At 36.2% G+C, this 288,358-nt stretch overlaps 3 protein-coding genes and 1 long non-coding RNA gene across 13 annotated transcripts; 1 reads left to right on the top strand and 3 right to left on the bottom strand.

The window, feature by feature from the left end:
* The first annotated feature begins 30,118 nt into the window (after window positions 1-30,118).
* On the top strand, window positions 30,119-35,472 carry LOC106067434 (GS homeobox 1-like). The gene is made up of 2 exons (XM_056039349.1): window positions 30,119-30,665; window positions 34,034-35,472. The coding sequence occupies exons 1-2, from the start codon at window positions 30,119-30,121 to the stop codon at window positions 34,654-34,656; spliced, it is 1,170 nt and encodes a 389-aa protein (XP_055895324.1). The 3' UTR covers window positions 34,657-35,472.
* A 23,161-nt stretch (window positions 35,473-58,633) lies between these two features.
* Window positions 58,634-63,262, bottom strand: LOC129927915 (uncharacterized). Of its 2 annotated transcripts, none has more exons than XM_056039749.1 (3): window positions 62,797-63,262; window positions 61,498-61,632; window positions 58,634-60,536 (listed from the first exon to the last, which is right to left on the bottom strand). In XM_056039749.1, exon 3 carries the CDS (start codon window positions 60,483-60,485, stop codon window positions 59,748-59,750), a length of 738 nt encoding a protein of 245 aa, XP_055895724.1. In that variant the 5' UTR covers window positions 60,486-60,536; window positions 61,498-61,632; window positions 62,797-63,262; the 3' UTR covers window positions 58,634-59,747. The 2 variants fall into 2 exon arrangements, with proteins under 2 accessions (XP_055895724.1, XP_055895725.1); XM_056039750.1 differs by having other exon boundaries at window positions 62,869-63,262.
* A 2,119-nt stretch (window positions 63,263-65,381) lies between these two features.
* LOC106067429 (uncharacterized) lies at window positions 65,382-249,759 on the bottom strand. Of its 9 annotated transcripts, none has more exons than XM_056037997.1 (30): window positions 223,505-223,689; window positions 222,459-223,047; window positions 139,213-139,546; window positions 135,097-135,228; window positions 116,648-116,776; window positions 115,792-115,900; window positions 102,716-102,848; window positions 101,238-101,372; window positions 95,099-95,202; window positions 92,632-92,756; window positions 91,868-92,121; window positions 90,546-90,746; window positions 89,637-89,810; window positions 89,344-89,526; window positions 86,033-86,240; window positions 85,172-85,303; window positions 84,136-84,279; window positions 82,001-82,202; window positions 81,613-81,745; window positions 79,283-79,374; window positions 79,019-79,165; window positions 78,259-78,383; window positions 75,138-75,382; window positions 73,823-74,023; window positions 72,988-73,155; window positions 72,606-72,744; window positions 72,013-72,177; window positions 69,616-69,716; window positions 68,245-68,379; window positions 65,382-67,284 (listed from the first exon to the last, which is right to left on the bottom strand). In XM_056037997.1, exons 2-30 carry the CDS (start codon window positions 222,573-222,575, stop codon window positions 66,496-66,498), a joined length of 5,256 nt encoding a protein of 1,751 aa, XP_055893972.1. In that variant the 5' UTR covers window positions 222,576-223,047; window positions 223,505-223,689; the 3' UTR covers window positions 65,382-66,495. The 9 variants fall into 9 exon arrangements, with proteins under 9 accessions (XP_055893972.1, XP_055893970.1, XP_055893969.1 ...); XM_056037995.1 differs by having other exon boundaries at window positions 69,544-69,716; window positions 222,459-223,087; window positions 223,505-223,688; XM_056037994.1 differs by having other exon boundaries at window positions 69,544-69,716; window positions 223,505-223,688.
* Window positions 249,760-260,548: 10,789 nt separating this feature from the next.
* LOC129927700 (uncharacterized) lies at window positions 260,549-261,828 on the bottom strand. The gene is made up of 2 exons (XR_008779339.1): window positions 261,606-261,828; window positions 260,549-261,056 (listed from the first exon to the last, which is right to left on the bottom strand). It is a non-coding gene; the product is annotated as an uncharacterized LOC129927700 (long non-coding RNA).
* Between the last annotated feature and the right edge of the window lie 26,530 nt (window positions 261,829-288,358).

Raw genomic sequence — 288,358 nt, 5'->3', positions numbered from 1 at the left:
GCCTACATCCTCCTTCGATATTTGAACAAATGCATCGCTACATACAGAGACATAGCTTGGGTTAGTCACGTTAGTGTTACCCTTTGCGGTCTGCATCCGGAATACCCTTCCCGACTTCACAGGCTAGGATCTTTATTAAAATTCTATCTAACAAATTCAATTGTACTTCATTTTTGAATGAGATTATTGTTTTATGACTTGAAACATGAAAATAAATATTAAAATTTAAATGACAATATCTCCTTATAGAGCGATCAATTTGCTCTTAATAACTAATGAATTATTTTGCTCTTAATAACTAATGAATGTTTCTTCCAAAAGAAAATGGGAAAATAATTAATCGTTCCATTTCTCCCTCCCCCCCCCCCCTTTTTTTTTTACAAAGAATCCTGGTTAAGCAAATGTATAGATCCTCTTGCCTAGTCTCACTCCAACTGTGCTTTTAAACCAGTCCCCAATGATGTTGCACTAGTGACCTCTGTGTAGAGGTTCTGAATTTCTTATGTTTTTGTTGACATTGTACTTTTCCATTGTCGACCAGAGAGCCTACTTTTACCAACTCTTTTCAATATCTTCCTTAAAAGGAGAATGGAATATGCTCTCGAGGGCTATGAAGGTTCTTTAATCATTAGAGGAGGAAGAATTACTAACTTGGAAGAATTACTAACTTGGAAGAATTACTAACTTGCGCTTTGAGGACAAACATAGATGGTCTGGCTGGGGGCGCGGTGGCTGAGTGGATAAGCGCTTGGCTTCCGGACCTGGAGTCCTGGGTTCGAATCTCGGTCAAGACTGGGATTTCGAATTTCCGGATTTTAAGGGCGCCCCTGAGTCCACCCAACTCAAAAGGGTACCTGACTTTAGTTAAGGAAAGTAGAGGCGGTTGGTCGTTGTTCTGACCACGTAACACCCTACCCGTTGACTGTTGGCCTTAGAATTAGATGACTTTAACATCATCTGTCCCATAGATCACAAGGTCTGAAAGGGAATTTTTACTTTACTATAGATGGTCTGGCAGGGACAGAATATCATGACAAATAGCCACAAGGGCTTAAAAAGAGACATCAGTATTGGAGGTGAAAAGTGTCAGTAAATTCAAATATCTCTGATCTATCTTCTCAGATGAAGGAAACAAACCTGAACTACTGACCAGAAATGGTCGGACTAAGGCATGGCCCTCGACACTAAGATCAGACTGATGCGCTCTCTGGTCAAGGCCACATTCTTATATGCTTGCGAATCCTTGCGATTAGGGACAGGATTGGTTAAGCAATCGGACCCTACGATGATTTGCTAGCGACTGTCAAAAAAACAAAAACAAAAATAAAACTCTATGAGCATATCACGAGGTCCACAGAGCTTGCAAAATCCTTCCTTCAGGGAACAGTATCAGGAAAAAAGAAGAAGAGACAGACAGAGAAAGCGATGGGAAGACAACATAAAAGAATGGACAGATATTCTATCAAGGGCAAAAGACATATCTTATGTGGAGCCCGAATGGTCCAACAGACTAAGGGATAGGGTAAGGACATGGAATGGGTTGCCTGAGCTAGCCAGGAAAACCAGTGACTTGGCAGAATTTAAGTTATTGGTTAATATGCATGACTAAATGCATGACGCGTAGGACGTAATCATCTTCTTTTTTGAAGTAACGTCTGTATTATATAAGATAAGACACCCTTAAGAGCTCCTTCAAGGAGTGTGATATTGACATTCATGCACTAGCTCTCTATCGCTCCTCATGGCGTGAAGCTGTGAGTGTCGGAGTCACCAGATATGAAGCAATGAAAGTGGCCAGAGTGAAATAGCGCTGAATTAACAAAAAGCTGAGAGAAGAAGCAGGCCTATCAGCAACTGACCAAACCTACCCATGCCTACGTATGCGGCCGGCTTTTTAAAACGAGGATTGAACTTTACATTCATCTTCGACTTCATAGGAAATGAGAAATGTGCTCATCTTCAATCACGAAGGGGAAGCTATATATAGGTGAAAGTGAAGGTCAGGATAGATCTACTAGACGTTTTAATATTCCAATGATAGGCCTTTTGATCTACCCTTAGAAGACAATGCGTAAAATGTTCCTAAACATTATCTCTTGAATAAATGCGAGAATACCTGAAGACATATAGTCCGTTCAAGATAAACATTTTCTAGTTCTCTAGACAAATTAAAATTCATTTCTTTTCATACTTAAAAAATTAGAATTGTCAAACTAGAATTTTCCCAGTGCGGCCAAAGAGCTAAACATTTTTTCCATACAATATACATCAACTATCAAATTTCTAGGAAAATCGTTATAGCCGTTTTCGAGATCCAAGTCCATGTTTCCACGAAGGTGCGAGTTGAATAGATGTATCTTAATAAGATCTTGTCTATCTACAAGAGTCTAATGCCAGTAATATAATTTTACCGTGACCTTATGGAAAAAAAAAAGAGATATCGATAAGATTTTTTTAAAAATAATTCCAACGTAGTATCCAATGATAAGGTAAATTGAACCATAATATTGTACTAGTCATAAATCTGTAACAGTTCTAAGAAATAGAGATACACGATAAGAAAACCATTTATAACATATATAGTTTTAAAAAAGAAAATACCGCCATTATTAACTCGAAATGTAATAGATTTAAAACAACAAATTCAATCACTTCGAGCCGGTAACACCGTCAGCTGCTAGAACATACACATTTTTAGATTCGACCAGCGAGCAAGGTCTAATTAGGTCACTATTTATTGATAGGTTCATTTTATGACCATCTAGATCTAACATTAGACTTTCTCATTCATTATCCTTTTTTGTAATAGCAATTACCATGGTGAAGTGGCTGAGTGGTAAAGCGTTTGGCTTCCGAAACGAAAGGTACTGGGTTCGAATCCTGATAAAGACTGGGATTTTTATTTTCCGATCAGGAGGGTGCTTTTTAGTCCACCCAGCGCTAATGGGTACCTGACATTGGTTAGGAAAAAGTAAAGGATCTTGGTCGTTGTGTTGGTCACATGACACCCTAGTTATCAGTGTTCCAAAGAAACAGATGACCTAAACAGATTATCTGACTATCAGAAGGGAATAAGAAGTGAAAATTGGCCCGGGAATTTCTATACAATCCGGCCCACAAATTATATGCCTAATGACGGCCTTCAATTTTACCTGTCCTCAAGAACATTATGTAAAATTTAATAATGTATCGAAAGTAATTAGCTGTATGAATAATTTATTAGATGATTTAGAAACTGTCAGGTAATCGCTATTAATAATTAATAAAGTATAACACTTGGAATTGGGAATCTCTTAATGTGAACGAATTCCTGCTACCGTATGCATTAGCATATACATGTCCATGAAGATCTTCCATCAACGAACATAATATTTATAATTCAGTTTCTCAGGCATATGGACCTCAGTTTACAAATACTACTCGTCATTCTCCATTACTTAACTTACCATCTCACAAGGTCGTTGTGCTGGCCACATGACACCCTGCTTGTTAACCGTTGGCCAAAGAAACGTATTACCTTCACATCATCTGCCCTGGTGGTTCCCAAACTTTTTTGTCTCTTAGACCCCTTGCCATGTTTTTCATTCTTCGATAGACCCCCTGCATTTTTTTGGGGAAAATTCTTTAACTTCAAATGTGCTTTTCTCACTGATTTCAAGCCCATATATATTCCTTGATGAAATTCTAATTAAAATGTAGCCAAATAAAAGTTAATATGTAGTATATGAATCGACTAAACAAAAACAAAAACGCCTATTGGTGAGCAGCTTTGTTAATAAATTATCAATATTGAGCTTCAATTCAGTTAGGTTCAATATCATAACTTCTCGATTAGATGATGTTTGTTTTAAATCTGGAAATTGGGAAAATTCCTCCCGTCCAATGTATCAACCATAATGTCTTCGTGTTCATCAAAGTTACGTGATCATCTTGTAGCTGCACATTTAATGTATGAAACAAGTCTGTTCAATAGACTATAGCCGATTGCCGCATAATTTTTGTTTTAAAATTGGATTTTTAGCCCCCAAGAACTCAGAAAAAAGATTGTTGAACATAAATCTTTCGACACCTATCATACTTGAGTGTGAAGGAGCAATGGATCAAAGTTTCAAGCAAAGAGCAGTTCTTTATGGATTTCTTGATTTATAACAAAATGAAATAATATAATAAGTTAATAATAACACTATATTATCAGGCAAAGTTAACTAGTCAACCTTTTTTTTTAGAAGTAAATTGTTTGCAAGTAATTACATAAGAACCTTTCATTGTCCTAACTCATCTTACCACTACATCTTTGAACTGTATTGTTGCTTACAGTAATTTTTATTATGATATTAGATGTAGGAATGTGTAAAACAGGATATAAAATTTCTTCAATGGCTGGGAAAGTCAATATTTTTCCTACAGTGTGCAGTTTTCCTGAGTTTGATATAGGCCTAAGAAAAATATTGTAAGACGCCCACGAACCTCTTTTCTTTTGTGATGTTAAGTCAAACATTTTTTTTTCTTGTGTGATACCCCAACGGTCCAACAGACTAAGGGATATGTGAAGGTGAAGGTGATAATTATAATAATAGGCCTAACTATAATAATTATGCGCCAATGAAAACAATCGTCACGACTAACATGCCATAGAATATTTCATTCCCTTTATAGAGCAAAAAGTTGCAAAGCCTATAATAAAGCGGACATGGTCTGCCATCAACTTCTGAGGAGCCTATTCTAGTTTATTACAAGAATAGACTATCCTTACAACTGTACTTCAGTGGAAGCACTGCTTGTTGAATTTCTACTCATAGAGGCTAATTAATTGGAAGATGTACAAAATGATAAAATGTGACTACTCAGAATCCAAAAGGCTGCGCGTACATGGTCGGGCCAATAATTCCTAACAAGTCAAGGCTAGTCTACTAAAATATATTTTTTTATCTCTACAACTGTACCTCATACAACTGTACTTCATGCAACTGTACTGCATACAACTGTACTTCATACAACTGTACTTCATGCAACTGTACTTCATACAACTGTACTTCATACAACTGTACTTCATACAACTGTACTTCAGTTGTTCAGTTGCTACTTTGTTAATTGATTCGATGATTCTAAAATTGGCTAGAATTAGGCTACTCAGAAAAAATGGGGGGGGGGGGTGAGGGCAATTGCACCACTTTATACCCCACTCCGGGCGCTCATGTCTGTTCGCCACCCTTAAAGATCGCCTTTGATTATGTAGTCATCTTACTATCTTTAAAATAAAACCCAATTTCTAACAATTCTCTTCTACAGATAGTCTTGCTATACACATTTCGTTTGTTCTTTCAATGGTTCTGCATTAGCGCCATTATTACTAGCGCTTTAATTAGCCCAACTCTCCTGTGCTCTGTCTGGCTTAGTTAAATAGAATCTTGTCTTTATTCAATTAATCTCTTAATTGGAAACGTTTGAACAACAATCCCTCCCATCGAAAGACAGCTGCTTAAGTCTTCCACAGCCATTACGTATCACACCAACCTAGACTGCTGGATAAAAGGGGGGATCACGGTCGACGGATTCAAATGAATTTAAAGATTTACATTTCAATACAATTGTACAAAAAGTCACTAATTACTTTATTGTTTGAGTTCTTAATCTCCATTTTTTTTTGGTCAAATTATTTAATTTAATGTTTTTATAATATTATTCGTTGTTTTTATGAAGGGAGGCGGGGGAAGTATAATAATAATAATAATTGAGAGATAAAATCAGTTTTGAGAAGTTTTTATGACCTTATTTTATTACTTCACTGGCCTACATCCAAACACTCACACTGATACGCACACACAAACACGCGCACACACACACAACCACTAGTACAGGCATACTGACTCTTCCTTCAAAAGTAATGATTGAAGCCATTAGAGGGCATATGAATATCTCTCTTTGGCTAAATGTGGATGACACTTTAAAATAACAGATGGGGGGCCAACTCTGGAAATCAAACATGTCGGAAATTTAAGAGCCCTGTTTTTTTTTTTCCCTTCTTTGGTGGCATTAGGAAGGCTTAGACTAATTTATAATTATTTATGGAAAGCCAAATAAAAGAGATTTTCAAACAATTGAATGGTCTTGCATGGGCTTCGCTTGCCTTTCCATGTGTCCTTTTCAGTGTGTGTGTGGGTGTATGTTTTTTTTTTTTACGGAATGAATAAAAAAGTGTGTTAGCTGTTTAGAGAGTATGCCACATGACCTTGAAGCATACGGCGTATTGAAAAGTTTTATGTAAGAGGGGGGAATCGTTCCCAAAATCCATCTATTTTACATAGGCCATAAATAAAGAATGCAAATGAATATTTTAAGGACTTGTTTGTTTTCGCTTGGCCCCCCCAACCGGATGTCGCCCGAGTTGAATCGTACGACGACATTGTCTGGGTGTACGACGTCCGTCTAGTTGTACGGCGCCCTTGCAGACACAGGGCGTCCAGGTCTAGGAGATGATGCATTGTTCCATGTTCCACCCGACAAAGCTCAAGTTGGACGAATAACTAACCCATTCGCACGTGGCCCTTCCAAGTACTCCCAATCTTGTACTGACGCTCTCCCTATGGCAACATCTTCATGCTTTTACACCGTCCACATAGGCGCAATGAAAGCGGCCCCCCACCCCACCACCACCACCACCCATCTCCTTCTTTTCCTCTTCATCACACATTTACTTTTCTTTATTCCAAGATGAATGAAGTCATCCTTCTGTATTCGAACTGCCCCCACCTTCTCGGCTCATTTCTTTTCTACTTCCAATTGGTTTATTTGTAATTACTTGATGAAAGAAATATTCTTAAAATACGCTTGATGACGATAATAAAAGAATAAGGGAGGGGGGGTTGGGGAAAGGACAAAGGAAGAGGAGAGGGGGCACTAAGTTTCGCCCCCCAAAATTGTGGATTCAAGAGCTAGATGAGCGTCTATTGGGGTAAACTCCGTAATTTGTGTAGTTAACAGGACATTTGCAACAACGATCGAGGGGGCGTGCATGACCAGCCGTCCTCTGAGTTACACGTGCGACATATAATCACTCACTATGCATTTTTTTTTCATTTGAACCTCCCTGCTCCCCCTCCCTCTCCACCACCTCCCGTCCTTTTATTTTTAAACTTGCTATTGTCCAAATGTTCTTTTAAAAAAAAAGCAGCAAAGCTACATGGAACAAAACATGAAAAACAAAAAGTAGAGAGAAAGAAGAAATGGAAAGAAGACGGCGATGAATTTTTTTTGTTTAAAGTGTCCATTTGAATATGGCTCCAAAACGCAGAGATGCATTCATCACCTGCTGAAGCCATGCAGATGGGCTGCCCGTTACACAAGAAAATATAAAGATAAGAACTCTAGCTGGATGAAAGACTGCTTCTGAACCTGCCTCTGCCTGGGAGTTTTGTTTCAAAAGGGCTCCACGAGCCGTCAAAGACAAATGATTGGCTTACAAAAAAAAAATAAAAAAAAATTGGAAGACAAGAAAGAGAAAAACAAAGAAAGGGAAGAGAGAAAAAAAAATAAAAACACAAAAGCTGTTATTTGAATCGCTTCATTTTTTTTTTTTTATTTTTTGTTTAGGGATCTTGAATATGGATTAAGAAGACATGTTGGAAGGACATTGTTCTTTCGTCTACAACAGTACCGTTAGATTGTACGTCATGAATTATTCATAGTCGTTATAAAAGTCTGAACAATTTGACGAGGAGGGGGGTAAGGAGGTGAGGAACCAGGAGGGGGAGATGGGGGGGGGCACAGGTCGTTTGTTTGAGATAAAGTTCTGCAATTGGAAGGCGGGGGGGGGGGGGGGGTTAGATAAAAAAAAAGGGGGGGGGTCAGACCTAGGGATGGGTTGGTGTTATAATGACCTAACGAACTGAAGAAAATCTGCCGCAAGGAGACAATGAAATTCTCTACTAGAAACGCTGGACAATATGCTGAGTACAATTTTGGTCGGCAGTTTTCGTTTTAATTAGGTTTTGTCTTGCGTTTTAATTTTTTTTTGTATGGGGGGGGGGGTGAGGGGGGGTTAATATTTGGATGAGCGAAAGATTGCTTTGTTAATGTGCAGACGGTGTTAATATGCACACACAAACACACACACACACACTGAAGCATACATACAGTTTTTTTTTTGTTTAGTTTTCGGGAAGGGAGACATCAGACATCATGAAGATATAATTCTGTTAACATGTGTTTGAAGTGAGACTCTTGAGATAAGCGACAGAAGGAGAGAGGAAGAAGCAGACAGACGGACACAATTTGAACAAAGTAAATATGGAAATGACTTTATGGCCATAATTATTACCTTCATTCACTCGATTTTGAAAATTAAATGAAAAAAAAATGTTTTCTCTTTCCCCCCCCCCCCCCCCAGTCTTCTTCCCAATCCCATTACGGAAATCTTTTCTATTTCAATTATTCGAAGAATGTAACATTGGTGTTGGGTAGTACCCTATTGAGAATAACTATAAAGAAGTTGAAGTATAACTCCCCTTGGTGAGAGAGAGAGAGAGAGAGGGAGAGACTGTGTGAGAGTGCGAGAGATGGACTATGGTGTGGGGAGGGGGGGGAAAGCGAATCAGACAGTTATGAAGGATACTGAGGTACTAACTAGCACTAGTTACTCTTACTCCGGCACTTCATGCTGTGACGCCTTTTAACCCCCTCACCCCCCACAAAAAAAAGGGGAGGGCGGTGGGGAGGATATCGCTTGTCTCTCGTTCCCTCGAAATACGATGTCCCTGATTATCGCCTGTCTTTGGAACAGAGAACTGCGACGAAAGATTGCGGGAGTGCGATGTTGTATGCGTGTGTGTGTGTTTGAGTGCGTGTATCTGAGGCGAAGTCCTCTTTTATACTCATACCATTAGCTAGCGAGCTGAACTTTGACCCCTTGTGCGTTTTGGGGCAAGAGCTGTGTGTACGGGGCGGGGGCGGCGGATAAACAAGAATTCAGTAAGACCAAGCCGAGCACAGCACCCTGGTCCAAACAGATGAGAGTAATTAAAATAACTAATTTCGACGGATGCAAGTTTAAATTCAAACCATGACACTAATATGTATTAACGTTTTTTCATCCTTATTTAAAATTATGATCAATACCTACAGCAACGCCGCAGCGTCTAAATGAAAACGGTAGTGTTTATTTTTTTTTCATATTCAATTTCCCGCCTTAATTTTCAAACGCACCGGAACTAGAATGAATGTAAACATGCGCAGATTGCGCTGGAGCTAATGCACCCATACAGCTGCATGTGTGCATGCTTTCTCCCGCTCGTCTCTCTCTCTCTCACCTCTCGCGCGTCCCGACGTGTGATGTGTGCTCTCGCTCAGCCCCTTCGATCAACAGTGCTAACAAAATGGACGTCTCACCGTTTACTGTCTAATAAAGACCCATGTGACAATGAGTGTCCTATGGACGTGCCACTATGAGTAATATTTCTAGAGACGTATTGTAATACCAAACTAACTACACGAGCACTGAACTAGCAATATTGTACCAGCCTATACACTTTTGATATAAGAGATTTTTTATTTGTTGTTTATTTGATTTTTTTTTCTCAAACTGCTAACATTTATTTTCTGCCATATTTTTTCCCTCGTATTAACACAACATAAATAAATGACATATATGCAGGGCCTGATATAAGAATGTGTAAGGATTTATGTGGAGGTTCCTGCAATTTTTTTGAAAGCTTTAATAAAGACCCGTTTATCCTAAAAAAAAAAAAAAAAAAAGACCCGTTTATCAATGAAAATTTTTATATCTAAAATAATTTAGAATAAATTATTAGAGTTATTGCAATGTAATCTCTCTTTCCTTTTTAAAAAGTATATTGAATAAGCAAATTTTAATATTTTTGAATTTGTGAAGAGTAAGATTCTTGGTAGATGCACTATCGTAAATCCGGAACTGTATCCGTAAAAATACGAAAAAAATGTTAGAAATAAAAACAAAACTTTCTGACCCGTCAAAATTCGGATATATTTTATCTCTTTTGTGGGGGCCCCTTTCTTGAGAAGGCCCGCCTGCCCCTCCCCCTTAAATTCTGTCCTGCATATATAATAAACATATATGATATGCACACTAAAAATGCACATAAATAGCCTCCTGTGTTTGTTACTATTAATAGTGAATAGTTGTAAAAATGTGTATTTTTATGAAAAACTGCTTCAATAGTTTATTTTTAAAATTATTTTTTTCTTTGCTTTTAGAAAAAAATGTAGCCGTTGCATCAGTACTTTGAATGTTTTTAAATGTTATGATGTTGGATTTTCAATATCTTTTCTAGTTTACGAGATCTAAACGGTATGGACGGACGGACAGACAAACCACACAAAACTGATAGCGTCTTTTCCCCTTTCGAGGGCCGCTAAAAAGAAAGTAAAGTTCCCCTTTCAGACCTTGCGATCTGATGTTAAGGTCATTTGTTTCTTCTGCTAATGGTTAACAATCAGGGTGTCATGTGGCCAGCACAACGACCAACCGCCTTTTATTTTCATAATAGAGATTAGTTATCTCACATATATATATATATGTATTCCGGTTTTTAATTAGCAAGTTTTTTTGTTTTTTATTTGGTGTAACCAGTATACAGAAAAGGGAAGTACACATGTATTGATAAGCTATTGGCTTTTTTGATACATTGCGGAAGAACTATAAATAGCAAAACGCTTTGTGTGTGTGTATCCGGTGTACAAAGTGCAGGACGTGTTGATCAGCAAGGTTTTATATTTAACTCTTTCTCTCCAGTATTATTTGTCCATATTTTGAAGGAATTCTTCATAATGCTCATTACTATTTCACTACCCAGTTATGATTAAGCTTTGTTGTTTGTGATTAGAAAATGTTGTACTTGGTATAGAATTAAAGAGGAGCGGATGCTCTTTTTAAATAACACAAAGTCAAGTTTAGAAAATTAAACATTAATTTAATTTAATTTTAACGAGGTCAAATCAACGATGGTATCCTCGATTAGGAGAGAAAGAGTTAATTAATGCACAAAATAATTTCTGTGCATTTTTTTAAGACTCCAAAATCAAAATTTTCATAGCACTCTTCCGTTTATAGCACAAAATAATTTCGAAACTTTATTAGCTCCCCCCCCCTTACCCAGCCATTTTCCATGAACATCGGATAGAAATTTAGGCTTTGAAATAACAGGTAACATTAGAATGTATTACCTAACTAAATATCTACAATAATTTTTTTTTGGTGCCTCTCTGAGTGTTGACTCCCTGAGGGTGGCGCCCCGAGGCATCGTGCCACTTTTCGCTACGCCTCTGAATTTAGACTTTTACTCTATGATAAAAACTTATTTAAAAAAAAAAAGTGATATAGAAGAAATGGAACGAAGATGAACTGCCACGCAAATGAGTTCTTCTTACAATTATAACTAAATTCTTTTTTTATTTATTTAGCTGGTAACGATAAAGTTCCATCTTTGACTGAATTTTGTTGAATTGGATAATCTCCCACTCGTTTCTACAGCAAAAAGATTTAATAATATAGCACTTTTAGCACTTTTAGCACAGTAGAATTAAATCAAAGATCAAAATGTAAACAAAGAGCAGATTACTCTGAACAACCTGTAGTACAAAAATCATTAATATTAATGTTATTTACAGAAGATTTTTCTCTATAAAAGAAAATAGAAAATGGAATTTATTTAAAACAAGGTTACAAAGACAGTTTGTGTGGAAACACAAGCTCAAAATCGGCCCACGAAATAGTCCACCCAGGCAGGTAAAAAGGCAGGTTTCAATAGAGAGAATATGAGAATGAAATTCTATCAACGACAAATGATAGAGAAGAATGGGTAAAGAAGGTTGACAGATCTTGTATGCTGCTCCAGCGGTCCAGCAGACCAAAGGATAGGTGAAAGTGAATGTGAAGTTGGATATGAACCTGGCCTAACTTATATTGAATATCTAATTGATCTAATTGTTTACTAAATGGTCAATCTCTTATTCCTATAGAAAAAAACATTTCCTTAAAAAAATAATAATACTAAAAGTCTTTAGTTAAGTGTCCGATACCTATGCAGTCACACTGCAGTTCACGCGATAATATGAAAAACTAATTTTAATTGTTGTTTTAAATTATGTCCAACTTATTTGCATAATAAAAAGATTTTTTCTCTTTAAAAAAAAGTAAACATTTTTTGTGTAAATGTAGTAGTTAGTATAACAGAACTTGTTTTAACGTAGGAATACAAATATTCTGGAATTCTTTTTGAAAATATTGAAACCTGCCTTTTTACCTTTACTAGTCGACCGGCGGCGTACCATAAGCCGCTTTTTTGCAGAGCCGGCCTTAGGCGCCTGCAACCTATGCAACCGCAGTGGGCCCCACACTTTCTTAGGACCCGCACTTTCATAGGGCCCGCTCTAATTCAAGGTGTAGAAGTTATTAAATTAAACCATTTTATAAATTGAAAGAGATTTCCCGCGCCCTCCTGTCGATTTGCCAGGAGCTCCTGGAAATCTCCCGAAATCGCAAAATATACGAAAAAGGTTCTTAAAAATATACGAAATATATACACGAAAATTGTCATTTTGGGTGTCATTCAATATGGAAAACGCCAATCTTACGCGCGACATTATGCATCAGCCGTAATTGTGTAATCTGGTGAAAGAAGCTTCTCGCACCTCAAACTAATGAAGAATAACTTGAGGTCAACAATTCTCAAAGATAGATTGAAACATTTGGTAAGTCCGGTCCTTCTATTTACATATACATAGTAGATTACTTAGATTAGTTCCTAGTCCAAACCTGCCGCTGGACAAAGTTGGGTGGGGGCGGGCAGAGTTTGATACAGTCCATCGCGCAGCCAGTCATCCGTAGTGTGAATACTACTCTTGTTTTCTCGTGGACTATACTCTTCGTTGAAACTGTTGAGGGAAGAAGAGACTTATATATATGGATGGGTGGATTACTTTTGAGTTTGTATTTGCAATGTGATGGATATAACAGTGCATCGAATAAATGTTAGCTCTATATTAAAATTTTTTAAACATTTTCTGGTAAAGAAAAATTTACATAATTTCTTTTCTCAGCTATCAAAGCTAAAACAAAATAAAAAGTTATTATTTTTAATTTTTTTCATAAGATATACAACTGTAACTTTGAGGACAATTCGGTTTATATTTCTATGATTTCGGTACGTTGCCGTGAGAGTCTAGCAAACTAGCTATAGAAAAAAGAATTATTTTTAATAGCAAAGCTTATTTAAGGAAAATGGGACTAAATCCATATATATCCATTATATATATATAAAGAGAGAGAGAGAGAGAGAGAGAGGGGGTGGGATTTTTTGTGACGGTACGCACCAGTATGGCGTACCGGCACCTTTTTCCAAGTGGGGAAAAAATTATTACTTTTCTTGTATGTTAACGTTTATGAATAATGTATTAGTAGTTCAAAGTTAGGTAATCAACCACCGAGTACCGGCACCAATTTTTAGCGGCCCCCGTAAGGGGAAAAAGCCGCTATTAGGTTTGTGCAAAATGTCCGTCTGTCCGTCTGTCCGTCTGTCCGTCTGTCACACTCAGATCTCGAAAACTAGAAGAGATATGAAAAATATTATTTCATCATTAAATCCGGCTTGAAAAGTTTAGGTGCAACGGCTACTTTTGGTTTTCTAAAAGCAAACCGTTTAATTTATAAAATTAATTATGCAAGCGATTTTTTCATAAAAATACACCAATTCTAAAACAATTACGTAAATGTAAGGGAGGCAATGTTACAATATGCTAACAAAGATGGACAATTTTTGTGTATTTTCAGTATCACTAAGTCAAATATATTTTTAAAATGTACAGGAAATGTTTACAACAAATACAAATAATAGTTAAAGATGTTTTTTCTGGTCAACTAGCTGCTAAAATTAAAAGAAAACATTTCTGTTTGTTTATAAAGGCTAATAATGCACTTTGTATGTAAATATCACGCACATTTTTTTAAATGGACTTTTTATGCAGCGATTTTCGTGCAGTAGCGTAACGTCGCAACATGAATAGGTGCTAAACCAATTCCTTAAACTTTTTTTTAAAAATCAGATTTTATTTATTTTTTGTTTAGTGCCCCCATCCGAATAAAAGAAGCTTATTTTTGTGCGTTTTGTCTGTTGGTCGGTCTGTCCGTCACGATTAGATTTAAAAAACTAGAACTCTAAAAGATATTGAAAATCTGATTTACCCTTTAATGTTCCTCCCATAACATCTCAATAGTTTTAAGTATCTAAAATTGATTGTTCCTGATTTTTTTGTGCAAAACTAATCAACGCCAACAAATGTTTGTTTGCTCTTCTAACTTATATTACATTCAATTTCCATGCTTAAACGTTGCAAAAACACATTATCAATAATATGTTGTTCCGTTTTTTATGTAAATAGCATATTAATGCTAAATCATAATCTCTATACTGACTTATATTTCATTAATTGTAAAAATGTTCCGGATATTGTTTTATAAAACATGAATTATGCCTAATGATTGTTTGAAATCGCATAAGGCTTTTAAAAAAAGTAATTTACTAGAATTGATTACTGAAAATTACTTTTTAGACATTTAATTTTCTTGTAAAACATAACATAGAAGTTTTGTAATCGATAAAGAAAGTTCCGGATTTTGTTTCTTACAAATCGTCGCCAGAAATTTCCGAATTTATTTAAAAATCTACTAACGCCAAATAATTGTTTGAACTCCCTCTTCTAATTAATAAACCAATAATCTTCTCATTTACGAAATAATGTTTTTACGGATTTTTATGAAAAATATTTTAACTCACAGTACATTTAACTTTCTACCTAAAACATTAAAAAATCTAATTATCGTTAATATTATGTTCCGATTTTTAAGGAAAACAGAATCCAAACACCAAAGTAAGGTATGAAAATCACTCCACGTGGCTGTAGTACATCTAATTTTTATACGAGACCATCCAAAAAATTTAATTAACGGTATTACATTTATCTGAAATTCTCTTTTTCTTTTACTATTTATACAAACATCCGGAACAATCTATTATATAAAATTTTCAATTGTGTTCATACCTAATAATTATTGCGATGTTTTGAAACGTAAAATAAAGGTTAATCAATTTTTAATAACTTTTAGTTGTTTTTTTTTATATCAAGATAACGGACAGACCGACTGACAGACAAAACGCAAAAACAATGTGGCTTTGATCCTTTTTAAATAATATCTATTAGAACTCAGTGCACCAATGTCTATGAACCCTCGTTAAATATCTCGTGTAAATAAAGACATTTTTTTTATGGTACCGGTACTAGCCTATTGTGAGGTAATGGAATTTTTTTTCTTTGACGTCATATGAATGGACTCTTTAAATGTAATGTTAAAAGAACGCACTCGGTGCACCAATGTCTATTAACCCTCGAAAAAATTGCTTGTATTAATGAAAACATATTTTAGTCTAACTAAGCCGTGTGACGTAGTGTTTTTTTTTTCCTTTGACGTCACATGGAATGAATTCTTTAAATGAAATGCTAAAAGAACGCACTCGGTGCACCAATGTCTATGAACACTCGAGAAATGGCTCGTGTTGATAAAGGTGATTTTTAGTCTAGCTAGGCCTTGTGACGTAGTGTTTTTTTTTTCCTTTGACGTCATATGGAATGAATTCTTTAAATGAAATGCTTAAAGAACGCACTCGGTGCACCAAAGTCTATGAACACTCGATAAATGGCTCTTATAGATGAAGGCGATTTTTAGTCTAGCTAGGCCGTGTGACGTAGTGGGTTTTTTTTTCCCTCTGACGTTATATGGAATTAATTCTTCAAATGAAATGAAAAAAGAACTCGGTATAGTAATGTTTATTAAGCCTCGTTATGTGACTCGCGTTTAAAAAAGGAATGATATCTTGATTTAGATCTAATCTAGATTTTTTAAACTAGATCTAGATTTTTATTACAGTATATCTAGATCTGGATTTATATTCTAATTAAAATTATTTTAGAGTCTAGATCTAGAATTTCTAGATCTAGTTTAGACTAAAATAGACTAGATTAAGATGTAGAATTTCAATTTCTAAACTTAAAGTGTAAAAAGAAAGTGTAGATTTTCATTTCCAAACGTTTTGATCAATATTGTAATGTTTTAATATACTAAAACTAATCTACTATTTTTTTTATTAAATTTAAATTTAAATTTACGGCAAATGAATCTTTGAAACATTATTACTTTTGATCATCGGATGGCTGCCTGGTCGTGCGGTTTGCGCGCTGGACTGTCGTTCAGATTTATGGATGGCCCAGGGTTCAAACCCTGCCCGCTCCCATCCCCCGTCGTCCTGCGGGAGGTTTGGACTAGGAAGTAATTATCTTCAACTCTGAAGGAACATCCGAAACGTGTAAAACATTTTACATCAAAATTAAATCACCTCTTGAATATTATTTGCGCATATGCAGATCCGACAGGGATCCGACTTCGACGGGGGCCGCCTCTGAGTTTGTGTAACACAAACTCTCTTTGTAATCTTGTTTTTTTTTTACAAATAAGCACTGTATATATGTATATCCAGTTCTGCCATTAAATAGCATCCGTTTTACCATATTTCGAAATCAAACAAAATAATTAATCACCAACTATTATTTATATTTTTTTTTATTGATTCTTGTCTTGTCAGGTTCAATGAATAATTGTGCAAAGTTTTAACTTGATCCGAGACTGGGAACTGGGAGAGAACAACATGTTTCAACTATTTACAAAGAGACATTGAGTTACTATAAGTTTGTAAACATTTATAGTACATGTATGTTGAAGGCATAGTTATGGTCTGATACTTCGGTAATGTAAATCTGAGACATTCATAAGACATGTCTGAAACAGCAACAGTGCTGAACCTGCCACAGTGCATGTCTGGTTCAGGCATAGTTCATGTCTGATACAGGCATCAGTGCAGGTCTGCAGGTCTGAACCAAGCAGATGACTTGGCGGAGAGCGCCAACCCTCCAGACATCACGGGAAAGGTACACAAGACCAAGACAGTACGTCACGTCCTGGAGAGTGAAGCTATAACGGTATTGTGCAGACAGGGTAGGGCGGTGGGGGTGGAGAAATGTGCCGAGAGGTGAGGCGCGGACGAGTGCATGCATGAATGAAAACGTTGGATATGGATAGGGAGAAGAGGATCTCGGGAGCTAATGTGACAAATACAAAAATGCAACTTCAAGAGGTACAACATGGCAACCCAAAAAAATGGGGGGGGGGGAGAGAAAGGGGGGCTGTTGTAATAACGAAGTGAACAGCTGCCATTGAAAAGAACAAAGGTAGGAAAAAACAAAGATTTACTTGCGTTGTCCAGATAGTGCACTACTACTGGCAAGAGAACAGGGCGTAATGTAAATGTCTATTGTGTGTGGGGGGGGGGGGGGAAGACAGGGGAGGGGGGAGAAATGAGGTAGGAAGGTGTATTTTTATTACACCTGAGGCAATGAAGAACACTGCTGTAATTGATTCACTTGAGTTGAAACAGCTGAATAGGTTTATGTAATGCGGTGCATCAATGAATTTTAAAATGTTTTGTCGTCAAACAGTGATGGGGTGGATTTGGTTGTAAAGGTCTCAGCAGCCTTTTTTTTATGTGCTCAATTTGATTGGTTCTTTGATTATACTCTCGATTACACACACTCACTCTCTCCTCTTTTCTCTTTCTTTCTCTCTCATTCTCTCTGTCTAAGGAATGATATTTCTTTCTTTTCTCCATTCAAAATATCATTTGTCATTTCATTTGTCATTTTAGTGGACATTTCAGTTATCATTTCATTTGTCACCTCATAAGATATTTTAGTTGTCATCTCAGTTGTCATTTCATTTGTCATCTCACAAGATATTTCAATTGTCATCTCAGTTGTCATTTCAGTTGACATCTCAGTTATCTCAGTTGTTATCTCAATAGTCATTTCAGTTGTCAGATTGCTCATTCTTTAACTTTTTTCCTCGCTCTATTTGTATCTTCCTCACTCATATTGTTACATATTTTGTCTATCAATAGGTAGTGGCGTGCCATGGGTTCCAGTTGCCCAGGGCTGTGGAATAACTGTAAATAATAAGCTTTTTGGGTATTTCTGACGCACAGAAAATAAATCTAGAAAATTCTTCTCTTTCATGCGTTCCTAGGAAGTTCTTCTTCTGCGTGTCTAGGAAGTTCTTCTGTGTGTTTAGGAAGTTCTTCTGTATGTCTGAGACGTTCTTCTGTATGTTTGAGAAGTTCTTCTGAGTGTCTAGAAACTTCTTTTGTGCGTGTAGGAAGTTTTTCTTCAGCGTTACTAGGAAGTTGTTCTTCTTTTTTCTTTGTTCTAATTATCACGCTGGATAGTTCAAATAACTAGTCCTATATTTCAGATGAACTGCCCAGTGGCTTCCAGGCCATGCAGCTCTCCATACAATCAGGACAGTATCTAAACTTGAAAAGACCCTGAGCTTTTTTTTTTTGAGATACGTGGCCCCTTGTAATCAACATAAGGCGCCTTTTTCGTTACCCTCTCTTCAGAACGCTAGAAAATTTCCCTGGAAACCTTTTGGAAGCCCCCAAAAAAGTAAGGGGGGGGGGGGGCAAAGCAATAGCTAATGTGGTCCATACGTGAATCCAGCACTGCAAACAGTGGGTGTTTTGAAGACATGTCTCTTGTTCAAACCTCTCTATAAGTTGGGCCGTTTTGTTGTTTTTGTTGTTGGCTGGGAGAGTGGGGGGTAGAGGGAAGAATGGACGGTATTCTGTGGTGACACTCTTCAAGAACATATTTACTAGGTCTAGTTCTAATTTTACAGCTTTCGGAACATGTGCTTCATTGTGCTATCTCATTTTGTTATTTCCTATCCCTAAGCGAAAGTGTTGATAAGTTTTGTATGTTATGTTGTAAAATGTTTTACATGTTTCGGATGTTCCTTCAGAGTTAAAGATAATTACCGGTACTTCTAAGTCCAAAACTCCCGCAGGACGACGGGAGATCGGATCGGGCAGGGTTTGAACCCGGGACCATCGATAAATTTGAACGACAATCCAGCACGCAAACCACATGACCAGGTAGCCATCCTTGTAATCAAAAGGTATATGATAATTGATGTGTACTTTCTAGTACTACAGAAATCAAATTTCAAAGTTTTTTCGCTTATAACAATTTTTTTAAAAACATTATTTAGCTGCCAATAGCAATCGTTCAATATTGCATCATGGACATTATTTTGTTTTGTTTGTTTATCTAAAGATAGATTTTTTGTTGTTTTTTCTTACCATTTTCTTTAGGTTACCTGGCCACATGACACCCGGCTCGTTAACCGTTGGCCAAAGAAACAAATGACCTTAACATCATCTTCCCTATAGATCGCAAGGTCTGAAATAGGAACTTTACTTTTACATAATCATGTTCTCATGGCGATTAGCTCCATGGAAGTCCAAGTGCCGTGCCCCTTCAGATGTTCGCACTAATACACATACACCAATAGGAACTCAGGGATGGGAATGTTAAGCGTTTAAAAAAATTATAATTAATTGCGTTTGGAAGTCATGTGTGTTGTGCGAGGGGCGGGGTGGTGGTGCTGGGGCAGAGATGGATTTTTATTTCAGCACAAACCCACGCTCTGTAATTATCAGGTTTGTGTGGTCGTTAGCTTATATTATCATATAGGACTAATAGTAGCACACTGTGACTAAAGAGCTCCCCCCAAGAAAACACCACTGCGAAATATGTAAATTATAGTTTACGCCCTTGAGAGAAAAGGGGTCTCGGATTACCCCTGAGGACACGGAGGTGGGCGCCACGCTGTGCTCAGCCTTTCCCATTTACTGAAATAGTACCAACGCCTCCCCCCCCCCTCTTCTCCCCACTCTTTCGTTCGACACCCTTCGCCTCACCTTTCCCACTAACTCCATCAACAGCATTCACCCTGCGCCCTTAGCGGGCGATTATATGGAGGTGCATGTAACGTAATCGTGGGCGTTGAGTCGTGTGTGTGTTAAATACTGTAGGGTGGGTTCATCAATGGTACCTTTTAAAAGAGAGAAAAGAGGAGGAGGGGGGGGGGGCAACGAAAGTTATAGTACAAATACTGTTGGAAGAAAATTAAATTGAAAAAAAAAAGTTTCTTTACGTTTAGTATTAAACTCACGTCGCGCTTTCTCCGTCCCCAAGCAGCCCCCTTCTCCCTCGAGTAGAGACTCTATGATGATAATAGGCTATTACTCTGAAGAAGCTTTGAATATGCTGGGAATAATAGACCCCGGGATAGAAAGGGAAAATGTTATGTATTGAGGAGAGAGGGGGTGACTCTTGGTATCTTTCATTGTTGAAGTACCCACGAAAACTAATGTGGAGACTAGACGAGAGAGAGAGAGAGAAAAAAAAAATAGGGTAGGAGGAACTGATAGTGCTCGCGTGCGTCCCCCATTGTTTCCGCCTTTACATTAGTTGTTGTTTTTTTTGTCTTCTTTGGCGAGGTCCATCCCTGGAGTCAAGTGGGGTGGCATCATGATGACCGCCCCCGCCCCTCTAGGCCGTAGGGTGAGTCTGGCGGAGTGCGATGACTTCTTATTGGACTTAAAGTCCGTGTTACTCAACAGAGACTTAATGGGACAGGCGTGATGTACATGACCAATGTCCAGTGAAGAAAGTGGCCCGCGCGATGCCCTCGAGGCAGATAAGTTGACCGGCTAACAGCTCCATAATAAAGCCTGGAGGGCATATTTCAGGGTGACGCGTCAGTGTCAGCGCCCAGTTCTTGGCGATGGTTTAAGATTTTAATCATTTTGACTTTTGAAAGAAGTGGACAAGGGCAAGCGACTGAGCATAGAAGTCATGTCTCAAAGGTATTGGGACCAAGTCTAGGGGCTGAAAATCTGTCGCTAAGTTATCCATTGCTCTGAATCTAATGTCTATTGTGCGTGCGCTATATGCTCTGTCTATGTTCTCTGAAGGAATGTAATACAGGTTTAATAAACTAACAAACTAAATGTAGAAATAATAAAAAAAAAAAGAAAGAAAAATAGCTTATAGGAGGTGAAAAACTGTTTATTTATAGCCATATCTATTAACCCAATAAGATCTAGTTCCCTTAATCAGTATTGAACTGAATGAATTAATTACCAATAATTAATTGACTAATTGGTTAACAATTTTATTGATTCATGTTTTCTTAGGTACAAAAAACAACCGTGTAAAGTTTCAATTAAATACGAGTATGGGTTTGAGAAAAAAAAATTAAAATTAGCAAAGAGGACAAACCCAACAAGCTTGGCCATATCTGTTAATACTAAAGGATTAGTTTTTACCTTGTTGCTATAAACATATAAGTAATTATTAAATAATTGGTTACATTTTTTTAAATTCATGTTTTCTTAGGTGCAATACAAAAAAAACAAACAATTGTGTAAAGTTTCAACTTAATTCAAAAATGGGTGGGGGAGAATAAATGTAATCGAAATTATGCACAGACAGACCGACAAACAGAAAAAGTGGGTTAATATAACTTTGTAATAAAAACATTAGAGCGTACACACAAATGTTAGCTATATCGAATCTTGCGATTGAGGATCCTAGAGGTTAGTTGTTAAGGTTAAATTTAGACATATTGCTTGTAACATAATGATAAGTTGCTGAATGTCCTAAAGTGACTTAAAGTGCTACATTACTCTGTAATCCTGATCTATTTGAACATATACAGAAAATGTGACGGAAGAATATTTTATTAGATATAAGAAAAAACTGTTCGCCACTTACATTTCCTGTTTTAACAGTTTAAATCGAACTAGTCAACCTACGGCGTAGCATACGCCGCTATTTTGCAGGGCCGGCCTTAGTTAGGGCACCGCAACCTATGCGACCGCAGTGGGCCCAGCACTGTCATCGGCCCCACGCTAATCCTAGGTGTAAATTATTAAATTAAACCATTTTATAACTTATAACAAATCTCTTGAAATATATACACAAAAATTGACATTTTGTGGTGTCATTCAATATGGAAAACGCCAATCCTATGCGCGATAAAAAAAAACGGCTTTATCCCGTAATTGTAGAATCTGGTAAAGCTTCTCGCGCCTCAAACTAATGAAGAATTACTTGAGGTCAACAATTCTCAAAAATAGATTGAAACATTTGGTAATTCTTGCTATTGAGCGTGATCTATGTAGGAAACAGAATTCTTATGATATACTGTATGACTTCGCTACACACAAGGCTCGTGTAGTAATTCTGTGCGTAGTAAAGAATGAATAAAATGCAAAGATGAATATATTTTCTAATACAAACTCTTAAATTTCACTTATTATCCGTATCCCTACCAAAACTGGGCCCCGCGAAATCAAGTTCGCATTGGGCCCCCACAATGGTTAAGTCTGGCCCTGCTATTTAGTGACGAGTGAATACTACTTGTTCTTCCCTCCCCTTTTTTTTCGCCTCTAAAATTATGTGGGGTAACTCTAGTCCGTCCGATTTGCAGAAATAAAAGAGTGATCTTTTCATTACTTCTCTTGAGCCATTAAGAGAATTATATATATAGAAGATATATATAGAAGATACATTTCATCATTCTCTAACAATGTACCAGAAAGCTCTAACATTAAGTAGTTTCTCTAAAATTTACCAAATCATTAACACTAGTTTTGAAACTATTGTTTTTAATATATCTTCTTAAGAAATGAAAATCTCTTTATTTAAAGGGCAAAAGTTAAGAAAGAAATAAAAACTAATATAAAAAAGAAATTAAAAAAAAAAAAAAAGAAAGCCCACAAAAGAGGCACATAAAGCCAAAAAAAAAGAGGCAAAGAAAAGAGGCCTAAGGCCCAAGGAAAAAAAATCAACGGAAAAAGTATACAGGATAATTATGTATTGACCGAACTATTCGTAGAGTAAAATGACTTAGTGTTACTTAAAGATAACGAGAATGTACTATTAACGCTATCACTTGAGTCCGTATAAGGTAACAAGGAAAATGAGAATCTGAATAAATATTGAAGTAAGTCTGAAATCTACACACTAGAGAAGAAACCATGATAAACGCACTAAGATTTGCTACAGGATATGGAAGGGGAATGGCCCAAGCCCTGGACCTAATCACTCATCACTCATCCTCACTCTTCCACAGGAACATATTATTTGGTTTAGCTTTTTTTTTGTGTAAATATAGACCTAATTATCAAATATATTAAATGAATTGGCATATATTTACGTCATTGAAAAATACTAAATAGAGGAAACATTATTAAAATATATACCAACAATTAAGGTATAATGATATGTATATGCATCATTACAACAATAGATAAAATAGTTTGTATTACTAGATATAGTGACAGACGGACGGACGTAGAGACCACACCGAGCTAATAGTCACCTCTCCCTCCGGTAGGCGCTTAAATTACTTGCGCTGCATTCGAAAGGGTCAAGACTGTACAAAAGCGCCGTTTCTCCCCACCAAGTATGTTATTCACACCTCCGTCTCCGGCGTCTCTCTCCCCCCCCCCCCCCACCTCCCTTCTTGGTTTTCTCCAGCGGGCAATGACAAGATAACGATGTCGTATCGGCGCAGTTCCCCTCCTCGCGATGACCAATTAGTCTCGACCTGGCCGTCACGGTCAATAGAGGCTGACCCTCTTCCCCAACGTAAATGTACTGATGGAAGAGAGATAACAGGACCGCGACACACACACACACACTCGCCCGCGCGCATACAACATGAAGTATCTGAAGGAGTGAGACAAAGTGCTCATGAGTGGGGGTGTGCCCTGGTGTCAGTTCTGCTTGTCATTTAGGTCCCAGTTTGTCATGCTCGGTGATGACTTCTTTAGGACATGTGACATTTTAGAACATGCCCTACCCCTCCCTCCTCCCTCCCATTTTTTTTCTCCGACACACAACACACCCTGAAATTTGGAGAAGTTAATTGGACGCTAATATTATCACTAATAAATAAGATAAAGAGAGAGAGAGCACGAGTCAGAACGAATGGTGAACAAAGTTTCAGACGACAAGCTGTGGCCCGACGTTTGTTTTTCTAAAGAGACTGAAGAATTTTATTTTTTTTGGTTCGTAATGAGCTCTTCTACACCCTCCTACCTACCACATAGGATCTAGATCTAGATATCATTTGAATTTCCGTTTGCAAGCCAGAAAACAACAAGCACAATATACAAAAAATACTTCTTTTTTAAATTCAACTTTATCTATAGGGAAGAACTCCACATTTACCAACATATATCTCAATACTGTACGATTTTTTTCCACACCAAACAAAATTGATTAATTACCAATATTATCTTATCTTATATGTTACAGACGTTACTTGAAAAAAAAAGATGATTTTACGTCCTATTTAACTGGCTAACTGGTTAATTTTTAATCTATATAGCACTGTGCAAACAATTTTAGTTGCTGCGCAGGGCCGGATTTTTAAGACAGTTTAAATCAGTGCAGCCACCAAGGGTCTCATTTTTAAAGTGGCCCTCCACATTTCAAATGTTTTTTTTTTCTTTAAAATTTACATATAAAATATAAGAATAATAAGACAAGATGACATCAGCAAGTTCTGCATTTCTTTTGACTGTGATATGAGATGCTTTTAGATTTCTTACAATTGTAACGTGCATTTGCATTGAAGCTTGAAGTGGTTTGGGGCTTTTACAATATGACCCTGCCTATAGATTTCACTTACAAGAATCTGATATAGATACTGCAGTAGTATTGATGCTGAAGCATCTTCATTTGATCAATTGCTGAAAGGATGTTTGAGTTTTTTGCAAGTTTAATGTATTTCACTGATAAAAGATAAAGGACATAAAAAAAATGGTTAACTTTCCAATTATCGCTACAAACATGGCGGCGAGTTGTTCCTACGAGGTACTGCCCAGACATACATCTTGGTCAGATCAGGACGTCTCCGTCTTTGTTAAGACTTAGAGAAAAGATAAGAGTAAAAAAAAACTTTTCTGTTTAGTTTGTTTCTCCTTCCAAAGAGATCGGTTAGAGGCAACTTCCATACACTCTGCCCATGTAGTCTAGGTCTTCGAAGAGTAAAAAAACACACGAACATTAATATGTAATTTCAAGTGCTGGAAAATTTAATTTCATATCTCCATCGCTTGTTGCTTGAATTTTTGTTATTGTTATTTATTATGAAAAGTTAGATCTTTCAAGATAACATCTTTGACATTGTTTCGTTTATTTAGGGCAAATCTCTCACAATCTTCTTATGTTCATTTTATTACATTTTTCTATATTTGTTTTTTTATTTCTCTTCATTGTGTCAGTATTTTATTGCCAAATATTTTTTTTTAATGTATGCGAATGCCAAAGTATTCTTCTTCGTTCTCATTGTTATGTTGGACTGTTCAGATGACTAGACCAATACATGAGATGAACTGCGCAGTGGTTTCCAAATCAGGGAGCTCTCCATATAGTTTTCTTTCTATTGGGGTGATTTGGGGCCAATGTCTTATACGGGCCTTTTAGTAAAGAGAGCAGTTTTGGAGGACGTGGTCGGCATTCTCTGGTGATACTCCACATGGGCAGATTTCACTGGTTCCAATTTTGAGCTTCCGGTACATGTGTTGTCGCATTCTGTTGTGTCCGGTCCTAAGTCGAAAGATTAGACGTTGGTCTTGTCGGGATAGCTTATATTAAGCGTCATCTTTCTTGTGATTTGGATGAGAGCTCGTCCATTTCTCATTTATTTTATTTACAACCAAAGTATTGAAAAGAAGCAATACTCTTTTTAATAAAAACATTTTACAAATAATTAACAAAAAAAACAACACATTTTATATGTCTGTAGTATGGGCCTTAAATGCCTCTCAATAACTCATTAGAATGCCAAAAAGACGCATTTCTGAATCTATTTTTATGCATTTTCTGTGTTTGGACTTAAGAGAACTTTTTGTTTTCTAATCGCAATGAACATTGACATTGAGAACTAAAAGACCACGAAAACAACTTTTTCGAATTGGGAGTCTTGACCGATCCAAACTAAGTGAATATATTTCCTCAACAAATTGTTTCAACGATCGAGGCTCGGTCACCTGTTACTATACTTAAATAGAGATACAGAAATACACAGTTACAGTGAGTTTGAAGAGCAGAACTGGACAGAGCCAGATGGACGGTCGTGCAAACGTACGCATATTTAATATAGATCCCACAAAAGTCCGCACAAATGTCCAGATACCAACATTGGTCATCTCCATAACGGTGCAGAGCACAAGCCTCAGCCGCCATCTGAGGATGACTGGATGACTGCTGGATGACTGGGTGACTGGATGGGTGCTATGAAACATTGATTTCCATGACTATGCCTTTTTTTTTAATTCCTCCATTAGAAACTAAGCTTGGGATCACAACTGATCTACTGATGCGATAAACATTATACAGTCTAGACAAATGTAGTTCAACAAACTTGTGTCCAGCTGATCTTGTAAGACATTTAGCCAGCAGCATCCCTGCGTTCTTGGAGATCTCGTCACATTCTGTTTGCTATGTATGACATGTGCAATCTATCTTGATCCTCAATAAAAAAAAAAATCAATAAATGCATCGCAAACGAAAAATTAGGCGCATAATTAAACACTTATTTCATATTCTTTTATTTTTACATTTTAGCAATATAGTGATTTATTATATATGATGATATTGGTGGTGGGGTGGGGGGTAGTTAGTCATAATGCGATTAGCTTCCGAAACTAGAGGTCGATTCCTGCTGATTTGTTTTTAAATAAGTCAAATCATAGAGTTTTGTTTTTTTAGCATGCTTCTTATAATTAGTGCCAGATGTATAACATATCTGCAATCAAAGATAATTAATAAGATTTATATCTGTATACCTCCTTTACCATTTACTGTTGTTGTTTTTTTTTCTTTTTGCAGATCATTGCATTGAAAACTAGAGTGAGATTTAGACATAATATACACTAGATTGAACTATTGTTTAATGCGTCTCTAATATGACTGCCTTCTAGTGGAACAGCTTCACTGGCGAACAGAGGGAAGGGAGGGGTGGTAGCGTCATTAATATTTCAGGATCGTTCAATGTTTGTCCGCACGCCCGCTGTCCGGACACGTGTGAGAGTAGAGCAAATTGGAAATCTGAGTCCGCTGCCCGAAATGTCCGACCCTCTCGGAACGTGGGCCACGTGACCCGGTGTTATTCAATTAACAGTTTCGTAACGAAAAGTCAGGGGGGATGACTGACTTAAAAGAAACAAAAACAAAAAAAAAATAAGCGAAATATCCAGCGGCTAGCAACTCGCGATTTTTCTCAGATTGTCCACCCTTGAATGACCTCTGGCCCAAAGGAAAGGGAAAAAAAAGTATTGAGTTGAAAGAGTAATGTTAAAACCTTTTAATTTTTTTCTTGTCGTCTGCTAAATGTCCTGACGTCTGCTGCCCACATTTGTTTTTACTATTTGTTAGAAATATGAAATCTGACGCAGAAAATTCAATGAGTTTCCCTAGTGCTATTAGAGCATGGAATGGGTTGCCTGAGCTAGCCAGGAAAACCAGTGACTTGGCAGAATTTAAGTCATTGGTTAATATGCATGACTAAATGCATGACGCGTAGGACGTAATCATCTTCTTTTTTGAAGTAACGTCTGTATTATATAAGATAAGAAGATAAGATAATTTGTAAAAAATGATACACCAGTATTACGATTCAGTGTTACATTAATACAATTATACAAGATATGATTTACTAATACAAAGAAACAATTATGATGGAAAGATACATTTTGTGAGTGTCAGTGACCTCTCTCACATAAGTCCTAAGACCAATCGAAGAGATCCGCCCCTGCGCTGACATCTCACTTTTAGTGCAATGTTTTGTAACCTTCATTTCAACGCCGTATCTTGTGTTTAGAAACACGCTTTCAACCGTTCTAGCAGAAGAGCAGCAGTAGCCCGCCTCCACGCCTGACCGAGCAAGACGTTCTAAACGTGTACTAATAATGGCATGAGAAACAATTTCACTTCCGGAAATCACTAAATACAGTGACTGCCTTTTTTGGGTGGCGAGTGAGGAAACTCTTCCAGGTATCGCTATAAGGATGAATCTTTTGTCACCGACTGTAAATCTTCCAAATAGTCGGGGCCCTTTTAGTACACTCGCACTGGGCGACACATACGGCTAAGGCCGCTTATATTACATACATAGATCTAAAATTAGAACGGTTATATGTAGTTGGTAGAATAGTTATAGATTAATTCTAGTAGGCCTACATTTACTTGTTATAAAACGTATATAGTAATTATATATGTATTGTTATATATATATATACACATTCCTCATCCCATATGCTAGGGCAAATTTGTACAAATACTCCTTCTTCCCTAGTGCAATTAGAGCATGGAATGGGTTGCCTGAGCTAGCCAGGAAAACCAGTGACTTGGCAGAATTTAAGTCATTGGTTAATATGCACGACTGAATGCATGACGCATAGGACGTAATCATCTTTTTTGAAGTAACGTCTGTATTATATAAGATAAGATAAGATATATGTAAGGACAATTAGCCACAATTTAATATAACAGCGAGTTTACTTTGAAGTAAACATAATCTCAAAATAGCTTATATCCATTCACCCCTCTGCCTTGGCGAAGCTCGAATATTTAGAGAATTTCCTATTTTTGTATAGTCTTCTAGAGATTAAGATTACTGCGACCTAGGCCAAACCTGGACTGCAATTGATGACGACGTGAAAGGTTGGAACACGGGCTCATCGCGACGACAGTCCAAATCGAACTGTACACGTCAAAGAATGGAAATTCGATATATCATCCTGTGGGATCCTAGAAAATATTTTGACAAGGGTCATGGAGATATTGATATTTCAATGATCAAATTCAGAGTCTATTGATTATAATAGGAAACAATGCTACATCCATCAATAACATCAATAATCGTTGATCAGTTTTAGTAACGAGTCAGATCAATTTTTTTTAATATATTAATGATTTTTAGATCAAATTCTATAGAAACCGATAGAAGGATTTAGATTTTAGCAGCACGCTTGAATTAATTTCTTATCCTAGCGGAGGGGAGGGGGGGGGGGGGCTGTTGTGTTCACTGAGCCGTGGAGGCGGGTGTGAGATACTTCAAAGCCACACCCACAACCTCCTTTCAACTTAGACCCCGCCCTTTCTAGAGTTCTAATGAAGTAGTTATTGATAAATGTTACAAATCACTTTTTCTTCATTTCTCTCTCTCTCTCTCCATATATATCTCTCTCTCTCATGTTTTACTTCACTATTATCGCCTTTTATCCTGGTACATTATTTCTCTTTTCTTATTTTTTAATTAGTCTGAACACAAGGTGTATTGGCGGGGGACGGGGGGGGGGTTAGGGGGAGAGTAGTGTGAGGGACATTCAAAATTGATCCAATCACAGACGCGCCCTAACTCCCCTTAATGTCGAGACTATAATGACCACCGCGACTACTTCCCCATCTCGCTAGCCCCTCCCCGCTCCCCAAAAGAACCATGACTGTCACCCGTCTCTTCCTCTCATTCCTGTTCACCCGCGACGGGGCGCATCCCCCCCCCTTTTTTTTTCTTTCCGCGTCTCTCCCCCCCCCCCCTTTCCCATAATTTAAGCGTTCTGCTCATCCTTATGATCCTGATCAGCACCCGAAACAAGGGGCGAGACAGATTGCTCTCCCTATAAAACGTGGCGCCCTATAGTCAAGACTTTTATTGATGTCTCGACCTCTTTGGCACCGAGCACTTGCTGCTGAGACCCTCGGTGAAACGTTCGTTCGACATTTTCCTCTTTCCAATAAGTTTCTAATAAAAGTGAAGGACATTCTCAAGAAGGTTCCCCGTTTGAACTTTAAATATTATGTGTTCATTTATTTCCTGATATAAAGAACAGAAAGACAAAGTGTAGCAAGATATGCTTCATTCTTAACATTCAATGGTGTTGAGTTTATTATATAGACACGATGATGTGTGTACGTCGTCAACATATATAGGTCACATATAAGAAAGAAGTTATGATAAAGATTGATGCATTTATGTGGTGACCTCATTATAAGCTTATAGGACTTGTGTTTATTGAGGAGGATGTCGCGTTCGTTCTATGTGGATTCCTTGATTGTAAAGATGCCTGCTACTTCCAGCAGAGAATCTTCTCCAGCGGAGAGCCCACCAAGCCACATGCAGCCCATGATGACGCCAAGGACTCCTCTCCTACCGGCTAGGTCAAGACATGACCAGGGTCCAGGTCAGCTGCACATAAGTCCTGTGCCGACACCTGGCATAGCCTGCTATACCCGGCACCACCCGGCGGACCTGTTTGGGGCGTTCTGTTGCCCCCTATGTGTTCACATGTCCGCGCCGCCCACCGGGTTGTCACATCACACTTTGGCAGCCCACGGGCTGGCCTCTGCGCAGCTGATGTCCACTGCACATGTAATGTCATCACACATGACCCCGACAAGTATGTCAGCTCATAGAATACGTAGGTCACTCTCGCCCCCTGGGATGGCGCCCCAGTATACATCCCCATATGACAGAAGCCCGGTTAACTTATCGGGAAAAGCGCATTCGACGGATATCGTGCGAAAACGGGAGAAATCACCACTTCCGCCACAGAGTAATCCCGTGGCGCCCACTTTGTCTCATCGCAAGAGAAGCAAGTGTGAACCAAGTAAGTTGTCTCTTTTACAACAATAGTTCTTATATCCACTAGAAAACGGGATATAGGAAAGTGACTTAATTTCCGTTAGTGTTGGTTTGTAACTCCAAACATCTATCCAGGGCCGGTCTTAGGCCACTGGAGCCTATTCGACCGCAGAGCGCCCCGCGCTTCCATAGGCCCCGCACTAATTCTTCGTGTAAATTATTAAAGTAAACTATTATAACTTATAACAGGGTTCCTGTGGCTTCTTGATTTTTCCGAAAGCTCCAGCAAATCTCCTGACATTGCAAAATATACGAAAAAAGTCCTGAAAATCTCCTGAAATAATTAAAATCTCATGAAATGTAGATAAAAGTATCATTTTGGGGTGTCATTCAATATGCAAAACGCCAATCCTAAACGCGATTAAAAAAAAACGGCATTAAACAATACCCATAACTGTGGCATCAAATAAAAAAAACATTCTCGCACTTCTACTTCTAATAAATTAAAAACTACTTGAGGTCAATAGTTCACGAAGATAGATTGAACAATTCTGTATTTCTTGCGTTTGAGCGTGATCTATGTATGAAACAAAATTTTTATGATTTACTGTATGACTTCGCTACACGCAAAGCTCGTAAAGTAAATTTAATTGTGATTTAGTACTTAGTAAAGAATGAATAAAATGCAAAGACGAATTTATTTTGTTATAAAAAAGCTCAATCCGTTTCGCATAGGGCCCCGCAATAGCTAAAGCCGGCCCTACACCTAGTACAACTAAACTGATGTAGACATGTTGCATTCATTAGTGAAATAAACGTGAAATAAACTTGGACTTCTTTTAAAATAAACTTAATAAACGTTTAATTATAAATACGTACAGCTTAAAAGTTGTAGAGTTGTAGAAATACAATGATTAATGTAACAAAGTCTAACTCACTACAAATACACTATTTTTTCAAGTCTTTTGCTAGTCTCACTTTCAACTTTCACCTCAATCCTAATTATTCACTTGGATTACACCAGACTTTTCAGCTTACACAACCAAAACCATCCGCTCTCATTTTCTCATGGTTACATCATAAGCACGCAGATAACACCAAGTACACTAATAAAAGAGGCAAGGACTAAACATACTGATGTAAACTAAATTGGTGATGTCCAACCACCGACCCGTGGGCCTTTTCCAGCCCGTGAAAAAGGCGCTATCAGTCTTTCCAAAACCCTGCTTATTTTGGAAAATGAATCCGCGGGCGCTCGGTGTGCGGTAGTGCGGCTAGTGACAAAAGTGCCGGAAATGATAAATCCGCCCCGCCCCCTCCCCTTTTAGCTGTAAACATGTTGGCCAACAAAGAACTTACGGTAGACTTCACGAATCAGTAAAATAGTTTTTAACATTAAAAAGTAAAGTAAGGTTTTCCTTATAGACCTAGTGATCTATGTGACAGATGATGTCAAGATCATCTGTTTCTGTGGCCCACGGTTCACAAGAGTGTCATGTAGCCAGCACAACGACGAACCGCCTTTATTTTTCCCCAACTTATGTCAGGTACCCATTAGAGCTGGGTGGATTCAAAGGCACCCTAAGAATCCCGAAATGAAAAATCGCAGTCTTCACCATGATTTGAACCGGGGACTCTCGGCTCGTAAGCCAATCAATTTACCACTGGGCCATTCCTTTTAAACATTCAAATAAGTTCTTAATTTTGGGAAGATGTGTCTGTCACGAGGCTGAGCTAGAATCTTCGATTTGAGCAGGGTTGTGTTTAGCAGTACCACCACCCACTTGTTCATAAAGGAGGTATGGCCATAACACATTGGGCATGCCATAGAATGACAATTTTAAAGATTTAGCTATAGTGGTGTAGGGCATACAGTTATCGTTTAAAACTCAAATATATTTGATGATAATTGAAGCTTTCCGCGATGTCAATGTCGAGGACGCCAAATTCAACTTCAATTTTGCCAGCTACATAAAAGCTACAACCGGAAAAAGTTAAGAAAATGCGCTCAGAAATAATTCAACTTTAAAAACTACATTGCTAACCAAGTCTTCCTTTTAATGCTTTACACCGGATACACCAACAAGCTTTATTTATTTTTTTCCCGCTGCGACTGCGTGTTAGAATTGTCAACATTTATATTTGTGAAATACTTGAGTGACAGGCCAAAACCGCTTGGTTATTTGGTCTCGAGTTCGAGTCCCGAGTTTGAATCCCGACTGAGTGCCTTAAACCTTTTCCCAGATACGCCCTTGCCCGCCACAGGTCCACAATACAGTCAGGACCGTAGCGCACTGAACACTAAGTGTACAAAATGCGCTTTCAAAATAAGAAAGAAATGAAAGAACGAAAAACATTTACACTCTTTCTTAACCTACAGACTCAGACACGATGCTTTTGAAATGTCTGCTGACAATGATCTCTTTCGGAATGAAATGGACCTCATTCACCAATCGTAAACAAACAACATTTAATCACGTGATTTTATTGATAAAACAACGAGAAAAACTGTCACGTGACAACCATCATGAATTAAACATGAGATCGTAAATTATATAGAAGAGATAGAGCACCACGTGCTAAATGTTGTTTGTTTACGATTGGTGAATGAGGTCCATTATATTGAAACATAGAGATTGAAATGAGAAAAAGAAAAGAAAAAAAGAAAACAGCATCAACAACAATAAAAATATTTCGATACATTTGGGCTGGGGTGTAAATTGCGATGTAAAGTGAAAGTATTGTTGAACGAGATTGAAATGTCCATGAATCATATAAAATAATGCACGTAGCTAATGTACCATTTAATGTAAGTACATGTAAATAGTTTTAAAAAAATAAAATTATTTTTTTTTTATAGAAGATTTCAGGAAAGGAGACAAAATACCAAAATGTAAATGCTCTATTTTATAAACATATAAAATAATTTATTAATTTGGTAAATTGTGTCGTCACTATGTTTATAAATAATAATAAAAAGGAATTAAAATATAAGCATCTGACCTGAGAGATTGGACTCCTAGTCAAATAGTTTTTTTTTCTTTTTTAATCTAGAAATTTTCTTCATTGGTTATACGCTTGCAATACTAAAATTAACAAACATACATTTAAAAAAATATATGCTAGTTGTTTAATCAATACATCTGTCACGAATGATATGAAACCATCACTAAAATAGTTTGATCATGTGACGGGGATCATACAAATCATCGCGTAAATTCAAGTTTGTTCATTCTTTATATTTTAATAACATTATTTCCTAGAGCTATGATAGTTCCTTCTTATATATATATACAGTTTAATTATATCATATAAAATTAGTCACGTAGCTTGTAGGAGAGAACAAATAAATTCAAACAATTCTCTTCTATTTTTTTTTTTTTTTACTTTCAGGCGTGAATGGCCCTTCTGACGACCTGCCATCCTCCAAGCGCATGCGCACTGCATTCACTAGCACTCAACTGCTGGAGCTCGAGCGAGCCTTCAGCACCAATATGTATCTGTCACGACTGAGGCGGATAGAGATTGCCACCTGCTTGAACCTGTCTGAGAAACAGGTGAAGATTTGGTTCCAGAACAGGAGAGTCAAACATAAGAAAGAAGGTCCGGACGGTGAGGAGGCTGGCGCCGTCGTCTGCAAATGTTTGAGGGTGTGCAGCAACCACTCAAAGAAAGGTCAGCTCAGAGAAACAGCTGAAGAGCTGAAAACCTCCGAGCAGGTGGCAGAATCGAGGCAGTTGCACTCCGACGGTAGCCAAGTACGCTTTTCGCAGCTCCCACTGGACATGGGAAGTCACTCTGATTCCCACAGTCGTCCCTGCAGTGCGGCGTCGCTCTGCGACAGGAAAACAAACAACGAACGTTATTATGAGTCGGAGAATGCCAGCTCAAACTGCGGCCAGGTTTTAGCGACTTGCCAGGAGAGCAACGATGAAGAAGATTCAGAGGGAGAAGACGAGTATATAGATGTGATGTCTAGACCAGACTTGTCAGTGTTGAAATCTGAAGACGTTTAATACTTCTTTGTTTAAATGCTTTACCCAGTCCTTGCTGGCTTTTTTTTTTATATAGTACTATAAACTATGAGATCAAGAAATGGGACTCAGCAATGAATGAAGAGGAATGGAGGGGCGGGGTGTACATGTAGGTCTCAGCGAGTTGGCGAGTAACGTTCCGACGTAAAGTTGTTTTGAAGGAGGAGCAAATTTATTTGAAAAAAAAATTGCTAGGAAAGCGATGTCTTGATTTACAAGTAGTAAGGTTTTATTTAATCTCGTGAATAACTAGTTAAAAACGTATTGATTTCTATCGATATTCATTAGTTTGTACGGTCTGTTGTGTCTTTATAGAGCAGTGATGCCCAAAGTACGGCCCGCGGGCCAGAACCGGCCCGCGACGTGGTTCCATCCGGCCCGCCGAAACGTCGGCACAAAAAGTAGCAAAAAAGTTGAAAATGTATCTTTTTTCTTCGTTTATGAGTTTATGAAATGGAACTCTGAATGTAGAGTCTACCAGAAAAAGTGAATGGATCTTTTTGTGGAACATAAGTCAACATAATTGTTTTGTAAAGGAAGTCTGACTGTTTCAGAAACAACAACATATACAGCGGCAATATAAAACAAATATGAAGGCCTTCTTAGTTTGAGCCGCGTATAAAAGATTGGTTAAACCACCATGGTTAAACTACGCCAAGAGATTGGAGGGTCGATGGGAATATTTACCAAAAAGTGATAAGATAATAAGTTGGTGATAAAGTTAACTAAAATGTTGCTCACATTTTAAGTAGAGAAATGAAGCCATTTTTAGATGCGTAAAAAGTGATATATTTTAAATATCCCATACAATGAATGTCAGTTCTAGATCCAATAGTTGATAGACTTTAACTATCCCATTAAATGAATGGAAGTTCTAGATCCAATAGTTGATAGACTTTAACTATCCCATTAAATGAATGGAAGTTCTAGATCCAATAGTTGATAGACTTTAACTATCCCATTAAATGAATGGAAGTTCTAGATCCAATAGTCTTAAATCGTTTCACTGAATTTTGATTTCATTTTTTTTTTTTACCTATTTGTTGATGTGGCCCGCGACACGCGTGTCGAAAGTTAAAATGGCCCGCAGGTCGAATTAGATTGAGCATCACTGTTATAGAGTCATTGCTTATGGCGGTCTCAATTCTAAGTACACCACTGAGTTAGGGCGTGTCTTTAGTACACCACAGACTTAGCACATGTCTCTGGCACACCACTGAGTTAGGACATGTCTCTGGCACACCACTGAGTCAGGACATGTCTCTGGCACACCACTGAGTTAGGACATGTCTCTGGCACACCACTGAGTCAGGACATGTCTCTGGCACATCACTGAGTTAGGACATGTCTCTGGCACACCACTGAGTTAGGACATGTCTTTGGCACACCACTGAGTTAGGACTTGTCTCTGGCATACCACTGAGTTAGGACTTGTCTCTGGCACACCACTGAGTTAGGACTTGTCTCTGGCACATCACTGAGTTAGGACATGTCTCTGGCACACCACTGAGTTAGGACTTGTCTCTGGCACACCACTGAGTTAGGACATGTCTCTGGCACACCACTGAGTTAGGACATGTCTCTGGCACACCACTGAGTTAGGACATGTATCTGGCACACCACTGAGTTAGGACATGTCTCTGGCACACCACTGAGTTAGGACATGTCTCTGGCACACCACTGAGTTAGGACATGTCTCTGGCACACCACTGAGTCAGGACATGTCTCTGGCACACCACTGAGTTAGGACATGTCTTTAGTACACCACAGACTTAGCACATGTCTCTGGCACACCACTGAGTTAGGACATGTCTCTGGCACACCACTGAGTCAGGAAATGTCTCTGGCACACCGCTGAGTTAGGACATGTCTCTGATACACCACTGAGTCAGCACATGTCTCTGATACACCACTGAGTTAGGACATGTCTTTAGTACACCAAAGACTTAGCACATGTCTCTAGTACACCACTGAGTTAGGACATGTCTCTGGCACACCACTGAGTTAGGACATGTCTCTGGCACACCACTGAGTTAGGACATGTCTCTGGCACACCACTGAGTTAGGACATGTCTCTGGCACACCACTGAGTTAGGACATGTCTCTGGCACACCACTGAGTTAGGACATGTCTCTAGTACTCCACAGACTTAAACATGTCTCTAGTACACCACTGAGTTAGGACATGTCCTAGTACACAACTGAGTTAGGACATGTCCCCAGTACACCACTCAATTAAGACATGTTCCAAGTACTAAAAGGCTAACGTTATTGACTGTCAAAGTAAAGCCAGATCTTCGTGTCTCTGACAGAAATCAAAGGGAGACAAATAAATAAATAATAATCTCCCTGGTTGCTTCCTTTGTTTAAAACGACGAGAATCTATGTGACCTGGCGGGCTATCAGTAGATAATCAAAGTAATCGGATATTTATGAGTCATTGTGCTACCTTGACATCTAACCTAGAAACAAAAACAAATGCAGCACAAATTTTTGCCATTAAGCAGGTCGCAGACGCCTCCCGCAGATTGTCTGCGCCAAGAACTAGAACCGTAAACCACTTTTAACGTACGGTACGCCCTGAAAAAGCAACACTAGTCAATTGTAAAAACTGTAATTATAACAGAACTCTGACATGTGCTATGTAATTAGAGCTGGCTTTTTTTTTTTTTTAATTCTTTGTTGATGGGTGTTGATAAACCAAGCCATCAGTTTGAATAATTTATGTCATACAGATCGTGTTTTCGCATTGAGCTATTTGTTTGTTTGTGAGCTATCGTGCTGTTAATTGTGCTATTCTCTGACATGTAATGAATCTACACAGCGGGGTTGGCATCTTGTAGCATATATCCCCACCTGTCTATCTGTCTATGTCTAATGTTATCGCTCTCTCTCTCTCTCTCTCTTATTCTTTCCGTCTCTTTCTTTTACTCTCTCTCTCTCTCTCTCTCTTTCTTTTCTTAATCTCTCTCAGTCCCCCCCCCCCTCTCTCTCTCCCTCTCTGTCTCTCTCTTTCTCTAACTAGCCTAAATATGTGTACAAATATCCTAGTATCTAGTAAGTAAAGGTAAAGTTCCCCTTTCAGACCTAGCCATGTATAGGACATATTGTGTAAAGGTCACCTGTTTCTGTGGCCCCACGGTTAACGAGGGTGTCATGTGGCCAGCACAGCTACCAACAGCCTTTACTTTTCCACAACTAAAGGCAGGTACCCATTGGAGCTGGGTGGATTCAGAGGCGCCCTAAAGATCCCAAAATTAAAAATCCCAGGATTCGAACCCTAGAACCCCGGTTCGGAAGCCAAGCGTTTAACCACTCAGCCTCCGAGCCTCGCCAAGTATAAAGTATTAGTTTGTATTTGTGTGTTCAACTATAGAGTGCCCAGCTATCATTATTTAGAAATGAATTATGCTCAATAAAACTGTAATGTAAATATTTATTTAAACACAATTTCGCTATATGAATAGACCTCTCATACAACTAGTACATGCCATTGCCTTTCAACCAACCTTCTTCCAGTGCCTTAAGAGAATCAACAATAAAGCTAATACCTTTACGTGTTCCAAGTATCATTCATTGTGCCTTCCATCAAATCCATTCCATTCATAATGTATGCACACAAGTACACACAATGGCGTACCAAGGCTCGGTATCATGAACATGATGATGCCACCACCCCCAGGGCCGGCCTTAGGCATAGCCAAATTAGGCAGCCGCCCAGTGCCTCCAATTGGTGGGAGCCTCACAGAGGACTCATGCAATATTTGTTAGAGAAGAAATAGCGAAACTTGTCCTCAAAGTTATTGTTGGTGTGCACTAGGTTTTTAATAAATTGCGTACCTTTTATTTCGCACTATGTTTTTTATTTGTCTAGTTAAGGCCACCAAATTCGTTTCGTTTAGTGCCTCCAATTATTTAAGGCCGAACCAGCCATCCCGCTAAAAAAAAACAAACAACAAACTTGCAGGTGGAATGAGATTTTTGTTTTAAAAGTCATCGTGAATGTATCTGTTCATTTACAAAACGACATTCTAATTTACGTACAGCCTTAAACAAGTCATAGTGTCATGACACTCAATACATCTTGAAAGTAATCAACGAGTATCTATTATCAGTCATAAGGGTCCCTATTTATTACTGATCGGGCGCAACGGACCTCGTCACGTCATGGTTACTAGGTCACTGCTTACACACACTCACACGAACACACCTGTCTTTTCTTTCATATTTACGACACCGCATACACCAATATTAATGTGAATGTTTTATTATTGTTAGAATAATGAGCCAATATTAATGTGAATGTTTTATTATTGTTAGAATAATGAGCCAATATTAATGTGAATGTTTTATTATTGTTAGAATAATGAGCCAATATTAATGTGAATGTTTTATTATTGTTAGAATAATGAGCCAATATTAATGTGAATGTTTTATTAGTCTTTGTTAGAATAATGAGCCAATATTAATGTGAATGTTTTATTAGTCTTTGTTAGAATAATGAGCCAATATTAATGTGAATGTTTTATTAGTCTTTGTTAGAATAATGAGCCAATATTAATGTGAATGTTTTATTAGTCTTTGTTAGAATAATGAGCCAATATTAATGTGAATGTTTTATTAGTCTTTGTTAGAATAATGAGCCAATATTAATGTGAATGTTTTATTAGTCTTTGTTAGAATAATGAGCCAATATTAATGTGAATGTTTTATTAGTCTTTGTTAGAATAATGAGCCAATATTAATGTGAATGTTTTATTAGTCTTTGTTAGAATAATGAGCCAATATTAATGTGAATGTTTTATTAGTCTTTGTTAGAATAATGAGCCAATATTAATGTGAATGTTTTATTAGTCTTTGTTAGAATAATGAGCCAATATTAATGTGAATGTTTTATTAGTCTTTGTTAGAATAATGAGCCAATATTAATGTGAATGTTTTATTAGTCTTTGTTAGAATAATGAGCCAATATTAATGTGAATGTTTTATTAGTCTTTGTTAGAATAATGAGCCAATATTAATGTGAATGTTTTATTAGTCTTTGTTAGAATAATGAGCCAATATTAATGTGAATGTTTTATTAGTCTTTGTTAGAATAATGAGCCAATATTAATGTGAATGTTTTATTAGTCTTTGTTAGAATAATGAGCCAATATTAATGTGAATGTTTTATTAGTCTTTGTTAGAATAATGAGCCAATATTAATGTGAATGTTTTATTAGTCTTTGTTAGAATAATGAGCCAATATTAATGTGAATGTTTTATTAGTCTTTGTTAGAATAATGAGCCAATATTAATGTGAATGTTTTATTAGTCTTTGTTAGAATAATGAGCCAATATTAATGTGAATGTTTTATTAGTCTTTGTTAGAATAATGAGCCAATATTAATGTGAATGTTTTATTAGTCTTTGTTAGAATAATGAGCCAATATTAATGTGAATGTTTTATTAGTCTTTGTTAGAATAATGAGCCAATATTAATGTGAATGTTTTATTAGTCTTTGTTAGAATAATGAGCCAATATTAATGTGAATGTTTTATTATTGTTAGAATAATGAGCCAATATTAATGTGAATGTTTTATTAGTCTTTGTTAGAATAATGAGCCAATATTAATGTGAATGTTTTATTAGTCTTTGTTAGAATAATGAGCCAATATTAATGTGAATGTTTTATTAGTCTTTGTTAGAATAATGAGCCAATATTAATGTGAATGTTTTATTAGTCTTTGTTAGAATAATGAGCCAATATTAATGTGAATGTTTTATTAGTCTTTGTTAGAATAATGAGCCAATATTAATGTGAATGTTTTATTATTGTTAGAATAATGAGCCAATATTAATGTGAATGTTTTATTATTGTTAGAATAATGAGCCAATATTAATGTGAATGTTTTATTATTGTTAGAATAATGAGCCAATATTAATGTGAATGTTTTATTAGTCTTTGTTAGAATAATGAGCCAATATTAATGTGAATGTTTTATTAGTCTTTGTTAGAATAATGAGCCAATATTAATGTGAATGTTTTATTAGTCTTTGTTAGAATAATGAGCCAATATTAATGTGAATGTTTTATTATTGTTAGAATAATGAGCCAATATTAATGTGAATGTTTTATTAGTCTTTGTTAGAATAATGAGCCAATATTAATGTGAATGTTTTATTAGTCTTTGTTAGAATAATGAGCCAATATTAATGTGAATGTTTTATTAGTCTTTGTTAGAATAATGAGCCAATATTAATGTGAATGTTTTATTAGTCTTTGTTAGAATAATGAGCCAATATTAATGTGAATGTTTTATTAGTCTTTGTTAGAATAATGAGCCAATATTAATGTGAATGTTTTATTAGTCTTTGTTAGAATAATGAGCCAATATTAATGTGAATGTTTTATTAGTCTTTGTTAGAATAATGAGCCAATATTAATGTGAATGTTTTATTATTGTTAGAATAATGAGCCAATATTAATGTGAATGTTTTATTAGTCTTTGTTAGAATAATGAGCCAATATTAATGTGAATGTTTTATTAGTCTTTGTTAGAATAATGAGCCAATATTAATGTGAATGTTTTATTAGTCTTTGTTAGAATAATGAGCCAATATTAATGTGAATGTTTTATTAGTCTTTGTTAGAATAATGAGCCAATATTAATGTGAATGTTTTATTAGTCTTTGTTAGAATAATGAGCCAATATTAATGTGAATGTTTTATTAGTCTTTGTTAGAATAATGAGCCAATATTAATGTGAATGTTTTATTAGTCTTTGTTAGAATAATGAGCCAATATTAATGTGAATGTTTTATTAGTCTTTGTTAGAATAATGAGCCAATATTAATGTGAATGTTTTATTAGTCTTTGTTAGAATAATGAGCCAATATTAATGTGAATGTTTTATTAGTCTTTGTTAGAATAATGAGCCAATATTAATGTGAATGTTTTATTAGTCTTTGTTAGAATAATGAGCCAATATTAATGTGAATGTTTTATTAGTCTTTGTTAGAATAATGAGCCAATATTAATGTGAATGTTTTATTAGTCTTTGTTAGAATAATGAGCCAATATTAATGTGAATGTTTTATTAGTCTTTGTTAGAATAATGAGCCAATATTAATGTGAATGTTTTATTAGTCTTTGTTAGAATAATGAGCCAATATTAATGTGAATGTTTTATTAGTCTTTGTTAGAATAATGAGCCAATATTAATGTGAATGTTTTATTAGTCTTTGTTAGAATAATGAGCCAATATTAATGTGAATGTTTTATTAGTCTTTGTTAGAATAATGAGCCAATATTAATGTGAATGTTTTATTAGTCTTTGTTAGAATAATGAGCCAATATTAATGTGAATGTTTTATTAGTCTTTGTTAGAATAATGAGCCAATATTAATGTGAATGTTTTATTAGTCTTTGTTAGAATAATGAGCCAATATTAATGTGAATGTTTTATTAGTCTTTGTTAGAATAATGAGCCAATATTAATGTGAATGTTTTATTAGTCTTTGTTAGAATAATGAGCCAATATTAATGTGAATGTTTTATTAGTCTTTGTTAGAATAATGAGCCAATATTAATGTGAATGTTTTATTAGTCTTTGTTAGAATAATGAGCCAATATTAATGTGAATGTTTTATTAGTCTTTGTTAGAATAATGAGCCAATATTAATGTGAATGTTTTATTAGTCTTTGTTAGAATAATGAGCCAATATTAATGTGAATGTTTTATTATTGTTAGAATAATGAGCCAATATTAATGTGAATGTTTTATTAGTCTTTGTTAGAATAATGAGCCAATATTAATGTGAATGTTTTATTAGTCTTTGTTAGAATAATGAGCCAATATTAATGTGAATGTTTTATTAGTCTTTGTTAGAATAATGAGCCAATATTAATGTGAATGTTTTATTAGTCTTTGTTAGAATAATGAGCCAATATTAATGTGAATGTTTTATTAGTCTTTGTTAGAATAATGAGCCAATATTAATGTGAATGTTTTATTAGTCTTTGTTAGAATAATGAGCCAATATTAATGTGAATGTTTTATTAGTCTTTGTTAGAATAATGAGCCAATATTAATGTGAATGTTTTATTAGTCTTTGTTAGAATAATGAGCCAATATTAATGTGAATGTTTTATTAGTCTTTGTTAGAATAATGAGCCAATATTAATGTGAATGTTTTATTAGTCTTTGTTAGAATAATGAGCCAATATTAATGTGAATGTTTTATTAGTCTTTGTTAGAATAATGAGCCAATATTAATGTGAATGTTTTATTAGTCTTTGTTAGAATAATGAGCCAATATTAATGTGAATGTTTTATTAGTCTTTGTTAGAATAATGAGCCAATATTAATGTGAATGTTTTATTATTGTTAGAATAATGAGCCAATATTAATGTGAATGTTTTATTAGTCTTTGTTAGAATAATAAGCCAATATTAATGTGAATGTTTTATTAGTCTTTGTTAGAATAATGAGCCAATATTAATGTGAATGTTTTATTAGTCTTTGTTAGAATAATGAGCCAATATTAATGTGAATGTTTTATTAGTCTTTGTTAGAATAATGAGCCAATATTAATGTGAATGTTTTATTAGTCTTTGTTAGAATAATGAGCCAATATTAATGTGAATGTTTTATTAGTCTTTGTTAGAATAATGAGCCAATATTAATGTGAATGTTTTATTAGTCTTTGTTAGAATAATGAGCCAATATTAATGTGAATGTTTTATTAGTCTTTGTTAGAATAATGAGCCAATATTAATGTGAATGTTTTATTAGTCTTTGTTAGAATAATGAGCCAATATTAATGTGAATGTTTTATTATTGTTAGAATAATGAGCCAATATTAATGTGAATGTTTTATTAGTCTTTGTTAGAATAATGAGCCAATATTAATGTGAATGTTTTATTAGTCTTTGTTAGAATAATGAGCCAATATTAATGTGAATGTTTTATTAGTCTTTGTTAGAATAATGAGCCAATATTAATGTGAATGTTTTATTAGTCTTTGTTAGAATAATGAGCCAATATTAATGTGAATGTTTTATTAGTCTTTGTTAGAATAATGAGCCAATATTAATGTGAATGTTTTATTAGTCTTTGTTAGAATAATGAGCCAATATTAATGTGAATGTTTTATTAGTCTTTGTTAGAATAATGAGCCAATATTAATGTGAATGTTTTATTAGTCTTTGTTAGAATAATGAGCCAATTTTAATGCCATGATGATTAGCATTAATGGACATTCGTTGTCCCTGTAGATTAGACTTGTAGTGCTCATCCATTGATGTCTTGATTGTTCTCCAAGTGTATGTCCATAACGATGGAATGGTAGCATTGTCAATGGCATGTATCCATGTAGCCGGTGACCTCCAGATGAATAGCGCAGATCAAATTTGTATACATTTGAATTGATCTGGATTGGGATTGTTGTTTCTTGTGTGTGTGTGTGTGTTTCCCTTGATGATCTAATTGGTAGCTGATGTTATCTTTGACTCATAAGTGCAATGTTATTATTAGCAATGTTTCAATTATTTCAACGCAATACACAAAGACATTATTAATAATTATGTTAAAAGTGTTATACCACAATTTTATTTTTAACTGATAATTGATTTTTTTTTCTTTTTAAGTATGCATTTATACAATCTGGATTATGTTTTTATAATAAATTCGATTTACAAAGAAAAGCTAATTTTGTTTCTTTAATTACTTTTAATTCAGATAAAAAAAATATGTTTCATACTGGAGACCTGGTGTTGACTTAAGTCTAGCTAAAAGCTAGCTAACCATAAAACTTGTTCTTTACGTTGGAATACTATTTTGACTAATTTTATCTTTATTAACCATTTCAGAGGTTTGAATTAAGCTCGTGCTAGAATAAGAAATAATAATAATAATAAAAAGACTTATCTTAATAAAGATAAGATATAAGATAATTATGATAAGATAAGAACAGGCATTTCTTCTTTCCAATAGAAAATTACATCCTGCATGTACCCCTGTGTTGATCAAAGTCAGCGGTTAGCCTTGATGTTTCAGGAACACTATTCCATGCTCTAATGTCACTAGGAAAGAAATATTTCTTGAATGTCTTTGTCCTAGCATATGGAATAAGAAATGTGTCTTTTTTGTGCCTTTAAAATTAAAATAAGAATCTCTGTTTGTTTACTTTAAGCTAGATCTTTAAGTCTAGGACTGCATCTTTATAAGAACTGGATTCACTAGTTTGGCAACATATATATTTGTCTTCGCCTTATCTTAAAGCATAAATACCTTTAAGTTTAATGTAAGATAACTCTTAAAACCAGTGTATAAAGTAGATACAATGTACTCCGGTGTCCCATGCAGCCTACCCACTATCTCCAGCTTATATTTTTTTACATTGGTATTTAAGTCTTTAAAAAAAGAATGTTTTTTTTTGTTTTACATTTTTTAATCATCCACAGCGTTTACGAGATATTTTTAATTAATTTGTTAAATGCTCTTATTCTGAATGCCACACGAGGCTAGTGGTAACAATTAATACAATTTTCGATTGCACCCACACAGAGAGAGCTGTAGGCAAATTAAACATGGACATGGCTTTTGTGTTCTATTTGCATACCCCCACCACCTATATTGGCGCCCCACTCCAGCCCATCCTCTATTTTGTTCTCCTCCCCACTAAGACGCCATTCTTCCCTGTGTGCTCGGGAGTACAACAGCCCCTCGCTGCACCAGGGGAACTGTGAGCGCTTTTGTAACCATTGGTGTTTTATGGTTGGGTGTGGGGGAGGGAGGGCGCTTTGGAGGCCCCCTCTCGTTTCACATGGGGCGCGGTGGTGACTAGCTCAAGCAATGACCACATGGCCAAATAAAGAACGGAAAGGGGGTGTTAGTCGGTGCTAAGGGTGTTGTATTGTTGTAAAGGGAGGTGGATCTAACCTTTCACCCTACACTTCTCGTAAATTATTGTCCCAACTCCCCCTCCGCCCCCTCTCATATCCGTTACTACCCTAACAGATACTACAGACATTTTAAAATAATTTTCAAACTTGTTTTTATTTAATTATTAGCCTTTCCAGCTACTGTACTAGATCTATTAGTAGACTCATTATTTAAAAATATTTTGTCATATTAATTTTTAGAAGTTCTAATTTATTTTTTAGTCTTCCACAAAAAAAGACATTTCAAATGCTGGAATAATTACAAAAACAAACAAACAATCTCCTTCTTTTCTTAAGAACAAACTTACATACTGAATGGAGTGCTGCCTGTTCTGGAAACCAAAGCGCAGTTCATCTCAGTTATAAGACTTACTTGAACCTTCCAGCGAGATGATGAGACAAACGAAGAAGATTAACCTGCAACATTGCAAAAACAAAGTGTTTAAACTAAGCACAAAGTCAACCTCTGGTGATTCAACTTAAAAAGACAAAAAGATATCGATAATACTAATATAAGAAAAAGAAATTAAAAAAATGATTTTGAAAAAAAAATTAAAATAATAAAAAAATAACAAATACAAAAAAAATAATAATAATAAAAAGACAGCCTGCTTGACTTGTCTGGGCTTCAAGCATTAAGTTTATTGAAGAAGACAAACACAACCTACATTAAGTGGTGTTATTTGTATAGAGAAGTCAGTGATTGATAGTTTGATAAAAACCAATCTATATGGCGCATACGGAAGGCGATTACCTATGTGCTCACAAGTAGATGAGAAGTTAAGACTTTTATGCTGGAAGTAAATATCCAACCACATGGGGTGCAAGTACAGGCTTATATCTATAAGTCCTCATTTACTCACATAGGCGGCTCATAGGCCTATTACTTAACCACATTTTTAGTGAGAAAGAAAATGACAGGGAATTTTCCATTGTCTGGGGGCCCGGGGCTAGAGCTCTTTGGGGGCCCCGGCATTTTGCGTAAAATTTAATTTTCAATGTAGCAAACACTCATTTGAGGGCCCCTCCCAAGTGGGGGCCCGGGGGGATTTTCAAATTCTCCCCCCCCCCTCCATCACTCTAGCTACGCCACTGGAAAATGACATGTTTTATTAACATTGACATTTGGTGACCAATTCAAATCGGGGTTTAAATGACACGTGCCTTTGAGGTGACGGGGGAAGGGGGGCAGCAGTGATTCCCGATAAGTCAAATACGTCCATGGGGCGCTCCACGCGAGTAGCAGAAGCTGCATTCCCCACTTACATACCTGTCGCCACTTAACTCTCTGTCGCCACTTCACTCTCTCTCTAGTGGCCTCCAAGATTTACTGCAACGCTCTCTATGTTTCAAACAGCATAAGTACAGGTTTACAGCCAGCACCCATACTCTGTATACGAGTGGCCGGGAAAAAAAAAAGAATGCATTCATAATATTGTAGGCGAAGGACACGAACTAAGCCAGCAAAAGTGGACTGGTCAAGCTAGCATGGACATAAACAACCTGACAGGCGACAGCAGTTGAGGCAGCCAGATTTTTTTACAAAGCTTTTTGTGAATGATCAAAAAAAAAAAAATCTCCGTACTTGATGGAGCGTTATTGTTACGGGAAATTATGGATTCATTAAATATTCTTGGATGGTAGTATCGGTAATGACCGCTTCTAGTGGTCCTAATGGTGGGCACATCTAGCCGAGGATTGAAATCAAAGCGTCTAGTCAATAAATCAGTGGGTTTTTTTAAATGATAAAAATAGTTCCTAGTATCCTCAATTAGTGGTCGAAAAAAAAAACGGGGGGGGGGGGGAAATGTCTTAAAGGGGTTTTAGCGCTGAGCTATAAAATCAGGAGTGGAAGTTGCTCGAATTTGTTGCTACATTCGTTTACTTCTCGCGCTCTCTCTCTCTCTCTCTGTCTGTCCCTCTGTCTGCCTGTTCCACTCTCTCTATTTCTTTCTCTCTCTCTCCCTCCCTCTGTCTATCTGTCCCACTTTCTCTCTCTCTCTCTCTCTGTCTGTCCCACTTTCTCTCTCCCTCTCTCCCTCCCTCTGTCTGTCTGTCCCACTTTCTCTCTCTCTCTCTCTCTGTCCCACTTTCTCTCTCCCTCTCTCCCTCCCTCTGTCTGTCTGTCCCACTTTCTCTCTCTCTCTCTCTCTCTCTGTCCCACTTTCTCTCTCCCTCTCTCCCTCCCTCTCTCTGTCTGTCTGTCCCACTTTCTCTCTCTGTCTCTCTCTCTCTGTCTGTCTGTCCCACTTTCTCTCTCTCTCTGTCTGTCTGTCTGTCCCACTTTCTCTCTCCCTCTCTCCCTCCCTCTGTCTGTCCCACTCTCTCTATCTCTCTCTCTGTCTGTCTGTCCCACTCTCTCTCTCTCTCTGTCTGTCTGTCTGTCTCACTTTCTCTCTCTCTCTCTGTCTGTCTGTCTCACTTTCTCTCTCTCTCTCTGTGTCTGCCTGTCCCACTTTCTCTCTCACTCTCCCTCCCTCTGTCTGTCTGTCCCAATTTCTCTCTCTCTCCCTCCCTCTGTCTGTCTGTCCCACTTTCTCTCTCTCCCTCTGTCTGTCTGTCCCACTTTCTCTCTCTCCCTCTGTCTGTCTGTCCCACTCTCTCTCTCCCTCTGTCTGTCTGTCTGTCCCACTTTCTCTCTCTCCCTCTGTCTGTCTGTCCCACTCTCTCTCTCTCCCTCTGTCTGTCTGTCTGTCCCACTTTCTCTCTCTCCCTCTGTCTGTCTGTCCCACTCTCTCTCTCTCTGTCTGTCTGTCTGTCCCAATATCTCTCTCTCTCTCTCTCTGTTTCTCTCTCTTAATTATTGCACTTACCCAAGCTCCCATCTCATTTTTTTTGTTTCAAAAGAAAGTAGGTGTACCAGTAGACGATACCTATATGCACTGAACATCGACTCAAGAACCTTTCACTTTTATGTCGCTAATGTTCATAATTAATTCAACTTTTTGTTTTCAGTCTTGTGCATAAAAAAAATATTACAGAAATTCATTAAAAACAAAAGAAAATTTTGATAAGAAGAGATGGAAAAGAAACTGAACTGAAAGAGGTCAGCCGAAGAAAGAAAGTCACATTTCAAGTTATAGTAGGTGACCACTGAAGCGGAAGATAGAACAAATTATCATGGGTTGGTTGTTAAAACTCAGTTCACCGCCTAAGACTTAAGTGTGACGGTGAAATCAATAGGTTAACTCCTCATAAAAAAACATCCGTCTCTGTCACAGATGTCAAGGCACGCGACACCAGCTAACCACATGACATACCGGTGATCAACGAAGTTTTAATCCTTCACCGTTTTCGTTATTTTATTAGCTACTTTTTAAAAAAAATCCTTTCTTTCTTTTTTTTTTAACTATCAAAAATTTAGTGACATTTGACAAACAGGCCTCGGCCTTGATCAAGAAGGACTAACGGTTTGCATACCCTCCCCCCCCCCCTGAAGCCTCGCTTTCACATAATTTTAAGTCGTCTGCTCAAAGATGACGAGTACTGGTAAGGCGCCGCTCTTTTGTCACCCCTACTCGGGCGTACCAGATTTTCTGAGGGTGATTGCGTAAACACGGCGCGCGCCCAATACCAACCGCCAAGGATTTAAAAAAAAAAAAAGGAGCGGGAGTTCTCTTAAGGGAGAGACTTGCGAAGTAAAGGGAAAGAAGCGGTCACGAAGATACTTGAAGTGGGGTAAAGAAAAGCGGACGGCAAAGCGTGACATTCTAAGACTTGGATACAAATGGCCAGCGTCTTGCTGTGGGTTCTAAGGTGACTGGGGGAGGGGGAGCGTTTGTATTTAGCTGAACATCTCTTTAAGGGGTGGGGTGGAGTGAGGCGGAGTTTTCGTTTTAATAATTGTAAATGTCAACAATGATGGTAATTAAAATGAAGGTCTATTAAACACCACAAAGATCAAGAAACATTCCTATCTACTATTAACGGACTGGCGTGACTTGAGTCAGTCCTAAAGTACTCTGGTGAGACTGTTTCTTATCCTGCAACGTCATGCAGCAGAAAGGCTGTCGCCATTTGACAGTTTGAAACGATTGGAACAATTCGCTCTTACAACTTTGTTCCCCCCGCAATTGCAAACTGTGGTTTTAAACCCGCCCCCAATGTTATCATTGTCGACGTACACGTGTACATTTGTGACTGATATATATGCAGACGGTGAATAGAAAATCTAAATCGACCACCTGCGGACAATGGCTATGCTTGCCCTGGATGTGGCAAAATATGTAGGTCACAGCTTGAACTGCGCAGCCACGGGAAATACTGCATTTCTCACTAATCTTTGGACTCGAAGACAAGCCTTATATATATATATATATATATATATATATTATTGAATAATTGGACAGAGGCCCTACTTGAAGTGTCTACAATCATGAATAAAAATAACAAGGAGTTGAATCTAAATGCATCGAGTGTGTAGATGATTTTATATACATGTATTATGATGTTCTTACTCTTTAACCAAATTATTTTCGCAAATCGCCTTTTTGATATTATTCTGTATTCTGCGTTTCGCATTGTATCATTCTTTTAGTAACGTAAACTATTTGAAAGTCTAAAATCTGAGCGCTCTCTTGACCGGATGTTTAGGAAAGGAAATGAATGAGAAAAAAAAAGATCAGTTTGTGTGTGTTGGAGGTGGCGGGCGGGGGTCAATTTAGATTTTTGTCCATGAAGTACTCATCGGAAACAAGTTTCGCGGTACTTTGTCACTGCCAGGACACGTGCGGCACTCTCTTCGTCTGAATGTTTCCTTCCAAGGCTTTAAAGTTCAATGTTGACACATCGCTGGTATCAGAGACAATGCTTGGAGACAAGACTGGGGAGTGTGTGTGTGTGTGTGAGTGTGTGTGTGTGAGTGTGTGTGTGTGTGAGTGACATTTGCTAAGGGATAGAACGCAACAGCATTAGCTATGTTTTGTATTGTTTTTCCCTTTTTTTTCTTCGTATTAAAAGACAAACGGGATACAGTGACGTGGTCTTTGTATGAACACAGTCCAATATGGTATCGCTACTTATTCATTATTTATGAATAATCGTTAATATTTGATTTATCAGAAAGTTGACATATGAATTGAAAGGATTCACTTGATTGGATAGAACTGGAACTACACAAACTTGTAATTTAATGACTAATGACTTATATCAAGAAACATTAAAGCTAGGTGCATTTTAAATAAAACAATAAATTTCATGTCATTCAAATAAAGTTATAAAAACACTAACACCTATATTTGTAAATTGATAGACCCCAATGGTTTTCTCCAGAAAGACGTGGATAAATAATTAACAATAATAATAAATATACTAAGTAATTAAAGAATTTCTCAAACTAAGCAGGCGCACTTCTAAGCATGAAAAATCCGTTTAAAAAATTAAATTTTGTTCATAACCATTTGTCATCTCATAGCACAATACATTCTCTAAGGCGGTATCCTAATTTCTTGACCACTTTAATTTGATTTGTATTTATACCGTAGCCCCTTTATCCTTGAGTGAACAATGTAATACTGTGGACAACGTATTTGTTTTTCTTGACTGTACTGTTGTAGTTGTCAAGATTGGACATAACAATCAGTGAAATAAATCTGACAACGAACAAAACAAAGGTTGTTGTTTTTTTATTCTCCCTATTAAGTCTAAGTACTTTTACAAGCATAATAAATGGACACCCACATTTCCTGATTAATATCTTTGCATTGCAAAAACTACCGTTTAGGAGACATGTCAAATAATAATATTTTCTGCGACACTTAGGCCTCAGAGGGGGGAATGGAAGACATCTATGGAGCCATTTAATATCATACGAATTGTTTCAATTATTTTTATTGTTAATTTATGAATAACATAAAAAGAAAACTACATTTATTTGAAGCAAATTTAGACAAGAAGGTGCATTGTTGGTCATTATTATTTCAAATCAAACTGGCCATTGTGAATGGGGTGGTAAAAACAAGAGAAAACACAGATGTCCAGATGATTGATAAGTAACGCCTGGCAAGCGAGATTAAAACGTCCGTCTGTAAATGGTCAAATCAATACACAAACATTGCTGGCTGGAGTGGGCGTGGTTTGTATATCAAATTATTGTTTCTCTATTTTTACTGCCAGGTCTCGTTAAAGTGCAGGTCGAGCGAGCCCAAGACAGAGACATCTGTCTTACGGCCTGCTGAACCTGACGTACATGCAGTAAATATATGAAGTTGCTGGGTGCACGGCCATGGATAAAGGACATCAGGGCGAAACACGGGTCTGGTAGATGAAGCCATAATTGGTCTGCTGACCATAGGGAAAGTTGTTAAGGAAGGACTTAGGGAGAGACCGTAGGGAAAGACATTTTAGAGAGATCTTAGGGAGAGAGTTTAGGAAAAGACATTGGATACATACCTTAGGAAGAGAGCTTAGAGAGAGACCTTAGGGAGAGAACCAGGTGCCAACGACACTGTCTGGGAGGTTTCCATTCTGTTTTTAAGTGATCAGTTGAATCTCTACTCTACTTATTCCAGAAGAGTTACAAGAGTCTTATCAAAGACGAAGTGTTGTCCTGTTTGCTTTTAAATGAAAAAAAAAACATTTTTTTTTACAATTTTATTAATTTAAACGACCAAAACAAGACTATGGCTTAAACATTCCTGGTCCATTAGTCCTTTGGTCCATTGGTGACTTCGATGGGGGCCGCCTCTGACACAAACTCTCTTTGTAATCTTGTTTTTTTTATTGCGAAATAGGCGTCTACTAAAGATAGCTTCTGGAAAAATCCAACTTGTCTCAAGCTGACGACATTCTCTAGCTATCTAAAAGTAGACAGAAGAGTGGGTGCCAATTAAAAATAAATTGATAATGGTATGCTATGGTAATGTATCCTGCAACTTTATTTTGAATCATTAATTGAGCATATCCAACAACATTTAATATGTAACGTCTCTGGGTACGAAATAAGGCGAATGTTTACGTCCTAAAAAGAAGAACGAACCATCTTTTGAGGCGATCCGAAGTTGTTGCTCTTCATTGGTGATGTCTAAACAGGGCCGGATTTAGATTTGATAAATCCCTAAGCTATTTGAGTAATGGGGGCCTCTTGTAATAAGCATAAGGCATTGTTTCCTTAGCTCCTTCTTAAAAAATGATAGAAAATATTCCTGAAATCATTTTAGTGCCTCCCCTCTTCTCAAGTAAGTGGGGGCCCTAAGCAATAGCTTGTTTTACAAATAGATAAATAGAGTACTGTTCCCAAAGCTACGGCTCACTGGATTTCAAAACTTTCAGAGCACGATGAAACAGCAGTCCTTTTTTTTTTTTAATCAAATGCATTGCAAAATTAATGAATTAATTAGAAGGTCCTTAACCTCTAGTATTATCACATTTGTTTAAATGACCGTGTGACGTAAAACTATGCATGCATTACTAGCGTTTCCGTCCTTGAACCTAAAGCCACCCCAACACTCCATTTTTTTCCATAAACAAACAAATACGTAACAACCTTTCGGAAAATTTGACCTCCATAAGTACATTGTAAATAGTTGAGTTTGAAGCCTTTACGAAAAGCATGGCAGTAGTTGCAGAAAAAGTGCAATAAGACTGCTTTTGCCATGAGATCACAGACGTAAGTCCGTAAACTGACCAGTGGTCAGTGCAGATGTTCACATTGTGATTGCGAATAAACTGCTTGGAAGACTACAGTCTTAGAAATGTTCCGATCGCATTTCTCGCCCAAAGTAATAATCTCGTGGGCGTTGATGAGTGCGAGGAAACACAGGGAAATGGTGTGGAGGGGGGGGGAGGATAAACGTTGCTGGTCTCAAAGTCAAGACAAGAACTGTAGTTAAGTCGTCAACCTTGAAAGGGGTCGTAGGTTAACAAGGATGTATTAGCTCTGGCCACGCCCATGGCAGTTGAGCCGTTTATCACATTCCGTGTCACGTGGTTTCGAGCTGGTTCAGTTCATCAAGTCTGAGGGTTGCGAGAATGAAAATGACCTGCTCCTGAAATAGTAAACATTTCAGTAACCTATACAGTAAAAATATTTCTTGTAATAATATAATTATTATCTGCTTTGGATAAGGGTGTAGTGTATGGGACATGTGGCCTATGTTTGTTGTGTACACTTTGGTGTCACTAAAGACTTTTTTCCCATTGATATTGTCATAACTGTGACGATATGTTTGAATGCCAGATGACAATATACTTTTGAGACTGATGGTCACACTGTGTTTCTTGATGTTACGATGAGATTGTGTTGATCAGACAATGCTTTACCAGTGTACAATGTATGAAAGTTCCTTCCTTCAAACAATATTATCTCAAACAATTTACTATTTTAAAGTATAAACTCAAAACTTAAATCCTCTTTAAATAAACGCAAAGCTTTGTAGAACTTGAAATCACATTAATACAATTCAATTTACAATATTTTTCTCTAGTCCAGCTCTCTTTTGATACTTAATATGCCAAGTCTTTAAATACCACCTCTAGCCCCTTTCCAGCAAACTTCTAAACTATTTTTAGACCTTATGGAAAAACAGCCATCTTTTTAAATAAACTTATCATTACTTGTCAACCACATACAACTATGACCTTGACCTTCAAATATGCTTCTAAAAATAAACTTGAGGCTGTCACGAACAAATTTTGTTTTATTTGACTTCCAATGTTTCGTTGTTGTTTGTTGTTGTTTGTTGTTGTTTGTTGTTGTTTCTCTCTTCCCAACATTTTCTCCTTTTTTTCTAACTTTTTAAATTTCTTCCTTTGAATTGCCAGCTCTTCAACTGACTGGATTATGAAAGGCGTGCATTCTGTCTCTTTGCTCTTAAACCAAAAAATTAAAAGGATGTTTAAATAGAAACCTCAGTTCTGGTTATGGAAGATTAGTGGCTTCTTTTCCAGCACGTCTCTCTTGCCTGCCCCATGAAATATTTGGGACCAGACACTTTTGGGTGCTGGTACTCAGTTAAAATAAGATGATAGAGTAAAAAAAAAAGTAAAGTTCCCTTTCAGACCTTATGATCTATAGGGAAGATTATGTATAGGGTGTCATGTGGCCAGCACAATGAGCTTCACATCATCTGCCCCATAGGTTGCAAGGTCAGGGAGGGGAACTTAACTTAATAAGCCGGTAAAAAAAAAAATAACAAAACAATGGACAGCGTATTAATTTCTAAACCAAAGGGACTCGAGTTCGAAGCTTGAAAATCAATTATTTCCAGACAACTGAAGTTTGTTGAAGAAGTTGAAGACAGTTGGCCGATGTGCTGGGCGCGTAGCACGCGAAGCATACAAAACCAACTTGAAGTTTACAATACACGAAAATAGAAAGCAACGATCGATAATACTTTTAAGACGGTCTCTACTAATAGGCAGTCCCTTCCCCTGTAAGTCTCTTCAAAACGTACCCCCGCCCTCAACACACTTACACACACACACACACACACACACACAGAGACAGAGAGAGACACACACACACATATATACATACATATATACGAAGCACAAAACATGAAAACAAAAACAACAATCCCCAAATTAAGACCAATTTTGAGAAATATCATTCGCTAATTACTTTTAACATTCATCCGAAAATGGGGTAAAGTGATGAAGTAAATAGGCGCGTGGCTTCCGAAACGAGTGGTCTCAAGTTCGATTCCAGAGTAAAACTGAGATTTGATACTGTATTTTTAGAATGCCCCTGAGTCCACCCAACTCTGATAGGTACCTAACTTACGTTGAGGTCAACCAGTGGTGTAGTTAGTAATTTGGGGGGAGGGGTGTGCACGTTGACTATTTAGGGGTGCCTGCATTTTGGCATTCGACATCATGACGTAAGTTAATGGAATAATATTTAATATTCAATGTCAATACCTCTAATGGGGGGCCGGGAAATTTTCCAATTTGGACCCCACACCCCACCCTAGCTACGCCACTGTTGTCAACCCTCGCTTACAGACAGTCGATCATACAAACTGATAAGCATGACATTATTTGCCTCTAATATCGGGCGAACATTTTTACCCATTGATTCAAAAATATCTCTCATTACATAATAATAAGTTGTTACATTTATTATATTATGTCTAATTTTGAAATTCATTTATTTTATCATCACGTGATTTTTTGTTTTAATTGGGCTACGCTCATTTGCCATGCCATTTTGTCTAAGTCGACCAATGCAGGTTGCTTAGTACAGACATTACACCTGGCGTTAGACAAATTTGACAGGTAGAAACAGCCTCGCCCTTACTTCAAGGTCATTGGAAAAGTGTGGCCGCTGTACTACTAGAGATTTAGCGCTGGATCTAAAACCATAACCCCAAATCTAGACGTAGTCAGGAGTCTTCAATGAATACCACGGGAGCTAAACCCACACTCGGAAGAACGCACACACACATGCACACTACTCTCATATGCAATCACGAAAACACTTGTGACTCACCAGGGAGCCTTTGTAGAGCTCTCCTATTACAAAAGTTTTCCCATGTCAACTACTAAGAGCGTCTCTTGACAGGAAAAACGTCCGGCTACTATAGCTGTTAGCAATTTTGTTTTCGCATTTATTTAATTATAGATGTATAGGCAATTTAAAGAAAAAAAAAAGGTTCGTAATTTGAATCGTGATCTGTTCGCATGCTAAGCTACTGATCGCACGTTTTAACATATGTTGTCTGTGCAGCTTGTTCACCCCCCCCCCCATCCCCTATTTCCCTATGAGTACTCAAGATATTGGAGGCGCTATCGAACTTTTCAGTTCTGGCATTTGATTCCACGTGAAAATAAATTCTCTGTTCGTGTCTAAATAAAACAAAAGCTAAACACGTGACACTCATTTTTAAGGACATACTAAACGAAGGTCACAATTTAAATGCTCTAATGGTTGAACTTTAGAAAAAAGTTGGCATGTTTTTTGTTTTTTTTTTAAATCGTGGAAACTGCAGACGAGATGGTACGAAGGGAGGCAATTAGGTATTCCTTGCAATAACACGAGTGTCATGTGTGAAACAGCGCTGACTTCCCTTTACTTTCAATGCAAATCGTCTATTATATTGGTGATATTGTATTACCATGGATAGAGAAAAAGAAAATCGTATTTGATACAACTTAACGGTACATTTATTTAGTTTCATACATGCTCAACGCATTTTCTTTTATAATAAACATATAGATAATAGATACAGTATGATGCCAGTATGTTGTTTGGTTAGATTAGATAAAATTAGTTTATACCTAATCTCAGTGCTTTTTTTTTGTGTTTAAAATTGGGTGCCGGTACTCAGTGATTAGGTGCCGGTACTCCGTAGTTGATTGCCTAACTTTTAACTACTAAAAATTAATAATATACGTTAAAATACAAGAAAAGCAATATTTTAAAAAAATGTGCCGGTACGCCGTACCGGTGCGTACCGTCACAAAAAAAAAAGCCCTGCCTAATGTTATCAAATGCAGGCGTTACTTTTTAAAAAATGATTACGTCCCACTCGTGTCCCTAGGTCAGTGTAGTCGTATGTTAATCCATGACTTAAGTTCTGCCAAGTCATTGGTAATTCTGGCTGAGTCAGGCAACCCATTCCATGCACTAATAACACTAGGGAAGAAGGAGTATTTATAAAAATGTGTCCTATCATATCGAACAAGGCATGTGCAAGAATGATTAGGTAGATAGATAGATAGATAGATAGATAGATAGATAGATAGATAGATAGAGATAGATAAATAGATAAATAAATAGATAGATAGATAGATAGATAGATAAATAGAGAGAAAAAAACCCACAGAAAAATAAGCAAAATATAAAAAGTCCTTATAAAAAAAAAACATACTTAAAGGTTAAGAACTCCGTCCTTAAAACTATATCTACCAAAAATGTACAAGCTATTTCCCTTTTTCGATATCAATCAAAATAATTAATTACCGTACCAATAATTAACTGTTAAATTGAGTATTTTTGTATAGGCCTATTGATTCGTGTTTTGTTAGGTTAGGTATATAAATTACTTTTTCAAGTTTCAACTAAATCCGAGAATGGGTGTGAGAGAAAGAACGAGTGTATGGAACCCTACACATTTACCAGTAGTTTTGAATACTGAATTTCCTTTGTTTGTATATTTGTATCTGACAAAATAATAATGTTTTTATGTCTTTTTGTCTATGCCAGTGAAGGATTGTGGAAAGTTTAAACTTGAACCCAGAATGTGCACTGGAGAAATGACGTGTTTATACTGAAAAACGTTTTACTAGACAGACACAGACAGAGTGAGTTTAGACTTTGAAAAAACAAAAGTCACTTATCCATTTATCTAGTCAAAATTATATATTCTTATATAATACAGACGTTACTTCAAAAAAGAAGATGATTACGTCCTACGCGTCATGCATTTAGTCATGCATATAAACCAATGACTTAAATTCTGCCAAGTCACTGGTTTTCCTGGCTAGCTCAGGCAACCTATTCCATACTCTAATAGCACAAGGGGAGAATTAGTATTTGTACAAATTTGTCCTAGCATATGGGATGAGGAATGTGTCTTTATCTTTGTGTCTTTCTGAGTATTTTATTAAATTTTGTTTTTGTATTTGAAGATTATGGTTCAGTGTTTTATGTATAATTGCTACTTTACTTTTGAGTCTTCTGTCCTGAAGACTTTCTAAATTTAGTGATTTTACTAAAGGTGTTACTCTAGTCAAGTGTGAATATTCGTTTGTTATGAATCTCACTGCTCTATTTTGTGTCTTTTCCAGTTTCCTAATGTTTTCTTGAGTTGAGTTATCAAAATTCGTTCATTAGATGGCTACCTGGGCTTTTGGTCTTCGCTTTGATGGGATGTCATGAGTTTTGAGTCCTGCCTGCTTCCATCTTAGAAACAAATTATTATTAAAAATCGTTTAAAAAATATATCCTAATTAGAATTTAAGATTTCTGAAGAACAATATTTCAAGACTAAAAAACAACAACATAGAGATATAATATTCTGATGTATTAAAACATCAGATTTACAATAAACAAAAATGAAAAATAGATACATAAATGAACATTTTTTGGTGTCAATTATAAATAATTTTTTATTGCTTTCATCATAGGTCTTACTAGTTAGAGTAAAAAAAAAGGAAAACTTAGAATGTATTATGCAGACCAGTAATGCTTGAGAACTACGTATAATTAAAAACTGTATTATAATAATAATAATATTATTAAATGAAAAATTATTCTTTCACTCTATCGCATAAATACTTCAGTCATAATAATAAAAAAAAATAGATACAGATGTACTAAGTAAGAGACTACTTCAGTTAAGTAACATTCAGACAATATCATAAATAATTTAGCATATGTAAAGATGCATTCATCCACATTCTCTATTTCTCACATGTCTTATTTACTTTTATTCAAAGTACACCTCAGTCCTAAATATCACTGCAATTATTCATCTCTGTCAATAAGATTGGTAGATAAATCTCTGCAACAGTTCTGCATGCAAAAGAAAAAAACAAGAACCCATCTCTGGTGCAAAAGGCAATTTCCAGTATTGTTAAAACAAAATATATGATAGCTTGCCTAGAGTACAGAGCCTTTTTGTCTCATTATTTCATAACTTAGGGGTCTGTCTAAAAATAGACATTTTTGTTAACACCATCAGGTTTCATGCCAAAGTAATATAAATTGAAGTCTATATACAGAAACACACACACACTTTTTTATGCTTATGAGTATAAAAATGTTATATAACACTTCTGTACAGTTCTATTTACACAATGTAAAACAATTATTGTTTTTTAGGTTCCAACTCAACCAGACATCACAGAATTGCAACAATTCAATGGGAGTGCAACAGTATATAGTAAACTCTACAGCGTGTAACAACTAAGAAGATGATAACACAAACAACATTAGTTTAGCTATTAAAGCTTATATAGGTATTTAAATATATCTAAAAGTCAGCTATCTGTTAACAACATTCATTAACAGAAACAAAAACAAAAAATTAACACTGTAACATTTACAGCTAAATGGAATGATCTGAAATGTGTCCAGTATTGCCAACAAATTGCCACATCTACCATATTATGTACACAGTTTTTTTTTTATCTACAACAGAAAGTTTCTTTTTCTTCTACAGAAAACAAAATTCATTATATGACAATGAAAGGAACACAAATATCACAGTTTACTCATTTCAGTCTCAGCATGGATCATCTGTAGACATGTCCTAAAGTCATCCCTGATCTCATCAATCTGTGGGTCCAGTTCTTCTTCCATTATGATACTGCCACCTTTACAGGAGAAAGACTTGCTTCTGTTGCGGGTTTTCACCGGGATCAACTGCTGAGGCCTTGATGAAAGACTGCATTTTCTGGTCATCTTCACGACTGTCACTTCGTCAGATTCAGACTTTGTCCTTAATGATGCTGACCGGGACTTGCATCTGGAGATCCCATCTGAGTCAGCTCTGGTCAGAATGTAACGATTGTTTATGTAGTTGGACTCGTCGAAAAGCTTCTGTCTTGAACTGATGGAAGTTTCTTCCATAGACTGAGATTTAATGTCTCTGTTGATTTTAGACTCTCTTAGCGTTCGCCGCCTGCGCTTAGGCACAGCAGTATTTATTGCTGGTGCTTTTTGTCTTGTCAAAGGGACAGCAGTCACCACTGGGTCATACTTCAATGCTAGTGGACTCGGTAGTGCACCATCTTCAGAGACAATTGAAGTTTTAAAACGTGGGCTATTCATCCACTGCTTGGGCTGGGTGGGGGAATCTGACGGTGCAATCAGAACACAGCCAACACGTAATGGTGCTTCGTTGGTCATAGTAATTGCACTTGGTAAAGGATAATTGATTGGCTTTGTATTTAACGCACTAATTTCTTGGCCGATTAAAAGTCTTAAGTTTGGAGCCATGCTCTGTCCAAATCTACGTCTCCTCTGAGCAAGACTTTCTGTTGGCTTTGACTATGGAATAAAACAAAATTTCATTGTTTCAATAAAAAAATAATAATAACAGGAAAAATGAAAATACAATATGATTTATGAAAACGTAACTTTAAACTGAAGAAATTTCTAAAATACCTAATTGGTAAGTAATTAGCTCTCTGATAGTTAGTTGATTTCTCTTTGACTTACATAGTTTTCATTCTAAAGTATAAATTTTTTTACAGTATCCAAAAAAAAAAAATTTTGAAAAATGTAATTTTTGTTGTCTCTCAATGTAATTAAAAAGCATGACATCAAATTTCTTGAACCTATATATCATCAAATACAAATGTTTGGCTTAAAAATAGTTATATTTAATATACGGTTGTAGTTATTTCTATTTTTCTTTGAGTCTTTCAAGCCTTCTGTATGGATCTAAGACTTGGGTTTTATACAGATAAAACTAAGACTTCTTGAACTGTTTCTCCAAAGATGTCTGCACTCCATTATGACATATGATGACTAATCCAGTCTACAAATTATGATGTTCTAGTGAATGCCAGTATGAGCAGTATAGAGGGACTGCTTACAGTTTGATAGCTATGCTGAGCAGGGCATGAATCCCCTATCCTGTATGCCAAAGACAATCTTTTATTTGTGAGCTAAAAGTTGGTTAGAGTAAAAGAGGTGCCCCTTAAATTCTGAACGCTTATTAACTAACATAGGTGAGAGGCACCTGGAATTAACCAGGTAGTTTTCAAATGAATCAGCTACAGATTTCTAAAAAAGGCCTTTTTTTATAAATTTTTTGTAGATATTACTGCATTACAAATATTTTTTTAACCAGCTTAAATGGTTTGACTTGAAGTTTTACTAAACATCAGTTAGTAATGTCAGCTATGTTTTCTATCCTACTTAATCATGAATGATATTAGTTAAGAAATCTCATTCAGTATTAGAAACTGAAAAGCAATAGGAATATAAAGTTTAGTTTTCAAACCTGGGTTGCTTTAGGCTTTGCACAGCTGAGCTGTTTGGCGCAAACACTGAGCACCGCAGGCTGACCACCCAACTGGTGCCAGGATGATGAACGCCTTAAGACAGGTATTCTTTTGGTTACACTGACTATAGGTTGCTGAAAAAAGATGTTAAATTAATGAATAATTTTGTATTAAAATAAAAAAAAAATATGTAATACTTCTAATTTCAAAATAAAATTTAGAAAATGTTTCTACATAATCTTAAAATTCAGATGTATTACAATATCTTACAAAAAATTAATGCTAAAAAATTACAAGTTGGGTGCTAGTAATTTAAATGATGAGTCATAATGATCACATCAATCTTAGACTAATTTCTTAAATGCAACAAGCAAGAAAATTAAAACTCTCAGATATCTAAATACAAAAATAAGTATAAATTTGAGAATAATAGAGACAATTAATGTTAGTTTATTCCTACAATAATTATGCATAAAGTAAATTTTAAAGTTTCTAACAAAATAAAAAAAAAATGAATAGATATAACAAGTTATTTAGAGTACTGTTAATTAAGTGAAAAATATATACAAGTAAGCTAGCTTGGCCCAGACTAATACACAAAGTTTTTTTTAATAACAACATTTTTTTCTAAGATTAAAAACAATAATAAATTTATCCTCATGCAGATATAAGTTTGAAAATAAAAAAAAAAAAGAAAAATTGGCTACTATTAAATATTTTTTGCTACACAAATTAAATGATTTTGTGTCATTTAAAAAAAAATTTAATGTAGGGTATTAATTAAAATTTTGATTAGTCATAGATTTTGTACAGATTTGTTAAAGTGCTACTGTAATCTACTTTTAAGTAAAATAAAAATTCTAATGCTCTTTATTTAGCAAACAATGAATATGATGAAGTGCATAATAACAAATAGAACAATTTGATATATAAATTGCTACTACATATAAAACTGGTAATTGATCATTTAATAAGATTTGATATCTGTTTTGCATAATTTGCATAGTTAAATTGGGAGGCTTTCAGCTAATGATTTAAAATAGTGCTAGAATAAAGTTTTAGAATTAATATGGAAAGTATTTCTAACCATTGACTATAAAAATATTTAAATAAAGTAATATTTATCATTCAGTATTCTGAACTAGAAATAAAAAAAAATTATTCTAACATTCCTTTAATATGCAGCTAGAAATGATAAGCTAAATTTAAAAAAACAAAAAAAGAACAACAGCTCCGCTGTGAGGCAAACTGAAGAAAAAACATCAAGCTTGGGCCGTCTGAAGACAATACAGACTTACAGAGCTCTGCCTGCATAGCTTACTCTCGGCCCAGCTTTGATCAGTTTGGGTGAAAGCGTCATGGGTGCTTACTTTCTGCTTCGTCTTTTTGGTGACTATTACATCCTGAAGCTCTTCATTGGCTAAGGAAATGCTTGCAGGCCTTGCCTTTTTACTCAGTCTTTCAAGAGAGCCTGAAAATTAGGAGAGCATACAATCAAGCACCTTAAGACTTACAATAAAAAATTAGCAAAACAAGGTTGGGCAAAAAGAGAAAAAATACTTAGGGAATCCATCTCTATTGGAGTCCTAAATGGTGTAATTTAATGAGATATTTTACAATCAATTTGAATAAGTTTGATTCCTGCTGATGACTGAGATTTTGAATTTGCATATTTTTTAGGACATCCCTACCTGAATCCACCCATTTAATGGGTACAGTACTTATCACTTGGGGGAAGAGAAAGATAGCAGGTCACATGACACATTTCTTAATTTTGGGCCAGACGAGATGGTACGAAGGGAGGCAATTAGGTATTCCTTGCAATAACACAAGTGTCATGTGTGAAACAGCGCTGACTTCCCTTTACTTTCAATGCAAATCGTCTATTATATTGGTGATATTATATTACCATGGATAGAGAAAAAGAAAATCGTATTTGATACAACTTAACGGTACATTTATTTAGTTTCATACATGCTCAACGCATTTTCTTTTATAATAAACATATAGATAATAGATACAGTATGATGCCAGTATGTTGTTTGGTTAGATTAGATAAAATTAGTTTATACCTAATCTCAGTGCTTTTTTTTTGTGTTTAAAATTGGGTGCCGGTACTCAGTGATTAGGTGCCGGTACTCCGTAGTTGATTGCCTAACTTTTAACTACTAAAAATTAATAATATACGTTAAAATACAAGAAAAGCAATATTTTAAAAAAATGTGCCGGTACGCCGTACCGGTGCGTACCGTCACAAAAAAAAAAGCCCTGCCTAATGTTATCAAATGCAGGCGTTACTTTTAAAAAAATGATTACGTCCCACTCGTGTCCCTAGGTCAGTGTAGTCGTATGTTAATCCATGACTTAAGTTCTGCCAAGTCATTGGTAATTCTGGCTGAGTCAGGCAACCCATTCCATGCACTAATAACACTAGGGAAGAAGGAGTATTTATAAAAATGTGTCCTATCATATCGAACAAGGCATGTGCAAGAATGATTAGGTAGATAGATAGATAGATAGATAGATAGATAGATAGATAGATAGAGATAGATAAATAGATAAATAAATAGATAGATAGATAGATAGATAGATAAATAGAGAGAAAAAAACCCACAGAAAAATAAGCAAAATATAAAAAGTCCTTATAAAAAAAAAACATACTTAAAGGTTAAGAACTCCGTCCTTAAAACTATATCTACCAAAAATGTACAAGCTATTTCCCTTTTTCGATATCAATCAAAATAATTAATTACCGTACCAATAATTAACTGTTAAATTGAGTATTTTTGTATAGGCCTATTGATTCGTGTTTTGTTAGGTTAGGTATATAAATTACTTTTTCAAGTTTCAACTAAATCCGAGAATGGGTGTGAGAGAAAGAACGAGTGTATGGAACCCTACACATTTACCAGTAGTTTTGAATACTGAATTTCCTTTGTTTGTATATTTGTATCTGACAAAATAATAATGTTTTTATGTCTTTTTGTCTATGCCAGTGAAGGATTGTGGAAAGTTTAAACTTGAACCCAGAATGTGCACTGGAGAAATGACGTGTTTATACTGAAAAACGTTTTACTAGACAGACACAGACAGAGTGAGTTTAGACTTTGAAAAAACAAAAGTCACTTATCCATTTATCTAGTCAAAATTATATATTCTTATATAATACAGACGTTACTTCAAAAAAGAAGATGATTACGTCCTACGCGTCATGCATTTAGTCATGCATATAAACCAATGACTTAAATTCTGCCAAGTCACTGGTTTTCCTGGCTAGCTCAGGCAACCTATTCCATACTCTAATAGCACAAGGGGAGAATTAGTATTTGTACAAATTTGTCCTAGCATATGGGATGAGGAATGTGTCTTTATCTTTGTGTCTTTCTGAGTATTTTATTAAATTTTGTTTTTGTATTTGAAGATTATGGTTCAGTGTTTTATGTATAATTGCTACTTTACTTTTGAGTCTTCTGTCCTGAAGACTTTCTAAATTTAGTGATTTTACTAAAGGTGTTACTCTAGTCAAGTGTGAATATTCGTTTGTTATGAATCTCACTGCTCTATTTTGTGTCTTTTCCAGTTTCCTAATGTTTTCTTGAGTTGAGTTATCAAAATTCGTTCATTAGATGGCTACCTGGGCTTTTGGTCTTCGCTTTGATGGGATGTCATGAGTTTTGAGTCCTGCCTGCTTCCATCTTAGAAACAAATTATTATTAAAAATCGTTTAAAAAATATATCCTAATTAGAATTTAAGATTTCTGAAGAACAATATTTCAAGACTAAAAAACAACAACATAGAGATATAATATTCTGATGTATTAAAACATCAGATTTACAATAAACAAAAATGAAAAATAGATACATAAATGAACATTTTTTGGTGTCAATTATAAATAATTTTTTATTGCTTTCATCATAGGTCTTACTAGTTAGAGTAAAAAAAAAGGAAAACTTAGAATGTATTATGCAGACCAGTAATGCTTGAGAACTACGTATAATTAAAAACTGTATTATAATAATAATATTATTATTAAATGAAAAATTATTCTTTCACTCTATCGCATAAATACTTCAGTCATAATAATAAAAAAAAATAGATACAGATGTACTAAGTAATAGACTACTTCAGTTAAGTAACATTCAGACAATATCATAAATAATTTAGCATATGTAAAGATGCATTCATCCACATTCTCTATTTCTCACATGTCTTATTTACTTTTATTCAAAGTACACCTCAGTCCTAAATATCACTGCAATTATTCATCTCTGTCAATAAGATTGGTAGATAAATCTCTGCAACAGTTCTGCATGCAAAAGAAAAAAACAAGAACCCATCTCTGGTGCAAAAGGCAATTTCCAGTATTGTTAAAACAAAATATATGATAGCTTGCCTAGAGTACAGAGCCTTTTTGTCTCATTATTTCATAACTTAGGGGTCTGTCTAAAAATAGACATTTTTGTTAACACCATCAGGTTTCATGCCAAAGTAATATAAATTGAAGTCTATATACAGAAACACACACACACTTTTTTATGCTTATGAGTATAAAAATGTTATATAACACTTCTGTACAGTTCTATTTACACAATGTAAAACAATTATTGTTTTTTAGGTTCCAACTCAACCAGACATCACAGAATTGCAACAATTCAATGGGAGTGCAAGAGTATATAGTAAACTCTACAGCGTGTAACAACTAAGAAGATGATAACACAAACAACATTAGTTTAGCTATTAAAGCTTATATAGGTATTTAAATATATCTAAAAGTCAGCTATCTGTTAACAACATTCATTAACAGAAACAAAAACAAAAAATTAACACTGTAACATTTACAGCTAAATGGAATGATCTGAAATGTGTCCAGTATTGCCAACAAATTGCCACATCTACCATATTATGTACACAGTTTTTTTTTTATCTACAACAGAAAGTTTCTTTTTCTTCTACAGAAAACAAAATTCATTATATGACAATGAAAGGAACACAAATATCACAGTTTACTCATTTCAGTCTCAGCATGGATCATCTGTAGACATGTCCTAAAGTCATCCCTGATCTCATCAATCTGTGGGTCCAGTTCTTCTTCCATTATGATACTGCCACCTTTACAGGAGAAAGACTTGCTTCTGTTGCGGGTTTTCACCGGGATCAACTGCTGAGGCCTTGATGAAAGACTGCATTTTCTGGTCATCTTCACGACTGTCACTTCGTCAGATTCAGACTTTGTCCTTAATGATGCTGACCGGGACTTGCATCTGGAGATCCCATCTGAGTCAGCTCTGGTCAGAATGTAACGATTGTTTATGTAGTTGGACTCGTCGAAAAGCTTCTGTCTTGAACTGATGGAAGTTTCTTCCATAGACTGAGATTTAATGTCTCTGTTGATTTTAGACTCTCTTAGCGTTCGCCGCCTGCGCTTAGGCACAGCAGTATTTATTGCTGGTGCTTTTTGTCTTGTCAAAGGGACAGCAGTCACCACTGGGTCATACTTCAATGCTAGTGGACTCGGTAGTGCACCATCTTCAGAGACAATTGAAGTTTTAAAACGTAGGCTATTCATCCACTGCTTGGGCTGGGTGGGGGAATCTGACGGTGCAATCAGAACACAGCCAACACGTAATGGTGCTTCGTTGGTCATAGTAATTGCACTTGGTAAAGGATAATTGATTGGCTTTGTATTTAACGCACTAATTTCTTGGCCGATTAAAAGTCTTAAGTTTGGAGCCATGCTCTGTCCAAATCTACGTCTCCTCTGAGCAAGACTTTCTGTTGGCTTTGACTATGGAATAAAACAAAATTTCATTGTTTCAATAAAAAAATAATAATAACAGGAAAAATGAAAATACAATATGATTTATGAAAACGTAACTTTAAACTGAAGAAATTTCTAAAATACCTAATTGGTAAGTAATTAGCTCTCTGATAGTTAGTTGATTTCTCTTTGACTTACATAGTTTTCATTCTAAAGTATAAATTTTTTTACAGTATCCAAAAAAAAAAATTTTGAAAAATGTAATTTTTGTTGTCTCTCAATGTAATTAAAAAGCATGACATCAAATTTCTTGAACCTATATATCATCAAATACAAATGTTTGGCTTAAAAATAGTTATATTTAATATACGGTTGTAGTTATTTCTATTTTTCTTTGAGTCTTTCAAGCCTTCTGTATGGATCTAAGACTTGGGTTTTATACAGATAAAACTAAGACTTCTTGAACTGTTTCTCCAAAGATGTCTGCACTCCATTATGACATATGATGACTAATCCAGTCTACAAATTATGATGTTCTAGTGAATGCCAGTATGAGCAGTATAGAGGGACTGCTTACAGTTTGATAGCTATGCTGAGCAGGGCATGAATCCCCTATCCTGTATGCCAAAGACAATCTTTTATTTGTGAGCTAAAAGTTGGTTAGAGTAAAAGAGGTGCCCCTTAAATTCTGAACGCTTATTAACTAACATAGGTGAGAGGCACCTGGAATTAACCAGGTAGTTTTCAAATGAATCAGCTACAGATTTCTAAAAAAGGCCTTTTTTTATAAATTTTTTGTAGATATTACTGCATTACAAATATTTTTTTAACCAGCTTAAATGGTTTGACTTGAAGTTTTACTAAACATCAGTTAGTAATGTCAGCTATGTTTTCTATCCTACTTAATCATGAATGATATTAGTTAAGAAATCTCATTCAGTATTAGAAACTGAAAAGCAATAGGAATATAAAGTTTAGTTTTCAAACCTGGGTTGCTTTAGGCTTTGCACAGCTGAGCTGTTTGGCGCAAACACTGAGCACCGCAGGCTGACCACCCAACTGGTGCCAGGATGATGAACGCCTTAAGACAGGTATTCTTTTGGTTACACTGACTATAGGTTGCTGAAAAAAGATGTTAAATTAATGAATAATTTTGTATTAAAATAAAAAAAAAATATGTAATACTTCTAATTTCAAAATAAAATTTAGAAAATGTTTCTACATAATCTTAAAATTCAGATGTATTACAATATCTTACAAAAAATTAATGCTAAAAAATTACAAGTTGGGTGCTAGTAATTTAAATGATGAGTCATAATGATCACATCAATCTTAGACTAATTTCTTAAATGCAACAAGCAAGAAAATTAAAACTCTCAGATATCTAAATACAAAAATAAGTATAAATTTGAGAATAATAGAGACAATTAATGTTAGTTTATTCCTACAATAATTATGCATAAAGTAAATTTTAAAGTTTCTAACAAAATAAAAAAAAAATGAATAGATATAACAAGTTATTTAGAGTACTGTTAATTAAGTGAAAAATATATACAAGTAAGCTAGCTTGGCCCAGACTAATACACAAAGTTTTTTTTAATAACAACATTTTTTTCTAAGATTAAAAACAATAATAAATTTATCCTCATGCAGATATAAGTTTGAAAATAAAAAAAAAAAAGAAAAATTGGCTACTATTAAATATTTTTTGCTACACAAATTAAATGATTTTGTGTCATTTAAAAAAAAATTTAATGTAGGGTATTAATTAAAATTTTGATTAGTCATAGATTTTGTACAGATTTGTTAAAGTGCTACTGTAATCTACTTTTAAGTAAAATAAAAATTCTAATGCTCTTTATTTAGCAAACAATGAATATGATGAAGTGCATAATAACAAATAGAACAATTTGATATATAAATTGCTACTACATATAAAACTGGTAATTGATCATTTAATAAGATTTGATATCTGTTTTGCATAATTTGCATAGTTAAATTGGGAGGCTTTCAGCTAATGATTTAAAATAGTGCTAGAATAAAGTTTTAGAATTAATATGGAAAGTATTTCTAACCATTGACTATAAAAATATTTAAATAAAGTAATATTTATCATTCAGTATTCTGAACTAGAAATAAAAAAAAATTATTCTAACATTCCTTTAATATGCAGCTAGAAATGATAAGCTAAATTTAAAAAAACAAAAAAAGAACAACAGCTCCGCTGTGAGGCAAACTGAAGAAAAAACATCAAGCTTGGGCCGTCTGAAGACAATACAGACTTACAGAGCTCTGCCTGCATAGCTTACTCTCGGCCCAGCTTTGATCAGTTTGGGTGAAAGCGTCATGGGTGCTTACTTTCTGCTTCGTCTTTTTGGTGACTATTACATCCTGAAGCTCTTCATTGGCTAAGGAAATGCTTGCAGGCCTTGCCTTTTTACTCAGTCTTTCAAGAGAGCCTGAAAATTAGGAGAGCATACAATCAAGCACCTTAAGACTTACAATAAAAAATTAGCAAAACAAGGTTGGGCAAAAAGAGAAAAAATACTTAGGGAATCCATCTCTATTGGAGTCCTAAATGGTGTAATTTAATGAGATATTTTACAATCAATTTGAATAAGTTTGATTCCTGCTGATGACTGAGATTTTGAATTTGCATATTTTTTAGGACATCCCTACCTGAATCCACCCATTTAATGGGTACAGTACTTATCACTTGGGGGAAGAGAAAGATAGCAGGTCACATGACACATTTCTTAATTTTGGGCCAAAGAAACAAAAATCATTTACATCACCTGTCCTATAGATTCCATGCTCTAAAAGTGATACTTTACTTTTTTTTTTTTTACACAATTAAAAAAGTACCAATACTTGTGATGCTTACTTGAACATTTTTACTTTAAAATTCCTCTAGTAATCTCTACAAGTTTACATTTTATAGTATTTCAAATAAACATTGAAGTTATTCCTACATTAGTATTTCTACACAATTCCCTTGAAAGGTAAAGTACAATCATCAAAATGTGTGAATTGTTATAAGATAGTAACATTTATTCTTTGAAAAGTTAGTCCTATATGAGTTTAGTGTTTCCAGTAGAAGACAACATCAAAGAATTATGAGTTAATGAATTATGATTCATTGTATTTCTAGGTTAAAAGATTCTGTTATGACTAAAATTTGTTTATGCCATCTATAATTATAAAGTATTTCTAAAAGAAAAATCCCACTAAGTCTAAATGTTAAAAAATATTTTTAAAAGTCTAAATAATGTGATGATGACTTTAAGAAGAAATTATTTCAAATGATCTTTGTTATTCCACCATTAAATAAATTTATAATATCTGTTTTCATACTTTTCTTATGGATTTCTAAATTTCATAAAGTTAAAAAAAAATACATGTAGGCTTATTTAATCCATATTGTAGATGCATATTTCATTTTTCTTTTCTCAGGTTTCTTAACAAATCTCTATATAGTATTTAATCCATTTTCTTTTCATTGTTAATTTTAAAATTGAAAGTTTTAAGTTGATAGAGCTCAAAAGAATGCTTAAGAATAATTCAATGTTCTATAATGGCATCCATTATTACAAATACATTAAAATAAAGTGAAATATATTGTTTAGTTGCTTTTTTAATAATGATTTTTATAAGCCTTAAAAGGCAAAAAATCAGTGCTGGATTTACTTATCAGCAGTAAGCTATAGCCTAGGGCTACCAATCTTCTGAGAGCCCCCAAAATAATGTTGTGAAGAAAAAGCAAAGGAATACATGGCCTTATTTTAATTACAAGGGGCCCAGTATCTAAAATAGTTAGAGCCTTAAGGTAAGTTCTTCTTTCAGACCTTATGGTCTATAGGGCAGATGAAGTGAAGTTCCCCTTTCAGACCTTGCAATCTATGGGGCAGAAGATGTAAGGGTCATCTGTTTCTATGGCCCATGGTTAACGAGGGTGTCATGTGGCCAGCACAATGACCAACCATCTTTACTTTTCCCCAACTAATGTTAGGTACACTCAGAGACACCCGAAAATCCCTAAAATAAAAATCCCAGTCTTCACAAGGTTCACCACCCTGGTTCAGAAGCCAAGCCCTTTTGGCTCAGACACTGCGCCTCCTTTTTAATTGTACTACATAAAAAAAACCTATTCAAATTGAGCATAGTGTGATTTGTTATTTGGCATAAACTGCTTGGCTATCTATCAAGTGGACTCGAGTCCTAATCCTGACTTGACCTGAGTTAAGTTTGCCGAGCACCTAAAGGAAGCTACGAAACCTTCTCCCAAAAGAGATTGGACCATAGTGCAATGAGCAAAATATAGCATGAAAGATGCAATATACAAAATGTTTTAAAACAAAATGTGTGACAAATAACAAAAAATGATATTATTTAGCCAATCTATAACATGGATATAGAACATTTAGTACAAGTAAAAGGAAATTTAGGCTTTCAATAACAATTAATATGTGAGAATGTTTTAGGAAGTGTTAAAGACAGGGGACTACAGGCTTATTCATTAAGTCTATCTAAATAAACTAGAGACTAGGAAAAAAAGCTGCAGAAAAACTTCTAACTTTTATAGAAACCCAGACAAAGCTGTCTGTATTTTACATGTGAAGCACATTGACAACTTTAAAAACTTTAAAATAGATATTTATTTTAAGTTATTTATTTATTTACATTAAGATAACAGTAGCTTTTATTATGTTCAAATGTATTATTGAAATGAAAGTGTTAATGTTGTAAATGGCCTACCTGAGGACACATGACACTGGGGATTGCTATAGGCATGATTTAGTATGGCCTTGTGTCTCATGTCCATTGGCTTTTTACTTTTGGGTGTGCCAGGCGACACTGGTAGCAATGTAGTTTGGGACAGACTGGGAACATGAACGCCCACAGGGGTGAACTGGACATGATCTGTGGTCAGTTAGTAAACATAGAAATATATACACTCTCTGTGCAAGGCTACTAAATAACTAAACTATAACAACATACTACACAAGTATAACTAACATTTACAAAAATAATGTCTACAATTATTTCAAAATTTCACCAAATCTTTAAGGATATATTCGAAATTTTTGTTGCATGCCTAAGTCTAGTTCACTCTGAAATAAGGTATTTAAAACATCCAACAAAAATGTTCACATTGCAGAAAAAAAAATCACAACCATTTAATTTTTAGAAGTAGAATAAAATGACTAAAGTATTTAATGTACATGCTCAAAATAATATCATGCTTAAAGAGTTGTAAGACTGTTTGTTTGTTTTTATATTTATTTAGAGTAGAGCAAATCTGGTGAAATTTAGTGAAAATGTTTTCTATGCCAATGTAAGAGACTAACCAGCAACTGTGCTAAGACCCTCTCTGCTTATGTCAATACCAAGGTGTGTGTGAACTGTGGGATAGTACTCCACATTACTATTGCACCTATGCAGTGTTGCCCCCCATCCTTTTCGAGGCTGACATGCTCTTCGGACTTTCTGTGAAACCAAAAATAAAAAAGAAAGCAATACATAATGCATAAAAGTTAGTTAAAAGAACATTTTTTCCTTAAAGTTTTTTATTGGCCAGATATGGTTTTGGCAGAGTATGAAAGTGTTAATGTTGTAAATGGCCTACCTGAGGACACATGATACTGTATGTATATATATATATATATATATGAACAATGTATTGCATGTTTTAATAATTGAAATGGCAATTTTATCTGTCACTAAACTAACCTCTAAAAAAGTTCCATTCTTAGCTTGTGAAATTTCATGGATGATGCCTACAAAAATAGGCACAAGTGTCATCAACCAAAACAAAAGACCAATCAAGTTTAGCCACCAGGGGTGTGTCTCATCCTCTTCAGAACTGATAACAGACACAAAGGAGCTGACAATAAGGATCTGTAAGACAATAGGAACATTTAAAAGATGCAGAATAAATATTTAACTAAAAAAAAAGTGTTTACAAAGCTTAAAAAATTACTCTTTTAATCTATGGTTCTAAAAGATAAAAATAATATTCCTTATCTTGCATGAAAAATATTTACCAAATTTCTTATGTGTTTTTTTTTAAATGTTTCAGATGTTCACTTAGAAATCAAGATTATAGCATCCTAGTCCAAACCTCCCACAGGACAACAGGGCATGGCAGCGACAGGGTTTTTAAAATCTGGGAGCATGCTGTCAACACTCCAGAGTACAAATTTAACCACACAGCCATTACAATTATTTAAGGTATAGAAAAAATTGAGTATTTATTAAATTACTGTGCTGCAATAACATAGGGGTTAATTAATATGTTAAAAATATTTTCTTTAAAAAATGGATTAATTTGGAAAATCAATTAAGCATCTACTGTAACATAGAAGTAGAGAAGAGAAAATACTATATAGGTGATATTAGTCATGTTATTATATGTATTATTCCAATTGAAACATCTTTCCTAGGTTGTGTAAAATAATCCAATTATTAAGAAGGTTCATAGTTAACCTTCATTATAAGGACTTAAAAGATCTATAATTGAAAGTTTAAGCAAAGTACTGATTCCAATTTTAACTGGAAGACTTACCGCAGTAATGCTAGGGCAAACTACAGCCCAGATTAGCTTCCACCACCAGCCTATTTGAGAGTTGATCATTCTACTCACATCTGAGCACAGTCGACCAATGCCGTAGATCCAGGTAAAAGCTACTACTGTTGCCCCTCCCACACACATCTGAGGCAAGCCTGATAGGAAAGTGTCCAAGATGGATACAATGTGAAAGCCCACCTGCATTATAGGAAAAAAAACAACTAATGTGACAGTAATAGGCTACTTGAGAACAGTGAAATAAGTCAAAATTTACACACATCTGTAAACTCTTTTTATATCAAATTAAGCATGGTAAAAATTCATTTTTTACAAAGCTTATATCAACTAACTTTGTCTGTTTGTCTGGATTCTTTAACACATTTTCCCCCCCACTCTCATTCTCGGATAAAACTGAAACTTTGCCACAATTATTTATTATTAAAAGACAACTAATAAATCAATTTAAAAAATTTACCGATTAAAAGTGGCAATTTAACAATTTTGTTTATGAAGAAAAAGGGGAGATGAATCTTACAGTATTAAGAGATATGGCAGCAAATGAACCATAATCTATCACCACTGTATGCTACTATATGAAATTGTTAGTAGTTTAAATGAAAAATATTAAATATTTATTGTCCATCCTGTAAATGCATTTCTTAAAACCAGCATTTAGATTCAGAATATTGTAAAACCAGCATGTAGAAATGTATTTGTTAGGATTTTCAGTTCTGAAAATGATCACTTGAATCTTTGAAAACAATGTGATATTGTGGTAGTTTTATCTATAATAAATAATTTATTGTTTAGAGAATTAATTTTTTATTAATGCTATATATAATGTTTCACATGCTCTATATTTCCCTTATGTTTTTATAAAAGATATATACGTTTACATTTCTTAAAATTAAGTTTACTTTGTACTTAGATTTCAACGTTGTGTTTACAACCTGGTCTAATTATTTATTATGTTGCATTTATACTTCATATGTAATTTGAGACAGTATTTTAATGTATACTATTTTATCTGCCTAGTGCAGATCTTTAGTCAGTATCAAAGAATTGGGAAAAATTAAAATAAGCCAACACGCCAAACCCATCAATATTTATTATTAATATTAAACTTATTCTTAAATCAAGATGCCATTATGTGGCTTGCCAGTAACAAGGCTAGATTATAGAGTGCTCTTTTTTTTTTTAATCTAAATTTTAGAAATTCTGCTCAATAGTCATTGAGTAAACCTGAAGAGTCGTTTAATAAATATGATTTTACCAACCTGAAGAGTCATTGTATAAATATGGTTTTACCAACCTGAAGAGTCATTGGAATCCCCAAGAAGAACAAAGTAAGACATAAAGCCAGCATCATCCACTTTTTGTGTTTCTTGAACAAGCTGCTGTAAACATCCACAAGTGAGGAGATGGCTGTGGACATAGCTGTGATGCAGGTCAGTGTACCCGAGAGAGCAACCACGATGAAGACCAAGATAGACCAAAAGAAAGGCCAAGGAAGTGTTAGAACTGCTCTAGAGAACGTCACAAAAGTTAGTCCAATATCTGAGGAAAAAAAAGTAAAGTCATTAATAAAAATATTTGAAATAATGCTTTAAAAAGTTTAAAGGCTTTTATGATTCTGTAAAGGCTTTTAATTAACAGACTGCTCATGACAATAACTTTGACCAGTGTAAATGTCATACTGTTTAGACTACATTGTGCAACCAGAATCAATTAGAATTTCCTGCAGCTATTAGAAAAAAATAAAATGGATAGTGAGGATATTCTTGTAGCCATAGTTACAAATCACATGTAGTTGATCATGACTATTGGTTGCTTTCTAGTAGGTCAGACAGCCTTAGAATCTAAACATATTATACATAAGCTATATCTACATAGCCCAATTCTTCTTATTTTTCCTCTTTCTCTATTTCATTTTAGAGGGTTCAGATCAGTTATCTTAAATCTGAGATGAGCAGTGTAGAGGTTTCCAGATCAGCAGTTCTTCATTTAGTTTTTCTTCTATAGTCTTTCTTGTTTGGGACCATTGATAAAGTATGCAGCTTATCTTATATAATACAGTCGTTACTTCAAAAAAGAAGATGATTACGTCCTACGAGTCATGCATTTAGTCATGCATTGTTAACCAATGACTTAAATTCTGCCAAGTCACTGGTTTTCCTGGCTAGCTCAGGCAACCCATTCCATGCTCTAATAGCACTAGGGAAGAAGGAGTATTTGTACAAATTTGTCCTAGCATATGGGACGAGGAATGTGCCTTTATCTTTGTGTCTTTATGAGTATTTTATTAAATTTTTTTTGTATTTGAAGATTATGGTTCAGTGTTTTATGTATGATTGCTACTTTACTTTTGAGCCTTCTGTCCTGAAGACTTTCTAAATTTAGTGATTTTACTAAAGATGTTACTCTAGTCAAATGTGAATATTCCTTTGTTCTGAATCTCACTGCTCTATTTTGTGTCTGTTCCAGTTTCTTAATGTTTTCTTGAGTTGAGGGGTCTCAAATGGAGGTTGCATATTCTATTATTGGTCAAACCAAGGTTAAATAACATTTGAGTTTTATGTTCTTATTTGATTGATAGAATTTTTTTTTAATAAATCCTAATGCTTTGTTTGATTTTTTTGTAGTTTCATCAATATGTGGATTCCATGACAGTTTTTCATTTATTATAACACCTAGGTATTTTGCGTTTTTAGTCTGTGTTACTGGTTTGCTATGAATAAGATAAGTGGAATTAATTTGTTTTAGTTTTTTTGTTACTCTTAACAACTAACATTTTTCAGGGTGGAAAGACATGCTCCAATTTGATTCCCATTTCTGTAATTCATCTAATTCTCTTTGTAAAATATTTGTGTCTTGTGTTGTTTTTATTGTTCTATATATTATGCAATCGTCTGCAAATAATCTGACTTTTGTTCCTGAAGTAATGCAATTTGGTAAATCATTTTTATGTAAATAAAAAATAGTAGTGGACCCAAGACTGTTCCTTGAGGTACACCTAAGTTTACTGTTATCGATGTTGATTTAGAGCCATTTATTATTACAGTTTGTTCTCTCCCTATCAGAAAATCTTTAATCCACTGATGCAGTGGACTATTAATGCCGAAATATTTTAATTTTTTAAGCAAACTATGGTGGTGAACTTTGTCAAAAGCCTTAGAAAAATTTAGTAAGATAGCATCTATTTGTTCACTATTATCTAAACCTTTTGAAAAATCATCAATTAGTCCTATTAGTTGTGTTTCACATGATCTATATTTCCTAAAGCCATGTTGGTATGGTGTGAGGACATTATGTTTGTCTAAGTGGTTTATGATGTTGCTACATATTATGTGTTCTAGGATTTTACATGTGATGCTGGTAAGTGATACTGGTCTGTAGTTTCCTGGGTCAGATTTTTCTCCTTTTTTAAAAGTGGGGTGACATTAGATTCTTTCCAGTCCTTTGGTACTCTGCCCTGGTTAAGTGAAGCCTGAAAGAGTATTTTGAACACTGGGGCTAGCTCATTGCTTAGCTCTTTGAGTAATCTAGCTGGAATACCATCAGGTCCAGATGCTTTATTTGCTTTGGTGTTGGCTAATAGTTTTTGAATTCCATTTTCTTGTACTACTATATCTTCTATGTTGTCTACTTGGTTCAAATTCAGTAATATGTCTTTGTCTCCTGGGGCTGAGAATGCTGATGCAAAGTATTTGTTTAGGATGTTTGCTTTAGTTTCATTATCATTATGTATTATGTTATGTTCATCTTTTAATGGGGCTATGCCTGTTGTTTCCATTTTCTTATTTCTTAGACTTAAGAAGGAAGGAAATGGTCAGCATTTTCTTGTGATGCTTCATGAAGGCAAGTTTTGATAGTCCTAATTCTAAGTTTCCAGAACAAATGTTGTCTAGTTCTGTAGTGTACAGTTATGAGGCCAAAAATTATGTGTTGGTTATGTTGGGATATCTTATAATTGGTGTCATTTTAATAATATGGATTTTGTTTGGATGGCAGCCTGGCTGTGCAAAATAAATGGCAACTGAAATGATTCCAAAGAAGTACCAGCTCTAAGATCAAAACACTTTCTGTGACATGGAGAAAGAAAAACACTCATATTGTAGCACATTTCTTTGTCACCCAGAGGAACATTTATGATGCTAGGTGACTGTGATGTGTGTAAGCAACTTACTTACACACTCTAACTCTAGTTAAAAACTGGTTAAATTAAACTCTAAGCTAGTTCATATTTATGCAAAAGCATTTTAGCTTTCTTATGTTGAAGAAAATCTCTTTTACAAATGTTGACATTAAACATTATTTAATAATCTTAATTATGAATGTTTAATGATTAAATGAAATATTGTAATTTTAAATTTAAGGTATCTTGTAAATAAGGACCTAAAATATAAAAATTTAGTTGATTTTTAAGTTTTTACCTGCTCTTGCTGCATGCTCAATCTCAGTGTGGGCTGCTCGTGCCAAAGTTCCCAAAACAGCAAATACGACAAGACTACACAATACACTCATGCCGGTATCCACAATACACAGTAGTGCTGCTTCCCTGTGAAGTAGAAATAATATTGTAGAGTTACACCAAAGAAAAAATTATATTTATCTTTTAGTGGTAGGATAAGCACAATTGAGGTATGGGCTAGCATGCATAAAAAAGGCATAGGATAAGACTTTAAAAATATGTTCAGATTAAGGAATAAATACTGTCAAGCTGACTTGTCAACTGATGCCATATAATCAATTAATTTGTTTAGAAATGTATGTATTTTTTTCTGTGACAACAGACTGTAATGTGTACCAGAATTTAAACCATCCAGTTTATAATTAACAGTCAAATTGTAATCCATTTAGAGGTTACAGTCTCATGGATGGGAAATAGATATTCAATTATATGAACATTGTTTGAATCAAAGGCACATTTCTTTTTCTGTATGCTTGGACAAACTTGTACAAGTGCTTCTTCTTTCATAGTGCTATTAGTGTATTTAACCAATTGCCTGAATCAGCCAGGAAAACCTATGACTTGACAGATTTTAAGTTGCTGATTAACATCTATGACTAGATTGACACAGGAATATGCGTAGGATGTAATTATCTTCTCTTTTGAAGTGACTTCTATAACTTTTGAGATATGAAGAAGATTATTAGAAGTAATAGCAATTGAATAAGAAAAATTCTAATGACCTGATGACATTGTTGCTAAATTTGTTGAATGTTCCCATAGCAACCAGACTACCGCAGCCAATGGACATAGAGAAGAAAACTTGTGAGGTAGCATCTCTCCACACCTCCCCCTCCATAAGCTTGGACCATTGAAGCGTGAACAGGAAACTAAATAGAACAACATAGTGAATACTATGAAATAAAAAACTACATTTTTTTATTACATTGCATCAATAAATGTGTATCTATCCTTAAATTTTGAAGAGTGTAGTACAGGTAACCAACCTGAGACCATCATGCCCACCAGGTAAGGAACTTGATCGAACCAACAGAATGATAAGTGCAAGAGCTGTCAAGATTAGGAAGAGGTAAGTGGTCTGTGGAGAAAGAGAACTTCATATATATATATATATACTTATAATTTTCAAGTAGTTCAAGCGGAACAATGAATTAGGAATTAAACAGATATTATATGAACATAATGAAATGCCAAGTTAATGAAACTCAAATTGTAATTAGTGCATTAAATTTGTTAAACAATTGATATTTTTGATTAAAAAATTGCATAAAAATTCCTTTGTATGGTGAATTTTCATGCCATAGCTTGCTCGCAGTGGTCAAATCACTTTGGTGGACAAGTTGAGGGAGGGGGCATATACACAAATCTCAATATTCTAAAGTACTTTGTGTTCAATTTACAGTGGACTATTTTTTTTTTCTTTCTGTATATCAATCCATTACATGATGCTAAGGGGGGAATCTATATCTTGATTAAAAGATATGTATAACTTGCTTAAAAGATATGTATAACTTGCTTAAAAGATATGTAAATTTTGCTTGATAGATATGCATAACTTGATTAAAAGAGATCAATATCATGCTTAATAGAGATCTATATCTTGTTTAAAAGAGATCTATATCTTGCTTAAAAGAGATGTTATGCAATTGATAACTTCCATGAATTATTATTTAAACCTGATGAAACTGTGTTGGCCTATGTGTAAAATGTTGTTTGTGTGAGCAGGTCAGGCAGGCGCGAGTGGGATGGAGAGATATGACCTATTCTCTGCTGCTCAACATTAAAATTTACCAACAGTAGGCAGATGTTTGCGCTACTGGGTGGGCTCAATCTGTGACACCTCAGTCTACGACCAAGGGGCTAGAGTCACCTAAGTAACCAGACATACTAAACTAAACTAAATGGAAACAAGATAACAAACTTTAGTTTAGTATAAATAAACAAAATGAAACTTTATTTACATGGAATCAAATAATAATAAAATATAATATATACACTAACCACTATAAACTACCCTCTAAATCTACACCACAACAAACACTAACAAACTAACCAAACCAACTATCTAACTAAATCACCAAAACTACTACACTAGACCTAGATCTACAATAAACACACTACAATAAACTAGCCTAGATCTACAATATCCTACTATTTCACTCATAACACTAACACTAAAACAAGAATATCTTATCCTTAGGCTCAGTACCTTACTATTCACTAAGAACAGAACTGAGAAACAGACTATAAATATAACTAAGTTTACTAAGGCGATAATAAAGAAAAATAACACTAGATCCTAGATTCCCTAGAATTAGAATAGATCTAACAACAGCAGTTATAAACAACAGCTAGATCTATAAGCAGTAATATTCAGCAGCTAAAAGGCAGCAGTTAAAAGCAGTAACACAGCAGTTACACAGCAGTAATAATAGCAGGCCGTCCCAGGTACAGGAATAAAAATATAATTGGACGACAGACCACAAATATCTTCAGCTGTCACACAGACAGATATGGTACTGACCACTGGTCAACTGTACACTGAACTGTTTTAAAACAGCGTGGCATCACTTTTTATACACAAAAAGCGGAAGTAGAAATAATAAGTTTGGCACTAGCCTATAAAAATAAAATATATAAAAATATAGCTCTGGGAGCGCAAGCTCACATTTGTAAAATATTTTACATGTTTCGGCTGTTCCTTCAGAGTTGAAGATAATTTTCTTCCTAGTCCAAACCCCCTGCAGTATGACTGGGGATTGGAGCGGGCAGGGTTTGAACCCGGGACCATCAATAAGTCCGAACGATAGTCCAGTGCGCAAACCCGCATGATGTATCGTACCATTCAAACACTCATTGTCAATGTTAGCCAGTCATTTCTTAACCAAACCTACAAAGCTGCATTTCAATATTTTAATCAGCTTTAATGTCAATAAATTATTTTTTGAAAATAAACCCCTCCTCCCCATTGGATATTTTTTTTTATATTGTTTACTGTATTCCTAGGCTTTTGTATCCCATTGATCTGGGTAAAGATGAGTCCAAGTTTGAAAAGAAATTTCGGGATTCTTAGGGCGATCTGAGTTCACCCAACTCTGATGGGCACCTGACATTAGTTGGGGAAAAGTAAAGATGGTTGGTTGTTGTGCTGGCCACATATTATGACACCCTGCCTGTTAACTGTTAGCCAAAGAAACAGATGACCTAAATATGGAAAGGTCTGAAAAGGGAACTTTATTTTTTTTCAATATATAAATAAATAGATAAATGAAAGAGAGAGAGAGGATGAAAATAAAGAGGGTTTCAATAAATTTACCTTGCCTCCTGGTTTGAATCCTTTGATTAAGAAGATAAATATGATGGTCCATGTGGTCAGCAGACACAGACACAGCTGCCATCTTAATTCTCCAGCATGAAGGAAACTATCTGACTGTTTCACCACAGAAAAACTGCAGAACAATCAGACTGTTGTACATTTTAATGCACTTAGTGGAACATAAGTATAAGCCAATAAAGATAAATATTAGTTAATAAAAGAAAGATAACTCGTACTTATGGTACGTAAATTGAAATATTTCATATTAGCTCCCTTGCAATAGGATAAAGGTGTTGATAACGATTATAACATGATCTAGGCCTATATCAAAATCTTTCATATTTAGGTTCGTCAATGTAAATGAGAGCATCCCTAATAAAGTACTCACTAAAAGTATTCCTCCGCCGACCTGACCGACGTGTTGTCCAGGTTTAGATTAACATCCGTCCTGTTGATGTCATGACACAACGAGTTGACAGTTACGTTGGGTTTCACGCAGTCCTCAGTGCCCTGGTCGCAGGGCTTGAAAGACGTTTCGTTAGAGGAAACATTAGTGCAGATAGTGTATGTCAGTGGAGCCGTGGAACAGGCTGAAACAAAATTACAGAGTTTAATTTTTGGATGATCTGACTGCTAAGAGACTCAAAATTTCTAAAAGCATATGAAAATGTTCAGGATCTAATAGATCTAATTATTTTTTTAAAACTTCTTAGATATTAAGACAAGTGTTTCAACTTAAAACATATGCTTGACGACCTTTTATGCAAGGACGCAGACATTTATCTACATTAATCAAGAAAAATACAAAAACTTCATAAACAGGACATTGTTGTTGTATGTAAACTTCTTCAATGCACTCTGAGTGACTAGATCTATGACATGTTCAATCCCACTTGGATGTGGAGACACGGTATTGGCAAAGTTAATAATGATTGATAGTCCATGAAGTGTTTTTAAAGGCTAATGATGGAATTTTACTTAGCCCCACGATTCACATTGGACACTACTATTTTTTTTTACATAATAGGTCACTTTGCGTTTACGGGCAGCATGGTTGCCATGGTATCCATTGACGCATTAATATCGAAAGATTGATTCAAACTAACTGCGATTTGAATCGTTAACCTTGAAACGAGTTTGCGGAATATCTGACAATAATTATAATATGAGAGACTTTCATACATGGCGGGAAAACTATAGATAGCTAACTTTTTGGTGTAACTATGCACAAAATAAAGGAAGGGTAGTATTGATATTTGTTTTTAATATATATTTTTTGTCACATCGGCACAATTTAGGCCATGTCGCGACCATAATCCCCCAAGGGTCATTCTCCCTTCATATCTCAAGAGCTAAATTTCAACAGCCATTAAAGGATGGGTAGAGAAAATAAGTTTTTTTTTTAAGGTATATGAAAATTTGTGTGCACTTTTTAGCTCTGTAGAATCCAGTGTTCTAAGCTCTTCTGTTTGTAGCTCAAAATAGTTTCAATATGGAGGAAGCATCAACCTTTTATTCTAGGACTTAAAAACGTATTTGAAACTAAAATGGACAACTAAGTAGAAGTAGTTTAAGATACGCAGATTAAATGCCACACACTTGAGATGTTGCTACAGATAGGTTTTATCGTTTTGTATTTATTTGACAAATGTGGCATTCAATTTAGCGCCCTTCAACTCTTTGACATTGCTAAGTAATAAGTTTATAGCAAAAACCACCAATATCCGATAAACGTACACCCATTGGTCACCTTTTTAAAACATTTTAAAATAAGTTTATGAAGTAATTATTGTGGTGCGTTAAATGTAATAGGCCTATTAAACAGTATATTGTAATTTAGTTAAGTTATCTAATGGCAACTTGCAAGTCATTTCTTACTGTAGAGTAGAGACTTTTCAGTTACAACTACAGCTGTTTCTAAATTCCAATGGTTCGATAGAATTTGTATTATTGTGAAAATAGATTAAATATGAAGTATAATATTTTTGTGTATACGTTTGAGTTTGTGGGGGGTAAAGCACTTGGTAGACGTATAGTCGCAAATCCGGTAATGTATTTACTTCTAGCATCTTACAAGCTTGACATTTCTTAATCACATTTTGACCAGCCGTAAAAACGCAAACGAAAAAAAAAGAAAAAAAGTTTGTGACCCGCATCGAAATTTGGAGATATTTTTATCTCTTTTGTGGAGACACCTTTTTGTGAAGCCTCGCCTGCCCAGCCTTAAATCGTAGTTTGTCCCGTAGTCAGTATCAACAAGAACTTGGTTTACAAAACTATTGGGAGGGCGTCCGTGAACCTGAATATCAATAATGGAGGGGTAATGAAATGGGGTGTAAAAAGTGATTGACGAATTGCAGAGGTTATGGTGGAGGGTTATGGCAGAGGTTATGGGGTACTGAAACTAGTGAGAAGTAACGAAATCAATATTCTTTTTCAGAAACTGTAGGCTAATGTATTGGGGGCCAAGATGGGCACCAGGTGGTTCTTCCATATGACTGCTAGATGTAGTACAATACTTACAGTTGGTATTCCAGGAGTTGTGACATCCTCTCCAGGGCATGACAGAGGTCAGAGATGTGGCCAAGTAAAACACTGACCACGACGTCACTACGCTGTAGTAAATGGTGGTGGCGACAGAGATGACCATCATAGAGTAGCCGATACCTAGATTATATATAAAGTATTTCCACTTAATAGGGATATTGGAAGATATGGTGACATCTTTACATCTTCACTAGTTTACCATTTAAATATGAGAGAGCTAAAGCAATTATTTACACATTGATCAGAAAGATTCGATGGGCAATAGCTAAACATTTCCAAAAATAAACTGTTACCACAGTCTCAAGAACGGATGTAAGAAAAATACAAACTCGAAAGGGACTTCAATTTTCATACAACTAGGGGCCAGTTATCAGCAGCAGACGCCTTGGCTTGGTCATGTACATAGAATGCAACCAGGCCTACTTCCACAAGACATTTTAAACGGTGATCTAATAGAAGGCAGGAGAGCCGCTGGTCGCCCACTTTTACGGTATACGGATGTATGCAAATGCGACATGAAGCTCTTCAAAATCAACACTAGCAGCAGGACAAAAGTGTTACTGGATAGATTTACATGGAGAGAGAGAGCATAAAGGAAGGTTCCCGGAATGCAGATGTCATACACAACAGTTGTAGAAAGAAGGGTGAAGATGCAACAGCGCCTGGTGATTACAGATGCCCAACCTGTGACCTCAGCTGTGTATCAAGTCACTCAAGAAGTTGCAAAGGGAAGAATGCATTTCTTAATACCTATAATGCCACAGAAAATGCCTTCTAATGGTAAAATTCAATGTATAAATACTAAAAGATATTGACACGTAATAGTGCAACAAATAACGTCCATAATAATGATTATTACAATTCCTATTATTATAATATTATTTTATTATTATAATAGTTTTTTTTCAAAATGTGTCCCACCTTTACAGTCATACACAATACTACCCGTAGGTAATGGTAGCCATTTATAAACAATACATGTGTTAAAAACATGCAGTTCTTGGCTTCTTACCTTTAAAGACTGGCACCGCCCGCCACACACTAACAGGTCCGAGGCTGGAGAACTGACCGATGGCTGTCTCGATGATAATTAATGGAACACCCACTGTTATCAACACAACTACATAGGCAATGACAAACGCACCTGTGAAAAATTTTGTTTTTGAAGAAAATAGCTGAACTTTGTCTACTTTGAAGTATCAATATTCATATAAGCAAAAACAAAATTTAAAACCTTAAAAAAAGTATATAAGGGAAAGAGACTGCGCATTTACAGCGACGAGGCATCATATGGTAAGACTTATTTCCCCTTTTTTATATCGAACAAAATTAATTAATTAATTGGTTAACTTTCTGATTGATTCATGTTTTGTTAGGAACAATGAATAACTGTGTAAAGTTTTAACTTGATCCGAGAATAGGAAGAGGGAGAAATAACGCGTACAAAATGTGTACCAGACAGACGACTGGGGTCGATATAAAAAGCATTCAGAAATAGATATTGTAAAACCACTATTATTCCTTACTTGAATAGTCAAAGTAGCTTTAAAAGTCTTATGTTGAACATTAACGGCTAAAACATATAGATGTTTGAAATGGTACATTTAGGTGCAACACTAGTTTACATGTTTAAAATCACTATCAATCAGCTTTTAAAAACATACATTACAGACATCTTAGTTCCGGGGCAAGAGAACTCTCTATCAGACTACAAGGTAAGGCCGTTAAACTCCGATCTCTTGTATTAAGTGTGACACTTGGGACTCCACCATCCAAAAGATCTACCTAAGCTCGCTCGCTTTAGATTTCAGATAAACGTGGGAGGTACATTGACTGTGAACTAAACAATCGGTTCCCCCCTGGTTATTCTCACCTCCTCCGTGTCTGTAGGCCAGGTAAGGGAATCTGACTACGTTGCCCATGCCTATCACTTGACTCAGGCATGGAACAGTGGCGTGCCAGCGGCCAATGCAACTGTCTTTAGACACAGGATTATCTATGGAATTGTCGTCCTCAGAGCTGGTCAGTGTGGCCATATCGGACATGTAGTCTGGTCCCAAATCTGTGTCGGCTGATGGAGGCTGTTGGAATGTAAAACATACGAAAGTACAGAACTTGCTGCAAACTAAACGTCAGCAGATGTATGTGTGTGTGTGTTGTGTGTGTGTGTGAGTGTGTGTATGTGTGTGTGTGTTGTTTTAGCTGCTGGAGTGGGTTATAACAAGACATAACGTCTTCTTGTTAGGGGTGCATCGGATTGTAATTTTTGATATCTGGCCGGATATGAATATATAGTGGTCCCTTGATTTTCGCGGAAGGGCTATATCGCGGGCTTTAAACAAAAATTAATGGAAACATATACTCCACGTATACTTAACACTGTTGGTTTTCCGATCGGATTATTCGGCTACCGCCCGATGAATATGTACAGTACTGGAAAAAACAACTCAATACGTTGTCGCCAAAACTTTCCGGTTGCTTATTGTCCGAAATAGTCTTTGATCACATTGACTGGTTGAATAGGAGCTAGGAAAGAGAACACAATAAGGAGGAATCTTTCTCATAGACCTACCAGCCTTCGTCTCGCTAGGACGTATGTTGTTTTTTAAATCTAGGACGTGTGCGTTATTTGTTGATGTTTTACTAGAACTATTATAAATAGAACTAAGATGTCTACAAAACGTTCTGCGCCGAGTGTAAGCAGCAAAATTAAAAAGTACACTTACTGTACGTACTAATTCTTATACTAATGTTATGTGACATACAGTACAGTACTGTTTGGCACTTTTAAAAAGGACTAAATATTGAAACAGTTTTTTTTTAAAGAAACAGCATGTTAAGGTTATTAAGGGAATAGGAAATTGTTATTTAGGGGTTAAAAGTGTGAGAGGATGTCATGCTGTTCCTATCCAAAACTACTGTAGGGCCTCTACGCATATGACATTAAATACCGCGTCTCTCCATCGGAGAAATTTGACATACATGGGCTGTCTTGGAATGTACCCCCCGAGTAAATCAAGGGAACACAATAAATATATCCTGAACTCATGTAATGCTCTGAAAGGTGATGGTCAATCTGGGTTGTAATAGTGTGTGTGTGTGTGTGTTATGTATTTTAGATCATCAGATGATCACCATGCTCGTGCTTTTAAGGCCATGGGGCGCTTCTGATTCGAAGTTAAGAGATTAGTAAAAGTAATTCAACATAAATATTTATTTACAATATAATGCTTACTATACATATACACATCTATACCCAAATAAATACCTTAGCCATACATTGCCTCCCTAGACACAAGAGTTAAATTCCCATATCCTACCAGCAATAAAAAAAACAAACTTTCACACAACTCAACACCTTATACCCCCCTCCCCCAACTGCTAACAATTTGAAAGGAATAAATCTCAGTGAACAAACTCCTAAGATGTGACATTAATACAATGTCTGCAGGTCGTCTTGACAAGGAATGTTAATACCTTCTGACTTAATGTGGTCATATGTCTATCTATAAACTCCATATGATGGACTAGACATATAAGGGGGGAGGGGGTGTTAAAGGACTCCCTCTGCACGGATAGACAAACGACTTAGTTAATGTTAAAAAAAAACACTAACTGAAAAAAAATTGTGGGTACTTCACTCAAGCATACTTTTTTCCTATCCGTCCAATTATCTTGCAATGATATCTGACCGGAGCCGAATACGACCAGATAGTGATTATCGGCCGGATATCCGGCTGAAGCCGGAGCTCAGCCCTGGTGCAGCCCTACTTGATACTACATTTTATTAATGTTCTTCCTCGCTACGTAGACTACTCCTTCACCCAATGCATGCAAGTGAATTATGTGTTAAGAAAAACGCGGGTTGAGCCTCTGACTCAACTCAATCCAATCTTTTATGCAGATCACAAATGTCTGAACTCAAACAACCGTGCAGACACTTCGTATAAATTTTATCTACTGAGGGTGAGAAAGAAATAGACCTGAAACTTTTGTTTATGGGCCATTAAAGAGTATAGTAATTAATAGAGCAGTGAGATTCATAACAAACGAATATTCACATTTGAAAAGTAACACCTATAGTAAAATCACTAAATTTAGAAAGCCTTCAGGATAGAAGACTCAAAAGTAAAGTAGCAATTAAACGTAAAACACTGAACCATAATCTTCAAAAACAAAAACAAAATCTAATAAAATACTCTGAAAGACACAAAGATAAAGGCGCATTTCTCGTCCCATATGCTAGGACAAATTTGTACAAATACTCCTTCTTCCCTAGTGCTATTAGAGCATGGAATGGGTTGCCTGAGCTAACCAGGAAAACCAGTGACTTGGCAGAATTTAAGTCATTGATTAATATGCATGACTGAATGCAAGATGAGTAGGACGTAATCATCTTATTTTTTGAAGTAACATCTGTATTATATTAGATAAGATAAGAAGATAATGTAACATTAAAAGCTTGTATTTGTCGTCTGCTATCCACCTTGTAGTTTCACATTGAAGTACAAAGATCGGTCTTGCATTCTTATGACAAATTATACGATGAATTTTAAGGAAATTCCAAAAGATAATACTCTACAGAGAACTCATTAAAAGGGAGACAACTTTCAGACCATTCCTCAAGCACGCAGACGAGATTTCAAAGCACTAGTCGTAAAACATCACACCATGGGAAATCATTGGTTATGACTGAGATATCTGGGGCACAACTGCTACCATGAGACAATACAGTCTGGATATAAAACAGATTCATCATCTTTCTGAAGGAAAAGCATAACATAACAAAAAAAAAAGGCAATACCTATCCAAGCCTAGCTCTGGGAGTTACACTGCTATAGCGCAACAACACTAACACAGCTTGCAATTTGTGGGTGAAACACTACCGCCTTAGCAGACAAAGCATTAATGTCACAAGTTCTTTCTTGATAAGATGTAGGCTAATAAATCAATCGTTACATGACGGGAAGAAGCCAATGCTAAAGTATTGATGTTATAAATATATAGATGTAGCCCGTTGATAAGATTTTCTTATTTAGTCAAGAAGTTTCGTTATGCAAATGTTATATTGGTTGGAACTCATTGTTATGTTATATTCGTTAGGACACATCGTTATGTTAGATTGGTTGGAACTAATTGTTACGTTAAAAGTATAGTCAATGAAGAAAGCGTACAATAATTTACCTGCATATTTACAAAGTTGACTATATTGGGGAGGTAGAGATTGGCCGTCAACATGGCCAGAGCATTAGCAGGTCGGAATGGGTCAGGCTGACATATGACGTAATCTGGAAGGTCGGCCTGGGGCTCATGTTCGGGATGCCCTGGACCCCAGGATGATGGCGTCGTGCGCAGCTGTTTCAGCCTCTGGAATTATGGGCATTGGTCACCGTTAGTGGTTAGAAAATGAAAATGTTAACGCTAATAAGACAATCTAAAGGAAATATGTATTGACTGTAATGTCTGGGCAAACCAACCTGTTTAAATGTTCCATGTGCCCGACAAAAGGAAACAGAGGCTATGACAAGACCAGGAAACAGGATAATGGGATTGATGGACCAGCCTAGGAAGTAGATCCACTTCTGGTGGGCGTCGACTAAAGGCAAATCTTCAAGCAGGTTCGTTGTGAGTATAGATGCAATAGAAATCAGCTATTTGAAACAAAATATTAGCAACTATAAATCAGCTATTTGAAACAAAATATTAGCAACTATAAATCAGCTATTTGAAACAAAAAAAAATTTGCAATAGAATTCAGCTATTTACAATAAAATATTTGCAATAGAGATCAGATATTTAAAACAACATATTGACAATAGTCGGTTACAAACAGTGAGTTGCTTTTATTGTTTAGATAGAAAGAGAGTTTCATAACAACTTGTAGCCTATTTGTAAGTTCAGATAATGATATCTCTTTTGGTGTTGAACATGGTAAAGGAAGATTTATTGTTGGCAATTAATTCGTTTTAATTGGTGCTTCTTAAAATAATAACTTCATAAATAATTATATTATATTATTCTAGAGAAATACATACATAAAGAATACAAAACTTTTAAGAGCATCTAAGGCAAAATACATTGCTATGTTAAATATTTACCGGAAGTTAAGTTGAATGTTAATTTAGAAAATATATTAAATAATCTTAGTCATTATTATTAACAATAAATTCCTTTTATATAGCATGCATTGTCCTATAACTCGAAACCAAATAGAACATTTTCTGATAAAAACAAAAAGTTATTGAAGTTGAATCAGAACAGGATAGTGAAATACAAATGAGCAAAATGAATAATACTAGAGGAACGAAAAAAATAATTTCGGATAGAATGAGTTAACAAGCATGGTTACTATTTGAAAAGGAGGCCTTGCAATTTCTCTTACTTACTGTTAGGGAGACTGGACACCCCCATCTCCACAGCCACTTCCAAACAAAACTTTTATTTCGTCCGGTCATCTCCGTGATTCTGCCGGCAAATCTCCGAGCTCCGTAGCCCCAACCTATGGTCATTGTCTCCGCAACACACAAAAGCGGGACGGTCAGTCTCGGGACAGAGAACTGAAGAAGGCGCAGGACATGAAGACCATTCTGATAAAAAAATAATATATTTTAGTTCATTTACTTCAAAATCAAAATGAGTTTACTGGACGTTGTAAATAAAAAAAAATGTGTCTTTTTTTTTTTAGTCAATTATATTTCCAAAAATATCTGCAGTCCTATGTTTCAACAACTTTTAATTTTGGTTGACATAGAAAAACGTAATAAGCCTTTTTGTACTCACAGCTTGTGTCAATGGGACATAAAAAAGAACAAATTCCCGATCTATATTCCGCTCCAATGTGATACAAATAGAGGCTTCACATTTTTTTTTTGTTATTTTGAAGTTTTCAGTTCATGGCTCAAAAATCCAACACAGATTAGAACTCAAGATATAAAAAGACAAAAAAATCCACTAATGGGTACCAGTCTAGCCCAGGGCACAAACAAACTGTGTCACATGGGCAAACAGTACGCTGGCACAGTGTTGACAGGCAACATCAGGGTTATAAATAACTTAATGATGGTTGTTTATCTAATTGATTTCTTCCCTGCCCAAGGCTTCATTGAGTTGCTGTGTTTTTTTTTCACTATTCGAAAGTTTATGAGAAAATATAGTAGACCTACTCCTAGAATTGTTTTTCAGCAATCTTATGATCTAGATCTTAGTATAATGTCACAGTTTATTTAAAAAATTGTTTAACGTTAAACTCTTTACACACAAGGGCAGGAAAGAGTAAGTTAGTAGAAACATTGAAACATTTTAACATTGTCAGTTTAGTTTTTTTTAAATCTGATTCCTTCAAAGCTAATTAGTTGCCTTAGTATAACTAGTCTTTGATTTCTTATGGACGTCAGGTCAAAGGTTTCTATACAAGTATATGATTACATGACCATTGGGAAAGTGTGACTACATTATTAACACCATGATTTCTAAAAAAAAGGAAAATATTGATAAAATCAAAGACAAAACCACATACAAAATAACAATGGAACATTCATTCCAGAGTTTTAATGGAACTGTAAATCTCATCTAAAATATTTCTTGATTTTCAGTAGAAAAATTCGACTAGTTTAGGTGAAGTTAGTTTAGATGAAGATAGTTTAGATAAAGCTAGTTTAGGTGAAGTTAGTTTAGATGAAGCTAGTTGACATGCAGCTAGTTTCCTTACCTCTGAGGTCGTAAGAACATTGAGGGACATCATAATAACGCTTATTGTGCCCAGTATGGCCATCTTCCACTGGAACTTGATGTCTTGGAGGTGCGCTACCTCCACCATTCCTTGCTGGATGTGTTGGACCATTGTGGCAGCCTGCACCAGGCTGAGCAGGACAATCAGCAGAAAGAAGATGCAACTCCAGATGGCCGATGCGGGAAGATGCGACGTCACTGCCGGAAACAGGACAAAACCTAGGTCTACGTCAGCTGAAAATGATTGTTACACATATTAATATTCAATCTCAATATTTTTATAGAACAACGATTCATTAATGTTTTCTAAGTAGACGGATGTGGTTTGTAAGTCAGTGATCGCCTGGCAGCCTAACATAGGGACTCGAGTTGTTCCATTCTCGATAAAACCCAGGATTTTTATTTTGTTTGAATATCGCTCGAGCAGAGTTGTGCTTACTAAGCTTCCAAAAGGTAGCACTGAAGCCTTCTCCTAGATAGGCCCTACCACTATTTCCACATATCTACTAAAGAGATTCGAACTAAGCGCTCTTAGTATGCTATAGATTCCAAGATAAAATAAAAATAAAAAACTATCAAAATCAATCCTTAACTTTGTAGACTTGAGGAGCTAAATGGTTTAGGTCCACATCACAATCCCTTTATTCCAAAGTTGGACTTTCTTTTTTTTTTTTTGTTTGTTAGGCGGGGGTGGGGGCTTATGTCTAATTGTACAAAAACTATTTGTAGACTATAAAAACTTACTAAATCTTGGTAGGGTCTCCACCCTCACACCCAGCAGCTTTGACTCCACGCCGACCAGCGACAACAACAGACATCCTGATACAATGGTCATTGCTAGTGACACCCCAGTCATGATCATGGCATTCCTGGACAGTTTAATAAAAATCACTACTATCAGATAGGTGAAGTGTAACTGACAACACAACCTAATACAATAGTCTAAAAATAAACATCGAAATCAATAAACCCAATTAGAGAGTACTCTTTCATAACAAGGACATTTTTTTATTATAGAGTATTTTAATATTTTAAATATTATTTTTTAACTATTTCAGAATATCTCTTGAGTAAGAAAGACCTATTTCCAAGAATCTAATAATGAAAGTATAAACACTTCAATACCTTATTTTATAACTTTAGCTTTCACCGCATAATAAAAAAAAAAAAAGGAACCGCTTACTGAAAACACATCTTGGTATGTATACATATTGTTTTCAGTGGATTACAGCAGGAACCTTGGAACCAACCAGTGGTGTAGATGTGAATTTAGGGGCTCAGGGGTCTCGAGCCCTTCAGGGGCCCCTGCATTTTGACATGCGACATCATGACATGAGATAATGGCGTAATATTTAATGTAAAAAACAAATTTTGGATACTCAATTGCGGCCCCCTCATAAGTGGAGACCGGGGAGATTTTCAAATTTGATCCCCCCTTCCCCTACCCTAGCAACGCCACTGGAACCAACGCATTCAAAGCACTGGCATCCAAGTCCCGGAGTGAGAATTAAAGAAAGATACGATAGTTCAATCCTAACAAGCTGCCAGACCGTTCAACAAAGGTTGGAGGGGAGGGAGGGGCTGACCAAATATTTATACCAAAGGGTATAACGTTAGTTTTAGTGCAATGGAATTGTTACCTCAATGTCACCAAAGTTCAATGTATCATTAGCAACTGAGGTTAAATAGTTTATTTAGATTTTATGTTTAGAATTCATGAAATGCTTCAAAATGTCAATCGCCAAACTAAAATACCAAACAAACAAAAAAAAAACACAAAAAAAAAACAAGGTTACAAAGACAGTTTGTGTGAAAACAAAAGCTCAAAATCGGCCCCCGAAGTGGTCAACCCAGGCAGGTAAAAACGAAGGTTTCAATATTTTCAGATAGAATATCAGAATGAAATTCTATCAACGGCAAAGGACATATATTGATATTATATAATGATTATCTAATTGATCTAATTGTTTTGTAAAAGGCCAATCTCTCAGTCAAAGAAAAATAAAAAATGTAAAAATATAATATCTTAAAAAACAACATCAACGCTATTTCCTTTAATTCAATGTTTCTGGGCCACAGAGTGGCGCTGCAGTTCACGCGATAATATGAAATACTACTTATTAATTGTTGTTTTAAATTATGTTCCACTAATTACATTTTTCCTCTTTTTTGTTTTACTTTAGCAATGAAATTACTTTTTTTTGGACAAAAACTCTAAAACCGTTTGCATCAATGTGTTAAAAATATTGTATATGGTCGTCTCCCTTACTTAATAGTGTCTGTTAAAAAAAGACGTGTTATTTAAAGTCTGGGACAAAATACATTAACAATATATGAACAAAACAAAAACCATGCATGGTAACTGTTTATCAATTCCAAAAATTTCAGTATTTCTGACACAACTGTTATTATGACAAGGAAATCGTATTAAGTGAGTTGGATTTTCCCAGGAGTCAAAGTCAGACAAACTCTTCAGACATAATAATAAAGTTGTTTGCTTGCTGTGAGCTTTTTGTTGATGTCATTCAACTTCATTCCTAGACGAGATATCCACAACAGGAGAGCAGGATAATAGGATAGCAAGATATAAGGATATGATATCAACAGATAACAACTTGTAATCATGGATATGTGTAATTTAGTCAGAAAAAAAAAGATTTGTTCTCTTATGAAAGTACACTTGAAATTTATGGAAAAAATACATGCAATTTAACAATGTTTATTTTGAACTAAATGCCACCATTAAGTAAGCACCGGATATGCCCATTGATTTTTTTTTTGAAGATTTATATTGATTACTATGGCCGGAACATCCAATTTTTTTAAAAACTTTCCATAAACAGGCCACATTTTAACGATTCCCCCTAATGTATTTTTCACCCGTGAATTATTATATCTGTTACAATGAAATGAAACGGCAGTGTTTCTTTCTCTTTCCTTCTCTCTTTCTATAATGGGTATTATTTCATCTTCTTATCTTATAATATATCACCCGAACGTTATTATGTTTGAAAGAGATTTAGACCAAATGTTATACGCAGTGGCGTAACATATATTTTACTTGTTGGGGAGGATCCCTATATGTTTAAATGATTTGCTTAACTTCATTCCAATAAAAGTTGACCATACATTTCAATAAAAGTTGACCATACATTTCAATAAAAGTTGACCATACATTTCAATTAATGTTGACCATACATTTATGCATTACCTAAACGTATTGCCCTGGAAAGGACATTGTCCTGACAGCGTGACCAGAACTCCAGTGCCGCAAGCCAGGCTGGACAGAACAAGATCAAAAGCATCAATCCAGGGCTGAAAGTACACACACACACATGCGTCATTATTCTAAATTTAGCTTCACGAAAAGGCAAAGACAGCGTCAGGACAGGGGCCACGTTAAAGTCGAGACGATGTGTGTTTATGGGTCTCTGATGTGCACTTAGGTCGGACAGAGATCTACATAAAACAAACAAGTCCCTGAAAGGAGCGCATCATTTTCTCGTCCATTCAACAGGATGTAACATTTTTCTGGCTTCCTATTCGACAAGAGCTCACGAAAACAAAATTAAGATTTAGAAATAGATCTTTCTTTCCTGACTCGTTACGGTGGAAGCAAGGTTCTTTGAATGCGTTTGACATAAATGATGTTTAGATCAACTAACCTTTATACATCAATACGTTTGTAGAATCATTTCGTCTTCGTTATAGTTATTTACAGTAAGTAATTCACACATAGTTTGTTGACAATAGCAACGGAAGTTGTTTAAGTGTCATTATCATATTGCAATTCAATCTGGCAACCGACTGCATCACGTGACTTCTCCACCCACCTCTGGTCTCTACTTAAACATCGTTCCGAGTAGTTTCGACCATAAATAATGCCAGTACTGTCATCTCGTTTCAACTTGTCCCTACCACGAAAGTTTAAAAAAGCTTAGAAGTTAGCTAATAAAGAGTTTATTCCCTCAGATTCTATAGAGTTCTAGTACTACATACAGAAAGAGAATACACATACACTTAAGGGGAGGTAAGAGCTTTGCAGTAAAGTTAATCGGGTTTTAATTCAACGTCTTCAATGTTAATTTATTTAATCCATTTTTCTATATCATGTCATCTTATTGGAGTCATTCTACGTGCCTCTTTATTCAACAAATAAAATCAGCGTTATTAAAATATATGTTATTCTAAATCAGAATTGAATTCCTGGAAATTTGGTCAAAAGGCAGTGGGTCTCACAATGTAGAACCACTACGACGTCAACATCACTCAGCACTAAGTCGAGAGTAACTATTGCACGAGTATTGGTAACCAACGACAAGAATATATTTACAGAAGTTCAAAGTATAGATCTGTATGCATCGTTTAAAAGCTGTCGATATAGAATACTAGTCAAAGCTAAATGAAACTTTTTGACACTAGAAAAATTAAAAGGATAACTTTTTCGCTTAGACTTTGAAACTACTTTTATATTTGGGAATACAGTCTTCAAAAGCTTAGATCTCATTTAGAGTTTTAGCTCCTAATTAAAACATAGGCTTTACGCCTAAAGCAGTGGCCTGTGTATCAGCAGCAATGTAGAGACGCACTTTAGGTGACTGCTGGTCAACGCGCTATTGTGACGATATTACTTCAAAGCAAGACACTAGATGCATAATGCGTAGGACGTAATCATCTTCTTTTTTGGAAGTAACGTCTGTATTTTATAAGATAAGAAGAGGAGATTGTAGTTTCGATAAACAGACGCGGCTAGACTTCCATAGGAGCAGCCTCTTTTGTTATAGTTACTGAGACTACACCGTTGCCTTTCTGAAAAAAAAATATTCCTACTTGATCTACGCCTGTTGATTGACTTTATTGTATTTTGTCTTGATCTGTAAGTCAAGAGTAATACTACGCATACAGAAACAGGCAATCAATCTTCCGATTAGCAAAAACTCTGGAGACCCAGATTAGGCATCGTACAGCATGTATTGATTGGTTGAGCCGAGTGGTGATAGTAACTCTCGGAGCATTTCAAAGAGTTCTAATTATTTTGAACATTCAAGTGGATTTCTGTTCATTAGACCAACAGACAAGAACTTTCTTTATTTCCATGTGTAATTATTATTGAATATATCTATGCCGTTATATATATGTTCTTATGTTGTCTACATTGTTTATATTGTCAAGAAAGTCATTCGTCTTTGACTTGCTGTACTACCCCACTATAACCTGTAATACAATAATGAAAACAAAAAGGTGGACATCAATCTGTCATTCTGTCTGCGGCCCGAATGAATTCAAAGCAGTTTAACAAGTGTAGCAATGATATTGTTAGTGGATGTTTGTGTGTGCTCATACTGGCTGGATGCGTTCTGATGTAACCACAAGAAACTTCGGTTATAAATAGCGGCAGTGAAAGGCTGATGAAACTTTGTGAAAGTCTGAGACTGAAGCACAAAAGGACGTGTGTTTATAAAAGTTTTTATTTTAAAAAATGTTCAAGAATTTCAAGGTAGTATTATTTCGCTTGTGACTCTAGCTTTAGCCTATCTACATTGCATTTTAAAGCTATACATAATGTTCACAAGATCGGAGCAAGACTCAAGCCAGAGAGTCCTCTTATCTTATAAATTACAGAAGAAGAAGAAAATAATTAAGCCCTACTCGTATGAAAAGGAAACAACTGTCTTTCCACTCAAGCTCAGTAGTGGAAATAATGTCACATGGACTAGCGTAGAGTTAGAGCGGGGCGGTAATGAAACTGTCGCTGATACAAGCAAACAAGCTGACAGTCATATGAAAGGATGTCCACTACACACGTTGTTTCATATTATACAATCAACCACAATATGTGTTTAAGTTAACGGCAAACTCAGTCCTAACATAGTCGGTCCTTATACAAAGAGGAGAAATTCTCGGTCGAGACCGAATGAGCCACATATTTACTTATTAATAGTGAAGTTTCAATAATTCTTTATACATAATAATGCAACGCTATTTACAGAATAGTAAATGTACCCTATTGTAAGCTTTCAATCGGCTAATGTGTTAAAAACTAAATTCATCAAATCAATTCAAAATGTCAAAGGGTCTCTATATAAAAAAAATTGTACAAACTTCAAAAGAGATATTTAGATGTTCTCTAGTAAAAATGATGTGTAATCATTTCTCTTTTAATTGATGTTGATCAAATGTCACAAGTCTCTTGTCATCACCACAGGCGCGTGAGAACGGCTACGCCCATGTAACCACCTACTGCACTGACGCCCTCACATAGTCACATAGATATTTAGTGAGTGCGTGAGTGCGTGGTGAGATACATCAATGCCAACATGGCACCAAGCTTATAGGCTACTTTCGTTTGACACTGGCAAGAAAAACAAACTAGTGCTCGAGGCAATGTTTGGTTGTCAGTATTGAGTACTTTAAAAAAAATATTTGAACACGTTAAACCCAGCTCTACCAGTTGAATGTTTATCGATCGATTAAATCTGAAGCAGTCATAACAGAAATTCGATAACTTTGCCTAAAACTACATAGACACTTGAATAATTTTACACTAGTAAAACAAGACATGTTGATTTTAGTAGAAACTATTTTTCCGCCGTTTATCTAATAGAATGTTTGGAAGAGATAGTTAGTTCTTTAGTTGCAGATGTAAATTTAATACTAAAAGCAAAGTAAATACATACATAAAGCAGAATTATGGAACTAATCTAAGCAAACAGTATATAAGAATTAATATTGAACAGTGTTTATTTGATTGTTTCTGTTTTAAACAGAAAATGTCCATAAATAGTTAAGATGAGTGGGTTGAGATGAGAGGGTGGAGTTGAGTGGGCTAAAATGATTTGGTTGAGCTGAGAGGGTTGAGTTGAGTGGGCTAAGATGAGTGGGTTGAGCTGAGAGGGTTAAGTTGAGTGGGTTGAGCTGAGAGGGTTGAGTTGAGTGGGCTAAGATGAGTGGGTTGAGCTGAGAGGGTTAAGTTGAGTGGGTTGAGCTGAGAGGGTTGAGTTGAGTGGGCTAAGATGAGTGGGTTGAGCTGAGAGGGTTAAGTTGAGTGGGTTGAGCTGAGAGGGTTGAGTTGAGTGGGCTAAGATGAGTGGGTTGAGCTGAGAGGGTTGAGTTGAGTGGGTTGAGTTGAGTGGGTTGAGCTTAGAGGGTTGAGTTGAGAGGGCTAAGTTAAGTGAATTGAGCTGAGAGGGTTGAGTTGAGTGGGTTGAGCTGAGAGGGTTGAGTTCAAGAGCTAAGATGAGTGGGTTGAGCTGAGAGGGTTGAGTTGAGTGGGTTGAGCTGAGAGGGTTGAGTTGAGTGGGCTAAAATGAGTTGGTTGAGATGAGATGGTTTAGTTAAAAAGCCAAGATGAGTGGGTTGAGCTGAGAGGGTTGAGTTGAGTGGGCTAAGATGAGTAGGTTGAGATGAGAGGGTTGAGTTAAAGAGCTAAGATGAGTGGGTTTAGGTGCAGATGGCTGAATTAAAGAAGAAATGTGAAATGTGCAAAAACTCGCCCCTCCTTCTCGTCCTCTGAACCCAAGCGCCAGCTAGAACACACTAACATACTACATCTGTCGCTAAAGAACAAATTATCTCTCTTAAACATACTATGGGAGATTTTCATACATGGCGGAAAATCTATAAATAGCTAGCTTGTTGGTGTCTCCGGTGTGCACAATGAAGTCTTGGTAAACTCTGTTTTTTAAAGGTATAGGGTAATGTTTGCGAATTTTTAAGCACTGCAGAATCAAATGTTCCAAAGCTTGTGTTTGTAGCATACAGACTTTCAACATGAAGGAAGCATAAGATATTTATTCTATAACTCATGTTCTATTCAAAAACAAATAGGCAAAAAACTAGAGTGCTAAAGAAGATTAGATACGAAGATTGGATACGAAGATCACCTGATGCGCATTGATAAATTATTTAAAGCTCATTACGTTTTTTTTTATTAGCTTGACATCAGTAACGGTCAATTTGGCGACCTTGACATCAGTAACGGTCAATTTGGCGACCTTGACATTGTATAGTTGGTCGTGAAAGTCTCCCCTAGTGTTCTCAAAACATAGTCGATAACTAGATCTAAGTTTTAAAAATTAAAAAAAAATATCATTCTTCATTACCGTTAGCTAACTCTAAACAATAGACTGTATTAAACATAAACTAAAGAATGTCATCAGATATGATAATAGTTTATCTTAGAGGCTAGTTGTCAACAAGGAATCCATCCTTGTAATTATTCCTTTATAGATATTCTGACTTTAATAACGATGATTATATTATGTATATTATGTCTAGTATCTGCCTATTCATAGTGCTTGGCTTGTGACTATGTCACTATATAAAGTACTAAGAGGCACTTTGTTTCCATGTGATTTAGAGACGGGTCAATGTAACGGAAGAATAACATGAAAACAATGCTCAGTAAATATCTATATTCACCTACAGCAACTGCGTGAACCATAGGATCTCATCTATCTCCCATCAAAGACATTACCTAAGACTGATACTGACATCTTGTGTTGCACCCACAGTTTTTGTGTGCGTTTCAGGTAGTAGTGAAAGTCAGTGCCAATAAATATTTTGTTCCGTGAACCCAAGTGCGAGAATTCTCAATTCATTGTAAGCGGGTTCCTTTTTCCTAAAAGATTTTTTAAACTATTATATGTTAGATTTTGTAGTTCATCCAATCTAAAGGAGTCGATTTATTAATGAAATGATTCGTGAAATGTTAACATTATGGCCATCAAGTTAATCGGAAGACAATTTTCAAGTCCGGCGACAGACAGTTACTCCATTAGTTTACTGTTAATACCTAGACTAAAATAAATCCAATGAGATTTGCACCTAAAGGACTTTGTCTCTTGCGGTCTCCTGACCTTCATTGTTTGAGGTCACTGTGTCCATATCTTCAAAAACCAAAAGTTAATGAACGGATTTCCGAGAGTAAAGTAAGCATTCGTTAATTGTATCGATCAGCTCTTCGATCATTGGAATGTAAGAGAGGGAGGCAATATGTCCTGAAGTAAACATTCCAGGAGAAAGTCATATATTGACATATCTGTCACGTTCAAGTCTGAGTGAATTTATTCTAATTATTCAATACATACAAGTACATAAATGTAACTCATGTAAAATGTATAAAGATGCAATAAATAAAGGTCCAAAAACATTGTTTCCATTGAGGTTAATAAGAAATACTGTTAATGGACTATACTAAAAATAAATTTAAACATTTACAACAATTCAGCAACAATTTTCTAACACATTTAGTTGGTGAATTCTATTATTATTTGTTTCTGTTCAATTTTGACAAACCTTTGTTTTAATATAGTATTTATAACACAAGTAATGTATAAGTCTCAAAATACCTTAATTGTTGACAAGTTGTGCCATTTGGGACTTAGAAAGGCCTGTATCCCTAGCACAGAGCCTGACATGGTGCTTGCAGCGATTAACAAGATGATTATAAGGACGGATGGAACAGCAGTAAAAGAGAGTGCAATCTGAAACAAAGAAACAAACAAAGAGAGATAAAATAAAAGAATGGCAATGTCTTCAAATTCCGAATATAAAAGAGGAGTGCAGTGTTTCACATGACTACACAAACCCAGCTGTGACCAGCATATATTTCGGCATCTCGTGCAGACAAAGCCGTTGTCCGCCGGCGGTCTGTTTCTAAGTTTTCTTTCCGTCTTTTGCGCTTGTCTTCAATAAGGGTTTTCCTTTGGGTTTCAAAAGTGTGTGCTCCGCGGCCTTTCTTATTTAATAAAAGCCAACTACAGACAACAAAATGTTTTCATGCACACCTGTTGGGGTTAAAATATAGAATGTTTTACATGTTTTATATTTCTCTTCAGAAGATAATCTACTTCCTAGTCCAAAAGCTCCCGAATGACGACGGGGGATGGCAGTGGAAAGGATATGAACCCAGAACCATTAAGGCGACTGAACCACAGTCCAGGGTGTATACCACATGACCAGGTTACCAAATCAGATTTCATGCTATAGATTGACTAACTTAATAAGAACATTTCCTTTATACACGAACATGAAACGCATATATCGTATTTGAGATGCTTAACAAAACAACATATAGAAAGATGTAAGGATGAAGAAAGAGAGAGAGAGAGAGAGATTGAGGTCGATAGATGCTAACAAAGTAGACTAGCAATAAAATATCAGACCTAACTTGGATGCAGTACCCGGCAATAGAATCTGTTTCTCTTTCGTTAAGTTTTTTCGGAAAATGAAATGAATGTATGATATATCAGATAGCTTTTGGCAGTTTTATGAGTAAAACTATAATAGTATTAAAGTAATAACTCTGCAATTCTTTGGGAGAAAAGAGATATTTAAATAGCCAATGTATATACAAGTATACTGTAGGACCACGCAGTGTACAATGCAGAGGCGTAATGAGGGGGTGGGGGGCAAGGGAAGGCATGATGCCCGGGTGCTACCCTCAGGGGGGCGGCACACACACAGAGGCGCCTATATATGTTTATGGTAAATGGGGGCAGGGGGCGCCAATAAAGTATTTTGCCCCGGGCGCACGTTTCGCTCACTGGTACATTGTATTGAGTCTATTAAAATAAAGCACTAATAGAAACAACTAGAGATAGTTCTTATACAGAGACATTGTTTCTACCATTATGTTCATCGGTTTATTAATTAGCAAAAGATACAGCTAAAGATATGGCTAAAGATACGGCTAAGGATATGGCTAAAGATATAGCCATGTCATTCTCTTCTCCATAAAACGAGTAGCCAGCTATGGTGACATTTTTGCATAAAAGGTCGTGAAAAGTTCAACTCGAGGTCACTAATAAACAATTCATGTACTCACTTTCCCCAGCATCCGGGGTCCGATTGCAGACAACAAAAACACAAAGAACCAGATGACCAGTAACGATGTAATAATATGAGGTACCAGATGACCCATGTTGGAAATACTGTCCGTCATCTCCAGGGTCGCGGAGCTGGAGAAGGCAAGAAGAACGTGCATACATTTGCATAAATACATATTAAATATTCATAAAGTCGAACATTTAATAAACAAAGGATAGAGGGGCGAGAAGTTAGACATCTAGACTTTGAAAAGTCTAGAGTTTTGAAAAAGATAAGTTCAAAAGTGTCACAGACCTTTCATTACAAACAGTGCTTTTTTTTTGTGCCGGTACGCACAAGTACGGCGTACCGGCACCTTTTTCAATGTGGGGAAAAAATAATAATTTTCTTGTTTATTAGTATTTTAACGTTTATTATAAATTTATTTGTAGTTAAAAGTTAGGCCATCCATCATTGAGTACCGGCACCTAATTTATTTACAAAAAAAAGCACTGATTACAACCATAAGTATTTGAAGCATTTAGTATTTCGAACTTTCTGTCAATTCATTGTAATACATCAGTAGTCCATAAATGTATCGATTGACTTTTCGGGGTATCATTCTGTCCGAGGATAGGTGAACGTAGATCACTCTATAGAAAAACATTGCACTATAAATCTCCTGGTTTGGAGCGGAATTTGTAATGAATTGTGGGACGTTGTTTTGCTCGACTACTGACCGACGGAGGGGTTAGAGAGTACAATTCCGAGCTTTCCCTCTGGTCAACGAATTGAAGAGATAACATCTGAAGAAGTCATGGTGACCAGATCAGGTCACGGTTAAATATGTTTGTAGTTTGATAAGCCCAATAAACCAACGTGACAGTTGTTTCTGGAACAATGCAATGTAATTTATACACAACATTATAAATACGTTAAAACAGATGTAAGGTGCATTATGTTGTTGTCTAATACGCTGTTCAATACAAGAAAACATAATATGATAATGACGTTTGGTAGCGGCCGCAAAAACAAAATATTTAGTACTCAAGTGAAGTCTTTGCATCTATATTAGGAATGGAGTCAAAGAAAAGGGAAATCATTACTCTTGCTAGAACGAAGCAAATACATTTATTATTCACTTGTCACATGGGAAAAAAAGTATTTTTAATCGTTGAGTTGAATTGAGACTCGAGTGATTGAACTTGATTTGCCCTTATTTACCTTATAAACTGCCGGTAGTACTTTTGATGTTGTCGTTACGTCACATCCTCTTTCCTCGAATAGCTAAATGGTGTGGCTAAAACTATTTGTATGGCGTCACAGCTTGGGGAAATCACGCGGACAAAAGTACACCTTTTTAATTAGAGCTGTAGATGAAGTCTGGGCATGTCATGATTTCTTTTACTCACTAATAGAAAACGATTCTTTTCACTGATTATTGGTTTGGATTTAAATAGATAAACGTTCTTCTTTCAATAATTCCAGATACCCTGGACGATCAATTAATAACAGAAGTATACATTTAATGAAACAATCATAATAACTGTAAGTGTAGACAACGGCATCAAATAGTAAAGTATTAACTATACACAACTATGAAACTGACTTCTGAAGTACTTATAAGCTTGGACTCGAACCTCGGGCCTGACAACACTAATAATATCTCAAGGGATGTCACTCTACTTTTAACTAATAAACCAATGAAATAATCATAAATATAGAATTTATTATATCTTACGACCAAGATTCTATCAAGTGCTATCCACAATACTTATACACCAGGGTTTCCCAAAGTTTAAACTTATGCGTACCCCTTAAATAATTTTCGTGACTCTGAGTACCCCCTCCCCCACCCAGAAAATAATAATTATCAAAAATAATAAACGAAAAAAAAACGTTGATAAAAGTATACATGAATGTTAACAAAAGTTTGGGCATCAATGAGAAAGAGAAGTATAGTTAATGTGTACCCCTTCAAACTCCTCCCGTTGCCCCTGGAGATACGCGTACCCCACTTTGGGAAAAAATGTTCTATAGAAATATATATAATGATCATAATTTCAAATGTATTTACTGTAAATCTTCCTGACTACAATCGTTAAGCTACAACTTCAAGGCACGTCGTCAAGAGGAAAGGATACTGTATAGCAAGTGATTTTCTTTCTTGTACTCAGGTGCACTTCACGAGTTAAACAAACTAAACTAAATAAATTATAGCTTTAATATAGCGCTACTTTCATGCTTATAGCAAGGTCAGAGCGCTATGGTCCAATCTCATTTGTGGAAGGGAGGGGGGGGAGTGCTGCCTTTAGGAGCTCAGTAATAATAAAGCTTTAGATATGTGAGGGATATAATAGACACAATTAGCCACAATTATTTAAAAATAACTAGATATTGTTAGCTTGAGATTCTTGGTGAAGAGTTTAGCTAATAAGAATAATGTCAGATATAAAGGAGTGCTTCCCTTTCATACCTTGCGGTTACAGGGACAGATAATGTTGAAGGGGCAGATAATGTTTAGGGTATAGGGGCAGATAATGTTAAGGTTATAAGGGCAGATCATGTTAAGTTAAGAGTGGCAGATTATGTTAATGTTAAGAGGGGCAGATAATGTTAATGTTAAGAGTTGCTGATAGGTTTAAGTTAGAAGGGCAAATAATGTTAAGGTTAGAGGGGCAGATATAACCTTGAGATTTTGCATCACTTGATGCTTTGGACTAAAGCCGTAATGAATATACTAAATATGATATGAAATGTCTGATCGTGACCATTAGAGATGTTACAGACATTTAATGTCCCAATAGTTTTAAGCAAAATATGCATTGTAAAACGGCACGACGTGAGCTGTGGTTGGTCTAGACTGTAGGAAGACTTAAGAGACTTTCTATTCTAATCGCCATGTAAAAATTACATTGAGAACTGACGGAACGAAAAAGCAACTCTTCCGATTGATAGTCTTTATCTGATCGTTCATTTTCGTAATTACAAAAATATTCCCAAAATGACTTCGGGTATATATCCTTCCTTAACCCTTAAGGCGCGTGTGGTAGTTTAGCTTCCAATGTTTATGCACTCATTGTAAAACAGCTCAGCACTTTAAGGGTTAAGAAATCATTTAACCGAGCAAGGCTCGGCCACCTGGTATTTAATTTAAATTTAACTACAGGTCTAGAACAATTTTATCTTGTACCGATATGTCTTCGGGTATTTACGCATTTAGGCTTCAGTCATTAGAAAGTTTAATAAATTAATAGACGTTTAGTAATATTTTGGGCACAGTTTGGATTTCTAGGCCTATCATTAGAATTTTATAAACTCTAGTACAATCATACATTCGTTAGGGAATAGTGCGAGGTAAAAATGTTTCATTTATTTTTAAATATAACATTCATTCGTTATTTTGATGATGACCAGTTTGTCATTCAGGGGTGAGTGAGCCCGAAATGTTCGGCTGCACACTGGTCAGATTATTCCAGCTGGAGCTATTGTCATTGGCCTTGCTTTTCTTCTCTGGCGTTTTTCTTCTGCCAGCGTTGTTCTCTTTTCCTCAGCAACCTGTGCGCCAGTTTTCACAGCGCGACGTCATGATGCTCTGTCATGTGACTCTGTCTGCCAGGTGCCTGGGTCTAGGCTGAACGCCTTCAGAGAAGCTTTGAGGGTGTCCCTGAAGTATTTTCTTTACAACCTTGCGAGCGCTTTCCTTCGCTTAGTTGGCCATACAAGAGTCATTTAGGGATGCGGTGGTCCTTCCATTCTGCAGAGATGTCCTGCCCATCGCAGCTGGGACTGCATCAGGATTGTGTGGATGCTTTGCAGACCCGCTCTTCAAAGGACTTCAGTATCTGGTATTTTGTCTTGCTATTTGTATAAATTGTATAAAAGAGACATTGTCTATCTTTTTAAAGTATTTAAAACTGTTTTTCTTGTTTATACTTTAAAATCATTTGTATTGAAATACGTCCCCAGAACTGTAGCTTAACTTTTTTGATAACTCGACTGCACTTTACAGTATTAGGGCATTACTGTGGGACCAGTTTGTAAGCTTTGGAAAATAAAGTGATCATCGACATATCAAATCCTTTTGTGAGTCTGTGTGTGTGTGTCTGCGCGCGCGTCAATGTCTGCTGTCTGCTGAGAGTGCCTGATGTACTTCTCACACGTCAAGGTCTTGGCTCACACAGAGGCGGGATCGACCTCTCCAAATAACTAGGTTATCTTGTTGCCTTGCTGGCGCATCGATTGCGCTAAACGGTTACAGAGAGGTCTAAAATAAATTAACCTTAGTCAATGCGAGTTGACAAAGTCGACCGTGAGGTGCCTTTACACCCTAATCCCCCTACTAAATTCTGTCTTCATGTGCCATAGTGATCTATGTTACCTTTTTGTTTTGGACGAAAAAACCATTTAAACACATTATATTTATAGCTTGAGTTGTAAGGTTTGAACAAAATATTTAGAAACAACTTTTACATAAAACATAAAAGAAAAAATCTCAAATTTAAAGCAATGCTTTGAATTTTCTGTTTGCTTAAAGTGGGCGAAGACCGATGTTAAATTTGGTTTGGCAGATTTGTTAATGTATTGGCAGATTTGTTAATGTATTGGCAGATTTGTTAATGTATTGGTAGATTTGTTAATGTATTGGCAGATTTGTTAATGTATTGGCAGATTTGTTAATGTATTGGTAGATTTGTTAATGTATTGGTAGATTTGTTAATGTACTGGCAGATTTGTTAATGTATTGGCAGATTTGTTAATGTATTGGTAGATTTGTTAATGTATTGGCAGATTTGTTAATGTATTGGCAGATTTGTTTATGTATTGGCAGATTTGTTAATGTATTGGTAGATTTGTTAATGTATTGGCAAATCGATAATGTATTGGAAGATTTGTTAATGTATTGGTAGATTTGTTAATGTATTGGTAGATTTGTTAATGTATTGGTAGATTTGTTAGTGTATTGGTAGATTTGTTAATGTATTGGCAGATTTAATAATGTGTTAACAGATTCAATAATGTATTGGTAGATTTGTTAATGTATTGGTAGATTTGTTAATGTATTGGCAGATTTAACAATGTGTTGACAGATTCAATAATGTATTGGTAGATTTGTTAATGTATTGGTAGATTTGTTAATGTATTGGTAGATTTGTTAATGTATTGGCAGATTTAATAATGTGTTGACAGATTCAATAATGTTTTGGTAGATTTGTTAATGTATTGGTAGATTTGTTAATGTATTGGTAGATTTGTTAATGTATTGGTAGATTTGTTAATGTATTGGTAGATTTGTTATTGTATTGGCAGATTCAATAATGTGTTGACAGATTCAATAATGTTTTGGCAGATTTAATTTTAGGAAGGATTTTCACGAAGAAACTAAACAATGTCAAGGACGCTAACTTAAACTTCAATATTGCCAACTACATAAAATATAGCCATAAACAATAAAGCTTTTTGAAAATTTGATTCCGCTGAAAAAAAAAAGTGCATAGTATCATATCACTTTTAAAATTACAGCTTTTCAAAATGTTCTTTATATTCTGTACACAGATACACAAAAAAAAACCCAGATATTTAGAGTTTATTTTTAGCCATAGATAAAACTAATACGTGTTTAAAATATAACACATCGATAGAACGAGTTTGTAGTCTGCAATGGAATGGAATTATCTGGACGAGACTTTTACTTTAGATTGTATTACTTTAAAACGTGTTTTTGTTTTCCCTTGTGAGAGTTCTTGAAAGGTTTGGAAACTACTTTGTTCTGTTCAATGCTCTCATAAATTGTACAATCGACTTTGTACATTAAAGTTCAGGGGTTGATCAGAAAATAAGTAGTAGTTGTACAAGTGTGACGCTTTGAATACTATGAACAAATGTATACTATGAACAAATGTATACTATGAACAAATGTATACTATGAACAAATGTATACTATGAACAAATGTATACTATGAACAAATGAATACTATGAACAAATGTATACTATGAACAAATGAATACTATGAACAAATGAATACTATGAACAAATGAATACTATGAACAAACGAATACTATGAACAAATGAATACTATGAACAAATGAATACTATGAACAAATGAATACTATGAACAAATGAATACTATGAACAAATGAATACTATGAACAAATGTCATCTAATACAAAGCTGTCCCAGTGTCGCAGCTAGGGATTTGGGGGGCCGGAGGGCTTGACCATTTTAGGGGCCCCTGCATTTTGACATTCGACATCATGACATGAAAAATGACGTAATATTTAATGTAAAAACACATTTCGGACACTCGTTTGTGGGACCTCCTCAAGTGAGGGCCTGGGGGGATTTTCCAATTTGGACTCCCCCTCTCCCCACCCTAGCTACGCCACTGTATTGCTTTTATTTAGCCCCAATGTCACAGCAACTTTCCTAGGCATGCGCTCGTTTCTCTTGTATTTCCAGACAAACGACCAAGAGCTCAACGTAAGGAGCACGTGACTGGATATAGGAAACAGTGTCGACTTCCGGCCAGGCATTTGTTGAATAATGCATTCAGCTCTTTTATTTTTAGCTTTGTACTACTGATAGATCTATATTATCGGGCGTAGTGATAAAGCGATTAGCTTCTAGAAAGAGGAGTCTTGAGTTTGAATCCCAGTGTACAATGGAATTTTAAACTAAAGGATTCTTATGACCTTCCTCAGACACCTAACTATTTTGAATGTATGACAAGTTGATACAAGTAAGCGCGGAAGGTCGTTGTGATGGACACATGGGCCATAGAAACGAGCTTTATACCAGAAGGAATGGCTTGTATTAAGTCTTAACACTTTATAGCTCATAGATTGTCTAGTGAACTGACATTTGGTAGAGACGGATATTTAAAGCGTATATTTATATCTTTTAAGCTACAGGCATTTCTCGAAAGAAAAAAGGAAAATAGTTTTGTCCTACGCCTATCCAAACTGATTAGAAACGAAAACAAATTTTAATGTATTTCAAAAATGTATAACCAAGTAACAATGATTTATTACTTCATCTATTGTGTCAGAAAATGTTTCAAAAGAAAAGAATTGAATTGTTTGTTTTTGCCATAAGAAGAACAGGTTCAATACAGTTTACAGACTAATGGATTTATTTAGAAAGGTAGTTACATCGCACACTTTGAAAAGGTCAGTCAAATGAAATTTATCACAGATCCTGACAAAAGTTTTGACTTCTGGACCTACCCACTAGCATGGTGTGTTCTAACGTTCAACTAGCCGTATCCGGTATTTTCTGGCCTCCCTATGACCCTGCATAAAAAAGGTCATATGTCTATAAGTAAAAGCCTGGACGATAAAAATGGTCGTGTGTCCATAAGTAAAAGCCTGGACAATAAAAAAGATGATTAAGAGCGAGTAGAAAAATGATGCCGTGCGCCTGGGTATTGATTTGACCACGTGAGGATGGATAGGGGTGAGTGATGGGACAGCGAAGGAGGGACTAAAAAGGTGGGGGGAGATAAAATATACCAGTGCCAAGAGCGGGCTGGGTAACGTACATAGGGCGCGGTGACCGAGTCAAGAGGGCTGGGATGACCCAATGGAGTCGGGCAAGACCGGAAATGATCACAGCTCGACGTGAGTCAACGAATTAATCATGAAGAGTTCAATATCTAGACTAGATCAAACAACCAATCTCTTGGTCAGTTCAAGATATATTCAAGCCTATTCAAGCATGCTAAATAAATATAAATTTCAATAACTCAAGATTCTCTTACTTAGAAGGTCTACATAGAAAAGTTCAATGAGACCTACTTAATATAAATCGTAATTCTGTCAGTTGAGCTCAGAGTTTAACGCGTTCACTTTTTTAAAACACACATCGATACATTATGTTAAAAAACTGACGTCATCTATCAAAGACATAAAAAAAACAACAACATGGATCTCTAGTCTCAAAGTTTAACTTGGTTTATCCTCGAAGACACCAGAGAGACACCGAGCGACGTCCAGAGAGAAATGACGACAATGAATTCAAGGATTTGGGCCAAAGTCTTTTTCTATTCACAGTGTCTCCCCAGGGGCAATAATAAAATGACTTCATTATTACACCATCCTCTTCAAGGGATTATTAAAGTGACTAGAAGAGAAAAAAAAACACAATGGAAAAGACTGAGACGGAGAAAGGAAGGCGGTTAAAAAAAAAAGGTTAACATAGATAGAAAGAATGACAGAATGATACGAACATTGGAGATGATAATTATTTCGTGTAAAGAAATGTCGCATGTGTTAAAAAAACAGATTTTAGAGAACAACGAAGAGCTAACTATAAAAGAAAGATTCCATGGAGCTCAGACTTCTGCTAAACATGTGGTCACGTGACAATGTACACCAGTATTTCATTTCTGTTCAAGCTCAAAGTGTGGTCACCTAATATTGGATTATTGGGTTCAGTCTGAACAGATGTCTAGAAATTACGCTTCAATTGAGCCCAGGAAGCGGAGGTTTCAATTCGATGCAGCAATGGACAAACCTTTACAACCTCACAGAATGGACATGGTAAACATCGCTTCATTTGTAAAGAAAAAATAATTAAAACTAATGGAAGCTAGATCTATTGACCACAGCATTATCTGCTATTATTTCTTGCATCTGCGACACTTGCGCATTTCATTATCTTATATATATCTATCTGGATGTGGCAAAATATGTAGGTAACTTCCGTTTTCCCGCGCTTTTATACCAGCGTAGCTCATTTCTTTTCTGCCTCGATAGAGAACAACATCGGACAGATAAGTTAACTTAAGACTATTTTGTGTTAATTGTTTTTTTTTTTCTTTGTTTTGTAGCTGATGAAGGCCTCGTGGCCCAAACGTCCTTTGTTTTACTTGGTCCGGCAGGGTTACATATATGCATGTTTTTCGTATTTTCTATACAAACAGAGCGCAAGTTATTTGCTAGTGTGGAATTAGTTGTTATACAAGAAACAAACTAGAAACACAATTCTGAATAATTGAACTCAAAACTTAATAGCAATTAGACATTACGTAAAATCTCTTCTTCTGAAACAGAAATTACTTTTGCTTTGAACCAATTACATTTTGTATTCCTAGTTATGTTTTATAAAATATATTAGCAGCACTTAAAGCTCTATTATTTGTTTTTCACTTCAACTTTGACTCATGTTTGTGATTAAATATTTTGGAAAGTAGCCCACCAAAGAAAGAAAAAATTGTGCAAAAAATAATTTTGTTTGTTTGTTTTTGTTAACTAGGGACATTTTTTATATTCTTTTCAAAGTACTAACACCAGTAAGCCCATTAATTAATTTGTAAACCCTAAAAGTGCAAGCATATTATTTGATCTGTAAATGTGCTAATGGGGTTAATATATATTATGTAATGTCATTTATAGAGCGCTGTTAAACATAACGTTGTCTCAAGGAGCTGTGATAACATTACAAACATAAACATGAGAGCTAAAATGACAAACTAATCTAAACAAGTTTTGAACACATAAGTCATAATGTTCTTCTTGAATGCAGTGAAACATGTTTTTTCTCTGAATTCAATGGGGAGCGGCTTCCAAACCTTTGGCCCATGCACTGAAAAAGCCCGCAGACCCTAGATTTTGAGGGATAAACAAGGCACGACTAGAAGCGTTCAGTCGACAAAGTGCAGGGTTCTCTGAGGGGCATATGGAGTGGTCAGTTCGATAAGGTACAAGGGCATTTAGTGTGTGAATCTACTAGGCCAGGAATGTAAAGGCTGCTGTCCATTGGCCAAATCCAGCCTGTTAAGCGGTGTATCCAGGCCCTCCAAAATTTACCAGTGTCGTAGCTAAGGTGGGGGGAAGAAGTGGGAGAATCCGAAAATCCCCATCCTAGTTGAGGGGGGCCCCAAATGAGTGTTTTTTAAATTAAATATTATGCAAAATGCAGGGGTCCCCCAAAGAGGTCAAGCCTCCCGGGCCCCCAAATGATGAAAAATTCCTAGCTACGCCCCTGAACTTTATGGTGTATAGTAGAGCCACAGAAGCTATTTAAAACATTGGACTAGAAGATTTTCTTCTACAATGGTTGGACACCATCGTAGTAACCTATTTCCACTACTCCCCATTATTCTAAGTCTACTTGAAGATCATCGGGTTTGCTTTAATTGAATGCCCAATGCACTAAATGAAAGAAAAATTCAAACATCTAATTTGCTGACGGACAAAGGTTTAGTTCAGAACATAGGACCTGTTTTAATAGAGGTAACGTCCATAAATAGAAAACCGAGCTTCTCCTCCAAGACAAGAGTCTACAAAAACATCAACGTTTCTTCATCTATTCAAAATTCAATTAACGAAACGAAAGATGAACAAAAAAAAATCTTCTTTGTGACGGCACGTTTCACGATCTCGTCCTTAATCCAGCCCTCTCGACCTCAACCCACTCATCTCTCAACCCTAAGAGTGTACAGCCCCTTCTCCTACACAAGTTCAAGTCATATTTGCTAACTCAGTAGGAGAGGAGTCTCATTTCTCCTTCTCCTCTGACCATTCCCCCCCCCCCCCTCAGACATGCCGTGCAATGAAAAAAAAACAACAAAACTAGAAATTCAATTTCCCCGTGCAGCAGTTCTCTGAAATCTGCCGTCATATCTTTTGGTCTTATGCACGCTACATTCATACAGATTTCTATTTCTAAATAGACTTATTTGGGCTTAGTTATACAAACTGAATGTAGTTAATTTTGTAGACATATAAAATCAGAAATATGTATATCTGATAAATGTTGCGATGTTTTGGTGAAGAAAGAAAAAGAGTTCTTTGATTAAAGCTAATTACAGCAAATGTTCAAGTTCAATTGGCAATGTTCAGAATTTGTTTTTTAGAAAAATGATTTATAAAGTAAAACAAGATAATTCAAAGATCAAAGTTACAACAATATGTTGACTCAGGTGGCGTTTTGAATGTAGTCTATTCCCAACAATCACTATAACATAACTATAACATTTTGTGATGATTTTAAGCTGAAACTTTTGAAAAATTCCAATTACAAAACAAGCAAACGAAAAAAAAAAGTATTTCTTTAAAAAAAAACAAGGCTTATCCAAGGGAAAGAACTGCTAATTACTTTCTGCCCTTTCTGTCAAATAAAACAAAATTAATTAAATAGTACTAATTGATTAATTAATTGGATATTTTTTGGATTGATTCGTGTATTGTCATCGACTATAAATTATTATGCAAAATTTCAACTTGATCCAAGAATGAGAAGTGGGGAGAAAATCGGGTCAAAACATTATAAAGGGATTAAATCCATGTATACATCCACATCTCTCACTGAGTAGCGGTTATTCCCCTTATTTCGCTATTAAAAAAAAATGAATCACCAATAATTAAATACTTGGTTGTTTTTTTTTAGTGATTCATGTCTTTTCAGGTGCAAAGAACAATTGTGCAAGGTTTTAACCTAATCCAACAATGGGAAACGGGAGAAAAAAATTGTTCAAACGTTTTACCAGACAGACAGACGGACAGACAGTGTTAGTTGATATAAGCTTTGTAAAAAAGATTAAAAAAAAACGAAATAAAACTATAGAGTTCGAGATATATTGAAGTTGATATAGAGACTCAGCGATCAGAAATAAAGAATGTATTTTTAAAGAAACAGTTTTAACGACTTCAATCAGATAGATTCCATTTCTTAAATACTTTTTTTTTGGCACAGGTGTCAGGATTTCACAGACATTTCTAATTAAATCTCCCGAATCTCAGCTAATGTAAGATCATTACCACACACTTGATAACATATGTAGGCAATTCAAGAACACTTTATAGAGAAAAACAACATTAAGTTAATTAACGAAAAGCGAAAAAAAAAATGAGGCAATATAATTAAAACTACAATTAAGTTGAGCGTATACCGAGGGCGCGAGAGTGAATGGACTCTTCCAGACATGTTCCTTCTTCTATCGATTGATTTGCAATTAACATTCTCTTCATGCAATCACGTCCAAGAAGAAATGTATTCAACACAAGAATTCTGTCCTCAGTTTTATATCCCCTTGTCCTTGAACTTGATGTTGTTTTTTTTTGTTTTTTTTTTGTCTTTTTGTTTTGTAATAGAAATGTCAAAGAGAGTTTTTAAATCCAACTTTTAAAATGCCTTCATTAGATTTTTTTTTGGTGACCAAGACGATGTTAAGAGCTTTATGATTCACATAATAGAAGTCTTTTTGACAAGTTTTAAAGACCAGGTTATACGTAATTACAATCTTTTAATATTTGATGAGGTAGGAATTTTACATTGCTTTCAAAATTACAAAAAAAAAAGTTAAGAAACATGAAATACTAGAAAGGCAGTTTCGTTTTTAGCATAGAAAATACATCCATTTAAATTACATATATATTTTCTTATAAAGCAAAGACATTTAGGGCGAGGAATATCTATATTGCATTTCAACTTATTTATTTATGTTACAATGTTGATAAAAGTTGAAGATTTGCAAGTAAAGATTTTATTTCAAACTACCGTTTACCCGTTTAATAGGCGCATAGACATTGTCACGGCTTAATAAGTGTCAAGGTCAAAGTCACTTTAATTGTATGGGCTATTTGTTTGCATTTGGAGAAACAACAGTGATTTGCAAAAAAAAACTAAAATTAGTCTCCAGATTTTAAAAATGTGGTTCTAGTTTATCATGTATGTTGGAGGATCTAGTTTTAAAGATACAAAGAAAAGAAAATCTGATGGGTCAGTCAATAAGTCTCAAACTTCATGTTCAGTCTATTTTTTTAATCTATTAATGAAATTAAGTTATGTTGTTTGTTTCAAGAGTATAATTAATCGTTTTATGATGTCTATGGTTAAGGTTAGGGTTAGGGTTAGTTTCATTTCATAAAGATGAATTCTATTATTAATTAAAGATTACCCTGCGTACTTCGGAGTTTCTTTAATCAAATTTAACTTCTAAAAATAATACAGAGCCATAATAACATACACATTTAAATGAAAAAAATGTATTTTAAAAAATGTTGGGTAGTTATAGAGCAGGCACTCGTGTTGGAATAAGAACAGTTTCTAAAAGCTTTGATTTATTTAGGAAATAAAAAAAAACAACTTACAAGAAAGATCTGTTAAAACGAGCGTAGGAAGCCCGATATAAAGCTGACGTCTGCTCACTGGACATATTGGCAGACGAATTGTAGGATACACTACCTAGAATTTCTACCTCTGAAAAAAAAAAGTAAGATAAAATACATTATCATGTATTTTCAGCTTTTAAATACTGCAACATCAAATAAAGTATTAATTTTTTGATAGTCCCCCTTTGAAAAATGTTACGAAGCTAGAGTTCCTAAGGTAAGATAATCTTCCAACAATTCATGATCGGGACATTTTACTAACAAAATAAAAATAATAAAATTATATAGCGCTACTTTCATGCTTATAGCATGCTCAGAACGCTATGGTCCAATCTCATTTGTGGACCAGTGGGGGTAGGGGGTATCTGGGAGAAGTTTTTCCGTGCTGCCTTCAGGCGCTCAGTAAACACAACAATGCTCGAGTCGGGTGTCGAACCTCGAGCCCCCTATATAGGTAGCTAAGCCAAGCCAAGTTCAAGCGTACTTGGCCTCTCGACCACGCTTCCCACTACTGATAATTCTCATACAATAAAACATCTCGGCACTTGAATTTGTAGGGCGCTCTTGAATGATTAACGATTTACTTAGGGGAAGTAAGGCAGTTGCTAGTTGTGCTGGACACATGACACCATTGTTAACACATTCGGCCATAGAAACAGAAGACCTTTAAACCATTGACTGACTAAATATCTATAAAATTTGACCATAAACAAAAACACATAAAACTCGAGCAATTCAATGAAACGTTGAGTTTTCAATTGTGGATATTTTCAATTTAAAAAACAAGTTGTAAACAGAGGAGAAATTTTAGTTTGAAAAAAACACACAGACTCACCGAGATTGACTTTCCGGAAAGGCTGGTTGCCGGACATGGCTGAATAGAAATAATACAGAGCCCAGGCGGCTGGCGTGCTGGAGTAAGAAGTACGTGCCAGACTCAAGAGCAGACTACAGAGACCTAGACCTGGGGACAATAGGAAACAGGCCTAGTCTTAAGTAGAGACTCAATAAGAACCTTCCGTCTTTCACTCTCTGACAGTTGCTGTCTTCACACCCTACTGTCTTTCACTCTCTGACAGTTGCTGTCTTCACACCCTACTGTCTTTCACTCTCTGACTGTTGCTGTCTTCACACCCTACTGTCTTTCACTCTCTGACTATTGCTGTCTTCACACCCTACTGTCTTTCACTCTCTGACTATTGCTGTCTTCACACCCTACCGTCTTTCACTCTCTGACTATTGCTGTCTTCACACACTACTGTCTTTCACTCTCTGACTATTGCTGTCTTCACACCCTACTGTCTTTCACTCTCTGACTGTTGCTGTCTTCACACCCTACTGTCTTTCACTCTCTGACTGTTGCTGTCTTCACACCCTACTGTCTTTCACTCTCTGACTATTGCTGTCTTCACACCCTACTGCCTTTCACTCTCTGACTATTGCTGTCTTCACACCCTACTGTCTTTCACTCTCTGACTATTGCTGTCTTCACACACTACTGTCTTTCACTCTCTGACTATTGCTGTCTTCACACCCTACTGTCTTTCACTCTCTGACTATTGCTGTCTTCACACCCTACCGTCTTTCACTCTCTGACTATTGCTGTCTTCACACACTACTGTCTTTCACTCTCTGACTATTGCTGTCTTCACACCCTACTGTCTTTCACTCTCTGACTATTGCTGTCTTCACACCCTACTGTCTTTCACTCTCTGACTGTTGCTGTCTTCACACCCTACTGTCTTTCACTCTCTGACTGTTGCTGTCTTCACAACCATACCGTCTTTCACTCTCTGACTGTTGCTGTCTTCACACCCTACCGTCTTTCACTCTCTGACTATTGCTGTCTTCACACCCTACTGTCTTTCACTCTCTGACTATTGCTGTCTTCACACCCTACTGTCTTTCACTCTCTGACTATTGCTGTCTTCACACACTACTGTCTTTCACTCTCTGACTGTTGCTGTCTTCACACCCTACTGTCTTTCACTCTCTGACTATTGCTGTCTTCACACACTACTGTCTTTCACTCTCTGACTATTGCTGTCTTCACACCCTACTGTCTTTCACTCTCTGACTATTGCTGTCTTCACACCCTACTGTCTTTCACTCTCTGACTATTGCTGTCTTCACACCCTACTGTCTTTCACTCTCTGACTGTTGCTGTCTTCACACCCTACTGTCTTTCACTCTCTGACTATTGCTGTCTTCACACCCTACTGTCTTTCACTCTCTGACTATTGCTGTCTTCACACCCTACTGTCTTTCACTCTCTGACTGTTGCTGTCTTCACACCCTACTGTCTTTCACTCTCTGACTATTGCTGTCTTCACACCCTACTGTCTTTCACTCTCTGACTATTGCTGTCTTCACACCCTACTGTCTTTCACTCTCTGACTATTGCTGTCTTCACACCCTACTGTCTTTCACTCTCTGACTGTTGCTGTCTTCACACCCTACTGTCTTTCACTCTCTGACTGTTGCTGTCTTCACACCCTACTGTCTTTCACTCTCTCACTTGACATGCATGGAACAAGTTCTCTCTTCTACCTATTGCATTTCTTTCCTTGCACAATTGTCTCTCTTTCGTCCTGGTTTAAGTTCTTTATAGTTTCAGTAAAGCAAATGTTACATAACATTATATCTCAATCTTCTATTGAATACAAATAAAGTAACAGTGACCTTGTATTAGGATAGGTCATAAGACCAGTGACCTGTACTGTACTGGCAAGTTAGTCCAGTGGTACTTTGTGGTCCCGATTATATTATCTAGGCTAATAACTATAGCCTCTAGATGTACAAAACTACTGAGAGAGACAAGTAATAATTCTGAGATTTCAGTTGCAACAAAAAAAAGGAGTTTATTTACAAACAAAAGAAAAAGATCATGAAAAATATAAATGGCAATAAAGGCTCACAAAAGAAAATGACATAATGAAACTAAGCAAAGTAGCAAGACAGTTTCAGGTCAATATAATGAAAGGACCACCATCATAGAGGCACAATAATGTCTTATGCCGAAAAAACAAAAAGATGGTTAACATTTACAATAATATCATACATGCATTAACAATGAAATGACATCATCCATGAGACATTTTATGTCAAAAACCAAAACGATGGTTTACAATAATATCATACATGCATAAACAATGAAATGACGTCATTCATGAGACACACTACTGTCTCGTATCTAAACAAAAGATGTCTTAAAAAAACATACAGGAGAGGATAAGAGACTAAGTAGACCTATACCATTTACATAAATCAACTTAGTACTAACAAATAAATAAAGTCTACTTAGCTCATTATCGAAATACTCTTCCCACAACAGTGGCACACTCCTCTTGAGTAACACAGCAATAGTACAACAACACAAGTACTAGTTAAACATTATAGAGATTTAGTTCAAACTACACTGGTCAGTTGAAAGACTCAAGAGAGAGAGGCAATTGTAGACAGTTAACAGGGACTTAAATCAAGTAATAAAGGGGACTAACTCTAATAAGAAAATAAAGGTAGCCACCCTAATTGTCCCTCTTGTCACAGTAACATCAACAATAATGAAATCGCTCATTAAATTATTATGGCTGACAGACAAGAACTAATTTAAGACATTCATATATTGTTTTTTACTAGATGAATTTTAAGCTCAGAATGTAAGCCTCAATGATAAAAAAAACTTCACCAGCTGATGTCTCTTTGTAGTTAAAGGATTTTAATGACCTACCCTCCCCCCAATTTAATATTCTACTTAAAGAATTTCTTCCAATAATCTCTGTAATGTCTTTTCCCCAATATCCTCAAATTATAAAGTTTTAGTTTGATAATAAAAGTACACATACAATCACAATAATCAATGTCCTTCATTTCAATCAAATGCTATGGTGTTATGGAGTGTGTGAGTGTATGTGTGTGTGTGTCTCCAAGGTAAGGAAAAGGAGAAGAAGTATTTGTTATTGGAGGTATAGAATGATGAAACCTAAGACTGGGAGAACAAGTAATCTTCTCTGCATATATAATTCTCTACGTCGCCCAACCATGTGGGACACCACGCACGCACACCGACACTCTAACCTTCCTTGCTTTTCAGGCATGCGCACAAAGTCGTTTGCTCAAACCCAACCAATTCGGACAACTGCGTCTTTCAGCAAGTGTTCTCCCGTCACTAAATAGCGACATATGCTACGCCGCGGGTGCTTGTGAATATTAATACAAGAGACGCGAAACAAAAAGGACAAGTGTTTAAAGTGAGCTGTATCTTGTTTGTATTAGTATTTCTTCATTCATCTACTTCAAATTGAATCTGGGTATATTTTTAATAAAAAATACTTTAATTATTTTTTTAAAGTTTGTTCAAGTAAATTTAAACTTTTACACTGAAACTATAATATGCCTTCTTTGTTTTATTTGTACTAGCTGTTTTGGGCTACAACAACATTTGGTGACATTAGACATGTCCAAGATCTAGGTCAGTGTTTCGCAAAATGTTCGGCGGAGGTGTTCCGCCACGTGAATTAATCTATCTAAAAATATTGGCAAAGTGTTCCTCTCAATGCTCAGAATGTGCGAAGTGTTCCGTTAAGGAAAAAAATCTGGGAAACACTGATCTAGGTAATCAAAATGAAACGTTTAATCCTTAATTTAGAGAAACTATAAAATTGTTGCTTTTTTCCTTTAATTTTGTTTTTAGTAAATTTTTTTGTTTACATTATTTAAAATATTATCGTATCTTGGTTCAACTTATGAAATGGCATGGGCCTTAATGCGCTAAAAGAAGTGTCTTTTTTTGGACCTTATATAGTGGGAATCCTTGGTTGCGCGCATCGCCGAAGCAACCACATGACTGAGCTCAAGAATCTAGAGAATCATGGAGAAAGCAAGATGCTTGAATTAAGAGAGAACAAGATCGAGGCAAGGCAAGAGACACTAAACAAAGAGAGACGGAGAGAGAAACATGGGGGAGGGGGGAGAAAGAGAAAACAAAAAGAGAGATTGATGGAGAGTAAAGAGGGTTAGTCTTCTAGAATGTTTGCTTATTCTCCTCGTAAAATTGTAGATTTTTATGTAAAAAAAGAAACACTAAAAGAAACAGACAATTCACAATTACACTCACACAAACACACACACACACACACACAAACCCTAACTACATGTCAACATTTAGTAGGGCCTCGGCTGCATGACTACTATTAATAAAGATTGCCACTTGACAAATACACCATTAACCTGACAAGGGCATTAATATCCCCCTCCCAACCCACACACATACACACAGACACACACCATTCCATCCTCGTCATTCGCCACACTGACATATACACGCTCAAATGCAGCCCCAGACAAATATTGACCTCACGTCAACGTCCATCTTGTCCGGTGGAAATCTGGACGCTCATCGCACGATCTTCAGGAAACCGTTTTGAAAAAAAAAAGTGCTAATATCTGGAAGCTGCCGTTGCCACAGATGCTGTAGATTCTGGATCATCAGACGGATGCTATTATAAATTTGAATTAATGGAGATTCCAGTGGGGGAAATACAAGTATCAAGAATAGATCTCGGAAGAATTAATTCATCGACATTATACATCTAGACGCTACTTCCGAATACTCAATTCCAGTGTCATGTTAGATAAGTGAAATCTTTTTTTTTGAAAATAATGAATTCATTAGCCTACGAGAACTTTGGACAATATTTCATAAAGAAGATTTGAGAAAATTGAATAAGATTTCTATTTGACTTAGCTTGCTGTATCATCAGCTAAATATTACCGGCACTTCCTGTGTTGGTTTGAACAGACGAGAAATAATTGCAGATATGTTACAACTGTAGTGATAGGTTAGGACAACGCAATTCCGCAATAGTAAAAAAAAAACAACAACACTTTCACACATATATTAGCTGTGTCTAAAATGTCATTGTCATACATATAACTATAATAGTGCTCCAGGTTTAACAACATTAAAAAGCGTTGAAATATCACCAGACAGTTCTCATATAGGAATGTATTTGTTATACCGTAAACGATTTTGCATGTAGGCCTACATTCTAATAAAGCTAGTCTCATAATATATGCACATAAACACTATGTAGAGTTTAAGTAAAGAAAAGCTTCTCTATGAGTGATAGTAATGACGGTTCACAGTCTAAATAAAAAACTACTGACTTTATTTCATGGTAAACCAGCCACACAGACTAAAAACTCAAAATATCTAGGTGTAATAATAGATAAAAAAATAGAATGGAATCCCAGTATCGATGCAATTATTTAAAAAATCAAGCAAAACATTAGGTTTTATTAAAATATTTTTTTTACAAATCAAACATAAACATAACATTAAAATGCTATTTAATTTTAGTTAGGCAAATATTAGAATAGCGACCCCAAGAAGAAAACTTAAAAGAAACTAGAACAAATACAAAATAGAGAAGGGAGATTTATAACAAAAGAATATTCCAATTTGATTAGAGTAACACCATTAGTAAAATCAGTAAACTTAGAGAGACTTCAGGAGAAGAATGAAAAGTAAAGTGGCTATAATGCATAAAACACTGAACCATAACTTACAAATAGAAAAACTAAACCTAATGAAATACTCAGAAAGACACAAAGATAGAGTTACATCTCTTATTCCTTACGCTAAAACAAATTCCTACAAGTGCTCCATCTTCTCTGGTGCCATTAGAAAATGGAATGGGTTGCCTGAATCAGCCAGGAAAACCAAAGACTTAGCAGAGTTTAATTCATTGATTAACAAAGACAAAAAACACTATTTTGTTCCTCTAGCGATTAAATCATTAAATAGGAACAATCTGGTATAAACTTTGTCACATGTAAATTATGAGTGAGTCTGGTGTGAATGTACATTTTGGTTTCTTATAGTTATAATGTTTTTTTGTTAGAAGTAATGCACAAATTGTAAGACGAATCTCCAAACGGACAATAAAGATTATTATTATTATTATTATTATTATTAACATGCACGACTGGATTGACACGTTAAATGCGTAGGACGTAAAAAAAATTATCATCTTTTTTGAAGTAACGTCTGTAATATATAAGATAAGATGTGTACATTCTATAATACCTTGAATGTTGTAAACACATTCTCACTTCAACCTAGAAATACGAGTGAACAAATAGTACAGAACTTTTCATAATAATTTACTACTCCATCCCATTCACCTACAATCTAAATGAACTCAAAAGGTCCTAGCATTACTAAAGTCTCTACAAACATAATTAGGAGATATACAAAATGACTAGATTACCGTCTTGTACTTTTAGTTTTGAGAGATACAAGCTACGGTGTCACCTTTTTAGTATTGATAGCTAACTACTTTCAACAATGATCATTAACAAGGCTGACAAAGGGGCGTGTGTGTGTGGGGGGGGGATTCAAGGAAAACCTAGTCGAAAACCATTTCTTACATCACACTAGGACAGGTAGCCTCAGGTAGGACTGATTTCTATTACATAGCAGCTTTAAGACAGGTTTTGACTATAACTTGGTCACTAGGGATTGTGTGTTAGAGACAACCTCAAAATATCAGAATACATGCGTCTCTGGTTCAAACCTCTAGCGCTGGTTTACGCCTATGTCTCTAGTTCTATAATGTACATCTTCTTTACGCCTCTGTCTCTAGTTCTATAATGTACATCTTCTTTACGCCTCTGTCTCTAGTTCTATAATGTACATCTTCTTTACGCCTCTGTCTCTAGTTCTATAATGTACATCTTCTTTACGCCTATGTCTCTAGTTCTATAATGTACATCTTCTTTACGCCTCTGTCTCTAGTTCTATAATGTACATCTTCTTTACGCCTCTGTCTCTAGTTCTATAATGTACATCTTCTTTACGCCTCTGTCTCTAGTTCTATAATGTACATCTTCTTTACGCCTATGTCTCTAGTTCTATAATGTACATCTTCTTTACGCCTCTGTCTCTAGTTCTATAATGTACATCTTCTTTACGCCTCTGTCTCTAGTTCTATAATGTACATCTTCTTTACGCCTCTTTTTCTTTTTCAATCCTCTACCTTTGGTTTACTCCTAAGCCTCGGATTCAATCCTCTGGTTTACTCCTCTGACTCTGTTTCCCTCCACTACGTCTTGTTTGCCCCTCAGTCTCAGGCTCCAACCTCTGGTTGGTCCCAATGACTGATTGATTCCTTGATTTCCACCTTTGCCTCTGGAGAATTCCACTAAATCTAGTTCACTCCTTTCACATATTATTCTGCCTTTGGTTCAATCCTCTACCTTTTCACTACTTTTTCTGGTTCACTCCACAGTCTCCACTTCCATCCTTTACTCGTGGTTCCCTCCTCTGCCTCTTGTTCCCTTTTTGCCCTCTGGTATAAAGTTGAATTCAAAGTGAATTCTTTTCTTCATTTTCCCACCCAAAGCAAAACTTTCAAAAAGAAAAACCAGGAAGCTCTCTGTTTTGACATACGTTCGTATTCTTTGAACTGAGCTAGCTGACACTCTGCAGCTGGAAATGACGGGCCATCTAAAGGCTTCAGACTTCCAGACAGACTTATCACCACGCTGATCGAAGCATACAGTTCGCTTAGAGAGAAAAATGCACGTTTATCTGTGGAGTGATCTTGATGTTTCAAGGACATTCACGTTCCTGGGCATGAAGGTATTAGACACACACGAATATGGTTTGAATTTTTTTTTCTCTTCGTGAAACATGATTAGAATACACAGAATGAGTTTAAACCAGTGTTGCAAGGAGTTTTATTACAAATAGACAGTCAGACAGACAGAATGACAGACTGATTAATTCATAAATTCAGTGCTAGTTTGATTGGTTGACTTGATTGATTGAATAACTTTATTGATAAAGATAAATAGAAAGTTAGTTAGATAGATAGATAGATAGACAAACATATGATAGATAGATAGATAGATAGATAGATAGATAGATAGATAGATAGATAGATAGATAGATAGACAGACAGACAGATAGATAGATAGATAGATAGATAGATAGATAGATAGATAGATAGATAGATAGATAGATAGATAGATAGATAGATAAGATAGATAGATAGATAGATAAGATAGATAGATAGATAGATAGATAGATAGATAGATAGATAGATAGATAGATAGATAGAGGCAATTTCCTTGATTTCGAAGATTAAGAGTGAGTACAGTGTTTCACATGACTACATAAACCCCGTTTCGACCTGCATATTTTCTCGCACCTCATGCAGACAAAGCCGTTATCAACCGGCGGTTTTCTTAAAAGAAAAAACATACATATATACATACATACCTTTTTTGACAGACAGACAGACATATTAATCGATAGATAGATAGATAGATAGATAGATAGATAGATAGATAGATAGATAGATAGATAGATAGATAGATAAGATAGATAGATAGATAGATAGATAGATAGATAGATAGATAGATTGTAGATAGATAGAGATTGATTAATAAATTAATTGATGGATACCTTTTATTTTATCCCTGTAAATATTTCACCTATAATTTTATAAACAGAAGGATGCCTTTAAAGTCATGAAGTACAATAAGAACTAGTACACAGATAAGTCATATCTGCTGTTGAAAGTAAGAATGTTATCCGTGATCTATTATTAGACGTTGAACAAGTACAGTTCATCTCAAGTGTGATCTAGAATTAGACGTTGAACAAGTACAGTTCATCTCAAGTGTGATCTAGAATTAGACATTCCTAGTCATCAATGGATTTAGATCTCCTGACACTTAATAAGCCAAAAGCCACTGTTACGTTAATTGTGCTTCTACCAAGTCTTAAAGTAGTTTACACAATGTTTATCTTGAACCGGAAGTGCTATACCCATCAAGGCTAAAGGTGTGCCAGTTGTGCAATATAAATATTTTTAGACATATTTAATTCTTTGGATTGTTGTTTTGTGCGGTGACGTAATCGTCTTGACGTAACTGGGTCTAGAGTAGGATGGTGTTCCAACGGATGTTCCATGTTTTTACTGAAACCTCTCCCCTGATACTTTTTTTCTAAGTTCTATATAGAGAAACTAATAGACCTGATCTTTTCTGGGGGAACTGAGTCTCTGGTAAGTAGTTCACATTGGTCTCACAGTTACTCTGTATCAATCATTCTCTTTCGTTCTCTCCTCTCTCTCTCTCTCTCTCTCTCTCGAAAAGATTATCCCTCTTCCTCTCAACCTCGCTCTCTCTCTCTCTCTCTCTCTCTCTCATTCTCAATCACTCTTTCTCTCAATCACAATCTCTCTCTTTAGATTATTTCTTTCAATAACTCGCCAAAACGCTTAATTTCTCACTCTCTCCATCACTCTCTCTCAATCCCTCTCTCTATCTCCATCTCTCTCGCTCAACCACTGTCTCTTTCTCACTCTTTTTCTCTCTTAATCACTATCTCTCTTTCTTTCCTTTTCCTTCTCTCATTCACACTCTGTCATCTCTTTCTCCTCTCTCTATCGCTCAATCACTGTCTCTTTCTCACTCTTTTCTCTCTCCTAATCACTATCTCTCTTTTTCTTTGCTTCTCTCAATCACTCTCTCTCACACACACACAAGCTCACTGCTGACATTGAAATCTAGGTCACCACACTCAGATTGAAGCATGTGTGAGTGAGATGTGTTTACAGAAACGCCAGAGCCTCAAGTCATGTGTGGGTAATTGTGCACAAGTCGAGGCTGGAAACCACAAGTTGATCGTAATTGACGGATTTAATGAGCTATGAACATTCCAGAAGTTTATATTTTGGCGGTCCTGCCAGTGATTCTAACACTGCTTTGCAATACCGTTATTTGTATCCGACAGACGTCTCTAAAGATGTTTAAAAACCATTTCAAAAATACGAAGTATTAAGTACTGTATTGAGTTTGGTCTAACCTTAGTACTAATGTCTGTCTTCCTCGTTTCAGCATGCTTTCAAAATTCTTTTAATAAGCAATTCAACCCCATCGCAATCTGGTCTCTATCTAAATATAAAACTGTAATTATAAAATACACATAGATCCAACTTTTCACATTTGAATTCAAATAGATAGATCCTCCTAAGGGAACTTATGGTGGAACACTGATGGCCCGCGTCTTCCCAACTCTTTCCCTTTCTACCTGTTGTTTTTCCTGGTACTGTTCCCTGAAGGAGGTCTTTGCAAGCCATAGAGTTAAAGTTACCGTTTGTTTTACACTAGTTACCAGGTTATCGTGGGTTGATATCACTCTAGTAACCATGTCTCTAATATATTCGTTTGTAGTGCGGTCTTTAAATGTGATACCTAGGATCCTTCTATAGCATTTCAATTCCATTGATAGGATCCTCCTATCTAGCTTTGCAGTCAGCGTCCAAGACTCACAAGCATACAAGGATATCAGGGAGCGCATCAGTCTGACTTTGGTATCGACGGCTATGCCTTTGTCTTTCTATATTGTTTTGAGTTTTGCCAGAGCTGCTGTTAGCAGTCGACCAGTAGTTCGGGTTTGGTCCACTCGATAGCTCCGAGGTATTTAAAACTACTGACACTTGTCAGCTTTTCACCTCCACTGCTGTTGCCCCTTTTAAATCCCTTTTGACTATTGGTCATTATTTGAATTTTCCGGCATTTATTTGTATGCCATTTGCTGTGGTGGTCTTGCCTACGCGCATCACCAAGTCAGCTAGTTCTTCTGTCCCTGCTAGGCCATCTATGTCATCAGCAAAGCGCAAGTTAGTATTCTTCTTCCTACAATACTTACAGTACCCTCGAGAGTATCTTCAATTATCCTTTCAAAGAAGATATTGAAAGAGTTGGTTAGAGTAGGCAGCCTTGTCTTACTCCAACTGTGGTTTTTAACCAGCCCCCAATTTTATAGTTGAAGTAAACCGCATTAGTGACCTCCTTGTAGAGGTTTTGAATTACTTTTATTATGTTTTTATTTATCTTTTTATTTACATTGTCGCACATTGCCCCACGCCAAATTCTGTCGAAAACTTTCTTGAAATCAATAAGGACATGGAAAAGATTCTCTGGGTGTTGGGGGTATTATAAATACTTATTTTTAGCGGCCCCCGAAAGGGGAAAAGACACTATTAGTTTTGTGTGGCTTGTCTGTCCGTCTGTCCCGTTTAGATCTCAGAAACCAGAAGAGAAAATAAATATCGGACATCATGATATTTTAGATCATTCAAAGTTATGATGTAACGGCTACTTTTTTCTTATCTGAAAGCGAAAAATCTAATTTTTTAAATCAGTTTTTTCATAAAATACACCTTTTATACAACTATTCACTCTTAATAGTAACAAAATACTGGAGGCTTTTTTTTAGTAACGCAGTTATATCGCAACATTTTTTAAACACATTTATGTTAATGGTTTTAGATTTTTGGTCAAAAAATATTTTTTTTTAACAATTGTATTGCTAAGTTATGAATTAATAAATACTACATTTATAAAAATTTTTTTTAACTTTTTTTAAAGAGAAAAAATCTATTTACTATGCAAATAAGTTGGACATAATTTAAAACAACAATTTATAAGTAGTTTTCTTAATCGCGTGAACTACAGAGTTCCACTCACAGTTACATAAACCTAAGGGAATTTCTTTTTTACGGAAATGTTTTTCTTTCTTGAGGTTTTAAATAACCCTAACCCTAACCCTAACCCTAACCCTTTACAAAACAATTAGATCAATTAGATACTCATTATAAGACATCAGTTAGGCCAGGTTCACATCTAACTTCACATTCACTTTCACCTATCCCTTGGTCTTCTGGACCTTTGGGGTGCAACACAGGATCTATCAACCTTCTTTCTCCATTCTTCTGTCATTAGCCTTTGATAGAATTTCATTATGATATTCTGTCTGATAATATTGAAACCTGCCTTTTTACCTGCCTGGGTGGACCACTTCTGATAGAATTTAATACTGATATTCTTCTGAAAATATTGAAATCTGCCTTTTTACCTGCCTCGGTGGACCACTTCTGATAGAATTTAATACCGATATTCTTCTGAAAATATTGAGACCTGCCTTTTTACCTGCCTGGGTGGACCACTTCGGGGGCCGATTTTGAATTTGTGTTTCCACACAAACCGTCTTTGTAACCTTGTTGATTATTTATTTTTACTAAGTGACTACGTGTAACAACAGAAAGATACGCTTTTCATATCAATAGACTAGATACTAGCTAGGAATTATTAATGAAGTAGATCTATCTAACAAAAAGAAAGGACAATGAAAAGTGAAAATTCCAATCACGTAAAAAAAAATGATACGCTTGACTGAAGTTATTGAAGATAGTCAATGCTAGAGTTTCAACACAAACTTAGGCAACATTCTTTGTAAGAGCTCATCGCTTTCAAGTGTTCCTCCTACAAGCAAAAGTTAGCTGACCTCTGATTTTGACCTTGACACAGTACAGTTTGAGTGTCTCATTTGCAAATATTGAAATTCCTTACACTTTTATACACATGCAATATAACAATTAGTTTTTAAATCAGTTTCAAAAGAATGTTCATACAACTTGCGTACATGTTAATTTCTGCTTTCTACAAAAGTCTCTTCATAATCATCAGGTTCTGTACCTAATTTCCAATTTCCCATCTTTGTTTATTCAGAGTTACATTTCTCGTCCAATGCGAATGAGCCAATACAAGCTCGTTAATGAAATGTACTGGGTTTTTTCCCCATCTCATCTTGATGTCCTATTCAGACATTTCTTTCAAGAGTGAATGAAAACGATTTTTTTTTCGAATCAGAAAGGCGCTAATTGATTCGCAAGCTAAAGGCAATACTACGAGAGTTCAAGTTGAAGGACGACCTCGTCTTGTGCCTAAAGGAAATGAACAGTAAGAGAAGAAGTAAGATGACATCGATTGTGTGGAATTATATTAATATTAATTTTGAAAAGAGAGAAAGATATCACGTGACGTTAATCTGTGGAATCAGAGCAACAACGTATGGTAAAGTCAACTTTGATAGGATAGTGCAACTCTTTTTTTTGTTTTGGGGGGGGGGGGTAAATTTCTGCTTCCGTTAAGTGTCCACTATTGGTCGAACTTGGATCCATTAATGATCATTTGACCAACGGGAAAGATTTTACCCAGAAATGAGATGAATCTTCATTGACAACTCTGTCCGTAGGCTCCCCATCAATTAGATGTTCATTTAATTACATCCCTTGTTGTATGACACAGCTTTTTGAGTCCCAACTGGGTTCCCCTATCCGAGCGAAACCGAAGGCCGAGACCACTAGGGTGTCCTACGTATTCCTATAATGTACCGCCACTAATTGTGAGAGATCTATCATCATGGCGTTAGGTCCCCGATCAGGAACGGCATGACAGATGGGTCCCCCTTCCATTCATCCTCTGTACGTGTTTGTTTGCTAAAACGTGATTGAGAGAGACCACCGGAGGACATGTTGCACCCTAGTTCACCTTTCTGTCCACTCTAGCAGCGGGGTATCACGAAGAATGTATCTCCGGGGTGGGGCGGTATAACTTAATTGTGTATTATTGTGTGAGCACTGACTAAGACCAAAACGACTTGCAAGACCAGTGTTGGTATGCTCACTCTTCAGTTTTAAATAAAATGATTTGATTTATCGTTATGAAAAATAAGACAAGATTTTTTTTTACTTTGAATCCCCTCCCCCCTAAAAAAAGCTAGTTCCTGTAGGTTAAATTTGGTTTCTGAACCAAGAGTTCTTCCAGCATAAGTATTTGTGTGACAAGTTAAGGGAGAGACAACTGCAGTCTCCACACACCAACATTGGCTTCCAACACTTCATGAACATGCTACACCAGAAAAATAAACAAATTAAAGTCATAAGTCACATTACAAAACAAGCAGAAGTCAGAGAACAACAGTCAAGCAGAAGTCAGAGAAAACAGCCAAGCAGAAGTCAGAGAAAACAGTCAAGCAGAAGTCAGAGAAAACAGCCAAGCAGAAGTCAGAGAAAACAGTCAAGCAGAAGTCAGACAAAACAGTCAAGCAGAAGTCAGACAAAACAGCCAAGCATAAGTCAGAGAAAACAGTCAAGCAGAAGTCAGAGAAAACAGTCAAGCAGAAGTCAGAGAAAACAGCCAAGCAGAAGTCAGAGAAAACAGTCAAGCAGAAGTCAGAGAAAACAGTCAAGCAGAAGTCAGAGAAAACAGTCAAGCAGAAGTCAGAGAAAACAGTCAAGCAGAAGTCAGAGAAAACAGTCAAGCAGAAGTCAGAGAAAACAGTCAAGCAGAAGTCAGAGAAAACAGTCAAGCAGAAGTCAGAGAAAACAGTCAAGCAGAAGTCAGAGAAAACAGTCAAGCAGAAGTCAGAGAAAACAGTCAAGCAGAAGTCAGAGAAAACAGTCAAGCAGAAGTCAGAGAAAACAGTCAAGCAGAAGTCAGAGAAAACAGTCAAGCAGAAGTCAGAGAAAACAGTCAAGCAGAAGTCAGAGAAAAAAGTCAAGCAGAAGTCAGAGAAAACAGTCAAGCAGAAGTCAAAAAACAGTCAAGCAGAAGTCAGACAAAACAGTCAAGCAGAAGTCAGAGAAAACAGTCAAGCAGAAGTCAGACAAAACAGTCAAGCAGAAGTCAAAAAACAGTCAAGCAGAAGTCAGAGAAAACAGTCAAGCAGAAGTCAGAGAAAACAGTCAAGCAGAAGTCAAAAAACAGTCAAGCAGAAGTCAAAAAACAGTCAAGCAGAAGTCAAAAAACAGCCAAGCAGAAGTCAGAGAAAACAGTCAAGCAGAAGTCAGACAAAACAGCCAAGCAGAAGTCAGAGAAAACAGTCAAGCAGAAGTCAGAGAAAACAGTCAAGCAGAAGTCAGAGAAAACAGCCAAGCAGAAGTCAGAGAAAACAGTCAAGCAGAAGTCAGAGAAAACAGTCAAGCAGAAGTCAGAGAAAACAGTCAAGCAGAAGTCAGAGAAAACAGTCAAGCAGAAGTCAGAGAAAACAGTCAAGCAGAAGTCAGAGAAAACAGTCAAGCAGAAGTCAGAGAAAACAGTCAAGCAGAAGTCAGAGAAAACAGTCAAGCAGAAGTCAGAGAAAACAGTCAAGCAGAAGTCAGAGAAAACAGTCAAGCAGAAGTCAGAGAAAACAGTCAAGCAGAAGTCAAAAAACAGTCAAGCAGAAGTCAGACAAAACAGTCAAGCAGAAGTCAGAGAAAACAGTCAAGCAGAAGTCAGAGAAAACAGTCAAGCAGAAGTCAAAAAACAGTCAAGCAGAAGTCAGAGAAAACAGTCAAGCAGAAGTCAGAGAAAACAGTCAAGCAGAAGTCAAAAAAACAGTCAAGCAGAAGTCAAAAAACAGCCAAGCAGAAGTCAGAGAAAAACAGTCAAGCAGAAGTCAGAGAAAAACAGTCAAGCAGAAGTCAGAGAAAAACGCTCTCTTATAACGTCCTTTTGGTCATTCAAACTCGAGCTTGGACTTTCCAATAAGTTTTAAATAAAAGTCAAAAAGAATGTAAAAAAATATTGTCTTTAAAACACTCTTTAAGTTCTTTCAGGCCCTGCATTCCATAGAGAGACTTGATGTAAAGCTCATTCATTTCCATGACTTATGGCTAACGAGAGTGTCATATGGCCAGCAGAATGACCAATCGTTTTTACGTCCTAAAAGTATGTCCTATACCCAATAGATTTGGGTTCCTTAAGGGGACGTCCATAAAATTCCTGAAATTCGAAATTCCCCCCTTCTTCGCTGGTAATCTAACTCAGCCTCCAAGCCCCAAAAGACACTCATGTCCTAGACTTTTATAAATTCGTTATTGTGCCGTTGCGTTGAGCATCCAGTTCAATCGATCATTCCAGGGGTCATGTAACTAGATCAATATATGTGTCACATATTTATTGTTAATATCGTTACAATTGTACACGGCCAGAGACCAGTTATAAGCTTTGTTTGTTCTATAACTTGTATTCTTTGTTCAAGAAACTCAGCCATAGATAGTCAGTCACCAGTTCATCTTTGTAAGAATATAATCAGTTAGTAAATCTTTAACAAAATATCTTCCAGTTTTAAATAGTACAAATTATAAAATACTTTCAATCTCAGTGGGTCAGCTGGGAAAGGGAGGGAAGATGAAGTATCTCATTTCTCGGCCTCAGCTTGACCACTAGTGGTAACGTCTGCTAAGAGGAGGTGGGATGAGAAAAAGGAAACATTTCTCAATGGGCTGCACGTTCTAGCGAACACGGATTTCTTGTGGAGAGGAAGACAGAAAGTCTTCGCTAAGCCGTCCAATTAGCCAAACCGTTTCTAAAGAGGTCGCACGTTGTGGTGGCGTCCCGTTGACCGTGAGTGGTAGTACATTATAGAAATTTGAAGGAATCTCTGGTGGGCTCGTCCTCGTGTCTCACCGGGCAAGAGCCGTGCCCGACACTAAGGAATTTGAATAAAAGTCATTTAGCTGATGGTAGACATCCGAACTGAGAGTTCGGGTGAGAGCCAATCTTGGTTAGATCCTTTTCCTTGGTCAAAGGTCGTAATAGGACGCAAGCTCGATTCTTATGGACACCTTACAAAAGACAGAGAGAGAGAGAGAGAGAGAGAGAGGAAGAAAAAAGAGGGAGAGAGATGGAAGAAAGATATCCTCTGCGTCTCAAATTGGAAAATAGGGAGAGGTTAATATGTTCATCAGTCATCCTTGCCTAAGAAGTTATGGCCTGATCAGATATGGCCTAAGAAGTTATGGCCTGATCCGATATGGCCTAGGCAGTTAACATAGCTCAAGTAGTTATCAGGGATTAAGTAGTTATCATGGTCTAAGGTCATCAGTAATTTAATAAGGTCAGCCAAAAGACCAACCGTCTGTTATCTCCTCCGCCAGTTATTTTCTACAGAGAACTGTCTGGCATTGGTCTTTAAACAATATTCCAAGAACAAGTGAAAACAATTTTTACTAATTGAAATCATGAAGTCAGTTTCGAAGCATCATTTGTTACAAATATTAGTAGTGCAACAGCCTCCTTTGCTTAGCGTCGTTTGACGTGAAGATGTCAAATAGCCAGGAGTGACCAATAAAATGGACTACAAGAAGCAACGGCCACAGACGAAATATAAAAAATGTAAATAATGTTAAAAAATGTTTTATTCTTTCCCCTTAACAAATTTCTTTTTTTTTTTTTGGGGGGGGGGGGGGGGGGGTAGGGGCCTTTTTTTCGTCTAGACGTTTCGATTTGAATCACCCACAAGACTCAACTTCAGCTTTTATCCATTACGTAGAATCTAGAGATCAAAGAGACAATTGGTCTTAATTGACAACATTGAGCGTGTCAACAGAACAACCAATCTGGAAATGTTAAGTATTCAAATGTTTTGCCCAGTCGAAGTGAGTATTAATGGTAAAGTGCAGAGAAATTAAAACAACAACCAATCATTGTAATTATCGTAGCTGTAAGTTATTACTATATCTATTTCATATCCTTGAACTCGTGACCTATAAGTCTGCAAGGCCAATGCTGCATGGGGTCAGGTTTTCAAAGCCATACGTTATGTAAGCTCGTGTATTATCTTCTTTCAAACTCAAACTACATTTACATGTGACGTAAAGACAAATAGTTCCATTGTTTAGACTGTCATTATGTACAGAACAATGCTCGCTCCAAGAATGAAGTTTTACGCGGGAAAATCAATGTTAGTTCCTTGTTTAGTAGGTCAAGCAGTTATCGAAGTTAGGTGGCGCAAGCATAGTCTCTCTTATCTTTGCCCTTTTGTCTAGCATTCTAAAAGTTCAAGATGTTGACATTTCTCATTTCATGGGTCAACGTAAAGGGGTACTCTAAAAATGTCCATAAAGTATGGTAAGGGGAATCTCAAACAGTCACTTGGAAGATGTTGAAGGAAATCTCAAACAGTCACTTGGAAGATGTTGAAGGGAATCTCAAACAGTCACTTGGAAGATGGTAAGGGAATCTCAAACTAACAATAAAAATTGTCATAAAGGATGGTTAGGAAAATCTCAATCAGTATTGAAAGATGCTGAGAGAAATTTCAAACTGTCAATAAGACAGTGGTTCTCAAACTTTGGTCCTCAGACCCCAGTTAAAGCATGTAGAAAACTAAAACTTCTATTTCATTCTGATGTCTAGATTTAAGCCTAGACTTTCAAATCTTGCTCAAAATGACTTACTTAAAAGAACCAAAATTTACCTGATCTTTAAATTGATTCCTTTGCGCCAAGCATGAGAGCACATTGGGATCATTTTCCTTTATCATTTTGATCAAAATAAACACCAATAGGACTACTGTTTCTAGGCGAAGCTCTAATAGACACCCAACTCATAGACACAATGCTCATGTAGAAAGACAGAAGGTCGATTATTTACCTTTGGTCAACGGGATCATCCTCCATGCTTTAACAACTCCTCCTCTTGCATACTGACCCAGACTGACCTCCAGGTAGACAATCGGAACACCAACAGTGAAAGTCAGAAACACGTAGGTAAAAACAAAGGCACCTGTGAAATACACAAGAAACTCACAGCACAAAGGGTTTATTTAATGCTACACATGTGTTTTTGTGTTTGCGCTGTTAGAACAGACTCAAAAATAGAGCTGTCAAACATGACTAAATTTAGTGACGCTTCAGGAGAGAGTACAACAAAGTAAAGTAGCAATAATACATACAACACTGAAACATAGTTTACTAATAGGGAAATAAAACCTTATACTCGTAATGACACAAAGATAAGGACTTATTTATTATTTCATATTGTAGGACAAAGTGGAACAAAGACTCCTTCTTCCTTAGTGCTATTAAAGCATGGAATGGGTTGCCTGAATCAGCCAGGAAAATGATTTTGGTATATTTGAAGTCACTGATTAACGTGCATGACTAGATGGACACAAGGATACTTGTATGTGTGACAGGTGGGGAAATGTGACGTGTGTTTGGCGCGTTTTATGTCTAGGGGATGATTATTTTTAATGCTATCACACCCCCACTTATCAGCATATGAATCGGGAGCAGACACGCAACGAGACAAAGCAATGAGAAATAGATACAAGAGTTAAAATAAAGAATATTTATTTACATAAATATACATATAAGGATAAAAAGGGGGAGGGTTTGCAGCTATCTCTAGATAATAGTGGATTTAATCATCACTCTTGCACCTAATAAGAGAGTATGTCACTTTGTCCTCTGACTTAGCTGGTATTCCTGTTGATGTCGCAGCTGGCTGTGTCCTGGCTTGAGGTTCTGCAGCTGGATGTGGCGCTCTAGCGGATAGAGGGACGCCTGTGATATAGTTCTTGTGGAGTCTCAATCCCCAAAATCTAATATCTGTAGTGGGCACAGTAGGGCGGGTGGCCGGCTACCGTGGGAACAAGGTTACTGCGGGCAGAGCTGATCTGCCGTGGGCAGCGTAATTGACAGGATAAGTCCAGTGAGTTGCAGAGGGTTGGCGTAGCTATGACGTCTCACACAGATCTGAATCTATAGGGACGTCGCACCTAATAGCTTGACAGGTGGGCTGTCGAATAGGCGGGCAATGCCGATAGCGCCAAGTGGTAGAGTTGAGTAGATCTCAGTAGGCAAGTGCAGTGCTGAATAGCACTAAGCACATAAATAGTAGGTGATTCTCGCTAGCAAATAAATAGGCAATAGCAACGCTGAATAGCACTAAGCACAACTGCAGGTAAATAGATCGTTGATCCAATAACTAGGCAATAGGCAGACACCTGAGGGAGGCTGCGGATAAATAAAGACAAGTTAGGACATGTCTCTCATACATCTTATCGATGCCCTCGACTGGGGTGCATTCGTCAGATTGGTAAAATTGCTTTAGAGCACAAGGGGGAGGTGATGACAAATGGGATTTGGAAAATAGATGGATGATAGTAGCAATATCAAAATGTACATAAAAGGGGAAATAATAATATAAAATGTACATAGAAGGGGAAATAATAATCTCAAATGAACAACACAGGTGGATAGAGAAGGAAAAAGGGGGGGGGGTTGAATTGGGCGGTGGTCAGCGACCCAGATGATTGTTTACATATGACCGTGGGTCGAGAACAATGGAGCGCGCTTGAATGGTGTGTCCGTTCAAGCGGCGCAACTCTCAGAGTAAAATGAGTAAAGGGGAGATAACTCATATCTCCTTTCTAAGCGCAGTATTAGTGCGATAGTAAAATCATCAAGGCGATCAACCGAGATAAAGGAAATAAAATAAGGTGTACAAATATATACATGGTTGCATCAATGATCAATTGAGCAACGTAGCATTAATAGATTAATGCAATACTAAAATATATACATAGCACAGGTTTATGTTTTCTACTTACGCCAGTGAGAAATACACAATGCACTAAGTAAATATAAATGAACTAAGCAAAATACACATGATAAAACCCAATGGAAATATACACAGAGTAATTAAGATGGAACTTGTGATTAAGTTCGGCTTACCACCAGGTATTCCTCTAGGAGGGAGAATAAATGATATAGTCCAGACTCGATCGACAGCGATAGAGGAGTGAAAGGGTCTGGCTTGATTTGAATCTACTTATATACCGGCCTGGAGAATGTGGGCGGACACAGGAAATGTCCTAGGCTAAGAATTATCTTAGACGTGGGTGAATTAGACTTTAGATGGGAGCGTCGAGAAGCACTTTGACTCGAGTAATCTCCTAGATCAAAGAGAGACGTAGGAAAAAAGGGGGGGGGGAGTGACTTGCATTCCACACAAGGTGGTGTCCACTGCGGCTGTCAGACATCCTGCCGATAAGATCAAAGAGTCTGTACGTATCTTTGCCCCGGTCAAGGGAAGATAACTCGAAAGACGTGGCCTAGCTATCTCCAATGTGGTCAACTAAGTCTAGCCTGGAGCGGAAAAGGTGGCGTGGGTGAAGAATTTGGGGGTAGGATGGGGAAATAATTAAAATAAAATAAATAAATAAGGAAAAATAATAATTAATGCGGTGATAATTTAGAGTGACTCTGACAGCGAGTTTTTGACTTGTCACAGTATGATGAAATCTCTTTTCTTCTGATGTAGCGACTTCACGTGTGGCTCAGATATTGAGTCCGGTGGAACTGTTCTCACTAAAGGAGAAGGGGCAAAGGCAAGTAACTGGCGCCTATACCAGTAAGCTTCGGGCATGAGGGGCTCGTTAGCCATGGCTGGCTACACACCTAGGAGAAGGAAAACTGTGAATTCCAACCTCTGCTGCCTTGCAACTATACCCAATCATGGGAAAGGCTTCTGGAGTCAACCTTGAGGAAAAATCAGGAGCTGGCGACCCTAAGGCAGTTTGTAGCACCCAGTTATACACTCTGGCAGAATCTGCGATGCCCCTGACACCAAACTGTATCATCACCTTTGGATACATCAGCTGCGTGGAGAGGGGTAACTATTGTGTGGGCTACATTTTTCTGAACACAGCTAATGCCCAGGCATTCATCTCATTTCCAGGAGATGATCCATAATCGCTTCCCGACTGAAGGAGGCCATAGAATTTATAAGATAAGGATTCAAGACATTCTATTTCCAAAACAAACAGGACAATCTAAACACTATTTTGTGACCAATGCTTGCATTCGTTTGTTGTAAAGAACAAAGTTCATTAAATCAAACGCTTTAGTTTAATAAATGTTATTTGTCCTGGCTTGTCTATGACCAACACACACTATCTATGAACAGCGCCGAAACATTCAGACACTATTGTATCCTGTCCGGGACACTACACGCGCTGTTTCGATAGCCATACATCAACTCCGAGAATTCATAGAGATGATCGTGAATGATGCAAATGATAAAATTGTTTTTCCCCTTTGCATATCGCTAATACCCTAAGTCTATGATGACGAAACTATGAATTGAGGGCCGAAATCGGTCCGTGGCGGGATGCAATCTGGCCAGTCATGATAGAGCATTATGAAGAAAGCTAGACAGTCGATAAGTTTCAAGGTTTCCTATCAACTGCGACTGCAATAGAGGCGTCTAGTGACCATTAGTTTCTGTGGTAAGAAGATATACAATAACAAATGGCTGCATTGCCTACAGCCCGCGCAAAGTATTTTTAAAGTGATAATTGGCTCTCGCAGACCAATACCACTCTTTAAACTCAATGCAGTCCGCAGTGGCACACAAGTCTGAAGACGGCTGTGAACAACAAAAGATTTACAAAACAGACTTGCTATTCAACAAAGTTTAATAAACGTACATACAAAAGGCTGGCATAGGTAGGCTGTATCAGGAACGAATTGGTGGCAGCCTTATATATTTAGTTCAGTTTATTTTATCTAATCCATTAATCCCATCCATCCATCTCTCCCTCCATCCACCCATCTCTCCCTCCATCCATCCATCTCTCCCTCCATCCACCCATCTCTCCCTCCATCCACCCATCTCTCCCTCCATCCATCCATCTCTCCCTCCATCCACCCCTCTCCATTCATTTAGCCCCCCCCCCCCCCCACAGTTTCAAAGACGTACCTCCTCCATGCTCTATAGCCAAAGCAGGAAATTTTAAAATGTTTCTAACTCCGAAGACAGTGCCAAAGCCCAGGAGGACGTAGTGTGACGTCTTCTCCCAGATGCCTTTGTCGGACTCCAACTCCTCTGGCCTCTGCCTTCCCTCATCGTCCTCCTCATCCTCGTCCTCCTCCTCTTCGTCCGCCCCGATGTCGTTGTTGCTGTTGGTGTAGTAGGAGGAAGAGGCGTAGGCGTGCACGTTGCTACGACTGCTGTTGTTGCTGTCCAAGGAACTGCTGACCAGCGTCCGATCTGAACCTCTGAAGTCTTCTCTTAGTAATGACCGCTTAGCCATCTGTAATGAATAATAAAGTAGAACATTAGAATAATGAAGACTAAATAAGAAATCAACTCATATGTTGCCGTAAGTAAAGCAGTAAGTAAACATTGTATTGATCAACGGGTGATGAGTGCTTTTTTTTTTTTTTTTTTGCTTCTGTTAAACTCACACTCCACTTTGGAATTGCATTGTTTCACAGAGATAAACAAAATCTTCTCTAATTTAAATTGAGCGAATAAACGTGATATTTAACTTACCACTACATTTAAACTAAAAAAGAAAACAACAACCTAAAATTGTATTATACTATAAAAATTAAGATGAAAAAACATCGTCCGACTCTAAGTGACTTAATACAAGTTTTTAAAAATTAATTTCAATTATCATAGCCTGTTTAAATAGCGATCCCTATACAAAAGAATCATCAGAATCTGTTGAAACAGCAAGCCCAATACAAGTGGATTTTCAAAGCGTTTTGAATCACTGATACCTATACAAAATATTATCATAGCCTGTAGAAAAAGCCATCCCAATACAAGTGGATTATCATAGCCTGTCGAAACAGTAATCCAAGTGCAAGTAGATTATAATAGCCTTTTGAAACAGTGAGCCCTAAACAAGTGGATTATCGTAGCTTTTAAGACAGTGATCACTATACGTGGATTATCATTGTCTGTTGAAACAGAGAGCCCGATACAAGTAGAATATAAAAGCTTGTTGAAACAGCGGTTCCTATATTTTCTCATAACATTTTGAAACAATGAGCTCTACACAAGAGGATTATTCGGCCTCTTGAAACATAGAAACATTTCTGTCTTGTAATATACTTTCAAGTTAGACAATTTCTTAAGTTTTATAAAAAGAAAACAATAAAAAAAGGTTTAGAAAATTACATACAATCTTTTTATACCCCTCCATTTACCTCGCACCAACCTCAAGAAAAGAAATTTACATAGCCACTCGTTCAGTAAACCCCCAATAGACTTATAGATCTTTGGCTGATTCACTGGACTGGCGTTCTGCCCATTATGACGTCATACCAGGGAGGGAGAAACGGTTGGAATTGGACGTTTTTTTGTTTGTTTTATTTCGCCTTCTATTTGGGGATAGAGGCTGTGTGAATGGGGCTGTGGATGTTCATTTCTTTGAAAGCATTTCGATAAACAAAATAAAAGGATATGTTTGTTTCCTTTCCCGTATTTTCTCTCTCGTTTAGTTTGTTCTGAAACAAATCAGGAAAATGGAATGTTGTTTGTTTCGGATCACTTTCATAAAGGGAAACAACAGCATCACCAGGAGTAGAACAGCCCCTATTATTCATATTTCATTGTGTGTATGTGAAGTAGATGGTGATTTATTGAAGTCAAATGTTGCAGTAACTAACGCATAATGTAAACATTTTAACAGCATTAGAGACGCGTTTTTTTAGCCCATCAAGAAAATTATTAAAATTGTATTCTATATGCAAAGCGGTTACTACCACTCTAATATCAGGGCTTTATTTAGTTCTAGTCACAATATACAAAATGTTACAGTCTTCACACACTATTGCTAATAATAGCGACCGATTCAGTTAAAGATGAACCACCACAATTATTAAAGTGAATCAACAAAAAACTATCTCACCAATAATAAAAGGAATCCAAATTCATATTTAAAAAAATAATAATAAAAATAATAATAATAATAATAGATCTAGAAAAAAATGTTTACTACTCCCAGTTAAAAGTTATCGGCTTCTCTAACAGATACAAAAGTACTCAGCCAGCTTGTTCTCCGACTTGTCACTGAAAATTGTTCGCATATTTTATACCTCCCTGCACCCCTCCCTACCCACTCCAACACTTTCAACCCATGAACTGGAGAGCACATAACTAAGATGTCTACACTTGATACATAGTGCTCACATTTTATGACTACCCTCTCCCTACTCCACCCCACCCCCGACACCCCATATCAAAGGACGATAAGTGTACAGTAGAGTGATGACTTTGTCCTGCTACTCACGCAGGACCCAAACAACAGCGTAGCAAGTTTCCAGTAGGCCCGAGTTCAAGCAGATGATGGAGTCTCTCCCCTCTCCTTCCAAGAAGCCAGAAGTTTGACATGAATAGTCACCTTACAAAGCTGACAAAGTACTAATGACTTTTGATAGTCCGACAATAATTCGGATTGCTGAAAACGTCCGATTACAGAGGTTGGCTTAATTTTAAAGAATTTAACTTTATATATCAAGAAAATTATATTTCTACGTATTAAAATATTCTCTTAGACTTTTATTGGTATTAAAAAAAAAAACAGTAGATGAAAAAGAAAGAGACATACTGATTACAAAAATACAAAACATATTATTTCAGCTTTGACATACTGTACTAAATGACAAGTTCAGCTTACCAATAGTCTATAAGTATAGGCCTACTGACACAAGTAGACATTAATTACATGAATTTTCTAACCCAAGCAAAATTACTGAAAGTGTGAAATTATGAATCATCTGCTGGCTGTGGGCCCCTAATGGTCGTGGAGTCCGGGTTCATTGAACCCCTTCGCGCCATGGATGCTACGCCACTGGTCTGCTCTATCAAGAAGCAATTGTGATAAATGATTGTCTTTCAATGTCCCTCGTGGGTTATAAGTTATGGACTACGTCACTAGACCCAACAGACATGCACGAAGCGACTATCACATTTTATTGTCTTAGACTTACAGCAATAGTTGTTGAAGTAAAAAGCAAAAGCGTTCTAAAAATGAGCACATATATCAATTATCAAAACGTTATCAGATCTAGATGACCCGCCAGGATGTTGTGTCTGCCAGAGCTCTATCACGTGATGGGGTAACGTGTCATAGGCACAGTGCTTGAGAAATTGACACGAGTGAGCTCTTCAATAAACGGAAATAGAATATTTGGTCAGTAGGCCACGCTTACAATAAGACTAACAATTTCATAGACCAGTGTTTCCCAAACTGTATTCTGCGGAACCCTAGTGTTCTAAAAATAAGCAAAGTGTTCAGCTTAATTCTCATAATGTACGAAGTGTTCCATTAAGGCAAAGTGTGGGAAGCACTGACAGTCATAGACAAAAAGAACTAGAATGAGAGACAAAGAAAGACGGGGAAAGACAACTCTGTGGAGCCAATATTAAATTTAAGAGGCTGAAATGTCTAATGACTCAGTCATTGCTCAGCCTAAAACCAAAAGTAATTAGTGGAAAGGAAACTCTAGAAAACAGTAGACACTGACCTATATCTTGGTAATCCTCACGGACCAGGACACATTTTTTTAAAGGATTTATTTTCGTTTTGTTTCGTAGCACATAATCATCTTTTTAAAGTAACGTCTGTATTTTATAAGATAAGATAAGAATGAAGTAAAATTTAAAATGTCAGTATTTATGAGGCTGACAGCAGAGATTGCGTTGTGGTCACATGGGGCCACTGCCACAGGTCGTGGTCGAATTGTTTTTAAGTGTGTGAAATGTGTTAAAAGATATAAGCGTGTTTATATGTGTCTATGTGTGTGTGTGTTTCACCTGATGAAGTATTTTTCACGCCAGACAGAATTCAATGCTCTGACAGACCTTGCAAGGTTGTTACTTATTCTGAAATACCTGTCTAGATGGGACATACTCATTAGGTAAGACAGGGAGAAGTGGGCAAGTAAAGAAAGTGAACATCGAGATACAAATAAATAGAGAAGAACTTAAAAAGAAAATATTCGAGAAAGAAAAAAATGCGAGATATAGATATAGGAAGAGAGGGAGAGAAAGAGGGAGAGAGAGAGAGATATGACGACTGTGAATGAAATTGGAGAGAAAGAGAGAGAGAGAGGGAGATAGATGGAGAAAGAGAGTGATAGAGAAAAATAGTGAGAGAGGTATAAAGAGAGAGAGGGACAGAGAGAGAGAGTGGGGGGAGAGAGGGGGAGAGAGATAGATGGACAGAGAGAGAGAGGGAGAGAGAGAAAGACAGATATAAGAGATAGAGAGAGAGGGAGTGTAAGAGATAGAGAGAGAGGGAGTGTGAGAGATGGAGAGAGAGAGAGAATGAGAGAGAGAATGAGAGAGGGGGGGTAGAGAATGAGAGAGGGCGAAACGGAAGATAGAGGGACAGAGATAGATGGAGAGAGAGAGAGAGATAATTAAAGCAATACTTGTAAATAAGGCTAAGAATAAGAGAAGGAGCACAAACAACATTCGACATATCAACATATCAACACTAATAAATCCTTTTTGTTTCTTCTCTCATATTTCTTTCTCTATAAGTAAAAAAAATGTGACCAAATGAATAAGTCATTGTCCTCCCTGAATACAACGCATAGCACAGAGAAACATAATATGGACGCCTAGCAACATCAACCAAATGCAACCATCAGACTGTAAACCTAAAGACCAATTTATTTGTTTATACAAGGCACAACTGGACTGACATGTAAACATGTGACTGTGACAATCTTTACTTACGAATCGAAACATTTGGAACGCAATAAAATGGAAAGCACTCTGTCCCGAGCCCCTGGCACTAGTCAACGATGCATCAGTGTAGCACTTAACACCAAGCATGTCATCAACTTCCGCCACTGGCCAATCAATAGCAGGCGGCTTTTGTTTCCCTTATCTACACCCGACCCTCGTTGCTTCCCCCCCTCCTCCCCTCTCCTCGCTTTCCTCGCATCTTGTTACTCTGTGGCTCTGAATCCGAGGAGATCGATACAAGCCTATACTGAAGATCGATACGAAGAAGTTGTTTGTATACAGTTATAAGAGGTGTAAAAATATCTCGTTTATTGTATTAGGTATCGATATGCATTCCACGTCTAAATAACATTTTTAAAGTTGTCTGTCTGTCTGTCTGGTGCATTATCTGTACACGTTATTTCAACCAATTCCCATTCTTTGATGAAATTGAAAGCATCACTTATTTAAAATATTAACTAACTTATTAATTAATTTTTGGTAATTAATTAAGTTTTGATATTGATTAAGGGAAATAAAACTTACATTATTGCTAGGTTTGGCCATAAAAGTTCAGTTCTTTCCATTATTTAACCTTTTTTTTAAAAGTATTTGTTATATAATTTACTTTGTTTTTCTTCTTCAAAGAGAATTAATCAACGAACTCTTGTAGAATCATCAGCATTTACCAGCGACTATGGCGTATATTCGTTGAGCTGTTGAGCTTTTATTTAAATTGAAAAAATTGATGCTAAACTTCTAAAGTATCCCAGATGTAGACAGGTGCCAGAGATCTTAGAAACAGCTTTCAACTTAGTTAGGGGGAGACCCTTTTAAAAAATAAACAAAATAAAAACTTCCATCTCTTTATTTATTTGCTACAATTCCTTTTAAAAGGGACATCACTGCATTGATCAAATACTTTGCCGGAAGCTTTTACGGAGAAGCCCGAATCCCGAAATCAATGAAGCTTAGCCAGATCGAGGCTGGAACATCAAAAGCCACAGGGCGGGAAGGAGATACATTCTAGACACTGGCGTTTCCGGTGTTTCGTGAGGGGAGGCAATAATGAATATGGAAGTATTGTCAATGGGATTTCAGACCTATTAGAGGTCAACAGTTGTATATTCACTCATTTCAGGGATTCAAAAGTCATGTATTTATATATATATATATATACATCATGAGATATAAAATATCCTTATTGTACACTTTTCTTTGATGATTTAATACTGGAGGATATAAAATAATACCATTTTGACTTCATATGATATATTAAATGTAAATATTATATGGGTGTAAGATCTCCTAAAATCAATGTACACGAAAGATATTTTACATCTCATGTCCCTAATATGTCTAATTATATTTTTGTTTCCATCAAGGATACATATCACAGCCTATTGATGTCCAAAATATCCGATCTTTGACGCATTGTGCCCACGATGACATTCCGTTGGATTTTTTATCGAATTATTGCGGCCAATGACACGTCAACTGCCAGAAATTTATCTAACCCCGGACCGAAAAAGGTTGGATATCAGTCCCATGAACATAATATCAAAGGACATATTCAAAGGTAATGTTTCGATAAAGAAATCCTCAAGAGAGTACACTAAAGAAACGCGGAATCAAGACCAATAACAGGGAAAAACTGGGCCCAACATCTCTATTCATGGCGTGGTGCAGCTTGTGATGGTGTCCGAAGCTTTTGAAACAAAGAAGAAAAGTCAAGAAGTCATATCTAACGCAGACAAGTCATCAATACGGCCACTCTACACGGTCTCTGTTATCGGATTGCATAAAGCGAAGATAGGATTTTACAGAAAGGTTTGACTTATTAGGAAGTTAGACTGTTATGATTTTCGACCACGAAGGAATAGCCTCAATTCTAGGGTTAAAGTCAGATTTACTTATAATATTTTTTTAGTTCTAAATAGACTAAATAAAAATACACTTTTGTATCGCTCAACAAAGATGAACTATTCACAAGCTATGAAAATCTTGAAGAGAAAAACTTAAGAGAAAGTCTCGAGAGAAACACTCAAGAGAAAGACTTAAGAGAAAGACACAAGAGAAAGACTTAAGAGAAAGTCTTAAGAGAAAGACTCGAGAGAAAGACTCAAGAAAAAGATTCAAGAGAAAGAACCAAAAGAAAGACTTAAGAGTAAGGCTCAAGAGAAAGACTGAAGAGAAAGACTTAAGAGAAAGACTTAAGAGAAAGACTTAAGAGAGAGGCTTAAGAGAGAGGCTTAAGAGAAAGACTAAAGAGAAAGATTTAAGAGAAAAACTCAATAGAAAGACTTAGACTTAAGTGAAAGACTTAAGAGAAAGACTCAAGAGAATGACTTAGACTTAAGAGAAAGACTTAAGAGAAAGAATCAAGAGAAAGAATCAAGAGAAAGACTTAAGAGAAAGACTTAAGAGAAACACTAAAGAGAAAGACTTAAGAGAAAGACTTAAGAGAAAGACTTAAGAGAAAGACTTAAGAGAAAGACTAAAGAGAAAGACTTAAGAGAAAGACTTAAGAGAAAGACTTAAGAGAAAGACTTAAGAGAAAGATTTAAGAGAAAGACTTAAGAGAAAGACTTAAGAGAAAGACTTCCCCTCAATGAAGAAACGTAAGCTTTTTGTTTTGAACTTACACATTTAAATAAAACAAAACTGCCGAATACGCCATTTCGTTTAGCCAACACGGACACCGCTTCAAGTAAAACAAAAACAAAATCTTTATTCTGTACGTGTAGTACTTACCAAAACTCCAGTCGTGTTCAGAAAGAAATGAAGTCTATCTATTTTATACAGAAATCAATGAGCAGAGGAAAGAGTCACAGTGGCCCCCTCCACTCCATGACTTAGAAGACATAGCCCTCTCAAAGTGCTTCCTCATACCGGAACTCATTGACTACGTTATAGTACTCCAAGTTCACCATACGTACATTTTTTTTTTTATGAGTTTCCGTCGACTCGACAAAAAGCTCAGCTCTCGCTGATCCACACGAGGAAGAGGGGGAGGAAACGCTTCATCTTTTCTTTCTCTTTTCTTTCTATTTCTTTTAATACCTGAAGTGGCAGACTAACTGTTGGCCTGGAGACGTAGAGAGCGGAGACTTATTGGACGAAATAAGCTCACTAAATGGAGTAGTGTTTTAAAAAATAAAAGGAAGGCATGCTCTGTCCAATGTAACACAGCTGAAGTGGTCTGCAGTCTTTAGGCTACTCAAAAATTAAGAAGCTGTTGTACAATCTCAATGATCAATAACATCTGACATATTGACATATTGACATATTGCATACATCAACTTCCTGTTCTATTAGTGTCATTTGACAAACTCGTACTATTAAGTATATGTCTGCTTGTTTGTAAGAGGTCTTCGTTAATCCGTAAACTACTGCACGACCCCCTTGTTATGGAATGTATGTATGTGTGTGTGTGCGTGTTACTGCGGTGACGATGGGAAAAGGTTAGTGATTGGTTGTGAATGATGCAAGATAGGTGACAGTGTCGCCATTGGTCTTAGGACAAACGACTCCGGAACTTTAGACTGAAAGGTTGTGTTAATGTAGTGAGATTATGTTTGAAAAATATTCTGACCAATGTCTAGTACATTTAGTTTTCTTTCCACTTGTTTTGTCTAGTAGTGCCCACAACGAAGTACTTGAAGTTTAGTTGTCTACCAGCGGTTTGGTGTTACAAGTCAATGACCTTTCATAACTAGCCTCTAATTTTTAGAAGCAAAGTCATTCAATTTAATCAAGTTTAAAAGAATACAAGGCAAAAAAAAAGGGAGGAATGGAGAAAGACGGTCGACAAGTCTTGCCTGGTGCCCCAACGGTCCAACAGACTAAGGGATAGGTAAAAGTAAAAGGTAAAGGTAAAAAGAATACCAATAAGGCTGGATCAAGGCATTGTCGACTGGGCGATGCTAAAATTTACGTTTTTCTAAAATATGCATGGCACAACTTGATGTGTAGATAAGATATTTCTTGTGGTTCAACACAGCCATTTCATTAGCTAACAAGCAAAACATAAAATATTTTTTAAAAGCCTATATAAGGGAAAGAACTTATACCTATATCAAAACTGGAAGATTAATCTCCCTTTTCAATGTATACAAATTAATAAACACTAATCAATTAAATAATAATATAAATTTTTCACTGATTCACGTGTTGTCATTTGCAAAGTTTCAACTTATAATAAAAAAAGTACATATTTTTTACTGACATACATCACAATAGGAAACATATCAACACATCTATATACATAATTATCTTCTTCGCTCAAGAGTTTGGACGAGAAGAAGTAAAGGAAAGATCACTCTTATTTCTGCAAGTCGGACGAACTAGAGTTACGCCACGGATAATAAGTGAAATTTAAGAGTTTATATTAGAAAATAAATTCGTCTTTGCATTTTATTCATTCTTTACTACGTAAAGAACTACTTTACGAGCCTTGCGTGTAGCGAAGTCATACAGTATATCATAAAAATTCTATTTCCTATATAGATCACGCTTAATAGCAAGAATTACCAAATGTTTCAATCTATCTACGAGAATTGTTAAACTAAAAACTTTTTTCATTAGTTTGAGGCGCGAGAAGCTTCTTTAATCAGATTCCAAAATTACGGGATAATGCCGTTTCATTTTATTGCGCTTAGGATTGTCATTTTCCATATTGAATGACAATCCAAAATGACAATTTTTGTCGATATATTTCAGGAGATTTGTATGAATTTTCTAAAGATTTTAATAATTTCCGGATATTTCCAGGACTTTTTCGTATATTTTGCAATTTCAGGAGATTTCCAGGAGCTCTTGGTAAATCGACAGGAGGTCGCGGGAAATCTGTTATAAGTTAAACAATGCTTTAATTTAATAATTTATACACTTAGAATTAGCGCGGGTCCTATGAAATTCATCACTTTCCACTTTCTCTAAGATGCTTGTCTGTACTGGACAATTTTTTTGTACACTCAGATGCTTCGTATCTCATCATGAGAAAATGTCCACAAGTAAAATATTTCTTTGTCTCTGCTAATATTTTTTTTTGTTGTCAAGGAGGAGAAGGGGTGAGAATTCTAGTCACGAGGCAGCAGTGAAGTCGTTGATTGGTCAGCTCAATAGCCATTACACCAATTGGTCATAGGACTTGACTAAATAAGTAACGACTTACTGACAGTCACTGGTCCACTGGCTGGACACGAAGACAGCGGCTTGAATACTGACCAGCAGAGCCCTGGTTATAGATTATTCAACATCAGGATCTATTTCCATTAGACTTTGGTTCATCTTTACGCAATCCCTTCAGTGAAGTGTCAGATCTAAACAATGTCATATCTAGTGGTTAGTAGTAACAGAACAGCTAGGCATCTTTTGCTTTAGTTCATATCGCAAATTACCAGTCAATGCAAATCTTAAGAATAAACTTCTAGATCGAGCGTTTTATTTTAAGGGAAATCTCATTTTCAACGCTAAGATATGTCTGAATATAAAAGCTCACCATTATAAATAAAGCGTCTCATAGTTCAATACGAATTTTCATCTATAGATTTTCATTTAGGCAGGAAAACTATAAATAACTAGCTTTTTGGTGTACACGGTGTAAAACAAAATGAAGTGTTGATAAGCTAAGGCCTGTACAAAGGTACCAATACACTTAGCATGCACTTTTAGAACATGAGAAATACATTGTGCATCGTTCCACTAACCTTAGCAAGAAACTTCTCTTGGTATACAAGACGGGGCTCAATGCAATGAGAAATGTATATACATATATTTATATATATATTTGTGTGTGTGCGAGTGCGCGTGAAAGAAATTATTCACCATCTCCCTTTTCTCAACCTTCACGCACCACCTTGCACCATGAAATTCCTGGCTTCGCCTATGCAATACACGTATAGTTTAATTATAGCTGATGCTTTCTTGTCAGACCAACAGCATGCAACAGATATAACAGCATGGCCAACACAAAACACAAAACAACTGACAATCCAATTGTTCCTCCTCCTAATACAATTTGTCGCTTCTGCACATCGTTGTTGTTAGCTTCAATCCTGCCAGCCTGACCGCCAAAAAATTAGGTTTTTTAAAAAAAAAAAAGAAACGGAAGTGAGACGAAGAGCCAATCAGACTGCAGCGTCGTGTCATCACCCCCTTGTGGGGTTGCATGTCCAACCTTTTTGTTTTCTCTTCAAACCTAATTTTCGTCAAAACTCAACAGTTTTGTTGTCGCTGTTGAGGTTTGCTGATAGTGCATTATTTATCTGCTGCTCTTCTGAGATAAGCGTCCATGTACTTGCTCCCTTGTTGTGCGTCTGTCAATGAGTTGTTCTCCTTTTATAGCAAGATATGCATTCTCTATAGTGGCTACTAACTATAACTAATAAATTTCATTGAGCTGCCCAAATCCCACTTCGACACCAATTTTTGCATTACAAAAAAAACAACTAATTTTATGGTGTCACAACAACAAATGTAAAAACTTTGTTCAGAATTGTTCATAGTTCTAGGTTTCCTTTGCTTGTCCCTTTTCCAGCCCTAGACATACAAGCCACATGGGCTTTCATCTCAAACGAAATGCATGATCTTCGGAGTTTTGAAGGTCAGTGTCTTTATTTACTAGTAAAGTCCAACAGTTCTAGGACAGATTATCGTGAGCTAGAAGAGGTAACTGCTGCTAGAGATGACATATTATCGTGAACTAGAAGAGGCAAGTGCTGCTACAGATGACAGATTATCGTGAGCTAGAAGATGCAAGTGCTACTAGAGATGACATATTATCGTGAACTAGAAGAGGTAACTGCTGCTAGAGATGACATATTATCGTGAGAAAGAAGAGGTAACTGCTGATAGAGATGACAGATTATCGTGACCCATAAGACTGTCACTCTAAAGAAACAATCGCACGACTTAGGCATTCCCATGGCAGTCTTTTTTGGCTACCCATTAGACCGATTCGTTTCCTCTTACGACTGTTTCTATGTGTCTCTATGAGGCATGCGAACAGGCACAAGGCGTCGTTCACCAGAAAAACGTCTATCAAACGACACACGCCCCTGGCAGTCACTACTTGGTAGTGCGTCCTGTCTGCCTCAAACCTCCTACCTGTATAGGCCACTAACTATATATAGAAGCTAATACATTTTCTGTGTCTACCCTGAACTATTGAATAAGTTTAACTACAAGGAATAAATTCCAGTGTCACGCTATTCCTACCCTTTGTCTGTAGTCTGTCAAGTCTTTGAAACTTATTAACCCCACTCTCACAGGCACTACGATATATATAACTATATATTATAAATACAGAGTCGATTTCATTTCTATATTTAGTACTGATAGAAGCAAGACCGATTGTTAGACATTCATAGACACATTTAAAAACTATATGACGTTCATAGAATGCCAGCAGGTCCACAAGACATTATGTATGGCGATCTAATAGAAGGCTGGAGAGCCGCTGGTCGCCCACTTTTGATGTAGCAAACGCGACATGAAGATCTTCAAAATCGACACTAGCAGCTGGGGAAAAGGTGGCACTGGATAGATCCACATGGAGAGCGAGCATAAAAGAAGAGTCCCGGATTGCAGATGCCATACTCAACAGTAGCAGAAAGAAAGGTGAAAAAGCAACGGCGTCTGGTGATTACATATGTGACCGCAGCTGTGCATCAAGGATTTAGTCACACAAGAAGTTGCAAAGAGTAAAGATCGTGTCTCGAGACGTAAAATATATATATATAAATATTCTAGAAGATGGGGTATGGTGCCCGAACTGTCAAATGCTTAGCTTTCAAAAAGAGGAAAACGAGTTCGAAGTCCGATGAAGATTACAATTTTGAATTTCAGGATGTGCTAGTCAAGTAAATTACAATGGGAATCTCAATTAGGCTGAGGAAGTTAAGCTGGTTGGCTAGATGACAACTTGTTAGCGTCGGCCATAAAAACAAATGAGCTTATATCATCTATCCACAGAGATCGCACACGTTGCCCTGCCTCATCGTGGCGCCCGCGTGGAAACGGCCATTAGAGAAATTGGCTAGGCTAAATGGGTAGCAACACAGGACTCCCGTGGGGATGCCCACGGGTAGACGAGAGTCCACTCATTGCACGGGCGGGGTTGTAATAAAGTCCCCACAAACACGTCACCAATCCATGCGCTGTTCCTCAAAGGGACCGTTACATAAATGGCGGATCCCGCACAGTTAGCTTGGTACATTGAAGGAAAATGGCAGAAGTCCCCGGTGCATTCTCGGCCTTCGGCCGTGTCTCTAGTCCACGTGTCGGGGGCCGAACGCATCGGTCAACAGCAATGCTTTACATAGGCATTGTCTAGGGTCTCTCCCAAACAGAACTGTGTGTTCACACAGGTTTTTTGTTTTTTTTTTACTGTTTGGCGTCCAAACAGGTTTGTTTTCAAACTTAGAGCTCGAAGAGCCTTCGGCTCAGCTCTTAGACATCAACAAGGTCGGAAGGTGATACCTTGACTCGACTGACTTACATTCTTAAAGATTGTGTAAACCCGGTACATCGACGAAGACATGTTCCAAAAATATAAAGTTACAAAGAAACAACAACAACAACAAAACAACCAATAGTGGGCTAACATGTGTTTGCCATTTACTGGAAAGGCTCATGACATTTCGGAAGAGTTTGCATCGATCCCAGAGCAACGTTATTATTTTGTATTTCACAACTACCAGAGGAGTACACACCTTTTATCATCGCGTGTGGGTGGGCTATGGGTGTGTGTGTGTATTGAACCTAGTGTGTGAAAGCCGGTAGGTTATAGATTTGTTAGAGTGACTTTAAACAATCAATTCTCAAGTCGGCTGTTGTTCTAATGACATTGTTTATCAAAACGAGGTCGTTTGATTACAAAGAAGCAGACGATGTTTGGGTACGCTGCAGGTTGTGGTAGGCAGCTCGGTCTGGCTAATCAAACCTTCAGCGTCATCCTTCAGATTGCATCTTACCTCAACTGAAGTTCAAGTGGAATGTTTACTAAAGGAAGTCTGTGGGTGGGCCTACAAGTTTTAGTGCATTAAGGTCCCATCGCAGACATGTCGAATTCCTTTTTCTTTAAATGCTCTTTGAAACTTAGTATAGGCATATAAAAAGCACAGTTGTGGTGTAACTTTTGCTACATATAAGGAAAGCTGAAGCTAGAAATATGGCACATGTTAAGCGATTTTTAGCGGCCCCTGAAAGGGGAAAAGACGCTATTAGTTTTGTGTGAAATGTCTGTCCGTCCGTCCCGTTTAGATCTCGTAAACTAGAAAATATAGTGAAAATCCGACATCATAATATTTTAGTCTATTCAAAGTTCTGATGCAACGGCTACTTTTTTCTTTTCTAAAAACGAAAAATCTAATTTTTAAATCACTTATGCAAGCATAAAAATACACAACTTTTATAACTATTCACCATTAATAGTAACAAACACGGGAGTCTCTTTAGTAGGGATAAGATAACATCACCATACAGTAGACACATTTATGCAAATGGTTTTACATTTTTTGTCAACATTTTTTTTTTTACATTTGTATTGCTAGTTCTGTCCTACTAACTACTACATTTACCCAAAAATAATGCTTAATTTTTTTAAAGAGAAAAAATCTATTTAGTAAGTTGGACATAATTTAAAACAACAATTAATCAGTAGTTTTTCATATTATCGCGTGAACTGCCGCGCTGCACTATGGCCATATAACACTCAACTATAGGAAACTTTTTTTTTACGGAAATGTTTTTTTTTTTTTTTGGAGGATTTGAATAAGAGATTGACCCTTTACAAAATCAATTAGATCAATTAAATATTCATTATTAGACAATAGTTAGGCCAGGTTTACATCTAACTTCACATTCATTTTCACCTATCCTTTGGTCTGCTGGACCACAGGGGCACCACAAAAGATCTGTCAACCTTCTTTCTCCATTCTTCTCAGTTATTCGTCTTTGAGAGAATTTAATTCTGATGTTCTTTCGGAAAATATTGATACTTGCCTCTTTACCTGCCTGGGTCGGGGCCTGATTTTGAGTTTGTGTTTCCACACAGACTGTCTTGTAGCCTTGTTAATATAAAGTTTGTCATAAAAGTGAAAATGAATAGAATATTGCTATTTACGTTTATTCTTTCATTGCTTAAGTTTCGATTTTGCTAATTAAAAATAGCATTGGAAACAATTCCGGACCAAAAATACCAGATTCTTCAATATCCAATGACTCGTACGCTACGGTTATGAAGCTAACAGTGAGCTCAAGGAATGAACTAGTTACTAATGTCTTTTGATGCTGCTGTATGGCTTACTAGCTCCCGATCGCTTCTCATGGCGTGAAGATGTGAGTGTCGGAGTCACGAGATATGAAGCAAGAAGAGTGGCCAGCGTGAAAGAGCGCCGAACCAACAAAAAGCTGAGAGAAGAAGCAGGTCTAGAACCTCGCGGGCACGCTGCCCTGCCTCATCGTGGCGCCCGCGTGGAAACGGCCATTTGAGGAAGTGGCTAGGCGAAATGGGTAGCAACACAGGACTCCCGTGGGGATGCCCACGGGTAGACGAGAGTCCACTCATTGCACGGGCGGGGTTGTAACAAAGTCCCCACAAACACGTCACCAATCCATGCGCTGTTCCTCAAAGGGACCGTTACATAAATGGCGGATCCCGCACAGTTAGCTTGGTACATTGAAGGAAAATGGCAGAAGTCCCCGGTGCATCCCGGCCTTCGGCCGTGTCTCTAGTCCACGTGTCGGGGGCCGAACGCATCGGTCAACAGCAATGCTTTACATAGGCATTGTCTAGGGTCTCTCCCAAACAGAACTGTGTGTTCACACAGGTTTTTTTTTTTTTTACTGTTTGGCGTCCAAACAGGTTTTTTTTTCAAACTTAGAGCTCGAAGAGCCTTCGGCTCAGCTCTTAGACATCAACAAGGCCTAGAACCGAACCAAGAAAAAGCTGAGAGAAGAAGCAGGCCTAGAACCGAACCAACAAAAAGCTGAGAGAAGAAGCAGGCCTATCTGCAACTGACCTAACCTACCAAAGCCACGTATGCGGCAGGATTTTTAGAGCAAAGATTGGACTTCACAGTCATCTTCGAGTTCATAGATCACGAAGGAGGAGCTATACATGGCGTGCGTCTTTCATACAACAGCATGCTATGGTTCAATCTAGTTTGTAGATATGGAGAGGGAATCTGGAACGAGGCACTGCCCTTGGAAGCTCAACACAACTCGCATTGAATGTATTCCAATTAAATTTCCAAGTCTAATCGGTAGCACTGGCGGATCCAGGAGGGGGGGGGGGCGGTAGGGGCGATCGTCCCCCCCACTCTGCCGACCCCACCCCCTTGCAGACGAAATTAGTATAGAATTCACACAATTTGTATACGAATTTATTACTTATGTTAATACTATATACTAATTATTTATATTTTGACCTATTTTTAGAATATTTCGCCCCCACCCTCTAGTGTGTTGGCCGATTAGGTGGGGTCGGGAGGGGGCGATGGCATCATTTCCGCCCCACTCCCCACCATAAACTTTCGAGTGGGGAGGGGGGCGGTCCAAATTATTTGTAGAAATCACAGCTCGCTAGCAGAAGATAATAAATATCAATATGATTAAAACTTGTTATTGATGTTTTAACCAATCTTTATATTATGTCGTTCCCCTGTTGGCCGATTGGGTGGGTGAGGAGGGGGGGGCGAATTTCTCTACTGCCCTTCCCACCTAAACCCTTTGAGTGTGTGGGGGGGGGGCGGTCCTACTTTTAGGGGAAATCATAGTTTGTGAACAAAATTAGATCAATTAAAATATAGTATTTATATTATGTCGCTCCCCTTCTGGTATCTTGGACGATTCAGTGGGGTAAGGGTGGGGAGTGATTGCATCTACTGCCTCCCCACTCTAGTCCTCTGAGTGGGGGGGGGGCGGTCCTATTTTTATGGAGAAATCATAGTTTGTGAACAAAATTAGAATATCTATATAATATTAGCTACGTATTAATATGTGAACCCATTTGTATATTATGTCGCACACACACTCTAATCTCAAATTTTATCATTAGTAAATATAAAATGAAAAGGGTTGTACCAGGTGGGAGGGGCGATACCTGCAATCGCCATCCGCTCATCGGACAAACCAATACTTTTTCTTTTTGTAGTTTATGTAATTTCACATGAATTTTTAAGAAAGACTTTGCTTTGGAAAATGTAGAATTCATACGAAATTTTTCAATATAAGAGTAACGATTGAGATGATTTCTGAACCCAAGTATTCTTTTCCTAGTCGCCTTTTTCTAGCTTTTACTCAAAATTATATTTTTCTAGTTAAATAAATTTGGGACTGTAGCTCACAAATTATGCTTGAATTATAGTTCTGTAACAAAACAAAGTTACAAACATGCCTAAACAACAAAATATGTTACTTACAAATGAGCTTCTTTTTTTAAATATTATATTTCGAATATTTTTTTTTTCGGCAGCGATCCTCAAGCATTAATCCAGATATGTGTTGGGTATCTTCAAATCGTTTATTTGCAATGTAGTAAGGGCCTATGAATTCATAATAGAATATTTTTCAAGTAAAACATTTATCAAAAGGTCATTTTTTAATAGGCTGAATAATGAGTTATAGATGTCAGGAGAATACGTTTCTGCAGTGAACAATGCAAGAAAACGAACCCCACTGATAATAATGAGCTGTAAATGTCAGGAAAATGTGTTTCATCAGTGAAAAATGCAAGAAAACGCTTTTGGCGCCGGGGCTTTGCCCCGAACCCCACTGGAAAGGCTTACAGCACTCCCCCAGACACACAAGCTATCAAGTGAAAGGCTGTATATATCAGGAGAATGCGTTTCTTCAGTGAAAAATGCAGAAAACGTTTTTGGCGTCGGGGCTCACTAATAATAATTAGCTATAGATGTCAGGAGAAATGTTCTGCAGAGAAAGACGCAAGAAAACGATTTTGGCGTCGGGGCTTCGCCCCGAACCCCACTTATAATAATTAACTATATGTAGTGGAGTGGATATCTTTTTAGAAAAACACCGGCCACCCCGATATCCACGTGACCCTTCACCCTAGATGGCACCTTGTGTCCGCGCATGACAAGGCAGACCAACGTGGGCACTGTCCATTCGACCGGCATCTCGTATCGCTGTAATGTCCGTATGCTACTAAACCTAAGTCGTCTCCACTCCCTTTTGTGCTTGGTTCTACACCATGTGTTCGTATGGCTGCAGGTCTTTAATGTATAATAAACAGTTTTGAATCGCCCTACGAGTCGCCTTGTCCTTTAGTTTGTTCTGTGCCAAACCCACCACAGAAACTTGGTAGCACGAGTGGGGTCAGGAAGAGAGACTACACTGTGGGACCAGAAGTCGTCTCAGAATCTGCTTCCTGACAACCGAAACTAAGAAAGTGACAACCAGACGTAGATGTCAACAAGTAACAGTTAGTTTTTTCTCGTTTCTGTACTTTCAAATATTTTCTATTTTTTGTTTTCTTCTTTTTGTTTCAGGGTAGTTAGATTAAGTTAGTTTATTTTAATATAATTTGCTTATATTTTCTTAATTGTGATTTTACTTAGCTTGAACATTGTTTCTGTTGAGATAGATTTAGTTATTAGGTTACTATTATTGTTAGAGTTTCTCAAGACCTGCAGCCAGATGGAGGGAAGTATGGTGGAACCTAGTTCATTGAAGGGGAGAGACGTGGGTCCCGTGTGCAGTGGAGGAGAGCCGGAGGGAATGGAATGTGTCCCTAAGGGGATGTTGACTCGACTACAAGCTGAACTTGAGGCATTGAAACTGGCCTGTCAGCGCCCTCATTACATCATAGAACCTGCTAGAAAAATTAGACATTTCAGTGGGGATGGCAGAAATGATGAAGTTTCAATTGAAGATTTCGTCAGAGAAATAAGAGATCTATGGGAACTTCGGCCTTACCTCTCGCCTCAAGAGAAGACAGCAACCATCATTGCGAATATAAGTGGTCCAGCAAGAGTAGAGGTAGACCTTCAGCCACCTCATATCAGAAGTGATCCAGAAGCTCTGCTTGATGCACTTACATCTGCTTTTGAAGTAATCATACCGGTGCGAGAGGCAGAGATTGCATTTCTGATGTCGCAGCAGAGAAGAAGTGAGTCGCTGCTTGAATTTTCTCACCGACTATTTAAGGAGTTTACAACGGCCATCAGACAAGAACAAAGAGAAGGCTTAGATTGCTTCAAGGAGGAAAGATTGAGGGACCAATATGCCTATGGAATCAGTGATCCTGACCTACGTAGAGAGCTGTTTAAGTTCATGACGCAACATCCCCAGACAAGCTTTCAAACGCTACGAAACTATGCGTTCAAGTTGGAGAACCAGAACAAAGATGCAGTTCGAGCCCAAGAACATTGGCCTGAAGTACTCTTAGCACAGTTCGCCAAACTAGAGAAGCAACTTGAAGAGATAAAGGGGTCCGGGCATAACAGTCGGCTAAGTTCAAGGAACCCACTCTCTAGTCAACAGCATAGTCAACGCAGACCAACACAAAGACACATGGAACATAGCCATCAAAACAGAAGTCGACCAACAGCACCACCGGGTCTTTTGTGGACGAGGACCAAGAGAGGATTCTTCCCATACACTGATGATGGATCACCAGTCTGCACCCAGTGCTAGGAAGTTGGACATGTAAGGCGTCACTGTCAGCAATCACCACAACTCACAGCTGAGGTTCAATCTGTGTGCAATAGTGAACCCATTGTTTCACAGCCAACCCACCAAGTAGAACAACGAACCAATGAGCCACAAGCTGATGCAATGTACAATACAGATGCAAGTCACTCAATTCAAACATCGAGAAATAGAAACTTTAACACTGGGCAGCCAAACAAGAACAGGCATAACAGAGTCCGGAGGCCAGATAGACAAAGAAGAAACTACAGGCATTTTAACCAGCCACAAAGACGATTTCACTCACTGCTCTCTATCACACTTTCTACAGCTTCCCAGTCATTATGTTTAGAGAAAGACAGACCACTCTGTATGACCGATGGAACCAGCACGTTACAAACTGGAAAGATGCTTGTCGTTCCAGAAGACACTGACAAGAAACAGTTGTTTCAGTTTTCAGAAACCTACTAGGCTGAACGCCCCGGGACGGGTCGTTTCAAGCTAGGGGCTCTGTAGTGGAGTGGATATCTTTTTAGAAAAACACCGGCCACCCCGATATCCACGTGACCCTTCACCCTAGATGGCACCTTGTGTCCGCGCATGACAAGGCAGACCAACGTGGGCACTGTCCATTCGACCGGCATCTCGTATCGCTGTAATGTCCGTATGTTACTAAACCTAAGTCGTCTCCACTCCCTTTTTTGCTTGGTTCTACACCATGTGTTCGTATGGCTGCAGGTCTTTAATGTATAATAAACAGTTTTGAATCGCCCTACGAGTCGCCTTGTCCTTTAGTTTGTTCTGTGCCAAACCCACCACATATAGATGCCAGGAGAATGCGTTTCTGCAGTAAAAAAATGCAAGAAAACGATTTTGGCCCCGATTCCCACTGTGGAGGCTTACAGAGCTCCCCCAGACCCCCGAGCATCAAGAGAAAGGCCTTAACATGACTGCTTTTTGTGTTTTTTTCTCCGAAGGTTGAGAAACACTGCTTTTTTTAATTACATACATACATATGTATATATGCTGTTCGCACGTTTATGCTTAGGGTTAGGGTTTACTAACCCCACTTCAAAATTCTGTATCCGCTAGTGATCGGTAGCCTAACTCCGGACCTCTTTTTGGGTAGCCCAGCGGCTTGTACGTCTCAGCAACATATATAGATATGAAATATAATATAGCTTTTATATAGCGCTACTTTCATGCTTATAGCATGCTCAGAGCGCTATGGTCCAATCTCATTAGGGAGAGGGTATCTGGAAGAAGGTTTTCCATGCTGGTTTTAGGCGCTTAGTAAACAAAACTCTGCTCGAGTCGGGTGTAAACCTCGAGCCCCCTTCATATGTAGCCAAGCTAAGTACAAGCGTACTTAGCCTCTCAACCATGCTTCCCACCTAAATATTTATAGTTTGTTATAAAATTTGGTTTAATAAGGTCGTTAAATAAACTAAAATTTCAAGTTATCAAACTAAGCTATCAAAAAAAAATATTTACGTTCGAACACTAAGTCAAATAAAAATGCATCACAAACTACAAAAAACGTTTATTTATATTCTAGCATCTCTAAACCTTGTAGTCCAGGACACCAGTCCAGTCAGCACACATTTAAAGTAATATTAAGTGTTGAAACTTAAGTGCTGAGAGAGAGGCAGATGTGCTTTGAGGCTTGACATGCATCCATTTTGTCGCAGATGACATGATGTCAAATTGCCGTGAAATGGGCTTACATGTCTCTCCATCCATCTCCATCTCTCTTTGAAAGCTTTAGGTTTGAAGAGGTTTCAAGTACTTCGATGTAAAGCATAAGAAATACAAAGAGGTGATTTTTTTTCCACCTTAGAAGCATATAACAAATTCCAGTGATTTTTTTGTGTCATTTATTAAAGTCGTAACGAATCTCTACGTCTAGATGCGACATTATAATGTCTACATTTTCTAGCCAAAATTTAGAATAAATTGTAATTAACTGGTTGAAACTAAATTTGTATCCTTTTTAAAGCATGAACACTACAACATAGATGGATCTCAACATAGAAACCTTTAGGAGGTTGCTAGAGTCGTGAATACACTTGTGTGATTTATAGTATTCAGATACAGTTCATCTAAAATATTAGATATATAATATACATATATATTATATATAGACCACATCTCTACATTAGGACATTGTATAAAGAGTATAAAAGAAATACGGTGAATGGAAAAAAATCGCACACACATACAGGTACACACACTTCGAATACACACACACACACATTTAAAATGAGCCGCTTACACAACTTCGTGACTTCATTGCTAAGCTCTTACATACTCTCTTTTTATTGGTAAACACAAAGTCTTTCTGTCATATCGTTCAGCTTTCCCTGCCAAAATGTTCAATGGTCTCTCTTGCTTGTACAGAATATTTCAGATCAGCTCATCCGTTCGTTCTTTCCCGTCAACTGACATTTAAACACGTAAAGCGCGCATAAACCTTGATACACTTGAACGCTACCACTGCACTGATACTGATGTATTTATTTGTACAACGTGAGCGTTCCACTGCATCAAGACACGGTCTGGTGAATGATGAGTGACAGAAACGTAAGCTAGTAACCTACACTTTTTTTTTTATTTTATCTTCTATGTAATACCAAAACGCTGAAGCGGTTAAGCGCTTGGCTTCACATCTGAAGCTTGTCCAGGGGATGACGAAGGTATCTTCCTATTGGATATGTTTAATGTGCACTCAGCAATTTAAGCTTGGAAAAGTTCACGAGACAGGTCGTTAAGAAAACCACGTTTTGGCATTGTCTTCGAGTGAGAAGATTAAATATGAGAAGCAGCATGTCCCTTGACTATGCTTTTCAAGAGGCGTACTGTATGTTTTCTGACATCTGATAAAGACAGCTTTTGTCCGTCTGGAGTCTAGTTAATTTCTCTTTTAACCGTTGGCGCATGCTTTCGGCGAAGGATTTTCTTTGAGTTTCTGATGAGTGTCCTAAGTAATTAGTAAGACCATCTCAGGCGTCAGTTAGCAGGCAGATAATGCCTTCTGAAAGAGACCAACTGGATAACTCACAATAACCCCATGATAACCCTGTTATGGTTGGCCTAAAATCATATTATCTACTAATTTGAGTTCCTGGTTTCAAAGAAAATTCCCTTTTTTTGAGTAAAGGCCCACTAAACCTACACAAGTTTCACTTGGAAAGGAAGCCTTTGAAAAATCAAATGAATGTTATTTAAAAAAAAAACAGTGTACTATAAGTGTACGTCAAGAAACACAAAAGAAAACAAGTCAAGGAAAACTTATGTCTAGATTGTTTGATAATACTTCTGTGATTCTCTACGCCCACTGTGGTATTCTTTTACTCTATCCCATGATTCATAAATCTATTTTCTATACATGGTTATAGAAATGGAATTAACGCTTTATAAAAGTATTCTTCTATCATTCTTTAAAACTTTGTTTTTAAAAATATAATACAAACATAAGAGATTGATTTCAGGGAGGCATCTCTAAGCGTGATTAATGACATCTTGGCACACATTTGGGGAACCATTACTATCAGGGGATTAGCATTTATGTACATAATATGAATGCTTTTTTTCCCACTTGCTTAACATTTACATATGTAAATATCACCGCCCCCCCAATTTATAAAACTCTATTACATTCATCTCTCTATGCCCGCGATTTATCTTTCCTTTGCTTTTGTTTTTTTTTTATTACTAAATTTCTCGAAACAATTTTTTTTCCCTCACTACATTTCTTTTTCATATTAAACTCCTCTCCTTCCCTGTTCTTTGAATTTGTCTGTTTCCCAATGTACACACGATCTTGGGAAAGATCTAGCGAAACAGTTGAAGTGAAAGCAAGCCCACAGTCAGATCAGAATACTATAAAACCTTTGTACAATTTAATACGTGCCTTAGTGACATCCATGAGGCCCTTTTTTTTTATAAAATACAGACGTGATTTAAAAAAAGAGAAGATGATTATAGTGGTCCTACAGGCCCATGTAGGTACCGGCCCATCGGCCATTTGTCCGAATGTACATATAGCCAGTCCGCCCCTGACAGAGACCTTTAGTTACAGAACTGCAACGTCACAACCTCTGCACAATTTAGACCAATAGCTCGTTGCCACGTCGTATAGACCTGTAAATAAACTGCCCACTGGTTGTGTTGTTGCAGGTCAGTGTCCAAGCCTTCTATATCGAATAGTCTCAGTTAGAGGAAGTTAATTTGTCCATGCTCTGCTACTCCTTCTGTTGGTAGAGTCCATTATTAAGCAGACGACAAGACCAAGCGCCAAGTATGTACTAATGAAAATAAAATGTTTCACTTCTGCTTTCAATTTTTCTATCAATGCAGCAGACGACTTAGCGTGCAATGCAAGATGCAAACCATACAGAATTTCTATTGCTACTAATCTCTAATTCTATGGATATTAATGCACTTTAAACGAAAAAAATCTTGATTCTCGGATCAAAGGTCGTTGTTAGTGACGCCAGGCACGCGAAAAAGTCATGAATCACACGGCAAGTTTGTTTCGAATAAATGTAACGGAAATGCCACAGTGCTAGAGAAAATAGCTTCGCCATTTTGTACTTTTGTTTCTGACGGTTATATGCTCTGATTGTTCATTCTGTTTATCACCAGCTTCGTAGGTCAAAGGTATAGGAAGACATTTAGTGGTAGACACAGAATACTAAAAACTGAACTGCATCGAGGTTCTAAAAAAAAACAACAAAAAAACCTGCTAAGTTTGGGAAAAAAAAGCAGGGGTGGGGAATTAAACCTAACTTTTAGACACCTAAATGTAACCCTAACCCTAACAGAACTCTAAAACTCTCAACGCTTCTTTCGCTCGTGTTTTACAGCGTCGGAATTGTTCTAGGATATATATATATGACGAGACGCTCCTGACATTTTGTAGGTATCAAACTGAACAAAGATTGCTATACAGTTTTATTATTGATGTTGTACCCATTTTAATTCCAGATCTTTCCGGTATAAGCCCAAGCACATTGGTAAACGATAGCGTTTAACACTTTGTAAATATTATTATTATTATTTTGTTAGAATTCGAATGAGTATTCATTATCTGGCGCTGCCAGGGTCGAGTTTCGTTAAAGAGAAATAAAATTCATTATAGTCCATTTATCTGTGTCCACTAAGAAATTTTCTGATGATGTGGTAGGTCAGTACCGGCCTCTGACAGGGAACGAGAGACTTCTTAGACATGTGAAGGGCTTCTGAGGTCAGTTCCCCTCGGTTGATATAAAAATGGGTATTATATTGTTATTTAAGATAGAAAATTTTGAGTTCAACTATTTACCTATTATTATTATTATTATTATTAGTGCTCACTACTTTAAATAATGTTTCCAGATATAGCAATTTGTAAATCCGAAATCTTATAAGTAGATGGCTGCTTGTCGTGCGGTTTGCGCGCTGGACAGTCGTTGGACGATGGTCCCGGGTTCAAACCCTGCCCGCTCCCCCGTCGTCATGCGGGAGGATTGGACTAGTAAGTAAATTATCTTCAACTCTGAAGGAAAATCCGAACATTTTTAACCCAAGTCAACAATGTGTAAATAAATGTGCAGATCATACAGTTACGTAGAGATATTTTAAAGTACAGTAATGTAATAGAAGAGAGACTTGTTAAACATTTAACTAGAAACAAATACAACAGCATGTAAATATATGTCCAAAAACTGAGATTCAGGTCGTATATATTACAGATTAAATGTTTTAAACGAGTTATGGTGGGTTTTCATAGAGTCCTTTGTAAAAAATACGGAAGTATTGATAATTAAATTATTTTAATAGAAAGCATTTAAATATAATATTTGTATGCACTTTAGAGCAGTGTAAAACACATTTCTAAGCCTTTAAATTTGTAACACAAAGTGATTTCATTTACATGTAGACAACAATAATCTTCCAGTTCCTTATTAGATCAATTTTGTCTGTCTATTTCAAAGTCTTTCACAATGTTCCTGTTTTCATTTTCTTACGTATTTTATTTAGGCTCCATTATTTTGCTCCATCACTTCTCCATATGGCTAACACTTCTTTATCTCTCTTAGGCGCCTACAATGTTTTATTGCGTCAAAAGATATTTAAACCTGACCTTCAAAAAGAAAATGTAAACAATAAACAGATTACTGATTTTGACTGATTAACTTAAATATATTTCAACTTTGTGACTATTTCACGAGGTCCTCATGGCTCGCAAAGACCATCCTTCAGGGAACAGTACCAGGATAGAGGCAGGCATAGAAAGCGATGGTTGAAAACTTTAAAGAATGCATTAGCCTATCATTGAAAGAGACTCTAGTCAAGGCGAAAGACAGAGAGGAATGGAGAAAGAAGGTTATCTTTGGTGCTCCAACGATCAAACATACTAAGGGATAGGTAAAGGTAACTAAAGCTTTTATATTAAAAATTAGGTTGTTACAAGCCTTGGAGGTGGGGTGGGGGCAGTTGTAAAGCGCTTGGCTTCGTGGGTTCTAATCCTGGTTGAAACTGGGATATTTCCTTTCGGGATCTTTAGGGCGCCTCTGAGTTCACCCAGCCATAATGGGTACTAGTTGGTAAAAGTAAAGACGTTACTCGTGCTGGCTACACGACACCCTCGTTCATAATAGGCCACAGAAAAAGACAAACTTGACATCATCTGCCCCATAGATCACAAGGTGTGAAAGGGAAACTTTTTTTACAAGCGTTAGAGTGATTTTGACAAACCTTTAAACGATGTAAACACGTCTATGAGAATGTGAACATGCAATTATACATTTTTTACTAACAAGCTAGTAACAAGAAAATCTATTTCTATGTGTGCTTTTCAAAATCTCCATTCATTATTCCACCTAGTTTTAAGTAAGTGAAATTCTTTGTACCGGAGAGAGGTATTGATTTTATCTTATGCTTTTATTTTTGTATAGTGATGAAAAAGAAAAAAAAAGCTGTAGGCGAGGCTGGTTAAGATTAGTGCTCGCTCCACAATGTCCTTAGTGTACCCTCCCCACTTCTTGTGTGCAAATATCTTTCTCCTCATTGTTATACATTCTAGAAATGATGTATGTCGAAGGATAACAAAGTTAGGGAATAAGGGAGAGAATAGAAGGAGAGATAATGGGAGTAGAGTAAAAGACAAACAAAGGGGAAGAAGGCTGGAATGAGCGAGAATAGAGAGAGAGAGAGAGAGAGATAGTAAATAGAGAAGAGAGAGAGATCACATAAGAAAACAGATTTGTGGATAGGAGAGAACATGTGTTTTATTATTCTATGTTTAAAAAAAATACTGATAAAATAAGATATACATATAGAAAATGTATTTTACAATGTGTGTATAGGCCTAAGTGAATATTATGTTAAAAACATGTGTAAAATAAGGACAGAAAGTGGCAGAAGCTACAAAATATGTGTGTGTGTTTGTGTGTGAGTTTGAACTGAAAATAAAAAAAAAAATTTCAACTAAACAATACCTGAAAATATAAACTTCCAAAGCTGTAGCTATCTGTCCTCGGACCTCTCATCTGTCCTCGTCTGTCCTCCTGTCTGTCCTCTCATCTGTTTTCCTCTCTGTCCTCTAATCTGTCTTGCTCTCTGTCTTCCTCTCTCTATAATTCATTGTTGTCCCCCTCCCCGACTGTGAGCGTGTGTTTTCAAGTCTGTATGTCCCATGTGTAAGACGATATCATGAAAAGGCCAGGATTGTGAAGCGCCTCATTAGATACCAGCGAAGACATGTAGAAAAGAGAAAGTTCAATGTCTGTGTATAGCTGATATGTTTCTGCATATCCCATATGTTTGATATATGTACGTGCACGTTTGATAGTTATATTATTTTCGAAGTTCGTAAACATTTTTTTAGATATATGTCAAGGACGTCGTCGTATGAATCATGTTTATAAAGAGCTCGAGAAAACGAGTTCAAAATGATGCAATCATCTGAAGAATGATGCCAATGAAATCATCGTCAAAATGAAAGATATCAAAGCTCTATGATGAAATCATCGTCAAAATGAAAGATATCAAAGCTCTATGATGAAATCATCGTCAAATTGAAAGATATCAAAGCTCTATGATGAAATCATCGTCAAAATGAAAGATATCAAAGCTCTATGACCACTAATTTGGAAACTACAACGCGCAGAACAATCTAAAGAACTGCCTGATCTAGAAACTACAGCGTAGAACAATCTGAAAATCTGCCTGATTTGGAAACTACAGCACAGAACAATATGAAAAGCTGCCTGATTTGGAAACTACAGCACAGAACAATTTTAAGAGCAGCCTGATCTGGAAATTACAGCGCAGTTCTTCTAAGAAATTTGACTAGTCAGTTCTGCCTGCCACATCATACTGTTATGACTTTGCCATGCGCACCGCCATCCAAGATAGTGCAGAAAGAAGGTGCGCACTATCAGTGACCAGACAAGTCGGATGTTGACATTAAGAGACAAAAGATTTCCGCCCAAGGAGAGAGCCAATATGGAGATCCTGTACTCAATCAGATGCCGTTTGTGTTTGTCATGTCTCTATGTAAATAAACGTCTATGTCCTCGTTGAGTTGCCTCACTTAAGTTATTACAATTGGTGTCAGATTTGGGATTATAGGCAACTCAACGAGAGGAGGTAGGATTTACAATGGCAGCTTTGAAACAATTAGACCAACTCTCAGTTAAAGTTAAAATTATTCCAGCACGGGGCTAACAAAAGAGACCAAGCCAGTCTGAAATGTCGGCTTCAATTTGGAAAGAGAGGGAATAGAATATGTAGAAGGGAAATAGAAAAACAATTAGACAATAGATTTGAATGACAGGGTGAGGTTTGAAAAACTACCAGCAGAAATGAGTGATGGTGTAATAAAAAAGTACCAGCAGAAATGAGTGATGGTGTAATACAAGAATTTATGTACCAGAAGATATGAGTGATAGTGTAATACAGGAATATATGTACCACGAGATATGAGTGATGACGTAATACAAGAATGTATATGCTAGGAGATATGAGTGATGGTGTAATACAAGAAATTATGTACCAGCAGATAGGAGTGATGGTGTAATACAAGAAATTATGTACCAGCAGATAGGAGTGATGGTGTAATTCAAGAATTGATGTACCAGGAGATAGGAGTGATGGTGTAATACAAGAATCTATGTACCAGGAGATAGGAGTGATGGTGTAATACAAAAAATTATGTACCAGCAGATAGGAGTGATGGTGTAATACAATAAATTATGTACCAGCAGATAGGAGTGATGGTGTAATACAAGAATTTATGTAGTGAAGGTAAAGATCCGTTCACTTTCCCTGGTAGATTGTAAATTTAGAGCCCACTTGTAGTTTCCTCGATTCATAATTGTACTTACGTTATCACAGAAAATATGAGGTCCTAACGTAAGTAAAGATACATATTTTTTTTTGTTTAGAGGGAGGTTTTTTCTACACTTTGTGCCAAGAATGTATATGCTAGGAGATATGAGTGATGGTGTAATACAAGAAATTATGTACCAGCAGATAGGAGTGATGGTGTAATACAAGAATTTATGTACCAGCAGATGTGAGTCATGACGTAATACAAGAATTTATGTACCGGCAGATAGGAGTGATGGTGTAATACAAGAATTTATGTACCAGCAGATAGGAGTGATGGTGTAATACAAGAATTTATGTACCAGCAGATAGGAGTGATGGCGTAATACAAGAATTTATGTACCAGCAGATAGGAGTGATGGTGTAATACAAGAATTTATGTACCACGAGTGATAAGTGATGACGTAATACAAGAATGTATATGCTAGGAGATATGAGTGATGGTGTAATACAAGAAATTATGTACCAGCAGATAGGAGTGATGGTGTAATACAAGAATTTATGTACCAGGAGATAGGAGTGATGGTGTAATACAAGAATCTATGTACCAGGAAATAGAAGTAATGGTGTAATACAAGAAATTATGTACCAGCAGATAGGAGTGATGGTGTAATACAAGAATCTATGTACCAGGAGATAGGAGTGATAGTGTAATACAAGAAATTATGTACCAGCAGATAGGAGTGATGGTGTAATACAATAATTTATGTACCAGCAGATAGGAGTGATGGTGTAATACAAGAAATTATGTACCAGCAGATAGGAGTGATGACGTAATACAAGAATTTATGTACCAGGAGATAGGAGTGATGACGTAATACAAGAATTTATGTACCAGGAGATATGAGTGATGGTGTAATACAAGACTTTATGTACCAGGAGATATGAGTGATGGTGTAATACAAGAATTTATGTACCAGCAGATAGGAGTGATGGTGTAATACAAGAAATTATGTACCAGCAGATAGGAGTGATGACGTAATACAAGAATTTATGTACCAGGAGATAGGAGTGATGACGTAATACAAGAATTTATGTACCAGGAGATATGAGTGATGGTGTAATACAAGAATTTATGTACCAGCAGATAGGAGTGATGGTGTAATACAAGAAATTATGTACCAGCAGATAGGAGTGATGACGTAATACAAGAATTTATGTACCAGGAGATAGGAGTGATGACGTAATACAAGAATTTATGTACCAGGAGATATGAGTGATGGTGTAATACAAGAATTTATGTACCAGGAGATATGAGTGATGGTGTAATATAAGAATTTATGTACCAGCAGATACGAGTGATGGTGTAATACAAGAATTTATGTTTTTAGTTACAAACCAAACAAGTTGGATAGTATCATGTTTCACACAAAAGGTGAAGATCCGTTCACTTTCCCTGGTAGATTCTAAATTTAGAGCCCACTTGTAGTTTCCTTGATTCATAATTGTACCCACGTTATCAGAGAAAAAGTGAGGACCTAACGCAAGTAAAGATACATATTTCTTTTTTTTTCTTTTTTTTTTTTGGAGGGAGGTATTTTCTACACTTTGTACCAACGGTTCGACGGGCATGATGGAGCCACGTCGCATGCCTAATCTGGACCAATCTGGCCCGCGATCCGTAGTTTGGGCATCCATGGAGCAAAGTCATGTTTTCCCTTATACTTTAGAACTACTCCCTACATATTGATAAATGTTTCCGGCAAACACCACACACCACCTGAAGCCGATATCGTCTGCCAGATTTGACAATGCATGAATGTGACGTTCACCAGAAAAACGTCTAGCAGACGCTACAGACTATTTGGTAGTGTGTCCGTTCCGCTTTATACACCCTCTCTATATTGGCATCTAACGATAACTGCAAAATTTCACAACAAGGAATAACAGTGATACCGACTTTAGTAAAACCACGTATTAGAGTTTAAATATATGTATTATTTTATTAAGTTAATAAATAAACATCATATTTAATTCTGTAAACAATTATTTAAACTGTTTATTTATTAGTTTCTTATTTATTTTTTTTCTTAAAATAATTAGGATAAAAAACTATAATAATAACAAACATTTGACAAATATAAGTATCTACTAATGAGAGCATTTTTTGTCTGTCTTTCTGTCTAAAATTATGTCGAGAAGAGAGCTTTTTAGTTCTCTAAGTTTACAATAATAATAAAAATGCAGAAAAAATCTCATCTGATGTTAACGAAATAGTTAAAACCTAACAATAAACGTAAATCAAACAAGTTCACGTGGAAAAAACCCAAGATATACAACATTTTTTATTATCTCATGGCAGGTATTTCATTCTTAAAAAGATTAATCCTATTCTTTTCCATCCCACCCACAGACTAAAGACGTAATTATAAATTATTGACATTTACTGGATAATCTAAAAATTAATGCTACCTCCCTTCCATCCCACCCACAGACTAAACTAAAGACTTAATTATGAATTAAAAACATTCACTGGACCTCTAAGAAAACATATCACTTCCGGAGATCAAAATTGTGCAAATAAAATCAACATAATAAAGTGTATGTTATTGTAATGTATAATTTAAAAATGGCTTGTAATTCCTATAAATAGATGTTCAAATCCACTCTTTAAGTATCTAACTAAACTGAGCATGGAGAAAAAAGGGTTTGTTAAAACGTAAACTAAAGATTGTATCGGGTAAAGTGCAATAAGTAATAGAAATAGAAAAATAGAGAAATAGTAAGACAGTAGGTTTGAATGACAGGGAGAGGTTTGATAAACTACTAGCAGATATGAGTGATGGTGTAATACAAGAATTTATGTACCGGCAGATAGGAGTGATGACGTAATACAAGAATTTATGTACCGGCAGATAGGAGTGATGGTGTAATACAAGAATTTATGTACCAGCAGATAGAAGTGATGGTGTAATACAAGAATTTATGTACCAGCAGATAGGAGTGATGGTGTAATACAAGAAATTATGTACCAGCAGATGTGAGTCATGACGTAATACAAGAATTTATGTACCGGCAGATAGGAGTGATGGTGTAATACAAGAATTTATGTACCAGCAGATGTGAGTCATGACGTAATACTAGAATTTATGTACCGGCAGATAGGATTGATGGTGTAATACAAGAATTTATGTACCGGCAGATAGGAGTGATGGTGTAATACAAGAATTTATGTACCAGCAAATAGGAGTGATGGTGTAATACAAGAATTTATGTACCAGCAGATGTGAGTCATGACGTAATACAAGAATTTATTTACCGGCAGATAGGAGTGATGGTGTAATACAAGAATTTATGTACCGGCAGATAGGAGTGATGGTGTAATACAAGAATTTATGTACCAGCAGATAGGAGTGATGGTGTAATACAAGAATTTATGTACCAGCAGATAGGAGTGATGGTGTAATACAAGAATTTATGTACCACGAGTGATGAGTGATGACGTAATACAAGAATGTATATGCTAGGAGATATGAGTGATGGTGTAATACAAGAAATTATGTACCAGCAGATAGGAGTGATGGTGTAATACAAGAATTTATGTACCAGCAGATGTGAGTCATGACGTAATAAAAGAATTTATTTACCGGCAGATAGGAGTGATGGTGTAATACAAGAATTTATGTACCGGCAGATAGGAGTGATGGTGTAATACAAGAATTTATGTACCAACAGATAGGAGTGATGGTGTAATACAAGAATTTTTGTACCAGCAGATAGGAGTGATGGTGTAATACAAGAATTTATGTACCACGAGTGATGAGTGATGACGTAATACAAGAATGTATATGCTAGGAGATATGAGTGATGGTGTAATACAAGAAATTATGTACCAGCAGATAGGAGTGATGGTGTAATACAAGAATCTATGTACCAGGATATAGGAGTGATGGTGTAATACAAGAAATTATGTACCAGCAGATAGGAGTGATGGTGTAATACAATAATTTATGTACCGGCAGATAGGAGTGATGGTGTAATACAAGAATTTATGTACCAGGAGATAGGAGTGATGGTGTAATACAAGAATCTATGTACCAGGAGATAGGAGTGATGGTGTAATACAAGAAATTATGTACCAGCAGATAGGAGTGATTGTGTAATACAATAATTTATGTATCAGCAGATAGGAGTGATGTTGTAATACAAGAATTTATGTACCAGCAGATAGGAGTGATGGTGTAATACAAGAAATTATGTACCAGCAAATAGGAGTGATGACGTAATACAAGAATTTATGTACCAGGAGATAGGAGTGATGACGTAATACAAGAATTTATGTACCAGGAGATATGAGTAATGGTGTAATACAAGAATTTATGTACCAGCAGCTAGGAGTGATGGTGTAATACAAGAAATTATGTACCAGCAGATAGGAGTGATGACGTAATACAAGAATTTATGTACCAGGAGATAGGAGTGATGGTGTAATACAAGAATTTATGTACCAGCAGATAGGAGTGATGGTGTAATACAAGAAATTATGTACCAGCAGATAGGAGTGATGACGTAATACAAGAATTTATGTACCAGGAGATAGGAGTAATGACGTAATACAAGAATTTATGTACCAGGAGATATGAGTGATGGTGTAATACAAGAATTTATGTACCAGGAGATATGAGTGATGGTGTAATATAAGAATTTATGTACCAGCAGATACGAGTGATGGTGTAATACAAGAATTTATGTTTTTAGTTACAAACCAAACAAGTTGGATAATATCATGTTTCACACAAAAGGTGAAGATCCGTTCACTTTCCCTGGTAGATTCTAAATTTAGAGCCCACTTGTAGTTTCCTTGATTCATAATTGTACCCACGTTATCAGAGAAAAAGTGAGGACCTAACGCAAGTAAAGATACATATTTCTTTTTTTTTCTTTTTTTTTTCGGAGGGAGGTATTTTCTACACTTTGTACCAACGGTTCGACGGGCATGATGGAGCCACGTCGCATGCCTAATCTGGACCAATCTGGCCCGCGATCCGTAGTTTGGGCATCCATGGAGCAAAGTCATGTTTTCCCTTATACTTTAGAACTACTCCCTACATATTGATAAATGTTTCCGGCAAACACCACACACCACCTGAAGCCGATATCGTCTGCCAGATTTGACAATGCATGAATGTGACGTTCACCAGAAAAACGTCTAGCAGACGCTACAGACTATTTGGTAGTGTGTCCGTTCCGCTTTATACACCCTCTCTATATTGGCATCTAACGATAACTGCAAAATTTCACAAGGAATAACAGTGATACCGACTTTAGTAAAACCACGTATTAGAGTTTAAATATATGTATTATTTTATTAAGTTAATAAATAAACATCATATTTAATTCTGTAAACAATTATTTAAACTGTTTATTTATTAGTTTCTTATTTATTTTTTTTCTTAAAATAATTAGGATAAAAAACTATAATAATAACAAACATTTGACAAATATAAGTATCTACTGATGAGAGCATTTTTTGTCTGTCTTTCTGTCTAAAATTATGTCGAGAAGAGAGCTTTTTAGTTCTCTAAGTTTACAATAATAATAAAAATGCAGAAAAAATCTCATCTGATGTTAACGAAATAGTTAAAACCTAACAATAAACGTAAATCAAACAAGTTCACGTGGAAAAAACCCAAGATATACAACATTTTTTATTATCTCATGGCAGGTATTTCATTCTTAAAAAGATTAATCCTATTCTTTTCCATCCCACCCACAGACTAAAGACGTAATTATAAATTATTGACATTTACTGGATAATCTAAAAATTAATGCTACCTCCCTTCCATCCCACCCACAGACTAAACTAAAGACTTAATTATGAATTAAAAACATTCACTGGACCTCTAAGAAAACATATCACTTCCGGAGATCAAAATTGTGCAAATAAAATCAACATAATAAAGTGTATGTTATTGTAATGTATAATTTAAAAATGGCTTGTAATTCCTATAAATAGATGTTCAAATCCACTCTTTAAGTATCTAACTAAACTGAGCATGGAGAAAACAGGATTGTTAAAACGTAAACTAAGAATAAATTTTTGGGTCCCCTTCATACCGTAGCTGGATGTAGTGTGGGATGGGTGCATCTTTTTTTGCTTTGATGAAGGAAACCCACTTGTCCGAAGCACCTATTTTCGTCACCTCCACCTTGGATCCTTGCTCTGCAAATGTTTCTATGATTTCAACGATCTTGGTTTTCGCAATTGAAGGCGATACCCAATGTAGGGTAATTTTCAGCCTCTCTTCCTCTATTGGGAAGATCTCAACCTTGAAGGAAGTCTCACTACCGAAAGACTTACCAACAAGTCTGTCTCTTACTTTCGCAGTTGTTGGTACCAAAAACCATGTATAAGGGTTTTCGAACCTATATAATGCTGTTACTTCAGCAGCTGACAACTTGAGAGCCTCTAAAAGGCTCCCAATAGAAGATTTCATGGCGTTATTGCCAGATAGTTTCAACAGGAGAGTACCCTTCGGGTGGACAAGACCACCCTCTAAGTCCTTTTTTTCAATTAAAAACGTCGGATAAGACATTCTTTGAATGAATGCACAACAATAACAAAGGGAACAGGAAATAAACAATAAAGGAAGTATGACGCGATTGGAACGCGACCGACTCGAAGAAAATAACAAATATGAAGAAGAACGCAAAATTAACACTGCAATTTGATAATTCAACTATATCGATATACTCCCCTGACAAATAAACACAGGAGCAATCAAAACTCCTAAGCCAGAAACAAAGAGCGTCCAAAGTCCTGCAAACAATGCATTCGAATTCACTAGATCTAGAATACAGATAAAGCATCCGCCATCTTGAAAATCCTTCATACCAGGTCGTAGGCAACAATGCTTACATTGTGGACTGGACCAGCATTGGTCAAATCAGTGCCCCACCCGAAAGGCCGGCCCGGCTCGAACTGTGCCTCCCAAGGAGAAACCAGGCCCTCTGAGCTATGCACAGGCGGTCAAAGAAGGTAATCCCAAGAAGGAAATCGAAAAATGGTTGCAGAAGGATGGCTTCACGATAGTAGAGAAGGGAAAAAAAGGAGTCTTCAAAGTGTCGCCAAAGAAGATATCTAAAGTGTCGGATGTCGCGGCTTCATCTATGATGGCGGATGCAGCTACTTCATCGGTTGTTGCCAGTACACCAGAGATAGCTGTTGATGCGGAGGTTGAAACCCCCCAGAGTGTCGAAGACTTCAAACTAAAAAAGCGGTTCCGCTCTAAAGAGCATGTTAGGTCCGCTCCTGGGTCTCCGACAAAATTGAAAAGGAAGAGATGCTTATCTGTCTCCTCGTGTGAGGATCTTTTCGCGAGCCCGCGTATTATAAGAGAAGTTGTAAGCCCTCCTAACACGAGTCTTGATGTTAGTGCATTGGACATTCCTGAGACTCCACCCACATTGGTTATAGATGAGGGGGGAACACCCATAATTAACCACTAAAACTGGTTAAATTTACTTTTACACCCAGTCATGACAGACATTACAATCTTATCATTAAATATACGTAGTCTTAGAAACAAGCAAAAATACATTGTACACCTATCCAGAAAATACAGGCCAGACTTCATTTTCATTCAAGAAACAAATATAGACACACATTATAAATCACGCAAATACACATCCGACATAGGGCTGAAAGAGGGCTGGTTTAGCCTAGGTAACGAGTGTAGAGGGGTAGCTATTTTTCTAGTCTCAGATAGGTTTAAAGCAGTGCATGCATTTAATGACACCAGGGGAAGAATAGTAATCATTAGAGTAGAATCAGGAAATCAAACATTTACACTTGCAAACATCTACGCACCAGCAAAGAGCGCGGAAAAACAGGATTTTTATGAAAATTTAATCGATATACTAAACAATAATTATAGAGAGGATACGCTTATCATAGGAGGGGATTTCAATTACATAACTTCTGCATTAGATAAACAGACTACTTTGGCAGTGGGTCCTCCCTCTCGTAAAACCTTTCCGAATCTTAATTTCTTAGAGGAGATAGAGAGGAATTTTAATTTAGTTGATGCTTACAGGACACTAGAACCTATGGGTCGTGACACCACCATGGTGCATAGGTCATACCCCGTCTCGACGCGCTTAGATAGAGTGTATGCTCCTAATCATTTCTATATAAGTCGGGTGTCACATCTGGAAGAAACACTAGAATACACAGACCACAAAGCGGTGTTAGTTACTTTGGACATAAAAAACAAAGAAATTAAAAGAAAGTCATCCCACTGGAAATTTAACAATTCTCTGTTGGAAATTCCCCTTTTCGTGGAGTTAGTTTCTACTAATCTAAATTCTTACTTACAAGATATACAAGATCCACATTTCGATTTAACACAGACATGGCCTCTCCTAAAAAGTTCTATCAAGCAGCAAAGCCAGTTAATATCTACATTAGCTCAGGGACGTAGGAGGCAAGAATATGAACAACTCAAATACACATTATTACACACGGATGATGAAATCATTAAAACAGAAACTCTTTTAAAACTAGAGGAATTAAACAAGTATACTTATAGGGGTGCTGAGATTAGGTGTAAAAATTACTTAAGTAATGAAGGTCCTAGTAAACTATTCCTATCGTTTGAACAGAATGTACAATCAAGTAAAATAATAAGCAACATCATAGATAGTGAGGGGAATAAGGTAGATGATTATGAAGATATTAAGAATATTTTTACAAAACACTTCACTACTATATACAGTGAAGAGCCAGTATATACTGATGCTCAAGATAATTTTCTAAAATTTTGCAACCAGCTGGACAAGACAGATGAAGATCTTTTAGGGAGTGCATTTACGCTAGACGAACTCAGGACTGCCCTGGACTCGACTAAGAACAATAAATCACCCGGTCCAGATGGCTTAACATTTGAACTCTATAAAACCTTCTTCCCCCTGCTTGGTCCTCTCTTACTGCGACTATATAGCGACGCCATTAAACTGGGACATTTTCCTCCAAATTTTAACGAAGCATACATCACACTTTTACCTAAGAAATCTGAAAATAACACTTCACCTAGCGACTATAGGCCCATTTCACTTCTCAACACGGACTATAAACTTCTCACAAAAATGATTTTCCTAAGAATGAAACCACTCATAAACCAACTTATCGGACATGACCAGTACTGTTGTATCCCGGACAGAAACATTGACGGCATGACGCATTTTTTACGGGATTTTATCATGTACAGTAAGGATAAAAACCTCAATGTGTCTCTTTTATCTGTAGATCAAGAAAAAGCCTTTGACCGAGTAAGCCATAGCTTCCTGTTCAAGGTGCTACAGAAATGTAAAATAAGTTCCCTGTTAATCAGATATATAAAGCTTGTCTATACCAATGCAACAAGTAGATTGATAATTAATCATTCTCTCAGTAGGAGTATCCTCATACAAAGGTCTGTCAGACAGGGCTGTCCCTTATCCCCCTTCTTGTATATCCTTTGCTTGGAACCCTTCTTGGAATCTGTAAGATCTGACCCATCCATTATTGGGATAAATATACCGGGTCGTTCCTTCTCAACCATCAAAGTCAAAGCCTATGCGGATGATACAACCTTTTTTCCATCTTCAGAGCAAGATATTGAGAATATACTAAAGAAATTTACACTTTTCGGAGAAGCTAGTGGTTCAAAAATAAATATAAATAAATCCTCTGTAATGGGACTAGGGAAATGGAAATTCAAAGAGAATTGCGCTTTCAGAATTGTTGATAAAATCAAGATTTGTGGTATTGTCTATACCTGTAATCCTTTGTTCTATTGTAAAGACCAGTGGGAGAATATTTTTGTCAAAGCCTCAAACTTAATTAAACGTTATCAGCACACTGGTTCTACAATATTTGGTAGAGCTGTATTGATAAATAGTTTGGTCATTCCAAAGATTGTCTATTTAGCTAACATTACAGAGCCACCTCCTAAATTCATAAACAAGCTGAACAAGTTAATTAGAAGCTTTATATTTAAAAACACTATTAGGAGCATTAAGCACACTACACTCATTCAAAACAAAGAGGATGGGGGGATAAACTTGCAAGATGTTAAAACAAAAATACAGTCGCTAAGGCTAAAATTTGTAGGTCAAGTAGTTAGAAACCCAACAAACTTTCCCTTGACAATTTACTATTATGGTTTAAGATTAAGTAGTCTTCTTCCAATACACAATGATACTCCTCACTATTTTGGTACAGTCACTCATCCATTTTACAGATCTATTTCAAGAGTTTTACCTGGTAATGAACATTTAATACACAACAAAACCAAAGAATCATACACAACACTTAAAAAGCTGTTACAGGAAAGCCTAGTGAATAGGATTAAGTGGGGGAGAGTTCTTGGGGTGACAGAATTCAAGGACACATTCATAAACCTACACAGTAAACATATCCCACCAAAAGCTAGAGAGATTAGTTATAGACTTATCTTTGGGATGACCCCTATGGTTAGAAGACGGGCAAATGACCGTGAATGTATATTATGCCACCTTGAAAATGCTGATAACGAAAAACACATGTATTTGGAATGTCCATTATTCCTTCAAGTTAGAAGTACTGTAATGGACCTATTGGAAGCAAACTGTGGCAATTATGTAAATGTTAACTTGTCTATTATTTTAAACAAGCTGCCAAAACTAAAAAATAAAATGATACATAACTTTAACTTGATTATTGTTTCCGAATACAGGAATCTTGTTTGGGCTACCTGGCTCAAATGTCTACATAATAATAAGGTGTTTGATCCTAATCACTTGGAATTAACATTTAGAAAAATAATGGACTTTAGGGTAGAGAATTATCTAGTTTGATTTTCATATACCTGTATAATGCTCATGTAGTTTTTCAGAAATAGGGTGTTGGGGGTCAGGGATATCTGATATTGTGTTGATTGTTCTGGAGTAGAGTATACTTGTATCATTTTTCTGTCTTTAGGGGGTTCATTGGTTAGGTAGTATGTCTTTGATACTAAATAATATTTCTATTACCGTTATTATATGTTTAGGTTAATCACTTTTCAATTGTTTATGATTTAATACTTGTGAATTATGGTAACTTACAAATAAAAACATATAAAAAAAAAAAAAAAAAAAAAAAAAAAGCCCACAAAAGAGGCAAGATGGCCCATAAAAGAGGCATATAAAGCCCAAAAAAGAGGCAAAGAAAAGAGGCATAAAGCCCAAGGATTCCTATGATGATAAAGCTAAAACTGAATAGCGCAAATTCTGAGGTTTCCTTTTAAAAAAAAAAAAAAAAAAAAAAAAAAAAAAAAAAAAGATTGTATCGGGTAAAGTGCAATAAGTAATAGAAATAGAAAAATAGAGGAATAGTAAGACAGTAGGTTTGAATGACAGGGAGAGGTTTGATAAACTACTAGCAGATATGAGTGATGGTGTAATACAAGAAATTATGTACCAGCAGATAGGAGTGATGGTGTAATACAAGAATCTATGTACCATGAGATAGGAGTGATGGTGTAATACAAGAAATTATGTACCAGCAGATAGGAGTGATGGTGTAATACAATAATTTATGTACCGGCAGATAGGAGTGATGGTGTAATACAAGAATTTATGTACCAGGAGATAGGAGTGATGGTGTAATACAAGAATCTATGTACCAGGAGATAGGAGTGATGGTGTAATACAAGAAATTATGTACCAGCAGATAGGAGTGATGGTGTAATACAATAATTTATGTATCAGCAGATAGGAGTGATGGTGTAATACAAGAATTTATGTACCAGCAGATAGGAGTGATGGTGTAATACAAGAAATTATGTACCAGCAGATAGGAGTGATGACGTAATACAAGAATTTATGTACCAGGAGATAGGAGTGATGACGTAATACAAGAATTTATGTACCAGGAGATATGAGTGATGGTGTAATACAAGAATTTATGTACCAGCAGATAGGAGTGATGGTGTAATACAAGAAATTATGTACCAGCAGATAGGAGTGATGACGTAATACAAGAATTTATGTACCAGGAGATAGGAGTGATGACGTAATACAAGAATTTATGTACCAGGAGATATGAGTGATGGTGTAATACAAGAATTTATGTACCAGGAGATATGAGTGATGGTGTAATATAAGAATTTATGTACCAGCAGATACGAGTGATGGTGTAATACAAGAATTTATGTTTTTAGTTACAAACCAAACAAGTTGGATAGTATCATGTTTCACACAAAAGGTGAAGATCCGTTCACTTTCCCTGGTAGATTCTAAATTTAGAGCCCACTTGTAGTTTCCTTGATTCATAATTGTACCCACGTTATCAGAGAAAAAGTGAGGACCTAACGCAAGTAAAGATACATATTTCTTTATTTTCTTTTTTTTTTTGAAGGGAGGTATTTTCTACACTTTGTACCAACGGTTCGACGGGCATGATGGAGCCACGTCGCATGGCTAATCTGGACCAATCTGGCCCGCGATCCGTAGTTTGGGCATCCATGGAGCAAAGTCATGTTTTCCCTTATACTTTAGAACTACTCCCTACATATTGATAAATGTCTCCGGCAAACACCACACACCACCTGAAGCCGATATCGTCTGCCAGATTTGACAATGCATGAATGTGACGTTCACCAGAAAAACGTCTAGCAGACGCTACAGACTATTTGGTAGTGTGTCCGTTCCGCTTTATACACCCTCTCTATATTGGCATCTAACGATAACTGCAAAATTTCACAACAAGGAATAACAGTGATACCGACTTTAGTAAAACCACGTATTAGAGTTTAAATATATGTATTATTTTATTAAGTTAATAAATAAACATCATATTTAATTCTGTAAACAATTATTTAAACTGTTTATTTATTAGTTTCTTATTTATTTTTTTTCTTAAAATAATTAGGATAAAAAACTATAATAATAACAAACATTTGACAAATATAAGTATCTACTAATGAGAGCATTTTTTGTCTGTCTTTCTGTCTAAAATTATGTCGAGAAGAGAGCTTTTTAGTTCTCTAAGTTTACAATAATAATAAAAATGCAGAAAAAATCTCATCTGATGTTAACGAAATAGTTAAAACCTAACAATAAACGTAAATCAAACAAGTTCACGTTGAAAAAACCCAAGATATACAACATTTTTTATTATCTCATGGCAGGTATTTCATTCTTAAAAAGATTAATCCTATTCTTTTCCATCCCACCCACAGACTAAAGACGTAATTATAAAATATTGACATTTACTGGATAATCTAAAAATTAATGCTACCTCCCTTCCATCCCACCCACAGACTAAACTAAAGACTTAATTATGAATTAAAAACATTCACTGGACCTCTAAGAAAACATATCACTTCCGGAGATCAAAATTGTGCAAATAAAATCAACATAATAAAGTGTATGTTATTGTAATGTATAATTTAAAAATGGCTTGTAATTCCTATAAATAGATGTTCAACTCCACTCTTTAAGTATCTAACTAAACTGAGCATGGAGAAAAAGAGGATTGTTAAAACGTAAACTAAAGATTGTATCGGGTAAAGTGCAATAAGTAATAGAAATAGAAAAATAGAGGAATAGTAAGACAGTAGATTTGAATGACAGGGAGAGGTTTGAAAAACTACTAGCAGATATGAGTGATGGTGTAATACAAGAATTTATGTACCAGCAGATGTGAGTCATGACGTAATACAAGAATTTATGTACCGGCAGATAGGAGTGATGGTGTAATACAAGAATTTATGTACCAGCAGATAGGAGTGATGATGTAATACAAGAATTTATGTACCAGCAGATAGGAGTGATGGTGTAATACAAGAATTTATGTACCACGAGTGATGAGTGATGACGTAATACAAGAATGTATATGCTAAGAGATATGAGTGATGGTGTAATACAAGAAATTATGTACCAGCAGATAGGAGTGATGGTGTAATACAAGAATTTATGTACCAGCAGATGTGAGTCATGACGTAATACAAGAATTTATGTACCGGCAGATAGAAGTGATGGTGTAATACAAGAATTTATGTACCAGCAGATAGGAGTGATGACGTAATACAAGAGTTTATGTACCAGGAGATAGGAGTGATGACGTAATACAAGAATTTATGTACCAGGAGATATGAGTGATGATGTAATACAAGAATTTATGTACCAGCAGATAGGAGTGATGGTGTAATACAAGAAATTATGTACCAGCAGATAGGAGTGATGACGTAATACAAGAATTTATGTACCAGGAGATATGAGTGATGACGTAATACAAGAATTTAAGTACCAGGAGATATGAGTGATGGTGTAATAAAAGAATTTATGTACCAGGAGATATGAGTGATGGTGTAATATAAGAATTTATGTACCAGCAGATACGAGTGATGGTGTAATACAAGAATTTATGTTTTTAGTTACAAACCAAACAAGTTGGATAGTATCATGTTTCACACAAAAGGTGAAGATCCGTTCACTTTCCCTGCTAGATTCTAAATTTAGAGCCCACTTGTAGTTTCCTTGATTCATAGTTGTACCCACGTTATCAGAGAAAAAGTGAGGACCTAACGCAAGTAAAGATACATATTTCTTTTTTTTCTTTTTTTTTTTTCGGAGGGAGGTATTTTCTACACTTTGTACCAACGGTTCGACAGGCATGATGGAGCCACGTCGCATGCCTAATCTGGACCAATCTGGCCCGCAATCCGTAGTTTGGGCATCCATGGAGCAAAGTCATGTTTTCCCTTATACTTTAGAACTACTCCCTACATATTGATAAATGTCTCCGGCAAACACCACACACCACCTGAAGCCGATATCGTCTGCCAGATTTGACAATGCATGAATGTGACGTTCACCAGAAAAACGTCTAGCAGACGCTACAGACTATTTGGTAGTGTGTCCGTTCCGCTTTATACACCCTCTCTATATTGGCATCTAACGATAACTGCAAAATTTCACAACAAGGAATAACAGTGATACCGACTTTAGTAAAACCACGTATTAGAGTTTAAATATATGTATTATTTTATTAAGTTAATAAATAAACATCATATTTAATTCTGTAAACAATTATTTAAACTGTTTATTTATTAGTTTCTTATTTATTTTTTTTCTTAAAATAATTAGGATAAAAAACTATAATAATAACAAACATTTGACAAATATAAGTATCTACTAATGAGAGCATTTTTTGTCTGTCTTTCTGTCTAAAATTATGTCGAGAAGAGAGCTTTTTAGTTCTCTAAGTTTACAATAATAATAAAAATGCAGAAAAAATCTCATCTGATGTAAACGAAATAGTTAAAACCTAACAATAAACGTAAATCAAACAAGTTGACGTGGAAAAAACCCAAGATATACAACATTTTTTATTATCTCATGGCAGGTATTTCATTCTTAAAAAGATTAATCCTATTCTTTTCCATCCCACCCACAGACTAAAGACGTAATTATAAATTATTGACATTTACTGGATAATCTAAAAATTAATGCTACCTCCCTTCCATCCCACCCACAGACTAAACTAAAGACTTAATTATAAATTAAAAAGATTCACTGGACCTCTAAGAAAACATATCACTTCCGGAGATCAAAATTGTGCAAATAAAATCAACATAATAAAGTGTATGTTATTGTAATGTATAATTTAAAAATGGCTTGTAATTCCTATAAATAGATGTTCAACTCCACTCTTTAAGTATCTAACTAAACTGAGCATGGAGAAAACAGGATTGTTAAAACGTAAACTAAAGATTGTATCGGGTAAAGTGCAATAAGTAATAAAAATAGAAAAATAGAGGAATAGTAAGACAGTAGATTTGAATGACAGGGAGAGGTTTGATAAACTACTAGCAGATATGAGTGAACCAGTGATGCCCAACCTAATTCGGCTTGCGAACCATTTTAATTTCCGACACTCATGTCGCGGGCCACGACCGAAAATGTGCAAAAACGAAATAAAATTTACCTGAAACAATTTTATAAGAAACCTGTGGCTCTAGTACTTGATTAAATAATGGGATATTTGAAGTTTATCTTTTTCTTTACGGATCGGAAAAATGGCTTCACATCTCTACTTAAAATGTGAATATCATTGTAGCTACTTTTACCCACCGACTAACTTTGTTGACTCATTTTAGTAAATATTCCCACCGAACCCCCAATCTCCAATCTTTAACTATCTTTATTCACAGCTCAAAGCAAGAATGGCGCCATATTTGTTCTGGAATGCATTGTGCCAACGGTTTGACGGACCGAATGGAACCACGTCGCGGGCCACGTCAGGCCCGCGAGTCATAGTTTGGGCATTAATGGAGCTAAGTAATGTTTTTCCTTATTCTTTAGAACTACTCCCTACTTATTGCTAAATGTCTCCGGCAAACACCACACACCACCTGGAGCTTATATCGTCAGTCAGACTTGACAATGCTAGAAAAAACGTCTAGCAGACGCTACAGACTATTTGGTAGTGTGTCCAGTCCGTTTTATACACACTATATTGGCCTCTAACGATAACTACAAAATTTTACAAGAAATAAAAGTGACACCGACATTAGTAAAACCACTTATTAGAGTAAAAATATATTAATTATTTTATTAAGGTAATAAATAAAAGCATATTTAATTCTTTAATCAATTATTTAAACTGTTTATTTTTTAGTTTCTTATTTATTTTTTATCTTAAAATAATTAGGATAAAAAACTAAAATAATAACACACATTTTACAAATATAAGTATCAACTAATGGAAGGTTTTTTTTTTTATAACAAATGTACATATAAATTATATCGAGAAGAGAGCTTTTTAGTTCTCTAGGGCTACAAGAATAATAAAAATGTAGAAAAAATCTCATCAAATGTTAACGAAATGGTTAAAATCTAACATTAAACTTAAATCTAACAAGTTTACGTGGAAAGAACCCAAGATATACATAATTTTCTATTATCTCATGGCAGGTATTTCATCCTAAAAAAATTAATGCTACTTCTTTTCCATCCCACCCACCGACTAAACTAAAGACTTAATTATAAATTATTGACATTCACTGGACCTCCAAGAAAACATATCACTTCCTGAAATCAAAATTGTAAAAATAAAATCAACATAATAAAGCGTATATTATTATAATGCATGATTTTAAAATGGCTTGTAATTCCTATAAATAGATGTTCAACTCCACTCTTTAAGTATCTAAAGTAAAAAGAGTATGGAGAAGATAGGATTGTTAAAACGTTAACTAAAGATTGTATCGGGTAAAGTGCAATAAGCAACTGCTACTAGCAATAAAAGATTAGCTCTCGCAATAAGAAGAAAATGTAGCTAGCGATGACAAATTTTGGTTAGCTATTGGATAAGAATGAAGTTAACGATAACGTTATCGTGAGTAATAATGCATTGAGGCTGCTAGCGACGACATTATTGTAACCTCTTAGAGATAATTCTGCTAGCGATCTTATCTTATACAATACAGACGTTGCTTCAAAAAAAAAAAGATTACTTCCTACGCGTCATGCATTCAGTCATGCATATTAACCAATGACTTAAATTCTGCCAAGTCACTGGTTTTCCTGGCTAGATCAGGCAATCCGTTCCATGCTCTAATAGCACTAAGGAAGAATGAGTATTTGTACAAATTTGTCCTAGCATATGGGATGAGGAATGTGTCTTTATCTTTGTGTCTTTCTGAGTATTTTATTAAATTTTGTTTTTGTATTTGAAGATTATGGTTCAGTGTTTAATCTATAATTGCCACTTTACTTTTAAGTCTTCTGTCCTGAAGGCTTTCTAAATTTAGTGATTTTATCAAAGGTGTTACTCTAGTCAGATGTGAATATTCGTTTGTTATAAATCTCACGGCTCTATTTTGTGTCTGTTTCAGTTTCTTAATGTTTCCTTGAGTAGAAAGATCCAAAACAGGGGATGCATATTCTATTATTGGCCTAAGCAAGGTTAAATAACATTTTAGTTTTATGTTCTTATTTGATTTATAGAAATTTCTTTTAATAAATCCTAATGCTTTGTTTGATTTTTTGATAGCTTTATCAATATGGTGATTCCATGACAGTTTTTCATTTATTATAACACCTAGGTATTTTGCGTTTTTAGTCTGTGTTACTGGTTTACCATGAAAAATTATAAGTGGAATTAATTTGTTTTAGTTTTTTTGTTACTCTTAATAACTGACATTTTTCTGGGTGGAAAGAAATGCTCCAGTTTGATTCCCAATTCTGTGATTCATTTAATTCTCTTTGTAAAATATCTGTATCTTGTGTTGTTTTTATTGTTCTATATATTATGCAATCGTATGCAAAAAATCTGACATTTGTTCCTGAACAAATGCAATTTGGTAATTCGTTTATGTAAATTAAAATTAGAAGTGGACCGCCACATCAAATTGAGAAGCAGAAGAAGAAAAAAATATGTGATATGTTTATATCACCTGACTAATGATGTCATTACTATTATCATCTAAAGGAAAGATGACTAGGTTGTTATAATTAGACGAGTGATGCCAATTCCATAATGATTTAAACCCTAACCCTAAACCTATCTAATTATCAACGGAATGAAAGATGTCCTTAACGATTAGAGACACTGCCGCTCAGTGCATTGATTGAAACTAACAACTACCAAAAGAATAATCAGCTGCCAAAGCTTTTAATTTAAATATGCATATGAAAATTTTGAAAAATTATTCCAGCACGGGGCTAACAAAAGAGACCAAGCCAGTCAGAAATGTGGGCTTCGATTTGGAAAGAGAGCGAATAGAATATGTAGAACAATATCGGAGGCTATCGTGGAGACATGAAGACAACATTGGACTAGCAGATTAAAGGAGATGACAAGAGCAATAAATTATCCTCTACTCGGCAGTTTCTTGTTGTTGTTGTTTTTTTTACTACTATTATTATTGGTTAACTTGAGACGGTTCCGTCATGTCTCGTGACCATGGTGAAACAACGCAAGGGTGAGGGTTACTGCAATTTATAACATGTACATAAAGTAATAACTCAAACTAAATCAAGGTAATTTTCTAACCTGAAAATCAGAGTTGTAAATAAATTCGGCAATATATCGGGGGGGGGGGGAAGGGGAATAGAAGAATTGTTAGACAGTAGATTTGAATGACAGGGAGAGGTTTGTTAAACTACCAGCAGATATATGTGATAGTGTAATACAATAATTTTTATACCACGAGATATGAGTGATAATGTAATACAAGAATTTATGTACCAGCAGATATGAGTGATGCCGTAATGCAAGAATGTATATGCCAGGAGATATAAAGAATGATAATAATAGTAAGAAATATAGTAGAGGAAATTTATATTGTTTTAACTCCGCCCCAGAGCCACACTGATGGTGTCCATCAGAGCACAATTCAACACTAGTACTAGAAGACCTGTTTTAGATCCGGCTTAAGTCATGACAGTCTGAAAAGTCTGGCGCTGAGTGCTGTCCTGTGTGATACTAGGGAACTGTTTGGGAGACCTGGAGTGACACTGGAGTGTGTGTCGGTGGTCTGTTCTGTGTTCTGGTATTAATTTAGAACTTAAAACGTTACCCCCTGTGACTTTATAGTGGAAGTCCAACTCCAACTATTTGTATATAGCTTATTATTGCCTCGTTAAGTTGCCTACATTAGAGTTACAACAATAAAATAGGATATATGAGTTTAGTTAGTAAGAAGATATGAATGACCATTGGTTAGTGAAAATTGAAATAGTATATACCAGTGATGCCCAACCTAATTCGGCTTGCGAACCATTTTAATTTCCGACACTCATGTCGCGGGCCACGACCGAAAATGTGCAAAAACGAAATAAAATTTACATGAAACAATTTTATAAGAAACCTGTGGCTCTAGTACTTGATTAAATAATGGGATATTTGAAGTTTATCTTTTTCTTTACGGATCGGAAAAATGGCTTTACATCTCTACTTAAAATGTGAATATCATTGTAGCTACTTTTACCCACCGACTAACTTTGTTGACTTATTTTAGTAAATATTCCCACCGAACCCCCAATCTCCAATCTTTAACTATCTTTATTCACAGCTCAAAGCAAGAATGGCGCCATATTTGTTCTGGAATGCATTGTGCCAACGATTTGACGGACCGGATGGAACCACGTCGCGGGCCACGTCAGGCCCGCGAGTCATAGTTTGGGCATTTATGGAGCTAAGTAATGTTTTTCCTTATTCTTTAGAACTACTCCCTACTTATTGTTAAATGTCTCCGGCAAACACCACACACCACCTGGAGCTGATATCGTCAGTCAGACTTGACAATGCTAGAAAAACGTCTAGCAGACGCTACAGACTATTTGGTAGTGTGTCCAGTCCGTTTTATACACACTATATTGGCCTCTAACGATAACTACAAAATTTTACAAGAAATAAAAGTGACACCGACATTAGTAAAACCACTTATTAGAGTAAAAATATATTAATTATTTTATTAAGGTAATAAATAAAAAGCATATTTAATTATGTAATCAATTATTTAAACTGTTTATTTTTTAGTTTCTTATTTATTTTTTATCTTAAAATAATTAGGATAAAAAACTAAAATAATAACACACATTTCACAAATATAAGTATCAACTAATGGAAGTTTTTTTATTACAAATGTGCAGATAAATTATATCGAGAAGAGAGCTTTTTAGTTCTCTAGGGCTACAATAATAATTAAAATGCAGAAAAAATCTCATCTAATGTTAACGAAATGGTTAAAACCTAACATTAAACTTAAATCAAACAAGTTTACGTGGAAAGAACCCAAGATATACATAATTTTCTATTATCTCATGGCAGGTATTTCATCCTAAAAAATTAATGCTACTTCTTTTCCATCCCACCCACCGACTAAACTAAAGACTTAATTATAAATTATTGACATTCACTGGACCTCCAAGAAAACATATCACTTCCGGTAATCAAAATTGTAAAAATAAAATCAACATAATAAAGCGTACATTATTATAATGCATGATTTAAAAATGGCTTGTAATTCCTATAAATAGATGTTCAACTCCACTCTTTAAGTATCTAAAGTAAACTGAGTATGGAGAAAACAGGATTGTTTAAATGTTAACTTAAGATTGTATCGGGTAAAGTGCAATAAGCAACTGCTACTAACAATAAAAGATTAGCTCTCGCAATAAGAAGAAAATGTAGCTAGCGATGACAAATTTTGGTTAGCTATTGGATAAGAATGAAGTTAGCGATAACGTTATCGTGAGTAATAAGGAATTGAGGCTGCTAGCGACGACATTATCATAACCTCTTAGAGATAAATCTGCTAGCGACGACATTATCGTAACCTCTTAGAGATAAATCTGCTAGCGACCACAGATCACAGTAATCTATAAGAAGTAAGTACTGCAAGCAATGACAGATTACCGTGATCTATAAGAAGTAAGTACTGCATGCGATGTCAGATTACCGTGATCTATGAGAAGTAAGTACTGCATGCGATGACAGATTACCGTGATCTATGAGAAGTAAGTACTGCACGAGATGACAGATTACCGTGATCTATAAAAAGTAAGTACTGCACGCGATGACAGATTACCGTGATCTATTAGAAGTAAGTGCTGCACGAGATGACAGATTACCGTGATCTATGAGAAGTAAGTACTGCACGCGATGACAGATAACCGTGATCTATAAGAAGTAAGTACTGCACGCTATGACAGATTACCGTGATCTATAAAAGTAAGTACTGCACGCGATGACAGATTACCGTGACCTATAAAAAGTAAGTACTGCACGCGATGACAGATTTCCGTGCTCTATGAGACATAAGTAATGCGAGCTATGACAGATTACCGTGATCTATAAGGAGTAAGTACTGCACGCGATGACAGATTACCGTGATCTATGAGAAGTAAGTAATGAACGCGATGACAGATTACCGTGATCTATGAGAAGTAAGTACTGCAAGCGATGACAGATTACCGTGATCTATAAGAAGTAAGTACTGCACGCAATGACAGATTACCGTGATCTATGAGAAGTAAGTACTGCAAGCGATGACAGATTACCGTGATCTATAAGAAGTAAGTACTGCACGCGATGACAGATTACCGTGATCTATGAGAAGTAAGTAATGCACGCGATGACAGATTACCGTGATCTATAAGAAGAAAGTACTGCACGCGATGACAGATTACTGTGATCTATAAGAAGTAAGTACTTCGAGCGATGACAGATTACCGTGATTTATAAGAAGTAAGTACTACAGGCGATGACAGATTACTGTGATCTATAAGAAGTAAGTACTGCAAGCGATGACAGATTACCGTGATCTATAAGAAGTAAGTACTGCGAGCGATGACAGATAACCGTGATTTATAAGAAGTAAGTACTGCGAGCGATGACAGATTACCGTGATTTATAAGAAGTAAGTACTGCACGCGAAGACAGATTAACGTGATGTATAAGAAGTAAGTAATGCACGCGATGACAGATTACCGTGATTTATAAGAAGTAAGTACTGCACGCGATGACAGATTACCGTGATGTATAAATAGTAAGTACGGCAAGCGATGACAGATTACCGTGATCTATGAGAAGTAAGTACTGCACGCGATGACAGATTACCGTGATCTATAAGAAGTAAATACTGCAAGCGATGACAGATTACCCTGATGTATAAGAAGTAAGTACTGGAAGCGATGACAGATTACCGTGATCTATGAGAAGTAAGTACTGCATGCGATGACAGATTACCGTGATCTATGAGAAGTAAGTACTGCACGAGATGACAGATTACCGTGATCTATAAAAAGTAAGTACTGCACGCGATGACAGATTACCGTGATCTATGAGACGTAAGTACTGCGACCTATGACAGATTACCGTGATCTATAAGAAGTAAGTACTGCATGCGATGACAGATTACCGTGATCTATGAGAAGTAAGTAATGCACGCGATGACAGATTACCTTAATCTATAAGAAGTAAGTAATGCACGCGATGACAGATTACCTTGATCTATAAGAAGTAAGTACTGCATGCGATGACAGATTACCGTGATCTATGAGAAGTAAGTACTGCACGCGATGACAGAATACCGTGATCTATAAGAAGTAAGTACTGCGAGCGATGACAGATTACCGTGATGTATAAGAAGTAAGTACTGCAAGCGATGACAGATTACCGTGATATATAAGAAGTAAGTACTGCACGCGATGACAGATTACCGTGATTTATAAGAAGTAAGTACTGCAAGCGATGACAGATTACCGTGATGTATAAAAAGTAAGTACTGCACGCGATGACAGATTACCGTGATTTATAAGAAGTAAGTACTGCACGCGATGACAGATTACCGTGATTTATAAGAAGTAAGTACTGCAAGCGATGACAGATTACCGTGATTTATAAGAAGTAAGTACTGCACGCGATGACAGATTACAGTGATGTATAAGAAGTAAGTACTGCAAGCGATGACAGATTACCGTGATTTATAAGAAGTAAGTACTGCACGCGATGACAGATTACCGTGATCTATAAGAAGTAAGTACTGGAAGCGATGACAGATTACCGTGATGTATAAGAAGTAAGTACTGGAAGCGATGACAGATTTCCGTGATGTATAAGAAGTAAGTACTGGAAGCGATGACAGATTACCGTGATCTATGAAACGTAAGTACTGCACGCGATGACAGATTACCTTGATCTATAAAAAGTAAGTACTGCACGCGATGACAGATTACCGTGTTTTATAAGAAGTAAGTACTGCAAGCGAGGACAGATTACCGTGATCTATAAAAAGTAAGTACTGCACGCGATAACAGATTACCGTGATGTATAAGAAGTAAGTACTGGAAGCGATGACAGATTACCGTGATCTATGAAACGTAAGTACTGCACGCGATGACAGATTACCGTGATTTATAAGAAGTAAGTACTGCACGCGATGACAGATTACCGTGATCTATAAGAAGTAAGTACTGCAAGCGATGACAGATTACCGTGATGTATAAGAAGTAAGTACTGGAAGCGATGACAGATTACCATGATCTATGAAAAGTAAGTACTGCACGCGATGACAGATTACCTTGATCTATAAAAAGTAAGTACTGGAAGCGATGACAGATTACCGTGATCTATAAGAAATAAGTACTGCGAGCGATGACAGATTACCGTGATCTATAAGAAATAAGTACTGCAAGCGATGACAGATTACCGTGATGTATAAGAAGTAAGTACTGGAAGCGATGACAGATTACCATGATCTATGAAAAGTAAGTACTGCACGCGATGACAGATTACCTTGATCTATAAAAAGTAAGTACTGGAAGCGATGACAGATTACCGTGATCTATAAAAAGTAAGTACTGCACGCGATGACAGATTACAGTGATTTATAAGAAGTAAGTACTGCACGCGATGACAGATTACCGTGATCTATAAGAAGTAAGTACTGCAAGCGATGACAGATTATCGTGATGTATAAGAAGTAAGTACTGGAAGCGATGACAGATTACCATGATCTATGAAAAGTAAGTACTGCACGCGATGACAGATTTCCTTGATCTATAAAAAGTAAGTACTGGAAGCGATGACAGATTACCGTGATCTATAAGAAATAAGTACTGCGAGCGATGACAGATTAGCGTGATCTATAAGAAATAAGTACTGCACGTGATGACAGATTACCTTGATCTATAAGAAGTAAGTAATGCACGCGATGACAGATTACCTTGATCTATAAGAAGTAAGTACTGCACGCGATGACAGAATACCGTGATCTATAAGAAGTAAGTACTGCGAGCGATGACAGATTACCGTGATGTATAAGAAGTAAGTACTGCAAGCGATGACAGATTACCGTGATGTATAAGAAGTAAGTACTGCACGCGATGACAGATTACCGTGGTTTATAAAAGTAAGTACTGCAAGCGATGACAGATTACCGTGATGTATAAGAAGTAAGTACTGCACGCGATGACAGATTACCGTGATTTATAAGAAGTAAGTACTGCAAGCGATGACAGATTACCGTGATTTATAAGAAGTAAGTACTGCACGCGATGACAGATTACCGTGATTTATAAGAAGTAAGTACTGCACGCGATGACAGATTACAGTTATGTATAAGAAGTAAGTACTGCAAGCGATGACAGATTACCGTGATTTATAAGAAGTAAGTACTGCACGCGATGACAGATTACCGTGATCTATAAGAAGTAAGTACTGGAAGCGATGACAGATTACCGTGATGTATAAGAAGTAAGTACTGGAAGCGATGACAGATTACCGTGACCTATGAAACGTAAGTACTGCACGCGATGACAGATTACCTTGATCTATAAAAAGTAAGTACTGCACGCGATGACAGATTACCGTGTTTTATAAGAAGTAAGTACTGCACGCGATGACAGATTACCTTGATCTATAAAAAGTAAGTACTGCACGCGATGACAGATTACCGTGATTTATAAGAAGTAAGTACTGCAAGCGAGGACAGATTACCGTGATCTATAAAAAGTTAGTACTGCACGCAATGACAGATTACCGTGATGCATAAGAAGTAAGTACTGGAAGCGATGACAGATTACCGTGATCTATGAAACGTAAGTACTGCACGCGATGACAGATTACCGTGATTTATAAGAAGTAAGTACTGCACGCGATGACAGATTACCATGATCTATAAGAAGTAAGTACTGCAAGCGATGACAGATTACCGTGATGTATAAGAAGTAAGTACTGGAAGCGATGACAGATTACCGTGATCTATGAAAAGTAAGTACTGCACGCGATGACAGATTACCTTGATCTATAAAAAGTAAGTACTGCACGCGATGACAGATTACCGTGATTTATAAGAAATAAGTACTGCGAGCGATGACAGATTACCGTGACCTACAAGAAGTAAGTACTGCAAGCGATGACAGATTACCGTGATGTATAAGAAGTAAGTACTGGAAGCGATGACAGATTACCGTGATCTATAAGAAATAAGTACTGCGAGCGATGACAAATTACCGTGATCTATAAGAAATAAGTACTGCACGCGATGACAGATTACCTTGATCTATAAAAAGTAAGTACTATAAGCGATGACAGATTACCGTAATGTAAGTACTGTAAGCGATGACAGATTATTTGAGGTAATAGATTTATATACCAATATTTATCGGTAGGGCAATGTTTGTAGACCTAAAATGAATGATTTATTTGAAATGTAAATGTAGCAGTATTGTATTCTATAGATAAATGAGAGGTAAACGCAGGCGATAAAAAATGATGATTTTCAAAATTTGACACACATAATTACAGACAGAAAGCACAAACACAATACCAGCTTTCCACATCGTTGCAGCCTAAATTAATCCTTTATATTAATATACAGTATGAAGTGGTACTTTAAGCTAGATTGCACCTATAGTTCAAGATACTGCAGCTTTAAAAATCATAAAATGCTTTTTTTTCGTGCTTTTCGATTTTTTCTATGAATGTCATTAGCCTATTTGAAAAACACGCGTATACTAGATCTATCTACCAGACACAATGATCATTAACTGCTCAGGCAAACCACAGTTTAGTCTGCGTCACGAGATAAAAAAAAAACTTCAAACACAATTATCCACAACTAATAATTATCCATAACTTATAATTTAACTTAAATCTATACGATAACGCATGCGCAGAACATTGACCCCATAAAGCAAAAGGAATAAGACTGTAAACAAAAGTGTCTACTCGTCTGCTGACCTAATTTATTTATAAACTTCATTTATTTCTATTTTGTTCACATCGCGGTCACGTCGACACACATTGAAACACGCCAGAGAGAAAAAAAAATGGCGGGAAAAGATGGTGTCATGGTAATCGTCCAACACTAAACAATTTGAAAGACGTCTGCCATAAAAGATTGGATTACCGTCTGGTGATTATAACAGATATTATCTCCCCCTGACAGATCACTGCATTGTAAGAGTTGTCTTCCCGTGAGCGATGTCGTGAAGGCTTGACAAAGGCGAAATTGTTAGCAATGGAAAGATGAAAATAGTTCACAGGAGTCTAGGACTTTGTTCTTTCAATGAAAAACTTTACAATTCTGTTTTGCAGAAGCTTTCCCAAAACACTAAAGCATAAATACAACCAGAATAATAGAGTGGGTGAACAAGATAAGCTATATTCTTCAAAACAAAAAGACAAGAAGGTAGGGAGAGAAGTTGCTTTAAAGTGCACGAGGAAAAAACCATAAGATAATGTATAGAAAAGGAAAAAGAGAACAAAATTGAACACTGGAAAAAGGAGAATAGAAAAAAAAAATACAAAGAAAGGAGAGAATAAAGGCAACAAAAATTATAATGGAGAAAATAGAGAAGAAGAGAGGAGATGAAGAGCATTTATTACTTCTGATAATATTGACGAAAAAAATATAAGGAAAGAAATATTAAATATAATTAGTTTAATTTATATATTGACTAAATGAAATAATATAATTTCTCAACACTATAGCCATTTAACAAGTATAATTATTTAAAGTACCCTTTACGTACTGATCACAAATTTCAGCTTACAACAACACAGTTATAACATTTAGAAGCAGAAGTATAATTATTAACAGGAAAGTATACGTATCTTTAAATAAGTCTCAAAAGAATAAAAAAACAAATATAAGAAAAAAATAAGTTAATTACAAGGAATGTTTTTTGTATTTAAATATTGGCATCTGGATAAATCTTGGAAGGAAAATAAGTAGACACTTAAGTAACGTGAATAAATAAATAGATCTCTAGGGCAGAGATACAACTTAGCTGGATCATTTCCTGTTGGAAAACTGAAAACACTGCCCCATCTCTCTCCCAGCCCTTGTTACCACCTCGAGTGTTATTTTACAAGGGGGATAAGTCTCCTATAACAAAACAGCAAACTCATGTGTTTAAAAAACAAAACAGTTTCTAAGAGCTCTCTTGTTTTACCTCAAATGTTTACCTGCACATTTTAACGAGCAATAACATGGCAGATGTAAACAATGAAATGGACAAAGTCAACAAACAAAATCCAAACAAAAGGCAACCCCCTTACTTTCTAATTGGTTATTGAATTATTTTAACAAGTTGGTAGTAATGTTTTCAAGCTTAAGAGTTCAACTTCTGGATTTTAAACTAGAAAAAAAAGAAAGCGCCAACGCGTCGGAGGCACAATAGATGAAAGCGCAGAATGCAAAAACAAAATTAAGAAAAACTTAACACCCATCGGAGGTAACGTGGAAAGGTGTGATTCACCTGTTCAGATAACTGTATCTTTTACCTGTCGGTAGGTGAACGTTTAGTGATAACGAGAAAAGCAATGAGTTGTGCACCCTCATGCAACTGTTTATGTTATAGCACTGTCCGTTATAGAGGCCGAACACACCGGGGAAGCATCGTCATATCCTTCTCTGTACCACTTCAGACATGCCACAGTCCCTTCAAGAACGGTGTGCGTGTCATCTTTCATTCCTAACAGTGGAATGAAATGAACGGTTTCGCTTCCTTACTGACCTATTCAAAATATTTATATTGCACTATTATATTGGAAGAAAAATCAATGCTTATTTATTCTACAAATAAATGAGACTCACATTTTTTTTAATTTCAGAAACATTTAGAGACAACTGTGGAGCTACCAAAAGAGATGAGCTCACCTTCACAGAGAGTTTGAATCTTTGCAGAAATTGTGACCATCGCCCAACCAGTTTAAGAACGTTAGATTCAGGGCAATGCTTCTCAGCCTCATCGTGGCGCTCGGGTCGCTCGTTGGAGGAGACGATTAGGCCATTAGGGAAGCCAAAAAGAACCCCCGTTGGGCTGCTTAAGGACCAATATCAGTGCACTGGCGGGAAAGGAAGAAAATCCCCAGCAAAAATGCTACTATCTAAACACGGTTTCTGAAGGGGCCATTTTTTTATGGCCGACACCTGCACGGCTGATGTAGTTTAGAAAAACGATATGGGGGAGTTTCTCCCCTCCCCCCCCCCCTCATATGCTCGAGCCATCGGTAATAGGGATGTAATAATTTACATCTATTTGTATTTTTCCCAGACAGAAGTTTTGTTTAGACAGACAGAAGTTTTGTTCAGACAGCAAGAAGGCAAACTTCTAAGAGTTCCAAGAGTCTTAGACTCCTTTAGGACAAAAACGAAGACGAAGAAGGACACTAGATGTAAGTACATTAAGTACGTTTGACAAATTAGGTAATTATCATTTGTAAACTCGATAACATTTCTCTTCTTTCGTTCATATTTAGTTTAAATGTTTATAATTTAGCAGGCCCCCTTTCGAGAGTGGGTCCCTGAGCAACTGTAATGTTTGCGTTGTCTAAATCCTGATCGAGGCTAGAAGAAGAACAAGAATCTGAAGTGTCACATACATAGGACAAATGTGTAACTAAATTGCTTATCTCTAAAATGGTTATGTGGTATATTTAAAAAAAAAACGGTATAGCGAACCACTAAAGTGTTAGAGTCACGAGATTCAAGTCTAGAATCAAAACAATGCAAGAATCACTAAAATGTGAGAATCGCTACAATGTGAGAATCACTAAAATGTGAGAATCCCTCAGCAGAAACAGGTTTTGACAACGGTTTCCTCTTGTTCTGCGCGTTGGTTCGCGCCAACTCATACAAACTCTATCTGGAATAGCTTGCCCAGAGTGCTGCCGAGAGTTTCAGGCTCAACTAGGTCTCACGAGCCCTACCAGGAGGCACATATGTGTATTGCTAACCCTGAAGACTCTTGATAACTTTAGTGATCATCATTGTATTACCATGGACAAACTATATAGATACGTAACTGATGTATTGGTGGTACAGAGTCAAGCCATGCTTACAGTAACTATGCAGTAAAACATCTTATAAGGTCACTAATCTTAACGTGTACTGAATGTCGCAATCGACTTCTAATGTTGAAAACAGTTGTTATACTCAGCTTACTGGATAGTTGCCAAGAATTACAGAAATGGAATAACATTGAACAAATCAGATATTAGTTTAGATTCTAAGATGTAGGAAACTGATTTGGTCAAGACGACAGGTCAATAAATCAAGTCATGAGATTGGATGTTTTTAAGATTAAGTTTCGATATTTTTTCCCCTGATGTTAAAAGCAGATATCTTTTAGTGCTCTAGTAAGAAGTAGATCATGGCGATAGATAAACTCTAATTTACATAACATTCATATTTTATAAGAATTAAAAAAAAAAATATTTTAAAACATAGTTTATATTGAGTAAAGGGAGAGCACCTTTCAGTCGTTACGTTATCTATCAATATTGAACGTTTTATTTCTCTTTTTTTTCTATGTAATAACAAAATTAATTAATTACCATTATTTAATGAATAATTTTTTAATAATTTATGTATTCATTTGTTGTAATCGACAATAATTAATTGTACAAAATTTCAACTTGTTTCGAGAGTAGGAAGTGGGGAGAAACGTGTAAAATAATCCAGACAGACAGACAGACAGACGGGATGAGCTAATATAAGCCATGTATAAACAAAAAAACTCACATAATGTGAGTAGAAATATTTTTAAAATTTTGCAGAATGAGAAGATAAGTTACGTTAAAAAAAAAAGAAAACATCTGTTGCAATTCCCTGGATAAATATTTAGATAGGAAAACACACTTGTACGGAATATATGGCCCCTGCACAGTCCGTACATGTCTTTTATCAAAGGTAAGTCGAGTGACTATTACTTTTATCGCAATTACTCTCAATAAAAGTGACCCACACAGCGGCCTTACTTGTGATCAAGCGGTATAGTACGCCTCAACATTGACCTGCGACGTCGCAACCTGAATAATGTTTAGGACTACGATGACGTTGGTCTCACCTCATCGGCCCTACCGGGATTTGCCCGAATACTCACATAGCCAGTTCGCCAGTGCACATATATATATATATATTTCATATAAACATATACATTTATATACATAGAATCATATATATATATATATACATATATATATATATATCAAGGCTTACGTCTTTGTGATATTAGTTTTTTATTTGGTACACATTTCAAGACATAATATGTATTGCTACACAAGGTGATCTATATCTGTATGGTAGATGTCACGTTTCCATGTACAGAGCTACCCGATGCAAATGTATGGATCTAGTACACTGTATACTATTACAATGATAAGAATTTAGATCTAGACTTAGAAAACGATGCGCAAAGTTTTCATGAAGATTAATTTCTGAAACTCTTCAGTCAGAAAAGCCTTGTATTTCCCTAAAGCGATTTTAAGTAACCGATGTTGGATCTAGATCTATGCCTAGATCTGTAGCCCAATTTTGTTTTTTATTTTCTATTTGAAAAAAACGGTAACGGTTATCCCAATGTGGCCAACGAGCCAATACTTTTGTTTTTCAGCGATATACATCAACAGTTAAATTTCTAGAAAAATCGTAAAACCCATTTTGAGATCAGCGTCCAGGTTCCGCCCTCCATGAAGTTCTGACTTGAATAGAGGCATTGTACCATAATTATAATCGAATGATCCTTTTTTAGAATTTCATCTTCCCTACAGTGACACTACAGTCACTCAATTTCGGACTATAATTGTATGCCTGATGGTAAGGTTGATATTTTGTAAACAAACAATTCTCAACAAAAAAAAAACGCTCATAACATCCGACACACGAGGACATAGTTTGAGAAATAGTTCGTAGATTTCTTTTTCTACATTTCCTCTATTCAGCTTGCAAATTCTTCTTTTTTTTTTTTTTTTGCTTCATTGTTCAAAATTAAACATGCAGAACTAAATCTTTACATATTATTTTGTTTTGTTCCACTATTGCATTACATTTTAACTCTCGTGCACCTGTAGATTAAAATAGGATATTAACTCTATAGGCTTTGCTTACACAATAAAATAACCTCAAGTTACTATACAAAAATAAAAACTTAAGCATTTTCATCTCTCATAACATAATTACTTATTTTGGCTACACATTTTAAAGAAATAATTAGACCTCTAAAAAGAATAAAACTAAAATGTTATTTAACCTTGGTTAGGCCAATAATAGAATATGCATCCTCTGTTTGGGACCCCTCAACTCAATAAACATAAGAAACTGGAACAGACACAAAATAGAGCCGTGAGATTCATAACAAACGAATATTCACATTTGACTAGAGTAACACCTTTAGTAAAATCACTAAATTTAGAAAGCCTTCAGGACAGAAGACTCAAGAGTAAAGTGGCAATTATACAAAAAACACTGAACCATAATCTTCAAATACAAAAACAAAATTGGATTAAATACTCAGAAAGAGACAAAGATAAAGGCACATTCCTCATCCCATATGCTAGGACAAATTTGTACAAATACACCTTCTTCCCTAGTGCTATTAAAGCATGAAATAGATTGCCTGAGCTAGCCAGGAAAACCAGTGACTTGGCAGAATTTAAGTCATTGGTTAATATGCATGACTGAATGCATGACGCGTATGACGTAATCATCTTCTTTTTTTAAGTAAAGTCTGTATTATATAAGATAAGATAAAAGCCGTAGACCTCTAGATTTCCGACAATGTTGAGTCTCTCAAAGTATGTCAGGTTATATTTAGAAACATACACAAACTCACAAAGAAAGATTTAAAAGCGTTTCGTCCCAGGCGATGGCTCCGATAAGTGAATGTTCCGATTGTCCAACTACAGGAAGAAAATTGAGCTTGGTCCAGGACTCATTTCCCTGGAGAGTTATTTCTCAACTATCTGTACATTAAAAGCAATCGGCCACCAAAGAAAATGTCCGAAGCTATTCCGGGACATTTATATCAAATGTCTTTGGGGAAAAGCTGTGTCACGACCAGACGAAGGTTAAATTGCGAAACCTGTTGGAAACAACTTCCCCTGTTGTTCAATCAAACTTATAAAAAAAAGTTCCCCTTTCAGACCTTTTGGTCTATAGGGCAAATGATTTAAAGGTCATCTGTTTCTGTGGTCTACGGTTAACGAGGGTGCCATATGGCCTGCACAACGACCAATCGCCTTTTTTTTTCTCCCCAACTAATGTTAGGTACCAGAATTCGAACCCGCTTTACCGCTCAGCCACCGCGTCTCCATTAAACTATATCTCGATAGTGGTGTGTGTGTGTGTGTGTCTGTCGGTAGATTATATACTATGTAGGTTTGTGTATGGGAAAGGGAGCGAGACAGAGAGAGACAGACAGATAGATACTAAGAGAACCAGAGAGACAGAGAGACATACAGATAGATACTAAGAGAACCAGAGAGACAGAGAGACATTCAGATAGATACTAAGAGAACCAGAGAGACAGAGAGAGACAGACAGATAGATACTAAGAGAAGCAGAGAGACAGAGAGACATACAGATAGATACTAAGAGAACCAGAGAAAGAGGAGGCTGAGAAAGAGAGCGACTGAGAGACAAAGATTAAAATGATTATCTGATCAGGGTACTCAGGTCTCTAGTATAATTGTTGTAATGCAAGTCTAGTCACGAGATAAAAAGAGCAGTGGCCAGGAGCCAGTCAATAAACTAGACTGAAGTTTTCTAACAACACATTATGGTCTACTCTAGGACGTCGAAATATCTACACATCATTTAATGACATAACATTCTACACTGACTACTGAGTAGTGACTGCCTAGCGACTGATTACGACTAAGTAGTGACTAAATGGTAACGTTTATTTATTGCCTTTAACCACGATGTTCAAGTTTTCTTATTTAGTTGCAAATTTAACCACCCAAAAAAAAAAAAGAACTAAAAATAAAAAAAAAATACGCTATGATCTTATTATTTATCTGGACCAGGTGGGAAAACTGAGGGGGGGGGGAGGAGAAAGAAAGGGATATCTGGGTGAATGTTACCGTAATCGGTTTTTAAAAGCATTTACGAAACAAAAAATAACGCCCTGCATTCGTTCTCATGACTTACGCCTCCTCAAGCAGACATTCTAACAACTCAACTAGTGAGCTGCTTATGATTATAGAAGGTATTAAAGTTATATACTGTTTTGTTTGAAACTTACTTTTAAAGGGCGACCTATATACCACCACTTGAGTCAAATACCACATTCTTTCCCTTGTTCGAGATACCAAACAAAATATTTTATTACAATAGTTTATTGAATAATTTTTATAAATTGATTCTTGTGTTTTCAGGTGAAAGAAAGAAATTTCAGCTTGATCCGAATTTCAATGTTGGAGAAATAGCGTGTACCAACTTTTACCAGACAGACAGACAGACAAAGTGAGTTGATATAAGCTTTCTTAAAAGAACGTTGTCTCATATAATCTTATCAGTTCAAGGATAATCTTTCCGATAAAAATAGATTACGTCTTGCAAGTTAATTTGAGATTTGAAGTCACGCTGAAACTTATGTATTGATTACACCTAATTCGTTAGATGTATTTTTAATTCTATTGTATTTAGTAAGTTATTGGATATAAACGATCACATATATATATATATATATATATGAGAGAGAGAGAGAGAGAGAGAGAGAGAGAGAGAGAGAGAGAGAGAGAGAGAGAGAGAGAGAGAGAGAGACAAAGAATGTTGAAAAAACAAACGAATTAGAGTTACACTCTAACAATGCTCAATTCCTTTAGTGACTAAAAATCCGCGTATCTTGAATTGATAATGATTTTCGCTATTCTAAACCACTGCTATATATAATAAACTGTTTTACACATATAGAAACACGAAAACAAAGCACTAATAATTTATTCAAGATTTTAAAAACAAACAAACAAAGAATGGTCATGCTGTGTACCAATAAAATTAAAACTAGTTAGACTACTTACAATGATAAGTTTATTCTACACTGTCCATCCAAATATCAAGAGTCTAATTGACTCTGCACTTCTCTAAACCAACACATTGGAAAGTGGAGAGAGTTTTATTACTTTTGTTTTTTGTCTGCAGTACCTGCATCAACACCTACCCATCTTTCTACTGACTCATCAGTTCAAAGTATATTGTTTTTTTCCCCCTACATGAACATTTTTTTTAAACAGTTTAAAAAGGTGAATGACTTTTCTGGAAACATTTTTTTTAAGGCTGATGCAATCTGAGAGTTAAGCCGTGGTAATACCATATAGGCCGCCATGGTTTATTTTCTTTGTGGTCTCTTAGGAACGAAAATATTGACATTATGCTTCAACACAGTCTCTGTGTCTGTCAGCTGTGGAGCTAGCTTAAAACATAATGCCCTAGAAGTCGCTGTGTTTGTAATTGGAACTGCACAATTATGTTCCGAGAAAATTGTAGGGTTTTATGTTAAGTAATATATCCTGTTATTAACTTCTTTTTTTTTTTGGTTGATATTGTTGTTACAAGATTGAATAATCAAGATGGCCATTCTTTTGTAGCATTTATTAGCCTATTTTTAGACAGCACGTCTATACATTTTTAGCAGCCGCTATTAGTTTTGTGTCCGTCTGTCTGTCCGTCCGTCACGTCTAGATCTCAAAAACCTGAAACGGTATTGAAATTTTTTTGTTCTCTGAAAGCAAACCATGTTTAGTAAGACTCTGGATGACCTCATTAGCGTCACGCCTTTGGAGCTAAAGGTCTGAGAGAGCGATGTGAAATCGGGTCCGGACAATCTTTTCAACTCGACAATTCTCACATTCTGAGCTGCAGGAAAGTATGAATTAGGTTCTAGAACAACGCTAGACAGTTTGAATATAACATCATTAAGATGCGATGGGTAGGTTTTAAGAACAGAAAAGGTATTTGTGAGACTTAAGACACTTGTTGAAGTAAATTCACCACAGCATTCTGGTCTAACTATTCTAACTTGGACATACCAATGTCAAGTTGTTTTTTTCGTAAGATCTAATGATGAAAAATATTGATTAGTCGCTGGTGGAAGTCAGTTGTCATATTGATCAGTCAGAGACTTATCAATGCTTCCAAATGTCATGACATAGCCAGTCAAGGGAAAAAAAAAACGGAACCAGTAAGTCAAAACATGTCGATAATTGCACAGGGAAATTTTCCAGAATCTTCGACTAAGGTAAAATTCGATAGTTGGCACTGACTGTTGCATTAACGTAGTAATAAGGGGAGACAATTACCAAGTGTGGTGACTTAGTCAATAAGGAGAGGGAAAGACAATCAAATATTGAGAGAGAATCTGAAAATAATTGCACACAATTTTCTAGATATTTCGTTGTTCAGAAAAGTTTATTTGTATTTTGTTAAATATCAAAATTGTAATGAAAAAATAAATGAGTATGAACGTAGGTTGCAGATTGTTTTTTCATGTGCACGCATTTTGTAACCATCAGAAATGTGCATACGCTGAAAAGAATGAAACCATTGGGGGGTTTCAAAAGGAAAGTTCATTCCAATCATCTGCTATTTGTTTGGTATGTCACATGTAAGATCCACTATACTTTACAATCAAATGCAGTAGGAGAGAAACAATAAAGGTACAGTGATATAAAGAAATGTGGTGGCTATAAAATGAAACTTATAGATAATTGTCAGACAATGAAGAAAGAAAGATTATGAGAAAAGAACTGGACAAAATAAACAAGTTCATAGCACTGTTGTCAACTAAATTATAATGTACATAGTTTATACAAAAAAAAAAGTTTAAACTTTTGGATTCTACATGCTGAAAAGTGCACAAAAGTAAAAATCTGTTTCATTAAACTACTTCGCTTCTCCCTCTACTTCTGTATATACCAAAAAAAAAAGCTCTTTTTAATGGATTTATCTCCCTGTGTAAACATCACCAATGTTAAAAGAACAAAAAAAATGTAAATTAGATATTATTTAGCCAATTAAACCAAGAGGCCTTATTCAATGTCATATATCTACTCGCAGAAGTGTTATAAATTAATCCCATTGGGAACTTTTCTTGTGGCTGTAAATCCTTATTCTGGAATGTCTAAGAATCCAGTATTTTTTTGTTAGGTTTTTGTTTTTTTACTCCAGGGCCTAGAGCATTGCTTGTCTTGTCATTTCTCCTGCACATGGCGCAGTCTTGGGCTATGTCCACTTAAATATCATCCACATCTGTGTCAACCGCAATTTAAATGTATCGACAAACCGGAGGCTAGGGAGCGGACCAGTTTTCCTTGTGCCCACATTGTAATTTAACCACAGAGGATGACTTAAGAATGAGTTTTTAAATGACAGTATGTAAGGAATTTTATGCGAATTTCTTACTGTATACAGTAGTTTGTTAATCAGCTTAATAAAAGATACAATCGTTTCCAGGAACAGTAATACTGTAAACCAAACAATACTAATGGACTAATAATATCATGCAAAGGATACGTTTAGATTCAATAATTTTATAACGCTAAAACTATCTAATTGAAACAATTAAGAATATATCATCAACATTTTAATTAAATTAAACAAATATAGGCATAGATCTGAAAGATTAAACTCAAATCCTCGTGTTTAAATTTTTTGGAATCATTTGTAACATATTTAAATCCTTTATTACGTATATTAAGCTACGCAGAGTTTATTGATGAACATTATGAACCAATCATCATGGCACAAAGACGAACATTTTCATGAACAGAGTGGAAATTGTTTCATTTACATAGAAATGTTTGCTAGACTCATACTGAGAACATTTGATCACTTCAAGCCTGACATCATCTACAACTTGTTATAAAGTATCTACAACTTGTTATAAAGTATCCAGTACTTTCTCCTTCACGTCATACTTCCTTCTTCTCATGTCAACTCAGTCATTAACATACCATTAAGCCGTTGAAGTAAGAAGAAAATCGTCCTGCCCATAAGACGCTTAGTGTCTGGTCGACACTTGGTTAATCTAGTGGTTGGAGTCTTAGGAGACAACATTCTCTCTACTTGATGTTAAAAAAAAATACCGAGGCTTTTGGTTTATACTACTTCATGGAACAAGGTCACTATTTCAGCCATGTTGTCTCGAGATTAGGTATGGGATAAAAAAAATTTAACACTCACAGGGATAGTAAGAGTCGAGGAGAAATGTAAATATCACAGGCAAAGCCTGATATACAATAAAAATATTTATTCTAAGCACAGTGATATAAACCAAAATAATGTACCAAGGTAAGCTGCTCTTAAGTGCCAATAACAAAGAAAAACTTTATCGTACGAGAATTAAAACAACAAAAATTGGCAAAAACCTACACAAACTTAGACGCCAAAAAAAAAAAAAATATCAGAAAATCTAAACTCCTTGTTAGCACTTAAGACAAGTCTGAAAGTGCAGTGCATTTTCAAGGTCGATTCCATTTACATATTAATTGCGTCTTGAACGCTAACTGCAGAACTACAGAGGAGGATCCTAGCCATGGAACTGAAATGCTTTAGAAGGATAATTGGTATCCCTACAAAGACTGCATCAGATATGTGGAAATTCAAAACAGGATCACAATGGAATCACGATGGAATTTGGTCCCCGCGATGAACTGTTGACCAAGGTCACAAAACGCAAACTAAAACTTTAAGGCCATTTCAAAAGTTCACACGGCTAACAGAGACCTTCCTTCAGTCCCAGGACAAAGAAGAACAGAAAGAAAGCGATGGGAAGATAGCATTAAAGAATGGGTGGACCTGTCATTACAAGAGTTTCTACTCAAGGCAAAAGACAGATAGGAATGAAGACTGTTGACAGATCATGTGTCGTGCCCCAGCGGTTCATACTAAGGAATAGATGAAGGTGGTGAAAGAAAATTGCAATGTCAAAGTCAGTTTAATTAGCATACTCATTAATAGCTTGTACAGTCTTTATATAGTATAGGTTTTTTCTTTGTATTTAATTATCTATATTTAACTATCCACAGGCACTATGGCAACCTGCAAGGGTTACATTTAAATGTCTACAACTGTGACAAAATCCGTCTATTACTATAAATAATAATCGGCCTATGTAGATTAATTAAACATTAGATTAATTTATTCAAATAAATGATATTTGAAGGAAGAAACTAATACTGTCCTACCAGACCTGGAGAACTGCTTTGTGTGAAACAAAACAGTTTACAGAATTCTGTTGTTGTTTTTTTATCAAGGTATCAATCGGAAACATGAATAGATGTCAATTACTTCATCTCTTATTCGTCCGAAACAGTGTCTCTCTCTCTCTTTCTTTCTCTTTTTCTCTCTCTCCCTCTCCCCCACCCCATCTCTCTCTCCCTCTCCCCCACCCCATCTCTCTCTCCCTCTCCCCCACCCCATCTCTCTCTCCCTCTCCCCCACTCCATCTCTCTCTCCCTCTCCCCCACCCCATCTCTATCTCCCTCTCCCCCACCCCATCTCTCTCTCCCTCTCCCCCACCCCATCTCTCTCTCCCTCTCCCCCACCCCATCTCTCTCTCTCTCTCATATGACTTGGAATAGAACTTCTAATGCTATTAAAATAGGTTCTCTGGCAGTGTTCCATTGTCTCTGACCAGGACACGTTCTCAGAATATTATTCTAGATGTACACTGTGTACACGAAAGGGAGAAGTACATAATGTACTTTACACTGTACTTTGCGTATTTGTACCCACTCCGCCCTAATTCTTGAATTGATCGTTTTGTCTCTAGATCTATATCACATGAAAAGTTGTGTTTCTCTCGCTCCAGAAATATGAAGTTCCCCGAAGCATCTTCTAATTCTAGTTCTGTTCTGTTTGTCCTTATCATCTTCTTGCATCTTGTCAATGACAATCGATGTCTAAACAACGGCTAGACAAGACGGGGGGTTGGGCTGCCGGTGGGGAGGGGGAGTCAAGGCTGGAATACGAGACATTTCTAAGAAGTCTCTCTCTCTCTCTCTCTCTCTCTCTCTCGCTCTCTGTGTCTGTGTATGTGTGTGTGTGTTTTAGAGGAAAGTAAAAGAGCAATAAAGTTTTTCATGTAAAATCCAGAGCCCTCTCCCAATCGACGTCCGGTGCTTTATTAAAAATATATATGCATGGATGTTTTTTCCAGCCCAACTCATGGCCTACGTGGTTAGCTGTGTAGATTGCAATGAAAAGATTTTTAGAGCCATTTTTTTTATTTTTGCATTCTGAGTCAGCCAACTAGGAAATATAGTTTTATGTGATATGTAAACATTACTTTGTCTTTAAGATTACTTTACCTAACAGAACAATGTGTCGCACCGAATACTTTGCAGGATTACTTTGCCTGATTATCTTCTCTCACTGGTTACGTTTTGCAAAATGATAACTCTTTCTCACTTATTAATTTGTTTAATTATTTTGACCAAAGATAACTTTTGCCTAATTACTTTGCTTAAACATGACTTGACCTGTTTATTTCTCCTAAGGTAATTTTGTCCAAACAATTACTTGTCTTGATTACTAATGATTATTCTGTGTCACTAATTACTGTGCTTGATTACTTAGTTTCTTTGATTGCTTTGATTTATTTATTTCTTCGTTTTACTGATTACTTTGCATGATTACTTTTGCCTGAATGATTACTTCGTTTGACTTACTACGTTTCCTGCCACCTTGATTTTTATCCCAGAGTCCACTAAGTAGACCTACATCAAGGAGACATTAAAAGTTCATTCTATAGTTTCGTAGATGGGATAGTAAGCTTTTTACTAATATCCAGAATTCCACGCAACATGCAACAGCTAAATGAATATTTTGATTGAAATGCATTGTCAAACACAAACAGAAAGTCGTGGAGCAGTTTGACACAGTTCATTTCCGGTTTTCCTCGTTTGTTGTGTGTGTGTGTGTGTTGTTGTTGTTATTAGCAGGAAACAAGTGTTATAACGAAATGTACATAATACACACCTAGCAACGTACTGTTAGTATAGTCAAATAATGGCTGGGATGGCTGCCTGGTCGTGCGGTTTGCGCGCTAGACTGTCGTTCGGATTTATCGACGGTCGAGGGTTCAAACCCTGCCCGCTCCCATCCCCCGTCGTCCTGCGGGAGGTTTGGACTAGGAAAAAAAACTATCTTCAACTCTGAAGGAACATCCGAAACATGTAAAACATTTTACAAACAAACATTTTTAAAGTGTCAGCCTTGAACTGTTTCTCTTTTATTTCAGACAACAAGTATAAATTGCCAGGCTTATATTACAGGATATGATAGTGGTATCAAAGTGTATGAGACTTTCTCCAACACGATCTGGTACTACAATCGATGCACAATCTCCGCGCACTTTCTGGTCTCAGCGTTTTGAAATGAATACAATTTCCCACTAAAACTCAATACGGAGTTCTCGTGACGTCTACAAGATAAAAATAGAACTAAACAATCAGAAACAAGAATCAAAACAAATCAGAAGCAGACATAGGACGAGCAAGATCTATACTATTTTTAAAAAGGAATAGAATGCTCTAGGTTGATACTGTAGTTGGAGCTATCTTCAATAGTTATCGAACTCAATTATAAAATAATGATAATGCCAAACTCCTTGAAATAGTCTCGCTTTTACAAACTTTAATTGAAGCCGTAACAATAACTCTAAACATGATCCTGAAACAAATCTTAACCTATAGTTGAAATTTAAACCAAGGAAATTCCAACCAAATAGTGTCAACTTATAGACTAATTTAGAGTGCAAAGTAATTAATGAAAGGGACAAATTCGTTTCCTGTAGGAATATGTTCTAGAACATTTGGATATAGATATTTAGATATATAGGCATAGATATTGATATAGATATAACTAGTTATAGATATAAATATTCATATAGATAGAGATATATAGATATATATAAAGAGAGAGAGAGAGAGAGAGAGAGAGAGAGCAGAAGAGGAGAATCTCGAAGATTTTATTAAAGAATGTGTCAAACCTTCACTTACACGTGACTATCGACCAATCAAATTTAGCTTTACAACAGTATAGCATTTACTAGACTTTGCACTATCGTATTTGACGGCCTAACGGCTCTAAGCACATTGTATTGACGAGTATATTATGTGGCTCAGTACCTTACATTTATTGAACAGTAAGTCTCTAGAAACCTTGAAGTATCGTACAGCCCAGCAGACGTGTCACACGCTGTAATAGGTACTATTAACTTAGGTAATGAACTGTGATAACAGCGACTTAGAAAAGTACTTTTTTTTTTTGGTTGAAGTTTGTAAGTATCGATTAGTACAGAGAAATAGACGTAAAGACGTAGTATACTGATCGGTTAGAAGAACAGAAGCATAACACTCTACTTCTGTTTTCTCTTTTAAGTTTTTTTTTCTTTATCATTTTTCTTCTAAAGCATTCAGAATGAGCGCTGTTGTATATCAGACTCTCGCAATGAGTCTGAAGTTGAAGAAGACCTTATCAATATATTGAGACTTGACTATGCACATGTATAAGATTTTATCTATGGAATATTATCATTAGTCGTCACAAAATCTTAAGATTAATTGAAGGTTCTCTTTCTAGCACGCATCTCGAATTACTACTGTGAAGTCCTCGCGAAATCAATAAAAGAGGCAAATATTCTTTTTAAAGGTTTCAAGTTTAATGTAAGATCAGCATGCAAGTATCAGACAACTTCTTAAAGAAGAAAACAAAGCCTATGTCAGCCTATACGCTGAAGATCAAAACCTTGTTTTGTTTCATCGCCCCAAAGATGTTCATACCAACAAGAGAGTTGGCTGTATTTTTTAAATAGGCGTTTTTTTTTTGGGAGCTATGATCTAGTGAAAGCAATATTCATAGGACGAGATCATCAAGCTTTTACTAAGCCTTACACCTTTAGATCATCATCTAAATACCGCTGCGACATCTCCTACGACAAAGAAGTAGATCTAAAGTCTTGTTACACATTCATCGAAAGTTATTTTAGTACAGAAATCACAAGCAATATATTACCCAACGTTTTCTGAGAAAAATCAAACATACCGAATGATGTAATTTATAACCGAAAAATATAAATAAGACATTTTTCACAAGTAGAGAAACTAAATAGCAAACAATTACCATGGCTAAACAATTTATTTATTTTTGTGACAGAATAACTAAAATAAAAAAAAAAGGTTAGCATCCTATTTCTTATCCTCAATATCTTCTGAAACTTGGTCTACAAATCAATAGGTAAATCTAAGCCAGGCCCAGACTTGATAGATTAATGCTCTGTCATTAGTGTCTGTGTGTGTTATTGCGACGTCGCATGCAAGCTTATGTGGGAAGAACCTTTACTAGGAGCCCAGCATAAGTTTACTTTGGAAATGAGGCTATTACGTTTGTTGTTTCAAATGACAGAAGAGAGACAAGAGGTCTGTTATAACTTTGTGAGAGGTGTGTAGCTTGTGTTACTAGCTCCATATAGTGTGTATCATTTTAACAGAGACTAGTGTTACTAGTTCCATATAGCAAGGAAAGTGTGCAATTATGTATCCAAGGCATGTGTGTAACTACGTGTACCAAAGTATATATAAGTAAAGTTTCCCCTTTCAGACCTTGCGATCTATAGGACAGATGAATTTAGGGTAATCCGTTTCTTTGCTCATCAGTTAACGAGCAGGGTGTCACGTGGCCAGCACAACGACCTAACGCCTTTTATTTCCTCCAGCTTACGTCAGGTACCCATTACAGTTGGGTGGACTTACGGTCGTCCTAAAAATCCCAGAATTTCAAATCCCAGCCCAACCGAGATTCGAACCCAGGTTCGGAAGCCAAGCTCAACTTATCCTCAACCACTCAGCCAACGGGCACCAAATATCTCGGAAAGGTGTGTAAGGTATAAGTAGGATTAGGTATACACACATGCAGTCAAAAAAAAGGTTATATGGATAGGCCTTTGTCAAACACGCTTCATAGCAAGAGATTTTTAGGTGAAGGTGGATTTCCAGTTAATAAATTTAGTGTTAAAGTAATCCTCAGATTCACCAAAATGTACTTTGCATTTAAATAAATGTGTATGTATACATGTCATATTATTGAAGTATTTTAGTATTAGAAAAAAAACAGAAAGTATCTAGGCAGCAGTAATCCTAATATTAATACTTATACTCGCACTGGTAAATTATTCGAGTCAATTAATTGGCAAGTCTAGTTAAAGTCAACGATGATAGCATCAATCATTACATTGCAGCGTGTCTTGACATCGATCACCTGTCAATCTGCCTATCGATTAATCTACTTACAAAATTGTTTTAACATTAGCGTCCATTTATTTCAAATACCAGCAGAGTCTTAAAGAAAGTAGCGATCCATACTTGGAAGATTAGGACTTACACGTTTGTCTATAAATACATTAGAAACCGTGGTTTGTTGCATACAATCATGCACATAAAAACAAAAACAGAGATAAACGCAAACATATTTAAAGATCTTAAAACACACAATTATATTGATATACATAAAGAGACATAAGTATTGAGAACAGACACATTCAACTAACGCTTCAATGTTCTTCTTAAACAAGGCTATAATGTGATAAAACATTTGTTCACACTACCTCACCTTACACTACCTCCCCTTACAACACCTCATCTCACACTACCTCACCTCCCAATACCTCACCTCACACCACCTCACCTCACACTACCTCACCTCACACAACCTCACCTCACACCACCTCACCTCACACTACCTCACCTCACACTACCTCACCTCACACAACCTCACCTCACACTACCTCACCTCACACTACCTCATCTCACACTACCTCACCTCATACTACCTCATCTCAAACTACCTCATCTCACACTATTTCACCTCACACTACCTCACCTCACCTCACACTACCTCACCTCACACTACCTCAACTCACACTACCTCAACTCACACTACCTCACCTCACACTATCAGCAATATAACAATAAAAGGACACATTTAAATCTAATTCTAAAAATAATCCCAGGTAAAAGTGACGTTTTCTTAAAGTGCAGGTTTCGGGAGAACTTTTTGTTTTAGTTTTCACAGGCGCAATAGATCCTTTTAGTTGACTCATCTAGAGTATCCGTCCACATCTAAATCTTCACCAAAAGTTTTGCAATCCCTTAATCTATTTGCGTAAAATCCCATCACAGTAAAAAAAAATGTTTCGATTTTATGTTGTCTAAAGACATATTTTTAAAGTTTATTTTCGGGATGTTAAACTTTGTTATAATGACAATAGTATTCGTTATTGATACAAACTTAGTGTTTTGCTGTAATTTTACGAAAAATTGTCATTCTTTTAATCTCTAAAAAATTATAAAGACTAACAGAAATAATATTAATTAAACTGTTAATGCATTAATTAGATCCGAAACTTCGGATTCTAATTTAAAACATATATACCACGACTTATCCATTTTATGTGTGCATATTCAGTTGTGATACACGCTGTGCTATTTTAACTCTGGCCCTAACACACCACAAGTGTACCCAAATTATGGGTTCCAAATCACACCCACTGGACCCAAAAACAGCCTCCCTGTCCTAAAACACCCATTTAGAACAAAAAGTGTTGCATGGAGAGTGCCTGATCTGGAAACCTCTGCTCAAGTCAATATCACAGAAATGACTTAAAGTTATCTGAACCCTCCCAGAGAAGGTGGAAGGCGAAGAAAGAATGGACTCTTAGTTGCTAATAGAATGGCCATGAAGTTTTGGAACGTCTGATCGTGAACGCCATAGATCAATGTACACCTGATTCTTGGACTAGGCAGTAATGTAAACTCGATATTTAAATATACACATTTCAAGTTGGTACAGTCCTTTCTCCTCACTGTCCAATGACTGTTATTTCAGTCTAGGAATGTCTTCAGTTGACCTGACCTCCATTACAACCAGAGACGGAAGTACATCGCACGTGATTCAGTATCGATACCTCACTACTGCGCGTAACCACACTTTCCACATCGTCGCTACCACTCTGTTCCCATCTCCACATCACTAGCTTCTCCAGCGCTCCCGTCCTGAGCTCCGAGTGCTCTTCCTTCCCAGCCGACAACCTTTGTTTAGTTCTATAGCAGTCAATAGTAATTATTGCATGTGATTCTTTTCTCCATTCCGGCCCAACCACACCTTAGACAATTTTGCACGATTCCGTTGAGAATTCAGTCTTCAGTGCTTAAAGCTATTAGCGTTACGGAAAAGAAGACAACTTCTATCAAGATAGAGTAAAACAAACTCAAACAAATAAGGGCATTAATATTTGATGGGATTTAATTAGTGAGTCAGAATAAGCTAGTAGTCTTAGAGACATTGGATCTGATGTTGTCTGGCGGATTTCTAGAAAGGCAGAATGGGTTTTCTAATGACGCAATGATGTCAGTGTTTAGGAAAAACATGTACAAGCATTCATAGACAAAAAGACAAATGATATTAATCAGTTTTAAATTATGAAATACGTAGAAAGGAGGACGTTTCCATCATGGCTAATGTTCCGGGATCTATTTCAGTGTCGGCTCTGAAGCCATGGTTGGGATGGGCTGAGATGTCCAAAAAGCCAGACAGAACTGCATCCAGTACAAAATGCGTGTGTGTGTTGGTGTGTCTGTGTCTGGCTGAGAACTAAGTCTGAATAGCGATCGTTGGCTATTTCAGTCAATGAATTTGTAAAATCTATCTTTAATTTTAACTTATTATGGAGATTAATTTGAGAACTGGGTACAGGGTCGGTCCTACAGAATGCGGGGTCCTATGCAAAACCGATTGCGCGGGGCCAAGTCTGGGTAGGGATAAGGATAATAAGTGAAAATTAAGGTAAATTTGTCTTTATATTTTATTCATTCTGTACTAAGTTCAAAATCGCTGTCAAAGTAACTTTACGAGCTATCTACAGTAGATGGTAGTTTTCCAACAAAAAGCCGATAAAGATTCAGATCTGCTTTTTATATTTACTAATAACTAGCCAGTGACTATTAAATTGAATTAAGTATTTGAATTTCTTGTTTTGGTTCAAATTCGCGTTATTATTACAATTTTAGTAAATGAAAGCTTACATTACAGTTTTTTTAATCGCGAGTAGGATTGGCGTTATCCAAATTGAATGACTCCCCGAAATGATAATTTTGTCTGTTTTTTAAGGAGATTTGCATGAGTTTTCAGAAGATTTTAATAATTTCATGACATTTTCGTGACTTTTTCTTATATTTTGCAATTTCAGGAGAATTCCAGGAACCCTTTAGTTTAGTTTAGAATGGTTAAATTTAAAAATTTACTCCTAGATTTCGCGAGGGGCCTATGAAAGTGCGGGGCCCACTGCGGTCGCATACTTTGCATTAGCCTAAGATCGGCCCTGACTGGGTGGTCCAATGGTTCAACATTTGTCTAACAAATCGAAAGTCTCGGGTTAAAGTTCTGCTAGGCGAGAGATTAAAATGTGGATGCTGGGGCTCTGGTAGTAAAAGTAGCGGTTTGTCGTTGTTCTGGTAGTAAAAGTAGCGGTGTGTCGTTGTTCTGGTAGTAAAAGTAGCGGTGTGTCGTTGTTCTGGTAGTAAAAGTAGCGGTGTGTCGTTGTTCTGGTAGTAAAAGTAGCGGTGTGTCGTTGTTCTGGTAGTAAAAGTAGCGGTGTGTCGTTGTTCTGGTAGTAAAAGTAGCGGTGTGTCGTTGTTCTGGTAGTAAAAGTAGCGGTGTGTCGTTGTTCTGGTAGTAAAAGTAGCGGTGTGTCGTTGTTCTGGTAGTAAAAGTAGCGGTGTGTCGTTGTTCTGGTAGTAAAAGTAGCGGTGTGTCGTTGTTCTGGTAGTAAAAGTAGCGGTGTGTCGTTGTTCTGGTAGTAAAAGTAGCGGTGTGTCGTTGTTCTGGTAGTAAAAGTAGCGGTGTGTCGTTGTTCTGGTAGTAAAAGTAGCGGTGTGTCGTTGTTCTGGTAGTAAAAGTAGCGGTGTGTCGTTGTTCTGATAGTGTATTGCCTGCATACGTTTTCACGAGCATGAGAAGTAAATATATCATCGGCCTATTGACATTTTGATAAAAAAAAAAATCTTAGACAGGCATAATCTTAGTAGGCAGAAAACTAAGAATTTATAATATTTTATAATATATATAACTATTTATATAACTTTACATCACAAGCATTTAGAAAATATAGCAAAACAAAGTAAAAACAAAAACCTTTTTTAAAATGTTTTAAACTAGGTTTAAAATCTTCACAGTTACCTGAAGAACTTCAAACTGGGACATTTTTTTTAAATTTTCCTTAACAACTCACAAACAAAGTTTAGACATTAAAAGAGATTATTTCGAAATAGCCAAGAGCTACAGTATTGATTGAATTGTTTCCATGGTTTGTGTAATGCAGAAAAAAATAATAATAAAATAAAAAAACACTATTTACAAGAAAATTTTAAGACAATCAATATACATTTTTTTTCAAAGCAATCCCCTACTTTTGAAATGTCCTACTCACGCTCAGTTAGGAATGTTGTTTCATGAATTTTTTACTTTCTTTTGGTTAAATCTTTTTGGAAGTTTCCCGAGTGTAATGAAATAAGACTGGCACACAGGCCGTCATTCTTTGAAAACCTGACACCTGCCTGCTTGGTTAGGTAGAGCATGATTTAATTAGTCAGACGACCAGGTCGTTCTTGGCTCGCCACAAACCACAAATCATCGCTTTATTGAATGAAGATCGTATTGATCTGACATGGCGAAAGTCAAGGTCAAAGTCAAGGGGCAACACAAAACATGACCAGAGATAAGAAACGAAACAAAACAAAATAATAAAAACTATTACACATAGGAGGTGGAAACATGAACACGACAGATAGAAATTAATTATTATTTGTTTCTTGCCTGGACGTTATGTAGTAAATATTGTGAGCTGGTTGTTCTTTTTGTTGGTGTTTTTTTGTCGGTGGTGGGGGGTGGGGTGGGGGGGCTTTAGCTCTACGTATTCCAGTAGTTTTCTCGACTATGCTTTACATTTAGGAACTTTTTATTCCTGTATATTTCTTTCTTTCTTTCTCTCTCTCTCTCTCTCTTGTCATCAATAAAGAATAGTTATAAAACTGCGTGTACATATATCTCAATCTATTAACTATAAAACAGATTCAATTTCAATGATAATAATAGGAAAATGATTTTTGCTTCATTTGAAATATTAGAAATGCTAATATTAAACTGGAGAATAAAACTGTTAGACTCGTGCTGGCTGCTCAAGATGGCTGTCAGTTCGTGCTGTTTTTGCGCTGCACTGTCGTTCGTACTTGTCAATGGTACTGGGCTAAAACTCAACCAGCTGGCATCCTCCGTCGTCCTGCGGGAGGTTTGGACTAGGAAACAAACTATCTTCAACTCTGAAGGAACATCCGAAACGTGTAATGCATATTTACAAAAAGGCCATCCAGCGCATGCACTTGCATATGAAACATAGAAACGTTTTAGGGGCTAACTAGTTCCGCCCAAAGAGGGGAGGGAGACAAGAATTAACTTTGGTGATTTGGCGGACCTCTATGTTGGTATGTGAGATTATTGTCACGTGATTCACTTTTTGTTGAGTTCTTTTCTTACGTTATAACTATTCCAAGCACTATGGTAAGACTGATATGGTCACCAATACATACATTCAAAAAGCTATTGTTTGCTTGGCTCTCTATCAGACACACGGCTCCTATTGTTATGGCTATCATGACATGGACGTCGATTGGATTTACCCATAGGTTATAGATTAGGGCCCAAATGGTTCACGAGCAGGGTGTAATGTCGTATGGCCAGAACAACGACCAACCGTCTTTACTTTCCCCAACCAAAGTCAGCTACCTATTTGAGTTGGGTAGACTTAGGAGCACCCTAAAAATCCCAGATTTGAAAATCCCAGTCTTCGCCGAGATGCGAACCCAGGATCCCAGGTTGGGAAGCCAAGTCCTTAACTACTCAACTACCTTGCCCCATCTCAAATACCTTAGGGTATTTTAAAAAGATATTGTGCGTCGCACTATAAAATAAGAAACTGTTTAAAATGTACATTTTATTTTTGGGAGGGGGGAGTGAAGATTTAATTACGAACAAATGTCGCAAAGTTTATAAGTCATTTCGTTTACTTGCGAAATATGTCGCAGCCATTTACGTTGATTCTGTAGCTAAAACAAATCTGAAACTTGTGAAAGAATTTTCTGGATCCAGACATTTAAAAACCCGGCTGTCACTGTAATTACCCACCTTGAAAGTTCACAGAATACTGAGCCATTAGTGGCCATACCGCTGGGCGTAACTAACAAATTAGAGCCACTTCCGTTTTCAGTTAGTCTTTATGGGTATACATAGAGTTCCCCCCCCCCCGCCCGCCATGTTTGTTAACATTCGGTAACGAGAAATACAACTTCAGGCGGTGTCACTGTTTCACAGCTTTATAGGTGGGAAAACCACTGGAGTTTTATTATGGAACATATACAAACAATTAAAAAAAAGCATTTAATAATTCTTAAAAAAAAGCTTATATTAAATGTAATGGTATCAATTTGTGTTTATCAGTCAAGTAATTATGTGAAAGATGGACCTAGACATGTACGATTAGAAATATTTTTACCAGTTGTTTTTGCTTAGATATTAGCTTTCTCGATTCATTATGATGCAATCGCTCCTCTGGACCAGTTGTGAAAGGGGGGAGGGAAGAAGGGGGTATCTTGGTGAATGCTTACATGATCGTTTTTTTTTTAATGCATAAAAAATGATCAGTCAGGGATCAAGAGCCTTCAAGGGGACTGATTTCATAAATAGCATGTCCCGCACGGTTAGCCTGGTATAGAATAGAAACATGGCAGTGGCTCCCGGTGTTAACGACCTTCAGCAGCATCTCTAGTCCGTAAGTTCGGAGTGACCATTTCACTGGAAATCACAGTGTAAAGATAAATACTTGTGAAACCCTCTACCGGACAGAACCAACTGTTTCATCAGGCTGGTAAGATGGAGCTCTTGTTCGCTTTTATTGGTCTAGAGTTGAAAGAACCTATGGCTCAATCTGAAATGTCTAATCGGTTAACGACGCATGCAGGCATTGGGAGCAAGTCACTGAAACTGGCTCTCGATCTCGGCTCCAAGAGGTGTGTGTTGTTTGCCGAAGATAGCAATATGTAGGGAGTAATCCCAAGGAACCAGAGAAACTTTACTACTTACAGCATTTCTCGCCCAATCTAATAAATCATGTGGGCGTTGGATTTTGGGAGAACAAAAATTAAAGAAGGGGGAACGATAAACGCCACTGGTCTTTAAGTCAAGACAAGAACTGTCTGGTTTGTTAATGGGTTGGGCTTTTTGTGTTGAATGTAGGGTCGAAACGTAGCGAAATAAAAAAACGTAAGGTCTTCATTGTGACTTGAAATACTGCACTCGACCTGAATCTTTGGACTCGAGTCAATGTCTTATTACAGCAAGCTATGATTATAGACATTTACAATGCACAAGTCAAAATAGCCAATGTAAGAGTAGTATTGTAAAGATGAGAATGAACTGTTTTATGCAGTTAATGTCTGCTGTTGCTCATTCACGCAAAGATATTAGGGAAAGTGTGGGTGTGCCTGTGGCGGAGGTATATACTTAATGATTGGTGTCCGTTGCCTGTGACCAATGAGGTTTATAAATAGCCAGATTGAAACAAACCTCTGAATAGTTTATCGAGAGAATTGCACGGGCTCACGTACACACACACACACGCGCACACACACACACACGCATATACTACAGACGTTGTAATAATTAGAAAGTGTGTTCCAAAAGTTGACATTGACTTCTAATGTCATAGAGTTCAATACTGAACTAATGTATGCCCTAGTGATCAATACTGAACTAATGTATGCCCTAGTGATCAATACTGAACTAATGTATGCCCTAGTGATCAATACTGAACTAATGTATGCCCTAGTGATCAATACTGAACTAATGTATGTCCTAGTGATCAATACTGAACTAATGTATGCCCTAGTGATCAATACTGAACTAATGTATGCCCTTGTGATCAATACTGAACTAATGTATGCCCTAGTGATCAATACTGAACTAATGTATGTCCTAGTGATCAATACTGAACTAATGTATGCCCTAGTGATCAATACTGAACTAATGTATGCCCTAGTGATCAATACTGAACTAATGTATGTCCTAGTGATCAATACTGAACTAATGTATGCCCTAGTGATCAATACTGAACTAATGTATGCCCTAATGATCAATACTGTATGTATGTCCAAGAGGTCAAATTTGAATTAGTTTGTGGTCCAAAGCTCACTTTCAACCTTTTGTGTAAATAAAATGTATGACACGGTTGAAAACTGCTAGGGCTTGATTCTCATTACATAATCAGCAAACTCTCCCCTGAACCGCCCCGTGATTGGAGGGACAGAGTTCAACTATTGACCGTACGTGATGACCACGTCTGCTGCCAGTGACAACATTTGACCAGACAGACAACAGAATTAAGTCTTATTGCTATGCTGATGAGAGTGCGTCACGTGGCATAGAGAGAGAGGGAGGTGAGGAAAATTCGGTCAGAGGAGGTCTCAGATAAAAGCATCGATAGCCCGACCTAATCATCTTCCTCCCAAACCATACAACTTGGATGATATATAGAACCCATTTCTTTCTTCTAGCTACCTCTGATCCCATAACAATGCTTCTCTGAGAAAATGTTTTTTAGGGATCTCGGTCGATGTGACGTGTGCAAAAAAAAATGTATCCTGTGTAATAACATAAATAGATTGAAAGTAGGCTTATAGCTGGCCTAGGAGAGAAGAGAAAAAAAAACATCTTCCAAATAAATAGTAGATATCTAATATATAAAGCTGAAAGTAAGGCGTATGTATGTATGTATGTACGTCCCGAATAAAAATCACAACCGTTTGACCAATCTTGATAAAACCTGGCATAAATATTCCTTAGATCATGGTCAAGAACGTAGTATATGGTGTATATTTTATGTCCTTCCTACAACCGGAGGGCCCTAAAAATAGACAAAGAGTACCTAATTGTCTCACTATTATTTTCAGAAATCGGGTAAAACCTTGTTCACAGTATTTGATGGTTATTAGATGAATGTGTGGCTGATCGGGTAAACCTATTTTCACATTCTACTTTTATTTTCGAAGCAAAATTTAAAAAAAATGAATGTTACATTCCACACGTTTGACATAGATCTAAATCTAATCCAGTAGATCATTAAACCCAAACTAAGACCCGCAAGCCGCGGGTCATATCCGGCTAGTATTATTTATATAAACTTAATAAGCTAGTTATATTCAACGTCACAGAACCGCATTACATTCGGAAATTCCCGAAACACTTTCAGAATTGGATCCAAAACATACTAGTAAAGTTACTATAGAGTACAAACACAAACAACAACAACAAAAAAACAACATGTTTCCTTATCTATGTAACTCCCTTTAAGTATTCCCCAACCATTTCAAATTATAAATAGATGAAAACGAAGGTCGATAACCTCTTTGAGTTGTCAAAAGAACAAAACTCGTAAAAGTCGTTATCAAATTGTATTACAGACTTGAATACTTTACCAACCATTACACTATTTGGTGTTGATTGTCTTGTTCACAGGAATATGCATATAAATTTAGTAACTGTTTTTTGTAAACAGTGAAATTCCCCTTTTAGACTATGAGGTCTATAGGGTAGATGATGTTAAGGTCATATGTCTCTTTGGCAGACGATAAACAAGCAGGCTGTCATGTGGCCAGCACAACGACCAACCGCCTTTACTTTCCCCAACTAATGTCAGCTGGGTGGACTCAGGGGCGCCCTAACAATCCCGAAGTTCAATATCCCAGTCTTCACCGAGATTCGAACCCCAGTATCCCAGGTTCAGAGCCAAGCGCTTAACCACTCAGCCACAGCGTCAATTGTATATTGTACTATAATAATTTCAAATCAACACTGCATCGCTAAGTATATTTTTGGTGACATTGTGTTTGACTGGCAATAGTTTAAAGCACTTTAATTTTATGCTAATTTTGAAAACCAAAAACTGCTCATAAAATTTGTGACAAAGAGTTACATTTCGTCCTAAGAAGTGCATTGGCCATAAATGTACAAGACTGTTGATGGCATTTGTAAGATCCAGAACATACTCCCAATAATAAGGGTACATTTAGAACAATAAAAAGGTTAAAAGACATTTAAGTTTCCCTTTCAGACCTTGCAATCTCTAGAGCAGTTGATGTACAAGTCACCTGTTTCTATGAGGCTGTCATGTGGCTAGCCCAACGACAAACCACCTTTACTTTCCCCAACTAATGTCATGTTCCCATTTGAGTTGTGTATGGTAGCGACAGTAGGCACACTGCTAGTAGTATAGTGGTAGCGGCAGTAGACAAAATGTTAGTAGTATAGTGGTAGCGAAAGTAAGCACAATGTTAGTAGTATAGTAGTAGCTGCAGTAGGCACACTATTAGTATTATAGTAGTTGCGGGAGTAGGCACACTATTTGTAGTATAGTAGTAGCGACAGTAGGCACACTATTAGTAGTATAATAGTAGCGATACTAGGCACACTATTAGTAGTATAGTAGTAGCGGCAGTAGGCACACTATTGTAGTATAGTAGTAGCGGCAGTATAATAGTGACCATTTATTAAGAACTATACAACAGCACATTTAAATCCACTTACCAGAGCGGTTACTTTGGAAGGCCGTCTGTTGCTAGTCGGAGACGATTTATAAATGTCTACCTTCTGCGAGACCTGACTAGCGCGCCGAATGGAAACATCGTAGGTGTCTCGAGTCATACTGCACTAGTGTCGAGAATATCCGGGCAACTTTCTTGTCTAGACCACAATCAGCCGAATCGTGAACTGAAGACAATGAACTAATGAACACAAGGCGACGTGAAACATCCTTTTGTTTTAGAGGTTTATATGAAGTCACAAAAATCACAAATATTGAATAGGGGGAATAAGGAATAAACACTGATTATGAATTTGAACTGTCAGGAAGAATGTTGTACTGAATGTTTGAACCGTTTAGAACTTCATCTTTGGTTTGTTGCCGTCCATGGCGATATCCAGAGGCAGGGATACGGTCCAGGTGTGTTGGTATATCCTTGCTATTCCGACCATTTGCTTCTTAACGCCCTGCTGAATTCGTCAAGTGCTGGCTAGAGTCTGAACTGATGTGTCGGCGCTTCGCTCATTAAAACCCACAAGATATGCCGAGTTATCTTCCCCTGATTTCTTTAGTCCCTTTCACAGAGAGCCAGTTCTATCGATCCAAGCAAATTAGAAATGAGTGATTTAGTTTGCTAAGAGTTTTGTTTTTTAAAGAAAAAATAATAATTCTTTGTGTAGAATGGATTTTTTAAAAAGTGTAATTCTAAGATTGATACAAAAAATAATTTAAAATGTATATAATTTAATTTATATAATTTTATTAATTAATTAAATTTATATAATTTATATAATTTAACTAATAAGAAAAACGAATATACAAAAAATTTTTCACTTAGAAATGAAATATTTAGTGTTAAAATTATTTACAATAATCACCATTGAAATGTTTCTACGAAATTCGGAACTAAAATACAGTTTCTAATTCGATAACAGTCCGAACTTCAAAATTTAAATATGTCATTGTGATGAATGTCCAAACTACCACTCTTTATTTATAACATGTAAAATAATCTTGAAAAAAAAATAGCTACAAGATGAAATAGACAGACCTTCATTTTTTGAGATGATGATGAAGTTGTCTCGTCTGCTGAAAGAAAAAAATGCTGCAATCATAGATTTTGCTCAGTGCGCATGCTCTCTGAGTTGCGTAATTCTAAAGAGAAACACGTCAAGGGAGAGAATAATTCTTCGGGTCGATATGTAGGAACAGCCTACGGCCTTTTTAACCTGCTAACAATTGAGTTGAGAGAGCTGCATTGCTTGGCGGAGTTTGGGACACCAGACGATCCCCGCGGCAGTGGCGACGTGTGTGGTGTACGCAGCGGCGTATCATGTTCCATTAGCTAGAGTGGGGTAAATTTCATTCGCGGACTAGCCACAACGTCTAAAGCATTGTCCCTTGCCACAATCAACTAATACTTATTAGCTCTTGCGAAATCTGAAAGTCAACTCAGTTAACAGATAAGGACCACTCTCAAGGCTTGTCTATGGAAGAGACTTTAATCCGGGAAAAGACAGAGAGAGGGATGGAGAGAGGCGGTGGTCAGATCATGGAGCCCCAAAGTCCAACAGACTAAGGAAGAGGTAAATGAGAAGGTGAAGAAACTAACCGCTGTTTAAGATCGACTCTCAAGAAGCAGGCTAGTTTTAATACATTTGTATTACGGCCTTGTTCATTATATAGGCTACTTCAAAATAAATACAAAATGTTAAGAGTTAGTAAGCAATAAATTCTTTGACACTACCTAGAAAAGTAAGAGACAGATTCATCGTAAAGTTCTTCCTTCTCCTCCTCCCTCTTTCTTCTTTTTCTCTCACCCCTTCTCTCTCTTTCGTCTTTCTCTCCATCTTTTTCATCTTTCTCTCTCACTCCTTCTCTCTCTATTTCTTCTTTCTCTTCCTCTCTTTCTTCTTTCTCTCTCACTCTTTATCTCCCTCTTTTTCTTCTTTCTCTCCCTCTTTTTCATCTTTCTCTCTCACTCCTTCTCTCTCTCCCTCTCTTTTTTCTTTCTCTCTCTCTTTCTTCTTTCTCTCCCTCTCTTTCATCTTTCTCTCACTCCTTCTCTCTTTCTTCTTTCTCTCTCTCTTTCTTCTTTCTCTCTCACTCTTTCTCTCTCTCTGTGTTTTTCTGTCTCTTTCTTTCTGTATCTCTTTCTCTCACTTTCTCCCTCACTCTGTTACTCTCTGTTTCTCTCTCTCTCTCTCTCTCTCTCTCTCTCTCCTTATCTCTACGTTCTTTCCCGTCCATGAGAGCTCTGCACTAGTATCTACCCAGACTAACAAAGGTGTAAGGTTAAGAATAAATAATGTATTTTAAAACAGCTCGTAAAAAAAAGTTAGTCGATATCATACAGGGGGAGAAATACCACCTTATTAGTCAAGGAACATTTATTTCCCTTGTTCGACCTAACAAACCAAAATAATTAATTATCAATAGTTAATTAACTAATTGGTAATTTTTTTCTTATTGATTCTTGTGTTGGAATGTAAAAGAAATGAGTGTGCACTATTTCAGCTTGATCCGAGATTGGGTGTGAGAGAAATAACGTGTACAGACTTTTGATTAGGCAGACAGACAACCAGAGTGAGCTTATATAAGCATTGTAAGACGGTCTTTATATTCATGCTTTCAAAGTCAATTCTAAAACTTTGTGACTTAACACAAAAGTTCTCCACTTGACTCAGAAATGAATGACAATATACACTTCGAAATTCAAACATTTGGACAAATGTTGATAGCCCTTGTAATTTTGAATTCGCAATATTTCTCTTTAATAATTCTTCTTTCATTTTAGGTAATTTTGTACACTCTTTAATGACATCAAGACATCTGTATTTTTTGTTTTTATTCAAGGAGAGTCATTCCTTGACATCCAACAAGTGGGACACCAGTTTTTAAAAGTGTAATATACATTTTTCTCTGCCCATTGTATTTCAAGTGTGCCCCTATTGATTAGTGCCCATATTGATTTGTTACGAGGATAAAAAAAAAGATTTCCCCCAACTTAATTTCCATTTAAATACCTTGGTACTATCCTAGACAATAAACTAAATACCTTGGTACTATCCTAGACAATAAATTTAATACCTTGGTACTATCCTAGACAATAAACTAAATACCTTGGTACTATCCTAGACATTAAACTAAATACCTTGGTACTATCCTAGACAATAAACTAAATACCTTGGTACTATCCTAGACATTAAACTAAATAACTTGGTACTATCCTAGACAATAAACTAAATACCTTGGTACTATTCTAGACAATAAACTAAATTTTACTGCAAATACTGATTATATCAGAAAAAAGGACAGCAAAGATTACGATTACTGAGAAAACTGTCCTCGTTTAATGTTACCGAAAGGGCTTGGCTATGTTTTATCACGCTCACATCTGCAATATTCTAAGTTTCAATATCACTGCCTGGTATGGCAATCTGAACATTAAAAATTAAAATAACCTTTATAGAATCGTAAATGCTGCTGGTAAAGTCATTGGCAAAAAACAAACCATTTTGGTCAGGATTTTGTGATTTTACCATCACAAAAGAGATACAAGACACCGATAGCAAAGAAAAAAAGACTCAAAAAATCATTTGTTCCCCTGGCAATCAAATCATTAAATAAGAAATAATCTGATATAAACTTTTCACATGTAAATTATGAGTGAGTCTGGTGTGAATGTAGATTTAGTTTTTTTTTTATAGTTATAATGTTTTGTTTTGGTAAAATGCACAATTATAAGTAAAATTTCGTTACGGACAATAAAGATTATTATTATTATTATTATTATTATTGATTGGCATAAGAAATAACATGATTAATACTATGGTTTATTCGGAATAACACATCATTATAGTCCAAATTTTTTTGAGATCCACAGAAAAAAAAATCTAGAAATATCAGAAATATATAATTTAAAAACAAATCAAAAGTGAGAATTTTAAACCTTGGAATATCAGATGCCCGGCAAAAGGAGGATATGTCCTCCTTTCTGAGGTTTCGTCATCAGTCAGGCAATGCCTCTGCACCTTAACGTGGCGCCTTGGTGGAAACAATTGTCAGATGATACGATAAAACCAGTAGAGTTAAAAAGAGAACCCCCGAATGCCTAATGAACAGGTGCATTGCATTGGCAGTGATGTAAGAAAGCCCTAACAACCATTCACACACCGTTTCTCAATGGGCACTTTTTAGGATGGTACTCTGATGTGGTACCGAGAATGAAATTGAAAAGTTTCCCTGGTCTGTTCGACTTCGGCCTCACCTCTAACCCGCGCCTCGTAGAATACGAGTACTCGTGAATATGAACTACTTGGATCTCTCCCAGACGGAAAAAGTGTTCAGACATGCCGATAATTGGGAGCTTCCATGAGCCTTGAGTTCCAAGAGTCTTCCATTCAACTTTTACCACAATGACAAAGAGACACACACACACACATGCATTTTTAAATGACGTCATCAATTCAAGACCTAAAATGACAGAATGGATAGAAATAAGGGATTATTATTTTACATCTGTTATTTTATATCTGTTATTTTATAACCTTTTTACAAACCCAAAGTGTACCATGATAAAAATCTGATTCTGCGAGATAGTTTGAACGATAGTCCTAAGAACACGAGAAATCAATTCTGTCACCGTAGAATGGCTGTCTGTTTAAAGATGCTATCTGCTGCCTAGGCGTGTGTGTGTACTCTACATGGCCTATCTTTATTGACAACATCATTTTATTTTTTTAAAGTTTCGCCAGGAACTTTTCTGCCAAATCAATTTTCAGCACAGTTTACAATAAAAATCTCTAAATTCAAGGATTCTCAAATGGTTGTTATTTTAACAAAGCATATGCCGACTCTGTCTGTTTGTCTGGTACAAATTTTGAGCGCGTTATTTCTCCTACACCAACCCTTGGATCAAATTGAAACTCTAAACTATTACTCATTGTATTTAACAAAACATGTATCAATTAAAAATTAAACAATAAGTCAATTAATTAGTGGTTTTGTTGATACCAAAACCAACATTAATCCTTCAGTATTAAGAGATATGGCTAGATATATGTGGGCTTTGGTCCCGATATTTGTGCACGTAATGTCTCCCACAGCCAACCTCGAAACAAGTCGAAACTTACACAATTATTTCCTGGACCTAAACAAAATAAATCATACAAGAAAAATAATTAATTAGCGTGATAATTAAAAAGAAAAAAAAAAGGTAAACTTGCCATTTCAGACCATGCAGATGATGTAAAGGTAATCTGTTTTTGAGGTCAAGGTTAACGATGGTATCATGTGGCCAGCACAACAACCAACTGCCTTTTCTTTCCCCAGCTAATGTCGGGTACCCACTAGATCTGGATAAAACTTAGGGGCACCCTAAAATCCCGAAATTAAAAATCCCAGTCTTCACCAGGATTCGAAACCGGGTCCCTCCTGATCGAAAACCAAGCGCTTTACCACTGCGCCTCCCAGTCAATTAATTATTGATCATTTATTAATTCGTCTGAAATCGAATAAAGGGAAATAAACTTAACATTATTGAGATATATGGTTGTAAATGTGGAATTATTTCTCTTGGACAAGCTTAATTAATTTTTAAAAAATAATTTGCTTGTTATTTTATTAACATTATTGCTTTTAATCAAAATAAAGAAAACGTTTATTAATATTATAATAATGAAAATATAGAAGTTATAGATTATGACTTTTCCTAATTTCTGAAGCACCCAATTACGACATTGAGACAGAATCCAATCATAGTAGCTCAATTGTGTTAGAAAATATAGGAAATGGATAAATTAAACGACCTTGGAGTTTGGATATTGTTAATTTTGTTTAACTCAGCCTCAGAAATAGATAGTAGGGATTTAAGAGTTAAAAAAGAGAACTGACATAAAATTTGATGACCACGTCAAGTATCAGCAAGAGTAACCGTAATGAATGTCTATTTATAGAAATGTCGGAGACAAACTAGGTTGATAGATTTCGAAATCTACGAAGTATTTCAAGAGTGATTGTGATTCAGATCGCGCTTAATTAAACTGAGAAGTAGCCATCTTAAAATGTTTTGGGCTGTTCCGGTTGCTTTTTAGAGATTTGAAGCTTAGTAAGGGCCGATTTACGGCCGTGTTGTAAGGCTTTGAACTGCTTGGAGGACCACACTCTTGAAATGGGCCTTAACAGACGCAAAAAGTAATATATATATATATATATATATATATATATATATATGTATGTATATCAAGTATTTTAAAATTAAAGACAAAAAAAATGCATTTACTAATACACTCTTTTTCTTTTCAAAAAATATGGCATGTTATAGTTTTAATCATTTTTTACAAATCTGAATATTAACTGTATCTCTCTGGTAAAAAGTATGTTTACGTTATTTCTAACACATGTAACAATGAATAGGTAAGACGCAACAAATTTGTTAAATCCAAACCAATATTCAGTTGAATGAGAGAAATTCTTATATAGATGATGAGATACGGAATACCTCCTTATATAATAAAATTGCGGAAATGGAATAAATGTTTTTTCGTTTCTAATTAACGCCCCTACATTATAACTCTTCAATGTAGAGACTCGTAGCTACAAGACGCCAATGTACGTTTGAATTTCTCTTGCGACCTTTACAAGTACACTACATCAAAAATGAGTATTTTACACTGTCTTCTTAAAGTAGACATGTTGGGGGGGGGGGGGACATTGCTATTAGGACTAGAATAAAGATTCATGTATTGGATATTTTATAATCAATACTCAAAGTAGTTGTTTGCATAGAAACTAGAAAACAGAAAGAACCAAGATATTTCAATGAGTACATAGAGCTTGTTTCCTAAAAGAACAATTTCATATTAGTTAAGGTATGTAAGGCAGTTATGCGGACTCGCTAGTAGAGCATAACTAGATTGTATCGTAACAAAATTATCACATAATAATTAATGTCACGGTCAAATTATTTAAATTGTTTACACAATAAACAGAATACTTACATTTCGGGAAACAACAGTAATTTTCTAATAGTACTAAAAATAGTTCCGATGGAAAGTATTGTCTATTTTAGCTTATAAATGACAAAACTAGAGAATTGTGTTGGTTGTGGAGAAGCGTTGTAATACGGGCCGTTTTATTGATGGGTCTAAGAGTGTTCCAGGCAAAATAAACTTATGTATCAACTATTTCATTCGGAGAGTAGCATGGGTATCAGCTAGTAAATTATAAAAAGCCTAGACAGCAATTTTAGAAAGGGTATATTGTATTATATACACTATTTATATAGTGTTTTTTTTTGTTCAAGAATAGGTGCCTGTACTCAGTGATGGATCGCCTAACTTTTAACTACAAATAAATTAACAGTAAACGTTAAATTACAAGAAAAGTAGCGGGGTGTACCGTCACAAAAAAAACCACTATTAAGCTTCGTGATAAGTGTACTTTTGTGAATCTGTTCTTGAAATGAAGTTATACTGTGTGTTTAAAGCGTGTGTTCAATCATTTCAATCATTTTTACTTGGACGATCAAAACGTTTTATTTCATACTGAGGAATTCTGTCCTTATTTCTTCATCTATATAAATAATCGGCGGCGTTCGTTGGTTCATTAGAAATAACTTCCAATCGATGCTTAGCTGTAACCACACACACAAATCCATTGTCACAAACCGAACAGTTCATGTAGTCATTTTACTTGTAATCATTTTATTGTTCAACGAGACTAGAATCGAATCTTTGGTCATAGAAATAATAAAAGTATGTGCCCCCCTCAGACTGACACGACTTATTAGCTGGTTAAAATGTCTTTATGTATGTCACGCTTGGACAGTGAAACTAGAAGAACATGACACAAAGTGACATGTGGCATTCAATGCTCTTTAATTGGCATTCGCGTCTGACATAAAGATGAACTAATTAAATCAGAGAGACAAGGAGAGAGAGACAGAGAGAGAGATGGTTTCTTTCTGTAATTTAAAATTCTTTATATATTTTGTCACACCGCCTACTAAATGTCAACATTGGAAAGGGTTTGACCCATTTTTCAACCCACTCAATCTCTAGCACTAACTATCCACTGAAGTGCAACACAATTTGGTGTTTAAATTTAGACGTTACGTGACAATCCTCATTATGCTGTTTTGGTTGTTATTTCTCTAGTTCTTTTCCTTGAAGCGATAGGATCTTGTGATCACAGTTCACTTCTTGCACAATGTCCTATGTTGCAACAAGTCTAATCACACTGCCCAATCAGAAGGGAGAAGCATTTAATTAGTACACATTGTTCGAAATAACTTTGTAATATATATTTTTTTTCGAGCGCTTCTGAGTCCACCCAGCTCGAATGGGTACCGAACATTAGTTGGAGAAAATTGAATGAGGTTGGTCGTTGTGCTGGACACATGACACCCTCGTTAACATTTACATCATCTGCCCTAAAGATCGCAAGGTCTGAAACGTGAACTTTACTGTTCTGTGTTCTAGTATATTCAATGACTTCTTTGAGCTTATTATACCTTTATAATTGGATTACAAATTAAAACTAACCACAAAGTGGACAAAAAGACCAGGTAGAAAATATCACCTCCTTTTTACTTAAGATGTGACAGCAGAGCGAAAAACAAAACATGGCAGAAAGAAATGACTCTTGGTCACTTACACAGAACTTTTGGCCAACAACCCACAACCTTTTATTGATAACTATGACAACTATCCTGCATAAAGAGAACAAGTGAAACAATAAGTCTGCTGCCACACAACTTTTGGTCAATAATTCAAACGTCCCAAAACACGTGCAACAGATTTCCAGCTCAGAGACGCCGAGCCACACAACATTCATTATACAGTCTGCAAGAAGAATGCATTAACACGCAAACAGACAAATAAACAAACACACGAGATGGAGCATTTCACAGACGAGGCAATTAGTTTGATCTTTTGTGTATCTGTATTGGATGAAGTCATTATGTTTTGTATATCTGTATTGGATGAAGTCATTATGTTTTGTATATCTGTATTGGATGAAGTCATTATGTTTTGTATATCTGTATTGGATGAAGTCATTATGTTTTGTATATCTGTATTGAATGAAGTCGTTATGTTTTGTATATCTGTATTGGATGAAGTCATTATGTTTTGTATATCTGTATTGGATGAAGTCATTATGTTTTGTATATCTGTATTGGATGAAGTCATTATGTTTTGTATATCTGTATTGGATGAAGTCATTATGTTTTGTATATCTGTATTGGATGAAGTCATTATGTTTTGTATATCTGTATTGGATGAAGTCATTATGTTTTGTATATCTGTATTGGATGAAGTTGTTGTTTTGTATATCTGTATTGAATGAAGTCGTTATGTTTTGTATATCTGTATTGAATGAAGTCGTTATGTTTTGTATATCTGTATTGAATGAAGTCGTTATGTTTTGTATATCTGTATTCAATGACGTTATATAGTCTTACATATCTGTATTGAATAAAAAAAATCGTGTAAATGGAAGTGTGTGCATCCCAAGACTTTCACATTTCTTTGTAAGGTTTTGAAACAAATTGTACCCTATGACAAATATGAATGCACCAACTTGACTCGTTTGTAATTTTAGTGATTAATATCTGAACAAACACTTTTTGTTACATGCTTTATTTCGGCTGATACATTTACGCTATTTCAATGGTAGTCACATAACGTGATTTCGATAAACTCGAAATTAAAGATCAGAGCCGCGACATTTCTTAAAGAGTTTCCTTTCAACAGTCTTGCCTCAGACAAAGCTGAATGTTCTGAAGAGAATGATCTGTGAGAGTATTTCTCTAACCTTAAGGATACATTACATATGAAAGTTATTCTTATAAGTAATGACAAGAATTCCATCACCCATGATCCTATCAAACCTTGTGTACCAGACAGATTAATGCAGCCCAAAAGGATTCAAGATAAAGAACATGATGATCAGTTGAGGCAGCTGGTTAATATAGTTTTTGTTTCTCTATATAGGCATGCTTTATTAGGCAATCAACTAGGCAAGAGAAAAAATATATCATTCGTTGCTCCAATATAATTTAGATATTTTAATTGAATAGCTGAAAAAAATACATGTACATTTATAAGTAGGCGCTGTCGGTACGTAGATTATGGCATTCTAGCACCAATGTGTATTAAGTGCACAATTTTTGAAGGCACTTTCTTTTTGTTGCCTTGCTTGTAAGTTGATGGAGTGTTTTTGTTATGCTGTTGTAACGTTTGTTGAGATTCTTCTGTGTTCCCCTGTTTAGGGTGAGTATCTAAGGCATAACTGCGTTTCGCAGGAAGTTAGTATGGGATTGGAAGTCTACGCTGGTGACTAGAGACAGCAGTGTGTTGTGCTGTGGAACGTTAATGTGTACGTTGTGGGACAGCAAGTGTGTAGAAGTATTGTTTAACTAATAGATTCACAATATTAGGATGTTCCAAATTCAATGTCATTACTCCATCAGTTTGTCATCATAACTTAAATTCATATCATTAAACATTTACATTGTCAACACTGAGTTGTTGTTGAGTCCATTATTTATTGCAAGCACGAAGGTGCCTGGTTGAATGTCAGGGGCCCGGGCAAACGAGCTAAGGCCTTAACACAACCCTGACAGGCGCTAATTTATTTCAATGTCAGTACGTTTAGCTAAAACGCCGTTCAATCTATTATTTATTTAACCTTAAAATAAATAAATATCAGAAAACATTTCTGAATAAACATCTAAATAAAGCTTGATGATATGACAATGAAATCACTACGAAGGGTTTCGAAAAAAATGTTTGATGATATGACATCACTACGAAGGGTTTCGAAAAAAATGTTCGATGATATGGCATCACTAGGTAAGGTTTCGAAAATAATGTTTGATGATATGACATCACTAGGTAAGGTGTCCAAAAATGTTTGATGATATGACATCACCACGTAGGGTTTCGAAAAAATATTTGATGATATGACGTCACTACGTTGGATGTCCGAAAATGTTTGATGATATGACATCACTACGTAGGGCATCGAAAAGATGTTTGATGATATGACATCACTATGTAGGGATTTGAAAAAATGTTTGATGATATGACCTCACTGCGTAGGGCTTCGAAAAAATTGTTTGATGATATGACATCACTAAGTAGGGTCTCCGAAAAACTGTTTGATGATATGACATCACTAAGTAGGGTCTCCGAAAAACTGTTTGATGATATGACATCACTAAGTAGGGTCTCCGAAAAACTGTTTGATGATATGACATCACTAAGTAGGGTCTCCGAAAAACTGTTTGATGATATGACATCACTACGTAGGGTGTTCAAGAAATAAAAATTACAGCAGCTATAGCGTTGTTGCTCTTTTTTTTTTTGTCTGCTGCGCAAATTGCCACGCGTAACATTCTCTCAGACGTGTCACGCGTAACATTCTCTCAGACGTGCCACGCGTTACATTCTCTCAGACGTGCCACGCCTGGTATTAATGTGACGTTTTTTTTGTTTTGTCTTTGCCGTAGTGAGCAAAAGGATCGGATGACACGTCTCTCGTAGCAAGGTTTATGACATTTTTTTTTCATATTTATTTTGTCGGGCCCAGCAGCCTGGTCGAATCAACCAGGTCAACCCGATGCCTGGGCCGGCCAATCAGTGACGGTCTCTCCCCACAGAAAACCTGTTATCTTGATCGATTGTGTCCTCTTGACTTTGACTGAAGTAGCCACAGGCTTTTTGATGGCAGGAGGCAGACAGTGCTGTCGGGGGGGGGGGGGGAGGGAGACGAAGGTACTTAAGACTAATATTATGACTAGGTCTGGGTGGGGGGAGGCTGTTGGTTTTTCAAAATGTTACTCCTGATGGCGCAGTCACACATGGTAAGATACCCACACGGCGCCCAGCTGATGTTATTCACACTCTCACTTTCTATGCATTCAACGTTTTGTTTGACCGGTGTGTGTGAGTGTGTAAGAGAGAAAGAGAGAGAGAGAAAGAGAGAGAGAGAGAAAGAGAGAGAGAGAGAAAGAGAGAGAGAGAGAGAAAGAGAGAGAGAGAGAAAGAGAGAGAGAAAAAAAGAGAGAGAGAGATAAAGAAAGAGACAAAGAAAGATAAAGAAAGAGATAGAGAGAGATAAAAAGAGAGAGAGGAATAAAGAAAGATAAAGACAGAGGGAAATAAAGAGAGAGAGAGAGAGTGATAAAGATATATAGAGAGAGATAAAGAAAGAGAAATATAAAGAGAGAGAGATAAAGAGAGATAGAGAGGTAGAGAGATAAAGATAGAGAGAGTGTTTGTGTAAACAGTTTGTTTGGGTACTATCTCAAAACGCTCTTGAAATAAATGAGACGAAGTACCTATAACTTGAAGTGTTTCAATACACAATTGTTACTACTAAGTCACAAAGTACCTATAACTTGAAGTGTTTCAATACACAATTGTTACTACTAAGTCACAAAGTACCTATAACTTGAAGTGTTTCAATACACAATTGTTACTACTAAGTCACAAAGTACCTATAACTTGAAGTGTTTCAATACACAATTGTTACTACTAAGTCACAAAGTACCTATAACTTGAAGTGTTTCAATACACAATTGTTACTACTAAGTCACAAAGTACCTATAACTTGAAGTGTTTCAATACACAATTGTTACTACTAAGTCATTACAAATAGATCACGCAGATGTTGGGAGGTAAACAAAAAATGGAGACAAACTGGAAGAAAAAAAAAGGTGTGTGTGTGTCCTTGAACTTGAAGGGTTTGTAGAGCGATAGTGTCTGGCATTATTTGTTTATACACATCAGATTCTCGTGAGTTTTTTTGTTGTTTTTTTGAGATAAGAGCTTATATATTTCCCACTCCCTTTTCCTAAAAGTTCTTATCTTTCTATACCACAGAGAGAGAGAGAGAGAGAGAGAGAGAGAGAGAGAGAGAGAGAGAGAGAGGGAGAGAGAGGAGGGATTTCAGAAAGATTACAGGGTTAACATATTTTGTGTGTGTAATCTTCTCAAATGTCATCACATCCTGATAGTATTTTATACCCGGGGAGTTACGAGGATCTAGACATTTTTTTTAGAAAGCTTAGAACGAGTGTCGGGTAGAATGTAATAACAAAAGAACATTTAAATGTATAACAATCCAGATGTAACGTTAGAAAATGTCGACGTGACATTAGATTTACATGAAAAAAAAAAAAGAGAAGGGTGATGAGGTAAAATGAGAAAAAAAGAGGACGAGGAGATGGAAGAGAAGGAAGAAGAGGAGAAAGTAAAAGTGGTAGAGGAAGAAAAAAAGGAGGAAGAAAAAAAGGAGGAAGAAAAAGAGGAGGGATATAATGAGGAAGAAGAGGAAGAAAAAGTGGAGGAAGAAAAAGTGGGAGGAAAAAGACAATGAGGAAATGTTAGAGACAGAGGAGAAAAAATAGAAAGAAAAAAGAGAGACAGAGTGGCCAACGATGAGAAGGAAGAAAAACAAATAGGGAGAAAGTCAATAAGAGAAGTTGAAGAAAGAGAAAGACGCAGAAGGTCAAAAAAGGATGAGGAAGAGAGGAATAAGACAAAGAGAGAGGCAAAGGAGAAAGAGTAGGAAAGGGACGAGAAGAAGAGAATGTAAGACGTAGAAGGTGATGAGATAGGAGAGTGTGAATGATAGAAGAAGGGCGAAGAAGACGAGGAAGAGAATGAGGAGGTGGAACACGAAGAAGAGGAATGATGTTAGGATAGAAAGTTGAGGAGGCAAAAAAGGAGGAGGGAGAAGAATGAAAGGTTGAGAAAAAATCTAAATATTTTGAGGGACAAATGAACTTGACCTTGAGACACCCTTGTCAACACATAATCCAGCAAAGCAATAAAATCCTTCACAAACACCCGAAATATTCCTAACACAGTTTCGATCGGTTTACCCCAATAAACGTTCATACCAAATTGATCCAATTAGATTGCCATTAGTCTGACCTAGATATTTGCTTCTTAGATTTTCTATTGGAATTTTATCTTTTCACGAATCTCAAACAATTACAATACAGTACACTCCAGCTTTAGAGAAAAAAAAACTTATTCATTTTTTTGTATACAAATAAATGCTGGCAACTTAAATGCTAAATGGTGGACATAGGAATGACAGGCTGTTCTATTATTTAATCTCACTCATGGAAGTCTTTGTTCTTTCTAAACGTTCAGAAAAGAGAACAGCCTAAGGTTAGGTTTCCATAGAAATACAAATGTTTAATTTCATCACAATCCCATTCTATCCCTTAGTCCAGCGGTTCTCAACCTTTTAAGCCCTTTTTACAACCCCCACTCTGCCTCGACCGCCCCCCCCCCACACACACACACAAATAGAAGAATCGACAAAACAATCCATAGTTTCAATGGTCTTAGTTGACCCCTGGTGAATCGTCAATTGACTCCCAAGGGGTCGCCCACAGGTTTAGATATGTGAAAATGCAGAAAAACACGCATGCTGACCATCAGGGAACTGGACTAGACCATAGACATCATGATCAGACAAATTCCAAAAGCTCTAAATATCTCGGAGCTATTGTTTCAGACGAAGGAACGAAAGGTAAACAACCGGCCAGACCTGCGCCGTCCACAGCAGCACTTGCGAAGCTCAACATAATTTCAAAAGTCAGATTAATGCACTCCTAGGTCGTGGCGACATTCCTGTAAGAGTGAGAATCTTGGACTGAGAATTGAAGATCCTTGTCTTGGTATAGAGATAGAACAGAAAGATTCTAGGTATCACAAAAAACGCATTACAAAAGTGGAGATACGAAAAAGGATCAAAAAGGTAACTGCATCCCATGTTGACCTTCTGAATAATTAACGCAAAGCTAGGACTGCACGGCAAAATAACATAATCAGTACCGGGGGGGGGGGGGGGGAGAGACAGGCAAAGGAAGCGACGGAACAAATCATTGGGGAATAAATGGAAGAGACTCAAATCCTGGAAAAAAGGAAATGAATATACAAAGATATATTACAGATCAACACTGGTGCACCAACGGACTAAAGGGCAGGTGAAAGAGAATTATCATTGTGTATAATGTCAAAGTCGTATACATATTTACAATCCATTTTTTCTCTTTAAGAAATAGCTAGAAAACGACTCATTGTTTGCGCGGACAATTGTCTTCAATGTGTGACCTTTACATATGCAATGTCTGTTACCTTTCCTGTGTTTATTCTCATAAAATATAATATATCATTGTACTGGATGACTGCCTGATCGTATGGTATGCACTCTGGACTGTCGTCGCGATTGTGCCGGATTAAAACCCTGTCCACCGCCATCCGCTGCCGTCATGAGGAGTTTTGGGCTAGGGTGTAACATTTAATTCCTAAGAAACAACCGAAGTGTGAAATTTAAGCGCTTCCGCGGTGTCGAATACAAACAAAACCCAAATGGAGGTAACACTGAACGTAATGTAGAAAACCGACTGGTGAAAGGCCGAACAATCAATAGAGGTAGTCTACTCTGGTGTTGATCATCAAACACGTTTAATACTCATGAAGGGAACCGTCGAATGTGACCTACTTCTAGCCGTGTATACAATGCTCCTTATTGCTACGTTGTTAGGAAAGCGTCTTGTTTATATCGACTCTTATTTCGTTCTGACTTTTTAAAAACTATCACGTCATAGTCACTAAGTCAAAACTTGCCCCAATTCCCGAAACAAATCACTAATTCCTAATCGTACCATAACAGTAAAAAAAAAAACAACAACAAAAAACCAACGTATTTGTATTTTATCTATTTCACTTTGGATGTATTATGGCCAGAAAAGTAAGTGACACCAAATAAAAAACTCTATGATATTTATTGTAACTTGACACAAAGAAGCCACGGTAATGTATATGATAAAAGTATGACTTAACAAGAACGTTTACTATAATTATATCAATTCTATATATCCTATACTCTTAAGCGAGCAATTCTTGTATGTATGTATGTATGTATGTAAGAAAGCGCTTCAGGGACACCCTCAAAGCTTCTCTGAAGGCGTTCAGCATAGACCCAGGCACCTGTGAGACAGAGGCACATGATAGAGCATCATGGCGTCGCGCTGTGAAAACTGGCGCACAGGTTGCTGACGAAAAAAGAACAACGCTGGCAGAAGAAAAACGCCAGAAAAGAAAAGCAAGACAAACGACACTAGCCGTGACCTCCGTGACCCCAGGCCGTAAGGCTGGTTTGTGACGTAGTAGGTCAGCGACCATTGTTTCAGATCGTAACCAGAGCGCTTAGGCGAAGTGTTGTAAACTTTAACACAGCCAACGTGTAGTTGTCCTGATGACTATAAACAGACGTATTATTAAACTAGACTAATTACTGGATCTAGACTTTATGTATTTACTTAATATACACACTAAGTGATTGTGTTAGCATTAGCGCTTAGGCGAAGTGTTGTAAAATGTAACACAACCAACATGTAGTTGTTGTCCTCATTACTATAAACAGACGTATTATTAAAGTAGACAAATTACTAGGTCTAGACTTAGATTCTCATAACTATAAACAGACGTATTATTAAAGTAGACAAATTACTAGGTCTAGACTTAGATCCTCATAACTATAAACAGACGTATTATTAAAGTAGACAAATTACTAGGTCTAGAATTAGATCCTCATAACTATAAACAGACATATTAAAGTAGATTAAGTACTAGATCAGACTTAGATCCTCATAACTCTATGTCGAAGGCGCCGCACTAGCTCCACCTGGAATAACCTGCAAAGTGTGCGGCCGAACATTCCGGGCTCACATAGGTCTCACCAGCCACATGAGGAGGCATAAAACCCCAGTGCAAGGCCCTCAGCCCCCTGGATGACAAAGTGGTCATCATCGAACCACGATGGACGAACTATATATATATATGTATGTATATATATTTATATATATAAATTTTATTTCGAAAACGGCTCTAACGATTTTCTTTAAAATTTCACGGTATGTGCATAATAGTGAGAAAAAATTCTCAACTCATTGGCCACATCTGGAAAACTCGAAGTCGACCGTTATATTGGTTTGAAAATGGCTCATTATCGAAAAATTAATTTTGGTTTGAATGTGTTATGAATGAAATTTACTATATGACGTCAATGGGAAAAAAACTTGACACCGCTTACGTCACTAGACTTACAGCAGTACACTTAGACTTTTCTTCGCAAACAAGAAAAAGTTTTAAAGATTCAATTGGCGTAATTAAACATTTGCGCACCATTTTATTGAACATTGATTCATTATGAAACTATGGAAGAAAAATAATGAAATTAAATATCTTTATGATTAGTTATTGTGTTTTATAAAGGCTTTATAAATTGTTTTCACTTATCCATATAGCACCTATAGGTAGCTTTTACTTCGTAATTATTTAACTGGTGAATTATTGAAATGTGTTTAAGCTTCGAAGTCTACTGTCCCATACCAAAACATAGGAAATGGCCATTACACAGCTTATCTATGCCTTACTTGTACAACCAGGGCCGGCCCTAATATTTGCGGGGCCCTATGTGAAATGGATTGCCCGCGGACCAGTAAGGGTAGGGATAAGGATAATAAGTGAAAATAAAGATTTTGTATTAGAAAATAAATAAATTCGTATTTGCATTACGTTTTATTAAATGAAAGCTGATGATGCCGTTTTTTTATATCACGCGTAGGACTGGCGTTTCCCATATTGAATGACACCCCAAAATGAAATCTTTGTCTTTTAAGGACATTTTTATGAGTTTCAGGAGATTTCCAGGAGTTCCTTGAAAACAAGGAGACCACGGAACCCTATTATAAATTATAGTGATTTAATTTAATAATTTACACCTAGCATTAGCGAGGGGCTTTTGAACCTTCGGGGTCCACCGCGGCAGCATAGGCCTAAGGTGGGCCCTGATGATATCCAGCTCGCGGTCAACGAATTTTCATCACGCTGCTGCTTTTTTTTGGTTAACCTATAAACATCGGTAAAACAGAAGTCATGTTCCAGAAGTCACCCAATAAAACCTACTCAGCCCAAAGATCACCGCGCATAGACATCCCTTAAAGTGGTAGATAACTTCACATTATCTGGGAAGCATAGTATCAAATGACACATTGCTTAAAAGGGAGGTTGATATGTGATCAGGGATAGTCGTGCTTTTGGACGCCTCCAATCGAGAGTGTGGCGAAATAAATCGCTCTGCCTTTCTACAAAAATCAGTGTCAACCAGTGATTCTCTCAACCCTTCTATGTGGATCTAAGACATGAGTACTGTATAGAAAGCAACTAAGACTTCTTGAACGACTTCACCAAAGACCGCAATACAAACAGCGATATTCTTGCGAAATGGCATGAACTTCTTATAATCCGACAGTCACACTTTGCAGGACACTTATTCCGTATGGGAGACGAACATATTTTTGGCAATCTTTTTTTTTTTTAGTAAGCTGAAAGGTTGTCGGAGTAACAGAGATGCCTCACAATAACGCTTCTTTAGAATACTAACGCGATGTTTTTAAGTCTCTTAGGAAAAAATGCGCGATTTTACTTTGTTACTAGGTGCACGTTTTACACTATAACGTAGAGATTTTGCATCACTTGATGATTCTTACTAAAGCGATAATAATAAGGCTTGTCTTCGAGTCCAAAGATTAGTGAGGAATGCAGTATTTGCCGTGGCTGCGCAGCCCCAGCTGTGACCTACATATTTTGCCACATCCAGGGCAAGCATAACCAATGTCCGCAGGTGGTCGATTTAGATTTTCTTTTTGCCGTCTGCGCTTGTCCTCGTCAGCAGATTTTCTTTTGGTTTCAAATGTGTATCCCGCGGCCTTCGTGAGTGACCTCCAACTGAATCGTTCTGAGGCCGCATACAACCAGGTGCTCTCTTCTATGTCCGCCACGGAAAGTTGACGCCAAAGCTGTTCTTTGAAGCGTTTCCGTGGGGCGCCTCTGTTACGTCGACCACCTTTTAGCTCACAAAAAAAACTGCCTTTGGCATACGTTCGTCTCCCATACGGGATAATTGCCCTACCCAGTGCAACAGTCGGACCTTAAGATGTCCCTCTATACTGTCCATACCGGCGTTGGCAAGGACATCGCTGTTTGTAGTGCGGTCCTGCCACTGTATGTCCATGATGGAGCGCAAGCATCTTTGGTGAAAGCACTCAAGAAGTCTTAGTTTTTTTCTGTATAGTGTCAGAGCCATAATGGATATATTAATTGCAATATTAAATGTCAGACTTTCTTCCAAGCCTATAATAGCACAATAGTTTTACGCGAAAGAAGTAATGTAAAACGTTAATATGTGAGCTGTGGTTTTCTATAGGCCTACTGTTGGGGGGGTCTTTCTATTCTAATCGCCATGTACAATTACATTGAGAACTGACAGAATGAAAAAGCAACTCTTCAGATTGATAGTCTTTACCCGATCGTTCATTTTCGTATTTACAAAAATATTTCCAAAATGACTTCGGGTATATATCCTTCCTTAACAAATTATTCATCCGAGTGAGGCTCGGTCACCTGCTCCTAATATCTGATCTTATTAAAATTATGTAAACACAAAGGGGACAGTGACGTAATTTAAGCGTCAAGGTCTCTTGTTTTGTGTAAATAGGATATTTATTGCACATTAGTATCGAAAAGATACGATATATTCTTTAAACTATTATAAGTATATATTTTCAATATTACTACACAGATTTCTAATTTCTCAAAAACTGCAAAAGTGAATTTTAATAAGTGTACATTATATGTAATAGGAGAAGAGATGGCTGAGCGGTAAAGTGGTTGGCTTCCGAACCAAGATCCCGGGTTCAAATCCTGGTGAAAAATGGGATTTTAATTTCCGGATCCATGGGCGCCTCTTGAGTCCTCCCAGCTGGAATGGTTACTTGACATTAACTTGGGGAAAGTAAAGGCGGTTGGTCGTTGTGCTTACCACAATCCTGTTAACCGTGGGCCACAGAAACTGACGACCTTTACATCATTTGCCCTATAGACCACAAGGTCTGAAAGGGAAACTAACTTACGTATATATAGAGAGAAGCAGGATCAGATAGTCAATCAAAAGTACTTTTATATTACATCATGCGTCATTTGTTGTGAATCTACTTTTGAAATTCACTTTTGTGTTTATACCGTGTGTTCAATTCTGAAAATTAAAGATTATTTAGTTGAGACTTCCAATTATTACTTCACTAAAACAATTATATTCCGCAACAAGGTGGAATTCGGATCATGAATGAACACTACAAGAGTAATAAGACTTATAAACAACCCACACAATCCGATCGTAACGGGGAGCTTATACATATAGATAGTTATAATAATGTAACTAGACGAGACAACTATATTTATTCACGGGACATCACAAGTACATAAAACTGCATCTGCCTTTAGCACAGTCTCTTCACTTCGGCTCTAGACTTGGGTGGAAGCGTTCTTCTTCTTCTAATGTTGATATCCTTCTCAGTCTAGTTTCTAACAGTGTGCACCCACTAGCCTGGATGGCGGTGCGGTATGCGTAGAGTTATAAGAATAATTTGACCCCCAAGGCATATGGAAGTGTAAGTAATTAAATCCTGACAGAAGTCTGACCAGGACGATACTATACCATCATTGTTGACCAAAGTCTTACCCAGACGTGACTTTGACTTCATTGTTGACCAAAGTCTAACCCAGACGTGACTTTGACTTCATTGTTGACTGAAGTCCCAGACGTAACTTCGACTTCATTGTTGACTTGACTTTTGACTTCATTGTTGACTAAAGTCAGACCCAGACTTTGACTTAGACTTCATTGTTGACTGAAGCCTTAAAAAGACGTGACTTCGACTTCACTGTTGACTAAAGTCCCAGTCGTAACTTTGATTTCATTTTTGACTTAAGTCTTACCCAGACGTGACTTTGACCTCATTATTATGACAGGATGACACGACTTCGTCACTTTGACGTCACTGCATACACGAAACAGCTGATTTCTACTGTCTTAAGAAAGGAAAAGTTTAGGGGGTGGGGGGTGAAAGCAAACTAGTAGTCTTGTCAAGATCAATGCGTCACTCAGTGTGGTTATAAGTGTGTGTGTGTGTGACATGGTTGAGATAATGAAAGTGGAAATCGCAAATGTTTCTAAGTCAAGGTGACCTATTGGAATGACCTTTTCATTCCCAGATAGATGATCACAATGTCAACATGCGTAGCAATCCATGATCAAAGAAATGCTGAGACACAAAGGTAACGCGAAGCATTCCAAGCATAAGCTTTAGTTGGCGAAATGTTTTAATGACATATTGGACGTATGTAACTGTAGTGAGGGATTACACAGTGAAAGCAGTTTCTTAAACCTTTCTCTCCTAACAGACGATACCAACGTTGATTCCATCAGAATGTGGTAAATAATTACGGAGAGAAAGAGTTATTAAGATACTGAGTTATTTCCCTGTATCAGACAGCTGGTTACTTCCTCAGATAACAGAGCACATGTGTATTAAGTTGCTAGAACTATTACAAGAAATGTCTGAAGGGTTGTGATCAATATACTAAACAATAGGCTACAGATATCCTGACCTATATTGTTTTTGCTATGGTGAATGCTAAAGAAACATGTCTAACGTTTGGATGTGAAAAGTGATCCCTTCAAGATGAGTTATTTATAGACATGGACATTTAAAGCAAAAAGAAATGGGTCATTTTGGATGTGAAAAGTAAGAATAAAAGTGTTTCCCCTTCAATATGAGTTATTTGTAGATATGGATATTAAAAGCAAAGAGAAATAGGTCATTTTTCATTAACAAGGAACATTTTGTAGTAATATTTAGTTGTATTTAAATAAATTTTTATAAATTAGTTTTGTTTATTTTATGTAAATGTAGGTGACTGTTTTAGTGCTTTCAACTTTAAAACTACAACTATGCAAAAAAAAAAACAACAACTGTACAATATATTTCCAAAAGTGTAAAGAAAGTCTATGGAAAGAAAGTCTCTACTCTTAAAATTCAGAAGTACGACCAACACTCAATAATGACAAACTAAAAGGGAGAGAACACTACAATTGATCACTACATTTGAAACTTTTGTGTGCAATACGTTTTGAGCTCTAATGTCTTGACAGCAGCAACCAACATTTCAGAGAAGCGGGTGCCCGAAATAACCTAGCGGATTGTTATTCAACCAAGCTACCTCCTGTCTTACAAACTGTATGGAAACGTGTCCCCATGGAGTTTCTCAAATCTGAAGTGATAGAAGACACTGGAATAATTTAGAAGCAAGAACTTTGTTTACGTGAAATTCACTTTTGGATGACTTTAAGTTCAAACACACAGTGACAAAGTAGATCGGTTAACAGTTAACAACAAAAGATTACAATTTGTTGCGAGGTAAAAGTAAATATATTGCGTTGTAAAACATTATGCAGCAGCGAGTTAATTATATATCACTTTTGAAAAATCCGGTATAACAACAACAACAAAATGTAAACATTGAGATTGAAACAAGTAAATTAAAAAAAACAATATTTTTTAAACATTTTTTACATATTGTACACAGTGAATAGAAATGCAACATTTATAATTAATCAATCATGCTTTTAATTTTGAATAGATCTATCAAAACAATAATAAATGTGAACACAGGGAAATATTTGTATTAATTGTTTTTGTTGAGCTCATTTATCATGCTTATAGAATGTTCAGTGTGATTTTGGGGACCAAATAGGGGGTGGAGAGGGAGGACGTATCTGGGAGAAGGTTTCTCACCTACTTTCAAACGCTATTCATAAGAGTCTGAATTCGAACTCGGGGTCTCGAGCCTTCATGATGGACAGAGTGAGTTCATTTATGAGCTTTGTAAAAATCAATTTCTGCTTTAAGTTAAAATAATTTAGTAAACGATTGGTCGTTAAAAAAATGAAGATCAGTAAGGTGAGATCAAAGCCACAACTTTAGAGTTATTAGCATGACGCTCTACCATCTGAGCTCTCCAGCCAAACTTCCATTCGATCCAGGCATTCCCAGAATTCTACTCCGTGTCTTATAAGTTACATTTTCATTGACCAAGAAAGTGTCAAATGATAGTTAGTTATAATGCAGATTGTCTTCGAGTCAGGACTGCAGTATTACAAGTGACCAAGCAGTTCCATCTGCGACCTACATATTTCGCCACACACAACGCAAACATAACCATTGTCCGCCAGTGGTCGATTTAGATTCTCTTTTCGTTAATAGAAGGGATTACAAAAAAAAAATCATTAGATATTTGTTAAGTTCTCCTAAAGTAATTTAATTTATATTTTATGTTTTCTTAAATTAATTTAATTTATATTTTATGTTTTCTTAAAGTAATTTAATTTATATTTTATGTTTTCCTAAAGTAATTTAATTTATATTTTATGTTTTCCTAAAGTAATTTAATTTATATATTTTATGTTTTCCTAAAGTAATTTAATTTATATATTTTATGTTTTCCTAAAGTAATTTAATTTATATATTTTATGTTTTCCTAAAGTAATTTAATTTATATATTTTATGTTTTCCTAAAGTAATTTAATTTATATATTTTATCTTCTAATGTAATTTGATTTGTATTTTATGTTCTTCGCAAACATAACCATTGTCCGCCAGTGGTCAATTTAGATTCTCTTTTCGTTAATAGTAGGGATTACAAAAAAAAAATCATTAGATATTTGTTAAGTTCTCCTAAAGTAATTTAATTTATATTTTATGTTTTCTTAAAGTAATTTAATTTATATTTTATGTTTTTTGTTAAGTAATTTAATTTATATTTTATGTTTTCCTAAAGTAATTTAATTTATATTTTATGTTTTCCTAAAGTAATTTAATTTATATATTTTATCTTCTAATGTAATTTGATTTGTATTTTATGTTCTTCTAAAGTCATTTAATTTGCACTTTATTTACCTATTACTTACTTACTTTTACTTTGCAAGTTAAAGATACAAGCAATACAGAGATTTATAAAAGCGAACAAACAACACACGATCTTTTTATAACTACAATTTGGATGGTAATGATTGCTGTCCATTGTGATAAACGAGAGGAAGAGACACACACAAAAATACAACTTCGGAATCATACAGATTTAGATTGTAAACATGGGGAACATGTCACATGGCTATTATTTAAGACAAATGACAGAAAATAAGAAAAAAAAAAAGGGAATTCCAAACGTGACAAGATATTTTTTAAGATGTTGTTATTTAAATGTTTGTATATAGATATTTTAAATTTGCGGATGACAAGAGATTTGTAAAGTTTCTTAATGGCAATTGATATGAAAATTGTGAATACCTATTCCTATTAAAGCTTAAAAACCACAATATGTAAACAAAATAAAACGCCCCAGTATGGAGTGTGTAGTATGTATTATCTTACAAGTGATCATCATTGACGCGATCTCTAAAACATGTTTAAATCTTCTTTGAATGTTTTAATATGTACTTTAAAGAAACAAATTGAGATAGAATGCATTTTTTTTTAAATTTGAATTTGTTCTTGTTCCTGAATAAATAGGTAAACACTCAAAACATGATCGGAACATGTCAAGAACATGGTTCAATGAAAAGAAATCAAAATGTCATTCAGCCATGTTTTAAGAATTAAATTATATTTAATTAGCCGTTGATCGATCTCTTTTAAGTGAAAGACGTGATCAATTCCTTTATTCGATTGAATCTATTGGAATGGACAATCGATCTCCGCCGGAACGAGGAAAGCCATTCAGATTTTTCTGTTTGTTTGTTAGTGAGAGAGAGAAGAAGAAAAGACTATGATGACAATGTAATCAGTTCATATTGAACACAGGATCAATACAGTTCTCCAGACGGAAGTTCACGTGGAAATAAAACACAATGGTAGGCCTGGGCTGTGCAGGGTAATAACTGTGAAATTGTAGGAAGGGGAATGGGAAAAAAAAGAGGGAAGGGGGGGGGTGCAATGGATCTTTGAGCTACAAAAAAACAAAAGAATCGCACCTTAAGAAATGTCTTTCCGTTTCCATTCCCTCCTCTTTCTCCTCTCTCTCTCTCTTGCCCCCTCCCTCACTCTCTCTACTCTCACCATTGATTTGAGTTATATAAAGAAAAAAAATAAACATTATATTTAATTTTGTAATCAATTATTTAAACAATTTATTTATTTTTGTCTTAAAATACTTAGGATAAAAAACATTAATAATAACACACATTTTACAGATATAAAATCTAAATACCAGGTCACGTTAAGGCCAAGAGGCTGACTGGCTGTCAGAGGCTATTGGAGACGCATGCTATTAGGAAGCATTTTATAGGTAGTGGGGTGTTGACATCCATTTTAGGAAGCATTTTATAGGTAGTGGGGTGTTTACATCCATTTTAGGAAGCATTTTATAGGTAGTGGGGTGTTTACATCCATTTTAGGAAGCATTTTATAGGTAGTGGGGTGTTGACATCCATTTTAGGAAGCATTTTATAGGTAGTGGGGTGTTAACATCCATTTTAGGAAGCATTTTATAGGTAGTGGGGTGTTGACATCCATTTTAGGAAGCATTTTATAGGTAGTGGGGTGTTAACATCCATTTTAGGAAGCATTTTATAGGTAGTGGGGTGTTAACATCCATTTTAGGAAGCATTTTATAGGTAGTGGGGTGTTTACATCCATTTTAGGAAGCATTTTATAGGTAGTGGGGTGTTTACATCCATTTTAGGAAGCATTTTATAGGTAGTGGGGTGTTAACATCCATTTTAGGAAGCATTTTATAGGTAGTGGGGTGTTTACATCCATTTTAGGAAGCATTTTATAGGTAGTGGGGTGTTGACATCCATTTTAGAAAGCATTTTATAGGTAGTGGGGTGTTAACATCCATTTTAATAAAACATTTTATAGGTAGTGGGGTGTTAACATCCATTTTAGGAAGCATTTTATAGGTAGTGGAGTGTTAACATCCATTACCGCTTCCGGCAATGACAACCTATATTAGATGTAGTATATTTATAATGAAGCTTAAAATTTATGAACTAATTTTATTTTTGGACCCTGAAATAACCTTGTTTCCATAGGTTTTCAAACCGAAACTTCTCAGCGGAATTGAAAGACTCTCGTTTTTAAGTAAGCCTTTTTAATTATTTACTCTTAGTCTTATGTGTAGAAACCTGTAGCTTCTAGAGGCCAATGTCTTAATAAGCTTTTTCCTTACCCTTTTCTTGGGAACCTTGACGCGTACACCACGTGAGAGGAAGTTTTAATGTGTATAACTCTATGATGTATCTCCATTTAACAAAAATATTTACATAACTGTTTTGGCTCATATCAACTCTTTCTGTATGTCTGTTTGTCTGGGTTGAATCTTGTACATGTTTTTTCTCCCAGTTCTAATAATCGGATCAAGTTCAAACCTTGCACAATTATTCACTGTCAATGAAAAAACATATAAATCAAATTTAAAATTACCAATTAGTTATTCTATTAGTTGTAATTAATTTTGTTTTATATAGAAAATGTACTAAGCTTATGGGAAATAAGCCTTATATAGAGAATTAGGTCGATCGCTAAAATTGTTAAATTAAATCCATTTTTTTAACTATAAAACTTTCTAATTTTATAATTACTCAAATAGCTCAGTGACTAGAACGTCGGCCTTTCATCATTGAGACTCGAGACCTCAAATTAAAATCAAGCAATTCTTTTTAAAATGTGCTTTTAAAAAGGCAGCATGGAAACCTTCTCCCAGATACCACGCCCTCCCTCCCACAGGTCCACAAAAGTGATTGGACTAAAGCTGGCCGTTGTATAAACGTGAAAGTTGCGCTAAACAAAACAATTGATAAAAATATTTCGAACTGCACACTAATACCGTTAGTCTTGATCTATTAAAAATTAATTAAATGATTTATTCATAAATTATTGATGCCATTTCACCATTGCCAGTTACAGCGAATCTAAATGAATGCCAGATCATTGTAAAAGAAAAGAGGAATTTTTTCTTTGTAAAGTAAGTAATGTATCCCATTCAGACCTTGCGATCTAAAGGGGCCGATGCTGTAAAGGTCGTCTATGTCAATGGCCGACGTTTGACACGATTATCGATGCCATCAAAATCAAAATGACCAACTGTCGTACTTGACAAAATCTCATAACAAAATCTCTTGGTATTTTTTTTTAGAACAAAGGCAACGAATCAATGAAGAGTTCATAAAGGTGAAACAGAAGTGCACGTACTTACAGATCGAGATGTTAACTTGCTTGTCTGATTCCCAGTCAGAAATATAATCCAACAATATGACTTACTAACACATTGGATCAACGCTTCCTTGTAAAGACGCTGTCCCGCTGTGGGCCTACACAGTAACACATTAATGTACCCGCTCTGTCACACACTCTGACCCTGACCCTACGAGATTGTGGAGGTCAGCCTTTACGTCTTTAGGTAAGTGCACGTGCTAAACGGAATTTTTTTTTTTTTTTAGTATAAAAATCTGCAGTCTGTAATTTGAATTGACCTGAATAAACTCCTTAAATTAACATTATAGACGCATTAAAATATCTGCAGTCTTCTTTGAATTGAAGGGAATTAATAAGATAGCGGTGTGTGTTTGTGTTGAAACTTATACCAAATATCTTTCATTTTCCTTTAGAATTTCACAAAACGAAGGCAAATCCATATCAAGTTGGTATATTGGTGTAACAGTGTACAGAATACAGAAATTAAATTTAAACATATTGTTATTTGTTTTCAGCAATTGTTAAGCAATGAAAAATAAAATATAAGAATGCTAACAAAGTGAAGATAAATGTCTATAGACTTTTTTAAAATTATTCCAACGGCTTCACGTTAACGTATTAACAAGAGAGACACACAGACACATACACACACATACATAAATATTATATATATATATATATATATATATACAGTATAATGTATGTATTAAAAAGCTTGATTAATTACAGTGTTAGGAAATCTTAAATAGACCTACTTTTTAAAAAGACTTTACGTTGACATTAGAACATTGAATTCTATTTTACATTGTTGAGTCAAATCGAACATTTACTACAAGTAGCTCTGAGGAAAATTCTTTCAACAAAATGTGAAGCAGACTCTGCTGATTGGAAAGTTACCCAAGTAATCAGGTGGTTTACTAGTTGACCCAAGTTACCCAAGTATTCAGGTGGTTTACTAGTTGACCCAAGTTACCCAAGTATTCAGGTGGTTTACTAGTTGACCCAAGTTACCCAAGTATTCAGGTGGTTTACTAGTTGACCCAAGTTACCCAAGTATTCAGGTGGTTTACTAGTTGACCCAAGTTACCCAAGTATTCAGGTGGTTTACTAGTTGACCCAAGTTACCCAAGTATTCAGGTGGTTTACTAGTTGACCCAAGTTACCCAAGTATTCAGGTGGTTTACTAGTTGACCCAAGTTACCCAAGTATTCAGGTGGTTTACTAGTTGACCCATCTACTTTGTGTGCATTACATCGATATTAGGCTCATGACTGTATTGTATTACATTACTTCCTTGAACGAGTTTGTTTAGTGTATACTGTATATAACCTTCTGACAGTTTTATGACATATCAATTGCATGCCTCTGATTTAACAAAAAAAAAACACACACAATTTAGTTATCTAGACTCTAGGTGTTGTATATCGATCTAGAATCTAGATGATTAATCGTAACATATGGGACAATAATTACTCATGTTTAAAAGAGTACTAATCTAAACCATTTTTACCCAATCATACTAATAAAGGCTTCGAAAAGAAAGGTATACCAATATCTGTAACAATTACCTGGACTCATTGTAATCAACGAAAGATATGTCAGGTCGAAAAGAAGCTATAAAAAGTCTAAGAGAGAATGTTTCATTCAGCCTGGACATAGAAATAAGAGAGTTAAACTGAATTAGAGGCTGTGACTAATCCTTATTGACTACACAGAACAATAGTTTGAACTTGTTCTAATGAATGTACCTATACATCAACCATCTATTCACTTATCATACAACAAGACCAGCTGTTCAGCAGAGCTAAGTCCAAGTTGGACGCATGCATAGAACACATTAGCTTTGTCGTTTTTGTCAAGTGAGCAGATTGTCAATGTTTTACAACCAAGTTGCTCTAAGCTTTAACCCAGTGATAGGCAAACTTGTTTTAGAAGCGGGACACAAATTTAAAGGAAAAAATTTTGGTGGGCAATAATGTTTAAAAAAAATTATTAAAACATACAGAAATTTCGTATTAGATCTAAGCTATCCAAATGAAGCTAATGTTGTGTATGCATTCAAACAGTGTTGAGATAAGACACTGGCGGATCCAGGGGGGGGGGCGGTAGGGGCGATCGCCCCCCCACTCGGCCGACCCCCCCCCCCCGAAGGGGGGGGGGCGGACGTACTTTAGTACAGGATTCACACAATTTGTATACGAATTTATTACTTATGTTAAAAATATATACTAATTATTTATATTTCAAACCTATTTTTAGATTATTTCGCCCCCCCCCCTCTAGTATGTTGGCCGATTTGGTGGGGTCGGGAGGGGGCGATGGTATCAATCCCGCCCCCCCCCCCCACTACACTTTCGAGTGGGGGGGGCGGTCCAATTATTGGTAGAAATCACAGCCTGCTAACAAAATCAATTAAATATCTATATCCTTGTAACTTGTTATTGATATTTTAACCGATCTTTATATTATGTCGTTCCCTGTTTGCCGATTGGTGTGGGGGGGGAGACGAATACCTCTTCTGCCCTTCCCACCTAAACCCTTTGAGTGTGTGGGGGGGGGGGTCCGTTTTTATGGAGAAATCATAGTTTCTGAACAAAATTAGTTGAATTAATATATACATTTTATATTATGTCGCTCCCTTTCTGGTATTTTGGCCGATTCGGTGGGGTGAGGGGGGGGGGCGATTGCATGTACTGCCCTCCCCACTCTAGCCCTCGGAGTGCTGGGGGGGCGGTCCTATTTTTGTGGAGAATCATAGTTTGTGAATAAAATTAGTTGAATATCTATATAATATAAACTACGTATTGATATGTGACCCATTGTAAATATGTCGTACCACACTCTAATCTTAAATTGTAACATTAGTAAATTTAAATGAAAAAGGGCTGTACCAGGTGGGAGGGGCGATACATGCAATCGCATTACCCCATCGGACAAATCAATACTTTTTCTTTTTGTATTATAATTAAGAAATTACAAAATTTAAAAAATCTGTCACTAATATAATTTATATATACTATAAATTAAATTCTTATATCGAGTCGCCCCATACCTATTCTTTAATGCCAAATGCAATCTTTAGCAGAAATTACTAAAGGAGCGAGGATTAATCGTTTTCACTCTACCGCCATTCCCATTTCCAGACAGAGTTTTTGTAATTTCACTTGAAGTTATCATAAGTATTTTAAGAAAGACTTTGCATTGGAAAAGTAAGAATTCAAACGAAATTTTTCAGTATAAGAGTCATGATTGAGATGAGTTCTAAACTCAAACAACATTTTCATAGTCGCCTTTTCCCAACCTTTACTCAATCTGATATTTTTCTAGTTAAATAAATTTAGGACTATTACTCACAATTTATACTAGAGTATTCTTGAATACTATTTATCGAATAAGTTTTTTTTCGGCGGCGATCCTCAAAACAAAAATCTAAATACGTGGGGTATCCTATCTTTTCAAGGAACAAATCGGTTTTATTTGCAATGTATTATGGGCCTATAAATTCAAATTAGAATATTTTTCAAGTACAACATTATTCGAAAGGTCGTTTTTTAATAGTATGAATAATGAGCTTCAGGTCAGGAGAATGCGTTTCTGCAGTGAAGAATGCAAGAAAACGCTTTTGGCGTCGGGGCTTCGCCCCGAACTCCATTTATGAGTAATGAGTTGTAGATGTCAGGAGAATGCGTTTCTGCAGAGAAGAATGCAAGAAAACGCTTTTGGCGTCGGGGCTTAGCCCCGAACTTCATTTATGGGTAATGAGTTGTAGATGTCAGGAGAATGAGTTTCTGCAATGAAGAATGCAAGAAAACGCTTTTGGCGTCGGGGCTTCGCCCCGAACTCCATTGATGAATAATGAGCTGTACTTGTCAGGAGAATGCGTTTCTGCATTGAAAAAAGCAAGAAAACGCTTTTGGCGTCGGGGCTTTGCCCCGAACTCCATTGATGAATAATGAGCTGTACTTCTCAGGAGAATGCGTTTCTGCATTGAAAAAAGCAAGAAAACGCTTTTGGCGTCGGGGCTTCGCCCCGAACTACATTGTGAAGAATGAGCTGTACTTGTCAGGAGAATGCGTATCTGCAGTCAAAAAAGCAAGAAAACGCTTATGGCGTCGGGGCTTCGCCCCGAACTTCACCATAGAACTTTATAGCGCTGCCCCAGTTGTTTTGTTTTTCGCCGAAGGTTGAGAAATGCTGCTTTTTTTATTCTCATATTTATATATATATATATATATATATATATATATATGTGTGTGTGTGTGTGTGTTTGTGTGTGTGTGTGTGTGTGCGTGCGTGCGTGCGTGCGTGCATGCGTGCGTGCGTGCGTGTGTGTGTGTGTGTGCGTGCGCGCGCGCTGTATGCATGTTTATGCGTAGAGTTAGGGTTTACTGGGCGTTAGGGTTAGGGTTTGGAAAAAAATCGCCCCCCCCCCACTCCAAAGTTCTGGATCCGCCAGTGAGATAAGAGTGCGTCACAATTTGGTTCCAATGAAAGCTAGTTATTCATAACAATGAATGGAGGTCTCTTTGTTTCTTATAAATAATAACAACTTCACATTATTATTTTTTTCTTCATAATAATGGAGTAGGACATACATACCTCTTTGAGGTCAACTGTGATGGAGAATTTCAGTGAACGTTATACACTCTTCATGTATTAATTCGACTCTATATGTTTGTTCTAGTTTTAGAGATCACGTTTTTAAATCCATTTCTTACAACGGTATAACCTAGGCAAATTTAAAACATATATTATTTAACAAACTCTAACTCAGGAAAAGATTTATTAGTTTTAGAAATTGCAATATAACTCAATTCCATTATAATTGTCCATGTAGCGGCTTTCTGGACACTATAAACTTTTCGAAAGAGATTTTGGCTAGTAATTTTTTTCGCAGAAGTTTTTCTTTTTTTTTTCCTCATCAGCCATGGATGCATAAAGAATTCTGTTTAGTTAGAAGTGAAATTTCGAAATATATTCAAGTCCTTATGAACAACCATGGTTTCCTTATGAACAACCATGGTTTCCCTGCTAATGAGTGACACTTGTTTGTATTAATATGACTTCAAAATCTAAACTAGCATTAATTTTCTTTTTTCACGTGAATGACATTGCTGTCTTAATTATTAGGCTATTAGAAAATATTTGGCGGGCCGGATGGGACCTCTCTGCCGGACTTGGCCCGCGGGCCGTAGATTGCCCATCACTGAGTTAACCCTTAGCATACCTAAGAGAATCCCAGAGGGTGATTATTTGTCGATCCTGTTCCATCTTTCATAGCTAAATGTCTCTTGAGTTTTTATGTGACCTGTTATTATTATTATTATTGTTATTACAATATTATTAAAGTTGAATACGTGTTGTTAAAACAAAATGAAACTTTTGGTGGCGCAAAACATTGCAGAGAACTAGAAGAGAGACTTGTGCCACCCCCTTCCATTTTTCCTGTCAAACTTTTGGCAGACTATAAAAAAGTTTTTTTTGGGGAATTAGTAAATATCACATGCTACCTGTTGCGAAACCTCCTGCAGGACTGCGGGGGATCGGGGTTCAGACCTGAGACCACCGAGACGACAGTTTAGACAGCATCCCAAAATGGCAAGCCAGCCATGAGCCCTGTTAACTGCATCCTGTAGAATTTTCTTCAGAGCTCTTAGTTCTTCTTTCATAATTATGATTCTATCAGAGACCTGATTGGTCAGGCACCCCCTTCTCTCTCTCTCTGTCTCTCTCTGTATGTTTCTATCTGCTACTTTCACTCTGTTTCTCTGTCTTATTTCTCTCTCTCTCTCTCTCTCTGTATGTTTCTATCTGCTACTTTCACTCTGTTTCTCTGTCTTATTTCTCTCTCTCTCTCTCTCTGTATGTTTCTATCTGCTACTTTCTCTGTCATATTTTCTCTCTCTCTCTCTCTGTATGTTTCTATCTGCTACTTTTACTCTGTTTCTCTGTATTATTTTTTCTCTCTCTCCCTTTCTCTCTCTCTCTTTCTCTCTCTGTGTATATTTCTATCTGCTACTTTCACTCTGTTTCTCTATCTCATTCTCTCTCTCTCTCTCTCTCTCTTGCTCTCTATTTCTCTGTTGTTTTTTTTCTACGTCTTATTCTCTCCTTCTTATTTTATCTCCATCCTCTTTTTCTGGCTATGTTTCTTTCTTTCATTTCTATCTCTCTCTCTCTCTGTGTTTCTGTCTGTCTCATTGTCTCTCAACTTGTTTTACACATGCGTACATCAGGTACGTTATCTGACGTAAATATGAAACAAAAAAAGTAACTCCTTCACGAAACCAGAATGTAGCCATCGCATCCTATTCTGAGATGTCTAGAAGTGATTGAAAAGCTGAAGTTTAAAATGCAACACCTTCTTACATCTTGAGGTGTGAGAATTAAATGTTACTATTCAAGATGATTGCTAAAGACCTCCTGTGGAGGAATTGTTTGAGGATTTTAGGTTACATTTGCTATTAAAAATCTGCGTCGAAGGCTTAAGATACGTAAAAATTTGTTGTTCTATTTCTAGTTTTTGGTACTTGAATAAAATTGATAATTTAATGTAGAGTAGGAAGTGAATATTGTAATAGTTTTCAGTAGCAACTGTATTAGGAAAAGCCGCTATTATTTTTTGTGTGAAGTGTTTGTCTGTCATGTTTAGATTTTAATGGCTAGATATTTCTTTTTATTTTGTAAGGTTTTTTTTGCAACGACCATCGTTTTGTTTTCTGAAAGCGAATACATTTATTTTTGTAATTATATATGCAAGCCGTTTCTCCAGAGGCTCTGTTGTGCCCACCGGAAGGGTCACATATGGGTCATCCGCATGTAAAAAGATAGATTTCAAAATTTTCAGCACTATTACCAAAAATTAAAAGAAAATACAAACTATCAACAAGTACGAAACTTGCTCCATTCAAAATATACAGTGAAATAGAGACATAGTCATATCAAAGTCATTGCCAGTGTTTTCGTGTATCAAGCATACAAATATCGCAGAGAGAGTTGACATAGTTTTTGCTTCAGTTCATTAGAAACAGCGTGCAACGACCTACCTTCTTCATTTTTTCCCCCCCATTAAAATAAAGTCACTATGGAAAATTCTTCCCTTAATGGGATTTTTGACCTTAAGATTCTTTGTATGGAATTACAAAAATAAGCTTATCGATAATAGCATCTCTTCGTTTCAAAGCACTACTTAATCTCAGAATAGCCTTCAAAAAAAAAAACAACAACTTAATTTGCACAAAGTGTAGCCAAAACTAATGTATTTATGTCATAGTAGTGTTAATATTTTAATTCAAAAATATTTTTCTACTCTCTTGTCAAGCTTTGCAAACTATCTTTAAAACATAAAAGTTATACTTAGAAGTTGACAATATTTCTGTGCCATTTCGGACAATAGACACAAAGAAGAAACATATTACTGTTTAAATAGTGCATGCTTAGGATGACATTTCAGTGATTGTCTCATTTAGTTTTCCAGAAATACACAACGTTATATGTAGACATAAATACAATAATGTAGTTGACCATAGTGAGACATTCATAGGATCAATCTCTATATATAGGCTAGTGCTGTTATCAAAAAAACAAAACTAAAAAAAATGTTCTATTTTTAAGAAGCCAGTTCTGTCTTCGAAACTTCATAGCGACAAAACAAAAATATTATAGAAGACAAAACTTTGAAAGTGACCTCACTTTATTTACTTTTTTTTAAATTAATAGGATTGAACTGTTTTCGCTTGATTGGATTTATAACCCCCCAATGCAAGTACAACAAACTGATTACATGAAAAGAAAATAGACTACGTTTTCCCCTTCTCCTATAATGCAAATCTATCATACTTGTATTTATGTACCACACAATTCATTTAATGACATGATTCTCTCATGTAGACTTGACAAATACCCTACACTTTGGTTATCTTTTATTTATATCGCGAAACTTTCTCACTGTCTTATATAAGCACGCACACATACACACACACATACTCACACACACACACACACTTAAGCACACGGACTCATCACCTGTCACACTTAAATCTTGTAACGACAGAATCATCGGTTGTATAATCATCTGTTGTGTCTGTATACTTTAACCAGTGTGTGTGCAAGTGTGCGTGTTTCTATTTATAAGTATGAGTATGTGTTATTTTTCCCAATCCTTCCTAAGTGCATGTACTCTGTAGATTTCCCCACTCCCCAATCCCTTTACCGCGCACATGTCAAGGTGAGTTTAAAACTCCACTGTTATCTCATAGCTGATAATCAAACATAACTCTAAACCCCAGGCAGACATCATCTGCTTATATTTTGATAAAGTAGTGCACTTCTCTCCCCTCTCCCTCCGCTAGAGAATCTTTAGTTTTATTTAGTGTACGAACAGACTTAAATATTTTTTTTTAGTTTTTCTAAACACGTAACAATTTAACTATTAAGTTATCCCTCCACCATCTTCAAGTAATTTTAGTGCTATAAACTTTTTGTTAAGAACTAGCAAACATTTTGTACCAGAAGATTTAAATTAAAAATGTCGTTATATTTTCAACAAAATTAAACTTGTCTGTGTCAAAGTAATTAATTTCTTGGAAAGAAATTAACCAAAAATACAGTTTTACCCTTTTATTTCTCTAAATAGAAAGAAAAAATGCAACTTATTTTTTTGATTCTATGCTAGTTATCAAAACCAATAAAACCAACTTTTGGGACAATCTGGCCATTAAACCCTGTCAAATCTCGTAGTACATCAGTGTCACCTCTTCACGTTGCTTGGACTAGTTAAATTAATCGAAGCAATGCGTAACTATAAAAATAAAAGTTTTACTAAAGAATTAGTCTTTTTCTGACTCTTGAGTGTCATTTTGAGCCTCTTTCTGAGCCTCTTTCTAAGCCTCTTTCTGAGTCTTTCTCTGGGTCTATTTCACAGTCTCCTTCTGGAGGGACCTGAGAGACAAATCAGAATAGAAAAGTTTGGAATGAAAACAGGACACTTACAGAACACTAACAGGACATTAACAGGACATTGTACGCAGACAGTATTCATATATAAGCCTTCTTCCAATACATTTATTGTCCAGAAATGAAATGAAAGGCGAAACAACATTTGATTTTGTCTACAGAGAAACTTGTTTTTATTTATTTAAAACTAAACAATGTAAACATTTGTCCACGTGAAAGTAAACAAAATAATAATATAATATTTTGTAAGCTGTTGTAACTTCATATACTCCATTACAAATGATGTCAGGAAGAAATGGGAGACTACAAGGTCTGGTCTATAAGACGTCCTTGTTTCTAACGCCCTGAGGGAAAGAGGTTCTGTTTCTAATTGGATTATTTATGTTGTGTTCTTGTCTAGACAGCTGATAGGTCGAGGAAGTGGGGAAACTTGGAAATCTCAATTAGGTTGCTTTTAAAACATTAAGATGATTAATTAAGAGAGCATACAGAAAAGAGACAGAGAGAGAGGGACAGACAGAGAGAGAGAAAGAGGCATAGAGAAATAGCGAGAGGCAGAATGAGGCAGTGAGAGACAGAAATAGAGAGGCGGAGAGAAAGAGAGAGAGGGGCAGAGAGAGACATATACAGGCAGAGAGAAAGAGAGTGAGGCAGAGAGAATGTGAGAGAGGCAGTAAGAGAGAGATAGAAAGAGAAGTCAACGAGAGAGGCAGAGAGAGATGAAGAAAGATAGAGGCCGAGAGAGAGAGACGCGGGGAAAGAGAATAAAATTGTGAGTATAAAAAATATAAATCGCTAAGAAAAGCGTAAAGAAATGAAGACTTTAACAAAAACAAAGATCGAGGGGACAAATGGGAAGAGAGAGAGAGAGAGAAATTAGTTTGTCAATATGCACCTTATATCAGTCTATACGGAGCCTCAACTGTTTGAACAAGCAAATTTCTTTGAATGAAATATTATCATAAATGTAATAGGACTAGACCAGTGATTCCCAAAGTGGTCTATATAGACCCACATGGGTCTATGATGACTTCCAAGGGCTCTACGAAACCGTAAGACACAGAAACAGATAACCTTTACTTCATCTGCCCTATAGACCACAAGATCTGAAAGAGGAACTATTATAGGTAAGTTTTATTCCTATTATTGGAATGATAAATTATTTTATATTTTTATACCTCATTTAACAAGTTTGATTTAGTTACAAGTAACTCATATTAAATGACAGAATGTAAATCTTAAATGCAGCCTGCAATATGTAATATGAACCTAACTCGAACCTCACTCACGACCGATCCGAATCCGAACTTTAAAACTAAATGAACTGTCCTTATCTTAACCCAACGATACCTAACCTAACTCAGTCTGCGGGCCATTTTTATTTCCAACACTTGTGTCGAGGGACATATCACAAAAGAGGTACAAAAAAGAAAATAAATTAACCTCAAACTATTTTATTAAAAACCCGTAGATCTACTACTTCAGACATTGCCAACGACAACGACAGATCTTATGGAGACAGCTTGCTGCCCAATGCGCCGAACGGAGGACCTAGCCCATTAACTACCAAAACTTTATTAATGCATTAAATATAAATTTTCTATTAAATATCAATTTCTATCGGTCAAACTAAGACACTGCAAAAAGAATTTTTGAAAAATTCCATATAGTAACGATTCTGTGAGATGTACACTGGCAGTGTACGTGGCAGGAAGTGGCCCCGTGAGGAACATTATATAAAAAAAATAATATTTTTTTTTTACAATCTTTAAGTGAAAACAGTTTAGTTAATAACATTGAAAAACACACAAATAAGCATTTTAATGCAAAAAAAGTATATTTTAATGCTTTTTTTTTTACTAAAAATTATAACAATATAGTAAAAAAATAGGCATCAAATGTACAACATTATATGGTACTAACCAGTACTATCCAGCTATATTTTTTACAACAACAAATAATAATACAATAGTGAGATATTCAAAGATCATGTCCATAAGCAAAGATTTTAATATTTGAAGTGCGGTTGAACCAAACATACTTTATATATTGGTATATTCGTATATTCATATGCTTATCAGTTATGTAATAATCATAAATTCCATTTTTTTCGAATTCTTTTCATTGGGTCGCAGTCATGGTTTTGTCATGTTCAAGTTTGTTAGCTTTGATAAAGTCTATAGACTCAATTCCCTTGTGATGTTAGCTCTGCTAATTAGCTATACTAAATTGTGACTAAATTGTAAAAAAATAAGTATACATAATAAATAACGGTGTCATAGAGGTAAACATATTATGTTATGATATAACACAAGGACCTAATAACAAATTATAAGATTCTAATGTCATTGAAACTCAATCATGCTTTTGTCTAATTCATTTATTTACTATTAGATATCAGGTTCTCATCTTGATTCTTAATGATGACATTGTGAACTGTTAATATTTACTTGAGACCCTAAAAAAATATTATAAATATCTATAATTATTATTATAATTTTTTTTTCAAAAAAACATACATCAATAGGATTATAATTTGCTAATGGGACAAATATTTTTCTAAGTAGTCAGTTAAAATACTATAGCCTAGGAGAACTGCATGAAGTAAAATAAAACAAAACAAAGAAAATATATAAAAGGAATTATTATATTATTGTTTATATGTTTTCAAATAATAACCTTATAATCATCATTATTAGTTCTAAAATTTGCAATTATAAGGGTATCTATTATGTATAGCAATAATATATGATAATATTGGTTAAAACAAACATATCTATGTTCTAAATGAAGTCTTGATTTATTTCGATTCATATATCAGTAATCGATTCCTACAGTGGCATATTCTGCCATGTACACTGGGAGTGTACGTTACAAAAAATTAAAATTTGAAAAGACCACGCTATAAATGTTAAATCTATTCATTAATTATAATACTAGGATACTTTATGTTTCTAAATCAAGTAGTTTTATTTGAAAATATTTATATAAATGTGTTATTACTTACATTTTCCGAACAGGTTTCATTTTTTTCAATTTTTGACAATGTTGTCACTTTCAAGCGCAATAAAATACTAAAACGCAATTGTAAAAGTCAAACAGCACGTGGCAAAATGTAGACAAACATGTTCTTAAACGAAAACAAAAGAAAAAATAGAAAAAACTTTAATAGTTTTTTTTATATAAGTTTTTGAAAAACGTACACTGCCAGTGTACAAAGTAGGATATGGGCTAAGTAAGATTTACTACTAACATAACTTAATTACATTTTTTGAGGTTTATCTTTTTGTTTTATACGCGTTGGAAAATGGCTTCATTTCTCTGCTTTACATGTGAGCCTTTTTTTTTGTAATCATTCCAATCAATCCTCCAATCTCTAGGCGTAATTTAAAATATTTTATAAAATATGTTATCTTATTAACATAATTCACAAAAAAAAAATAAAAATAAACATCTGTTCACTTTTCCTGGAAAATTTTGCATTCCCAATACAGTCCCATTTCCTAATAAGGCTTGTCAGAAGAATAGTGAGGAATACAGTCTTTCATAAACACACAAAATGTAAAGGTCAAGATAAAATTCGTCAGAGAAAAAGTGAGGACCCTAACCTAGGCAAAGATACATTTTTTTATTATTTATTTTTTTTGGAGGGGAATTTTTTACACTTTGTGCTGACGTTTCGGCGGCCGGACGGAACTACGTCGTGGGCTGGATCTGGACAGTGGGCCGTATTTTGGGCATAACTGGTCTAGATCTATTACAAAGTTAATTACATTTTTTATTTGTTTTTCTTGTTTACATGTGACTATTTGTTCTAGCCTACCTGCCTTCATCTAAACCATAGTAGTAGGGCAATAGTTGACATCAATCAGAAGCCCACGCTTGTGTTGTACATTATGTATTCAAAATATTTTCCACGTTTTGGATGTTCTGTCAGAGTTCAAGGTTATTGACTTCCAAGTCCAAACCTCCCGCAAGACGACAAGGGATGGTAGCGGGCAGGGTATGAACCCGGAACCACAGAGAAGAACAACAAGAGTCCAGAGCGCATGCCGCACTACTTGGCAACCACACTGAACAGTCGATACACTTGTATGACAATGCCATGGCCAAATTCGATACCCAGTCTAACCCTGGATAGAAGAAGGCCTGGAACGCATATGGAAGCATATTTATTTTTGAAAAACTTTAAGTATTTACTTTCAGAAAAAAAAAACATTGCACCAGAAATTTAATAGATCATGATATCGTATTTTATATATCTTTTCTAGTTTTTGCGATATAAACGGAACGGACGGACAGACAGACCGTACAAAACTAATATCAGCAATTCCCATTTCGGTCTTAATTCCATTTTTTTTCGTAACTTCACATTTCTGTAAATATAAGACAGGCATTTAAATACTTCAGATTTCAGCAACATATAATAGCCCAAAAATATTCGTTCGTACCCAAGTTTCTCTCATTACATGTAAGATTTACAACAGAAAGTTAGATCTACAAGTTGTTCAATGATTAAATTGCTATGGGAACACGAGAGTTCTTGTGATTGTATTTTGTGATTGCTGTCTTCTATTTCCTTTGTGAGGGTAAAATGTTAACATCGTGACGCTGAGCTGTTTTTAAATGTTTCAAACCTCGACAGCTTTCTCCAGCATGCTTTTCTCTGACTTGACTTGTGAGTTCTTAGACGTCTCTTTGGAAATGACGATTATTATGTAAGACCTTGACATAACCACTTGAAGAAAGGCAGAGGGATGATGGGGGTGGGTTTCGAACCTGAAACCATTGACATATATGTTCGGAGCGCATTCCACACTATTAGGCAGCCATCTCATTAACAGCATTTAGGATTTCATCACGTTTATTTTTGTTTCTACTGTTCCAAGAGTGAAACTAGGCAGAGATGTGAAGACTTTCAATACTTTCAAATCTGAGCGCTGGTCAAACGTTCACACATTGGTTTTCAAACTCTTTAAATATATAGTCCTTAATCTGTATCTTTCATGTAAGATAGTTGTTTTTTTTTTGTTGTTTTTTTTTTGTGTGATCTAAATCTGTATTAGCCGTGAAGTTTAATGTTTTCGAATACAGTACCGAGGTACTTAAAAATCTGGACTATTTTAATGTTATCCACGGCTGCCAAAACAAAGCCTTTTCCTTCTTAAGCTCCCGAAGTTAACAATTTTTTAAACATTCTATGTCCTATTTAAAAAAAAAATTTCATTATAGTAATGTTTACTGTGGTTTATTTCTATGCTGAAAAGATCAGGGCGTTAGGAGTTAATTCTTTTTAAACGTAAATACTTAGTTCACTTTGGCTCTAGTTAAATACTTGGAGGTACATTATTGCATCCTGTCATTCGAATTGTCTTTAACACCCCCCCCCCCCCCAAATGGATAATTAGAGTTATATTACACAAGCAAAAAAAAAATACTCGCTAAAGAATATTTAAGGGGAACAAACCCATATTTATAAACATATATCTTAATACTGTAGGAATTAATTCCCTTTTCGATATCAAATAAAATAATAAATTAACACTAATTAATCGACTAATTGGTTGTTTCATTGATTCGTGTATTCTTAGGTACAATATATAATTGAGTTAAGTTTCAACTGGATCCAAGAATGGGTGTGGCTGAAATAACGTGTACAAAAACTGTACCACACAGACCGTGAAAAAAGCTTTTCTAAAAATTACAACAACATGGAGAAGTAGACATCATTTTCAAGGGCTGAAATAAATTCAGGTAAAGGAAAAGAGTCGCCCATTGTCTTGGCAAGTGTTTACTAGGATGTTGTGTTGCCAGGACATCATTACATCGAAAAAGAAACAAAAGCTCGATTTAGCATGACAAATAGGCGAAGTGTAATTCGACAAAGACGTCCTCAGATGTTCCTTAAGTGCTTGGTGCTTGATTATCTACTTACAGCCTGGGGTGGGTTAGCTAGCTAGTACAACCTGGCACCCGTCCAGACTTCTTTAATCTTTATTTTCTCGTAGTTGAGTAGTCCTATCGCCGGTGAAGACAGATAACTAAAGGAAAAATCGTTATTTCAAGGCCGAAAAAAAATTTTATCTTGACATTGTCTCAATCTCTCGGCCTTGACATTAAGGTTCTGTTATATAATCTCACGTGACGCTTGCCTCACAGAAACGGACGGGAGTCTTCATTTGATGTCATTGAATGCAAATATCCTCTAAACAAAGATGTTTGACCCTTATTGTATTTGTTTTTTGTACAGTGTTGGAATAAATTAGTTTATTTTATGAATTTTCACGATAAACTAAACAATGTCAAGGACGATAAATCGAACGTCAATGTTGCCAACTAAATATTAAAAAAAAAATTAAACAACAAACGGAAATGCTTATAAAATGTTAACCTATGGTGTTAAAAAAGTGCAAACAAAATGACGACATAACTTTAAAAAAAACCACAAAGTTAATGAACAATTTCTTTATTCTGTACACCGGATACGCCAAAAAGCGAGCTATTTATAGTTCCGCCTAAGACGGAAACCTTTTTATAAAGATAATCCTATGAAATCAAATTATGTTTTTCTCTCGCGCTTAGAATCTTCATTTGTTCTGTAAAACCAGAGCCTATATAATATGTATATTTGTTGGGTAAATACAGAACAGATGAATATATAAAACGAGAAAACTAAATAGCGTGAGAACCATCAAAGTGATTTAGGTACACTCCTCTCAAAGTGGAATAAAAAAAAAACCTCACAGATTTGAAAATGAAATTACAGTAATGACACTTCGCTTTACCTGGCCAGTCTACCGATCCTTCTGTCTGTCTGCGTGATCCTATTATTGCGAGTGTGAGAGTTTTCACGTGCGTGAGGTCATCCAGTTACCCCGGCCGTTACACCCAAGTGGCCCTGTTTACATCAAAAGTAGGTCCACTCTCACCCCGCCCCCTCGTTTTCTCCCTTTCAGGTGTACTGGTAAAGTACAAAGGGTTGGCAGCCTTCTTTGGGCTACTGTACCACAAGAGAATTTTTTTCAAACCATTTTGCGTGCCAATATATTGAATAGCTTATTCAATGACCTAATTTATTTTTGTAGATCATTCTTTTTTTAAATTCCAATAAATATTTTAAAACGTTACTCTTAAATCCGTAACATAAAAAGTAATACATTTATTAATACATACAAACAATAATAATAACAAATTTCCAGTCAAAATGTCCAGTCAAAATGTCCATACTTTTACGTCCTTTAACTACAACATCTCATTTGCACCCCTCTACACTCCTGACATCATCAAAGCACTTAGAGCTCTCACGAAGGCCGCGGGACACACAACTAAGGCCTAAGAAAAAAACTGTTTAAGACGGGCAGGCGACAAAAAAAAAAACGGCTTTGTCTGCATCAGGAGAGACAAAATATTTAGGTCTTAGCTGGGTTTGTGTAGTCATGTGAAGCACTGCACTCTTATCATTATAGTTCGTCCATCGTGGTTCGATGATGATCACTTTTGTTATCCACGGGGCTGAGAGCTTTGCACTGGGGGGTTACGTGCCTCCTCTTTCACGCCTGTCTATGAATTCCTGAAATCGCTTAAATATTTCTTGGAACCTCATGAAATGTAATTATTCATTTATTTCTGCTTGACGGGCTCCATTATCTTCTTCATTACTTTCAATTATTCAATAACTTTCAAATTATGTTAGATCTTGGTATGATGAAGACTACCTTTGAGATATCTCTAGCGCTGATCCATCGTTCTATAGCCAACGCTCCCACTGCACAATATGTCACTTTAACAAAAGGCTTGATTTTCACACACACACGCACACGCACACGCACGCACACACACACACACACACACATACACACACACACAAAATATCCGGCAGGGATAACCTCAATGTCCACAGCCCAAACATACTTTTTGGAAAACAATGGTGTTATGGAGTAAGGTCAGCAAGAAAGCGACCTTCACCTTGTACAACGCCACTCTATTACCTGTTTCTATTTACACGGACAGTGAAGATGAAAATATGCGATTCGTTCTGCCAGCACAGATTGTATTGAACGCGGGACAAGGTTGGTAAGTGCTAGCCTGGAGCTTTTCTTTTGTTTTTATCTGCTTTGTCAGAAAACAGGCTTAACAAAATGATGGATCCAGATCCTTTGCATTTTAAGAGCTGTATAAACAGGGCAGTGCATGAAGAAATAACCAACTTATTATATACCAATTCGTTGGCATGTCTAGAGCTTTGTTTAATCAGCTTACGTAAAAGAGAAGAAAGTTAAAACACTCAACATTGTAACATTTTTAGCGGCCTCCGAAAAGGGAAAAGACGCTATTAGTTTTGTGTGAAATGTCTGTCCATCGATCCGTCTGTCTGTCCGTCCATCCGTCCCGTTTAGATCTCGTAAACTACAAAAGATAGTGAAAATCCGGCATCATAATATTTTAGTCCATTCAAAGTTCTGATGCAACGGATACTTTTTTCTTTTCTAAAATCGAAAAATCTCATTTTTAAAATCATTTATGCAAGCCTACATAAATATTGCCATCGACTGTTAAGTTTATATAGACCAAATATTTTCTTTATTCAGTTCTTACTTTTATTATTAGAAAGTTTTGCTTGATTAAAAATGAATGCATTAGTGTTTTGTTGTGATTCACAATTTTATTTCTTGTAAAAGTATATTATTTTCAGTGTAAGACACTTTTTAATATCTACCGTAAATGAGCAGTCGTCCTAGCCCTTCTATAATCTAATAGTACTACCACTGTTTACATCTACTTACAATAGTTTATTGTTATATGTTAAATTAGTTAAATCTCAACAGTGACATTGGCGAATTCTTTCCAACAAGTTTATTAGGTCTAGACGAAAATATCACTTTGGTTCACTTTCTCATTGATCACGAAATGTCTAGAACTGTCTTTCGTATCCGCATGAAATGTCGTACATATGTTCCTTCCGATTAGATCAGTGGTTCCCAAACTTTTTTGTCTCGTAGACCCCTTGCCATGTTTTCTGGCTTTCGGTAGACCCCCTACTTAACTTGTATTGAATTTTTGCAAATACATCAAAACATTTTTAAAACAAATTTCTAACTGTAGTGAGTTAAAAAGTGAAAAACTAATTTACAGCTACACATAGGGTTATAGAGATCTATTTTTTAAATTGATAAAATTCAAATTTAAACTAATTAAAATAACAATTTATATTTATTACTGGAGTCACCAAACACATTGGAAATGTTTTTTTTTTTTTTTTTTTTTTTTGCACATCTATTATTCATTGCTACGGATATTATGTTTCATGTAGGAATTTGTTGTTCTATGAAGTAGTCCTCAAACATTAAATAGTTCTCAATAATTAATTAGCCTTATGTATCATTGTAAACGTTTTCGCAAGTTTCTCATGTATTCTTTTATCTTTCACGTCTTGCACAAATATTGGTGCGCAAAATTGTTTTCAATAACAGGAGAAGGGGTGTACCTAATGAGTACCCAAACCAGTCAGCTTTTGGCAGGAAGGGCTCATTAGACTTGGCTTGCAGCCCACCAAGCAGAAGGAAAAGTAAATTCAAATTGTGCTGCCTTGCAGTTATACCCGAACATGGGAAAGGTTTCGTGGGCCAACCCTGTTAAAAATAAGGAGCCGGCGACCTTTAGGCAGTTTGCATCAGACAGCGCTACACCCTGTCAGAGCCTGTGACGCCGATGATCCGTAACAGTATATATGTCGTTTGCAAAGAATTACAAAAGAAGCTTTTAATTTTATAACTCATGCCAGATGTGACCTTGAACTTTATTGTTGATTAAAGAAATTCGTTTAATAATATCAGATGTAGATTTGTGTAAAACAGTTATTTAAAACTACAACGGCGAGTAAAATCAATGTTTTACCTATAGTGTTTTTCGTATTTTGCTATATGTAAAGAGATTTTGTAAGACGCTCACAAAGTATTATCTTCTCTATATGATGTCGAAGAGAGATTGTGTGGGTCTATTCTGATCTGATACGAACCTTTTTCAAATCTTTATCTATTTTGTCAGGGTGCTGGCATTGTCTCAAATGATCCTCCAGTATAATTGATTTCATATCGGTATAAAAGGCACAGGCAACCGCTAGTATGACAAGGAAGGAATAAATACCAATTTTAAATAATCAACGCTGTACAGTCTACATACTTTTTTTTAAACATTGAAGCTATTTAAATAAGTATTTAAATTAGATATAACAAATTTTCGCTTGAATAGCAGGATATATATTTAAAGGATTAACTCGGGTACAAATCATATATTAGTGTATGAATGAATTACATAATTTGATGTTAAAATGATTAAAGTCACGACCTGTTTAAATGAAATCTTATTGTAGACTCCCCGTGGACATCTCATAGACCCCCAATTTATGTTTTCCCTTTCGTAGACCCCTTGGAAGTCTTCGTAGACCCCTGGGGGTCTATATGGACCACTTTGGGAATCACTGGACTAGATGCTAAGAACGGGTTTTTGACAAAATAGCAATCTATGGATCGCTATTCGGGAAAATGCATTTTCTTCTCTAAGAGACAGTAATGGTATGAAGAAATGTATGCGGTGTCTAGTACCGTGCTTTGCTTGCATTAAGATAAAAGTTGGACAAAACAAATCTATACACAAATGGGTCCACGGGTTGAAATGTTTATTTCGTTTGAATTGAGAAACCGAAAACAATTCAAAGTGTGTACGAAAGAGCCAAAGTTCTGTTTTTGTATGGGGGGGGGGGATACGGAGGGGTAAGTGAAAGTGCTACTAGAATTAACAGGCCCCTAAATATGAGTGCGTGTATCTGTCGGGGGTGCATTATGATCGTTAAGATGAGGTCCGTTTATTAACATTCAAATAAAAAAAAAAGGTGGTCAGGAAAGAGAGATCGGGACTTGAAATGTTATTGTAACAGATCCACTGACAGATCCACTGAAAGATCCACTGACAGATCCACTGAAAGATCCACTGACAGATCCACTGACAGATCCACTGAAAGATCCACTGACAGATCCACTGACAGATCCACTGACAGATCCACTGAAAGATCCACTGACATATCCACTGACAGATCCACTGACAGATCCACTGACAGATCCACTGACAGATCCACTGATAGATACACTAAGAGATACACTAAGAGATACACTAAGAGATACACTAACAGATCCACTGACAGATCCACTAACAGATCCACTAACAGATCCACTAACAGATCCACTAACAGATACACTAACAGATCCACTAACAGATACACTAACAGATCAACTAACAGATCCACTAACAGATCCACTAACAGATACACTTACAGATACACTAACAGATCCACTAACAGATACACTAAGAGATACACTAACAGATCAACTAACAGATCCACTAACAGATCAACTAACAGATCCACTAACAGATCCACTAACAGATACACTTACAGATACACTAACAGATCCACTAACAGATACACTAAGAGATACACTAACAGATACACTAACAGATCAACTAACAGATCAACTAACAGATCCACTGACAGATCCACTAACAGATCCACTAACAGATACACTAACAGATCCACTAACAGATCAACTAACAGATACACTGACAGATCCACTAACAGATACACTAACAGATACACTAACGGATACACTAACAGATACACTAACAGATCCACTAACAGATACACTAACAGATCCACTAACAGATACACTAACAGATACACTAACAGATACACTAACAGATACACTAACAGATACACTAAGACATACACTAACAGATACACTAACAGATCCACTAACAGATACACTAAGAGATACACTAACAGATACACTAACTGATACACTAACGGATACACTAACAGATACACTAACGGATACACTAACAGATACACTAACAGATACACTAACGGATACACTAACAGATACACTAACAGATACACTAACAGATACACTAACAGATACACTAACAGATACACTAACGGATACACTAACAGATACACTAACAGATACACTAACGGATACACTAACAGATACACTAACAGATACACTAACAGATACACTAACGGATACACTAACAGATACACTAACAGATACACTAACAAATACACTAACGGATACACTAACAGATACACTAACAGATACACTAAGAGATACACTAACAGATACACTAACAGATACACTAAGAGATACACTGACAGATCCACTAACAGATACACTAACAGATACACTAACGGATACACTAACAGATACACTAACAGATCCACTAACAGATACACTAACAGATCCACTAACAGATACACTAAGAGATACACTAACAGATACACTAACAGATCAACTAACAGATCAACTAACAGATCCACTGACAGATCCACTAACAGATCCACTAACAGATACACTAACAGATCCACTAACAGATCAACTAACAGATACACTGACAGATCCACTAACAGATACACTAACAGATACACTAACAGATCCACTAACAGATACACTAAGAGATACACTAACAGATACACTAACAGATACACTAACAGATACACTAAGAGATACACTAACAGATACACTAAGAGATACACTAAGAGATACACTAAGAGATACACTAACAGATACACTAACAGATACACTAACAGATACACTAACAGATACACTAAGAGATACACTAACAGATCCACTAACAGATCCACTAACAGATACACTAACAGATACACTAACAGATACACTAAGAGATACACTAACAGATACACTAACAGATACACTAACAGATACACTAACAGATACACTAACAGATACACTAACAGATCAACTAACAGATCCACTGACAGATCCACTAACAGATCCACTAACAGATACACTAACAGATCCACTAACAGATCAACTAACAGATACACTGACAGATCCACTAACAGATACACTAAGAGATACACTAACAGATACACTAACAGATACACTAACAGATACACTAACGGATACACTAACAGATACACTAACAGATACACTAACAGATACACTAACGGATACACTAACAGATACACTAACAGATACACTAACAGATACACTAACGGATACACTAACAGATACACTAACAGATACACTAAGAGATACACTAACAGATACACTAACAGATACACTAAGAGATACACTGACAGATCCACTAACAGATACACTAACAGATACACTAACGGATACACTAACAGATACACTAACAGATCCACTAACAGATACACTAACAGATCCACTAACAGATACACTAAGAGATACACTAACAGATACACTAACAGATCAACTAACAGATCAACTAACAGATCCACTAACAGATACACTAACAGATACACTAACAGATCCACTAACAGATCAACTAACAGATACACTGACAGATACACTAACAGATACACTAACAGATCCACTAACAGATACACTAACAGATACACTAACAGATACACTAACAGATACACTAACAGATACACTAACAGATACACTAACAGATACACTAACAGATACACTAACAGATCCACTAACAGATACACTAACAGATCCACTAACAGATACACTAACAGATACACTAAGAGATCCACTAACAGATACACTAACGGATACACTAACAGATACACTAACAGATACACTAACAGATACACTAACAGATACACTAACAGATATACTAATTCACGGGCTACAAAAAGTATCAGAGGTTGATAGTTACAATGTGGCCCGTTTATTCAAATTCAAATTTTAAAAAAAAGGGAAAGTTAGGACCATAATAAAGAATAAAAAGCCTAGGGACAAATTAACTGGTGTAACCGGTGCATACTGCTAGTAAACACACGAATAAAAAAAAAGACTCAGAAAGTTTCAATTAGCAAATTTCTAATTTATCAGTTAAGGACTAATTTCCAGTTTAGACGGATATTAAATCAGCATAGTAAATAACTCTTACTTGCAAAAAATAATTTCCAACTTAACACCAAATAGGCAAATAGTATTATGCCGATGTTGTTTATAAATGCAGAAAAGAAATGTGCGTGTGTAAAAGCGCGGGAAACCGGAAGGAGGCGCTGCAGTGTAAGATAAATTTGAAAATGGCGGAATGCTTGTCAACATCTCTTATTAAAGAAAACAGATATATGTAAATAAGTTTATTTGTATTCTACAGGAAAAGGAACAGTGGAGGAAGCTCGGAAGAAAGGGTCATCAATTGAAGCTGACTGGACAACGAAAACAAGAATGGACCGACCTCTCTTTTGATAGCCTGACCGAAAAAGTGATGGGATTTGGTCACATGACCCCTACGAAAAAAGCCAAGGTCCAGATGACAGACCAAATAATGTATATTAAATGCTGTCACCACCTCAAAGTTGGTGCCATAGAGTAGAAACCCTAATTCTGTATTGTGTATGTTAATTCCATATTGTGAATCTTATTCACAACCCATGTTGCACTAAGGTGAACACTTTTGACCTTAGGTGAACCAGAGAGTTAAAGGCAGTCAGTCCACATAGAGATCTTGTAGCAAGCACTGGTATTGAGTCACTTAAGATATAAGCAGTAGAGTTAGATGTTTAAAGTAGTTGGTTATAGAATAAGTACTAAGTTGTGATATTCGTATATTACTGTTGGATTAATACTGACCATTCCTGGGTCGAATTGTATGGTGTATTCACTATGTGGTGTTATATTAAACCTATTTGTGTCTGCTACGCCCAGAGTCATTTCATTATTCTGTGATTTATATCATGAACCCAATGTCACCACCACGCCTACATTGATAGCCACAGCCACATTCATAACATTATAAAATAACGCGGTGACATTCTTGGTGTCAGAAGTGTCCAAAGTGCAAGTCATTTATTGTCAGAAAATGACATCTTTGGTGTCAGAATAGTGTCAGAAGTGTCAGCAAACGATATTTTATGATGTCAGAAGTCAGAACTGCTAACTTAAAGGATTTATGAGCACCAGAGGAACAAGTCAAGAATTTTTTTCTATTGCTGTCAGAAGTATTTTAATACTACAGTTACTTACAGTAACATTTATACGGATATTTTTGAAGTTGGCAAGTGAACTATTTAGTTAACACATGAAAAAGTAACTCTAAAAAAATATTTGTTTACACAAATCATGACGCCACTCAACGAGCAAGAAAGCTAAAACCTGATTATTACAGACTCTACTATTTTTCTCATTTGGTCGTTCAGCGACACATTCAACATTATAGAGATGACCTAGATCTACATTTATTGAAACCAGCACACAATTTTTCAAGTGAGATTCACGTGATCCAAGAGTGACATTATTATTATCTTCAGCTAGTCTAACACTACTAACAGAAAACAGAGCTGAAATTGAAAGTTAACTGTGCCTACTATTTTAACTTGTACTTCAAGATTGAACTTTACATGAATTGCAACTAATCCAGAATTTATTAAAATTTTTTGACTACACACTTGGTATCTAGATCTACTACTACATGTCATGTTGACCTGCCATGACAGTTACCATTAGCAAGCTATTTTTTTCATCTGTGATGAAATGAACAATTTGAACTGTTCCTGTCTGAGCTGTATTTTCAACTTTTCCAGTTGACTACTGTCCTAAGTGTCATTTATCTGGAAGCCTGATTTATGTGGTTGTACTTTTACACCAGTTGAGATAGCTTTAGGAGCACAGCATTGTTCAAAGTTACTTTTTAACATCCTAAGCGAAAGAGATCAAACATGATATGCTGAGACAACCTGGATACTACAGCCTGTGTGGGTGAAACTAGACAACCGAGATACTACAACCGGTGTGGGTGAAAATCTAGTACTACAAGTCATTCAAGTCATCGTTTGAAGACAGCTGATATATGGTCAGTCGAAGTAGCTGACATATTCAAGAATCATCTACATCGAGTGCTCGTCATAATTCTAATGACACACTCATATTGTCGCTGTCTAACAGCACATTTAATAAGAGAGCGCTCTCACTCTTAGACCTCTCTTGTCGTCACTACCTAAGGTCATTTTTAGTTATTTATATTTGTTTCAGCAACTGTACGAAACAGTGGATTACCTATCAAGCACATGAATTATTTATTGGATTACTTATGAACTGTACCATTGTGCTGTGGATTTAACAAGTGGATTACTTATGAACTGTACTATTCTACTGTGGATTTAACAAGTGGATTACTTATGAACTGTAACATTGTACTGTGGATTTAACAAGTGGATTACTTATGAACTGTACCATAGTGCTGCGGATTTACCAAGTGGATTACTTATGAACTGTACTGTGGACATATTTTATGTGGAGCATCACCGGAACTTTATGTACAAGTCAAGCATCAAGTGAATATTTAAGGGAAGTAACTTTAATTACCCTTAGTATTATCAGTATTGATTAGTTCTCTTTAAACTACACCACAATTTTTTTCATTGTTTACATTTGTATTTATATATACATTTGACTTTAGGGACTAAATTTAATTATCTATTGAGTCTGAGCATTTATATTTTTTTTCAAGTAAGCATCCAGGTATTGGTAGGGACTCTTTAGATAAAGTAAATACTTGATCGTATAGCTGTATTAGTTAAGTTTGTATTTCGTCAAGTATCTATCATATTGTTAAACTCTTGTATTGATATTGTCTTGTTTATATTTGTTGAATTTCTTTTTGCGTCATTGTTATTACTCATTGTAATTCTTTTGCCTACTATTTCTACTATCTTGTAATGTCTCTTTAAAGCAGACTGTTTAGTATCTATAGTGTATTTATGTTAGTCTAATTACTTATTAATATATATATTTATTTTACTTCTTATTTCAACCTATTTTTTATTATTATCAACACTACACTACACACTTGATACACTATGGGATATATTTTGATTTGAGATTGACAAGATTTATATTGTATATACTCTTCAAACACATTCAACTATTTTGATACTATTGATACATTGATCACTATTTACCAGACTGATAAGGCTCACATAATTGTGAATTACTTGTTGCAATAAACTTTTACATTGCAAGGGGAGATACTAGAAATACATAATCACATAATTGATCAGTAAAGTATTACATTACGAACTAGACAAAGTACCAAGAATAACTTAAGATACCTCATAACCTCAATTGTTTCGCACAAAATATATATCTACTATTACCTGCAATTACTATTTGAGCTATAATAATTATTTATCGTACAATATTCATTTACAAATATCTAGTACACATATCTATTACTAAACTATATTACTAATTTGAATCTTTGAAAATGGCTGAGTATGAAAAACTAATAGAGATAGTGGAAAAACTAAAGTTAAAAGAAGATGATAGAGCTGCATTCATTAAAATTGAAATAGATAGAATTAGAGTAGAAAAAGACAAGCAACGGGAAGAAAGGCTACATGAAAGAAGACTGAGAGAGAAAGAACAAGAAAACTTAGAGAAAGAAAAAGAACGCCAGCATGAAATAAAATTAAAAGAACATGAAGAAAAAATGGCAAAACTAGCAAAAGAAAATAAAGACAATTCAGCAAGTCAAACTTCATCTCATCATCAGTATCATAGCAAATTTAGGAACTTTGACCCAAAAGAAGACACATTGGAAAATTTCATAATTCAATTTGAATACATCTGTCAAACAGCAAATATGAATAGTGCACAAATGGCTCAACAACTTCTAGCTAACCTAAGAGGTGAACCACTAAACATCATCGACACACTAACTATGGAGCAAAGAAAAGACTACAACACAGTAAAACAAAGACTAATTGAACATTTTGGCAAAACGGAGGAGCACTATCGAAAACTTTTTAGGGAAATAAAACTAGCCAAGAAAGCAGATTTAAAAAGAACAATACATGACATGCGCCAGAACATGACAAAGTGGCTACAACTCGCAAACTGTAACTTAGATGACCCCAAACAGATCTTAGATTTCTTTCTCATTGCAAAGTAGTTAAATATCCATAGTTACATTTTCAAAAAGCAAGATATTACCACGAATAGTTCCAATATTTCAAAAAGAAAACAAGGTTACAAAGACATTTTGTGTGGAAACACAAATTCGAAATCGGCCCCCAACGTGGTCCACCCAGGCAGGTAAAAAGGCAGGTATCAATATTTTTAGAAAGAATATCAGAATTAAAGTCTTTCAAAGGCAAATGACAGAGAAGAATGGAGAAAGAAAGTTGACATATCTTGTGTGGTGCCCCAACTGTCCAGCAGACCAAGGGATAAAAGAAAGAGAAGGTGAAGTTAGATGTCAACCTGACCTAACTGATGTCATATAATGAATATATTATTGATCTAATTGTTTTGTTGTTTTGTACAGGGTCAATCTCTAATTTTAAAAAGTGATATTTCGTAAAAAAAACAAACAAACATCCTTCCTAGTTTACGGTATCTGAACCCCATCTGCAGTTGAAAAACTACCTATTAGGCCTAATTGTTGTTAGTAAGACAGAACTTACTTTACTTAGCAATAAATTTGTAAAAAAATCCGTTGAAATATGGTTAATAGTCATCACCACTACTAAATAGCCTCCTGTCTTAGTTACTATTAATAGTGAATAGTTGTAAAAATGTTGTGTACTTATGAAAAAACTGCTTGCATAGTTGATTTTAAAAATTAGATTTTTCACTTTCAGAAAAGAAAAAAGTAGCCTTTGCATCAGAACTTTGAATGGTCTAAAATATCATGATGTCACATTTTCAATATCTTTTCTAGTTTACCAGATTCCACTCCAGGGACTTTGAGGTTACCCCCCCCCTCCTTTCAATAAAGCAAAACATAAAGCAAACGACTGTCACCATATTCCAAGAGCGTTTCGAAGAGGGGAAACGTAAGTTTAAACAACCGCTCTAGAGTTTTTTTTATGTTAAAACTCCACGCTTCTACTGGACCCCAGATCCCCTAGCTGGCAAGACAGACAAACAGACCGACAGATAGATAGATAGATAGATAGATAGATAGATAGATGGATAGATAGATAGATAGATAGCACAAAAACAATAACACAATAGCAACAGATGGTTAAAGAAAGCCTTTTCATATCTTCATTGACATTAACGACTCCACTATTTGTTCTATAATATCTTAAGATGTTAATTAGCTGATGGTGAGTAAAGACTCTTCTGAACAGTTACATTAGAACAGAGGTAATCTTCTCTCTTGGTTGTTCATCAATGCTTTCCATTTTGGCACTGTACTGAAGTACTTCCGATGTACTATTGGCAAACAGCTCACTGGAGATAATTACATTTGTATCTAGACACATACACACACCAAGTGAAATTAGTTTCAACTCTTTGTCAGAACATTTCTTTGATGAGACAATTAGTTGCTCATTACGTTGAAGGCTACACAAGAGTCAATTAGTTCAAGATCACACTAGGGGAAAAAAAGTTTTTAGATTTTTAAGTAAGATGAAAAGGCTCTCCGATGTTTCAATGGACACTTAGGAGAGTGTCATGTCCCCCCAACATATGGACAAACTGGTTTTAGTGCTATTTAGGGCTTGGTACAGTTTAGGTGTAGGTACTGTTCAGTGACTGGAACAGTTTAGTGCTTGGCACAATTTAGTGCTTGGTATAGTTTATTGCTTGGTACAATTTAGTGCTTGGTACAGTTTAGTGCATGGTACAATTTAGTGCTTGGTACAATTTAGTGCTTGGTGCAATTACGTGCTTGCACAGTTTAGTGCTTGGTACAGTTTAGTGATTGGCACAATTTAGTGCTTGGTACAATTTAGTGCTTGGTACAGTTTAGTGCTTGGTACAGTTTAGTGCTTGGTACAGTTTAGTGCTTGGTACAGTCTAGTGATTGGCACAATTTAGTGCTTGGTACAATTTAGTGCTTGGTGCAATTAAGTGCTTGCACAGTTTAGTGCTTGGTACAGTTTAGTGCTTGGTACAGTTTAGTGCTTGGTACAGTTTAGTGATTGGCACAATTTAGTGCTTGGTACAATTTAGTGCTTGGTACAGTTTAGTGTTTGGTACAGTTTAGTGCTTGGTACAGTTAAGAGCTTCGTTTAGTTTAGTGCTTGGCACAGTTTAGTGTTTGGTACAGTTTAGTGCTTGATACAATTTAGTGCTTGGCACAGTTTAGTGCTTGGTACAGTTAAGTGCTTGGTTTAGTTTAGTGCTTGGCACAGTTTAGTGTTTGGTACAGTTTAGTGATTGGTACAGTCTAGTGCTTGGTACAATTTAGTGCTTGGTACAATTTAGTGCTTGGTACAGTTAGTGCTTGGTACAATTTAGTGCTTTGCACAATTTAGTGTTTGGTACAATTTAGTGCTTGGTACAGTTTAGTGTTTGGTACATTTTAGTGCTTCGTACAGCTTAGTGTTTGGTATAATTTAGTGATTGGTACAGTTTAGTGTTTTGTACAGTTAAGTGCTTGGTTTAGTTTAGTGCTTGGCACAGTTTAGTGTTTGGTACAGTTTAGTGATTGGTACAGTCTAGTGCTTGGTACAATTTAGTGCTTGGTACAATTTAGTGCTTGGTACAGTTAGTGCTTGGTACAATTTAGTGCTTTGCACAATTTAGTGTTTGGTACAATTTAGTGCTTGGTACAGTTTAGTGTTTGGTACAATTTAGTGCTTCGTACAGCTTAGTGTTTGGTACAATTTAGTGATTGGTACAGTTTAGTGTTTTGTACAGTTAAGTGCTTGGCAGAATTTATTGCATGGTATAGTTGGAAAACCTATTCGAACTCATGCTGTCCATCCATTATTATATAGTCCCAATGTGGAGTAAAAAAGTTCTACCTATGACGTGATGAAATCAATCAATGAACTAATAAGAGAACATTCAATCATTGAACAACATGTAATCTACTGTTGCAAGTTGTACATGTAATATTTATTAGAGACTGGGGTAGGAAAGTAAATGTCTGCTGTCTTACAAATTGTTTTCACTAATAATGTTTTGTGTCATGCACTATTGTGAAAATAAATTTCCTCACGGATAATAAAGGTTATTATTTATATTTTTAATAGTTATACTATTATTATTATTACTATTATTATTATTATTATTATTATTTTTATTATTATAATTCGACACATTTTTCAATAATCAATTAACTGATACATCAACGAATACGTCGAAAAAATCAATAAATCAATTAATAATTCAAACAGTGAATTGATTATTAAAGTAGGTAGTGATTGAAACAATACTTCTGTTTCATAATATTGAGTTAGATATTTCTGCAATCTGTCCAAAGCCATCGTGGGATGTAAAATTCCACATGTGAAGTTTGCAAAATTGTGAGATTTCTTCATCAACTAGATTCATATCGGGTCTTACTTTCTGCACATTACATTAGGTTCTATCCCTAAAGCGGTGACAATGTCCGGCCGGAACCAGATGTAATTTTGTCTGTTGTTTTATTTACCTTTCTTGTAAATCCTCCAGAGATACCAGTAACTTAGCAGTGTTTCAAAATCTAAGTTAGTGTTCAGGACTAGATTGAAACACGAACACACGTAGTATGTAATTATGTTCTCTTTTGAAGGACGGTCTTTAATTGATATGAAAAGATACCTTTCTATATTGACTCCATTTTCAGAGTGAAACAGCGCTAACGTGTTCATGTCATGTTGACAGGGAAAGACACATTTTACAAGAACTTAAGGATATTTCAATCCCCTGCTTTGCTTTAATCTAATTGTTGTTTTTAAAGGCATCATCCTTTGATCAGGTCTGCATAATGAGTTTAGAAATACCTTATCTTTCAGTTCATTATCATTATTATTCCATAAGTATCCCTGTTTTATCCCCAACTTGTCCTTGGCTTATCCCCGACTTATCCGAGGCTTATTCCACTTACTTTTTTGCTTCTAGAAACGTCCACAAAATAATATTATCATAATAGTTGTGGACAGTATATAGGCACCATTCGTAGTTCAGAACTGCATATGCGGGATGACCGTATGCCAAAAGTGGTCTTTTTTTTTTTGGCAAGCTTAAAGGCGAACGGCGCATTTGAAATGCCCCCCCCCCCCCATCAGAAGCGCATTCAAAAATAAATCAGGCGTAGCTGGCAATAGATGGCCTCTGGAAGAGACAGCCATAGAGATCTGTGGCCTATGACAATATGATGGTGCAAGAATTTACCAGCCTGGGACCAACTGTCGTCAGCCACTTTAACGTAGGTATGATGTGACCGTAAGGAATGGCAAAACACACTCAGTTTATTTGGGAAGTGGCCACTTTGTCCAGGGCCATCGAAACGCTAGTCGATAGCGAATGTGTAGAAATCACTCTTCGGTATGGTATCTATTTAAACCAAGCTTGCATGCTAACATTCACACCAAATGCTCGAGGTCCTACTAGTCGCCTGCCTGAATACGGCCGGCGTGAACATTGATTAGCTGCTACACCTTGGCAGTGATGAAGAAATGGAGGCATTCTTTTACTGAACTTAACCTGGTACGCACATAGAAATGTATTAATGAACTGAGAAAAGGAATCATAATCTTCAGCAACCTTCCGGAGTTCATAGGAAGAGAAAAAGGTTCTCTAGTTCTTGTCCAATCCGCCACGACGTTTCTAACGGCCAGTATATGAGGAGCTCCCTGATGGTGTTTGATCTCCGGCTTCGCTTCTTCTAGAGTAATCTAGAGTAACTGTGCAACGGGAAGCCAATGGAGCATGCGCAAGAGCGTAGTAGCAGAATCTTGTCTTGTTTTTCTAAGTACTATTCCTGCGACGTTGTTCTGTATACGTTGCAGTTTGGCTATTTTGTCATCAGGTATACCTGCTAGCACGGCGTTACAGTAGTCAAGGCGGGAGAGTATGAATGCCACAGCTAGCGTTTTTGTTAACTCCTTTGTTAAATAGGGTCGGATGTGGCCTAATCTACGCAGCTGCAGATAAAGACCCTTGCAGAGCTGAATTATGTGTGGGTCGAAAGATAGTGTTGAGTCGAAGAAAACTCCAAGATTCCGCACTACATAGACATTATAAGGAAGCTGGCAGTTCGTAATAAAAAGAGAATCTGTGCTTTCAACTTTCGAGACGTTGTTCCGAGTGCCAATCTTAATTATTTCTGTCTTATCTTCGTTCATCTTGAGCTTATTTTCAACCATCCAGTTGCTCACCCTTGCAACGGTACTACTGATTTTCTCTGCCAGATGCGACACCTCTGATGGTACTGAGGAATCGTATAACTGAGTCATCGGCAAAGAAATGGTATAAGATGCCGGTTGGCCGTATGACACCGCTGAGTGGATATGTATACATTGTGAACAGTACAGGGCCTAGAACTGATCCCTGGGGTACTCCGTACTTCAAGAGTAAGCTTGTTGATTCTGTTCCGTTAACAACGACACTTTGGGTGCGTTCAGTCAGGTAGGATCCTAGCCATTTTAGGACGATTCCTGTTAAACCAAAAGTGACAGAGAACCTGGCCGTCATAATTTCATGGTCTAGCGTATCAAAGGCTGCGGACAAGTCCAGCATTGAAAGAATTGAGATGTGGCCTATGTCGTAATTGTGAAGTAAGTCGTTTAGTACTCTGACCACTGCTGTCTCTGTGCTTCGGCATTTCCTATATGCAGATTGAAATTCTTCCAAGAGACAGTACTGTTCAAGATGAGAAAGAATTTGCGCTAACACGATGCGCTCCAGAAGCTTTGACAGGAAGGGAAGATTTAATACTGGGCGATAGTTTTTTTTAGACATTCCGGGTCAAGGCTGGATTTTTTAAATAAGGGCCTGACAAGTGCATGCTTAAATTGCTGTGGTACAATGCCTGAAGTCAGTGAAGAGTTCACAATGTTAGTAATTGTGGGTACAAGCTCATCTAAACATTCAAGGAGCAAGGAAGTTGGAATGGGATCAAGGTCACATGACTTATTTGGCCTCTTTAAAATAGTACTTTTGACATAATCTTCAGATACAAGCTGAAACTCGCAAAAAGGAGAATTTTGAAAGATTGGAGAGTGGTCAAGCTGTGATGAGAGGGATGACATGTCATTTCTAATCTGCTCAATCTTGCCAATGAAGAATCTATTGAAGGAATCAGGAAGTTCAGATACTGGGATAGATGACGGCAAACGTTCGTTATTTGCTCCCCCTAACATTTCAGCGGTGATCTTGAATAGCTCCTTTGAAGAATATGACTAGCTTTTGCGTCTCTAATCATTCGGTTAACCTTGTTTCTTTCTAGGATATATATATGTCGATGTATCGTCAGACCTGTCTTTTGGAATGTACGTTCGGCACGTCGGCGAATAAGTTTGGCAGTCTTTATGTCTTCCGTCATCCAGGGTGCCGATGGCCTAACTGAGACTGTACGAGTGACAAGAGGTGCATGGCTGTCCAGCAACTTTTTCAAGCAAAAACTGTAATTGCTGAGAACGTCTGTGTTGCTCTGTTGCAACAGCAAAGAGGTCACGTCCATTTTAAAAAAGGAAATGTCTATGGCTTTAAGTTTACGGGAAGTCACGTTTTTTTGTTGGCCTTTTTGCTTTTGATAGGCGCATTTCAAAGTTTAGGAGAAAATGATCTGACAAGCCACGGTCTAAAACACTGAGTTTGGCTATAAGCTCACTTGCATTTGTAACAATCCAGTCAAGAGTATGGCCTTTGACATGTGTCGGAACATTTATCAGTTGGTCTAAGTTGCGATCCTTTAGCGCATTTTTTAGCGACACCGCGTATGTCTCATTTTCACTGTCAAAATGCAAGTTCACATCGCCTATGACAAATAGATCTTTTGTTGATATGTGACTGTCAAGGAGGTCTTGAAATTCTTCGATAAAAACTTTTGTTGTCAATTTATTTCTCTTGCTTGGTGGTGGGCGGTACAAGAAAATAAAAGTCAGTGTTCTACTGTGGTGGGAGAGGCGAAACTCGCACATCTCAAAGGTGGTGTACGTTTAGCTGTCAGGTCTTATTGTTACATACTTGGCTAGACTATCTCTGTACAGTATTGCTAAGCCCCCTCCGCTGCCTGTTTTTCGAGGGAGACTCTTTAAAATAAAGCCTGGTGGCGTTAGCTCAATGGTTCTTGGCTCATCACCAACTTCTTTAAACATGTCTCACTAAGGAAAACGATATCGTAGCTATCATCAGTGATGGTGTCTGCAAGCTCAAGAGCTTTGTTACTGCATGACCGGGCGTTGAGGTGCATTATTTTAAGCAGACTGGAGGATGTAGTCACCAGAGGCGTAGCACATTTTGAAGACACTGGAGGAGTAATATCCCGAATAATAGGTTTTTGATGGGGACATCTGACCTCTGTTGTGTGAGGAGTAGTAGGGGTGGGGTGGTTGACAAAATAGTTTTGTAGGGAACTGCTGAACTCTGTCGTAGATGAAAGGACAGGGGTGGGGGGATTAACTACACAGTTGAGAGTCCTGGAAACTGTGTGGCATGTATCTATTGAGTTGATGGGTTATACCATAGGTGTGTAAGACGCCCAGCCCTAAACCCACGAACTGTCGGCAGTTTACTCCCGATGCCAAGTCGACGAATATTTCGGAAAACCTCGCTGTCTAGTCGTGATTGAGTAACACACATGTGCGTCCTAAGCACATATTTAAACACCTTTTTTTAAAAAACAAAATTTATTAGACAGTGGTGCATGTTAGTAAGCAGGATAACAAGTTTTACTACTGAATAGTGATTACATGAGGTTGTTATCAATTTTTTAAAATGTGTTCTCATTATGTAAAATATAATCAAGGTTGAACTAAATATTTCATCGTGATTGGAGACACATGGAAAACCAATTCTCCTTGATTAGCTATTATCATTACTTATAAAGAATTAAGCCTACACATAACAGTCTAGTAAATGATATAAACAGCAAAGGATATTGTATATACAAATTTGCCTATTGTCTTCCTATCTAGACTAAATATAGTTATCTGCATGCAAGAATGCAATACTACGTGTGAAAAGTAGTTTGGAAATATTTTCAAAGATTTTCAAAGAATAATTAAACATTTTATGTCTCAATCGGTTTAGTTTTATAAACCAAGGGCAGTAATCGGAATATCAGTACGGTGTTTTTTGAATACAGAGTTGTCTCTACTTCTTATTTATTATTAAGTGACACTTCTCTTCTTAATAATAATTTCGAAATAGATAGGAACACAGCCGTAATTTCATAGTGGTTTGTTTTGTTGTTGTTTTTTTGGCTAAAATGTTTGGTGCAAAAAGAGAGAGAGAGAAGAGAGAGAGAAAGAGAGAGAGAGAGAGAGGCATTTATCATTGCTATAGTAGACTATCATACGAATTGCAATTTTCTTGTTTACAAGCACACACACACACACACACATCAACACACATACACACTACAGATTGTAACAGCATCCTATGGAATTGAAGAGATGATCTGTACATTCAATGCTCCCTGGAACAAAATACAAGACATTAGATTTAAAAAAATCGCTAGAGCTTTTTGTTTTGAAATGTTACAAAAGTTGAGTCAAATATTTGTTTCCCCCATCGCGTTGAAAAACTATTCTCTTCATCACTTCTGGATACTGTTTACTGTGAGACAACAAGGACATAAAATGATAGAAGAGACAACACCAAACACAAGAAAAACATGAAAACAAATTTTATACTTCAAATATATGAAAATAATATTTTTTTTTAAATGTTAGGTTTAATTCGGGTACTGAACCCGTGACACCGTCAGATGCTAGAAAACACGCATTTTCTGATTCGGACAGCGAGAAAGGTAGGACTTTACTTGTGTGTTTATTTATTGGTATGCTCATTATATGGACATCGAGATCTAACACTAGACCTAAACCTCTGATTTAGAAATTTTAATATCTGGTCTGGATCTACTTGAACTTTACATTTACTTTTATCTCTTAGATACGGTAACACGGCTGACTACTGTTAATGGTTGATGTGTTGATGTGGCTGGTTGATGTGTTGATGTGGCTGGTTGATGTGTTAATGTAGCTGGTTGATGTGTTGATGTGGCTGGTTGATGTGTTGATGTAGCTGGTTGATGTGTTGATGTGGCTGGTTGATGTGTTGATGTGGCTGGTTGATGTGTTGATGTGGCTGGTTGATGTGTTGATGTGGCTGGTTGATGTGTTGATGTGGCTGGTTGATGTGTTGATGTGGCTGGTTGATGAATGTAGATGTTAGACGTGAGTTTGTAAATAACAGAACAATCAATAGAGAGATTGAATAAATTAAGTTCTGAATTCAAATACCAATTTATTAAAGACTAAGGGCTCAGTCTGGGTCGTCTATATCTATCTATCCTACAAGCCCGGTCTTTCTTCGTCCTCTCTATCTATCTATGCTACAAGCCGGTCATTCTTCGTCGTCTCTATCTATCCTACAAGCCCGGTCTTTCTTCGTCGTCTCTATCTATCTATGCTACAAGCCCGGTCTTTCTTCGTCGTCTCTATCTATCTATGCTACAAGCCCGGTCTTTCTTCGTCGTCTGTATCTATCTATGCTACAAGCCCGGTCTTTCTTCGTCGTCTCTATCTATCTATGCTACAAGCCGGTCTTTCTTTGTCGTCTCTATCTATCTATGCTACAAGCCGGTCTTTCTTCGTCCTCTCTATCTATCTATCCTACAAGCCGGTCTTTCTTCGTCGTCTGTATCTATCTATGCTACAAGCCGGTCTTTCTTCGTCGTCTGTATCTATCTATGCTACAAGCCGGTCTTTCTTCGTCGTCTCTATCTATCTATCCTACAAGCCGGTCTTTCTTCGTCCTCTCTATCTATCTATCCTACAAGCCGGTCTTTCTTCGTCGTCTCTATCTATCTATCCTACAAGCCGGTCTTTCTTCGTCCTCTCTATCTATCTATCCTACAAGCCGGTCTTTCTTCGTCGTCTCTATCTATCTATGCAACAAGCCGGTCTTTCTTCGTCGTCTCTATCTATCTATCCTACAAGCCGGTCTTTCTTCGTCCTCTCTATCTATCTATATTACAAGCCGGTCTTTCTTCGTCGTCTCTATCTATCTATCCTACAAGCCAGTCTTTCTTCGTCCTCCTTCTTCTGTCCGATGGTTTTTCTATCTCCGTTCTTACTTTTTGATGATCCGTCACGTCACTATGGAAAAACCCAAATTAAACCCCAACTTCTACGTGTCTTTCTATTGTGTCATTACACTACACCATGTTGGGCTCTAGACCTAGATATATTCTCCATCCAAAGTTACATTTTTTTTATTTTTTACTTTGAAAAATTATAACGGTCAAAATAGAGTTTTCCCCGTGTGGCCAACGAGCTAGTAATTCTTTTGTTGTAGTAAATATACATTACATGTTAAATTTTTAGGAGAATCTTTAGAGATCAGCTGTTGGCCACCCACCCAGGTTCCATGAAGGAGTGACTTAAATAGAGATATTGAAAAAACAAAACGAAAGCGAGATTACAAAAGAAAATATAAATTGTTTAATCTCTACTTTTAAAAAATTCGCGAACAATTAGTTATGGCTATATGCGGAGTATAATTATGCCAATATAATTTTTGTTGTCTAGAGACTTTAATGATGTTGCGATTTGTTTTCAATTGTGATAATATTTTATGAACTCAACCTATTCAAATAATTCACTTTTTATTTTCGTGCTGGATTTTATCGCCCTTACAATCTTTACATACATCCATATTTCACTTTTAAATACCTTTTAGATTTAGTATTTATATATTTTATAAAGTACCCCCTTTGACGTCTGTAAGGAAACTTACAAAACAAATGGATATATGTATCTACCCTCCTATCGGGTTCGGATTTTGATTTGATAAGGCCCTAGGCTATTTAAGATTAAAGGTCCTTTATAATCAACAAAATGCAATTTATTCCTTTGCTTTTTCTTCTAAACAATATTTATGGGGGCACCAATCAAGTGTGGACCCCGAGGTATAGCTTATGTTGCCTATAGGTAAACCCATCATTGCTAACAGTAACTTTAAAACATACAGGGATACACCTATGCGACTTAGAGCAAGGTGACGACTCTGGCGGTATTACGTTGTCTCTTCAAATGTGTTCTTGGCAGTTATCGCTTGATCAGGTACACGCACATCTACAGCAGACTATCTCAGCTCAGCAGGTGCACCACCTCTGACGGTATAGCCTCGTTTTGGGGTATTGGAAGGGTAAGACCAGGCTCGATTATTAGTTTATAGATAAAACCACCGCCCTGAAAGAAAAGGTGGGTGCTAATTGAATTAGTGGAGAACAACAGGAGATGACAGGAGACGTAATAATATACATAAAAGAGAGAGAAAGAGTGAGAGGGAGTTAGAGAGAGAGAGAGAGAGAGAGAGCGTGTGAGCGAGAGAAATAGAGAATGTTAGCGAGAGAAATATAGAAAAAGACAATGCATGTTATCAAGTGAAAGAGAGAGACAGAGAGAGACAGAGAGAGAGAGAGAGGGAGAGAGTATTTGCGCGTTAGAAAGAAAGATAGGGAGAGACTGAGAGAGATAAAGAGATAGTATGAGAAAGAGTATGATAGTGAGAGAACGAGTGAAAATAGGTGAGAATGTAAGTGGAAGTGAGAGAGAGAGAGAGAGGGGGGGGGGGGAGACACACAGATCTAGAGAGACCACTGGTATACTTTTTCAACTTCTTTGTCTACACGTGACATCACGTGATCTTAAAGCTGTATTTATTCAGAGACACATTCCGAGTTAGAGAAAGCTGGTGATAAAACAAATAGTGGATAAAAGAGAATGAGTGTGGCAGAGAGAAAGAGAGGATAAAAGAGAGACACCATGAGAGAAGGAGTATTAGAGAGAGAAAAAGAGAGTGTGAG

This window comes from Biomphalaria glabrata, chromosome 8 (genome assembly GCF_947242115.1).
Source record: "Biomphalaria glabrata chromosome 8, xgBioGlab47.1, whole genome shotgun sequence".
Taxonomy (NCBI): Eukaryota; Metazoa; Mollusca; class Gastropoda; family Planorbidae; genus Biomphalaria; species Biomphalaria glabrata.
Note: the sequence above shows the minus strand (reverse complement) of the source record. Positions and strands in the feature narration are given on the sequence as shown.

What these genes read in the sequence shown, in the direction of transcription:
- LOC106067434 (XM_056039349.1), top strand. Translation starts at nt 30,119, where the DNA reads ATGCCTGCTACTTCCAGCAGAGAATCTTCTCCAGCGGAGAGCCCACCA. An exon ending in GAGAAGCAAGTGTGAACCAA is followed by an intron (nt 30,666 to 34,033) that starts GTAAGTTGTCTC and finishes TTTTACTTTCAG; the next exon opens with GCGTGAATGGCCCTTCTGAC.
- LOC129927915 (XM_056039749.1), bottom strand. Translation starts at nt 60,485, where the DNA reads ATGGCTCCAAACTTAAGACTTTTAATCGGCCAAGAAATTAGTGCGTTA.
- LOC106067429 (XM_056037995.1), bottom strand. Translation starts at nt 222,575, where the DNA reads ATGACTCGAGACACCTACGATGTTTCCATTCGGCGCGCTAGTCAGGTC. An exon ending in GATGATCCCGTTGACCAAAG is followed by an intron (nt 116,777 to 135,096) that starts GTAAATAATCGA and finishes TATTGTCCCCAG; the next exon opens with GTCTAGGTCTCTGTAGTCTG. An exon ending in GGCGGTGCCAGTCTTTAAAG is followed by an intron (nt 84,280 to 85,171) that starts GTAAGAAGCCAA and finishes TATATAATCTAG; the next exon opens with GTATCGGCTACTCTATGATG.